Consider the following 270,000-nt stretch of genomic DNA (forward strand, 5'->3'; position numbering starts at 1 on the left):
GTGTGTGGGGTGTGTGTGTGGTGTATGTGTGTGTGGTGTGTGTGTATGGGGTGTGTGTGTGTGGGGTGTGGGTGTGTGGGGTGTGTGTGTGTGGGGTGTGTGTGGGGTGTGTGTGTGGGGTGTGTGTGTGTGGGGTGTGTGTGTGTGGGGTGTGTGTGTGAGGTGTGTGTGGGGTGTGTGTGTGTGGGGTGTGTGTGTGGGGTGTGTGTGTGGGGTGTGTGTGTGGGGTGTGTGTGTGTGGGGTGTGTGTGTGGGGTGTGTATGTGGGGGGTGTGTGTGTGTGGGGTATGTGTGTGGGGTGTGTGTGTGGGGTGTGTGTGTGTGGGGTGTGTGTGTGTGGGGTGTGTGTGTGGGGTGTGTGTGTGGGGGGTGTGTGTGTGGGGTGTGTGTGTGGGGTGTGTGTGTGTGGGGTGTGTGTGTGGGGGGTGTGTGTGGGGTGTGTGTGTGTGGGGTGTGTGTGTGGGGTGTGTGTGTGGGGTGTGTGTGTGTGAGGTGTGTGTGTGGGGTGTGTGTGTGGTGTATGTGTGTGTGTGGGGTGTGTGTGTGGGGTGTGTGTGTGGTGTATGTGTGTGGTGTGTGTGTATGGGGTGTGTGTGTGTGGGGTGTGGGTGTGTGGGGTGTGTGTGTGTGTGGGGTGTGTGTGGGGTGTGTGTGTGTGGGGTGTGTGTGTGAGGTGTGTGTGGGGTGTGTGTGTGTGGGGTGTGTGTGTGTGTGTGGGGTGTGTGTGTGGGGTGTGTGTGTGTGTGGGGTGTGTGTGCGGGGTGTGTGTGTGTGGGGTGTGTGTGTGGGGTGTGTGTGCGGTGTGTGTGTGTGGGGGTATGTGTGTGTGTGGGAGGTGTATGTGGGGTGTGTGTGTATGGGGTGTGTGTGGGGTGTGTGTGTGTGGGGTGTGTGTGTGGGGTGTGTGTGGGGTGTGTGTGTGTGGGGTGTGTGTATGGGGTGTGTGTGTGTGGGGTGTGTGTGTGTATGGGGTGTGTGTGTGGGGTGTGTGTGGGGAGTGCGTGTGTGTGTGAGGTGTGTGTGTGTGGGAGGTGTACGTGGGGTGTGTGTGTATGGGGTGTGTGTGGAGTGTGTGTGTGTGTGTGGGGTGTGTGTGTGTGGTGTGTGTGGGGTGTGTGTGTGTGGTGTGTGTGTGTATGGGGTGTGTGTGGGGAGGGTGTGTGTGTGTGGGGGGTGTGTGTGGGGTGTGTGTGTGGTGTGTGTGTATGGGGGTGTGTATGTGTGCGTGGGCGGTGTATGTGTGTGTGTGGTGTGAGTGTGTGTGTGTGTATGGGGTGTGTGTCTGTGGGGTGTGTGTATTGGGTGTGTGTGTGGGGGGTGTGTGTGTGTGGGGTGTGTGTGTGTATTGGGTGTGTGTGTGGGGTGTGTGTGTGGGGTGTGTGTGTGTGGGGGTGGTGTATGTGTGTGTGGGGTGTGTGTGGGGTGTGTGGGTGCGGGGGTGGTGTATGTGTGTGTGGGGTGTGTGTGTGTATTGGGTGTGTGTGTGCGGGGGTGGTGTATGTGTGTGTGGGGTGTGTGTGTGGGGTGTGTGTGCGGGGGTGGTGTATGTGTGTGTGGGGTGTGTGTGTGTATTGGGTGTGTGTGTGCGGGGGTGGTGTATGTGTGTGTGGGGTGTGTGTGTGTATTGGGTGTGTGTGTGCGGAGGTGGTGTATGTGTGTGTGGGGTGTGTGTGTGTATTGGGTGTGTGTGTGCGGGGGTGGTGTATGTGTGTGTGGGGTGTGTGTGTGGTGTATGTGTGTGTGGTGTGTGTGTATGGGGTGTGTGTGTGTGGGATGTGGGTGTGTGGGGTGTGTGTGTGTGGGGTGTGTGTGGGGTGTGTGTGTGTGGGGTGTGTGTGTGAGGTGTGTGTGGGGTGTGTGTGTGTGGCGTGTGTGTGTGTGTGGGGTGTGTGTGTGGGGTGTGTGTGTGTGTGGGGTGTGTGTGCGGGGTGTGTGTGTGTGGGGTGTGTATGTGGGGTGTGTGTGCGGGGTGTGTGTGTGGGGTGTGTGTGTGTGGGGTGTGAGTGTGTGTGTGGGGTGTGTGTGTGGGGTGTGTGTGGGTGGGGTGTGTGCGTGGGGTGTGTGTGTGTGTGTGTGGGGTGTGTGTGCGGGGTGTGTGTGTGTGGGGTGTGTGTGGGTGGGGTGTGTGTGTGGGGTGTGTGTGTGGGGTGTGTGTGTGGGGTGTGTGTGTGGGTGGGGTGTGTGTGTGGGGTGTGTGTGTGGGGTGTGTATGTGTGGGGTGTGTGTGTGTGGTGTGTGTGGGGTGTGTGTGCGGGTGTGTGTGTGTGGGGTGTGTGTGGGTGGGGTGTGTGTGTGGGGTGTGTGTGGGGTGTGTGTGTCGGGTGTGTGTGTGGGGTGTGTGTGGGTGGGGTGTGTGTGTGGGGTGTGTGTGTGGGGTGTGTGTGTGGGGTGTGTGTGTGGGTGGGGTGTGTGTGTGGGGTGTGTGTGCGGGGTGTGTGTGTGGGGTGTGTGTGTGGGGTGTGTGTGTGGGGTGTGTGTGTGGGGTGTGTGTGTGGGATGTGTGTGTGGGGTGTGTGTGTGGGGTGTGTGTGGGTGGGGTGTGTGTGTGGGGTGTGTGTGTGGGGTGTTTGTGTGGGGTCTGTGTGTGGGGTGTGTGTGTGTGGGGTGTGTGTGTGTGGGGTGTGTGTGTGGGGGGTGTGTGTGGGGTGTGTGTGTGTGGGGTGTATGTGTGGGGTGTGTGTGTGGGGTGTGTGTGTGTGGGGTGTGGGTGTGGGGTATGTGTGTGGAGTGTGTGTGTGTGGGGTGTGTGTGTGGGGTGTGTGTGTGGGGGGTGTGTGTGTGTGGGGTGTGTGTGTGGGGTGTGTGTGTGGGGTGTGTGTGTGGGGGGTGTGTGTGTGGGGTGTGTGTGTGGGGTGTGTGTGTGGGGGGTGTGTGTGGGGTGTGTGTGTGGGGTGTGTGTGTGTGGGGTGTGTGTGTGTGGGATGTGTGTGTAGGGGGTGTGTGTGGGGGGTGTGTGTGTGTGGGGTGTGTGTGTGGGGTGTGTGTGTGGGGTGTGTGTGTGTGGGGTGTGTGTGTGTGGGGTGTGTGTGTGGGGTGTGTGTGTGTGGGGTGTGTGTGTGTGGGGTGTGTGTGTGGGGTGTGTGTGTGGGGTGTGTGTGTGTGGGGTGTGTGTGTGGGGTGTGTGTGTGGGGTGTGTGTGTGGCGTGTGTGTGGGGTGTGTGTGTGTGGGGGGTGTGTGTGTGGGGTTTGTGTGGGGTTTGTGTGTGTGGGGGGTGTGTGTGTGGGGTGTGTGTGTGGGGTGTGTGTGTGGGGTGTGTGTGTGGGGTGTGTGTGTGTGGGGTGTGTGTGTGTGGGGTGTGTGTGTGGGGTGTGTGTGTGGGGTGTGTGTGTGGGGGGGGTGTGTGGGGTGTGTGTGTGGGGTGTGTGTGTGGGGTGTGTGTGTGGGGGGTGTGTGTGTGGGGTGTGTGTGTGGGGTGTGTGTGTGGGGTGTGTGTGTGGGGGGTGTGTGTGTGGGGTGTGTGTGTGGGGTGTGTGTGTGGGGTGTGTGTGTGTGGGGGGTGTGTGTGGGGTGTGTGTGTGGGGTGTGTGTGTGGGGTGTGTGTGTGGGGTGTGTGTGTGGGGTGTGTGTGGGTGGGGTGTGTGTGTGGGGTGTGTGTGTGGGGTGTGTGTGTGTGGGGTGTGTGTGTGGGGTGTGTGTGTGGGGTGTGTGTGTGGGGTGTGTGTGTGGGGTGTGTGTGTGGGGTGTGTGTGTGTGGGGTGTGTGTGTGTGGGGTGTGTGTGTGGGGTGTGTGTGTGGGGTGTGTGTGTGGGGTGTGTGTGTGGGGTGTGTGTGTGATTCAAAGCACAAATGGAACTGCCAAATGGCCACAATTGTTCCTAATTAGTCTGGATGGTCATTGGAGGAAAATATCTGGACATTGCAAACATCTCTCTTTCAACCACATCTTTTTATTTTTAAACTATTCATAATGGCACTGGATTGTGGTGACAATTGAAGCCTTTCACTGTACTTTGCCGTGTTGTTCATTGGAGAGGACAAGCAACAATACATCGTCATTGATTCCCACACAGGACCGAGTGTTGGAAAATGGAACCAGAATAATTGCACAGACTCAAAGGGCCGAAGGGCCATTTTCTATGCTGTGGAGCTGGGTGATTCAAACCATCCATTTACCTTCAAAACACCTATCAATGGAAGTCAAGATTTTCCAACCTTGTGTCCTCGTCATTCAATCCCCCTCCAAAAGGAAGGACAATGGTCTAAAGCTCAGGACATTCTTTCACTCATCCAGTCAGCGGTGCCCTTTCCAAAGAGGGCTCCCTTTAACCTGCTCTGCTCCACATCCCTGTGATATTTCTCCCTCAGGTCCAATCCCCTTTTGAATCTCGGCCAAAGTGACAGAAGCCCACTCAAACAAAAAGGAAGAGTTAGCAGGTTTGCAACAGACGGGAGGAGAAATTACTCCTCTCAAAGGGAAGTGTATCTATGGAATGCGCTGCTCAGAGAGCGGTGAATGCCAGGATATTGGGTACATTCAAGGAGGAGGGAGACAGAGTTTTAATTAGTAATGGGTTGAAGACTGTGGAGCGTGGGATGGAAAATGGAGTAAAGGCCAAGCTAAGGTCAGCCATGATCGTATTAAATGGCAGAGCAGGCTCAAGGGGCTGAAAGACCTACTCCTGCTCCTAGTTCTTGCTAGACCTGAGCCATTATCTCTGCTTTCTCTCCACAAATACTGCCAAACCCACTGAGTTCCTCCGGCACTTTCTGTTTTTTAAAAATTAAATTTCAGATTTCCAGCATCGAATCTTCTGATTTTAATGCACACAAAAATATTGGGGATACCCGAACTTGTAAATGAAAACAGAAAATGTTGGGAATATCAGGACATCTGTCAGCAACTGAGGACGAGAGAACAGGGTACTAATGAAAGGTCTCCAAACTCTCTCTCTCTCTCTCTCTCCTTCTCCACTGCCCAGTCTTCCATTATTTCATCCGAGGGAAATCTTAGTGCATTTGAGGGAGACAGAAAGTCTTGTTGAAAATAAATAGTTCTGCGTTGATGATGAGTTTCATGCAATGAAGCTGGACCTCAGTCTCAATCGTTTTGAAAACCGCTGCTGAAATGCTGGAAGGTCTGAAGATTAAACAAAGAAAATCGCAGGAAATATTCACCAAGCCCTCTTGCACAGACGCTGGGCTACCTTAGACAGCAGAACTGATTTCTTTATATTAAGAAAAAGACTAATAAGCGAAGGTTATCCGTAGTGTGGATAAATGTCGAGCCTGCAGAGGGCAGGTTGGATTGCTTACAATTCCTGGTTGAGCTCTCTCTCCATCCGGAGTGAGTTAGGGGCGGATCATTACTGAGAGAGAAAAAGGGAGGTGTTGGGGGGAGTGCTGAGAGCAGTCGGTGGAGACAGGGAGAGAGTGAGGAGGACTCGGATCTCTAGTGCTGGTGGCTGCGGATCGCTGACTTTGATCAGAGAGAGAGAGAGGGGGAAGGAAGAGAGCGGAGTGAAATCGACGAGGGGCCAGCTCCATCCTGATCAGAGACAGAAATAAAGAGAGACAGAGTCAGAGAGGAGGCTGCGCCTTCAGTAGGACTCTACAGCAGACGATCCGCTCTCCATCCCCTGCCTGTGTGTGTCACACCATGGGCAGACTCCCAGTGCTCTGCCTCTGCCTCTGCCTCCTCAGCTCCAGCCTGTGTCACATTGGAATGGTGAGTGTCAGCTCCCTCGCTGCTGGGGAGGTGTGTACACCGGCGAGGGGTTTATTGTTGCTGCAGGATTGATTCGGAATGGAGCCTGTGTTTTTCTCTGTCTGTCTGTGTCTGTGTTGGGGAGTGGAGGGGGTTTATTCCTCACAAACAGGAGAGCAAACTGTCACAGTGACACAAGTGGCTGATGCCTTTGATTTCCATGGTCTTTTACATTGGGAACCGAGCCCCCCTTCCCGGGGGGGGAAGCGTGCTCTGCACTCCCAGGTGGGTCTCTGGTCTGTTTCATTGTGGATTACTCTCTTCACTCCCGCATGTTTTCCATTCCTTCTGTGTACCCCAGCATCTTCCACTTCTCTCTCACCCTCTTTTTCTTCCCCTGGTCTCCATTGCTCCCTCAATCTTCTCTTTCTCTCTCACCTCTTCCATCTCTCAGTCCTTCTCTCTATCTTCTGTGCCTTCTCCTCTCACCCCTCCCCTTCTACCTTTCATCTGCTCTCTCTGCTATCCATTATTCTCTCTCATCACTGGGTCTCTTGCTCTTGTTCCCTCTCTCACTATTTCAATCTCTCTCCCTCACTCTCACTCTGTTTTCTCCTCTCTCTGTCTCAGTCTCCCTTTCTCTCCCTCTGCCTCAGTCTACCCCAACTCTCTCTCTCCCTGTCTCAATCTCTGTCTCTCAGTCTGTCTCCCTCTCTCCCTGTCTCTCTCCCTCACTATCTCAGACACCCTCTCTGTTTTCATTCTCAATTTCTCTCTATCTCAGTATCTCTATCTCTCCTCTCTCACACTGTATCCCTCCCTCTCTCACACACTATATCTCTGTCACCCTCTCTCTCACTATCTTTTGCTCCCTTTCTCTCACTTACTGCCCTTCTCTCTCACTGTCTCTGTTTCTCTCTCTCACTATCTCAGTCTCTCTCAGTCACTATCTCTGCCTCCCCCTCTCTCACTGTCTCTGTCTCCCTGTCCTCTAGTTCCTGCTTTATTTGATTACATGCTGGTTATTAAAATTGAGATTCAGCAGGGTCACTGAGTTCATTGGGCAGAAACTGCTATTCCTCACCTTTGAGAGATTTCTATGTTTATGAGAGAATGTGAGATCTTCTTTATTTCAGAACAGTTAACCCTTGAGTGGCTGTGAATGGTTTGAAGATGTGTGCAGGATACTTGCAGGATGTTCATATTGGATTAACACTGGAGATGGCTCCTCAGTAGATTGTGATGTGCTGAATGTTGTATTATGAAGACACACATCGTGCTGAGCTAGGAACATGTTGAAATCTCATGTCTGATATTAACAGTGGTCATAAACGTGGGTACTGGTGATAGCTCCGTGAGAAACATTCTGATATTTTGTGTCAAAGCTTCATGGGTTCAATCGCACTCCAGATATTTGAGCTTTTAACCCAATCCAGTGCAGTATTGAGGGGAGTCCAGTTTCAGGGGTGCTACCTTTCAGATAAGACTTTACACTTAGGTCTCATCTGCCATTTCAGGTGGTTGTGGTTGATCCCACAATAATTCGCAGAGGGATCAATGCTCCCTCCTAGTAGTCTGGCCTGTAATTGTCCCTCAATCATCATTAAGGCATGATTCGGAGATGCCGGTGTTGGACTGGGGTGTACAAAGTTAAAAATCACACAACACCAGGTTATAGTCCAACAGGTTTAATTGGAAGCACACTAGCTTTCGGAGTGACGCTCCTTCATCAGGTGATAGTGAGCGTCGCTCCGAAAACTAGTGTGCTTCCAATTAAACCTGTTGGACTATAACCTGGTGTTGTGTGATTTTTAACATCATTAAGGCAGACAGACTGACCAGGACATGATGAGCCAAATGGTCTCCTCCTTTGTCATAAGGATTCTGTGATTATCTCGGAGGTGTGGAATCTTGCTGTGTGAAAACCAGCAGGCACAATTCCCTGAATTACAACAATGTATACACTTCAAAAAGTATCTCCTTATCCATAGAAGCACTTTGGGACATTGAGGTTATATTAAAAAATTTCTTCCTTTACTGAAAGGTGAGGAGATAGTGAACCACAATAACCTTTCCTTTCTCCACCCCCGAAAAAAAATCAAATTTAATAAAAATTTGATGATGTAGTGGCTAAGCCCTGAAGACGATGATTAAAGTAGCTACCTATTGTCACTGGCTGGAATCTCACTTGAATGGAAATATACCTGGGTCTCAATACAGAGTCTGTTGGGTCTAAATAAACCAACTGAGTGCTCCATTGTTCTTTATCCTTCCTTAATTAATATCCAACATAGTCCCGTTTGAGAGACTGACCTCATCCTGCTTGGAGCAGCTTGGTGATGTCTGGCCGAAATTGTGTTAGATCTACAGCTGGATTACGAGATTTCTATATATGAGTACAACGGTGCAGCTAAATGCTGTCCGCTGAGTGTGCTGTTCTGACTGGCTCCCTGTGTGTGTAATATACTGATGTTTAATTCAGGCCCATAATTCAAGCTTCTGTTGGACCATCAGATGATTCATGTCTGAGGAAGTACAGGCCCAATTGTACTGGCATCAGTCCAAAGTTACTGTACTCTAGTTGACCTCAATAACCTATGCTTTATGAGCCTGTGTGGGCTATATTATGTGACCAAGTGTCTATATTTCAGTCCCACCTGTAACCTATAAATGAGATCAAAATCTGTTTATTACATTTGTAGCAACCCACCTGAGGAAAGACCGTGTCACACATCGTAAATCCCTCACCCATTAAAATGTTTCAAAGCCACTGCAAGCAGAATTTTCTTCCCATGGGGCTTCTCAACTCCTCGTGTCAATGTTGACCTCACCCGTCATATCTGAAGCGAAGGCAAATGGACAGTGGGCCCCACCAGACTGACCCGGGGCAGGGGCCCACTTTAAATTTGTGATTCCCAGTTGCCTTCATGTTACACCAAGTTTCTCCCTCTCCTGCTGGTCATTTGTCAATAAACCTGTAGCTTTAATTGTGTCGGCACATTGTGCAATGTTACGTAGAATCAGCATCTTCTGCATGTGGTCACTACTGTTGGAAAACAAATAAAACCAGACCTGAAACAGACAAATCTGATCCTTGAAGATTGTATTCTAATGGCGGGTAGGCGAAAGCGAGGACTGCAGATGCTGCAGATCAGAGTCGAGAGTGTGGTGCTGGAAAAGCACAGCAGGTCAGGCAGCATCCAAGGAGCAGGAGGATCAACGTTTCGGGCATAACATTTTGCCCAAAACGCCAATTCTATCTAATAGCAGGTGTCTATTTCAATGCAGGCACTCCCAACATTTATATGCTGTTTTAATTTCAAAGCTATTATATAGAGAAAGAAATGAGAATATTTTATCCACAATTCAACACCATTTCCTTACTCTCTTTCTGGAAGTTCCTTTCTTGACCATTTCAAATTATTACTTCCCTTGCCTGTTCTCTTTCTCTCTTCCTCTCTCCTGAAGTCACTGATTGACGTTGGAGTGTGTGTTGGAGATGTAAATATATTTGCGGCTTCATCTCTCCCTCATCAGCTTTACAGAGTGTATGTAGAAAGGATACTTCTGTGGAGCGATCTTTCCGATAAGCTCTTTGTTGGATGCATTTGTGTTATTTCTGTATGGAGTGACCAATGGAGTGGCTGTCTGGCTACTTGACCATGGAGGCCATCACAGGGCAGCCTGATGTAGTCTTCGTTGTGCATCCACACAGCAATAATCTTCAGTAAAATGATAATCAGGCAATAGCCAGGAGTGGGAAACCTGATGAGCTTTCAACTTGCACTCAAATAGCTCTCTGGCCATGGCCATGGCTATCCTGGCTGAGGGTGGAAAACTCACCAAAGGCAAAAGATTGACTCTGGGACTCACTGAGCAGTATAGCTCAGTTACATGGATGGCATGGTGGTTCAGCGGTTAGCACTGCTGCCTCAACAGTGCTAGCAATCTAGGTTCGATTCCAGCCTCGGGTGACTATCTGCGTGGTGTTTGCACATTCTCCCTGTGACTGCGAGGGTTTCCTCTGGGTGCTCCAGTTTCCACAGTCCAAAGATGTGCAGGTTAGGTAAATTGCCCATAGTGTTCAGGGGTGTGTAGATTAGGCGCACTTGTCAGGGCTAAATTTAGAGTAATGGGAAATGGGTTTGGGTGGGATACTCTTCAGAGGGTCGGTGTGGACTTGTTGGGCTGACGGGCCTGTTTCCACACTGTAGGGATTCTAAGGATGCTAGGAGTGGGGAGTTTTGGTCAGGGTGGGATGCTATTCTAGAGGGTTGGTATGGGCTGAATGGCCTCTTTCTGCACTGTAGGGATCCTATGGTAGGCGCTGCCATATCCCTGCAAGTCATCACAGTGCTTCTGTATGGAAAGTGTCAGAGCCTTAGTCAGTGTAGAAACATTGTTGTGTTTTCACCCTGACTCCCCAGTCCAGGTCTGCACCCCATTGCAGTGCTGTAGTGACAAGAAGGGCTGTCTTTCTGGTGAGAGACCAAACCAGGGCACTGTCTGCTCTCTCAGGAAACCGCATGCTGGGATTTGGAAGGTGAGCAGGAGAGTTCACCCACGCCAATAATTATCTGTCCCATAGAGCTAAATAAACAAGTTAATCAGAGCAGTATCTCATTTCAGTTTGATATCTCACTATACTCAAAGTGGCTGCAGTCTTTTTTCAATTACATCAAATCAAGCTAAAATTACAATGTCAACATTCATTTCATTGATGAAAAGATGCTTTGGAAAATCCTAATGTTGTGAACGATGCAGGTTCTTCCATTCTTTCTGAGGCATACAACAAGGGGTCAGTGAAATTCAAAATGAGAATGTGTTAATTGAATGAATATTTGGTGGAATTTTGTGGCAAATAGTTGAGTTTAAAGCTTGCATACTCATAAAAATATGTAAAGAAGTATAAGTGTGTAGATTACTGTGAAGCAATGGGCCAACAAGAGACTCACTATAGAGTCTGAACAAAGGGTGTGACAATTGTACAATTAAAAATATAGACAAACAGTATTGCTCTCCTGTGAGAGCTGTTCCTATCCATTAACAACCTGAGCTCTCATTGGATTTATGCTGTCATTTGTGTTTAACTGGAATATCTGTAAATGCCTGGGAGTGGGGGTAGGAAAATCAATTTCGGCCTTTCTGGGATTAAATTAGCAGAAACTGTAACTCTTACTGAGGTTTCAAAGATGCAAACTCACATCAATATTAGGCACGTTATCGTACTCAGTAGGGGATTGAAGACATTCCCCCATTTGCACAGCAGACTTTCATGAGTCAATCATTGTGGGCATTGATTTTTTTCACTTTTGAGGAACAGTGACTTGTATTGAAACTTTTTCATCCAAGATTCTGCTGTTTGAATCTTAACCAAGTCCCATTTATCCCTGTGGAGAAAGTGAGGTCTGCAGATGCTGGAGATCAGAGCTGAAAATGTGTTGCTGGAAAAGCGCAGCAGGTCAGGCAGCATCCAGGGAACAGGAGAATCGACGTTTCGGGCATAAGTCTGATTCCTGAAGAAGGGCTTATGCCCGAAACGTCGATTCTCCTGTTCCCTGGATGCTGCCTGACCTGCTGCGCTTTTCCAGCAACACATTTTCAGCCCATTTATCCCTGTGCCTGTTGACCTATACTGGCTCCCGGTCCAACAATGATTTTATTTCAAAGTTCTCCTCTTTGAGTTCAAATCCCTTTATGGATCCACACCCATCCCTACCACTGCAGCTTTATCCAATCCTTCACTCCTTTCAACTTTCTGCCTTCTTCCAATTCTCGAACTCTTGATAATTCGCCATTTATTTCACTTCACCATTCATGGCCATCTTTTTCAGCTATCCTAGGTTCTCAGCTCTGAAATTTCTCCCCTAACTCACTTCAGCTCCTTTACCTCTACCCCCACTTTTGAAACAATACTTAAAATCTTTCATTATGATCGTAGGGAAATGTTCAGTTTGATGGGGTCCACTGTCCATTTACCTTTGCTTCAGTTTTGAGGGAAAAAGTCAGTGTTGATGTGGGGAGTTGAAAAGTCGTAGGAAGAAAGACTGTCTTTCAGTGGCTTTGAAACAGTTTGCTGGGTGAGGGATTTATTATGTGTGAGGTAGTTTTGGTCAGAGAGGTAAATTTTAATTCATCCTTTAGCAATATCTCTTCGCGTGGCTCAGTGTGAAATTTTCTTTGATAATTTCTCCAACGAAGTGACTTTGTATCTTCTGTCAGTGTCAAATTATTACACAGAAGTTTTTAATGGCAAAAATATGAGTTCAGAGTAGGCTGCTGAGGTAAAGAAAGGAACAAGAACTTGCCTTTAAACAGCACTTTTCATGTCCACAATGAGCTATCCAGCCAATAAAACAGTTCTGAGTGTGGATACAGTTATGATGCTGGGGAAAAATAGTAAGCTGCAGTGATCAGAAACGATGCCAATAACAAGACAATTTGTTTTGGTGATTTTGGTTGAAGACTAATTAGGATATTGGGGAAGGTGGCCTACTCTTTTTTGAAAAGCATGGGATCTTCTATATTCACTAGAAAGGCCTTACTTATGCGCTTGATTTGAAAGACAGCAGCTCAGACTGCAGCACTCTCAGTACTGACAGGAGAGTGGATCTCGTTTCCTCCTTCCTGCTCTCCCATTTTCTCCTTCTCACTGTCACCCATTTCCTCCTCCCTTCTCTATCTCCCCTGTTTCCACCTCACCTTTCTCTCCCCTTTCTGCCTCCCTCTCTCTTCTCCACGTGTACTCTTTTCCTACTTTTACCTCCTCGCTCTCTCTCTTTCTTTCTCTTTCTCTCTCTCGCTTTTTCTCTCTACCTCTCTTCCTCCCCCTTTTCTCTTCCTCTGTCCTTTGAAATCTGTTTTTATGCCATCCCAGAATTAAAGTATTTTGTAGGTTGTCCAGTACAAAGCTCTTGTTCTGAAGAAGGGTCACTGGACCATGAAACATTAACTCTGATTTCTCTCCACAGATGCCGGAACTGCTGAGATTTTCCAGCAATTTCTATTTTTGCTTCTGATTTCCAGCATCTGCAGTTCTTCCACTTTTTACCGAGCTCCTGTAGCCTTAGGAGTTGTATTTTTGTCGAGACTGTATGTAAATTGCTCTCTGACTGAAAATCAATACACCTGAAATCGATACTCAGAACCGTGCAGCTGAGGGAAGCCAGGTTGTGGCTGCCAATTTTTTTTCAGCACACTGTTTGAAATGTTTGGCTGTGTTCACAGGAAGTTGATGTAAATTGTGAGATAATTTGCAGACTGGGTCAGGGAGAAAATGAATCTCATTTCTCACAGTTTGAACAATCCAGCTCTTAACCTATTGACTGCACACAATATCATGTTCAGAGCCTTGTGGCAGCCTGGCCATTGGGTTTCAGAATAGACCGCTAGAGGAGCGAGCATGTGTCTGAGTCACCAGCATGTGAATATTAAGGAACTCAAACCCAGTGAGTGGCTGCATTTTTTGTCCGCTTTGCTGCAGACTAGGTCGATCGTGAGCCTAAAGGTTACCACACGCAGAGGCGGGGGAGAGGCAGAGATGTGTACCTGTAAACAGATGCCGGAGGACCTCTGCAGTTATCTTTAATCCCTCGCTTACACAGAAGTCTATTGTAGGGCAGTCACTGCAGTATATACTGTTAGTAAACCAAATTCTCACTTTACCAACTTGTGTGTAAAAGGTCAGGTGTCAGACGACATGGGGTTACAGTCCAACAGGTTTATTTGAATCCTCAAGCTTTCAGAGGGCTGCTCCTTTGCCAGGTGGAGACAGGCGCAGAGGCACACTTCACCCTGATGAAGGAGCAGCGCTCTGAAAGCTTGTGTTTTCAAATAAACCTGTTGGACTGTAACCCGGTGCCGTGTGATGCTTGACTTTGTCCACCCCAACCCAACACCGGCATCTCCCTAACTTGTATGTAAGGGTCCATTTTTCCCACCATTCTTCTCCCTGTCCCCCAATCCATTTTCCTTCATTTATGTAGCCCACAGCAATGCTAAGTGTTTTAACCAGTCCATGTGGCATACGCTGTGTATAGAAACCTCTCACACAGTCTCCTGTTTGTTGTCCAGGACTCGCTCACAAGTGCAGGCAGTTTGTGTACCTCCTCCTTACTGAGCTGTCATGTTGCTGCTGAGTAAAAACTGTGCTGGGAGGTCGCTCTATGACCTTTTTGACCCTGTGTCCACCAGCAAAACTGGCAAGGATATGTGTGGGGTGGGGGAGGGGCGGGGGGCCAGGTTGTTCTCATGTGGGTCAGCAACCCAGCTGGAAGAGAGCAGGAGGTGGGGGGCACCTGGGATACAGGGGCCTCAAGAAAGTCCGTCCCGAGTTGTACTGAGAGATCACATTAAAGGATTCAGGCTGTATGTGATTTTTGAGAAGATTTGTAGCTCAGGTTGAGGTTGAGGTTGTAAGTTTGCTCGCCGAACTGGAAGATTTGTTCTCACACGTTTCGTCACTATAGTGGGTAACATCATCAGTGAGCCTTCAGTGAAGCGCTGGTGCTCTGTCCCGCTTTCTATTTGTGTCTTGGTCTGTTATGGTGTGTGATATCACTTCCGGTCTTCTGGCTCTGATAACACCCGCCTTAAGAGACCAAGGCACATTAATAGAAAGCTCACTGATGCTGGTGGAAGTGAGGAGATCAGAGTCGAGAGTGTGGTGCTGGAAAAGCACAGCGGGTCAAGCAGCATCTGAGGAGCAGGAGAATCGACGTTTCAGGCAAAAGCCTGTCATCAGGAATTCCTGACCTGCTGTGCTTTCCCAGCACCACACTCTCTTCACCGAAAATGCTACCTAGCATGGTGACAAAATGTCTGAGAACAAATCTACCAGCTCAGCAAGCAAACTTACAACCTGATTCAGGCTGTATGTTGAAAAACACAACTGTGCTTTGGTTGGATCCATTCACGATACCTTGAAACCATTCAGTTTCTGTTTCTGTTTATTTCAAGCCTCCAGCATCTGCAGACCCTTGTTTTATTTCTTGTGCTATTGAGGTTACTTCCAGACTCAGGAGCTGTATGGCTTTATCAGTTTCAAAAGGAGAGAAAGTGGAGAGGAGATTCGATAGACATTGACATCATGTGGATAGATAGAAGCTGTTCACATTGATGACAGAATGGCAAGTACCAGAGGGCACCGACTTAAGGTGGATAACAAAAGAACCAAAGATTACTTGAGGAAACTCTCTTTCACACAGCATGCGGTTTGGTTTTGGAAGGTGCTGTCTGAGACTGTGCGGAGGCAGGTCAATCAAGCCTTTCAAAAGGGAATTGGCAAAAGCTGAAGAAACTGGGAAAGGATGGGAAATGGAGTGGGGATGAGAGGTAATGAGCCAGCATGGATATGACCGGCTAAATGGCCTCATTCTCATGCTGTTTCCATCTCTTGGTCTCTGGGAAAGTCCAGCCCACTCTGTGGAGGTTTATGGCTCCTGACAGGGTGGAGTTCGGTCCAGAGGCATGTTGTGTTGAAGCAGGAACTGCGAATCCACCAGGCTTGCACATGCTGAGCCCAGAAAACCTTGGCTTGTGTATTTTCCTACGATGGTCTGAACCATTTAGTGGAGAGGAATGCAGCTGGTTTTGGTGGTGGTTTGTAGGGATATACTGGTGGCAAGGGCGTCTTGTTTCATTATGCTGGTCAGAAGCTGATTAATCTGCAGCCTATCCATCACGTACAAGTCAGGAGTGTGATGCAATGCTCCCCACTCATTTGGGTGAGTGCAGCTCCAACAACACTCAGAAAGCTTGATACCACCCAGAACAAAGCATCCATTTGATAGACATACTATCCATCACTTTCAATGACTCCCCACTTCACCACCAAAGCTCAGTCGCTGCAGTCCGCACTGTTGACAAGATGCACCTGCAGAAATTCATCAAAGATCCTGAGACAGCAATTTCCAAACCCATGATCACTTGCCTCTAGAATACATGGGAACACCACCTCCTGCAAGTTCCCCTCCAAGCCACTCACCATCCTGACTTAGAAATATATCACCATTCCATCAGTGTCGCTGGATCTGCCTCACAACATGTACCAACCACAGCAGTTCAAGATGACAGCTCACCACCACCCTCTCAAGGGCAATTAGGAATGGCGATAAGTGCTGGTTCAGTCAATAAAGAAAAGGTGCCTGAAATTAGGCTGGTGTTCACTGAAGTGTTACATTCTTTTGGGGTATTTGATAGGCCTGGGGAGGCCATATGTTCACTTTATTCCACGTGGATCATAGTTGCATGTAGGATGGGTTGTGTTTCAGGAATTAGTTTCTTTACCCAAGTGATAAGTAATACAGTTTTACTTCCTTTGCTCCCCTTCCTTGGGTTCTGGGCCACAGTCCTACAGAGGTAGTGCCGATCTTCAAGGGATAGCCAGTAATTTAATTTAATTTCTTAATCTGGGCGGCACGGTGGCACAGTGGTTAGCACTGCTGCTTCACAGCGCCTGAGACCCGGGTTCAATTCCCGCCTCAGGCGACTGACTGTGTGGAGTTTGCACATTCTCCCTGTGTCAGCGTGGGTTTCCTCCGGGTGCTCCGGTTTCCTCCCACAGTCCAAAGATGTGCAGGTCAGGTGAATTGGCCAGGCTAAATTGCCCATAGTGTTAGGTAAGGAGTAAATGTAGGGGTATGGGTGGGTTGCGCTTCGGCAGGTCGGTGTGGACTTGTTGGGCTGAAGGGCCTGTTTCCACACTGTAATGTAATCTAATCTAATCTAATCTAATCTCTGTTCACAAAGTCTGAGAGCAGGATATTCAAACATTCTATTTTGCATTATCTTCAAACTTTTTATTGATTGTCAGAACATCAGAGAGTCGTGCAGAAATTGTTGACGGCTCGCTAAGCATCATCTAATCAGACTAACAAATTGTTTTTTATCACTCATGGGAAGGAGGGATTGGAGTGTAATGAGTTAAAGCAGACTGTGTAATATGTTAATTTGACTCATTATCCAACAGCACAGGAAGTGATAAAGTGGTCTTGTTCTCTCTCTCAGGCTGTTGGCAAGATGAAATCACAGTGAGGTCTTCTTTTAGAAAAGTTAATGTTTTCATCGAGTCATGTGGCAGTACACAATGTGTGTTGCTGACAAAGACATATTTTTGACTTGCACCCATCAGGACAATTTGCAAGAATACCAATGTAAAGAAAAAAGAGCTTTTATAACATATGAGAGGAGCACACTGGTTGGTTCACAAGTGGACTCTGATTAGCAGAGGCTTTGCCATGGAGAGTGTATCATTAATATGATGACTGGCAGTTAACTGCCGAACTTTGCTTGTACTTAAGCTAGGCAGATGAATTTGACTGCTCATGGCATTGACCTTTGGAAATGAACAAAATGTCTTTCTGCTGTATCGTTGAGTGGAAACAGGAGCAGTGTGTGCATATGTTCACTCTGTGTGCAAAGAACACAGTCCTGTTTATTAATATGCATAGCTTCCAGTTCACACAAGTGTACTTCATTGTCAGGCCCAAATTATAATCCTGAATCCTGAATTCATTGTCAGCATAATTCTTTATGGCATTCAGGTTCATTTCTGTTTTCCTTACCTCAGCTATAAATATTCTTTAGCAGCACAATTCGACCAAAAATGTGTTTGGGGATAGTTGTGGTCGGTAACCAATGCTGAGTGTGCGGGGGTGAGATCAGGGTCATTACAGACCACACGTCAAGCCCCAGTGCCCTAGCATTGGCAACTTTGATTCTGCAAGACACCGGCCGCCCACAAGAGAACTGTATCATACCTTTCATGTGTGAATTAACCCAGCTGGGAACCTCAGCCCTGGTGTCTTTGCTCAGGGAGTCTGAACTGCTGCACTCTTTCACCTGCCTGTTATGGTCTGGAGTGATGGGTGGTGGGAGTAGACCCTCCAAGATCCTTTCCACTGCATGCTGACCAGGAATCCCTTCCCACTCATATTGCCTGCAGTTGGGATGTGTTGGAAGGATTTTCAGGTTGTTCGTCCACATTACAAACACCATCTTCACTGCCTTTCAAATCCTGGAGTGGGAATTAAATCCAGAGATTCTGAACCAATGGGAAGCTATAGCTGCTCTGCTACTAAGTATGGACTCAGAACTGAAATCAATAACTGCTGCCTGACGTTATTTCATAATAATTTTACAATACTTTTCTGTAATTGACACTTTGTCCTCCTTGGCTAAAATCACCAATTCCCTTTTAAAGGTCATATTCTGTAATGTAATCGCTCAATTTGGTGATATATGATGCACAGACTGAACTGTGAACAATACCCTTTGCAAGAAGTAACCCAGAACATATTCATCTGTAAGTCACCTATTTCCAGCAACCTCTTTCCCCTCAGGCCTGCCCTACTACCCTGCAACATCCTTTGAGTGCTACACTGAGCTTCAAAGCAATGCCGTTTCTGCTTAGTTCCTACAAGCACTTACACTTGCAAAAATAATGAGACTCTTCAAAAAGATGTTAGCACTTACTATTGAACCTTTTCCATTTGCACATCGTTGTTGGTATGAAATAATAATTCAGGATAGCAATTATTTCGATCCCTGCTCCTTTCTCACCCATGCAGCTGGGGATTATTGCCATTTTCCTGGAAGTGTAACAAATGGTCCTGGAAATCTTGCATTGAATTTAATCTGCATCCTGATTTAAAATACATAGTGTTGACACTGCAGCGATCAGCCTGTCATGAGGTAAAGATGAATTTCCAATTGGAGATTGATGAGACTTACCCCTCAGTTTATTATGTGCCTCGGAGTAGTGTCTCAGTCTAGTCACAGCTGTAATTGAAAATTTAACACCAAGGAGAAACATTATAGCAGTATCTTTTAGAAAAGCTACGTGTTGCTGATATTTTTTATCTTCTGACCAATTGGACAAACACAAGAATGCCAAATTTCCAATTGATCATAACAGGATCAAATGTGGACATTAAGAACCATACATCCCATTATATAACTTATCATAATTGCTTTAAATTTGGCATTCTTGTGTTTGACCTGAGGAGTACACGATGAACATCTTCACCAGGACAGGACACTAGGCAGAGAGCATGAGAGATGGCAAAGATGGATGGTGTTTTCACAAATGCACGCGTACGCACACACACAAACACCTACCCACATACATATATACACACATGCTTGCACATATAAACACACACAACCATCTACCTACACAAACCCACATATATACACAAAAACACACAGACATGCTCACACATATGAATATACACACCACACGCACACAAACTCACACACAAACATATACAACTAACACACACATGCACAAACACAGACAGACATGCACCTACAGACACACACCCATAGACACCCAGTTTTTGAATCCCCAACTCTGTTAAACCCCTTCAGGATTGTGGATGCTTGAATATTTCAATCACCTCTCATTCTTCTAAACTCTGGGAGAATATCGATGCAATTTACTGAGCCCCTCATCAGAGGATAACCCTCACATCTCAGGAACCAAGCCAGTCAATCTTCACTGTACTACCTTCTGTGCAAAGATATTCTTCCTTAAATATTGAAACTAACACTATAGTATTCATGGGATGGTACCCTCAAAGCTCTGTACAGTTGCAACAAGTAAAAGCCAAAGCACCATTTGCTTCTCTAATTTGTTTTTCTATCTGCGAGCTACTATTCAGTCTGAACTGTAATATTCTATGAATTGTTTTCCACTTTATTGTACCGTTCCCCTGTTCTGATCTAAATAATGGGATCGCTGTCTTTTGTTGACCAGAGACCAGGAGATGGGCATTGACTTTGAAATCTATGTTCTGAAGAGGTGGTGGCTGTCAGTTACTGCAAAAAAAACAATGTACTGTAGAAAGAAAAAATTCAGAAAATGTTGGACACGTGTCAGGCAGTCTGTGTGGAGAGAGAGGGGAACAGTGTTCACCTTTCATCAAAACTGGAAGACATTAGAGGTTCAACTGTTTTTAATCAAATGCAGAAACAGGGAGTGTGGGAGAAACTGAAAGAACAAAAGGTTGGTTCAATTGCAGAATTAAAGAAATGATCTTTTGAGGCAAAAGGAGATGATAAAGGGACAACAAGGAAACAAAAGATGTGTCCAAGAGCATGTTTGCCGTGAAATCTAGTTTAATTGATCAACTTCTTTTTTCCTTTTTACTTAGAGCCTTACTCTTTGAAACTGAGTATTTTAAAAAGGCATACAGCATTAGGCAACTTGGGAAAGGAGAGCAGGCTAGAATTCAAATATCGATAATAAGTTAGGACATTGTTTGCTCAGGGTATTTCAGGGCATTAACACTGTTTGCTGCTGATGACCTTCTCTAGAATTCACAGGGGTTATTGGCCATGAGTTAATTCAGGAGCATGAACAAATAATCCCTCTGTCTTTACGAAATTCAGAAATAGCAGCAATCAGACATGTGACTCCTCAAGCTTGCTGCGATATAATCACGGTTAATCTTCCAGATGAAGACCGTTTTTCTCCCCTATCCTGACATCCATTGATTTTCTTCATGCCCAAGTATTTGTCAGTGTCAGTCTCGAATACACTCAACAATGAAACAGTTTGCTGTCCTCTGGGGCAGACGATTCTGGAGACCCTGTGGAGTGAAGGCCTTTCTCTTCATCTTGAGTTCTAAGTGCTTGGCTCTCCATGCACAGGTGATCAGGCCTAGTTACAGATTCTTCAACCCATGGAAGTAGCCTCTGGGCATTTGGCCCATCGAGAGCATTTTATACTTTGCCAGGGGTTCATTTCTCATTTTTCTGAACTCTGGAGAACATGGGCCCCATTCTGCTTAATCCATCCTTGTGGTAAAACACTCTGATCCCAGGAATAAAAGCAAAACACTGTGAATGCTGGAAATCTGAAATAAGAGCAGAAAATCCTGGAGAAACGCAGCAGGCCTGGCAGTGTCTTGGAGAGAGAAACAGAGCGAATGTTTTGAGTCCAGTATATCTATTCTTTGGTTCTCTAAACGTGAACTCTGTTTTTCTCTCTCCACAGATGCTGCCAGACCTGCTGAGTTTCTCTGCTTTAGTTTCGGATCTTCAGCATCCGCAGTTTGTTGGTTTATTAAATGGAAAGGTCCAGCATCCTTTTGTCTTACTTTGACAGAGATTCAAACAACGTTGTACAGAAATCTTTCCAATTCTCCCCACTTAGTTCAAATTTTAAGGTTATAGAATGACTTGATGAGCAATATATTCTTAGCAGAATTTATTTTTAAAAAAAGGAATTGGTGAATCATGGTTCTGTTTGTCTTTTCTCCTATCCTCATTCCTGAGAGTTGGATAATGGACATCCTTTGGATTGGTCCATATTTACAGGCATGTACAGTCATATAGCACAGGAACAGACTCTTCAGTCCAACTAGTCCACATAGAACGTGTTCCCAAACCAAGCTAGTCCTACTTGCCAGCATTTAGCCCATATCCCTCCAAACTTTTCCTATTCATGTACTTATCCAAATTTTTTTTAAATATTGTAACTGTGCCCACATCCACCACTTCCTTTGGCAGTTCATTCCGCACATCAACCACTGGTTGTAACAAAAAAGTTGCCCCTCAAGTCATTTTTAAATCTTTCTCCTCTCATCTTAAAAATATGCCCCCTGGTCTTGAAATCCCTCAGCCTAGGGAAAATACATCTGCTATTCACCTTATCTCTGCCCCTCATGCCTCAGACCTGCTGCAGTGTTCCAGTGAAGCTCAGCACAAACTGGAAGAACAACACCTCATTTTCCACTTGGGAAAGTGAGGGAGGAACACTGTGTGAGGGGCCTTTTGGAAATCTGAGACTAGAATGGGTTCAGGCAAGAGTATGTTCAAATGTTGAAATGGGAACAGTAAACAGCGGGTGCAGATTGCTGAAGTCTATGTGGTGAATGTTTTAATGTGATTTGTAAATGGGTTCCTTTTTAAATGTGTTGACACTGTCACTCCACACTCTGAAGGAATTGTTCTAGTCTCTTGTGATTTATCAATGAACTACAACAGGGTTACTATAGTTAATTAATTCACTGTAACTGCCAAATTACTAGTTCATTGATAATATTGTTAAAACTCCTAAATCTGGAAGTTCTTGCTGGATTTTTCCATTTTAAACTTCCTGTACCCAGCTGTATAATGCAAACATGTCATTATATAACCAAGTCCTTCCAGTAATTTTACTACATTGTCAACTACAGTGTGTCAGCTTTATATAGAGACTCTACTACAAACACCAATCTAAGAATATAGAAGGTAAAGTCACCATAGTGCCATTAGACTACAGGGCTACTATTCCGTTTCGAGAGAGATGACTAGTGATAGTTTAACCTAAGGGTCACCACACCTCAGGTGAGGGGAGAGGTTAAGGAGGAGAATCTTTCATCGTAACCTCAGCCAGTGTGGGAACTAAACACTCATTTCCAGCATTATTCTACATCACAATCCAGCTATCCAGCCAACTGAGCTAACTGCACAGAGTTTAGACAGTTTATAGCTCAACCACCAATGGCAGAGTGGTTAAAATCAGTGACACATAACAGTGCACAACAAATTTATCTTTAGTGTTGTGGGGTTTACAGAGATAGAGAGGGGTGTAGGGGCTGGAGGAGGTTACAAAGATAGAGAGGATTGTAGGAGATGAAGAAGATTATAGAGTTAGGAGGGTTATGTAGCTGGAGAAGATTCCAGAGATAGTGAGGAGAGTAGGGGCTGGAGGAGGTTTCAGAGATACAGAGGGTTGTGTGGTTGGAGGAGGTTACAGAGATAGAGAGGGGTGTAGGGGCTGGGCAAGGTTACAGAGATACAGAGGGTTGTGTAGTTGGAGGAGGTTACAGAGATAGAGAGGGGTGTAGGGGCTGGACGAGGTTACAGAGATACAGGGGGTTGTGTGGTTGGAGGAGGTTACAGAGATAGAGAGGGGTGTAGGGGCTGGACGAGGTTACAGAGATTCAGAGGGTTGTGTAGTTGGAGGAGGTTACAGAGATAGAGAGGGGTGTAGGGGCTGGACGAGGTTACAGAGATACAGGGGATTGTGTGGTTGGAGGAGGTTACAGAGATAGCGAGGGATGTAGGGGCTGGACGAGGTTACAGAGATACAGAGGGTTGTGTGGTTGGAGGAGGTTACAGAGATGGAGAAGATAGAGAAGGCTGTGGGCTGAAGGAGGTCACATGAGATGGGGAGACATGGGAAAAAAACACAAAGCAGACCTAAGGGACCCTCTTGTAGCACAGGTGGTAGTGACCTTACCCCTGGACTGGAAGGGTGGATTCACATTCTACTTACTCCAGAGGTGGGTATTAACATCTCTGAACAAGTCGGTTGGAAAATATAAACAAAAACACAAAGCAGTTCTAGTGGTAGTTAATAGTGATAAAAAACAGTATGGTAGTTCAGTGGAAGAAAAACCGTTCAGTCGAATGTGAAAGCACTTCTGGATATAAAAAGAAACAAAACAGATGCAGGGTTTGTGCTGCTCTGAAGGGGCATCACATATAAATTATTCAGTTGAAAATACCAGTGATTAATTGATGGAAAACAAATACCTTGGAGATTTGGTGATGAGGAAATACACCATTTAGGTGTGTGTGATAACACTTTCTAGCTATTAAAAAAAGCAGGATTGGGCCTGAACTCGGTCCCAGGCTGGGAGAATCTATGTATGCTATGCTATGCGGCAGTATTCAACCATGAATGCTGTTCCTTTCCAATCAGGTTTCCTGAGTTATTAGAGAAGATTTGGAGCAGGTTACAGAGATAGGGATGGGCAGGTTGGGGAGAGATGGAATAACATGGATGAGAATGAGGTGCTGCTTATGTGAGAGCTAATGTAGTTCAATAAGCCCCTGGATGATAGGGTGAGCTTGGTGTGAATCAGCACATGAGCAGCAATGTTTTGGGTGACCCTAACATTTGTGCTGTGCATTAGGATTCCCATGCAGGACTGGTGGAAAACTGACTGACTAACAGAGTATTAAGTTTGCCGTGTGTGTCATACTCTCCTTATGTGGGCATCCCATTCCATGGTGCTACATTTCTCGCACTCAGGGAGTTTCCTGAACTCCAGAGTTTCAGGTGCCCATAGCTATACATATAGCATCAGCCTGCAGGAAAGCTGCCTTAGGGTCAGAAACAGGAATCACCTACTATCCACCAGAACCTATCTGTATATGGGTGTAAATTTCTCTCTGTTACACCCCTGAGCTCAGTCAGCGTATTAATTTACTGACTTTAATTTAAAAACAATGGTGGTGCATGGGCTTTTATTTTTGATAAAATATTCGATATTTTTACTGTTATGTAAAGAGATGGCATTTGTTCCAGTATTTGCACAGGATAAGGGTGGCTATAGCCAGTAATGAGTCTTAAATTGAGCATTTTAATGGGATGTCAAAATCTTGGCAATCCTCTGTAGTATGAAGCAGAAAACACGTTGGAAATGCCAATGTTTGTCCAGCCAACTCCAACCACTGTTCAATAACAAAAACAGAAATTGCTGGAAAAACTCAGCAATGATCCTTCATTGGACCTGAAACATTAACTCTGCTTTCTCTCCACAGATGTAGCCAGACCTGCCGAGTTTTTCCACCAATTTGTGTTTGTGTTTCTGTAATTCATTCGGCTTTTTGTCCACTGTTCAATAAATAGTTTATGTTCTGCTCAAGTTCCTAATGAAGGGTCCAGAATATTCTCGGTTGGAATAGACCACAGCAGACAAGCAAAACAATTAGATTGACACCTATTCCAACACCACCCCACCTGCCATCCAGTCCCACCATGTCCAGTTGGTATATCTCATTTCTTTTCCTCTATCATTGGTGGCCATGTCTTTTGCTACCCAGATTCTTAAGCTGAAAACAGCTCGGACTTTTTGTTTCCAAAAGCCAACTTCCTCAAGTCAACTTTTGGACACCTATCTAAACATCTCCTTTTGTCTCAGTGTCAGACATTGCAAATAATAACCATCATGTGAGGCTCCTTGGGATGTTTGGTGCTGCGAAGGGTACAATATAACGACAGATTGTCCTCACAACTGACTCCTGCTCAGGTACTGTTTCTCAGGTGTCAATCATTGCAGGTGACTTGGTTGATGTTATCAAGATATCCAGGAATGGGAAGGTTTCAGATATAAAAATAAACTGGAAAAGATGGGATTTTTTTCATTGGAGTGTAGGAGGTTGAGGGGTGACCTTATAGAGGTTTATAAAATCATGAGGGGCATGGATAAGGTGAATGACAAGAGGCTTTTTCCCAAGGGTGGAAGAGTTCAAAAGGAAGCGTCATATTTTCAAGGTGAGAGATTTAAAAAGTACATGAGGAGCAATATTTTACACAGAGAGTGGTTAGTGTGTGAAATGAACTGCGAGAGGAAGTGCATGCAGGTACAGTTACAATGTTTAAAAGGCATTTGGATAAGTTCAAGAACAGGAAAGGTTTGGAGGGAAATGGGTCAAGAGCAGGCAGGTGGGGCTTGTTTAGTTTGGGAACATGGTCTGCATGGACTGGTAGGACTGAGGGGTCTGTTTCCATGCGATATGATTCTATATTAATGGGACAGGTAGAGTACATCGAGAACTATTCCTACTGGCTGTGGAATTTAGAACTAGGAGACTTGTCAGTGAAAAGTGAAATTAGGAGCCACTTCACACGAAGAGCAGTGGAAGTTTGGAACTGTATTCTGAAATATGCCATCACAAAACATCCCAAGGTGCTTCATGTGATGGTTATTATTTGCAGTGTCTGACACTGAGGTGAAAGGAGATGTTTAGACAGGTGTCCAGAAGTTGTATTCTGAACTGTATTTTGAAAATGGCGATTGGTGCCAGATCAGCTGTAATGAAACTGAGATTGATAGGTTTTTGTCAACCAGATGTATTGAGGGATATGGGAGGATGGCGGATTGATGGAGTTTGGGGATCTATCAACTGTGATCTCATTGATTGGCAGAACAGGATGTTGCCTGCAATGGAGCAACTGTTTTTTATTCACTCATGGGACATGAGCATCACTGGCTGGACCAGTGTTTATTGCCCATTCCCAGTTGCCCCCTTGGGAAGGTGGTGGTGAGCTGCCACTTTGAACCGCTGCAGTCCATGTGCTATGGGTAGGCCCACAATGCCCTTCAGTGAGGTGAGGGGGTGGGGGGGGGGGGGGGAGGGGGGGTGTTATTCCAGGATTTTGCCCTCATGACAGTGAAGGAATGGTGATATATTTCCAAGTCAGCAATGGTGAGTGGCTTAGAAGGCTAATGGAAGATCTGGTAGAAGTTTATAAGATTATGAGGAGCATGGATGGGGTGATAAAAAGTAGCTTAAACCTTTAGCCAAAGGGTCAATAACAGGGGACAACATTTTCAGGTGGAAAGCTGAAGGTTTGGAGGAGACTGAAGGAAGATTTTCTTCACCCAGAGTGTGGTGGGGTCTGGAATGCACTCCCTGGGACTGTAGTTGCAACAGGCAATCTCATAACCTTTAAACAACACTTGAATAAGTACGTGAAATATCACAACATTCAAGGCCTTGGGCATGGTGCAGGAAAGTGTGAGCAGTTCTTTTTGTCAATGTGGTCTCTCCTGGTCTTTGCTATGATTCAATGATTCCAACAGAATCGATAGACAGATTGGATACTCAGGTTTCAGTCTCTCAGGGGATTAAGAGAAATGGAGAGTGGGTGTGAAAGTGGAGTTGAACTTCCAGATTAGCCATGATAGTTCCGTGAGCTGCAGGGATCAGTCTTGCTCTTATTTCTCATGTTCCTACATTAAGCTCATGGGGCTGAATGACCTTGTCCCATTCCTACGTTCACAGCCTGTTAGTCCTGGCTGTCACAGCCATGAATCAAGGCCGGTATTTTGCATGGTGTTAGGGAAGGATAGCCAGCGCAGGTATTCACCCAGAAGCTGTACCCCAGCATGTGAGAATGACTTCAGGGCAGAATAGGAAATGTTGCTCTGGCTGGTCATGGTGGGAGAGCACTTATAAAGAGAGAAGGCATCGCTGTGTTCCCGGAACTAATACATGATTCAGAGCTGATTTATAGATGACTAACAGATGAATTTTCTGCACATCCATGGGCAAAGTGTACACTTTGATGTTCAAACTGCAATTTATTCTATCTGTACTTTGATGAGAAGGAGAAGCAGAACTGACAGCAGATGTGGAAGAGGATTAACTTTGGTGAAACTCAGTAAAGATTGAAGTGTTGAGGTGTCAGAGGCGCTAGTCTGAGCTCTTGATGAACTGTCTTGATCACAGCCTGCAAGATTTTTATCTCTTTCTGAACTGCCCCCATCTACTGCGATCATCGTGAAGACGTGACCCCTGTTCAGAGACGTCTCCTCAAGTAGCAACTGCCTTTACCCAATGAGTGATAGTATGGCCTCAGAACAGGATGAGCCCATTCAGCCCCTCAAGCCTGTTTGCTCCATTCAGTTACTGATCTCTACTTAACTCCAATTACCTGCTTTAGTTCTGTGACCCTTTGTGTAACCCAAATCCATCAATTTCAGCTTTGAAAATTCCAATTAATACCCAACCTCAACAGCGTTTTGGAAGTGAAACAGCTGACCTTCTGCTATCTGAAATTCTTCCTGACTTCACCGCAGAGTAAATGGTTTCGGTTTATTATATCTAGAAATGCTGTCAGACAGAGCCTCATGGCCTTTCCCACTATCCCACTAGCATATTTGGAAACGGTGACAATTTTCACCACCATCCATAAATCACCCCTGTTTTCCAATGGATTAACTTACATGCAAAGCCTGTTAAGGGCAAACTTAATCCTCTTTCACATCTGGATAGCAAGGGTGAGGGAGAGGGAGAGAAAGAGAGAGAGAGGGAGGAGGCTAAAGCAAAATGGAATTGGAAGGCAAGGAAATGGTTTCTACCGTCCACTCCTTTGATCATCCCTTAATGAAATTTCGACATGGGAGAGACTATGTAGCCTGCCCTGATAATTGAACCCTTTAGTCCTTACAGCTCAGAAAGAGGCCATTCAGCCCATCTAGTCCACATTGACACTCTGAAGAGCATCTCACTCAAACCCACCCTCTACCCTAACCCTGAAACCATGCATTTACAATGGCTCACCCACCCAGCCAACACATCTTTGAACTGTGGGAGAAAGCTGGAGCACCTGGAGGAAGCTCACACAGACATCGGGACAACGTGCAATCTCTACACAGACAGTTGGCTGAGGGTGGAATTGAACTTAGGTCCATGGTGCTGTGAAGCAGTAGGGCTAACCACTGAGTCACCATGCCATTCCTGTTACGGTGTATTCATGAAGCAATCCCCAAGGCCAATGTATTCTTCCTGAGGGGTAGTATCCCAAGCTTCTGGTCCCACCACAGTCTACCCTAACTCTTTTCATTGAGATTGGGAATCCTCCCCAGTTCAACCAATTGAGATGTTTGGGATGCAGCGTTCTCTGGGAGGGGGTGTAGTCTTTCGCATGCTTCTCTCATTTCCCATGGTTTTAACATCACACCCTGAGGGCTGACTTGACTCTCTGTTCATCGGACCTAATTTAAGGTGTCGAAACATAGGTCAGGCTTCTTTCTCACCTTCTTCAAGCAGATGTGAAGTGAAATATATTCCATCATGGTTCAGAAGCAGTTCATTCCAGCATGTCCACCCCTCAAATAAACCCCTAGCATTAGCAGAAATTCCAGTGACATTCCAAACCCCAAATTAAAGGGGGGAGATTTCTGTTTTGAATTGGATTGTCCTTGCATTAAATGAGAATTATTTTCAGCTTGTATAATGGAGAGACTGCATTCCAAATCTTCAAAGATTTCAGCATCTGGAAATACGTTTGAACTGCTTGGCATCAATTATTAACGTTTCCTGAAGAATCTGAAGTCGGATTATAACTGCATAGTAACTTTTCAGATCTGACGTGCTGTCGCTCCAAGTTAACAGGATCACATCACTCTTTCTCTGCAAGCTATCAGAGAGTTCAATAACGGACCTCAATCCCTTTAATGGAGATTCCAGTTTCATTTTAAAGTTTTACCTTTGTACACACGCTGTAATGAAAACATCACGGCATTGACAGCTTCAGGGAAGAAAACTGAATTCCTGAGCAATATTTGGCAGTTATGCAAACATCTCAATCTGCTGCATTTAAGCAAGCGTTCACATCCATCTTGGAATAGCCATGGCTGTATAGTTAGTCATAGAATCACACAGTGAGGAAGAGAATCTTTAGCCCACCGAGTCTGCATCGACAAAAGCTACAATAAATCTACACTAGTCCCACTTTCCAGCACTTAGCCCATAGCCTTCAATGTTATGAATAGAATAATCTTCAACTTCACTTTCCTGGCTTTTCCCTATCACCTTTGATTCCCCTATTGATTACAAATCTTCTATCCCCTCCTTGAATATACTTAATGACCTCAAAAGCCGTCTGTGGGAAAGAATTCCACAGATTCACCATCCTCTGAGAGACAAAATTCCTCCTCATCTCTGTCTCAAAGACAGTAAGTTTAGAGGAGATGAGAGACAAGTTTTTTTATACATGGGGTGGTCAGTGCCTGGACTGCACTGGCAGAGGAAGTGGTGAGGCTGGTACAACAGCAATGTTTAAGAGGCATCTTGTCAGATATATGAATAGGCAGGGATTAGAGGGATGCAGACGGCATAGAGGTAAAAGGTTTTTAGTTTAGAAAGGCATCGTGTGTCAGCACAGTGTTGGTGGGCTGAAGGGCCTGTTCTTGTGTTGTACTGTTCTTTGTTCATTGTTGTAAGGTGACCCCTTATTCTGAGATTACACCTTCAAGTTCGAGACTCTCCCACAAGGGAAGAAACCTTTTTGCTCAGCCCTGTCAAATCCTCTAATCCTCTCTGTTTCTATAAGGTCACCTCTGATAGTCACTGAAGGTAATGGTATAGGGTCTTGAGATTGTTTTCCTGGGGTTTTTCTTTGTGATTTGGTCAACACTGGTGGGGCAGTGATAATTGCTTTGTTTTCTATTTGTTCTCATTTCCTAATATTGGATTGCTCCTGAGAGCAGGATGGTGAGTCTCCTCAGTGAATCATTGCAGTCCTTATGATAATAGTCTCACCCTGATAGTGAGTATCTCATCACATTGGCCTAGTGATGATAGTGCTACACATGCTTTATCTCAAAGAGAATGGAGCATAAAAATGGGGAGGATTTGCTAAATCTGTACAAATCACTTGGGCCCTTTATGTAAGGATAGGCATACTGACATTGGCCCAACCTACTCAACTTCTCCTCAGAAGACAATCCTCCATACCTGGCATCAGCTGAGTGAATCTACTGGCATTGGAGACAGTCCAGAGAAGATTCACTCAGCTGATGCCAGGTATGGAGGATTGTCTTCTGAGGAGAAGTTGAGTAGGTTGGGCCAATGCCAGTATGCCTATCCTTAAATAAAGGGCCCAAGTGATTTGTACAGATTTAGCAAAACCTCCCTATTTTTACACAGGCCTCTCCAGCGTTGACCAAATTGCGAAGAAAAACTCAGGAAAAAAAATTCAAGACCCGACACCGATAGTTTCAGTGACTATTGAATTAACCAGAGCTACAGTGGACAATTTGTCTGATCAACTAATTGTTGTTTTGTGTCGTCATAGTCTTACCAGACCATAGGGGCTGCTCTCCCATTAGAGAGAAGTGACTGGTGGCAACTTAACCTGAGGGCCACCAGACCTCAGATGAGGGAAGAGGTTGGGAAGGAGAGTCCTTCATGGTAACCTCAAACCGGTGATGGGAATTGAACCCACGCTGGTGGCATCACACTGCTATACAAATCCAGCTAACTGAGCTAAAATGATTCCCCAATAAACTCATAACCCTGTCTCAGATTGAAGCATGATATGAGAGCACAGAACCAACAGCTTGTTGAGCCTCAAAGCTTAGTGCCGTTCATACAGTCATAGAGTCATAGAGATGTACAGCATGGAAACAGACCCTTCGGTTCAATCCGTCCACGCTGACCAGATATCCCAACCCACTCTAGTCCCACCTGCCAGCACCCGGCCCATATCCCTCCAAACCCTTCCTATTCATATACCCATCCAAATGCCTCTTAAATGTTGCAATTGTACCAGCCTCCACCACTTCCTCTGGCAGCTCATTCCATACACGTACCACCCTCTGTGTGAAAAAGTTGCCCCTGAAATCTCTTTTATATCTTTCCTCTCTCACCCAAAACCTATGCCCTCTAGTTCTGGACTCCCCGAGCCCAGGGAAAATACTTTGTCTATTTACCTTATGCATGCCCCTCATGATTTTGTAAACCTCTATAAGGTCACCGCTCAGCCTCTGACACTCCAGGGAAAACAGCCCCAGCCTGTTCAGCCTCTCCCTGTAGCTCAAATCCTCTAAGCCTGGCAACATCCTTGTAAATCTTTTCTGAACCCTTTCAAGTTTCACAACATCTTTCCGATAGGAAGGAGACCAGAATTGCATGCAATATTCCAACAGTGGCCTAACCAATGTCCTGTACAGCCTCAACATGACCTCCCAACTCCTGAAGAAGGGCTTATGCCCGAAACATCGATTCTCCTGTTCCCTGGATGCTGCCTGACCTGCTGCACTTTTCCAGCAACACATTTCCAGCTCCCAACTCCTGTACTCAGTAGTCTGACCAATAAAGGAAAGCATAGCAAATGCATTCTTCACTATCCTATCTACATGCGACTCCACTTTCAAGGAGCTATGAACCTGCACTCCAAGGTCTCTTTGTTCAGCAACACTCCCTAGGACCTTACCATTAAGTGTATAAGTCCTGCTAAGATTTGCTTTCCCAAAATGCAGCACCTCGCATTTATCTGAATTAAACTCCATCTGCCACTTCTCAGTCCATTGGCCCATCTGGTCCAGATCCTGTTGTAATCTGAGGTAACCCACTTCACTGTCCACTACACCTCCATTTTTGGTGTCATCTGCAAACTTACTAACTATACCTCTTATGCTCACATCCAAATCATTTATGTAAATGACAAAAAGTAGAGGACCCAGCACTGATCCCTGTGGCACTCCACTGGTCACAGGCCTCCAGTCTGAAAAACAACTCACTCTTCTATCTTTGAGCCAGTTCTGTATCCAAATGGCTAGTTCTCCCTGTATCCTGTGAGATCTAACCTTGCTAATCAGTCTCCCATAGGGAACCTTGTTGAACGCCTTACTGACGTCCATATAGATCACATCACTCTGCCCTCATCAATCCTCTTTGTTACTTCCTCAAAAAACCCAATCAAGTTTGTGAGACATGATTTCCCGTGCACAAAACCATGTTGACTATCCCTAATCAGTCCTTGCTTTTCCAAATACATGTACATTCTGTCCCTCAGGATTCCCTCCAACAACTTGCCCACCACCGAGGTCAGGCTCACTGGTCTCTAGTTTCCTGGCTTGTCTTTACCGCCCTTCTTAAACAGTGGCACCATGTTAGACAACCTCCAGTCTTCCGGCACCTCACCTGTGACTATCGATGATACAAATATCTCAGCAAGAGGCCCAGCAATCACTTCCCTAGCTTCCCACAGAGTTCTTGGGTACACCTGATCAGGTCCTGGGGATTTTTCCACTTTTATGCGTTTCAAGACATCCAGTACTTTCTCCTCTGTAATATGGACATTTTGCAAGATGTCACCATCTATTTCCCTACAGTCTATATCTCATTTTTAAACATTCCTCTGCAAGCATCTAGCCTTCAAGAATTTCTGGGCTCTGCTTCAAAAATGCTGTAAAATAATTTTTGCATTCAACCCACCCTTTAAGTCAAGAAGATTTTTGTAACCCCCTCTACTGATTTATTATTTATTTTCAGTTTGGCCTGATTGTTGGAAGAATCGGTCAATATTTATCACGCGTTTTTCTCTAAGATAACAACGAGCTGTCAGACCAGCCCTCAGCTCGGTTGTTCTCTCGTTTTGCTGAGGACTAATTTGGCAAACACTCTGCAATGCCTGGTTTAAGAATTTAGCTCAGATATTGTTGGCAGAATTCAGTTACAAACACACTAGCAACCATTTAGTCCAAGAGATGAAATCTAATGTTTATGCCTCTTCCAACCTCTCTCCATCTAACCCCAGCAACATAATCATCCATTTCCCATCCTGTGTTTACCTTGTGCACACTTGAATATATTGACCCCATGGAGGTCACACTCTAAATATTTTGCAATTAATTTGTTTTGAAGCAGGTGAGACATGAACCGAGCCCCCTGACTCAGAGGCAGGGACACTACCACTGTGCCACAACAGCTTAACCTGCTTAGGGAAAGCGTTTCTCCTGAACAGCCTATTCTATTTATTAGTGACCACATGACATTAATAAATCTTGGTTCTGATATTAATCCATCAAATGCTTTAATAATCTTGGAGAAACTCAGCAGGTCTGGTAGCATCTGCGAAGAGAAAGCAGAGTTAATTATTCCAATCCAATGATCTTTTTTCAGAATGTTCTGAAGGACATCGTTGGAGCCTAATATTAATTTTGTTCTCTCTTCATGGATGCTGTCAGATTCCTTTAGATTAGATTAGATTACTTACAGTGTGGAAACAGGCCCTCCGGCCCAACAAGTCCACACTGACCCGCCGAAGCGCAACCCACCCATATCCCTACATTTACCCCTGCCCCTAACACTACGGCCAATTCATCTGACCTGCACATCTTTGGACTGTGGGAGGAAACCGGAGCACCCGGAGGAAACCCACGCAGACACGGGGAGAATGTGCAAACTCCACACAGTCAGTCGCCTGAGGCAGGAATTGAACCCGGGTCTCTGGCGCTGTGAGGCAACAGTGCTAACCACTGTACCACCGTGCCGCCCAGATATCTCTCCTTTTATTTGTTTCAGATATAAGCATGCACAATTCTTTGCTTTATCTTTAATAAACTCGAAGCCTTCTAATCAGGTTAACATTTTAAAATAAAAATTAATTTTTATACAAAAATGTATTCCTTTATTCAGGAAATCAGTAAACACAAACAACACAAGAACATTGCAATTTGAATATAACAGGATATATAAAAGAGAATTCAACATGCCACACTTTCCATTTAATTCAAATGTAAAAGGCTCAATATTTACAAAATTAGGTGAATTGGCCATGCTAAATTGCCCATAGTGTTAGGTGCATTAGTCAGAAGGAAATGGGTCTGGGTGAGTTATTTTTCAGAGGGTCGGTGTGGACTGGTTTGGCCTGAAGGGCCTGTTTCCACACTGTAGGGAATCTAATCTAATCTAATTCCACATCAGGTATACAACCCAGAAGCAGAGCACTTCAAGTTTGAAACTAAAGAAAATTCAATAAATGTAATGTTCTCTCCACAACATGTTTGTGGTATCTGAATATATACTCCATTTTCTCGAATTCCTTGTGAGGCACACAATCATGAGAATCAGCCATTCCCAACTTTCAGTGGTGAAGTACTAGAGGTGAAGGGCTTTTAGACAGCAACTTTTCATGACAGCCGTAACTCATCAATTCGTATATCAGTCAATCTTCTCTCTCATGCCTCTCTATCCTTGCTGTAACATAATGGGCAGAACTGTATTTGAAATGTGAGTTCATGAAGACTTTTTTCTCTGGAAAGAGTACTCGGAGCAGTACATTTCCTCCACCCCACAAATTTCTGATCTTTGCAAATTTGGAAGCCCGATTAACAAATGTTGGTCTCTGTGAACTAACAAGTTGAAAAGAAGCAGAAGCAAGCAACTTGGTTTGCAGAACAGGCGAGACACATGGTCTTCATGTCACCAGAACTAGACCGTAATTCAGCAGAATTGAAAGGAATAGGTTACTAAAATGTCCAATTAAACTCAGTAAAGCTAAGAAAACGCCTATCTATTAAAGAATAAAGCGATTCTTTTTAAAGAGCATGATTCAAAAAGCAGCTCGTTTATTTTTCATTAGCCTCTGTGGGCCTCAGAGAAGCTGGTTCTGTGGTTCCAGCCTGAGGGCACTGGTTTATAAAGCAGAATACAACAGGAAGTTTCATCGCAATGAAGTCCATGAAATAAAGTTTAATCAAAACAATCTGGTCTGAGGGGGTTAACTCAAGGCTAATTTAATTTTTATTTGAGAGCACTGAAATTCCTTGTCATGGGAGAAGACTGAGTTATCAGGGATGGCAAGCAGAAAGGAATATTTGTGAGAAATATTCCAACAAAACTGGGGCAGGGGGTCTAGTGGAAAAGTTAACTTAAAACAGTCATGTGCCAATCACATTTACACACTAGCTGGATCTGCACACGCTCAGTGACCAGGGCTGTCACTTGGTAGAGTTGCCCCAATTATATTTCTATTGGTTTCAAAGTACGATTGGGTTGCATGTAAGAAATGCAAATGAAGACAATGGAATATTTTTGTTGTGAGTGGATGACTGTTTGGATGACATTTTGACTGTTGCATCAATTATTTTCTCCAAACCATTTTCTCTGCTGAAGATTTCTTGTGAACATTGGCACATACCCAAGGACCCCTTGGAAGTATTTACTGGTTCCAAACTGTAATCACCTACTCACACTGTTTAAACATTCAGTCCTGTAACCAAATACTCTTCTGCAGACGTGGCTCTGGGTAGTATCTAGTATTTTCAACTCTTCCTCCTTCTTTGCACTCTCCCACTTGTCCACTCAGTGGTGGTGAGGAGAGTGGCAATATTGCTGTGTCCCTTCAGCAACTTCTGTTTATGTTTGTTTCATGGTCATGGTAATTGGATTAACCAGTACCGCAGATCAGAATCACTTTAATCTTGAATCATGCAGCAATCCACTTATGGAGCCATAGAGATGTACAGCATGGAAACAAACCCTTCGGACCAACTCGCCCGTGCTGACCAGATATCCTAAATTAGTCTAGTCCCATTTTCCAGCACTTGGCCCATATCCTTCTAAACCCTTCCTATTCATACACCCATCCAGATGCCTTTTAAATGTTGCAATTGTACCAGCCTCAGCCACTTCCTCTGGCAGCTCATTCCATACATGCACCACCCTCTGCGTGGAAAATTGCCCCTTAGGTCCCTTTTAAATCTTTACCCTCTCATCCTTTAGTTCTGCACTCCCCCCTTCCTTGTCTATTTACCCTATCCATGCCCCTCATGACTTTAGAAACCTCTATATGGTCATCCCTCAGCCTGAAACTCAGAGGAAGGGACCTTTCAGTTAATCTTTCACTAATCATTTTATGTTTCTTAGACACCCAACTACAATCAATCCTTACAGAGTTTTGTTTAATCCTTCTTTTGCTGAGAAAGATTGATCTACCTTCTTGCTGAGTTCCCAAAAGCTTCCAATATTTTCTGTCATATTTGAATACAGGGATTAAATTTAAACGTGATTTTGGTTTTGGTGCCACAGTGCTATCAGGTCATTAAACTGTCGTTTGTGTTTCTGAGTCTGAAGGGAGTGAAACATAGCGTTTAGCTTGTAAAAATCATGTCTTGTTATTTTTTGTGGCTTTAAAAACTGTGGATTTCAAGGGGAATAAGATGTTTTCAAAATCAAGGATTTACCAGGGTGGTTGCATAATTTCACAGCAAGGAATTCAATAACTATTGGGAACTCTTTTTCTGTGGGTTTGTGTTCCTGCAATGTGCAGCCAATCAGGATTCGAGGAGTTGTTTAAAAATGAAGTTGATTGGTTCTCAGCTAATTGAATAGGTTGGAACTGGAAACAATGCTCAGAGACACAGGCAAAGAAAGAGAGGAAGACACAGCAATGTGCGTAGTGGTTCTAAGTTTGTGCGAAGATTTGTAGCTCGGGTGCTCATTGTTGTGGTTCTGTTCGCCGAGCTGGGAATTTGTGTTGCAGACATTTCGTCCCCTGTCTAGGTGACATGCTCAGTGCTTGGGAGCCTCCTGTGAAGCACTTCTGTGATGTTTCCTCCGGTATTTGTAGTGGTTTGTCTCTGCCGCTTCCGGTTGTCAGTTCCAGCTGTCCGCTGCGGTGGTCGGTATATTGGGTCCAGATCGATGTGCTTATTGATTGAATCTGTGGATGAGTGCCATGCCTCTAGGAATTCCCTGGCTGTTCTCTGTTTGGCTTGTCATATAAAATAGTAGTGTTGTCCCAGTCGAATTCATGTTGCTTGTCATCTGAGTGTGTGGCTACTAAGGATAGCTAGTCATGTTGTTTCGTGGCTAGTTGGTGTTCATGGATGTGGATCGTTAGCTGTCTTCCTGTTTGTCCTATGTAGTGTTTTGTGCAGTCTTTGCATGGGATTTTGTACACTACATTGGTTTTGCTCATGCTGGGTATCGGGTCCTTCATCCTGGTGAGTTGTTGTCTGAGAGTGGCTGTTGGTTTGTGTGCTGTTATGAGTCCTAGTGGTCGCAGTAGTCTGGCTAAGAGTTCAGAAATGCTTTTGATGTATGGTAGTGTGGCTAGTCCTTTGGGTTGTGGCATGTCCTCATTCTGTTGTCTTTCCCTTATGTGCGGGTATCCGTTTTTGGCAAATACATTGTATAGGTGTTCTTCTTCCTCCTTTTGCAGTTCTGGTGTACTGCAGTGTGTTGTGGCCCTTTTAAGACCATAAGACCATAAGACATAGGTGTGGAAGTAAGGCCATTCGGCCCATCGAGTCCACTCCGCCAATCAATCATGGCTGATGCGCATTTCAGCTCCACTTACCAGCGTTCTCCCCGTAGCCCTTAATTCCTCTAGACAACAAGAATCTATCAATCTCGGCCTTGAAGACATTTAGCGTCCCGGCTTCCACTGCACTCCGTGGCAATGAATTCCACAGGCCCACCACTCTCTGGCTGAAGAAATGTCTCCGCATTTCTGTTCTGAAATGACCCCCTCTAATTCTAAGGCTGTGTCCACGGGTCCTAGTCTCCTCGTCTAATGGAAACAATTTCCTAGCATCCACCTTTTCCAAGCCATGTATTATTTTGTACGTCTCTATTAAGTCTCCCCTTAATCTTCTAAACTCCAACGAATACAATCCCAGTATCCTCAGCCGTTCCTCATATGTTAGACCTGTCATTCCAGGGATCATCCGTGTGAATCTCCGCTGGACACGTTCCAGTGCCAGTATGTCCTTCCTGAGGTGTGGGGACCAAAACTGGACACAGTACTCCAAATGGGGCCTAACCAGAGCTTTATAAAGTCTTAGTAGTACATCTCTGCTTTTATATTCCAACCCTCTTGAGATAAGAGACAACATTGCATTCGCTTTCTTAATCACGGACTCAACCTGCATGTTTACCTTTAGAGAATCCTCGACTAGCACTCCCAGATCCCTTTGTGCTTTGGCTTTATTAATTTTCTCACCATTTAGAAAGTAGTCTATGCTTTTATTCTTTTTGCCAAAGTGCAAGACCTCGCACTTGCTCACGTTAAATTCCATCAGCCATTTGGACCACTCTCCCAACCTGTCTAGATCCTTCTGTAGCCTCCCCACTTCCTCAGTACTACCTGCCTGTCCACCTAACTTCGTATCATCGGCAAACTTCGCTAGAATGCCCCCGGTTCCCTCATTCAAATCATTAATATATAATGCGAACAGCTGTGGCCCCAGCACCGAACCCTGCGGGACACCGCTCGTCACCGGCTGCCATTCTGAAAAAGAACCTTTTATCCCAAAGAACCTTTTGAACAGTGTCTTGATGCAATTTGTTTTGTGTGTGTTGGGGGTGGTTGCTTTCGTAGTTTAGGACTTGGTCTGTGTGTGTGGCTTTCCTGTATACCTTTGTGGTGAAATCTCCAGGGAAACCAGGGAGTCCTGAACCTGGGGTCACAGTCAAAGGATACATTGTGGGACTGAGATGAGCAGAAATTCTTCACCCAGACCTGGTGAGCCTGTCACAGAAAATTGGTGAGGCCAAAACATTGAATATTTTCAAGAAGAGGTTAGTTACGGTGGGATCAAAGGGTATGGTGGGAAGGTGGGAACAGGAAGACTGAGTTGGATGATCAGCCATGATCATACTGAACATTGGAGCAGCCTCAAAGGGCCAAATAGTCTACTCTTGCTTCTACTTCCTGTGTTTGTGCCCCCTTGCTGTTGTTGTTGTATGCACACAGCAAGGGGAGTGTGTAGAGTAAGAGCTCGGTGTGCTGTAGTATGGACTTTCTGAGCAGGCAATGCCTGGTCTGATTGGCTCCTTTCTGTTCTCAGTTAGCTATGGCAGTGGAGGAGCTAACATTGGCCTTTTCTCACCCGGGAGAAAGTGAGGACTGCAGATGCTGGAGATCAGAGTCGAAAAGTGTGGTGCTGGAAAAGCACAGCAGGTCAGGCAGCATCTGAGGAGCAGGACAATTCTCTTTTTGACAGTTTGCTCCCCCTGGACCAACGTGGACAGTGACAGCATTCCTGATGACCCAGCTACGGGAGGTGATCCTTTAGAGAGGTTGGGACCACGTTAGCCAATCAGAGCCTTTTAGTCAAATAACATCCTGGCCTTTCTGCTCCCAGTACCTGCATAAATAATGGCCAACTGGTTGAGGTATTAGAGGGAACCCTCTGCCTGAGGCAAAAGGAGGAGAAGTGAAAACCCTCAGGCATCATTCCGGGCACTAGGCAATTCCAAGGTTGGAACTTCCCAAAATCATTTGAACCTTCTCAAGTCTATTTGAACACGGGTCATTTCCCAAAGTATTTCTGATAACCCCCAGGCCCAATCTTGACCTAAAGTGTGAAATTTGTACTTTCCTTGTCTGGAGTGAAATCTTCAATTGGTATGTGGCTGTTCATTAAAGTTTCTATCTTCGATTACAATGAGGCCGAATTGTGACAAGGTGGGGACCGCACACACAGTGGAGACGTTGAGAAAGACATGGGGAGGATTGATCCATTCCAGACATGATAGAAGGCACTGTTTCCTCTTGAGGACAGGATACGTATTCCTGTGCGACCACATGCTTTTTAGTTTGTCACATGTGCACACTAGCTATTGCATGACTTAGTTCTCACCTCATAGTGAGGGAAACAAGGAAACGGACAGAGAGAGTGAGTGTGAGAAAGAGGAAGGGAGAGAAGTTTAATGGGACATAGAGAGAAACAGAAGCACACAAGGAATAAGACAGAAAGGAACAATTAAAAACCTGAGCGAATCTCAGATAATTTACCCTAATGTATGTTCACTTCAATCTAAGAGCACCATTTTGATTTATTTTTCTTTATTCATTTGTGGGATGTGGGTGTCGCTGGCTGGGCCAATATTTTATTGCCTGTCCCGAGTTCCCCCTGAGAGGGTGGGGGTGAGCTGTCTTCTGGAACCGCTGCTGAGCTGTAGGTAGACCCACAATAGTGTTAGGGAGGAAATTCTAGGATTTCGATCCAGCGACAGTGAAGGAAAGGTGATATATTTCCACTTCAGGATGGTGAGAGGCTTAGAGGTGAACTTGAAGGTGGTGGTGTTCCCATATATCTGCTGCCCTTGTCCTTCTAGATGGAAACGGTTGTGGGTTTGGAAGGTTGTACTCATTCATGGGATGTGAGCACTGCTGGACAAGAAAATGCACATTCCAGACAGAGATTGTGTGACAGTCTCTTCACCACACAGTGAGTGTGACACACAGAGACCAGACATACTGAAGGATTTGACAGGAAGTGCCCTTCTCACCAGCAGCTACGCCACGCTGTGCTGTTGAATGGTTCTGGCTTTGTCCTCACAGTAACAAGTCTTCAGCCAGTGTGTTTCCTTTCCCTCGATACATTGTGCAGTTTTGCTGGTGTATCAGATTTTGTGTCACTGGTCAGCTTGCCCCCACAGATCTAGATCTTCCAGGGCCTGACAGTCGAGAATCTGTTCCAATGGGTAAAGTGGATAGTTTCAGCTCAAGAGCATTGTTTGCAAAGGAGGTCAGACTTTGGAAGAGACTGTAATTTGGGGAGTAAACTTTTATTAACGTGCATATGCATCATAGCTGGAGCTCTTCATTCAAACACATCAGATACTTTAGAGCCTCAACAGGGTAGATACGGAGAGTGAATTAAACTAACAGACTGCAGATGCTGAAGATCTGAGATAAAAAACAAAAATTATTGGAGAACTTCAGCAGATTTGGCAGTATCTGTGGAGAAAGAAACAGAATTAACGTTTCAAGTCCAGTGACCCTTCTTCAAAATTGAATTCCGAATTCTGCAGAAAGGTCACTGGACTCAAAGTGTTAACTCTATCTCCATGGTTGCCTCCAAAGCTGCTGAGCTTCTCCAACAGTTTCTGTAGATACTGAAAGGTTGATTTCCCCTTATAAGTCGAGGACTGGTCTCCCATAAGCATTTCCCGAATGACTGAGTTAAAAGCCTTGATAAGGTCAGTGAAGGCCATGGAAAGTGGCTTGTGTTGTTTCTGGCATTTCCCTCGGAGTTGCTGAGCAGTAAAAATCATCTTTATTGTCCCACGGTTTGGTCAGGAAGAATTTCCTCAGAGATTGGGAGATGGTACCTAGTGTGGATTTGAACAAGGATCTTCCTGGCGATGGAAATTCCTTGCTAGTGCCCACAGTCCACTTTGTCTCCTTTATTGAAGATCACGATGAAGGCAGTGTCCCTGAGATCAGCAGGGATTTCTTCTTTGTCTGAGATTTTCAGGAGCATTTGATGGGAATGATGTGTAGGCTCCGCTCCTCCATGTTTGAGAATCTCTGCTGGAATCCCCCACTACATTTGATTCTTCGTGCGTCTAACGGGGACTTCAACTCCTGCTATGCCATGTGGGGACACCAAAATCATTTTTGACGGGCAGGGTTTGGGAGGTTTACTCAAAGGCCTCAATGACTATGACTAAAATGAACAGCAAGTGAATCAATAATTGCTGGAAAAAAGTTACCTTATCCAAAACACAGCACTTCGGATAGGGTAGCACTCCCTCAGCACCACCGGCTCTGTCAGTCTGAATTGGTGGCACTGGGCTTGAACACCAGGAGCAGATGACTTGGCCGCAGCTGCTCCAGTGTTAATACTTGAGGAACCTCCTGAAGGAGGTTTTTCATTGCAACCCAATGCTTGATTATTTACTAACCCAGTCCAATGATTCATAATGACTGAGTTAAGAACACTTTTCTCTTTCACTCTCTCCTCTGTTCTGGGAGAGTTTTACAAGCTCAGTGTTTTCTCAGTCTCATATGACCCTATAAGGCTTGAGGGCCTTACTGATCTTTCTCGAGATCCCTTTACATAAATACGTCTGCTTTGTTTCTGGTCCACTCCAGTGTTTGAACAATTCTCTTTTAAGTGCCTGTAGAAAATGTCTGTGGAGAATGGATTATCATCAAGGGAGTTAAAAAAGTAACAAAGGCATAACTGAAAGGCCAGGTGACTGCAGTGAAAGGAATTTGGATGAAAAGCTGGCTTCCGACAATTTTATGGTTCCTTTCGAAAATCTGAGGTGATGGATATTTTGTTGCTGTGCAGCTGAAAGGCATGAAGGGCAAAGTATTAATTCTCCATTCACTCAATCCTTCAGGAGGTTCCTCAAGTGTTAGCGCTGGAGCAGCTGCGGCTGAGTCATCTGCTCCTGGTGTTCAAGCCCAGCGTCAGCAATTCAGACTGACAGAGCCGGTGGTGCTGAGGGTATGCTACCCTATCCGAGGTGCTGTATTTTGGATAAGGTAACTTTATTCAAGAAATGATCCCCATTTGCTTACTCAAGTGAGTGAAAAGGAGCACTATTTTGAAAAGGAGCAAATGGGATCTGCCTGGTCACTTTTCCAATAATTATCCCTCAATCAACGACACAAAAACAAATTATCTGGTCATTAACACATTGCCATTATGGTAGCTTACTGTGCACCAGTTGGCTGTATCCCATATTCTCCATATATTTTCTGATACAGCTGTAAAGCTTCTGAAAACGTCCTGTGGCTGTGAAGGACGTTTTATAAATACAGTCCTTGCTTTCTCAATATTTATTCTTGTCTGTACTTTCCTCTCAATTTTACTTCCTCCCTGTGCCCTTCAACAGCCCATCGGGAAATCTCTCACTTGTAAAGCTATAAAACATTGTAAATATTTGTGTTCATTTTCAAAATTTATCATGCCCAGCATGACATTTTTTAAAAAGTGAAACAATAACATGTAAGTAATGTACTTGTCGGCACTTACTTATGAAACACGCCTTTATCTTACTAAACATTATCAACAAAGTCCATTTTGGAGTTCTGTGGCTTAACACGCAGCACAGTCCTGTAATGGGCTGCTGCCATTCACCATTATATTTGATTTACACTTCGAGCTGAACAGCTCCCATGCAGAATTTAAGTTCGCAATCTCGGTAGGTACTGCTAAAGTAGATCAAAGTAGATGTCACTGGTTATTGTCCTGTTACTGTCTGTGGGAGCCTGCTGTGTAGAAAATGACCACCCTGCCATTTATTTAACAGCACGATTACACTTCAAAAGCAACTGGATAAAACACTTTGCGATTCCTCTGAGGGGAAGGGGTTGGCAGTTTCAGACTGAGATGAGGAGAAACTTCTCCACACAAGTCAAGTGTCTAATTATTTGATGAAAATGAACAGCAAGTGAAGTAATAGCTGCTGGGAGATAGGTTGACATGGCAGAATTTGATGGGTGTTTGGATTTCCGGGATATGGGGATGGTGTGGGAAATTGTAGTTGAGATGGACAATCACCTGGAATGTTCTGGAATGTTGGAGCAGGCTCTGGGGCCAAATGGCCTATTCTTGTTCCTTTTTCTTCTGTTGTCAATAGACAATAGGTGCAGGAGTAGGCCATTCTGCCCTTCGAGCCTGCACCACCATTCATGACTGATCATCCTTAATCAGTATCCTTTTCCTGACTTATCTCCACAACCCTTGATTCCACTATCCTTGAGAGCTCTATCCAACTCTTTCTTAAATGAATCCAGAGACTGGGCCTCCACTGCCTTCTGGGGCAGAGCATTCCACACAGCCACCACTCTCTGGGTGAAGAAGTTTCTCCTCATCTCTGTCCTAAATGGTCTACCCCGTATTTTTAAGCTGTGTCCTCTGGTTCGGCACTCATCCATCAACTGAAACATGTTTCCTGCCTCCAGAGTGTCCAATCTTTTAATAATCTTATATGTCTCGATCAGATCCCCTCTCAGTCTTCTAAACTCAAGGGTATACAAGCTCAGTCGCTCCAGCCTTTCAGTGTAAGGTAATCCTGCCATTCCATGTGACTCCATAAGACCCTTTTGTTTTCATCTGAACTTTACCTGATGAAGAAGCAGCGCTCCGAAAGGTTGTGATTTCAAAGAAACCTGTTGGACTATAACTTGGTGTCATATGATTTCTGACCTTGTCCACCCCAATCTAACACTGGCCCCTCCACTTCATGACTGTGGTCAGGTCATGCAGGGAGGTCCAAGACACAGCCAGCTCCATAAAGCCAGGGACACCACACATGGTGGGTCCAGCTGTGAGCTGGTTTGTTGGTGAAAGAGTAAGGTCTTAGCTGTAAAAGTGACTAAGCCTACATTACCCAATGCAGTAAAGCTAGATTTGCTATAGTCCTATAGTGGGTGGCACAGTGGCTCAATGGCTCAATGGTTAGCACTGCTACCTCACAGCGCCAGGGACTTGGGTTCGATTCCAGTCTCGGGCAACTGTCTCTGTGGAGTTTGCACATTCTCCCTGTGTCTGTGTGGGTTCCCTCTGGGTGCTCTGGCTTCCTCCCACAGTCCAAAGATGTGCAGGTTAGGTGAATTGGCTGTGGTAAATTGCCCATAGTGTTCAGCAGTAGGTTAGGTGCATTAGTCAGGGTAAATATAGAAGAAAGGGTCTTGGTGGATTACTCTTCGGAGGGTTGGTGCCGACTTGTTGGGCCGAAGGGCCTATTTCCACACTGTCGGGATTCTATGCTATGCTATTCAATTCTCTCTTTAAAACAGAGAGAGAGAGACGGCCGGTGGTGGCTTCTACTGAGGGTCACCACGCCTCGAGCAAGGGGCAAGATTGAGAAGGTGGGTCCTTCATGGGGATGGAGCCCATGCTGTTGGCTTCACTCTGGCAACTCCATCCAGTAAGTGACCCCTGAATGTGAGCTAAAGGCTAATGTCCCATCAGAAACAATGGTGTCTCTTTCCTGTGTAGGTCAACATGTCAGACAAGGATGTGGATGCGATGCTGAAGGGGAAGCAAAGAATAACGAGAATGAAAGTCTAATGAGGAGGATTATTATTTTACAGAAAGCTAGGGAGATGCTGGAAGTCAGAGTCTTCAAGTCTCTTGATTGATCTTCCAGTCACTACCTTAAGAAAATTCACAAATAAATAAGAGGTTTTGTTTTACAAAAAGTGCTTCTGAATGTTTTTCTTCATTTCATCTACAAAACATTGGAAATTGTGAATAAAGGTTGTTTTCACATTGTCTAACCAGCTGCAGCCAACTCTATCTGCTATTGCCTTTGAGAGAAATTTCTTTGTTCATATTTGATGTATCTGAAAGATAGGCGTGCTTACAGACTCTTGTCTTTCCACTGTTGCAAACTTGAGACTCTCGCCGATGTTATTGTAGACTGAGGAGGTCCTGTTTATAGTTCTAGGTCAGTGGTGGGTGCCGCTAGTTTAAAGTAGCTATCCTCCTGTTTTGACTCAGGCACCTGTTGTTGAAGGTGCTGTTGAACATGTGGAATTGCTACAGAACTGGGGCCCTCCGAGGGGTCAAAGGAATGTGGATTCCAGCATAGCTCTGAGAGCTGTGGCCTTTTGACTACCTTCATGTACAGGTTCCTGTTTGTAAATTTTGACTCCTGGGTCTTGTGGGCTGAGTGATGACTATGCTGAAGGATCACAACTTGTCACTCCCTCCCACTTCCGCCTGCTCCTTTTCTGTTCTGAGCATCTCGTGTACTTGATCCAACCTGTGGCTCCTGCTGGTGTAACTCATCATTCCCAGCCGCAGGCTGTGATAGTGTTGGTAGCACTGTCGCCTCAGAGTTTAACCCCCCCCCTATTAGAGACTGTGAGCACAAGAACAAGACTGACCCAGGATTAATGGATTGTCCAAGCTGGGGTTTTTGGACAAGACATTAAACTGACGTCCCATCTGTCTTTTCCAAGTGGCTATGAATGATCTCTTGGCATCACATTGAAAAAGAAGAGGGTAGTTCTACCTGGTGTCCTGCCCACTATTTATCTCTCATTCAATAGCAGGAGACAGATGACCAGGCCTTTTACCCGTATTGTTGGTGTGAGAGCTCACTGTGCAAACATTGTCTGCTGATGATCATCCCACATGAGAGTGTGAATTAAGTGTCAAGAGTACTTCTTTACTTTTAAAGAGCTTTGAGATGTTCAGGGCTTGTGAAAAGTGCTACATAAATGCACTTTTTTTTCTCTCTCTTTTGACTAGAGTTGCTGGGCTGTTTCAGAGAGTTTTATTCTGCAAATCTATCACGGATTCAAAGCTGAACAGGAAGCAGCACACGGCTCGGGCTGGATGGGAGGAGTTACGAGGAGTGGGTTGAGAACTGATGAGGGAGAGTGGGATCACATTTGCTTTGCTGTTGTCCATTGATTTTAAAATAACTAATATTAGCCACTCATCCTTCTGCATCATAAAATATAGAACATTACAAAGGACATTACAGACTAATGTGGAAAAAAATAGAATTTTATACTTTAAAACTCAAATCCTTGGAAGCCAAATTTAACTCGTTCAAAATCTATCCACACAAGCAGTATTAAAATTGGGCCATTGATGTCTAATTTCTCTCTTTTGTAATGTGGGGACGGTATACTCAACTACCCACTTCACCTCTGCTACAGCTACCTCACTGATACTGCTCCTTGGAGCGTTCAGTATTCATTCAGGGAATGTGTGTGTTACTGGCTGGGCCAGTGTTTATTACCCTTCCCTAATTGCCCTTGAGAAGGTGGAGGTGAGCTGCCTTCTTGAATAGCAGTGTAGATACCGCCCCCCCCCCCCCACCCCCTCAACTGTGCTGACAGGAAGGGACTTTCAGGACTTGGATCAGTGCTAGGAGTTGGATTTATCCCTGTCACTGTTTTAACATAGAATCATAGATTCATACAGCCTGGACACAGACCCTTCGGTCCAACCAGTCCATGCTGACCATCATCCCAAACTAAGCTAGTCCCACTCTGCCTGCACTTGGCTGATAACCCTCCAAACATTTACTATTCATGTACTTATCCAAAAGTCTTTTAAATGTTGTAACTGTACCCGTATCCTCCACTTCCTCTGGAAGTTCATTCCACACATGAGCTCCTCTCTGTGTAAAAACATTGCCTTGCATGTATTTTTAAAATCTTCCTCCTCTCACCTCAAAAATATGGCCCCTAGTTTTGAAATCCCCCACCCGCGGGAAATGACACCTGCCATTCACCCTATCCATGCCCCTCATGATTTTATAAACTTCTATAAGGTCACCCCTCAACCTCCTACACCCCAGTGAAAAAAGCCCCAACCCTTTCCAGCCTCTCCTTATAACTCAAACCCTCCATTCTTGGCAACATCCTGGTAAATCTTTTCTGAACCCTCTCCAGTTTAATAATATCCTTCCTGTGACAGGGAGACCAGAACAGCACACAGTACTCCAGAAGAACAGTTACTGGCCATGTTGATTTTTATCATGAATTCCTGTATTAATGGAGGAAGGCAGGAGCAAATCTCCTCTTGTGAAATCATTTAACTCCTCAGTGAAAGTGTCCTGGGTGTGGCTCTTAAACATTCAGAAATAAGATATTCTGAACCCACTGAACAAAGCGACTCAGCATCTAGCCTTGACCAAGGTCTCTATCCAAGGGCATTGAATCTTTTTTTGGAATCGAGATTAATTTGATGGAATTTGCTGCCTATGCATCTTATAAGCTTTAAGCAAATGTTTACAAGTTCCTAATTCTTAACAATTGTGGTGCAGAAAGACCCATTTATATTTTGGATCAACTGTGCCTGTTCATTTCAAAGGGAACATCTCTGGGACACACACACACCAAACAGCCCCACCCCCCTTGTGACTGACCATTTCAATTCCAACTCCCACTCCGCCAAGGACATGCAAGTCCTGGGCCTCCTCCACCACCAATTCCTAGCCACCTGACGCCTGGAAGAAGAACGCCTCATCTTTTGCCTTGGGACTCTCCAACCACACAGCATCAATATCAACTTCACTGGCTTCATCATCCCCCCCGCCCCACCCCCCCACACACACACCTCCAACTCAGCACTGTCCTCTTGAACTGTCCTACCTGTCCATCTTCCTGCCCACCTATCTGCTCCACCCTCCCCTCTGACCCATCACCATCACCCCCACCTGCACCTGCATCTACCTATTGCCTTCCCGGCTACCTTCACCCCCACTCCCAGCCTATTTATCTCTCAGTCCCCTTCCCCACCCCCAACATTCCTAATGAAGGGCTTACGCCTGAAACATCGACTCTCCTGCTCCTCACATGCTGCCTGACCGGCTGTGCTTTTCCAGCGCCACACTTTTCGACTCTGACTCTCTAGCATCTGCAGTCCTCACACTATCTCACCTTCAACACACAGGATTCTGAGGGGACAGAGTGGATGTGGAGAGGATGTTTCCTCTTGCGGGAGAACCTAGAACTAGGGGTTTAAAAACTACTGGTTTAAGACATGGATGAGGTGAAAGGTTTTCTCTCAGAAGGTCGTGAGTCTTTGGAATTCTCTCCCTGAAGAGGTGGAGAAAACAGTCTTTGAATATTTTTAAAGTAGAGATGAATAGATTTTTGTTAAGTAAGGGGTAGAAGTTAATCATGGGTTGGTGGGATAGTTATAATCCTGCTTTTGATTGGATTCATACATTCATAACCCCATCTCTACCAGTGTCCAAGTCAAAGATTAATTTTTTCACAGATTTTTAAAATTTTTAAAATTACATTTTTACAATTTAGTATTTTTAAAATGAATAAATGAAAACTTACAGAGGAAATGAAAAAGTTAATGTTTTTAATGCATGCTATGATTTTTCTGATTATCAATATTTCATTCCTGGTGACTCCAGGGTGGTCTGATTGGGAAAACAGATCAAACTCGAGTCTCTCAGACGATGGGTGTTCAGCCGTGGCTGTACCTGGTGTGTGGTATTTGGTAGTGAATTGTGAGTCTGGTGTGTAGCCTCTTGACAACAATAATCTGCATTATTTATCAAGGCCACATTTGACTGAATATAGAGACAAGGAGCCCTAACAAAGTTGGAATAAGTAGAAATCAGGATCAAAATATTTCCACTGGTTGGAATCATACCTGACACCTAGGAAGATGGTTGAAGTGATTGAAGAAACGTCGACTGTCCTCCTCCTTGGATGCTGCCTGACTGGCTGTGCTTTTCCAGAGCCACACCTTTTGACTCTGATCTCCAGCATCTGCAGTCCTCACTTTCTCGTAAACATTGGAGGTCAGTCATCTCAGCTCCAGGACATCTCTACAGAAGTTTCTCAGGGTAGTGTTCCAGGCTGAACCATCATCAGCTGCTTCATCAGTTACCTTCACTCCACCATATAGCTGGAAGCGGGGATGTTCACCAATGATTGCCCAGTGTATATGAGGAGGCAATGGTCTAGTGGTTAATCCAGAGACCTAGCTAATGTTCTGGGAAATGGTTTTGAACACTGACATGGCAGATGATGGAATTTGAATTCAATAATAAAAAATAATTTGGAATTAAGAGTCTTACAATGACTATGAATCCATTGCTGCTTATTGGAAAAACTCATCTGATTCACTGCTGTCCTTGATGGAAGAAATCTGCCAACCTTATCTGATCTGGCCTACATGTGACTCCAGACCCACAGCAATGTGATTAACCCTTAACTGCCCTCTGGGATGGGCAATTAATGTTGGCCCACCCAGTGATGCCCTCATCCCGTGAATGAATTTCAAAAGAAGTTCAACACCAGATACTGAAGCAGACCATGTTCAAATGCAACAAGATTGGGACAGGAGAACTGAAAGAACTGCAGATGCTGTAAATCAGAAACAAAAACAGAAGTTGCTGGAAAAGCTCAACAGGTCTGGCAGCATCTGTGAAGAGAAATCAAAGTTAGTGTTTCGGGTCTGGTGACCCTTCTTCAGGATGCAACAAGATCTGGACAATATCCAGGCTTGGGCTGACAAATGGCAAGTAACATTCAGGCCATGTAAGTGCCAGACAGCGACCATCTCCGGCAAGAAAGAATCTAACCATCACCCCTTGACATTCAATAGCATCACCATTGCTAAATCCTCAACTACCAACATCCTGGGGGTGACAGTTGACCAGAAACTAAACTGGACTGACCATATCAATACTGTGGCTACAAGAACAGGTCAGAGGCTAGGAATACTAGAGCAAGTAGCTCACCACCTGATTCCCTCAAGCCTGTTCATCAGCTACAAGATACAAATCAAGTGTGTGATGGAATTCTCCACACATGCCTGGATGAGTGCAGCTCCAATAGCACTCAAGAAGCTTGGCATCATCCCGGACAAAGCAGACCACATACTCACAAACATCCAGTTCCTCCACCACTGATGCTCAATAACAGCAGTGCGTACCATCTACAAGGTGTAATACAGAAATTCACCAAAGATCCTTAGACAGCACCTTCCACATCCCCACCACTTCCATCTATTGTGACAAGGAAAGCAGATACATAGGAACAACCACCCCTGCAAGTTCCCCTCCTAGCCACTCACCATCCTGACTTGGAAATATAACATCGTTCCTTCAGCGACACAGAGTCAAAATCCTGGAATTCTCTTCCAAAGGGCATTATGGGTCTATCTACAGCACATGGACTGCAGTGAATTCAAGAAGGCAGCTCACCCCCATCTTCTCAAGGGGCAACTAGGGATGGGCAGTACATGCTGGTCCAGCCAGTTATGCCAAAACACCCCATGAATGAATTTTTTTAAAATTGCACCTTTAGCAAACTCAAATATCCCCAAGTCAGTTCAGAGCGGTGTTACAGATCAAAATCAGAAACAACTACATAAGGATACTGTGATAAGTAAGCAAATGCCTAGTCAAAGGGTAGGTCATAAAGCCTGTCTTGAGAAACAACGCAAGGAGAGAAGCTAAGACATTTTGGAAGGTAATTGTAGTGTTTGGGGCATAGACATGAAAAAAAGAGCAGAAACAAACTTCGATAGGTGCCAAATATTAACCCGAGTCCTTACTGAATTCATGAGCAATTGATTCTGGGTTTGAGCTTCAGATTGATGTGTGCTCCTGAGTGTCAGGGCATGAGACCTGAGGGGTCATTCAGAGAATGGTTTGTTTATATAACTGGATGATAGAGGTCAAGGTTCACATCTGTGAGAATGACGGAGATCAATGGTTACAAATTTCTGGAAATGGTCAAGTGAAGGTGGAACCCCACAGTGTTGCCTTGAGAATAGTCAAGCTGATTAATGGGCGTGAGCATACAGGATGGAAACTTCGTGTGTAGAAAGCAACACTGAGATATTCATACATAGGATTTGTCAAGGTTTGGGTGAGGGGGATAATTCCTAAATATTTTCTTCATGAAGATACAAACTGGATTTCGACACCCGTTCTCTTAAATGTTTTAACTACATTAAGCCATTTCTCCGCAGCTGACAGCCCTGCCTTTACAATTGCTAGTATTTCAAAGGTGACTCTCCCCTAGTTAAGACAGAGATGAGGAGTTTCTTCTCACAGAGGAAACTGAATCTGTGAAATTCTTTACCACAGAGGTCATTAAGTGAATTCAAACCTGAGATAGATTTTTAATCACTTAGGGAATCAATGACCTTCAAAGACTGCACGGTGGCTCAGTGGCTAGCACTGTTCTCTCACAGCGCCAGTGACCCGGGCAACTGTGTGCAGTTTGCACATTCTCCCTGTATCTATGTGGGTTTCCTTTGGGTGCCCCGGTTTCCTCCCACAGTCCAAAGATGTGCAGGCCAGGTGAGCTGGCCACGCTAAATTTCCTAGAGTGTTCAGGGATGTGTAGGTTATGTTCATCAGTCAGGGGAAATGTAAAAGTAATAGGGTGTGGGGGAATGGGTCTGATACTCCTCAGAGAATTGGTGTGGACTTGTTGGACCAAATGACTTGTTTTCACACTGTAGGGATTCTATATGAAAAAGATAGGAAAGTGGAGTTGAGGATTATCAAATCAGCCATCATCATCTCATTGAATGGAGGGGCGACTCGATAGGCTGAATGGCCTACTTATGCTCCTACACCTTTTGGTCTTAGTTTAGCAGGAGAGGAATTTTGATTGGCTGTGATTTTGGGATGAGGTTGTGTAGGGTGTGATGTGACATGAGGCCGTGTATTAGAATGTCAGGCTTACCAGCCGGATTTAGTGGACCCTGCTAGAATGGACTGGGTGACCGCTCAGCCCATTACTGTGAGACAGCGAAGGGGGTGTGTGTGGGGTGTTGCTCCTGCACCTCGTTCCCATAGCTGGGCGAACCAAGCACTATTCAGTCAGAATCAGGAGTGGACTGATGCAGTCCATTGGGATCTAGTCCACTGGTTAATTAAGCTCATTATTAAGCCAGTTCTCCTGAGCCATTGTTCCTGAGCCCACCTGGATTTCATGGTGGTTCAGGGAATCTACTCAACCTCTACAGTTGTCCCGTGTCTCCTGAAGGCCAAACCCCGACTGGGGTTTGTCAACATCGCCCCCTGGGGGAGATCCTCTTTCACATGCACTTGATGTCCAACTGGGTGATCCAGAATTGGGAAGGGTGACATCCATTGAGTACCACACCCGTGTCCTTACATTTACTTCCCTCTCCCTCCTCTTCCAGCACTGCAATCCCTTCAGGCCACCAACACTGCTCTGTCTCCAGGGGTTCAGCAATGCTCCTCAGTGAAGGCTCATGTGTATTACCAGGAGCAGCCACCGCTCATGGTGGCGCCACCAGTAAATGTGGAGCTGCCCGAGTCTGATTGGTCAACAGCTCTCACTGGGTGCAGTGAGGAGTGGGATTTCCATTATATCGATTCCATTAATTCTGTGGTGGACAAACCTTTCCATCAAAGTGCCTGATTACACCGAATGAGGAGCAAGTAACATTGGTGTACTGGCAACAGTTTCCCAGGTCTTTCTGAACTCATGCCAGAAAAAGAGATGATTAAGTGACTTGTTGTCAGATTTTATCATCTAACATTCCTGCCCTGGGGTGTCTTAAAGTGCTATAGAAGTGGAAACCGTTATTGTTATAGCGGAATTGATTAATTTCAATGAAGCATGTGCCAAGCCACAATCTGGTGCTTGTGTTTAGAGTGTGTAAATCCGCTGTCCTCAGTATATCTTTTATTCACTTGTGTGACATGGATGTCACTGGTTGGTCAGCCTTTATTGCCCATCCCTAGTTGCCCCTTGAGAAGGTGATGGTGAGCTGCCTTCATGAACCACTGCAGTCCATGTGCTGGAGGTATACCCACAATTTACTTCGGGAGGGAATTCCAGGATTTGATCCAACAACAGTGAAGGAATGGCAATATAGTTCCAAGTCAGGATGGTAAGTGCTTGGAGGGGAACTTGCAGAGGGTGGTGTTCCCATGTATCTGTTGCTTTTGTCCTTCTAGATGGAAGTGGTAGTAGGTTTGGAAGGTGCTGTCTAAGGATCTTTGGTGAATTGTAGACAGTAACACTGTTGCTACAGAGCGTCAGTGGTGGAGGGAGTGGATGTTTGTGGATGTGGTGCCAATCAAGTGGGCTGCTATGTCCTGAATGTTGTCAAGCTTCTTGAGTGTTGTTGGAACTGCACCCATCCAGACAAGTGAGGAGTATTCCATCACACTCCTGGATTGTACCTTGTAGATGGTGATCAGACTTTGGAGAGTCAGAAGATGAGTTACATTCCATAGAATTCCAAGCCTCTGACCTGCTGTTGTAGCCACTGTGTTTATGTGGTGAGTCCGGTTGAGTTTCTGGTCAATGGTGATCCCCAAGATGTTGATAGTGAGGAATTCAGTGATGGCAATATCATTGAATATCAAGGGGCAAGTCTGACACTTCTGTGATGCAGATGTACCTTTCCACTTGTCAGCTCAAGCCTGGATATTGCCCAGGTCTTGTTGCAATTGGATATGGACTGCTTCAGCATCTGAGGAGTTGGAAATGGTGCTGAACATTGTGCAGTCATCGACAAAGATCCCCACTTCTGACCTTATGATGGAACAAAGGTTATTGAAGAACCAGGCCCAGATGGTTGGGCCTGAGGAACAACTGCAGAGATGTCCTGGAGCTGAGATGACTGACCTTCAACAACCCCAACCCTCATCCTATGTGTCAGGTATGACAGAGAATTTTCCCCCGATACCACTGATTCCAATTTTGCTCGGGCTCCTTGATGCTACACTTGGTCAAATGCAGCCTTGATGCCAAGGGCTGTTCCTCTCCCCTCCCCTCTGGAATTCAGCTCTTTTCTTCATGTTTGGACCAAGTTGTAATGAGGTCAGAAGCTGAGTGGCTCTGGCGAAACCCAAGGTGGGCGTCGCTGAGCAGGTTGTTACTAAGCAGTTGCTGCTTGATAGCACTGGTGCTGACACCTTCCATCCCTTCACTGACGATCAAAAGTGCTGATTGGGGCAGTGACTGGCTGGATTGAACTTGTCTTGCTTTTTATGTACAGGACATAGCTGGGCAATTTTCCCCATTGTTGGGTAGTGTTGTAGCTGTGCTGGAACAGCAGGAAAGCTTTGGAGGATCAAACAGGCTTTGACACGCCAAGTAAGGTGTTGATGTTGGTGGGGTTCAGTGCCAGGGCAGTCAATCTGAAAGCCACACTGTTGAGACTCGAAAGTCCCATATATTGAGCGGCCATTTAAGCCAATGCATGTGTTGCCTCATTAGTTCAAAACCCTTCATTGCTTTCACACGGGACAAACAGACCCTGTGTGGAGCAGACTTTAAAAGGGATCTGGTGCTGATTTGAGGAACCGGACATCGTTACCACTTCTCCACAGTTGTGTGCACAAGTCACAAACAAAGACACCTGTTTTCCATTTACAATTTTCTAAATGAGTTTCTTCTCCCTTTCTACCTCCAGGAGAAACTTTCTTTCTCGCCAATTATCCAGAGACATCGAAAGATGTGATGAACTTTTAACTTTTTGAATCGCCTAATTAGCATCCACCAAAATGCAGTTATTAATTTTGATTCATTTGAACCCATTACCGACCAACCAGAGGCTAACAGTAGGTCTTCTCCACCATATCCTTCATGCCTGCAGTCATTTCCCGACATTAGCACTGCTCTCTGTTCTAGTGGCATTAACACTGAGCTCATGAATTATTGTGAGCTGTCCCAGTAAAGGAACCTTCTTATAGAATGACAGCATTGCCACGGCACATTGGGGGTTCATTTGACCCATCGAGTCTGTGCTAGATCTCCTCAAGACCCTTTTAGTTAGCTCCAATCTCTCATCTTTACCATTGCCCAGAAAATCTTTTCTCTTTAGGCATTTAGCCAATTCACTTTCAATGTTAGGATTAACTCTTTACTCTCAGCTTGTATATTCCAGTTTCTCACCACTTACAGAATCATAGAGATGTCCAGCTCAGAAACAGACCCTTTGGTCTAGATATTCCACATTAATCTAGCTCCATTTGCCAGCACTTGGCCCATATCCCTCTAAACCCTTCCTATTCATATACCCATCCTGATGCCTTTTAAATGTTATAATTGTACCAGCCTCCACCAATTCTTCTGGCAGCTCATTCCATACACACACCACCCTCTGCGTGAAATATTGCCCCTTCAGTTCCTTTTGACCTGGAAATATTTTTTCATCACAATTCTCATGCCAATTACATTAAATTGGTGCCCTCTGCCACTTTACCCTTCCACTAATAGGAACATTTTCCTCTCTCTACTCCACTGAGAACTCCTCATTTTGAACATCCCTATCAAATCACCTCTCAACCATCTCAATAGTGTTAAGCTGTTACTCCATGATTTACACCATGAGCTCTTGTTTTGTGTTTTACACTAGGATGTGATATCTTGTCAAATGCCTTCTGGAAATCCAAGTGCACCTCATCAATGGTTTCCCATTTATCCACATTGCTTGCTACTGCCTCAAAGAATTCTCGTAAATTAGTCAAACACAATTTCCCTTTTACAAGTCACATCAACGCGGCTTTTTTTTTGGCTTCCTGCCACATTATGATCCATCAGCCACATGTTTGCCCCACACATTTAACTTATATAAATTATGTTGCAGACTTGTTATATCCTCTTTACAAACTAATCTCCTAACTGCCTTTCTGTCACCAGTGAATTTACCAACCACACATTCTGGCAAGTCTTTGCCGATCACCTTCTGAGACCAAAATTGCAAGCCAAATCTGAAAACCAAGTTAACTAAAGCCTTTCTGGATTTTAATTAAACTTAATTGTAAGGTCCTAGGGAGTGTTGCTGAACAAAGAGACCTTGGAGTGCAGGTTCATAGCTCCTTGAAAGTAGAGTCGCATGTAGATAGGATAGTGAAGAAGGCATATGGTATGCTTTCCTTTATTGGTCAGAGTATTGAGTACAGGAGTTGGGAGGTCATTTTGTGGTTGTACAGGACATTGGTTAGGCCACTGTTGGAATATTGTGTGCAATTCTGGTCTCCTTCCTATCAGAAAGATGTTGTGAAACTTGAAAGGGTTCAGAAAAGATTTACAAGGATGTTGCCAGGGTTGGAGGATTTGAGCTGTAGGGAGAGGCTGAACAGGCTGGGGCTGTTTTCCCTGGAGCGTTGGAGGCTGAGGGGTGACCTTATAGAGGTTTACAAAATTAGGAGGGGCATGGATAGGGTAAATAGACAAGGTTTTTTCCCTGGAGTTGGGGAGTCCAGAATTAGAGGGCATAGGTTTAGGGTGAGAGGGGAAAGATATAAAAGGGATCTAAAGGGCAACTTTTTCACACAGAGGGTGGTACGTGTATGGAATGAGCTGCCAGAGGAAGTGACGGAGGCTGGTACAATTGCAACATTTAAGAGGCATTTGGATGGGTATATGAATAGGAAGGGTTTGGAGGGATATGGGCCGGGTGCTGGCAGGTGGGACTAGATTGGGTTGTGATATCTGGTTGGCATGGACGGGTTGGACCAAAGGGTCTGTTTCCATGCTGTACATCTCTATGACTCTATGACTACGTTTCCAAAATACATTTTGGGGATTATTTGAATCCTTGGGATGACGTCATGAGGACACAATGTCATTTACAATCAGACAGCTTGAGACTCTCACACTTGAGAGAAACATGGGTCTAAGACTAGTGCTTTAAACCTAAATAAAGGCCATTATAAGAGTATAAAGAAAGACCTGGCAGAAATGAACCAGGAAATTAGGTGAAGGGATAGCACAGTAGAGATATGCTCGCAAACATTTAGGGAGATACTTCAGCAAAGATACACCCCCATGAGAAAGAAGGATTCTAGGAGGGGGATTTATCCTCCGTGGCTGACTAAAGAAGTTAAAAGTAGCATCAACTTAAAAACAAACTGCGGGTAGCGGGAGAGAGGGGAGAAAGAGGACAGGGGGCAGGAAGGGAGGGGTGTAATGGGGAGAAGGAACCACGGCCCACTTCCCCCCCAACAACTTCACAGCCTGTCTCCTATTATCATCTGCATCTCACACCTAACCACACCATTCCTCAGGGCCTCACTCCCTCGCATGAGTTAGTTATCATGACTGTTTGATCACTACCATTTTTCACATTGACAATTAGTTCTTGTTTAAATGCACATTTGGCAGTTCCAGTAAACAGCTATGCACAAATTTTGAAACAGTGCATAGTGCACATGTATTGAACATAGCCTAGAATGTAAGAGTTTCTCCATGTATTTAAAAAGGAAAGGAGGTTAGGCAGTAAACATTGACCCTCTGGGGAATGAATCTGCTGAATAAATAATGGGAAATTGATGCAATGAGGCAAATACTGAACAAATGCTTTATGTTTGTCCTCACTGTAGAGAAAGAAATAACATCCCAGAAATAACTGAACCAAGCGATGAAAATAGGAGAGGAACTACCAGCAGCTTTAGCCTAATATCTGTCATCAGGAAATTGCTGGAATTTATTATTACGGACACTTAGAAAACCTAACATAATCAGGCAGAGTTGATATGGTTTCGTGAAAAGGAAATCCTGTTTGATGAATTTACCAGAGCCACTTGAGAAAGTAACAAGCAACTGAACAAAGGGAAGTTTGTTGATGAGGTGTACTCGATTTCCAGAAGGCACTTGACAAGATCTGACATTAAAGGCCAAATAAGAGCTCATGGTGTAAGGAGTAGCATCCTAGCAAGGATAGATAAATGCTTAGCTAACAGGAAACAGAATAGGCATGAATGGGCCAATTTCAAGTTGGCAACATGTAACACTGGGTGCCATTCAAATCAGTACCTGAGCCTCACAATGACATGAAAAAAGGGACTGAATGTGTGCAAACCGGCATAAGCACTGCTCTCTGTTCTAGTGGCATTAACACTGAGCTCATGAATTAGTGCGAGCTGCCCCAGTAAAGGAACCTTCGTATAGCATATTGGGCTGAATTACCTATCCCTCTGAACGCCAGTGCTGGAGTGTTGCTTACATCACACCAGACCTGGAACATTAACTCTGCTTCTCTCTTCACAAATGCTGCAAGACCTGCTGAGTTTCTCCAGCATTCTCTGTGTTTGCTTCAGATTGCCACAGTACATTTTTTTATTCTTGATTAAATCTGTTGCCTATCTCATTGCTTAGACCGCAGATTTAAATTGAGTGTGACAAGAGGTAATTCATTTGGTGAGGCTGGAGAATATTATTTCACACAATGATCTGTGCATAAGGCAAGACTATGTTTTACAGGCCAAGCATGCCCTTAAGTCAATTCAAGTTCATTCTGATAACCTCATTCTCTTTTGAAAGTTCAGTTTTTGTTGAGCAGTTACAGGATCCAAGCTCAATATCTGGAGGATTTACCTTAAAAAAACAGGAGTAGGCCATTCGGCTCCTCGAGCCTGCTCTGCTATTCGATAGGATGATGGCTGATCCGACATTCCTCACGTTCACCTTCTTGCCTTTTCCCCGAAATTCCTGATTCTCCAACTGATGAGGAATCAGGATTCTATCTCAGCCTTAAATATCCACAAGGACTCTGCTCCCACAGCTCTCTGTGACAAGGAATTCCAAAGGTTCACAACCCTCTGAGAGAACAAATTTCTCTTCATCTCAGTCTTAAATTATTTTGTTTTGTTGCACATATTTTTGGGGGTCTCATGCTGCAGCTTGGCTCCAGCTGATGTCTGTCAGTAGCATTCTGACCTCATGCTGTAGAAGCCATGACCTCAGCTGATGCCGTGTTGAAGGTGTGTTGGGTGCAGGAGGTAGCTTTCAGTGAGATACTGAACTGAGACATTGTTGTTCTGCTTTGGTTGCTCCAGTGATCTCAAGAATATCACAGCACTCTTTGGATCAGACCACAGAGGTCATCTGTTGTTGTGGGACATGCAACTACAACAAATTCTGTTGTGTTATATCTCTTGGTGAAGATGTGAGTGTATGTTTAAGAGACACTATGTCAGTATGCCTTTAAGAGATATGCATATACTGTCACTGTATCATAGTATGTGACTTTAGGATACAAAGGTCTTAGACACCCTATTACTGAGGATCATTTGAGCATGCCACACTGATGGATTCATGCTGTTCTTGCTAACTGAACAGCCAAAGTCAATAAAGTGAGGAGCTGGAAAAAGCACAGCAGATCAAGCAACATCAGAGGAGCAGGGGAGTCGACCCAGGGTCCTGATCTGAAATGGTGACTCTCCTCCTCCTCTGATGCTGCTTGACCGGCTGGGCTTTTTCCAGCTCCTCACTTTATCCTCTCTGACTTGCCAGGCATCTGCAGGCCTCACTATCTCCAAGTACCTGAACTGCATTACAATAGCCCAGTCACCTGTGTGTCTAAGAATGAATTAATTGCATATAATCACCAACTGTAGTGAACATCTTTTGATTCTTTGAATACCATGCCACCCAAACCCTGTTTCCTGTGTTATGTGGGATAGCATAAGCATTGCCACATCGCATCATGGAACGCTGCTGGAGACAGAACCTTCATCAAGTGTCACCGAGATAAAGCTCATTGCAGCATCCAAAATCATGGTTTGACAGCTCATCGCTCACATTTTGCCTTTATGTTTCTGTATCTACTCTAGCACTTACATACACTCTCTCCCACCCCCCCCCTCCCCCCCCTCTCTCTCTCTCCTTCAAATCCTTTTCTTTTCTTATTTTTCCTCTCGCTTCCTTCTAAACCTGTCCAGAACTTTACAAGGTCTGGCTTGCTTTGGTGTTGCAAAGTAGAGAGTTCCCCACAAAGAGTGAATTGCAAGGAGATGCAAAACTGTGGGAAGCATTCTTTCCAATTTCCACTGACTTGAACCTGAGAAAATTCAACAATTAGTGCTAAAGTTTCTGTTGGGCCAGAGGGGCTGGGGGTTGGTGGGCATCTCATGCTTTGAAATCGGCAAAGTTTCAGCACTTGTGAAACTGCGGCTGACTGCTGTTTTCCCGGGATCTCCAGACCCTGCTGTTGATCACAGGGAACAGTGGCAGTTTCACAGCTCTCTGCTTTCCTCACAGTAAACATCTGAGGATGTGCATAGTCGTCACGTCTGTGCCTCCAGTTTCTGAGTGACATCTCGTAATTCAATGGCAGGGGATGAAAGTGAATGGTTGAAATGGAGACCAGCAATTTGCGAGTAATTTTGTTTTTCTAACTATTTTGATAACAGAGAAAACACAAGCCATCCGTGGGTACTAACTCTGTCCATCTGTCGGTTGATCCAAAGCAGAGGTGGGGATGGCAAGAGGCTTGACTGCTTAGTGTTTCCAGCTGTTTTATATTACAGAAAAGGACCTTTGAGAGGAAAAGCTACAGTGATGTAGCTTAATAACAGGAAGTGGGCTGTGTAATAAATCTGCCCTTTTCCTTGCCTGTGTTCTCTATTAGAAACGGATGTGCCTTTGAAAGTCAAGAATGTACAAGGCAGCACTTTGTAAATCTCTCTTTTGCCCCTTTGTCTCTCCTGAAGACAATATCCTGAGTTGGATGTTTAATACAGTGTCGCTGTATCAAAGAAAACATGGAAAAAGACAGCACCATGAGAGCATTTGCAGCACACAGAAGGCAGTAGTTCAAGAAGATTACTTCACCATCACTTTTTTGGAGGTATTAAGAATTGGACAAATAAATGCTGGCCCAGCCAGTGTAGTCTGCATCCTAGTGTTTAAGTTTTAGAAATTCTCTTGAAGCCTCATGTTATGGGAAGTTATTCCATGCGCACTGTCAAAACCAATCAAAGTGGATTGTTTTCAGCAGTGGAGGGGTGGGGGCTGACTTGGGGCAGGGGCTGTGACCTATCTCCATAACATTCTTCACCTCATCTCCTCAGGGCCAACTGCAGAATCTTCTATTGGCTCCCTCACCGTTCAGCATCTCACAGGAAGCAGATCTGGAACTTTTCTGCTTTCAATGGAATTGTCAAGATACTCCAACAGGGAATCATATTCATCAGGGTTTTACAAGGGCTTTGCTCCAGTTAAGCGACCTAGTCCAATCAAACCTTCCGACTCCTTCCCTTCTACCCTTCAGTAATCCCTTTACTCAAAATTAAAAATCACGCAATACCAGGAAGGGTTCGGAGGGATATGGGCTGGGTGTTGGCAGGTGGGACTAGATTGAGTTGGGATACCTGGTCAGCATGGACAGGTCTGTTCCTGTGCTGTACATCTCTATGACTCTATGACTGGGTTATAGTTTTTTTATATAGATTTTTAACTTTGTCCACCCCAGTCCAACACCGGCTCCTCCAACTCATGGCTACCCTTTACTCAAGCCATTCTCTTTCCTCTCCCATAAATATCAATGCGTTCTGCTTCAACATTGCAGGAGAGACTTGAGAATCTCAACCTTGCTCAATGGAAACATTCTCTGACCCCACTTTTAGGGTTTTCTGCGAAATGACAGAAAGGCTAGTGAAAGAAAGTTCAAGGAATCTGGGAATTTAATTAAGGATTAGCGGCAGGAAACTAATGATAAAACCCAATTAGCATCCTGGTGTGGTACAGGAGGAGAGAATTGATCTCCACAAGTCTATTATGGACAATTCAGGGCACTGCATCTCAGGGAACTACGTTCACTGCGACAATTCCACTTGTGTAGAGTGTTCTCGGTGGAGAAAGTGAAAGCATCAGAATGGAGCAGTTTGGAATTAATAGGGCATTTGGTGGAACAGGTAGTCAATGTAAGAAATCTTTTCTATTCCCAAGTGGATCAGTAGATCAATGATTTAAATAAAATAATTAGGAATGAAAACAGATGGGAGTAGAGACTTATTTTTTACCCATGGAGGATTCTTAGGCTCTGCACTACATGGAGGGATGGTCAAGTCAGATTGCAGGGAAATCCCATGTGAACATTGAAACGTTCCAGCACAAGTTCTCCAATAAACCATTTGGCGCTTTCTTTAAGTTTTTGACAAAGGACATCCAATTGGGATTGACATTAACTAAAATAAGTTTGTTTTCCTGCTGTATGATTTGTTTCAGGTTTATTTTTAAGGTTATTCAACTTTGAGTTAAACTTTCACACCTTCGGCAGGTATCAAATATGATTCTACAACCAATGATCAAGAGAGTGGAACAGCCAGTGTCTTTGATAGGGTCAGTTGGAGACGTTATAATAGTGCTTGCATTATCAACAGTGCTTTAAAGAGCAGTGTACATCAAGCCTTCAGCATTGTTTGGTCATTGTCAATCATACTGGTGTTATCATTCTAGTCCCAGCACCCTCTCAACCTCTAATACCCCTCCACACCTTTCTCCCTCATGAGGTGTTCATCAATCTGAGATCAGCTTATGGATCCAAAATCCCTTTTGCACCCTTGACAAATGACCAACTGATCTAACTGTGCTAACTGATGAAGACAATGGGAATGTCATGTGATCTGAGTACAAAATGCTAACAAAACCAGAGAACGTAAGATATAGGAGCCCATCATGTCTGGTCCATCAATCTGCACCAACTAAGGTTACCATGAAGGATTTTCCTTCTCAACCTCTCCCCTCACCTGAGGCATGGTGACCCTCAGGTTAAAATCAATTTTGAAGATGGACTGTTCCACATATCTGACGAAGAGGCAGGCATAGCTGGGGCCCATGCTTTTTGAAGATGGACTGTTCCAGCTACTGATGTGTAAGAGTTACGGGTATTGAAATGCATGTCACACCTTCATCAATTCGTGCAAACATTGTCTTGATTTAGACACAGGGGCACAATTCTGGCCTCAACAATGGGACTGAGAATGGAGGCAGATGGCTCTTTAACTCTCCCTCCAAAATGGTGGCTTTAATTGAAGGGTTTTCCAAGTTTCTAAGGCAATGCCTTACAATGAAGATGGCCTCTCTCACTGTCCTCTCTCTTACCTGCTATTGGCTCGCCATGTTCATTAGCCAGTTCTCTGCTCTGAATTGGACAGGGAGAATGACCTCTGGCTGCCATTGACAGATTCAGGGAAAATCAGAGCCTGCTGAGTCTGGATCATTGGGGTTTTAACCCTAAACCTGTAATCCATTTGATGGGGTTAATTGCAACTTTGTCTGACAGTATAATGTGTGTGCATGCAAATCAGCAGCCCTTTTTATCTATCTCAGTTTTTATCAATGGAAATTTCTTTCCCCTAGCTCATGTAAAGATGTCTGATAGCATAAGATTGGAGAAATATGCAAGCCCAAGGTTGTGGCTGTGAACATAGGGAGCAACATTTCAGTGTCTTTGACTGGCAGGTTGTAGTCTTTGAATAATCTTTATTTTACCACCATTTCCCATGTTATTCATTCCCTCCTGTTGCTTGAATGATGTTGGATCAATACAGAGATCAATTTGCATGTCATGCTGGGAGGCCAGCCCTGATAGATCGGTGAACGAATGTCGTAGTCCAGTACTTTTGTGATCTGTACTGAAATTAAGAATAGTGACTGGGGACTTGCATTCCCACAATGCCATGAGCTGCAAACTGTCTTAAAGTATTTAAGGCAGTATGTGACATTTTGGAATGCATGGTGTGATATAGGAGTCATGGCGGCTACCAAACACCAGTGATTTTCAAAAATGTTCAAAGCGTCATTGGCTAGATCAACATATATAACCATTCCCTAATTACCTTGAGATTAGTTAAGAGTCAACCACCAGCGTCACATTAGACCAGACCAAGTAAAGATGGCAGATTTCTTTCCCCAAAGGAAATTGGTGAACTAGCTGAGCTTTACAATAATTATTCCATGGTCCCCATGAAGCTAGCTTCTTACTGCATTCAAATATCGCCGTCTGCCTTGCTGGGATTCAAACCCATGACCCCAGCACCTTGGCCCCGGGTTCTGCATTATTAATTCAGATGTATGGGTGGCACAGTGGCTCAGTGGTTAGCATTGCTGCCTCACTGCGCCAGGGACCCAGGTTCAATTCTACCCTTGAGTGACGGTCTGTGTGGAGTTTGCATGTTCTCCCCACGTCTACGTGGGTTTCCTTCGGGTGCTCTGGTTTCCTCCCACAGTCCAAAGATGTACAGGTCAGGTGGATTGGCCATGAGGTATGCAGTGTTACAAGGATAGGGTAGATGGGTGGGTCTGAGTGGGATGTTCTTCAGAGGGTCAGCGTGTACTCGATTGGCCAAATGGCCTGCTTCCACGCTGCAGGGATTCTATGCTAGAGAAATAGGATTAGTTGTTTTTGACCAGCGTGGATGGCATGGGCTGAGAGCCTTTTTATGTGCTGTAGACCTCTCTGACTATGACATGAGGGCTGCAGGGCCTCAATATAGCTCCCATAAATCTAAACCAATCACTGAGAAAATCAGGTATCATCTCTTGGTAATGTGGCAACTGTGATGAATCCAGGATTTCCTGTTTCATTTTTAAGGTCTGTTCCCTTGGACCGAATCTCTTTAAACACTCCACTTCCTTATATTCCTGTTGTGTGGTGACCCTGCTGAAAATCTACAGGGCAGTGAAGATCACCTCTTTGTACATGAGAACATTATATTGCCTGGTAGTTCAAACAGCAGCATGTATGTGAGCGAGTTCTTTCAGGCTCCCCAACGCTGCAGCTCAGGAGCACCGAGTTGTAAAGCAGTTCAGAATGGCGAGATTACTTGTGGGCTGCATGGCATCTCAGGCTAATCCTTTACGTCCTCTCTTAAACATGGAGCTGCAAAGGCTGGCTTTTCCATTGTGAATAGATTAGCTGAGATCAATGGATGGCCATTCAGCAGTTCTAAGTTAGTTAGTTCACTCTGCCTTGTCTTTTGATGATAAAATACCTGCCTTTGCTAATTTGTCATTGGAGTGGATTGTGGCGTTTTCTTGATGTCTGTACTGTTTATCCCCTCTTGGTGATTCTTCAGGCACATCCCTGCCAGGCACTGAACCTGAAAAATAGCACTGACATTAACTCAGGGGAATGGGCGTGGAGTGGTGCTGGCATTTCATGTGTGCTGAGTTATTGTCCCGGAAGTAACCACTAATGCTCTGTCTGTCTTCCTCATTGCCATCTCAGAGTGTGTGGCACCTAAAGCTGAGGTGACACTTGCTGCTGGAGAAACAAGTTCAGGTTATAAGACTTGATTGGGCTTTCATTTTTAATTGATATATTTTATTACCTGCGTACTCTGTAATAGACTGACTTCTACCAGAAACTTTTTTAACATAAAACCTTAAGCTATCTTGAGAATGTGACTTAAAAGAAGTTCTGGGATTTGCATATTAATGAACCGAAACCTGCAACCCCATTCTAAAAGATGAAAGACTTAACAGCAATCTAGGTTTGTTCAATATATCTTTTCAGTTGCAATGACACTGTGATCTTTTGCTATAAATTCTGTCTCATATGATTCAGCTCCACAGCTACCTGATGAAGGAGCAGCGCTTCGAAAGCCAGTGCTTCCAAATGAACCTGTTAGACTATAGCCTGGTCAGAGAGTCATAGTCATAGAGTCATAGAGATGTACAGCATGGAAACAGACCCTTCGGTCCAACTTGTCCATGCTGACCAAATATCCCAACCCAATCGGGTCCCGCCTGCCAGCACCCGGCCCATATCCCTCCAAACCCTTCCTATTCATATACCCATCCAAATGCCTCTTAAATGTTGCAATTGTACCAGCCTCCACCACATCCTCTGGCAGCTCATTCCATACACGTACCACCCTCTGTCTGAAAAAGTTATCCCATAGGTCTCTTTTATATCTTTCCCCTCTCACCCTAAACTTCTGCCCTCTAGTTCTGGACTACCCAACCGCAGGGAAAAGACTTTGCCTATTTACCCTATCCATGCCCCTCATGATTTTATAAACCTCTATAAGGTCAACCCTCACCCTCTGACACTCCAGGGAAAACAGCGCCAGCCTATTCAACCTCTCCCTATAGCTCAAATCCTCCAACCCTGGCAACATCCTTGTAAATCCTTTCTGAACCCTTTCAAGTTTCACAGCATCTTTCCGATAGGAAGGAGACCAGAATTGCACGCAATATTCCAACAGTGGCCTAACTATGTCCTGTACAGCCGCAACATGACCTCCCAACCCCTGTACTCTGGTGTTGTGTGATTGATTTTGTCCACCCCAGTCCAACACCAGCACCTCGACATCATTCTAACAGAACATTCGGGTCAGGACAAGATTGATTCATAAATATTTCAGAAATTGGATTTGTTCCCATTACTACCTTGGTTGTTAAAAGGGAGCCTTGTGTTCAAAGCTTATCGAATTTCAATCATTCATGTTTAAACACTGTGACAGCCCTGAGCTTTGTTTGAGCAGCATTTTAGAAAGAACTGGTGGGTTGGTTTGATTGCTTCTCCACCATCCAATGTTGTTAATGTTGAAGTGGGTTTCCTGGCCTACATTCTGCAGCCTGGTATCCACATGTATAGAGTATCAGCTAGGGACCTTGAATATCACAAAGAAATTACGTTTGGGATGTGGGCAGAGTGATAAAGGGTTGGTTACACTTTCACATCAATTCCTCAGACGCAAGCAGATGTGAAGAAGCATTTACATCCAGCAAGAGTTGTGGCAGTGATTTAAATACAATGGGCTTGTGTTTGACTTGAGTTAACATTGGACAGGCTTGTCTTTTCAACGCACCCTTTCTCCAGAGGCTACTGTGGGAACTTGCACCTCTACCCTTTCAGAAAGATAGGGGGCAGGATTTGCTCTTTGAATGGGTCAGGGTCAAGATGGATCACAGCCTTGCATTGTGTGGGACACAGGAACCCATCAGCGATACACTCCGTGCTGACTGGAAGTTCTGAAGACTTGAAACATTAACTCTGTTTCTCTCTTCAAATACGCTGTCAGACCTGCTGAGTTTCTCCAGCATTCTCTGTGTGCGATTCAGATTTCCAGCGTCTGCAGTATTCTGCCTTTATTAACATGTGGTGGGGTTGGCTGTGATTCCATCCACAGTCAAATAGCCCACCAGCACTCACTTTCTGATCTGTGGTTACAAGGAGGGAGGAATGGGGGACAGTAGTAGGGGTGGAAGAAAGGAAACATGCCAAACGATTTAAGTTTCATTCAGACCTGGTCTAACTGGAAGTGAAGGTGAGATGGGGATTTTAGGGTAATTAACAAAGTAACATTGTCATCGATGTACGCACAGCCACAGGGAAAGAGCAGGATGGATTAGATAGCTGCTCTTTCAAAAGGTCCTGAGTCTTATCTCATCCTGAGTCGTCTTAGGGGTGTTTTACCACACTCCAGGTGCTACATCAATGCCGGTTTTTGATATCTTTGCGCAAGTGCAATGGGTGGAATGGCCTTCTTCCCATGCTAGAATGAGTTTCGGTGATCATGGATCTGACTCTGGCCGTGGAGAGAAGGGAGGGTTAAAAGAAAACAGTCTCCTTTGTTGCTGATGCTGGTTTTCCCTGGGTCCCTTTTCAGCAATGGTGCCATGTGCTGACTGTGTTACTAACGTGTTCAAATAGCCACAAAAAGCTTCCTTCTGGCAGTCTGGACCCACAGAGTGGCTGCCGTCAGGCGTAACCAAGCAGGCTCGTTGAAAAGACGCTGGATTCTGTAGCCATCTGCTGAAGAGTGACATTAATCTGAGGCTTTGAGCATCTCTAATCCGCTTACCTGGTCGTGTAGTAAATTAGAAAGCGCTGACTCCTTTATGAAATGGCTGCTTCCTGTCGATTTGAGAGGGGGAGGGAGAACTGTTTGAACACTCAAGTCATTTTCTCCCGAGCTCTGGGGTTTCATGAATCAATTAGAGATTTTGAAGGAATTCCTGAAGTGACACATTGCTTTAAAAGGACTGTCGCTGAAGGCAGCTCATCACCTGCTAAATAGATGGTAATTGTAACCAGCTGTTTATGGCCTCTTGTCAGGCGTCCATTTTGTCCAAGGGAGGTGGAGTGAGCCAGCTCAGAGGAAGGGCAGTCAGCCTGTCGATCAATGCTGGCTCTTTGTGAGAGCTATCCCATTAATCTCACTCTCCGCTCTTGCCCTAGTTACCTGGAAATTTTTGCCCTTCCAGTATTCATCTCAGTATCATTGAAACGTTAGAAAACATGGGCCTGAGCTTGAGTTTGATTTATTGTTGTCACATGTACCGAGATGCAGTGAGAAGTGTTGTTTTGTGTGCACTACAGGCAGATCATACCATACTAAGTACATCAGGGTAGCAGAACATAATGTAGAATACAGTGTTACAACTGCAGAGAAAATGAGGAGAGAGTGATAATGACTCGATCTTACATTCTTTCTTTGTGATGTTAGAGGCCTAGTGGTATTATTGCTAGATTACTCAGCTAATGCCTGGGGACTTGGGTTCAAATCCCATCATGCCAGAATGTGGCATTGGAATCCAATAAAAATCTGGAATTAAGCATCTGATGATAACGATGTTAAAAGTCACACAACACCAGGTTATAGTTCAACAGGTTTATTTGGAAGCATTAGCTTTTGGAGCACTGCTCCCTTCACCAGATGGTTGTGTAAATCTTTCTGACTTTGTAAAAACCCATCTGATTCACTCAGGGAAGGAAATCTGCCATCCTCACTTGGTTTGGCCTACATGTGACTCCAGCCCCACAGCAATGTGGCTGACTCTTAACTACCCTCTGGGGCAATGCTGGGTCTAGCCAGTGATGCCTACTTTAAATCTCCTCTGTCACAACAATTAGCTCTTATGGGAGATTAGGACTTGAACAGTCTAAGGAGAAGGTGAGGGCTGCAGATGCTGGAGATCAGAGTCGAGAATGTGGCGCTGGAAGGTCAGGCAGCATCCGAGGAGCAGGAGAATCGATGTTTTTGCCCAAAACGTTGATTCTCCTGCTCCTCGGATGCTGCCTGAGCTACTGTGCTTTTCCAGCGCCACACTCTCGACCTTGAACAGTATAACCTGAACCCCTTTGTGGGTGCCAGGCACTGCATTGTAAAATTAATGGGAAAAGGGAGCTTTGGAAATGCGCTTCCCTTGCTGAACCTAATAAGTGAGCCCCTCACTGGCTTACCTATTGACTTTTCATACCAGTGAATCATCAAACAACAGTTTGCACTTATGTAGTATGTTTAATGTAATAAAACATCCCAAGATCCTTCTCAGGGATGCCATCAAACATAATGTGGCACCAAGCCACATGAGGAGTTATTAAGGCAGATGATTGTTTAGATAGATTCACAGCAGCACAGAGAGAATGGCGGCAAGTTTTATGGTAGCTGAAGGCGTGGCGATCAATGGTGAAGCGAAGAACATTAGTGATGCACCAGAATTTGGACAAGAATTTGACTTCAATGAAGAAAATGTTTGATGATGGCTATGAAACCCTTGCCAACTGTTGGAGGTAACTGGTCTGACCTACATGGGATTCCACTTCCACAATGCGATTGACTCTTAACTGCTCTCTAGGCAATTAAAGAGGGGGAAATAAATGTTGACCTGGCCAACAATGCCCATCTCCTGGCTGGAGGACCCCAAATGAAAGAGGGTGGTGGTTTTCACAGAGAGGTGAAGTATACAGGCCCATCCCTTTTCCACTCCTGGTCAGCTGAGTTCATGGTGTGGACCATGCTGAGTAAAAGAATGACCAAAACAGAGGCTCCCACTCCTAGCAGCCAGCCAAGGGAGAGAGGCCTACCACAAAGCAGCTGGGCAGTCAACACCTCAGCTGTAGCCATGAAGCCACGCATCATACAACCCCTACACTGTGGGAGCAAGCCATTCAGCCCACACCAACCCTCTGAAGAGCGTCCCAACCTTTCCCGCAGCCAATTCGCCTGACCTGCACATCTTTGGACTGTGGGAGGAAACCAGAGCAAACCCTCATAGACACGGGGAGAACGTTCAAACTCCACACAGACAGTCACTTGAGGCTGGAATTGAACCCAGGTCCCTGGTGCTGTGAGGCAGCAGTGCTAACCACTGAGCCACAGTGTTACCCAACAAGGTTAAAATGCTTTTTGGAACAGTACTAAAAAAATGATTAAGTGTATTGGAGCAAACTCTCATCGAAGTAAAAATATAATTTGATAGGTTTTTCCAAGTTAATTATTGTTGGATACAGGGCACTGGGTAGGGACCAATCCATCAAAATACTTCTCATGCATTTTTATAGCACTTCTGATGACCTCAGAAAGTCTTAAAGTACTTTAGAGACGGTGAAGTACTTTTTGAAGTATAACTTACAGATATCATGTTGGAAGTAAGGCAACAAATAGCAACCTCTCACACACATAGCAAAGTTATAAAATGGCCAGACAAATCTTTAATTGCTATCGGAAGAGGGATAACTATTGGCACAAGATACTTCTTTGAAATACTATCCTGGCATCTTTTACATATTTACTTCAGCGTGTGTAGAAATTGGGCTATGAGAAAATTTCCAGGCTGAAGTCAGTGGATTTGTTTTAGATATGAAATATCAAGGGTGCGAATACAGAAAAATGGAATTAAGGCACAGGTCAGTCATGATGTGTTTGAACAATGGAATTAAAGAGTATTGGAGCTAGAGTGGAAAGGAGAATTGAGGCCACAATCAATTCAACCATGACCTTATCAAATGGAGCAAAAGGCTTGAGGCCTACCCCTTAATTCATGTGTACATGTGGATGTAGCAGTCTTGAAAAGCAGACTGGCATTTCCTGTTGCTAGCTATCATTGCTGAAGAGAAGCAAGCTCTTGTACTTATACTCATCGTGCCCCCAGTGTCTAAGGTGCTACATTTTAAGTGGAGTCAATTGTCATCTGGTTCAAATATAATTAGTCAGAAGTTGCTCTGATAGATGGGGGAGCATTCTGAGGAGAGAAATTGAGGATATTTCAATTGAATGCTGGAACATGTGAGCTTGTGTGACTTTATTTCCCATGGTGCATTGAAACTGCTAAATGTACAAGTTCAGCCCCAGTTGATAGGCCATATTCCTGTTATCTTTAAGAGTAGCTTCTGGTAATGTCATTCTTAAGTTACTCAATCAGCAGTCTGTGAATTCCAAACCTTCTGCTATCCAGGTTTGGAAATTAGAATTCAATTTTTTAAAAATTAAAACAAAATCTGCTGCAACTAAAAGTGGTCACCAGGCCATTGGATCACTTTTTATGTTGTTTAAACCAAACAGGTGCCTTTCAGGAAGGGGAACTGCTCTCCTTTCCTAGTTCAGCCTCTACGTGACTCCAATCCCACGTCAAAGTGGCTGGCCCCTGAAGTGGCAGACTGGGAGCCACCCAGTTGTGTCAAACTATTCCTCAGAAGTGGGCCCAGCGCTCCACTTTCCCAGGACAGCCTCAGGATAGACATTTCCGGCTAAATCCACACATCCTCAGAGTAGGTTTTTTAAAAGGAATTGTTGACCTCTGGATATTTAAATGCTCTCTGTATGTCAGTGCTGATCAGTCAATAACCCATACCACTAACCAGCCTTGATGAGTTACCTTAGGCTCTGAATGTGTGGTATAATACCGTCATTATGAAGCTGAAGCAATCACTCAAGGTCAAAACTTTCAAATCCTACCTTAGGAAACTATGGTCACTTTTGTCAGTCATAGATACTTGCCTCTAAGTTGCCAGGTTCTGTATTCCGATTCCACTCCAAGGCTTAAGCATGAAGATCAAGTCTGATACTCTAGTGCACAGTGAACTTTCAGATATGATATTAACCCAAGAGTCTGTCTACCTACTGGGTGGATGTAGAATAGCAAAGGAGTTCTCCTGTATTTATCTCTCAGTCCACTGAAGAAAAAAAGGATAATTTGTTCATTGTTGCATGACTGTTGATGAGTTTGTTGTGTGTAAATTGGCTCCATTTTCTTTCCGACACAACCCTACAAGACAATTCCACTGGTAGCAAACTGCTTCCCTTGAGAAGGTGGAAGTCAGTCCAGCTTGAACTGCTACATCAAATTCTTCCCTCCCTCTCTCCCTCCCTCCCTTCTTCCCTCACACCCTTTCTCTTTCCCTTCATTCCTTCCCTTCTTCCCATTTCTCCAATTTGCATGCTTTTTCTTTCTTTACTAGCAAAGGGAATGACTGGCAAGGTGTCCCACCACCGTTGTCTCAGGGCAGTCTTTGCAATTTTGCCAGTGATGCCCACATCCCGAGAGCCCACATATCTCCCCGCAGTTGCATTTTGTCCTTGAGTTTAGAGTGACACAACCATCTCCAATGGATACATGGTGGTTTCCTGGGTCAAAGATGTTCGAGCTTTGATTTTAGCACATTCAGCACATTCACTGTTTTATACTGTCACTATTTTCAAGTTAGCATTAACCCAGAGTCACTTTGTCCGTGCTGAAAAAGGACAGCCACCTTACTCTACTCCTGGATATTCTGTTGCCCAATGGAATTATTTTTCTTTGTTTTCACTCTCATTTATCTGGCTGAAGGAATCCAATTTGGAAAAGAGGTCACCAAAACAGCTACCCTGAAATCTCAGACGCAAAGCTTCTGTTTAAGAAACAGGCGATTGGGATCACACATTGTAAGGCTGGGACAGATGTGATGGCCTTTAGTCCATACTGTACGGTTCTATGATCGGGAGTTCACTGACTGACAGGACATTCAAAACCATTTCAGTAACAACTGTCAATATGGAATTGGATAAATACATTGACAGGCCAGGCATGGAATAGAATAGCCTTTATTATCATGGACACTCAAGTGAGTGCAGTGAAAAGTTTATAATGTTGCCTCTTGGTGCCATCTTAGATACAGGGTAGAAAATGTGTTGCTGGAAAAGCGCAGCAGGCCCGGCAGCATCCAGGGAACAGGAGAATCGACGTTTCGGGCATAAGCCCTTCTTCAGGGCTTTAGATACAGGTTACCCAGGCACAGAATAAGCATTGTTACAGAATTGAAATAGTTTAAAAAAAGATCTCCATGGAAATATGGAATTTAAAAGTCCAGAATCAGAATGAAAAGTATCTTCAATGCTCTCACATTATAGTCCTTTCTCATTGAGTCTGTAACCTCCGGGCTTCAGGACACAAGGCCTTGGTACCTCCCCGCACTGGGCTCTGTCCAGGACCCACCTCCAGGATTCGGCCCACGCTCACTCTGCTCCCGCTACCAGCTCCAGCCATGGCTTATCTCCTGCCAGGGCTGGTCTCAGACTCCGTTTTCCATTCCCTCACAGTAGGTACTTTAAGAAGTTGAAAGATGGGGTTGGGGGAGAGTCAAGAAATACTGCAGCAAGAGGAAAAACAGGAAAGAAAGAGGAAAAGAAGCTGGTAACTCAAGAGAGGAAAGAGGAGGAGAATGGGGATAAATTGAGGGCTGAAGGGCCTGTACTGTGCTGTACTGTTCTATGTTCTAAGTTCTAACTGGATAACTCCTCCAAATGGATGCCACAGGAATAATTGGCTGAATGGCCACCTCCAACACTGTATGATTCTATATTTTTGCTTTACATGAGCTGCTGTGAATTTACAACTTTGCCACACCTACGCCTGTAGTAATTATGGTCCTGCACTTTCAGACTGTGATGGCGATATCACAACAGCTGAAATAGATACTTGACCTGAATCTGTATTTAAAATAATATTTGCACAAGTTACACCAATTGAATTGGCACTGGGGCGGAGCTTGAGCTTTGTTATGTCCCTGACCCTTGTTGTTCGGTCAAACAACTGAGTTCAGTTCTCAAGCAGTCACGATATCAGACTTTAAACAACAAAGAGGAACACACAAATTGACAGTGTTATAATCTTTCCATATCTGAATGGCGCAATTCAAGTCCCACCAGGAGTGTGGGTGAAAAGCAGGCCGTAAGATATCAATGACTAACATGAAGGAGGTTAATTTATCACTAAACCAATAAATAGTGTTGATTCTACCTTTTCCCATTCAGTAATTGATGCAAAACAACTTTATCATCAGGTTTAGTCCCAGAGGAAAATGAACGACCGTACATTTGATTTAGACTGAGTGGATATTTATGTACTCGCCTGCAGATCTTTGGTGTTGACAAGGCAAGTTGGAGAGGCTGAGTTTGATTGACATATGAATTACAAAGCTGCCAGAGGAAGTGGTGGAGGCTGATACAATTGCAACACTTAAGAGGCATTTGGATGGGTATATGAATAGGAAGGGTTTGGAGGGATATGGGCTGGGCGCTGGCAGGTGGGACTAGATTGGGTTGGGATATCTGGTCAGCATGGACGGGTTGGACCAAAGGGTCTGTTTCCATGTTGTACATCTCTATGACTCTATAATAGAATCTCCACAGTGTGAAAGCAGGCCATTCAGCCCATCAAGTCCATACCACCTCCAAAAGCATACCAGCCAGCCCTATCCCTATAAGCCTGCACTTCCTCAGACACTATGGGCAATTTAGCCTTCCAATCCACTGAACCTGTACTTGATGGACTGTGGGAGGAAACCCACACAGACGCAGATAATGTGCAAGACAGTAGTTACAATGAATGTCAGGTTGCTTTCTCTTAAATCATGCAGCAATCCTCCAGCATGCTTGGGTTTTCAGAACAATTCTTTTCCTATTTTAGCCCACAATTAAACATGCAGAAATAAAAGGAAATGTGAGTTTACACATTGGATATCTGTGAGTGATGTGGTGCTGGAAAACCTATCAAAGATTTCCTTTAAACACCAGAAAGTAGCAGGGGCTGGACCATTGAATACATGCAAGGCCAGGTTGGACACACTTTTGATTGACAAGTGAGTCAACAGTTACAGGGCACAGGCAGGTAATGGTTAGCACTGCTGCCTCACAGGGACCTGGGTTCCATTCCAGCCTCGGGCGACTGTCTGCGTGGAGTTTGCACATTCTCCCTGTGTCTGTGTGGGTTTCCTCTCACAGTCCAAAGATATGAAGGTTAGAACGGATTGGCCATGCTAAATTGCCCAGAATGTCCAGGGATCTGCAGGCTAGGTGGGTTAGCCATAGGAGATGCAGGGTTACAGGGATAGGGTGATGGGCCGCGTCTATATGGGATGCGCTTTGGTGTGAACTCGATTGGCCGAATGGTCTCTTTCCGCAAAGTCGCGATTGTATGCCTGTATGATTTTAGGTGGAGTAAGGCCACAGTCTGATCAACCATTACCTTTATCGAACAACGGAGCAGGCTCAATGTGCCAAGTGGCCTGATTCTGCTCCTGTTCCTTATGAAGCTTAAACGAATGGCTCTTCCTTTGCGCCGTTTGCTATTCTGTCAGTAACTGGTTTAATTCAGCAGGCCATGGTTCATGGTATAACAATGTAGCTGCTTTCTCTGATCGACGATGGGAGTTCAAACAATGAGAACTCTGCAAATCTGTACTCTTGTGATAAGGCAGCTAGTTTACTTCAAGATACAAGGGCTGTACAGATTAGATGCTTACTGGATTTGACTGAAATGTGAAGCAGACTGACCTGGGCTCCTTCTATTCACTTCAATCTGCTTTTGACTTATGGTACATCCCTCGGAGAAAGCAAAGACGAGATTTCAGAATGTAAAACCACTTGTACCATGTATTCCATTAACAAAGGCAGCTGTAATGCTGGTTCAGTTGAGTTCAAGGCTGTCAGGATAGACTAGTAATAGATCAGGCTACAGCCTGAGTGTGAACTCAGTTTCCAAAACTGATTCAGATGGGAATTGGCGAGACCCCAGACATGGTGCATGGAATCCCAACGAGGCTAATGCTTTGTGTTAGAAGATAAAATTATGAAAGGCTTAACACAAGGAGAAAGAGAGCAGCTTACATCAGAGCATAAACTATGAAAGATCAGGAAAGAAATGATCCCTGGAGCCTTGAAAGGGGGGCTTAGCAAGATATCAATGACAACAACAATGCTGTGAGTTTGTATAACTCCTTCACTGTCAGAAAATATCCGAAAGGAAGTAGTTATCAAATGCAGTTTGACTTAAGCCACACCAGCAGATAATAGGACTGATGATCAAATGCTTAGTTAAAGAGGTTGGTTTTAGGGAGCATCTTAAAAGGCAGAGAGAGTCAGGCAGAGGCTTTGAGGGAAAGAATTCCAGAGACCAAGGTCCAGGCAAACAAAGGCACAACTTCCAATGCTGAAGTGATACAAGTTTGGTTAACTACGAGGAGTAGAATCATTGAGTCATACAGCATGGAAACAAACCCTGGGTCCAACTCACCCGTGCTGACCAGACATCCCAATCTGACTTGGTCTCATTTGCCCATATCCCTCTAAACCCTTCCTGTTCATATACTCATCCAGATGCCTTTTAAATGTTGTAATTGTGCCAGCCTCCACCACTTCGTCTGGCAGCTCATTTCATACACGCACCACCCTCTGTGTGAAAAAGTAGCCCCTCAGGTTCCCCTCTCACCTTAATCCTATGTCCTCTAGTTTTGGGGAATGCTTTGGCTATTCACCCTATCCGTGCCTCCCATGATTTTATCGATGAGATTAATCCAAAGAACCAATTCAAGGCAGCCATTGACAGCAGGACAAGAGATGGTAAGTGAACCAGATAGTTTGGGACTGATGTCAGAAAGCACTTCATCACACAGAGTGGGCCATGTCTGGTACTGGTGGGGAATAGTGGATGAATTAACATCTCAGGGAGAACAGAGGGAAAAGTGTTATAGTTCACTAGCAACAGCTTTTCCCTCTCAGTCATCCTGTGACTAAATCATCAATTGACACAAAGTGAGTACAGAACAACCTCGATTATCAAAACACCAATTATCCGAATTTCGGATTATCCGAACAAGATCTCAACATCCTGTAAAAATGTTATCCGTTATCCGAACAAAATACTCCCCACCCGTTTTGTTCGGATAATCAAAGTTGTTCTGTATTAAGATTTATTGAACTGAATGTGACCATGATATTTGTTTACTTGTGAATGAAAGACTTAACACAAGGAGAAAGAGAGCATCAGAGCATAAATTCCAATATTGTATGGCCAAATTTGTAGGAAAGACAGCCTCCTGCAGTTCTCCGATGTAATTATGCTAAACACAGACTGATTCACTTGCAATATTCTACCCACTTTGCTCTCTGGATAGTTCAAGTGTTGATTAGTGTTGTAACATAGCTGCTCATACTGACTGTACTCTGGGCCCTGTGTAACACTAAAGCACTGAGGTGCAGAAGGTGATGTAATGGCAGGTTCAACACCTTAGTCAGAGCATTTGGTTTTAAGGAGACTCATAAAGGAGGAGAGTGGAATGTGTAAATGTGCAGAGATTTACAAAGCGAATTCTAGAAGGTAAGGGCTTAAGTTCTTATGGGTTGTGGAATGAGGAAATAATAGAGCAGTTAAAGAGATCTTTTGCATCAGTCTTTATGATAGAAGATAATTCAAACATTCCAGTAATACGAAAGGAAATGGAAGAGGAATTGAGTACCATCACCATCACCGAAGACGTAGTATTAGAAAAGCTAATGGAGCTAAAGGTAGATAAGTCCCCTGGCCCTGATGGCTTACATCCCAGAATCTTAAAGGAGGTTACTCCCGCGATAATGAATGCATTGGTTGTAATTTTCCAAATATTGTTGGATTGTACCAGAGATTTGGAAAACTGCTAATATGACACTCCGATTCAAAAAGGGAGGGAGGCAAAAAGTGGGTAAACCATAGGCCAGTTATCCTAACATCTTTTGTTAGACAAGTATTGGAATCAATTATTAAGGAAGTAATCGGAGAACATTTGGAAAATCAAAATCTAATTAAGCAGAGTCAGTGTGGCTTCATGAAAGGAAAACCAGGTCTGACTAGTTAGAGTTTTTCAAGAATTCTCAATCCATGTGGAACCAGTAGATGTGTTGTATTTGGACTTCCATAGGGCATTTGACAAGGTACCTCACAAAGGGTTAAGTCATAAGAGCCCACTGTTTTGGAGGTACAGAATTGGTTCATGGCCAGGAATAAGTGGGGAAAGGGGATCTTTGTCAGGTTGGCGAGTGGGGTTGCACAGAGATCAGTGCTGGGACTGCAACTGTTTGTAATGTATGTTAGTGACTTGGAGGAAGGAAGTCAATGTATTGGAGCCAAATTTGCAGACAGCACTGAAATAGGTGGAAAGGCAGGTTGCAAGAAGGATGCAACATTTTTCAGGGGGATATTGATAAATCAAATAAGTTGGCAAAAGGTTGGCAAGTGGAGTATCTGGATACAAATGTACTAAAATTAAAATCTGTATAATGACTATTTGGAAATACAACCGCCAACAGAACATAGAGAGCTGATGTGAGTTCCCTGGGTATCTATGCCTCACAGATTTCACTGTGAGTACAAACACGTTCATGAATAATATTTCAGATTTCCACATGAGTCAGTTTACAAAAATACAAGTGTGCAAACTCAGAGCAGGAGAAGAGTCTTTGACCCAGACACCTGTGCCTCCATTTTCTAAGATTGATCTGATTACGCCCTGTCCTGTGTACACCTTTGAATCTTTCAGCAGTCAAGCATCATTCTAAGTATGCATTAAGATTATTCCATGACCAAGCTTCCATCGTTCTCTGGGGAATAGAATTCCACAAACTAATGAGTCTATCAGAGAATAAAAAGAGTTCTCAACATTTTCATATGAAATGGAGGGGGCACTGTTGTTTTTGGTCTCTTCCACAAGGGGTGCCATCCTCTCAACATCCAGACTATTAATTCCTGTCAGGATCCTTTATGTTTCAATAAGATCATCTCTCATGTTGTAGTGCATCCAGATCCTTCTCACGAGTGGCTCTGCAAATTTGCTCCATTTAAATAACACAACACTTCCTGCTAGCCCAGAAGGGAGGAAAAACCGTAATACTTAGAAATGAACATTCAGGTCACACTGGAACTCCTCTTACAAGGAGTATGCAAGGCGAGTCAAACCAGTACATGTCATTTGCAAATTTCACTACCTTTTCCTTCTGAGAAAATGGATGAGTTCAAATTTTCTAGGAGAAAGTGAGGACTGCAGATGCTGGAGGTCAGAGCTGAAAATGTGTTGCTGGAAAAGCGCAGCAGGTCAGGCAGCATCAAAAGAGCAGGAGAATCGACGTTTCGGGCATGAGCCCCTCTTCAGGAGTTCAAATTTTCCCACATTGTACTCCAATTGCCAATTTTTAGTCACATAACCTATCTGTAACCTCCTTATGTCCTTCTCAGAGTTTACTTTTCTATCTTTGCGTCATCAGAATATTTAGTAACCAACCGTTCATCCAAGTCATTGATATAGATTGCAAATAGTTCAGGCACCAGTAGTGATCCGTTTGGCCTTGTGTTGGTAGAATGAAGTTTTAAAAGAATTTGGTGTTTGTTTACATTTGCAATATTTCTGGGTCACCAGTCCAGGGACAGTGACATACTGGAAATGTTACTTCATACCAAATCCAGAACTCCGGACTAAGCAATTCAAATTCCACCACCACAGCTTGAGGGAATGTAGATTAAATGAAATAAATCTGAAATGCAACACAAATTGTTCTGCTAGAACGTGTATTTCGTTAACGCGAACTTGCTGCAAAGCGATTGACGAACTGGGGACCCTGTTTCTAAAATGCGAACTTTTAAAACATGCTGGCTGCAACGCAGTGACATTGCCAACAGTTTAAGCACTGTTTCTAAAGTGTGATTTTTCTATAACGCAGGGCAGCACAAGAACACAGCCATCCCATTGTAGAAGAACCACCTGTACTAACATAATTAATGACAATTATAAAACTGCCAGTTTGTTGAAACCCGAATGGGTTCATTAACGGTCTTTGGTGACTTGCTTTGATTTACATGTAACTCCAGAATCACCACATTATAGTTGACACTTAACTGCTTCTAAAATGGCTTTAGCAAGGCACTCAAAGGCAGTTAAAGGTGGGTAGTAAATGCTGACCTTCTCAGTGTTGCTCTTATTCCACAAGCAATTATAAAAACAAACCCCAACCCGGAGAGGCCTGCCAATAAGAAGGCTGGTCCAGCTCCTACTCCCATCCTTTCACATCTAGAAATAGTCTCCATAGAAGCTGCAGATGATCATTGAAAAGGTTTGAGATTCTTGTGGCTCTGGAGTTAGGAACTTGAACATTAAAAGTGAGCTCTTGCCTTAATCCCCCAGATGGCCGGAGCCAGGGGTTCTGAAATCCAAGTGACGCCGAGTCCTTGTTTAATTGCTCTGTGTAGAAACCTGACTCTTCTCTATTGGGCCAGACACCTGAGGCCCGGAAGTAGATAGTCCTTAACTTTAAGAATGAAAGAGTAAGTCTGGATCTTCTGTTCCCATTTTCTGTTGAAAGCCCGGTCTCTCCTTTTTCTCTCTACTTCACTAAAAGGATCTTTCAGAAGCATTTTAAATAGCCAGGCCTTGCCTGCATTGTGGGTTAAAGTTTAAATTTGCTTCAGTCAGTGTGGTTCTGCATTCCTCTGGCTGCAAGTAAATTGGTTTCTTTGTGCTTGGCGTGGACCATTGCATTCATTCAGCTGCTGGGACTCAATGCCCTTGTTTGATGTTTCCTCTTTGGTGTGATTTATTCATGGACTAAATCCTTCTTAAGGGTTGACTTGATCTCTTCATCCGCTGGTGACTTGTTTCTAGTAGAGATGTCTGCAGCAATGTTGCTGTAAAGTGTTGCATTCCCTTGAGTAAAACCAGGTGCACAGATCTTTTTGTAGCTTGTTTTAATCACAGTAATTTATAGAATGCAGAGGTTCAAACTGCCCCCTCCTTCCCCTCACACACACACAAATGATCCGGTGCAAGATGTTCAACTTTACTGGATTTAAAACCAAGTTAAAATGTCCACAGGGTACCTCACATGCTCTCAGGATGGATACGACAGATTTCCTGGCAGACTTGGAACAAAATCATCAGAGTTCGCTCCCGTGCACTGGTCGGTATTTAACCACCAGTCCATCAGCTAGGGAGGGTAGTAGAAGCAGATATGACAGCAATGTTTAGACAGACACATGAACAGGCCGGGAATAGCGGGATAGGATCATGTGCAGGAAGACTGGATTAGTTGTGAATGGCATCATGGTCAGCACAGACATGGTGGGCCGAAAGGCCTGTTGCTGTGCTGTACTGTTCTGTATATCACGAAAAACAGATTCTCTTCTTCCAAAATTCCCCATTCCTCTCCCCTCATTCATCACTCCCTCACTCCTCATTCTCCATTCCCCTCATTCCCCTGATTTCCACTCCCTTGGCAACCCCCCTACCCCACCCCCTCCATTCTCTGCAACCCTTGCAATCCTACTTCCTGCTTCCCTTATAATCCCAAATGTTCGCTTCCTGGGATTTTGAATACAAAATTAAGGCAAATTTATTAAACTCCCCAATGCCATAAGTCTTTTTTTCCTCACTCATGAGATGTCGGTGTCACCAGCTTGGGCCAGCAGTTACTGCCCATCCCTAGTTGTCTGAGGGAAGGTGGTGGTGAGCTGCCATCTTGAACAGCTGCAGTCCACATGCTGTGGGCAAACCCATCGTCCCCTGAGTGAGAGATTTTGACCCAGCACCAGTGAAGGAACAGTGATATATTTCCAAGTTAGGATGGTGAGTGGCTTGGAGGGAAACCTGCAGGTGGTGGTGTTCCCATGTATCTGCTGCCCTTGTTACAGTAAATGGAAGTGGCGGGGGATTTGGAGTGAGTCTGATGTGGGAAGAGTTGCAGGCAGCTGTCTGGTAGTGACTTCATAGGTACTGTGATAGTACAGGCTGTGTGTGACAGTACAAGCAGTGTGATAGTATAGGCATTGTGACAGTGCAGGCTGTGTGTGACAGTACAGGCACTGTGATTGTACAGGTACTGTGATAATATAGGAAGTGTGACAGTACAGGCAGTGTGACTGTATAGGCACTGAGATGGTACAGACTGTATGACAGTACAGGCAGTGTGACAGCGCAGACACTGTGACGGTACAGGAAGTGTGACAGTACATGCATTGTGACAGTACAGGCTGTGTGACAGTACAGGCACTGAGATGGTAGAGACTGTATGATAATACAGGCAGTGTGACAGCGCAGACACTGTGACAGTTCAGGCAGTGTGATGGTACAGACTGTGTGGCAGTACAGGCACTGTGATGGTACAGGCTGTGTGACAGTACAGGCACTGTGACAGTACAGGCTGTGTGACAGTACAGGCTGTGTGACAGTATAGGCACTGAGATGGTACAGACTATATGACAGTACAGGCAGTGTGACAGCGCAGGCACTGTGACAGTACAGGCAGTGTGATGGTACAGGCTGTGTGACAGTACAGGCAGTGTGATGGTACAGGCTGTGTGATAGTACATGCACTGTGACAGTACAGACTGTGTGACAGTACAGGTAGTGTGATGGTACAGGCTGTGTGACAGTACATGTACTGTGACAGTACAGACTGTGTGACAGCGCAGACACTGTGACAGTACAGGCTGTGTGATGGTACAGGCTGTGTGACAGTACATGCACTGTGACAGTACAGGCTGTGTGACAGTACGGGCTGTGTGACAGTACAGGCAGTGTGACAGTACAGGCACTGTGACAGTACAGGCTGTGTGACAGTACAGGCAGTGTGATGGTACAGGCTGTGTGACAGTACAGGTACTGTGACAGTACAGGCACTGTGACAGTACATGCACTGTGACAGTACAGGCTGTGTGATGGTACAGGCTGTGTGACAGTACAGGTACTGTGACAGTACAGGCACTGTGACAGTACATGCACTGTGACAGTACAGGCTGTGTGATGGTACAGGCTGTGTGACAGTACAGGTACTGTGACAGTACAGGCAGTGTGACAGTACAGGCACTGTGACAGTACATGCACTGTGACAGTACAGGCTGTGTGATGGTACAGGCTGTGTGACAGTACAGGTACTGTGACAGTACAGGCACTGTGACAGTACATGCACTGTGACAGTACAGGCAGTGTGATGGTACAGGCTGTGTGACAGTACATGCACTGTGACAGTACAGGCTGTGTGACAGTACGGGCTGTGTGACAGTACAGGCAGTGTGACAGTACAGGCACTGTGACAGTACAGGCTGTGTGACAGTACGGGCTGTGTGACAGTACAGGCAGTGTGACAGTACAGGCACTGTGACAGTACAGGCTGTGTGACAGTACAGGCAGTGTGATGGTACAGGCTGTGTGACAGTACAGGTACTGTGACAGTACAGGCAGTGTGACAGTACAGGCACTGTGACAGTACATGCACTGTGACAGTACAGGCTGTGTGATGGTACAGGCTGTGTGACAGTACAGGTACTGTGACAGTACAGGCACTGTGACAGTACATGCACTGTGACAGTACAGGCTGTGTGATGGTACAGGCTGTGTGACAGTACAGGTACTGTGACAGTACAGGCAGTGTGACAGTACAGGCACTGTGACAGTACATGCACTGTGACAGTACAGGCTGTGTGATGGTACAGGCTGTGTGACAGTACAGGTACTGTGACAGTACAGGCACTGTGACAGTACATGCACTGTGACAGTACAGGCAGTGTGATGGTACAGGCTGTGTGACAGTACATGCACTGTGATAGTACAGGCTGTGTGATGGTACAGGCACTGTGACAGTACAGGCTGTGTGACAGTACAGGCTGTGTGACGGTACAGGCACTGTGACAGTACAGGCTGTGTGAGAACCTTGTACAGTTGTGATGGCAGCAACCACAGCCTTTGTGCAGTCAAGAAGTGAATAAAGCCTTCCGGTGTTTCATCAGCCATTATGGAAAGGTCTCTCCAATAAATAAACACTGCTTACACTTTTGTACTGTGCTCAAAGGTTTCACAATCCCCTTTACTTTAATCCAGGAATGATCAGAATTTATAAACACAATTCAGTGAAGGCACAGTCACCGGTGATATAAAGCTCAGTGCTATCTTAGGTATATATTTTTTCAAGTTAAGTTGGCGTGTGCAACCGAAAGCATTGTTCATGGTACAAAGAAAGCAATAGACACTGAATTGGAAAAGAAGGATTGATGTACTTCATATAAAAGGGAGTTGGAATCAATGTCAGGCATGTGCTGGCTGCTGCAGATCAGTTTTAGAAGGAAGCTCTTAACAGAGCATTTCAAAGCTTAAGATGTTTCTCCTTTGAATAATTGTCTGTTGGCTTTTAGTGGAAGATCTGGTCCTGTTCTCTGGAACATATGGTTTAGCAGCCTCCATAATGTGCACGTCAATCTATTAATTACTTGGTTTCCATACAAGAGTCTAGCCCATATAAATTTCACAACCAAATACAGTGATCTGAAACTTTCTTCAACTCTAACATTGAATAGTCATTCTCTTCCCCAGACCCTAAGAACATTTTCAAGTTCCAGTTAATTGTGATGAGAATGATGTCTGTCAATAATTTGCTGGAAGGGCAGTAGTTTTTATCATGAGGGATTTCGAAATGTTTACCATGGTATTAGGATGACTCTGTTTAATGATTATTCTCTGAAATTGGGAAATTGTAGGCCATGTCCCCTGATATGGAAAGCAGATGCTGTTCTTTCTCATTGTGAGGTGACATTGTACAGTCACTGAGTGCGATCTTGTAATAGGCACAGTGTCAGGCAGCTTCTTCCGAATCCAAACAGCTATGGATGAATAAATGTTCTCACTCACTCTGTCTGTGACCCTCCGACCATTTTAGAAAAAGCCATTTTGAACTTGAAACGTTAACTCTGTCCTTCTCCCTGCAGATGTTGTCCTTTCTTTAGGACTGTCTGGTTTCCCTCCCATCACTAGAAACACTTTGTTCACTTCATCAAAGTCCCTTGTAATCTTTATCACCTTGATTCGATTTCTCATTAATATTTTGCGCTCTGAAGAGAGTCAATCCTGCATATCTAGTCTTTTGAGTAAGGATCGAAGCATTGGTGTAACACCTTGTACAAACACAGCCATCCAGTGTTGTTTCACAGCCAATGAGGTACGCCTTAAGTGTAATCAACATGGGTGGCATGGTGGCTCAGTGGTTAGCACTGCTGCCTCAGCACCAGGGACCTGGGTTCAATTCCCGCCTCAGGCAACAGTCTATGTGGAGTTTGCACATTCTCCCCGTGTCTATGTGGGTTTCCTCCGGGTGCTCCGGTTTCCTCCCACAGTCCAAAGATGTGCAGGTCAGGTGAATTGGCCATGCTAAACTGCTCACAGTGTTAGGTGAAGGGGTGAATGTAAGGGAATGGGTCTGGGTGGGCTGCTCTTTGGAGGGTCGGTGTGGACTTGTTGGGCCGAAGGGCCTGTTTCCACACTGTCAGTAATCTAATCTTAAGATGTTGTAATGTAGGAATCAGTTTGTGATAATGACCAAACACTCTGTTTTGTTTTTGGTGATATTAATTGAGGAATAATTGCTGAGTTGCACATCAGGAGTAACATCCCTTCTCTTCTTCAAAGTTAGTACCATAGGATCTTCGGTGCGGTGGATGGGTATCAGATTTTCACATGAAAGCCAGCATGTCTCTGAGAGTGCAGCCCTCCCTCAACACTGTGCAGGACTGTCACCCATTACAATTGAAGACTGTGTGAGACTTCGACTGCAACCTTCTGACTGAGCGACTGCAGTATCCTAATGCTGCTACCATTTGAAGAGGCTAATGAGATCAAGTTCTCCACATCTTCCCTGGTTCCTTCACCCCTGATCTTAAGTCTATATTATCTAATTGGTCTTGTGTTTCCACTGGGCCCAATATTCTGACTGAACCGTGCGAACCTTAGATTCACGTATTCCTGCTTCCCCCAGTGAGGCACAGGATCACCAAAGTTGGCTTCTTGTTAAAATCACTATTTCGATTAGATTCCCTACAGTGTGGAAACAGGTCCTTTGGCCCAACCAATCCACACCGACCCTCCGAAGAGTAACCCACCCAGACCCATTTCCCTCTGACTAATGCACCTAACACTATGGGCAAGTTAGCGTGGCCAATTCACCTGACCTGCACATCTCCGGAGCACCCGGAGGAAACCCACGCAGACACGGGGAGAATGTGCAAACTCCACACAGACAGTCGCCCGAGGCTGGAATCAAACCTGGGACCTTTTGCTGTGAGGCAGCAGTGCTAACCACTGAGCCACTGTGCCGCCCCCAGAAAATAGTTTCTGACTGTTTAAAGTGAGGCTGGTTCCAAGAACCTGAATATCCTGTGGAACTTTGAACTGGGGAATACGAATGAGAACAAAGCATTGATTTTGTCGAAGTTCTGCTCAGAGCTTTATGGGAAAGCAACTTAAATTCTTCAAGCTTTTGTGTTTTGTCATTCCTGAAATGCCCTTTGTATGAATTGTGCTTGTAATACCTGCCTAGCAGCTGCCAACATCTGACTTTATGCAGTGGCTGGATCCCTTGAAACAGATCGCTATTGGCTTTACTGCAACACTGGCTGGTTTCCTGTGGAGCTGGTTTCAATGAGTCACTTGGTTACAACAACAGAGCAGTGTGACAGGGGAACTTTATCAGAGGGACATGTGCTTTCAATACAGAGCAAAATGGCCACAATTAGGTGCCTTGATGCTGTTGTTCAATTATATAGAATTGACAGCACAGAAACAGGTCATTGCGCCCATCTGGAATGCTCATTCTCCACAGGTACATCTTCCCATCCTACTTCTCTGTACCTTGCTGCATATCTTTTCATGAATGCCGGGATCTGGTAATCACCTAATCACCCTCCATACTGGAGGGCACCCACCCACTGTGTGGGAGTCCTGTTTTTAAGTTCTTTGGTTTCATATTTACTGCTCTTTAGTTCATCTGAGTCACTTGATAGCTGCTCGGTCTAGAGAGATATCGACCTGCTCAAACATATTAATACACACCCTTGGAGCAGGTGGGATTTGAACCTGGGCTTACAGAGGTCTCGGGTACAGGAGCAGGAATGTGTTGTTGCAGTTATACAGGGCCTTGGTGAGGCCACACCTGGAATATTGTGTGCAGTTTTGGTCTCCTTTTCTGGTAAAGGATGCTCTTGCCCTTGAGGGAGTGCAGCGAAGGCTTATCGGAGTGATTCCAGGGATGGCAGGACTGATGTATGAGGAGAGATTGACTCAACTAGGATTGTTTTCGCTGGAGTTCAGATGAGTGAGGGGTGGCTCTTATAGAGACTTATAAAATTCTAACAGGGAGATGGTAATGTGGAGCTAAGACCTTGATCAGATCTTCCTGCATGTTAGAACAGGCTCGATGGGCGAAATGGCTCAGTCATTTTCCTAATGCTGTCAGTTGTGGAGGAGAGCATAATTAGAGGCCTTAAATATAAGGTAGTCACCAACAAATCAAACAGGAATTCAGAGGAAAGCTCTTTACCCAGAGACTGTTGATGATGTGAAACTTGTTACCACAGGAATGGTTAGTTATTAGGCTGGATGCATGTAAGGGGAAGCTAGACAAAACCATAAGGGAGAGTGGTTTAGGAGGCCATGCTGATAAAGCTAGTCGTGGAAAGGCATAAGCACATGAATTTGTTGGGCTGAATAGCCTGTTTCTATACTGTACATCCTGTGTAATCCAAAGTAGAAAGAAATAATGAGAATGACATGCGAATGAAATAGTTTATGGTGAAGGAGAGTTGCTGTAATAATAATTAAATTGAACTAAGGAGGAACAGGACCATCTGCAGCTTGAGTTGTATCAGATGCAGAGGAGAGACTGAGTGCCTCCAGTCATTGTGGTTTCAGGAGTATTCAGCTGTGCTTTGGGGCTGATTTCAGCTGGATTAATTGGAAGATGTTTGCAGTTAAACTAGTAACCTCTACGATATCCAATTTACATAAATAACTCCACTCTCTCAACTTTGCCTTGCATTATTAATAATTGCCACTAATCACTGGTCTTGTTGCAGATTGTTTATATTATTTAATTGCAGGCTATAAGTATCTTCAGCAAGGCCAGCATTTATTACCCACCCTGAATTACAATGGAACAGCTTGTTAGTCCACCTCAGAGGGCAGTTAAAATGGATTGGAGTTACAAATGGATCAAAATGAAACAATTCTAAGGCATACAAAATAGTTTTCATGAGGTTGGAGGGAAGAATTGGATTTAGCATGGTATGATTCATTATTGCATGGATTTCAGCATTGCTGGTAAAGCAAGCATTTATTATCCCGCAATAATTACTTCAGAAGATAAGAGCTGGGAGCAAGAGGAGGCCATTTAGCCCCTTGAGCTGCTCCACCATTCAATATGATCATGGCTGATCTCATCTTGGCCTCAACTCCACTTTCCAGCCCCTAACACCCTTTACCCTTCAACCCATTACTCATTAAAAATCTGCCTATCTCCTCCTTACATTTACTCAATGTCCCAGCATCCAGTGCACCCGGCTGGTGAATTCTGCAGATCCACAACCCCCACGAGAGAAGTAATTTCTCTTCGTCTCCGTTTTAAATCTGCCACACCTTATCCCAAAAACGGAACAGCTTGCTGAGCTAGAGCAGAGGGCACTTAAGTGGATCAAGCACATTGCTGTGAGTCTGCAGCTACAAGGAGGATGGCAGATTCCTACCTCTGAAAGAGCGTTAGTGAACCAGATGGGTATTTACAACAGTCAGTAACAGCTACATAATAGAATAGCTTTCAATCCCAAATTTGTTCATTGCATTTTATTTGGCGTTTTAACCCAGGTTCCCCAGAGCATTACAGTCTGGGTTTACTGGTGTAGTGACATTACCATCAGGTCAGTTTGCCTCAACACTCAGTGAGTTGTTCACCTGTCACATTCCCCTTGGGTTTTATACAGGGACTGACCTACTCTGGGGCAGTTTTCAATTCTCTTCCCCAATATTGGTCATGAATAATTAGCCGTAGAGCAGTCTGGACATGTTTGAGACTGTCCTCGATTGTAGTGACCAGCGATCAAAGGGGATAGAATGAGCTCTGCAATAACAGAAACGTCTGTATCACAAAGCCCGACTGTTCAGTGTCTGCCAATAGTGTGCTTGTGCGACACACTGATCGAGTTCACAGTCTCTCTTCAATGAAATCAGCTGAACGCTGGGCCTTGATCCTAGGGTCATGTCTCCAAGAAGCTGCCAGATTCCTCCGTTGTGTAAAGAAAGGAGCCTTTACAAACTGTAACAGGCCTCTAACGTGAACTTCCGGCTGGGATTGGCAGGATACTGGCCTGCTCTCACCAGCCCTGAGAGTACAGTGGCAAGTCTCATTAACCCTTCCCCTGCCGTCACTGCTTTCAATTTAAGAACAAGTTTCTCTTTTTTCTCAAACAGTTCTGGTGGGTTGGCCTTCCGGAAGTCAAAGAAAATCTTTTCTGGATTTCCCAACAGAAAGAAAACAAAAATGCTGTTATTGAGATTGCACAGCCTGTTAGGGGTTTTACTGCTGCTCTGGTAATGGGGGCCCCATTCTCCTCTTTCCCCACTTTACAAATTGGTAACCCCTTTGGGATTTATCAGCTCAATGCTGGGCTTCCATCATTATTATTCATTCATGGGATCTGATCGTCATTGGTTGGATCAACATTTATTTCCCAACTCTGACTACTATGAGCACAGATCACAGATCACTGATCACTGATCACAGATCACAGATCACAGATCACAGACCACTGATCACTGATCACAGATCACAGATCACCGACCACAGATCACAGAGCACTGATCACAGACCACCGATCACAGATCACTGATCACAGATCACTGATCACAGATAAATCACAGATCACTGATCACTGATCACAGATCACAGATCACTGAGCACAAATCAATCACTGATCACAGATCAATCACTGATCACAGATCACAGATCACTGAGCACAAATCAATCACAGATCACTGATCACGGATCACAGATCAATCACAGATCACTGATCACAGATCAAAGATCAAAGATCACAGATCATTGATCACTAATCACTGATCATGGATCACCAATCACCGATCTTAGATCACAGATCACCGATCACAGATCACCGATCACAGATCACTGATCACCGATCACAGATCACCGATCACTGATCACAGATCACAGACCACAGATCAATCACAGATCACTGATCACAGGTCATTGATCACAGATCACTGATCACAGATCACTGATCACTGATCACAGATCAATCACAGATCACTGATCAATCACTGACCATAGATCATTGATCACAGATCAATCACAGATCACAGATGACTGATCACTGATCACAGATCAATCACAGATCACTGATCATCGAACACAGATCACTGATTACCGATCACAAATCACAGAGCACTGATCACAGATCACCGATCACAGATCACTGATCACTGAGCACAGATCACTGATCACACATCAATCACAGATCACTGATCACAGATCACTGATCAATCACCGATCACTGATCATTGATCACAGATCAGTCACAGATCACAGATCACTGATCAATCACTAATCACTGATCATTGATCACAGATCAGTCACAGCTCACAGATCAATGATCACAGATCACTGATCACAGATCACTGATCAATCACTGATCACAGATCAATCACAGATCACAGATGACTGATCACTGATCACAGATCAATTACAGATCACTGATCACAGATGACAGATCAAAGATCTCAGATCACTGATCACATATCACCGATCACAGCTCACCGATCACTGATTACGGATCACAGATCACCGATCACAGATCACCAATCACCGATCACAGATCACCGATCACAGATCACCAATCACCGATCACAGATCACAGATCACAGATCACTGATCACTGATCACCGATCACAGATCACAGAGCACTGATCACTGATCACTGATCACCGATCACTGATCACAGAGCACTGATCACAGATCACAGGTCACTGATCACAGATCACTGATCATAGATCACAGATCACTGATCACCAATCACAGATCACAGAGAACTGATCACAGATCAATGATCACCGATCACAGATCACAGAGCACTGGTCACAGATCACAGATCACTGATCACAGAGCACTGATCACAGATCACAGATCACTGATCACAGGTCACTGATCACTGGTCACAGATCACAGATCACTGATCACCAATCACAGATCACTGATCACTGATCACAGATCACTGATCACTGATCACTGATTACTGATCACCAATCACAGATCACTGATCACAGATCACAGAGCACTGATCACAGATCACTGATCACAGATCAATCACAGATCACAGACCACAGATCAATCACAGATAACAGATCACTGATCACAGATCATTGATCACAGATCACTGATCACAGATCAATCACAGGTCACTGATCACAGATCAATCATAGATCATTGATCACAGATCAAATATCACAGATCACAGATGACAGATCACAGATCACTGATCAATCACAGATCACTGATCACTGATCAATCACAGATCACAAATTAATCACAGATCACTGATCACAGATCATTGATCACAGATCACTGATCACAGATCAATCACAGGTCACTGATCACAAATTAATCACAGATCACTGATCACAGATCAAAGATCACAGATCACAGATGACAGATCACTGATCACTGATCAATCACCGATCACAGATCACTGATCAATCACCGATCACAGATCACTGATCACTGATCACTGATCAATCACCGATCACAGATGACAGATCACTGTTTTTACTGTGGGTCTGGACTCACATGTAATGGTGACAGATTTCATTCTCACTCAGGGCATCATTGAAACAGATAAGTTTTTATGATGAAAGGCAGTTTTTACATGGTCACCGCTGGCCAGCTTTTTAAAAAGAATTGAATTCAAACTTCATCATCTTCCTGTGGCAAAGTTCAAACTCACATCCCCAAAACGTTTTAAAAATGTTTCACAATTAAATTTTATTCATAAAACTATCATTGTATGAATACCTAGTGACAAATGCTATTCAGTTCTGGGCAGTAGCCTATCAAGGAAACAAACAAGCATTGGCGTTTGACCTGACCCAAACAAACCAAAGACATCTCTTACATAGATTAGAGCAGGGCACCAATTAACCCCACCGCCCTGTGGCCCAACATTTCAACTCCCCCTCCCACTCTGCCGAGGACATGGAGGTCCTGGGCCTCCTTCACCGCCGCTCCCTCACCACCAGACGCCTGGAGGAAGAACGCCTCATCTTCCGCCTCGGAACACTTCAACCCCAGGGCATCAATGTGGACTTCACCAGTTTCCTCATTTCCCCTTCCCCCACCTCACCCCAGTTCCAAACTTCCAGCTCTGCACTGTCCCCATGACTTGTCCTACCTGCCTAGCTTCCTTTCCACCTATCCACTCCACCCTCCTCTCAGACCTATCACCTCCAACCCCACCCCCATTCACCTATTTTAGTCTTTGCTAACTTCCCCCACCCTCCTCTCTGACCTATCACCTTCATCCTCACCCCCACTCACCTATTAGACTCTATGCTACTTTCTCCCCACCCCCACCCCCTTCTCATTTATCTCTCCACTCTGCAGGCACCCTGCTTCTATTCCTGATGAAGGGCTTTTGCCTGAAACGTTGATTTTCCTGCTCCTTGGACGCTGCCTGACCTGCTGTGCTTTTCCAGCACCACTCTAATCCAGATTCTGGTTTCCAGCATTTGCAGTCCTTGTTTTTACCTACATATCTTACATAGTAGACAAGCTGCGATGATGCTGCTTCTTTAACAAGGTTAGGTTGTCTTTGGTTTTTTTTTCAGGAGGTCATAAAGACACAGGTTCTGGAATGTCTGGGGTTGATCTACTTGAGGAAGCTTTTAGGTTTTAAAGAAAGAAATGCTTGGACAATGAAAGGGCAGTGGCCAGTTCTCCCAGCTCAGCTTTCCTCTGGTTTGGTTTGGTTTTAGCAAGCAGAGTTGTGAAGCTGCTAGACACAAAGAAGAGGTCCATGCTGATCGTCCCTCTCTCTGACATCTCTCCTGCAAGGCCCTGTGTTACATTTTACCTTTTGTGACAAGGGATGTTTATGGGGATGGTTGCAAGTATTGGGAACAGTATCATTAATTTGGGATAATCTTTTGGGATTTCGGATGGGTTAAGTTATTCTTTATTCGGTTCTCTTTTGTTTGTGCTCTATTCGGTAATGGTGCAAATAAATTCTGATTTGTTTAAAATTAAGTGGTTTGACCAGCTGCATCCCTCCCGGAATATCTGATTCACACCTACTTAAAACAACGAGCAAAGTTAGGGTCCAGGCTACTTTCATGAAATGGGTCTAACCTGGTCCATAATAAAAACTATAGTCACATGCATTTGAGGCGTGTCCACAGAACTTTAGCCTGAGGCTGAATGTTACTGGTGACATTAATACTATGCAACGCCTTCGGAAGACAGTAGTGCCAGGGTTGTCAACCTCCTTGTACCATTATGGATGCCTTGTTAATGTGGACCAAGATGAGCATAGGGTGGTCATTGTATCAGAAGTAGCGTTGAGGGAGAGAGTGACCTGTTACTGTGAAAATGAAAAGAAAACATATGCATTTGTACAGGACTTCTCATGATCTTAGGATACGCAAACCTGCTTTGCAGCCAGTGACATGCTTTTGACCTGTCAGCATGTGGAATGGGAAAAGTCCACCATGAGGTGCCGGCGGGAGGAGAAGGGTGCCGAGGTAACTGGGGCAGATTCACTGGGGCCAGTCCGATTGGTGAGATGGAGTGAGGCCTGAGATTGGGAGATGGGGAGGAGCAGGTGGGGGAGATGTTCCCTGTTGGGAGCTACCACCATTAGACACAGAGTGAGCAGACAACACAGCTGCCTGCCCTCATATTATGTTTCATTGTACCAATCTCTGCAGCGATCACTCACTCCAAAGCCAGGGAGGGACTTCAGCCCGTGGCTGATAAGTGTAGCCAGGTCAGTCGTCACTTGATTGGATGATGCAGCAGGTTCAAGGGACGGAATGGCCTTTTCCTGTGCCTGTGTTTAATAATTGGATAACAGACTGCGCAGAAATGTCCTCACCACTTTCATTTAGAAGCAGGATTTGACATCAAAAGCTATGAATCCCTCTTAAAGTGCAGGGCACAAAGGTACTCAGATATCACCATTCTGTCAGTTTTTCCCAATAGTTTAGTCATGTCCCTATCAATCTTACAGCCTCGATTTATTTCAGTGCCTGAGTGCTAAAGGCTGGATAAACCCATCTTTCATTTCCACTTCCCCTTTACTATTGGGTCTGGGGTGTTGTACGATAGGGCCAGTTAACTTTGTGTAGCTCACTGGGTGACTCTTCCAGGGAGCTGGGAGAAGAACTGCAAATGTATAAGGGCTCGAATGTTGACACAACATTTCAAAGAAAAACACATAATTCTTTTTCTGAGATAAAGATCCAAGCACAAGGCAAAATAATTGAGGAGAGTAAGGCAATTAAATTAAACTGGGAAAGGACAATAATAGGGCTTGCTTCACTTGTCACAGAATCTAAGTAAGCAAATGGTGAAATCTACTCTCTTAATTTCATGCTGATGATTAGGAAATTGCCCAGTCTATTAAGAACTGTTACGAAATTCAATACATTTGCATGTGGATGATTTTTCTTGCTCTGTTCCTTATTATAGAATTGCTACACAGCGGAAAGAGGCCATTCGGCCCATCAAGTCTACACTGACCCTTCAAAGACCATCCCACCCAGGCCCAATCCCTACCTATCTCCATAACCCTACATTTACCGTGACTAACCCACTCTAACCTGCACATCTTTGGACTGTGGGAGGAAACCAGAGCACCCGGAGGAAACCCACACAGACACGGGGAGAATATTCAAACTGGTAGTTCAGTGGTTAGCACTGCTGCCTCACAGTGCCAGGGACCTGGGTTTGATTCCAACCTCAGGCGACTGTAGAATATAGAACATAGAACAATACAGCGCAGAACAGGCCCTTCAGCCCTCGATGTTGCAGCGATCTGTAAACTAACCTAAACCCATCCCCCTATACTATCCCATCGTCATCCATATGCTTATCCAAGGATTGTTTAAATCTCCTTAATGTGGCTGAGTTAACTACATTAGCAGGCAGGACATTCCATGCCCTTACCACTCCCTGAGTAAAGAACCTGCCTCCAACATCTGTCTTAAATCTATCACCCCTCAATTTGCAGCTATGCCCCCTTGTACAAGCAGATGTCATCATCCTAGGAAAGACTTTCACTGTCCACCCTATCTAATCCTCTGATCATGTTGTATGTCTCTATTAAATCCCCTCTTAGCCTTCTTCTCTCCAATGAGAACAGACCCAAGTCTCTCAGCCTTTCCTCATAAGACCTTTGCTCAAGACCAGGCAACATCCTGGTAAATCTCCTCCGCACCTTTTCCAGTGCTTCCATATCCTTCCTTTAATGGGGTGACCAGAACTGCACACAATATTCCAAGTGAGGCCGCACGAGTGTTTTATGCAATTGCAGCATGACATCACGGATCTGGAACTCAATCCCTCTACCAATGAAACCTAACACACCGTATGCCTCCTTAACAGCACTATCAACCTGGGTGGCAACTTTCAGGGATCTATGTGCATGGACTCCAAGATCCCTCTGCACATCCACACTACCAAGAATCTTTCCATTGACCCGGTATACTGCCTTCCTGTTAATCTTCCCAAAGTGAATCACTTCACATTTATCTGCATTGAACTCCATTTGCCACCTTTCAGTCTAATTCTGCAGTTTATCCAAGTTCTCCGCAACCTGTAACATTCTCCCACACTGTCCACTACTCCACCGACTTTAGTGTCGTCTGCAAACTTACTAACCCATTCACCTATGTCTACGTCATTTTATAAAAATGACAAACAGCAGTGGTCCCAAAACAGATCCTTGTGGCACACCACTAGTAACCGGACTCCAGGCTGAATATTTTCCATCAACCACCACTTGCTGCCTTCTTTCAGAAAGCCAGTTTCTAATCCAAACTGCTAAATCACCCTCAATCCCATGCTTCTGCATTTTCTCCAACAGCTTGCCATGTGGAACTTTATCAAAGGCTTTACTGAAGTCCGTGTATACCACATCAACTGCCCTACCCTCATCCACATGCTTGGTCACCTTCTCAAAAAACTCAGTGAGGTTTGTGAGACACGACCTGCCCTTGACGAAGCCATGTTGACTATCTCCAATCAAATTGTTGATTGCTAGATATTATAAATCCTACCTCTTATAATCCTTTCCAAACCTTTTCCTACAACTGACATAAGTCTCACTGGTCTGTAATTACCTGGATCATCTCTACTGCTCTTCTTGAACAAGGACACAACAATTTTAATCCTCCAGTCCTTTGGTACTAAACCTGTAGACAATGACGACTCAAAGATTAAGGCCAAAGACTGCAACATCTCCTCCCTAGCTTCCCAGAGGATCCTCGGATAAATCCCCAGGGGACTTATCTAATTTCACACCTTCTAGAATTGATAATACCTCCTTCTTATTAGCCTCAATTCTGTCAAGTCTAATAGCCTGTACCCTAGTCATCTTTTTATTCCTCACATACCTATAGAAAGCTTTAGGGTTCTCCTTTATTCTACCTGCTAAAGACTGCTCATTTCCCTTCCTTTTTTCTTCTTAACTCTTCTCTTTAAATCCTTCCTAGCTAATCTGTAACTGTCCATTGCCTCATCTGAACCATCTCGTCTCAACGTCACATAAGCCTCTCTCTTCCGCTTAACAAGAGATGCAATTTCTTTAGTAAACCATGGTTCCCTTACCTTATCACTTCCTCCCAGTATTGCGCACATTCTCTCTGTGCCTGTGTGAGTTTCCTCCAGGTGCTCCAGTTTCCCCTCATGGTCCAAAGATGTGTCAATTAGGTGGATTAGCCATGCTAACTTGCCCATAGTTTCCAGGGATGTGTAAGCTAGGTGGGTTAGCCATGGGAAATGCAGAGTTATAGGGTAGGGGGATGGGTCTGGGTGGGATCCTCTTCGGAGGGTCACTAGATGGGCAGAATGGCCTACTTCCACACTATAAGGATCCTACATTCTGCACTCCACCAATTTCCAAGTCAGTATCCCAAAGATCTTCTGTCCTGAAATTCCTCTTCTCTAATCTGCTGCTTAACCCCCAACTACTTAAGGAAAGAAGGAAATTGTATTTGCCTGCTATGCCTGGAGAAGTCCCAAAGCACTTTACAGTTGATTAGGTATTTGCCTGAAGTATAATGGAGGAGATGTAGGAGCCAATTTGCACACAGCAAGCTCCCAGCAACATTAACTTGCTAATGACCACATAATGGGTCTCAGTGATAAACATGGGCCACATCACTTTGACAAACTCCCCTGCTCTTTGACATCAGTGTCCTGAGGTCTTTCACACTCAACTGCAAGACTAGACATGTCTGACCTTGCACCTTATTTTAATGTATCAGCCTGTGAGAGTGCACTCGAGTCTCGAGAATTTTACTCACAACGCACTTACTTCTCATCCAAAAGTAAGATTGCCACCTACTGAGCCACGCCCTGGTAACTTTGCTAATTTGACCTCTTTAATCTTTAGAAAGGTCATCTTTTGCTTGAAAGAAATCAGCATAATGGAGTCCACAACCATTCGACACATGCTCATTAAGTGAAGTGTCCACAAATATTATGGAATGTTATGGTTACACTGGAGGGGGTGCGGAGGAGACTCACAAGGATATGGCCTGGGATGGAATGTTTCAACGATGTAGAGAGACTGGGTAAGCTTGGGTTGTTTTCTTTGGAGCAGAGAAGGCTGACGGGGGAACCTGATGGAGGTGTGTACGATTATGAGGGGCACGGACACAGTGAAGCAACAGCTCCTTTGAAGAGTCAATAACAAGGAGCAGAATTTTAAGGTGCAAGGAGGTGATTAAGAGGGGATTTGAGAGAAAATGTTTTCACCCAGAGGATGGTGGCAGTCTGGATTATACTGTCTGGAAGGGTGGTTGAGATAGGAAACCTCACAACCTTTAAAACTTACTTACATGAGCACTTGAAGTGTCAGAACATTTAAGGCCATGGGTCTAGTGTGGGAAAGTGGGACTAGTGTAGATAATGGTATAATTGTGGCAGTAGATATTGGACTGAAGGATCTCTGTTGTACTGTTTGATCCTATTTGCTGGATTGTTCATAAGAGATGGTGTGGTCACTGTCTCCAAATCCAGAATTGCCAGAGCCATTTTTCAGGATAACGCTGCCATTATCTGGGTTGAATTTTAATGACTGTGCACTTTTACCTTTCCTCTGTCACACAGTTACTTCCCCAATTAATGAATGGTCCTTGATCTTCCTCTTTCGCCCAGTCCTGTTTACCTTCCATGATGAATGCTCCTGATAACTCACTGACCAATGGCACTAAGTCGTGTACGTACTAACATATCAACCAGAAACAAAAGAAGGCCCCTCGGCCCTTCAAGTCTGCTCCCTCATTCAGTAAGATTATGCCTGATCTCATTTTAACCTCAACTCTACATTCCTACATGCAGGTCATTGTTATCACGCGCGCTCCGTCAACACAAATTCACTGTAATGTGATGAATTGGGGGTGCCGTTTCTAATTCAAACTTTTAAAACGTGTGTTGGCTGTAACATGATAACATCGCCAACACCTTAAGTGCTGTTTATAAAATGTGATTTTTTTTATCATGTGAGGTTGCACAAGAACACAACCATCGCGTTATAGAGGAACTGACTGTATCCATAATAAAATTTAATCCTCTTTGTCATTAGAGTCCATCTATTTAAAGATTCTGCAGCTACTGTGTATTGAGGAAGGGAATTTCAAAGACTGATAACCTTCTGAGAGAAAAAAAAGATATTTGTTTATCTCTGTCATAAACGGGTGACTCCTTATTTTTAATCTCTGACCCCCCCCCCACCCCATTCCAGAATCTTTCACAAGAGGAAACATCCTTTCAACATCCAACTAGTCAAGACCCCTCAGAGTCTTACATGTTACAATTAAGCCACCTCAGTCTCTTCTAACCTCCAGAGAATACACTGCAAGCCCGTCTAACCTTTCCTTATCACTCAACCTGTTAATTCCAGGTATTAGTCTGGTAAATCTTTTTTTTTATTTCTGATTTTTTAAAGCTTAGACAGTAACTTAATTTTTATATGTAGGTATCTGGAGGAACTTACAAAGCAGCAAGGCCAATGGGTTCTCCTGACCTGCTGCTTTTACAAGAAGTGATATTTACCTTAGTCTGGATTAGAGTGGTGCTGGAAAGTCACAGCAGGTCAGGCAGCATCCGAGGAGCAGGAAAATCGATGTTTCAGGCAAAAGCCCTTCATCAGGAATAGAGGCCTCTATTCCTGATGAAGGGCTTTTGCCCAAATGTCGATTTTCCTGCTCCTCGGATGCTGCCTGACCTGCTGTGCTTTTCCAGCACCACTCTAATCCAGACTCGGGTTTCCAGCATCTCCAGTCCTCGTTTTTACCATATTTACCTCAGTGTCCACCGCCTGGGATGAAACTCTGTCCTGTTGCAGCCTCTGATTGTTGGCTGACAACTGAGCTTCCCTTGAAGTGAGCACGGGCACAGAGCAACCTGGTGGATCCTGCATGGGTCACTCACAAGTTGCCCTGACTGCGCGAGTGGGTCAATAAAAGTGGCCAAAGACTTCACACATCGAAATTCACAAGCAGGTGCAGAGGAACGTTGCCCATATCGACCTGGCTGGAGATTAGAGATGTGGGGAAGTTTTGGCTCTACTGTGCAGCCACCTACAGTCAAATAGCCATGATGCCTATTGCTGATTATAAAAGCATGGTTACCCAGGCAGTGGAAAGCCTTTGCCCAGCTTCAGCCGTCATTGTTGGCACACGGGAGAGAAGTTAATTTCTGTTTCTTTATTAGCGTTGCCTTTGTATCCCCAGGATTCTTTACAAAAATTGGACGATGTTGCTAAGTTTATTGCTCAGCTCCAGTTTCTGTTAGGAAGCCATTGCTGACCGTGTGTTGGTACTGTGTGGGGTAGGCCTGGGACCCAGGAGGAGGGGTGACACATCGCCCCCTCAGCTCAGGATGTGGTGTGACTGAGAGATGACAGTGCTACCATCCTTTGAAGTGGTGGGCTGCTGAAGAGGTTGATGTTGTAGCCGTAACCATGGTGGGATGGGGCATGATGGTATATATCTGACCCGCACCCCATGGAGTGTGGGTGCTGCCCTGGCATAGAATTGATAATACCTCCTTCTTATTAGCCTCAATTCTGTCAAGTCTAATAGCCTGTACCCTAGTCATCTTTTTATTCCTCACATACCTATAGAAAGCTTTAGGGTTCTCCTTTATTCTACCTGCTAAAGACTGCTCATTTCCCTTCCTTTTTTCTTCTTAACTCTTCTCTTTAAATCCTTCCTAGCTAATCTGTAACTGTCCATTGCCTCATCTGAACCATCTCGTCTCAACGTCACATAAGCCTCTCTCTTCCGCTTAACAAGAGATGCAATTTCTTTAGTAAACCATGGTTCCCTTACCTTATCACTTCCTCCCAGTATTGCGCACATTCTCTCTGTGCCTGTGTGAGTTTCCTCCAGGTGCTCCAGTTTTCTGGGTTTGGTTAGCTCAATTGACTGGATGGCTGGTTTGCAATGTAGAGCGATGCCAACAGTGGGGTTCAATTCCCACACCAGCTGAGGTTTCCATAAAGGACTCCCCTTTTCAACATCTCCCCTCGCCTGAGGTGTGATGGCCCTTACATTAGATTAGACTAGATTAGATTAGATTACATTACAGTGTGGAAACAGGCCCTTCGGCCCAACAAGTCCACACCGACCCACCGAAGCGCAACCCACCCATACCCCTACATTTACCCCTTACCTAACACTACGGGCAATTTAGCATGGCCAATTCACCTGACCTGCACATCTTTGGACTGTGGGAGGAAACCGGAGCACCCGGAGGAAACACACGCAGACACGGGGGGAACGTGCAAACTCCACACAGTCAGTCGCCTGAGGCGGGAATTGAACCCGGGTCTCAGGCGCTGTGAGGCAGTAGTGCTAACCCCACCAGTCATCTCTCTCCCTCTAATGACAGAGCAGCACGATGCTCTGGTAAGACTATGGTGACTTTATTGTTGATTGGCCACTTCTGGGTGGACATATTTTTGGAGAATGTCTCTCTGCCCCCAAACACCAAGCAGCCTGTGTCTTTTTCTGGTCCCATTCCAATAATTTCTAAAACTAATGAGAAAAGAGAAAAAGAAAATGAATAAGCAGTTGACTGCTCCAGTGATTTTCTTTCCCTGACTTGCCATGGTGGAGGTTAATTTACAATTCCTGTATGTTCCAGAACAACCCTGGGTGACTGGTAAGCCCTACAGCTGGAGGATGTTCTGTCTATCAGACCAGAGATGGCTATTATCTGACCAGAATTGTGCTGAGGCAACCTTTTAAAGTTTGTGGCTGCACAACTTGTGAAGTTAATGGAATTCCACTGTGTCAACATTACTCACAATTAGCCTATCCATCGGAACGGTATTATCCGAGTTGTGGGATCTGGGGAATATTCAAGCGAGGGAAGGACAATGCAGTGCTCGCAGCAGATGTCTGATGGGATTGTGGGATGCGATTTTGGGCCTGGGCTGCGGCCTTTCGAAGGGTCTTTTATGTTTCCTTATTGGCTGCCATTGCCATGGCAACATTTAGTATATGGTTCCCGTGACGATTGTTGCATGAGCAGTTGTTGAGGCCTCAATTAGAAATAATTGACTGGCTACATTAAGTGTAGGAAGGTTGGATGAAAACAAAGGCGTAAGGTGCAGACATGGCTCTGAATCGAGACTTACGACAAAGAAAATTGAACAAAATCAAACGAATAGAAGTTGAGATCAGCTGATTGAATGTCCAGTAAAGGGGGTAACTTTCATAGAAACAAGAAATTATCGAAGTATTTACATGTGAAATGGAGGCAGGGCAAGATAAGTGGGAGGCTCTTTATGATTTATTGACGAAAGGGGAATTTTCCAGAAAATGTAATTAATCAAAGAGTAGTTTTCATTACCGGGAACGTGGGTAACGCAGCAATGAAAAATTTGTTGTCCATCCCATTTGGTCAGAATCCTGGAATACCCTTCTTGTCATCACTGTGGGGTATTTACACCTCGCTGTGGGGACTCTGTCATCACTGTGGGGTATTTATACCTCGCTGTGGGGACTCTGTCATCACCGTGGGGTATTTACACCTCGCTGTGGGGACTCTGTCATCACCGTGGGGTATTTACACCTCACTGTGGGGACTCTGTCATCACCGTGGGGTATTTACACCTCACTGCTGGGACTCTGTCATCACCGTGGGGTATTTACACCTCACTGTGGGGACTCTGTCATCACCGTGGGGTATTTACACCTCACTGTGGGGACTCTGTCATCACCGTGGGGTATTTACACCTCACTGTGGGGACTCTGTCATCACCGTGGGGTATTTACACCTCACTGTGGGGACTCTGTCATCACCGTGGGGTATTTACACCTCACTGTGGGGACTCTGTCATCACCGTGGGGTATTTACGCCTCACTGTGGGGACTCTGTCATCACCGTGGGGTATTTACACCTCGCTATGGGAACTCTGTCATCACCGTGGGGTATTTACACCTCACTGTGGGGACTCTGTCATCACCGTGGGGTATTTACACCTCACTGTGGGGACTCTGTCATCACCGTGGGGTATTTACACCTCGCTGCGGGGACTCTGTCATCACCGTGGGGTATTTACACCTCACTGTGGGGACTCTGTCATCACCGTGGGGTATTTACGCCTCACTGTGGGGACTCAAGCAGGCAGCTCATGACCACCTTCCCAAGGACAAATAGGGGCAGCTAATAAATGCAATGCTTACGTCCCATGAATGCATAAAACATAGTCCTGGGACAGTGCAGTGATGGACTTACTCAGATTAATGACACCACTCAGGGCAACTAGGCCTATCCAAAGGGCATTAAGTGTCAATGTGTGATGTAGGACTGAGGGTCACTTGGTGTTTAGTGACGGCAGCTTCCCTTCCAGAGACATTAGTTAACAGCAATTAAGATGCAGCATTGTGGTGGCTCAGTGGTTAGCACTGCTGCCTCACACTGCCAGGGGTCTCGGTTTGATTCCAGTCTCGGGTGACTGTCTGGATGGAGTTTTTGCACGTTCTCCACGCTTCCATGTGAGTTCCCTGCCAGAGCTCTGGTTTCTTCCCACAGTCCAGATATATGCAGGTAGGTGGATTGGCCATGCTAAATGCAGGGTTATGGGGATGGCGTAGATGGCTAGGTCTGGGTGGGATGCTCTTTAGAAGGTCACTGCAGATTCAATGGGCTGAATGGCCTTTTTCACACTGTAGGGATTCTATGATTCTAATCCAGGCAACCATCCTACTTCTTCTGTCTGTCTTTCATTCTCTGGTGGAAGCCCATAAATGAGCAGAAATACCTGCCCTGATTGAACAACACACCAGGGAATCATTCTAACTGAGGACCTCTACATTGCTGCACCAGCATGTATCCTACTGTGCTTGAAACTTACAAGCAACAATTTCACCTGAGCAGCTTCTTGTGAGCTGTAATTGGGTCACTGGGGATTCACTGAGCTGTGATTTTTGAATTTTCTTTCCAATATTTCTTCTAAAGAATGTCCAATTTGAACGTGTTTTTATGCTTGTTGCTGCTGTATGGTGCCTTGCATTGAGAGCTGTTCAAAAGGCAGGTCTTATGTTTTGTAAAGCACCTTTCACGGACTCTAGATGAACCAAAGCACTTTGTAGTCAAGTAGAGTTGATACCTCGTGAGATATCCAGCTGCCAATTTGTGCACAGCAAGCTCCCACGAATACAGTACGGTGTGATAGTGCTCATGGTTTTATTGGTGTGGTGTGATGGATGGATTTGGCCAGGACCTTGGGAAAATCTTTCATCTCTACACAGTGCTGTGATACCTGAGAAATGGGGAGATGATAGGGAAGTGGAAATCTCACTGCGCTTATACCCCAGAGATTTAAGCTAATCCTGTGGACACACAGGTCCATTGTGGTACCTACTGGAACTTCAATTCAATTCATTAAAAAAATCTGACATGCAAGGTTAATATCTGTAATAGTGCGAAGAATAGCTTTGAGTAGGGTAGCTTTCTATTTGTCATTTCTACCATATGCAACTGATACAATGTTCCTCCAGGACCAAGGGTGTTACATGGACAGCACAAACTACACAATTGTACATGGCATACAGTGGGTACAAAGTGCAAAAGATGCAAGTTACAGCATAATAGAAGACTGATAATAATAGACATTTTTCTAGCAGCAATACAGAAGAGTTTCAGATGGGAAAGAGTCCTATTATACTGTGTTAAGGAGCCTGATGGCTTGGGGGAAGAAACTGTTGCACAGTCTGGCTATGAGACACTGAATGTTCCGGTATATTCTGCCAGATGGCAGGAGGGAGCAGGGTTTGAGTGAGGGGTGTGTGGGGTCTTCCACAATGCTCTTAGCCTTTCGGATGCAGCGTGTGGTGTAAATGTCTGTAATGGAGGGAAGAGAGACCCCGATGATCCTCTCAGCTGTCCTCACTATCCGTTGGAGGGTCTTACGATCTGAGATGGTGCAATTCCTGAACGAGACAGTGATGCAGCAGCTCAGGGTACTCTGAATGAACCCTGTGTAGAATGTGATGAGGATGGGGGGTGGGAGGTGAGCTTTCTTCAGTCTGCACAGGAAGTAGACGCTGCTGGGTTTTCTTGGCTATGGAGCTGGTGTTGAGGGTCTAGGTGAGATTCTGTACCAGGTGGATGCCAAGAAATTTGATGCTCTTCACGATCTCCACGGGGGAGCCATCGATGTCCAGCTGAGAGTGGTCGCTCTGTGCCCTCCTGAAGTCAACATCCATCTCTTTCGTCTTGTCCACTTTCAAAGGCAGGTTGTTGGCTCTGCACCAGTCCATTAGCCACTGCACTTCCTCCCTGTCTGCTGACTCATCGTTCCTGCTAATGAGACCCACTACAGTCACGTCATCAGCAAACTTGATGATGTGATGAGCTGTGCATCGCTGCCCAGTCATGTTTCAGCAGGGTGAACAGCAGTGGGCTGAGCACACAGCCCCGGGGCGCCCCCATGCTCAGTGTGATGGTCATGGAGATTCTGTATCCAATCCAGACTGACTGAGATCTCCCAGTCAGGAAGTTCAGGATCCAGTTACACAGGGAGGGATTTAGGCCAAGCTGACTCAGCTTTCCAATCAGGTGCTGAGGAATGATAGTGTTGAGTGCAGAACTGAAATCTCTGAACAGTAATCTGATGTAGGTGTCCTTGTTCTCCAGGTGGGTGAGGGCCAGATGGAGGGTGATGGAAATGGCGTCATCCGTTGGGCAGTTGGGTCGATATGCGAACTGCAGTGTGTCCAGGGAGGGGGGGGCAGCAGGGTTTTAATATGCCTCATCATGAGCCTCCCGAAGCACTTCATGATGCTGGATGTAAGCACAACGCGGCGGTAGTTGTTGAGACAGGATGCTGAAGGTTTCTTTGGCACAGGCACGATAGTGGCAGCCTTGAAGCACATTGGAACTATGGCACAGCTCAGGGAGATATTGAAGATGTCCCTGAGAACATCCACCAGTACATCAGAGTATCCCCTGAGCACTCTGCCAGGGCTGTGATCTGGTCCAGCAGCCTTCCATGGGTTGACTCTGCACAGGGTTTTCCTCACGTCGGCCGCAGCAACCATCATCAATTGTTATAAAAACCCATCTGGTTCACTAATGTCCTTTAGGGAAGGAAACTGCCATCCTTACCTTATCACGTCTGGCCTACATGTGGCTCCACACCCATATCGTGGCAGTTAGGGATTGGCAATAAATGCTGGCCTAGTTAATAAAGCCCACATCCTGTAACTCAGTACTTTTTTAAAAAGGCCTGTGAAATTGCAGTGAAGTTAAGGCTGGGTGATAGCTTAGTCTGGGATGGCCATATCCCATGAACAAATTGAAACAAGTCTTAAAGGGCTTTCTGAACACATACATCTATCGCAGTGTGATGCTGTACAGTGATCTGCTGGGAATTCTTCCCAGGAGATAGGGAAAAATTGCGATCTAACTCCCTCAGCGCAGTCACTGAGGCCGGGATAGTTCCCAGCACAACCTCTGAATGAGATCACCTAACCTGTGGGATTGAGGTGGGGCAGACTAACTATACACCTAACCTGTGGGCACAGATGGGAAATCAAACTATTCCCATACAATAAAGTATATCAGTGAGTGTAGTCTCTGTGTATGCTCGGCAGGAGTACAGACTTGTTATGACACTAACCTCAGGGACTGCTGAGGCTTAGATAACTATAGACCATTCAGAATTTCTGGTGAACATTGGAGCTAACATAGCAGAAGAGGAGGAGGTGAAGAAAGGACTGGCATTAGCATCAATAAGCAAAAAAATATTTAGACTAGTGTCATGAAGAAACGATGATTTGTCACAGCTGCACTGGTTGAGCTAACAATCTGGTTGCATGAGAGGGTGTTTGAAAGCCTAAAAGATATTTTATTCATGGATGAATTTGCTTTAGTGCTTGGTTGTGAGTGAATTCAATTCCATTCAGAGGTGAGATCATGCTAAGTGGATTATAAAAAGCTCTCACTGAGGGGAGGTGCTGGAATGAGGGTGTGTATTCTCAAAAAGAAATTGTCCCCATGTGAATTCCAGAACAGTGATGTCATGGTTTTCAGGTGGAATGTTTCCAGAGAGATGCTGTGGAGCCTGTCTGCTGCTTTTGCTCTGATTGAATAAACTCTGAGACTCCCCTCCCCACAGGCCCCTGTCACCACCGTCAGAAAGAAACAACTGAATAGTGTCCTTTTCTCTTTGAACTTACCCCCTCACTCGAATCGCTGAGCTGAGCCCACTTTGCTTATTGAGCCTCTTACAGCTTTCATTTCGCTGATGGCTGGCTCAGTGTCAGGAAACAGCTTTCTCCTGCTGTTATTCTGGACTTGCACCCGAGATTCTTTTCTGTTGGGGGTTAGTGAGAAAAGATGTGAGGCTGCGGTGAATTCCAACATAGAATGATGTAGAATGTACAGCACAGAATCATTCAGTCCGTTCAGAGATGTCCCCTTGATGACTCAATTCATTGATGAATTGGCATTGATGGGTTTATTACATTTTAGAGCAGAAGGTATTGGCATTTCATCCCTTGAGTAATTCTGAAAAAAGGCACATTTGTGTCAAGAGTTTTTGTCTTCCATTCATCAGAACATTAGCAAGAATCCCAAAATAAATGGGAACAATATTTTCTGCAGTACCTGCACTGTACACAATTTACACTCTATACAGTACTGTGTATATTTGGTACTCTATACTGTGTGTACATCTACAACCCAGGGTGCATTTATATAGCACTGTCTACAGGATGCCCCAAAACACTTCATAGTCATCTTTAAAGGGGTAGCCACTGCTGTAACGAGGGAAAAGTGGCTTCCAGTTTATGCACTGCAAGATCCCACAGAGAGTGATGTGATGCTCACCTGTTGTAGTGCTATTGTTTAAGGGATAAATATTGACCAGGGCATAGTTGGAGAACTACCTGCTCTTCTTTCAGATATGCACTAGGATTTCTTAAGGGCTGATAGGGCTCAACACCTGAGGTAGAAGGCAGCAGCTATGCCAATGTACTGCATGGGACTGTCAGCCTTGACTTTGCCTCACATCTCTGGAGTTGGCCTTGAGCTCAGGACCTTTTGTCTCTCAAGTGAGGGCTTAGCTTGTTCGCCTAAGATGAAAGCTGAAAAATGTGTTGCTGGAAAAGCGCAGCCGGTCAGGCAGCATCAAAAGAGCAGGAGAATCGATGTTTCGGGCATAAGCGTCGATTCTCCTGCTCCTTTGATGCTGCCTGACCTTCTGTGCTTTTCCAGCAACACATTTTTCAGCTTTGATCTCCAGCATCTGCAGTCCTCACTTTATCCCCACCTAAGATGAAAGGCAAGGAGTCATAAAGGGACAGTGTCATCTGCAAGCTGCATGCATGGATGTTTCTCTCTCGTCAAAGCACTATATAAATTCAGGTTATTGTTGCTGTCACCATTGTCTTCTACCCTAAGAGAGAGTCTAGGACCTGAGGACACAGCCTCAGAGTGACAGGATGATCATTCAAACTGAGACAAGGAGGAATTTCTTCAGCCAGAGGGTGGTGACTCTGTGGAACTCATTGCTGTCGAGGGCTGTGGAGGCCAAATCTTTGAGTGCGTTTGAGATGGAGGTAGGTAAGTTCTTTATTAGTTAGGGGTTCAAGGGTTACAGGAAGGAAAATGGGAATCAGCCGTGATCGAATGGTGGAGCAGACTCGATGGGCCAAATGACCTCATTCTGCTTTTATATCTCTGGTCTTATGGTCTAAGGAGGCAAATAACATTGGTATTCATGACCATCATACTTGCAAATGTTTAGGTAAGAGTTTGCCAGAGATTTTGGACAGGGACGTCAAATTGGAATACAGCCTGTCAGTGTCACCTCATACAATGTTCATCCACGTGGACTCAGGCCAAAGTATCTCCTGTCATTTCAGCCTGTTTCCCACTGGATCACTTGGGATTCTGGGAGATCTAACTCTTTGTTTTTACCTATTTTTCTCCAGAAAAGAGAAGTCCGAGGTATCATCTAATTGACGTCCTTCATATTCTGAAGGGCTTTCATAGGATCATTACACCGAAGATGTTTCTGCTTGTAGGTTGAGATAAGGAAAAGGGTTGATACATATGACTGACCAATAGGCTGGCTTCTCTGTGTGTAAAGTCACTCATTGGCAGCTGCTAGATCTGTTTTTACGTAAAACCTGGGGCCTGTCCCTGGCATCTTGTGTTCCAAGGTCCAACTTAAAGAAAGACTTAGGTCTGTTCTTACAAATCACTTCAGCAACAGGCCATTGTGCACATTGCTGCATACTGACCATTGCTCTGTAATAGGGAGGCCCTTTTAAGATTGTGTTCTGCTCTTTCCTTGGGTGACGAGGGAGAGGAAGGGCTGGATTCTAGCCAGGCCAGAGTATTGAGTACAGGAGGTGGGGAGGTCATGTCGCGGCTGTACAGGACATTGGTTAGGCCACTGTTGGAATATTGCGTGCAGTTCTGGTCTCCTTCCTATTGGAAGGATGTTGTGAAACTTGAATGGGTTCAGAAAAGATTTACAAGGATGTTGCCAGGGTTGGAGGATTTGAGCAATAGGGAGAGGCTGAACAGGCTGGGGCTGTTTTCCCTGGAGCGTCGGAGGCTGAGGGGTGACCTTATAGAGGTTTACAAAATCATGAGGGGCATGGATAGGGTAAATAGGCAAAGTCTCTTCCCTGAGGTGGGGGAGTCCAGAACTAGAGGGCATAGGTTTAGGGTGAGAGGGCAAAGATATAAAAGAGATCTATCGGGCAACTTTTTCATGCAGAGGGCTCTCTCCTTGAAGTAGCATGTTTCTATTTCTGTAGGTTGAGCTACCTTGCTCTACCGCAAGTTACCTAAAATTATAGCTTCTTAGTAGGGGTCAGTTAGCTCAGTTGCCTTGACAGCTGCTTTGCAATGCAGAGTAGCACCAACAGTGTGACCTTGATTCCTGCACCAGCTGAGGTTACTATGAAGGTCCCTCCTTCTCAATCTCTCCCCTCGACTCAGCCTCAAGTTAAACCACCACCGTTCCTCTCTCTCTCTATCTCTTTTTCTCTCTCTCTCTCCCTCCCTAATGAGCAAGAACGACTATGGTGACTTAACTTTTACTGTTTATTCTCTGGACTTGGGAATCCTGTTGGACTATAGCTTTATTTAATTATCCACGGGATGTGGGCCTCACTGGGTAGGCCAAAAGTTATTGCCCATCTTAACTTGCCCAGACGGCGGTTACGAGGCTGCCATATTGCTGTGGGTCTGGAGTCACACGTAGACCAGACCAGGTAAGGATGACAGATTTCTTTCTGTAAAGGACAATAGTGAACCCGATGGGTTTTCCTGTTGTGGAACAGGGAGACCTAGGGGCTCAGATACATAGTTCATTGGATGTTGTATCACAAGTAGACAGGGTAGTGAAGAAGGCATTTGGCATGTCTGCCCTCATTGCTCAGTCCATTGAGTAAAGGAGTTGGGATGTCATGTTGATATTGTACTGGACTTTGGTGAGGCCTCTTCTGGAGTACGGCCTACAGTTCTGGTTGCCCTGTTATAGGAAGGATGTTATTAACTTGGAGAGGGTTCAGAAAAGATGGACCAGGATGTTGCCAGGATTGGAGGGTTTGAGTTAGAAGGAGAGGCTGGATAGGCTGGGACCTTTTTCACTGGAACATAGGATATTGAGGGGTGACCTTATCGAGGTTTATAAAATCATGAGGGGCATACATAAGGTGAATAGCGAATGTTTTTTGGGAGTTCAAAAGTTGAAGGCATAATTTTAAGGTGAAAGAGAGAGATTTAAAAGGCAACTAAGGGACAAGCTTTTCACACCGATGCTGGTTCTCTTGTGGAATGAACTGCCAGAGAAGTGATGGATACAGGTACAGTTACAACATTTAAAAGACATTTGACAGGAAAAGTTTAGAGGCATTTGGGCCAAATGCAGGCAAATGGGACAAGTTTAGTTTGGAAACTGTGTCCGGCATGGACAAGTTGGACTGAAGGGTCTGTTTCCATGCTTTATGAGTCTCTGACAACCAACAATGGTCTCATGGATATCATTAGACTCTTATTTCCAGATTATTACTAAATTCGAATTCCACTGTTTGCTGTGGCAGGATTCAAAACCAGGTCCCCAGAATCTTATCTGGCTCGTTGGATTACTGTCAAGATTTGAGTCAAGATTAGAGTGGTGCTGGAAAGGCACAGCAGGTCAGGCAGCATCTGAGGGGCAAAAGCTCTTCTTCATTCCTGATGAAGGGCTTTTGTCTGAAACATGGATTTTCCTGCTCCTCAGATGTTGCCTGACCTGCTGTGCTTTTCCAGCACCACATTAATCTTGATTCTAATCTCCAGATCTCTGTACCCACTTCTGTCTCTTTGGATTATTGGTCTAGTGACAATACCACAGCAAGCCGTCACCTTCCTGATGACTGTTAAAACAAGAGAATTTAAGGTCCCATTGAGATATTCCCACTGGATATCTGACATGTCAGTTATGTCTTATTCGCTTCAAGTGATCTCTGTTTCAAGATTGATCTGAGACACTCTGGTTTATGATGGTGATGTCATACCTTTAAGTTTGCTGTTCCTTTTCTCTTAAAGTTTCCACAGGGTGCTGAGGCCCTGCCGAAGCTCATTCTGTGTAAATGTTTTCTCAGCAGGGTTGTGCTGAGGCCCATTTTATGGCCTTGGGTATTTAATAACATCCATATCTCATGGACTATACAGCAATATGCAGTCTCTATCTTCAAACCAAATTGCCAGGGGTCAAAACTAGATCACAAAGAGTATAAATGAAATAATATGTCACAGGATTCAAAATGATCCTGTAATTATGATCCAACAGAATGGAAAAATGCAAATGTTTCACCATATCTTGTCCACTCCAAAAAGCATAGTTTTGTGTTCTGGCTAAAATCATGAATGTGATTTATTAGAAGTAATATAATTACACTGAAACAAAAAGTCTCAACTAAAAGCTAAGTAGTGTAGCTATTGGATATCTATAATTATGATTTAAAATACTGGAGAAATTCAGCACGTCTGGTAGCATCTATGACCAAGAGACCCTGAGTTAACATTTCGAGTTATGTATGACTTCTTTAGAACCAAAGAGAGTCATAATGGATTTGAAATGTCAATTCCAATTCTCTCTCCACAGATGCTGCCAGACGTGCTGAGTTTCTCCAGCATTCACTGTTTTTATTATTGTAGGAAAAAACCAAGTGGGTTGCTGATAATGCACATGTGAAGCAAACAGTAACACTTGAATCAGTCCAAGACACTGAAACTGTCTCCAGGTTGTGTTTCTTACATGGCCTGTAGTAACACTGATGTATAAAATAGTCTTTGATTGATTTGTTGATACCATCATTCAATATTTATTTTGGTTTACTACAAACCTTTTGCAAGCTGTAAGTTAACCCAATTTATTCGGCATCTGTTTAATTATCCTGCTTGGACATAAATCCTATTTTTCAAGCCTGAAGAGTCAGCCAGTTTTGTATTTATTAAATTAGCAGAGATAGGAGTAGGGAGTGGCCTTTGATGTACCACTCTGTGTGATGTTGTCCTATTTAAATTGACTTGTTGTGCATGTGTTTTCCATGGCTGTACCCTCTTATTGTCCCCATGAAGACTACCTTTAGATATTGCCAGAGAAACTTTGCAAGGTCGCAATTGGTGTCGCATTCCAATGCATCATCAGTTGAAGTGAAATAACAGTCAGTCACAACATTCTACTTTCTATTTCTATTCACGGTGGCTCAGTGGTTAACACTGTTGCCTCACAGCGCAAGGGACCCATGTTTGATTCCATTCTCGGGTGATTGTCTGTGTGGGTTTCCTGTGGGTGCTCCGGTTTCCTCCCACAATCCAAAGATGTGCAGGTTAGGTGAATTGGCTCAGCTAAATGGCCCATAGTGTCCAGGGATGCGCAGACTAGGTGGGTCAGCCATGGGAAATGCAGGGTTACACAGATAGGGTGTAGGTCAGGGTGGATTGCTCTTTGGCGAGTCAGTTTGGACGTGTTGTGCTGAAAGGCCTGCTTCCACACTGTGGGGATTCTATTCTATGAAACAAGGCCAGGATAGCAAATTAATTCATGTAGTGGACGAGTTTCTTTTCAATCTGTGTGCAGTGTGGTGAAACATAAGGCAGTTAACTGAAGCTAGTAGCTGTTTGATATAATGAGCTACAATTGCAACATGGTCTACAGTCCAAGGTTTGTGTACTGGGTTGATTTCTCCACTAGATTGGATAATGTGAATCAAATTTCAATCAAGTTAAATTTACTCTGTGGCTCAGTGTGACTGCGGTGTTTTAATACAAGTAACCATTAGCTGTATGCATTGAGGTGCAATGCATGCAGCACATTTTATTGTGTTCCCAAATGTGAACATAATTTTCTGAAACTGCCTGCTGTACACTAACCTCCCCAGTCTCGGTCAGTGCTGTGTGGTGTTCAGGAGCTCATGTTTGGAAGACTCTATATTTGGGTTTTCAAAACCATGAAAGTTGTGTGATGTAGAAAAGCAAGCATATGTATGTATATGCATGTGTGTACCAATATATGTGTGTCTATGTCTGTGTGACCCTGTGTGTCTGTGTGCATGTGTATGTCTACATATGTTTTTGTCTGTGTGTGTATGACATGTATTTGTTATTGTGTGTGGCGACATGTGTTTGTGTGTGTGTATGGGTGCCTATGTGTGTCGACATGTGCTTGCATGTGTGTGGTTATTTATGTATGTGTGTATCTATGTGGTAGTGTATCTATGTGCCTGTGATTGTGTATTTGCCTGTTGTTTGCGTGTTTTGTGTATGTGTCTATCTGTGTACCTCTATGTTCACATCTGAGTGTGACAGCTTACCATCAGTAGCTAGTAGGGTTTTAATGAGGAGTTACTTTATTTAGGAAAATGTAGTAGACTAAAGATAAATGAGCCTTTTACCTTTTAAAAACCATTTAATTAGTTGCTGTAGCTTGGGCTATCATCCAGGATTTCATTTTTCACCAAGATAGAAAGGTTTCAGATCACTTTCTCCTTTCTGTGTCTCATCAGAGATAAATACCCTGAAGCTGTGGGGTCCCATCAGCTTGCTGCTGCGATGGACTATCTTTTGCTCTGTCTAATGTGGCTCTTGCCTCACTCACAAACCTGGCTGAAAGCCAACTTCAGTTCACCATCTCAGAAAGGATTGCGATTCGTTCCACACGGCTTTGGGGAAGATGATGGTCAAATAAGGTGCTGTGGCCATTATGTGAGAGTAGACACTCCCTCCTCTGTGCCGGGGTTCACACAGCGATGAAGAAACCCTCGAGCTATGAAGCTGGAGAATATTGGCCCTGAGGAATTCATATCTCCTCGGTCTCGCTCACTGCTTGCCTTCTCCAAAACCGATTTTAATTTGTGGACACACAGCCAAGTCAGTGCTCATCATCGATGCTCACTCTAGTGAAATTATTTTTACGTTGCATTTAATTAGGACGTGAATGAGTGCTTTGTAGGACATTGGCATTTCGCCAAGGCTGAGAGCTTTTTGATTCACGGCACTTTCCCACATGTAACTACTGTAGCATACTCAAATTTTAAAGATCAGCCCAGTCCTAATTAAAATCGTGGGTGAGGTACTGAGTTAATTACCATTCTGAGTGTCTTTGTTTATGCTCAGTCTTAGCTCATGCATTTATCTCTGTCATTGAGACCGATTCGATTATTGGCCTCCAGAAACTGTAGCTTTGTGAATGAATTCTGTGGAGGTGCTTCAGACCTAGGCCTAGACCTCGAACCTGGGCTTGTTCTCTGTTAAACATTGGAAAACCAGGCAGAGTGAGGATGGGATCAGCTGTTACGTTGGGCACATTGCTGGGTGAGGCTAACATTTCTTACCCATTCCCAGTTGTCCTGACATGAGCAATGGATTGTTTAAGAGTTGACCATCTTTGCTCGAGTATTGTGCAGCACTACACTATACAATAGATGGGAACACAGAGTGCAGAAGTGGCTCACAATAATGGTTTCAGGAGAGAGGAACACAGTGATGAGGAACGATTGAAGAAATATTGTTTAAACTGTTGAGGAACTGTTGCTGCTCGTAAATGGAGCAAGAATGAGAGGGGCGTAGATTTAAAGTGAGTGATGGGCAAAAGAAGCAAGGCTGTCTTTCCCATAGGGAGCAGGTCGGGTATGGAGTGCACTGCCTGCAGGTTTGGTGGATGCAGTTTCAGTTGGAGGCATTCAAGAGGGAATTGGATGATTAATTGGACAGGATTGGTGTGCAGGGATATGGGCGGAAAAGACAGGAGATTGGCGGTAGGTAATGATGGTCATTTGAAGAGCAGTGCAGGTATGATGGGTTGATGGCCTCTTTCTGTGCTGGAACACTTCAGTGTAACGGCTGACGTCACTTAGAGATCAGGCTGGGAAATACATTAGTGTCTTCGCTTTATGACAGCTCCACGGTCACTTTAATTGAGGCCTGCTTTGTATTTCCAGATTTCAAAAACTAAACTTAAATTCTGAAACTGGCTTTTTAGAAATGTGTTCATGGGATGGGAATATGGCTAGCAACTTCAGTGAGAAGGTGATCCCTATTTGATGTAAATATTGCTTGAGATGTTTTGAAAACAATTGCAAGGGCTCCTGTGGCTCTCCCGTGGTTCTGGTCAGCTGAACATGTAGATGGAGAATGGAACTGAAGAAATCTATCTTAGTTTCTGTGACATCGTATAACTCCATTGACCCTCCAGACCACTAGGGGGGCTGCTGCACCTCTCTCTCTCCAAACTGATAATCTTCAACACCATTTTTTTTATGGCAGATTAAAAGTTAATTATTCTTTGTTGGAAGTCAGTGTAGTAAGGCTCGGCGGAGCTTTGTTATCTCGTCTTTAGGATACACCACGTGTTATTGCTAGTGGAATTTACTCATTGTTTCTTCCTGGAGCCAAGTTGGCCACCGGTCTGACCAGTAACCTATATCAGCTTGACCTTTTAGTTGCTTTTTTTAAATACAGTTGTTCACAGGGATAGATAGAGTTAATACTCATCTATAAATAGAATGAATTTTAAACAATTGAAGTGCATGAAGTTGGAGATAATTGTGAACAAAGGGCAGCTGAGCTATTGTTTCAATTTTGAAGGAGACGAGACATTTCTGTTTTCTTGCAGTTTCTTTAGTGCGAGGTAGTTATTTAAACATTATATCCCTGTCAGATGACATAAATTCCACTCCAATTCCCTCAGGTTTCCCGTCGGGCCTGGCATTCTGAGTATGAAGTATTAGAGTGGCCTTGGGGGCGATTAGCATGATGTAACCGAGCTGACACGGCTGCTTCTGGCTGGAGAGGGAGGATGAGGAGATTTTGACTGCGTCTGATGGGAGACAGGACACTTACTTGGAGCTGACCATCCCTCCCAGCGCTCAGCAGGGGCAGTTTAGCCACTCAAATCTTCCCATCATGCTTGGCAGCTAATTGGCATGTCATCACTCGCTAACCAAGATGTCACAAGATCGCAGTATACAGTGAATGGAAGCATTGCATTGGAACAATAGTGGGTGCTTAATTATGGTAGAAATTCTTCTCTCTGGAGATATGAAGGAAAGCCTTATACCTGTGGCTTACCTGCAGAGATGCTGAGGACATCAGCCAGACACAGCAGCGATGAATGTCCTAACTGCCCACAGTGAGCTCTCAATATGTTGGTCACGGATAATGATGAAAACTCTGTGTGTTCTGCGTGAACTCTCTCAGCAGAAGGTTCAGACGCTGATGGCATCCCCTGTGTTGTCCTGTGTAACTCTTTAACTGCACTGGAGAGAGAGTAAATGGTTGTGTGCATTCAAAAAATACTTCAAAGTGCAATGATGAGCATCAAAAACATTCACACTGTGAAGACAAAACAAGGTCCAGCAGATATAATTATGAAGTTTGTTCTTCCCAGGTTTGGTTCTGTCCCTGGGCAGCATTGTGAACCAGCACTAGGGGGCAGTATTGGCAGCAGGCCCTGATTCAGGGAAATCGATTACCTCAGGAAAGGAGTGTCCAAAGCATTGGGAGGGATGGCTTGCATTTATATAGCAGTTTCCACAGCCACTGAGCTACTTAAAGCTCTTTACAGCCAATGGAGTACTTCCTTTAAAAATGGGCCACCATGGTGATGTGGGAAACATGGTAGCTACTTTACACACACCAAGATCCTACAGGCAGATTTGAGAAAATGACCAGATAATCTGTTTTGTGATGTAGATTGTGCTGTAAATATTGTCTCAGACATAAGGGAGAACGTCTCTGATCTTCTTCAAAATAGTTGCAGCGGAATCTTTTACATCCTCCCCAAAGTTGGAAGATGAAGCATAGAATCGTATAAACAAATACAGAAGAGGCTCTTTGGCCTTTCCAGTCTGTACTGCCAAAAAAAAAACCATGACCTACACTAGTCCCACCTTCCTGCACTATGCCCATAGTTTTGATGCTGTTTAAAGGCTGAGGTTTCCCCCTTCAACTACCCTCCCAGGGCATTCCAACGTCAGGTGAATATATTTTCCTCAAATGCCTTCTAAATCTCCTACATTTCACTCTAAATGTGTGCCCCCTTGATCCTGACCCTTAGTTTAACAGCGGATCTGAAAGACAGCTCCTCTGATGCTGCACTGGAATATTAGCTTCAACCCTGGGGCTCAACCTCCAGAACGAGACATGAACCCAGCACTCAGTGGCTTCCAACAAGGATCCCACTCACTGAGCCACAACCATAGAGCAGGCACTGGGTCTTTCAATGAAGTTGACAAGTGTTCTGACCTTTACAGAGCAAAAGCAATAGTTGCAAGGTATGGCAGTTATTGAAGATACCAGCATCCTAAACAGAAGAAGAGAGAAAAAATCCTTTTCACACAGTGAGTAGTTAGGACATGGACTGTGCTCTCTGGATATACGATGGAGGCAGGTTCAATTGAGACATTCAAGAGGGACATTGGATGAGTATTTGGATAGAAATAGTGTGCTGGGATTTGGGGAAAAGGCAGGACACGCACACACGCACAGACACACACACACACAGACACAGACAGAAATATACACACAGACATACACACAAACACACACAGACACAGACAGACACACACACAGACAGAAACACACACACACAGACACAGACAGAAATACACACACACACAGAAATACACACACAGACAGACACATACACACAGACAGAAATACACACACACAGGCACACACACAGGCACAGACAGAAATACACACACACACAGAGAAATACACACAGACAGACAGACAGACACAGAAATACACACACACACAGAAATACACAGACAGACAGAAATACACACACAGACAGACACACACACACACAGAAATACACACAGACAGACACACACAGACACACACAGACAGAAATAACACACACAGACACATACACAGAAATACGCACACACACAGAACAGACACACAGACAGGCACACAGACAGAAATACCCATACACATACACAGACAGACAGACACACACACAGACAGAAATACACACAAACAGACACACACACACAGAACAGACACACACAGACAGAAATACACACAGACAAACAGACACACGCACAGACACACACACACACAGACGTCCAGGCGATTGAGAGCATTGACCCTAAGCCATTTGTGACAAAAGGCAGCGGTAAGTTTACCCATCACATACCTGCCCTCCTCCACCTCCTGTCGGACACTGCTCTAAGTAAACCCGGGGGAATTAAAGGGTATTAAAATTTAAACAGTTTAAACAACATTTTGAACATTTATTGATTTGTGGAAAAAATATTGGAAACATGATAAACAACTTGGGGTGTCTAGGAGGAGGAGATATTGTGGGAAGATGTTAGTGCAGTGCTGATGTCACAGGGTTTTAATGCCAAGGTCCAGGCCAGTCTCAGACACAGATTCCAATCCTAGAGCTGGAGCTGGTGGGATTTCGATTAAATTAACAGAAAATAAAAGCTAGGCTTTAAAAAATGTCAGGAGAAAGTGAGGTCTGCAAATGCTGGAGATCAGAGCTGAAAATGTGTTGCTGGAAAAGCGCAGCAGGTCAGGCAGCATCCAGGGAACAGGAGAATCGACGTTTCGGGCATAAGCCCTTCTGCATTCCTGAAGAAGGGCTTATGCCTGAAACGTCGATTCTCCTGTTCCCTGGATGCTGCCTGACCTGCTGCGCTTTTCCAGCAACACATTTTCAGCTTTAAAAAATGTCAATGCAGTCTATAAAGCCACCGTAAAGAGCTATCTGATTCACGAATCCTTATCAGTCTGGCTAAATATCACACCAGACCCACAGCAAAGGAATTAACTCTCAAATCTCTGGAATTAGCCAAGCAAGGAACTACGTTTGAGGGCAATGAGGGATGGCTAACAAATGCTGATCCAGCCAGTAAGGTTCACATCTCAAGAAAGAACGTATTTTTGAAAATCTTCAATATCAGACTCTCATAGAATTAGAACCCAAGAGAGGAGGCATCTGTTCCCTTCCTGTTACAAGGCATTGCTTGTACCTGACACAAAGTTCTGTTTATTCACAGCATCATAGAATCCCTACAGGCCGTTCAGCCCATTGAGTCCGTACTGACCCTCTGAACAGCACCCCGACAAGACACACCCCTCTCCCCTGTCCCTGTAAACCTCTATTTCCTATGGACAATCCACTTAACCCGCACATCTTTGGACTGTTGGAGGAAACTGGAGCACCTGGAGGAAACCCATTCAGACGCAGGGGGGAATGTTCATACTTCACACAGACAGTCAGTCACCCAATGGTGGAATTGAATATTTGAGTCTGAACTCTGATTCACTAAATCTATTGCACTGTCCAGTCACATGTGGGACGACAGCCAATATACCCACGACCAGCTAATACCAGATGTCTTGAGATGTAGCTCTCCCTCATAAACTCTCCAGATTGCTGCTTTTTTGTTCCCTTTTTATTCTTTCATCACTAGTGAGACCAGCTTTTGTAGGCCACCAATTGTCCCTTTGATTGAGTCAGTCATGCCATTCCTGAGAGTAGTTAAGAGTCAACTGCATTGCTGTTTGCCTGGAGTCAGATGTGAGCCAGACCAGATGAGGTTAAATTTCCTTCCTTAAAGGAAATGAATAAAGTAGATGAGTTTTTAACCACAATCATTGATGGTTTTAGTGGTCACCGTTATTCAGGTTTACTCTTACTTGTAAATTTTATTAACTCAATTTAAATTCTTATGCGCTGCCTTGTGTGATGTGAAGGTATATGTTAATGCAAAGTGTTAATCCGGGTCTCTGGATTAATATCCAGTGATATTATTAGCACTGCATCCCCATCTCCTCATTGAGGCTTTGAGCAAAGGCAGACCCGCCTGAATCTGTGCCCTCTCTGGGGAACTCTTCATTGTGAGTCTTTGACTTGCCCACTGTTTTGGGGTTTTAATGTAATTGAAAGGCGCTGTAATGTTTGTGTATTGAGGACTCGTTTTTTTAATGGGTTTCCGGTGAGTTCGTAGCTCGCCTCACGTACCCCGCTGGGACTATAATTAACCTTCCAATTTTACTGACATCTTGTGAGGCGTTTAATGGAGGGAACAATTAATTGAAACATCATCACCGTCTTTTGATTGTAAAGCACTCCCTGGGTGAGGTCATTGAAAACCACAGGGAACGACCTATAAGCAATCTGTAGACAGAAGAAAACATCAGTTTCAAAGGAAAATATCTGAATTATTCATTGCACTGGGAAGTAAATTGCAGTAGGCACAAGACTCGATCTCGGGAGAAAGGATTTATAGAAAATGGGAATTTGCTTTTGTTTCATCTGACCTGGAGAGAACCCATTAAACTCAACGCCAGAAGCAGATCCGTAGTGATATCATCTGTTTATGAGTCAGTTTATTTATTTCCTTTACTCTCCCTCTCTGTCACATGGAGGCTGTAATTCATTGCAGGCAAGGGCAGACTTGGTGAATAGTGTCACCATTGGTAATTTGCAAAGAGTAGCCCTCTGTGTTTTCTGAGAGGCGCAGGGTGGGGGTGATAGGGTGATGTTAGTCATTGGAGGCCAGGCAACAAGAGCAACTTGAATATCACCTTTGGAATCCAGAAAGGCTGTGCCAAATTGTAGCATTCCTACAAGTTTACTGCAGCAATAACGTATATTTATACTGCACCTTTAACATAACAAGAACATAGGTCGCTTCTCAGATGTAGTGTAAAACAGAATATGACAGTCAGCAACATAAGGACATGTTAGCTCAGTTGAGTGAAACCTTGATCAAAGAGGTAAATGTCCACCATTATGATGTGTGCTCCAAGGTAGGTCTTTGGTTCCCAGTCTCCTCATGTCTCTCAGTCCTCTGCCAGTCTTTTCATTCGCCAATAACTTCCTTCTGTTTTCAAGCCAACCTGTGTTGATATTCCCTTCCTGCCTCTTCTGATTTTTTTCCCTGAAGTTTTTTAAATTATTATGTATGGCTTCTGTCGCTATGGTTTGTGGTGACTTATAAGACTTGCCACTGTATTTTTAACGCAAAAGTACACATCACAATAAATTTTTATTCTATTTCTATTCTATTCTAAATCTTCCCTCTGCAACATTTCTTATTAATTTGTTTTCTTTCGAGATATCCACTACCCAGAGCCTCTATCTGTTCCTAAATATCTTCTGCAAATCTCCTTATTTGTTCACTCCCCGCAGCACTTCACCATTCGTTACCTTTTCTGTCCAGCTGATCCTTTCCATTCTCCCCCAGTGGCGACTCTCAAAGCTGTTTAGCGAGTGGTTCTCCTCTTTTCATGACGTCCAGGTCTTACATTCACAAAAGGCAATGTTCTAAGTCAAACTGTGTGGAGTTTGCACAGTCCCTCCGTGTCTGCGTGGATTTTCTCCCACAGTCCAAGGGTGTGTGGCACGGTGGTTAGCACTGCTGCCTCACAGTGCCAGGGAGCGAAGTTCGATTACAGCCTCGGGCGACTGCCTGTGTGGGTTTCCTCTGGGTGCTTTGATTTCCTCCCATAGTCCAAAGATGTGAAGGTTAGGTGAATTGGCCATGCTGAACTGCCCATAGTGTTCAGGTTAGGTGCATTCGTCAGGGGTAAATGAAGAGCAATAGGTGCGGGGACTGAGTCTGGTTGGGTTACTCTTACGAGGGTCAGTGTAGACTTAGAGTCATAGAGGTGTACAGCGTGGAAACAGATCCTTCGGTCCAACTCGTCCATGCCGACCAGATATCCCAACCCAATCTAGTCCCACCTGCCAGCACCCGGCCCATATCCCTCCAAACCCTTCCTATTCATATACCCATCCAGATGCCTCTTAAAAATTGCAATGTACCAGCCTCCACCACTTCCTCTGGCAGCTCATTCCAAACACGTACCACCCTCTATGTGAAAAAGTTGTCCCTTAGGTCTCTTTTATATCTTTCCCCTCTCACCCTAAACCTATGCCCTCTAGTTCCGGACTCCCTGACCCCAGGGAAAAGACTTTATCTATTTATCCTATCCATGCCCCTCATAATTTTGTAAACCTCTATAAGGTCACCCCTCAGCCTCTGACACTCCAAGGTTAGGCCGAAGAGCCTGTAGTGCTTCTATGATCTATGTGCAGGTTAGGTGGATTGGCCATGTTAAATTACATGGATTAGACTGGGATTTCTGGGGATAGGGTAGTTTTGACACATTGATGTGTGGTCGCATCAAAGCTTCGAGTTTCATTTCTCATTAACGTGGAAAGATTGAACTGACTAGTGACTCTTTTTTTGTCGATAAGGGGAAAACTGAGGGGCGTCCCCAAAAAAAGGTTTTGTTTTATGAGTTGGCAAGGGTAAATAGAATATAGAACATAGAACATAGAAGAATACAGCGCAGTACAGGCCCTTCGGCCCTCGATGTTGCGCCGATCCAAGCCCACCTAACCTACACTAGCCCACTATCCTCCATATGCCTATCCAATGCCCGCTTAAATGCCCATAAAGAGGGAGAGTCCACCACTGCTACTGGCAGGGCAATCCATGAACTCACGACTCGCTGAGTAAAGAACCTACCCCTAACATCTGTCCTATACCTACCCCCCCTTAATTTAAAGCTATGCCCCCTTGTAATAGCTGACTCCATACGTGGAAAAAGATTCTCACTGTCGACCCTATCTAAACCCCTAATCATCTTGTACACCTCTATCAAGTCACCCCTAAACCTTCTTTTCTCCAATGAAAACAACCCCAAGTGCTTCAGCCTTTCCTCATACGATCTTTCTACCATACCAGGCAACATCCTGGTAAACCTCCTCTGCACCCGTTCCAGTGCCTCCACATCCTTCCTATAGTATGGCGACCAAAACTGCACACAATACTCCAGATGCGGCCGCACCAGAGTCTTATACAACTGCAACATGACCTCAGTACTCTGGAACTCAATTCCTCTACCAATAAAAGCCAGTACACCATATGCCTTCTTCACCGCACTATTTACCTGGGTGGCAACTTTCAAAGATCTGTGTACATGGACACCAAGATCCCTCTGCTCATCCACACTACCAAGTATCCGACCATTAGCCCAGTACCCCATCTTTTTATTACTCTTACCAAAGTGAATCACCTCACACTTAGCTACATTGAACTACATTTGCCACCTTTCTGCCCAGTTCTGCAGCTTATCTATATCCCGCTGTAACCTGCCACATCCTTCCTCACTGTCTACAACTCCTCCGACTTTCGTATCATCCGCAAACTTGCTCACCCAACCGTCTAACCCCTCCTCCAGGTCATTTATAAAAATGACAAACAGCAATGGTCCCAAAACAGATCCTTGCGGAACACCGCTAGTGACGGCACTCCAAGATGAACCTTTGCCATCAACTACTACCCTCTGTCTTCTTCCAGCCAGATAATGCAGAGAAAACATTTCTACTTGCAAGTGAGGAAAGAACTAGGGGCTATGATTGTATCATAATTACAAAAAACTTCAGTAAGGAATATAGGAGAAAAAGACAGTGGTTAGAATGTGGATTTCAATACCACTGGGAGTAATTTGGATGAATTGCACAGGTGTAGCCAAGGAAAAGATAGATAAACCCATGAGGGAGGCAGAAATGAAAGGTTCTGTTGAATGGGTGAGATGAAGAGGAAGGAGGTGGCTCTGGTGGAGCATAAGCACCATAACAGACCCGTTCGACTGTTTTGTTTTACTGTACAGACGTTGAAATGCTTTATAATGGCACTTTGAAATATGAGCTGAAAATGTGTTGCTGGAAAAGCGCAGCAGGTCAGGCAGCATCCAAGGAACAGGAGAATCGACGTTTCGGGCAAAAGCCCTTCTTCAGGAAGGGCTTCCTGAAGAAGGGCTTCCTGAAGAAGGGCTCATGCCTGAAACGTCGATTCTCCTGTTCCTTGGATGCTGCCTGACCTGCTGTGCTTTTCCAGCAACACATTTTCAGCTCTGATCTCCAGCATCTGCAGTCCTCACTTTCACTTCGAAATATGAGTCAAGAGACTTGAAATTTGTAACTCAGTTGAGCTGTAGGTGAGAAATGGATCACAAAAAATAATTGAAAGCAAATGGTTATTTCAGGTGAATTTTATCAAACATCCTTTGACGGTCTTCCTGTCTAGGACATGCAAAGCCTGCACTCTGAGCAATACGCAGATGTCACTTGGCGCCACATCATCAGTGTGCTTCTTCTATGATGCTGTGAGACACTGATGCATGGTTTTAAGAAACTGGGTCAAGTAACTTCTGCTAGTATCAAGCATCATGAGAGTGAATACTTGCCCCTTGCTTTTGTTGTGTCAGCTCCATTTATCCTCAAATAATGTTTCTCTCCACTTAGCACTGACCTCCGTACACTTTTGTTTGTCTCTTATGTAAACAAGTTGGATGAAAATATAGGAGGCCTGGTTAGTGAATTCGCAGATGACACTAAAATGTGTGGTATAGTGGACAGTGAAGAGGGTTTGTAAGATTACAAGGAGATCTTGGGTCAATTGGGTCAATGGGCTGAGGAGTGGCAGATGGAATTTCATTTGGATAAATACCAAAAATGTATTTTGGTAAAACAAACAAAGGTAGGACTTATACAATTAATGGTGGGGCGCTGGGTGGTGTTGTAGAACATAGAGACCGAGGGGGTTCAGGTACATAATTCATTGAAATTTGTCTCACAGGTAGACAGGGCAGTGAAGAAGGCATTTAACACGTTTACCTTCATTGCTCAGACTTTTGAGTATAGGAGTTGGGATGTCGTATTGAGGTTATACAGGACATTGGCTAGGCCTCTCCTGGAGTACTGTGTGCAGTTCTGGTCTCCCTGTTATAGGAAGGATATTATTAAACTGGAGAGGGTTCAGAAAAGTTTTATCAGGATGTTGCTGGGACTGGAGGGTTTGATTGTCAGGAGAATCTGAATAAGCTAGGACTTTTGTCACTGGAGGTTGAGAGGTGATCTTACAGAGGTTTATAAGATCATGAAGGTGAATAGCAAAGGTCTTTTGCCCAGGGTGGGTCCAAAACTAAGGACATATTTGTAAGGTGAGAGGAGGAAGTTCTAAAAAGGATATATGGGACAACTTTTTTACACAGTGAGTGTTTCATGTGTGGAATGAACTGCCAGAGGAAATAGTGAATGCAGGTACAGTTACAATATCGAAAAGACATTTGGATAATTACATAAGTAGGAAAGGTTTGGAGTGATATAGACCAAGTGCAGGCAGGTGGGGCTAGTTTAGTTTGGGAAACTTGGTAGGTGTGGATGAGTTGGACCAAAGGGTCTGTTTCCATGCTGTATAACTCTATGACTCTGTAACAACTTGGTGCCCTGAAGGAAGAAACTGAATGTGACAGTTGACACATACAAGTCTGACTCATCTCCTATGCCTCAAAATGGAACTCCTCTGGTATCACCAGAACAATCATTTCCAATTATTACCAGTTTTTTCACTGTATATTTTACCCGAATGGAATTGACAAAGCGTGCAGTTGGTCTTAAGAATTAAAACTGATCATAGATTTCTTTCAGAGTGATATTCTTGTGTATTTTCTCGATTTGATATGTTGGACAGTGGCTCAATGGTATTTTACCTCTTGGTATTTAAAAAAGCATTGTCTCAAAAGCATGGATTAAGACCGTGCTGTCCATTGTGCTGGTTCTGTGAAAGTGCTAACCAACTCCTACAACCTCCTGTTCTTTCTCCACTTTCAATTTGTTTTTCCTACTTTATCCAGTTCTCTTTTGAATGCTCCTGTTGAATTTGTTTCTAGCAGCCCTTCAGGCATTGTATTCCTGATCATCACAACTTCTGTATAAAAACATTCTTCTCAACTCACTTCTGACTCTTGGCCAATTGCCGTCAATCTGTGACCTTTACTTACTGACTATGCTGCGAGAGGAAACCTTTTCTCTGTATTTACCCTTATCAAACCCCTTCCTGAATCACAACCCTCTCTGCTCAATGGTCTCATTCTGTATTGAATTAACTTCGCCTCCAGAACTTGTAACAAAGTTTGGCCAATAGATTATTTGTAAAGATGGAAATAATGAATTACAGCCATTTCAATAAGGCTCTTCCTCAAATCCATTGAAATTTTTTGCTTTCATCCTTTTTTCTGGTCTGGGTTTAATAAAAAGAAGCACTGTTTAGAAAAAAGCATACACTTTAAGAGCTTCTTTATGAGCTTGGCTGACTGAACTCCTTTTCAAAAGCTGCATTTGCAGAATCACTGGTTGCTACAAAGCACTTCCAACTCATATGGATAGTCAAACCTCATAGTGGAAAGGCTGTTTCCGAGCCTGACTTCAGTATTGTTACAGTTATTATACGTATATGAATAGGAAAGGTTTGGAGGGATATGGGGCATCCGGAGGCAGGTGGGACTAGTTTAGTTTGGGATTATGTTCGGCATGGACTGGTTGGACCCGAAGAGTCTGTTTCTGTGCTGTATGACTCTATGACTACCTTAGTAGTGAGCACAGAGTGATGTTAGAATGACATAGGGCTTCTGAACTGATAAAGTGATGTGTTTATCTTGTAAAAATATGTGATTGCTAGATTGTACCTTTATTTGGGAAGTCCTGTCCTGACAAACCCCAGCCCTGGGAGTGAGGCCCGTTGGACTGCTTTCTCCTCAAAGCAACATTACCGGGGATTTCGTGGCTGCACTGTAACACCGTTTGGGATCTATAACTTCCTTGATTCTCCTCCTTGTTTTTAAATCTCCGTTGCATTGCCTCTACCTATACCTTCCCCGGGTGCAACAGAGTGTTACAAGGGGACATAAATTTAAGGTGAAGGGAGGAAGGTATAGGGGAGATGTCAGGGGTGGGTTCTTTACCCAGAGAGTGATGGGGGCATGGAATGCGCTGCCTGTGGGAGTGGTAGAGTCAAAATCTGATGACCTTTGGTGACCTTTAAGCGGCAATTGGATAGGTACATGGATGGGTGCTTAAGCTAGGACAAATGTTCGGCACAACATCGTGGGCCGAAGGGCCTGTTCTGTGCTGTATTGTTCTATGTCTATCTATGTTAAAATGTCATGCAGCACTCTAATTTTGAGAAATTTTAATTATGCCAGCCTTCATCTGGAACTCCTTCTGTAAACCTCTCTGCCTTTTTACCATTCTCTCCTCCTTTTAAGATGTCCTTCCGTTTTGACCAAGCTTTTGATCTTCCAGCTTGATATTTCCTGATGGGGTTCATCAGCAAGGTAGCATCTGCCTGAGCGTGGCACCAAGGACCCTTAGCAAATATGGAGTCAATGGGAATTAGGAGCAAACTTTTCAATGGTGGGAGTTATACCTAGCACACAGGAAGATGATTGTGGCTGTTGGGGGTCAGTCACCTCAACTTTAGAACATCTTTGCAGGAGTGTCCTAGGCCCAACCATCTTCAACTGCTTCATCAATGACCATTCCACTATCATAAGGTCAGAAGTGGGAATGTTCAGCGATGATTGCACAATGCCCAATACTACCCACAATTCCTCAGGTATTGACACAGTTCATGGTCAAATGCAGCAAGATCTGGACAAATCCAGGCTTAGGCTGACAAATGGCAAGTAACATTTGCATGATATAAATTGAACAAAGACTATCTCTGATAAGAGAGAATCTAACCTTCGCCTTTGAAATTCAGTGGCATAACCATCACAGAAGTCCCCTAGTATCAACATCATGGGAGTTTACCATTGATCATAATTGAATTGGACTCACTATACAAATACTGTGATGACAGGAGGAGGTCAGAAGCTAGCAATTCTGCAGCAAGTAACTCACCTCCTGACTCCCTAAGGCCTGTCCACCACCTACAAGGCACAAGTCAGGAGTGTGATGGAATACTCCCCACTTGCCTGGATGAATGTAGCTCCAATGACACTCAAAAGCTTCACACCATCCAAGGCAAAGCAGCTGCTTGATTGGCATCACACCCACAACCATCCATTCCCTGCACCACTGACAATCAGCAGCAGCACTATGTACTACCTACAAGATGCACTGCAGAAATTCACTAAAGGTCATCAGGCAGCAGCTTCCGAATAAATGACCACTTCCATCTAGAAGGGCAAGGGCAGCAGATACATGGAAACATCATCCCCTGCAAGTTCCTCTCCAAGCCACTCACCATCCTGACTTGGACATACATTAGCATTTCTTTAGTGTCGCTGGGTCAAACTCCTAGAACTTTCTTTGTAAAGGCACTGTGAGTGCCACTACACCAAATGGACAGACGTGGTTGAAGAAGATGGATCACCTTCTCAAGGGCAATTAGAGATGGGCTATAAAAACTAGTCTAACAGCGAAGCCTGTATTCCTGAATTAATTATAAAACAATTGATTGATAATACTCCTCTACAGTTAGAGCTATAGAAGAGTTGCAGAGAGTATTTAGCCCATTGTGTAAACACCAACTGACTAAACCAGGTACCCATTGTAATCCCTGTTTTGAATACCTGGTCTGTAGCTTTGCAATTATGTTGCTGCAGGTGCAAATCTATATTCCTTTTAAATGAAAATGAGGAGAAATTATTTCTCTCAAAGGGTTATGAATCTGTGGAATTCAATACCACAGAGTGCAGTGGATGCTGGGGTAATGAATAAGCTAAAGGAGGTGATAGATAGACCTTTAACTCGTAATGGATTGAAGGATTATAGAGAGTTGGCAGGAAAGTGGTGCTGAGGCCGAGATGAGATCAGTCTTGATGGTGTTAAACGGCGGAACTGGCTCAAGGGACTGAATGGACTCCTCCTGTTCCTAGTATTTATGTAAATGGATTTCTGCCTGAACCACCAAACTGAGCAATTCCTTGGGATTCTTTATTAGATCATGTGATTGCACGTTCTTGTGAGTTAATTGGATGTCAATCATAATAACAGTGTTCAGTAATTGACACCCAGAGCACCATTATTACTCTTGCTGTAATGTAGGTTGAAACATCACCAAGCAATCTCTCTTTCATCCTTTCAAGGTGAAAACGGTGAGGCTTATCCATTAGGATGTGTGGAGGACATCTGTCCCACAGGGTCACATCATATCAGTGCCTGGGCTCTGGTTCCCTGTCAGTCACTTGGCTCCACATTGTGCCCAGTCAATGTGTCTCACAAGTTGTTACTGATATCGCTAGATTTTAAAATTTCTTCCATTCATTCTCTTTTCCTTTCTTTATTCTTTCTTCCGTGCTGAGATCTGTACGTAAAGACAATAACAGACAGCTGTCTCTACTGCCCTCTCCACTCCGGGTCATGTCTGTCAACAAAAATATTAGAAAGAAACCTGGTCATTATGTTGAAAAGAGCTAAAAGAATGGCGAGTGCTGTAAATCTGAAACAAATCAGAAATTGCTGGAAAAGCTTAGCAGGTTTGGCAGCATCTGTGGAGAGAAATCAGAGTTAATGTTTCAGGTTCGGTCACGTTAACTCTGATTTTTCTCCGCAGATGCTGCCAGATCTGCTGAGCTTTTCCAGCAATTTCTAGTTTTGGTCATTATTTTGTCAGACTTGGGACAATGATGAGGGAGGGAGCTCGTCAGCAGATCATCGTAGTTCCAGCATTATCCACAAGATCTTAACTCAACATAGCCTTATGCTTTAGTGTTCTTCTCACCTTCAATTCCTCTTTATTGGTACCATGAGCAAAGGATTGAAAGCTAACATTTGATTTGACATTGTGAAGAGCAGCCCTTGATTGTTTGGAGATCATTATTTTATATGGTGTAGCCTGTGGCATCAGTGTCTTGTGTAAGCATTGGATGATATTGTTGTATTGTGGCACAGATTGGGTACCAGGCAATGTCAGTTACATACCATTAGGATCAACCAATTCACAGGTAGGTGTCAGTGCAAAGGTACAGGACCTGACTTCACTCATGATAATATGGCTGAAAGACTATTCCATAAAAACGTAGAAAATAGGAGCAGGAGTAGGCCATTCGGCCCTTCGAGCCTTCTCCACTATTCAATATGATCATGGCTAATCACCCAACTCAACAGCCTTTACCCACATTTCCATCATAACCTTTGATTCCTCCAGCAAGTGCTGTATCGATTTCTGTTGGACTCTGAAATCATGCAATGTGTCAGCCTCACCTGCTTTCTGTAGTAGCAAATTCCACAAGCTCACCACTCTCTGGGTGAAGAAATTTCTCCTCATCTCAGTCCTAAATGGTAACACCCCACCTTTTGGAACATCCTTTATGCAGCTACCCTCCCTAGTCCTATTAGAACTTTAGAAGTTTCTATGAGAGTCCTCCCTCGGTTTTTTGAACGCCAGTGAATATTACCCTAACCGCTTCCACTTCTCCTCCTTCGTCAGTCCTACCAAGCCAAGGATCAGTCTGGCAAACCTTCGCTGTACTCTGTCTGTCGTCAAAACATCCTTCCTCAGATAAGGAGATAAAAACTGCCTGCAATATTCCAGGTGAGGTCTCACTAAGGCCCTGTAAAATTACAGCAAGATATGCTCAGTGAACGGATCAAACTGGTCATTGCCTCTCTACCCATCAAATCCTACAGAAGAGCACTTTTGGACAAGTCCAAAGAATGTGCCATTGATAGACTCCTGGAGGAAGGACACAAATTCAAAGCAACTGGAACAGGCCAGCAGCACTTGCAAGTGCTTATTATGGAACAGCGATTGCAGCCATCAATGGGTTCAGTGGAACATTCAAATCTTGCACGAGGTGTAGTTTGTCTCATCCATCAAGACAATGTCCAACATTTTCTTACGTATGCAAGCTGTGTTCCACAAGATAGCATTGGGGTGAAATGTGTAAGAAATGCACTTCCCCAGAGAATCTCAAAGTGCACCACAATGCTGCCCAGCAGCATATGAAGATCACGCCAGTGAACAGTGTCAAAGGATGTTCCCAGAGTTCCGTCCATGGCACATAACATACCACATGGACACAATCAAAAGAAACTGAAATCTTGATCTCTATTCGAGTGATATATCCCAAAAGGAGTGGACAACATTCACTGTATACCAAGACTGACATAGGTGCAAGTGCAAACATTAATGTTTTATGTATCTTTCATGAGATAGACTCAGGAAACTGACACAGGTTGGTGCAGTCCACAAACAATAAGGTCACTGCTTCCAATGGGTCTGACATCCTATTGCATTGCTGCAATCCGTGTTAAAACCCAATACTGCTCCTCAACACGGGCACCTGAAACAGATGCACATCTCTCATCGATATTCAAGCATGCACAAATCTGCATGTTATCACGATCCAAGAGGTGACAAACACATGAGTAACCACACCAAAGATTCCAGCTGGCAATGTCGATGTCACAGCCGAGCAGAGCAGCTCCAGTTAGATCGGTAATGACCGGCGACTATAGCTGAAGACGACCATCATTCGCTGGTGACAGGTCCCTGAGCCAGTGCATCGTCCTGCTCATTCAGAGAAGAACTAGGACTCTCCAAGAATGAAATCTTCAAGCAAGTGGTAATTCCGCAAGCTCTGATTGAGACATGCCGAACCATTTACATATCTGTCACATGGTCACAGAAATAAAGCAGGAGATTGCCTTGTGAATCCACGTTCTGGCCCAGTATAAATAAAAGCATTGATAAAGTCATGTGAAACATGTCGTTTCCACCGCTGTCAACAATTAGGAGAAATTGTTTTGAGCCAGGAGATTCCGTCATAGTTGTAGTGCAAGACTGCCTCTGATATTTTCCATGTTCAAGGATAAGATTCCATTCCGGAGACTGACCATTTCATCCATTTCCCATTTCGGTGACAATTTAAAGATACCATTAGTGCCACACTGATGGCCATATTCAATTTGTTTGGTTTGCTGACTGGTACTCCTTTATTATGAAAAATGTTCTATTCCATTGTGTAGATTTGTGTATTTGATAGTCTTCGAATATGGTTTACACTTGTTTGAATCTTAATTGTACAGAGCAATCTTAGTTATCTGTCTGTGTCTGGCTTCCTTAAAGTGTCATACTTGCTGTAATGCCTCCCCTGTTGTTCTTTGTTCTAACCCCCTAAAAAAGAATCTGTACTCACATTCACTTTGAGCCAAGGGAGAGCTACTTCGTAATAAGTCACAAATTCGGTGGCCATCAAATTCCTGTCTTTAAGGGTAACCTGATTAATCCCTGACTCTTCCCCTTACCCCTTTGATTATCTTAGTCTAAGATTAAATGTCATCTGATACTTTACCTGAAAATATCTCCAGCTGAGGAGGCAGAAATAAAATGGGGGTAAAAAGCTTATTTTGTCTGGTCAAACTTTTCCAGAACTGGACTGCTGACCGTTAGCTATCAACCATAAAACTCCCACCTCCTCCTCCAGCCTTTTTGATCTTCAGTCCAACTCTTTAGGAGCCAACATTGCGTTTTTAAAGGGAGCCCAGTTTATTGAAATATATTCAAAATGTCTTTCAGTCTGCGGTAGCTATTTACCAGCCCACCCCCCTCCGCACACACAAGTACATACACACACACACATGCACATACAGAAATACATGCACACAAATATGCACACAAACACAAATACACACATACATGCACACAGATACACACACACGTACAGACACGTACACAAATACAAACTTATAAATATACATACACGCACACAGTCACACACACAAACACATACAAATACACACATATACATGCACAGGCACAGGTATACGTGCGCACACGCACACACACACACATACAAATACATGCACAGGCACAGGTATATGCGCGCGCACACACACAAACACACATGGACACATATGCTCATAGACACATACCTCTCAGTTAATGTACAAAATGGCTCTGGAAAACCACAGTTAATCACTAACTATTCTCCAGAAATGAATATAAAGTGCTTTGAGTTGGTTTGAACCATGTTGGATATATGCAATCCTCAAGGAACAATGATTTTGTTTTCGTCTTCCTTTGAATTTCAAGAAAGCCAGACCCACCATTACCCCTTAACCCCCTCCCCCCCATGGTTTCTAAAGTGAACAAGAAAGCAATGGGTAGTCAGGAGAGGTAAATGGAATCCATTACTACACATTCTGACCTCTGTTGACCTTCCGAGGTGAAAGAATACGAGAGAAGTAGACTCAATAAACCTCTTGACATCAAAGTCTTTATTGGGCCTGGCAAAAAAGAAATAGACATCAATGATTAGGATTAAGGTGGCATTTCCATGGTAACCACTTTTATTTTACAGAATACATTAACACAGTTAAGTACTGTGTTTCCTTCCGAGTCCCTAATTGTTTCTCACTCATCTTGTTTACAGCAAAATAAAAGAAAAGGTGAAAGGGGTAATTAAATGAAGGAGAAAAATCCACTTGTTAGGAGGGTTTGAGAGTTTTTACTGCACGATGACCAGCTGCTCTCTGCCTGGACTCTATCACTTGCACTGTCGATTACTTTTTACGGCGCATTGAGGCTGTGTTAATAAGACTTTACCCTGAAGCTACTCCCAGACATCAAACCGCATTAAGCACCGTGTATTTAATTTCACAGACTGAGTTGCAGAACGGATCAGAAATCATCAGTGTACCATACAGTTCTGAGGTTGTCCATGACTACTCTTCCCACTTCCTTTTACATTGCCCTCCATCGAATAATGATGGCTGACAGAAAAGGGAAGCCATCACCTGGATTGTGATCTTAATCAGGCACGTTTTCGACAGGCGCAGTTGGAGTCTTGTTTTGAGCCAGTGATATTAAAGTGAGCAGCAAAGATCCAAGGTTGTGGTACTACCATAGGTTTTAGCTGGTATTAACACTGTCGATTGGACTCACAGTACTGATAATAACTGGGCTGTCCAGGCAATGTTGATATGACATAGCAGTGCTGCTCATGTATCCATGTGGAACGAGCTTTGTGCCCATTTTGGCACTTTGCTTGTTCTGACAGCATAATGGAGCCCCGCACTCATATTTAAAAAAAAGCCATGTAAAGTTATAGAGCACCATTGTGGTCCTTTGATCTCTATGGGATGGTTGTCCATTTGATTTGGTACTTATACAGAGGCAGTATTGCTCATCAAGTCAGGAGGGTCAGACCATCACTGTCACGATGAAGCAATAATACAAAGTGGTGAGTTAGCTCGCTCCTCTCTGTTGTGTCTGGGGATGGGGGGGTGGGGGGGGGATTGGCACGGAGCAGTTTACACAATGTCAGGACACTTGGGCTGTGACCACCACTGCTCTGCCATTTCTCATGCACCGTGTGATGGTTAACCTTCTTTGTCACCAGTGCTCCATGGTTGGCATGTGTACCGTCTACAGGATGTGCTGCAATGACATGCCAAGGATCTTACAATAGAACTTCCCAAACCCACAATCTCTCCCATTCAGACAGCTGGGAGCACTATCCTCTCCAAGTTCCTCTCCCAATGACACACTGCTGACCACATAACAACCAGTACTGCATGGTTGTTAGGCCAGAATGTGCTACCGAGCAGCATTTACAGGCAATTAACACTACCTCCCCCAGCTCAGAATATAAACAGAACCAAAACCTGTTCTAGCATGGTTCTTTGAACACTCCTGCTTTCTTAACAATGCAGTCAATTTAACAGCCGGGCTGATTATTTTTAAGAGTAAAATTTGCTACAAATGGTTGTATTTCGAAAGCAGTGGGCCCTGCATCAATCGCTGTGCCCGGTTCATTATTGGTGCTTTGAACCAGTCACGATGAAACTGCTCTTCAGACATATCCCAAACACACACTTCATTTTCGAACATGGAAAAGAAAGAGTTTACATTCTTAGTGGTGCCTTTCCTGACGTCAGGACTTCGCAAGGCTCTTGCAGCTGATGAAGTACATTTGAAGTTACAATTACTCCAGCAACGTCAGGAAATGAGACAGCTAATTTGCTCCTGGCGAGATCCCACAAGCTAAGCAGGCATTGAGTCTGTTTTAGTGCTGTTGGTTGGAGGACAAATCTCAGCAAAGGAACACCAGGGACCTCACCTGCTCTTCTTGGTAGGGGATGTTTGTGTCCTCACCTGGCAAGGATCGGAGTCCAGGGAGGGGAGGGGTAGTTGCTGGATCCATCTTAAAAATGGCACCTTCAGCAGTACAGTAACTTTATGTGATTGAATCTGAGGATGTATACAGTGATGTGACTCCGACATTGGCAGTCGCACACTCTTGGGACTCTGAGAAGAGAAGATGGAATAACTACCAGAGATCTGTAATGCTGTGTACCATATTATGGAAATAATTATGGAACTCTAAGAGACAGGATAGAGACAGACTTGGGGTAGGGACAGTCTCCTCTAAGAGAGCAGCCTGTACAGTGCAGGAGCAAACCCTGACAGTCAGACCGCATTGCAGACAGAATTCTTGAAGGCATCAGCATAGGGTTGTATCCACGGAGGTAGGTCAATCTATGGTGCCAGCACAAACCGGGTAAAAGAGGCCCTCAGCACTGCACTGAGCTGACAGCTGGGTTCACATGCCCCAGTCTCTGAAATGGACTTGGGACCCAGAGCTTGCTGAGTTAGTGGTGAGAGCACGATTCACTGAATCACAGCAGACACGGCTTACCGTCTTGATGGGTCCCAAGGAGATCTGCCGCTGACCTTTCTGCCTGTGTGCATTCATCACTCAGAGTGGCCCTCAGAGACTTGTATTTCAGCAGGGGGGAAGGTGGTGGTGATGGCCTTGTGGTATGTTCATCAGACTGTTAATCCAGAGACCCAGATAATGACCTGGGGTCCCAGGTTCAAATCCCACAACAGCAAATGGTGGAACTTGAACTTAATAAAAACCTGGAATCAAGAATCTAATGATAATGTCTGAAAACCCATCTGGCTCACTAATGTCTGATTAGAAACTGCCATCCTTACCTAGTCTGGCCAACAAGTGACTCCAGACCCACAGCAATGTGGTGGATTCTGAACTGTCCTCTGGGCAATTAGGGATGGGCACTAAATGCTGGCCCAGGCAATGACACCCTCATCCTGTGTCTGAATTGAATAAAAGCTTTTGGTTAGCTCTTGCTGGAATGTAGCTGTTTTGCTGGAGAGGAGAGGGGGGAGCATTGAGCATCATTTTAAATAATTCGGACATGAAGACTGAGCCCTGTGTTTCCCAGCAAGGTTGTACTGCTTCTAAAATGTTTCATACCTGAGTGAAGAAACAGGAAGCCATGCTTTCACTGGCTTTGTCTAAATGAGCATACGCAGCCAAGTCAAAATTAACCAGTAGTGAAGAGGGAAATACATAGCGTGCATTTCCTCAACGTGAATTTGCTGTAACACGATTAATGATTGGGGATACTATTTGTAAAGCGCAAACTTTTAAAATGTGTCTTGGCTATAACGCGATTACAGTGCCAAGACTTTAAGCGCTGTTTCTAAAGTGAGATTTTTCTATAATGCGCTTTATAGAAGGACTGACTGTAATAAGGTCTGCTGTTTGGAAATGACAGGCTCAGTAAGTGACTGAAAGATCAACTCGAGTTGAGAACACCAGAGAGACAGCTGTGTGGTAACAAAATAGTCAGGGTACCCTTTAGCCACTCTTAACTTTTGTGGCCTGATTGTGTGGATAATGAAAGGCTGCTATTAATTAATACGGGAACGATGTTTTAAAGGAGCAAGTGATGTTGCACAACCAGACTTACCTTTTTGGCATCAGACAGGAAGTATCTAATGACCATTATACATTGATATATAATGACCATTATACATTGATAGCTTGCTAGATTCTTAGTATCAGAAACCAGCAAGGCCTTAACTCAGTAACTGTAAAACTACCTACAAGGAATTTACATCTTACTGTCATACAAAATATTTAAATTTCAGTGTTTCCCATGTCTCGCGGCATATGATACAGACAAATCACATAAAACCAGAAGTCATACAACACCAGGTTATAGTTCAACAGGTTTGTTTGAAATCTGTGTGACTTCTGACTTTGTCCACCCAATCCAACGCTGGCACTTCCACATCATGGCTACACAAAACAGAAATGTTGTTGAATCTCAGCAGGTCTTGGCAGCACCTGTAGAGAAAAGCTCTTTGAGTCCAGCGACCCTTCAATCAAGAAGAGAGCTGGGCAATGGTGGCAGGGGTGAAGGGGTTGCAGATAGCGAATAGAGCACATCAAACCAGAGTCCAGAGAGATGAAGCAAAAAGGGTCAGGGAACCAAAGAGATTGCTGATGATAAGTTGAGAGGGAGATAAATGCTCAATAGGGTGCTAACAAGAAGCATATGCCTATGTCTGTGTCCATGGCTTGATGTTTTTCCAGAGTGATTACCAAATCTTGTGTCACCCATGTTTTAAAATGGCAGTTTGGCATCATCTTCACTTGTATCTGCCTAAATTCCCTAAGCTCTGGAAGAAACCCAATGGATTGAAAAACTGCAAATGCGCAGCTTCTATTTAGGAAGGGAGTTGAACAGAGCAAGAATACATTGTTTGGGAGGCAGTAACTGAACACCTGGAAAAAATGTCATGGTACAGCAGGCAGGGTCAACGTGGTTCTGTGAAAGGGCCATCATGTTTGATAATTTCATTCGACTTTCTCGGAGAAATTAGCAAGCAAGAACCAGTTGGTGTGTATTGTATTTGGATTTCCAAAATGCATTTCTGAAGGTGCCGCATAAAACGCTACTGAACAAAATAAATGGTCAAATTGTTGGGGGTGATGGAGACTCGTCAGAGATAGGGTTAATGCAATGTTAAAGCTGAAAGCCAGCAGGTGTCATGGAAGGGGGAGCCAGAGAGCAGTAAGAGGAGAGGAGGAGAGTGAGAGAACAGTGGGAGGAAAATCAGAGGCCAACAATGAAAGACTGTGTGTGTGTGTGTGAGTGTGTGTGTGAGTGTGTGTGTGAGTGTGTGTGAGTGTGAGTGTGTGTGTGTGTGAGTGTGAGTGTGTGTGTGTGAGTGTGAATGTGAGTGTGTGTGTGTGTGTGAGTGTGTGTGTGAGTGTGTGTGTGTGAGTGTGAGTGTGTGTGTGTGAGCGTGTGTGTGTGTGTGTTTGTGTATGTGTGTGTGTGTGTGTGTGAGCGTGTGTGTGTGTGTGTGTGTTTGTGTGTGTGAGTGTGTGTGTGGTGGCGGGGGGGGGGCAAGTGTCGAGATGGAGCTCAGCAGGGAGAGATAAAGACTGAAGTGGAGCGAAGGGCAGTGTGAAGAGATAGAGACCAACAGAGAAGAGTGGAAATTGGGGTCTCAGGTAGAGACTTGAGGACAGTGAAGAAGGCATTTAGCATGCTTTTCTTTATTAGTCAGAGTATTGAGTACAGGAGTTGAGAGGTCATGTTGCAGCTGTACAGGACATTGGTTCGGCCATTTTTGGTCTCCTTCCTATTGGAAGGATGTTGTGAAACTTGAAAGAATTCGGAAAAGATTTACAAGGATGTTGCCAGGGCGAGAGGGTTTGAGCTATAGGGAGAGGCTGAACAGGCTGGGGCTATTTCCCCTGGAGTGTCAGAGGCTGAGGGGTGACCTTATAGAGGTTTATACAAATCATGAAGGGCATGTATAGGATAAATAGACAAGGTCTTTTCCCTGGGGTGGGGGAGTCCAGAACTAGAGGACATAGGTTTAGGGTAAGAGGGGAAAGGTTTAAAAGGAACCTAAGGGGCAATTGTTTTCATGCAAAGGGTGGTACATGTATGGAATGAACTGCCAGAGGAAGTGGTGGAGATTGGTACAGTTACAACATTTAAAAGGCATTTGGATGGGTATATGAATAGGAAGGGTTTGGAGGGACATGGGCCAAGTACTGGCAAATGGGGCTAGATTAGGTTAAGATACAGGTTGTATCGAATGGTCTGTTTCCATGCTGTACATTTCTATGAATCTATGAGATGGAAATAAGCAAGGAAGGACCACAGACCAGAACTGGGGAGAGACAGAGGTCCGTAGTTTGGGGGGGGGGGGATGATGGGAGAGCTACTGTGATAAAATCAAACAAGAGAATCCCCATTTCCTAAAAGGTGGAAAAAGTGCCCATTTCTGCCATCTCTCCCCACAATCACATGAAAGTAAATGTCAAAATTAAATCAAGAGAAAAGACGGCACTCCAAAATTAAAATGTAGAATGACCGAGCTTCGAGACAGGCCAATCCCTTACTTTATAAAACTCATAAACAATGTGTAAATGATTGAGAATTTAACCTGATAACATATGATTTATGGACTTTAATACAAAATATTGCACACTGTGTACCTTTCAATTCTAATAAGGACGGCTGTATTTTGCAATGGACTGTAATTATTTGTGTACTGAAATGTTCATAATTGTGCAATTTCTTTTATTAGTTTGTACTTCAGTTTTATTCTGATCATGGTTTATAACGACAGCTTGAATTATGACTCCTTGTTGTATCTGTATTATCATCACTGCCTGCCCCATGATGATTTTTCAATAAACCAATTATCTATTTGTCCATCTGTCTAATTCCTTTACCTCGTCCATCCATCCATCCGTCTGTCCGTCCGTCCGTCCATCCGTCCGTCCATCCATCCATCTTATCCAAGGAACAGAAAACAGAGGTTCATGATACATGGGTCATTTACAGGTTAGCAAACTGTAACTAGTGGAATGCCACAGAGGCATGGGCCTTCAACTGTTAATGATCAATATTAATTACTAGGATGGAGGGACTGTTTCTATTTTCGTTGAACTCTGCCAGTGAAACTAATATAAGGAGGAAAGCAATTTTTGAAAAGCAAGCTGTGAAGAGATGTAGATTGGTTAAGTAAGTGGGCAAATCAAAAAACACAGTGGCTGTGGATAACTGAGAGGTTGTCCAACTTGGCAGGAAGGATAGAAGGACACAATATTGTTTAAAAGGAGAGAGACTGCAGAATGCTGCAGTATAGAAGTATCTGAGTATCCTTGCATGTGAATTGCAAAAGGTTACCATGCAGCTAAAGCAAGTAATTGGGAAGGCAAATGGAATGTTGATCGTTGTTACAAAGGGTTAGGACTATATATTGATCATGGAACTGGATTTATGTATCCCCTTACTGTCCAAGAGCAGTATGTTTTGTAATGTAAAATGCACGTGCTTTCTCATCCTTAGAGTGTGGATTCAAATTAAATATTCCAGCAGCAAGCTTTTGTGAGTTTAAAATAACAAAGGTTATTTATTTTCATATACTTACCTTAAGTAAAATGGAATGCTTCACAGTCAATCTCATGTACACATTTGTGCACATAATGATTAGACATAGTTGAAGGTAATGTATGATCACAAGTTATAATTATCTCAGTCTCTAGTCACCAATCTCCCATGTGACAAGCCTGAAATTTCTTGAATGATTTTGAAGTTTTTACCTTGAAGTGAGGGTCTTGTAAGGTGAGCAGGTTTCTTGTAGTTGAATTTCTGGGAAGTTGGTTCCCAGGTGAACTTGAAGTTAGAACAAGTTGGTGAAGTCCTTCTGTCTGTTGAAATGTTTCAAGGCAATGCTCTTAATTACCTTTGCTGCCTGGTGAAAGTGAGGACTGCAGATGCTGGGGATCAGAGCTGAAAAATGTGTTGCTGAAAAAGCGCAGCACGTCAGGCAGCATCAAAAGGAAAAGGAGAATCGACGTTTTGGGCATAAGCCCTTCTTCAGCCTTTCCTGAAGAAGGGCTTATGCCCTGCAGCTAGTTCATGGTCTGGCTTTCTGACCATTGACTGCTGGTTCAATGACTTATCTAAGAAAAAGCCTCACAAAGCACAGCTTAAGACTTACTGGCACCAACAACAGCAGTACTAACAGCACTTATTCACCAAGGCTCCTTCAATAGCTCCTTCCAAACACATGACTTCTGTCACCCAGAAGGATGAAAGTAGTACCACATGGGAATCACCTACAGGTTTTCCTCCAAGCCACTCACCATCCTGACTTGGAAATATAATTCCTGTTCCTTCAATGTCGCTGGGTGAAGATCCTGGAACTCTCTCCACACCAGCATTGTGGGTGTTCCTACACAACATGAACATTTCAAGAATGCAGCTAGCCACCACCTTCTATTTGATAACAAATACTGTCCAGTCCACACACACACCCACACATGCACACCCATACATATACACACACACACACACCCACACATGCACACCCATACATATACACACACACACACACACACCCACACATGCACACCCATACATATACACACACACCCACACATGCACACCCATACATATACACACACACACACACCCACACATGCACACCCATACATATACACACACACACACACCCACACACCCACACATGCACACCCATACATACACACACACACACACCCACACATGCACACCCATACATATACACACACACACACAAATGCACAAACGTACACACATGGACACACTTACCCATACATATACGCACACACGTGCGCACATCTATACATACACACAGCATAAATACACACACATTCATACACACGCACATATACACACGAACATCTGAGTATGTCAAATGGTGAAGGCTGCTGAAAGCACAAGATGCCAGGATCAATTTCTAGAAAGATAGAATTCAAAGCAAAGCTATTAATTTAAAATTGCATTGAATTTTTGTGAACCTTGGCATGGAGCGTAATGGGTGTAGATCAAGGCAGAAAAACATTCACTGGAATGATACCAGGGCATCTATCTGGACAGACTGAATGACTGGGGCTATTTTGTCCTGTGAAGACTAAGGGATGAATGAGAGAGATTTCTAAGACTCAAGAGCTTGAAAGGATCAATACAGAAAAGATGTTTTCACTTGCAGGCGAGATCAGAATCAGGAGCCATAACTCTAAGGTGGGTATTGCTAAATCCATTGCAGAATTCAGGAGAAATGTTTTATTCAAGGGAGTGTGGAACTTGCAGCCTGGAAGTGTGGTTGAGGAAAATAGCATTGATTCTTTAAGGTGAGGCGAGATGAGTACATGAAGGAGGAAGGAATCGAAGAATGTGTTGATGAGGTTAGAGGGATAAGAGTGGGTAGAGATCTACTTTGGGAATATAAACACCAGTATGGGCTAGTTGGGCCAATTGGCCTGCTTCTCTGCTGTAAAATCTTTGTAAGAATAGCTACTTGTGTGATGTCATGAGAAATAGTTGGAGTGTGAAAACTCCATAACGCTGAGTAGGTGAGTATGAGAAAAGGAAATGGTGAAAATTAGTTCCTTGACCAAATGTCAAACAGAACAATCATTGAATTGAAAACACGCCCAGGTTAGAAATGGAGTGAAGGGATTCTCTGGTTGCAGATAGATATATTTTGTGATGTTTTCACCATCTTAAGTAAGTGTTAAAACTAAAGTCCTCTGATGTGTGGTGTGAAGGGACCAATGAATATAAATGTGTGTGAAGTCAAAACGAGTCATAGTCAGAGTGGCAGTCTGATCTCCCCCTTTCAGAATGAGGACTTGTGAAGTAACAATATAATAATGGCAGTCTCACTGTGTTAGGAATTCAGAGGCAGAGACTAATGCTCCTTGGACATGAGTACAGATCTCACTACCAATGATTCAGTGAATGAATTCCCCCCCCCCCATTCCCCCAAATCTGGTCCGATAGGAATGGCTAATAAGCCAATCAGCTGTTATCATGTTGGCGTAGAAAAATGGAATATTAATAAAAACAGATGGACCGATTATCATCAGCTTAGTCACTGGAAACAATAAAGGCAACACTCTGCAAGTTGAAAGTTCGCCGTATCACCAGGGGCTTTTGACAGAATTGGGAGTACTGCCCCACACGCAAGTCAAGCAACAGCCTGACTCACTCAATCTCAGCACACATTCAATGTCCCAGACCCTCACCAATGGGAGACACCCACCAGAGCTAGCAGTGAATGGCCTGGGGAGGGAGCCGCCCAGGGTATCCGTCACCTTGGGAGTCCTCACAGCTGACTCTTGATCCCATGATGTCTCGTGGCATCTGGTCAAACATGGGCAAGGGGGTTTCTGCTGATTATCACCTACTACTGTTCCTCAGCTGATGAATAATTGCTGTTCTATGTTGAACCCTACTTGGGAGATGCACTGAGGATGGCTAGGCACAATATATACATGCTCAGTGGGCCACCTCCTCGTGCTGATTGATGGCACCACTATTGGCTGAGTCCTGAGAGATGTATCAGCTGACTGGGCCTGTAGCTGCTGCTGAGAGAACTAAAAAGACACGTCAATATAATAATGTTCTCACCATGCTGCCTTCTGCACCTGGGACTGTCTGTAACTTTACTGGGCAGGGGGATCACTGCGTAAAAATTCAATTCCCACCCTGGCTCATCACTGCCTTCTCAAGGGCAGTTAGGCATGGGCAATAAATGCTGCCCTTGCAACGACACTTCCCATGGAAGAATACAAAGTTGTGAATGATTCGGGGTGAGTTACAGGATAATAGAGTGATCAGTGAGTCTGGTGACAGCTCGGAACCTGTTTGAACTTAGAGCCCAACGTTAGATTATTTCGATCCTTCTGTTTGGTTTTCTTTCAGAAGCAGGCGATGGTGAGTCGGTCAGGGTTGGTGCTGGTGACATGCCAGGAGCTACAGCTGTCTCTGCCTCCTCCTGGGTCAGTGACTCACAGACATAGCCAGCCAGTCTTCCACATGGTGGCACAGGCAACTGAGGTTATCAGGCCAGGTCATTGGCAATAGGCTGTTGTAACCTCATTTTCTTTACTGTGAGAAAGCAGATGGCCTGTATCTTTTGAATAAAAAAAACGTGCAGTCATCAAGCTGTTTCATACCTTCCACACACCCCATGATAACGTGTACAGTAGATCAGGCATCACAGAGAAGTGCATTTCTTTCCAAAGTTTTTAATCGCATAGAATCAACACCACACAGGAAGAGGCCATTCTACTCAAAATGTCTGTGCTAGATCTCTGAAAGAGCTGTCCAATTAGTCCCACTCCCCTGCTCTATCCTTACAGCCTTTTCATTTCTTTCCATTGCAAGGGGCTAATCCAATTCCCTTTTGAAAGTTAATGTTTAATTTGCTTCCATCTCTCCTTTGGTTAATCTGGTCCCGATCATTACAACTCACTCTGTTCATTCTCCTCACCTTCCAATGACCACGCTTGACAACTACTTTAAATCTCATTAAATGGATGGAAGTTACTCAAATTCCCTCCTCTTGTTCCTACCCTGCTGGTGGAGTCCAATAACCTAACCTCGTTCCTTTTAAGGCTAGGATCACCCCAAAGGCATGTGTTTACCCACAAACAGTTGTGAGCAGCTTTGTGGCTTCTCTGTTCATGACGTAGGATTTTTAATGAGCAAAATAATGGGTATTTTTATTGCTTTGGGCACCAGACCACTGTTCTCGTTACCAGAGTCTTGCACTCGATCAACACGCAAGTCTGAGTATCTGTTGTAATATACTCAGAATTAGTGCATGTAGACAGATATCCTTATCACAGGGAAATTGTGACTGCAGGGGTGAGCTGATGATTAGTCCCACAAGTCAACTTGCTCCGTTACTATTAATTGCTGCCAGCAAATAAAACCAGATGTGATGTCCATTTTAAAAGGGTCTGTCAGTGGTCTGAAAGGGGAAGCCATGCTATTAACAAACATGTGTGGCTTTTAAATGTGATTGACTTACTGAGAGTCCAGGTGGTTGTTATCTGGTCTCTTTGGGTGCATTACAAACGGAAATTCACTTGCCTGTTAAATGATGTTGAGCAGAAGCCTATTAAACACTGACAGACCTCGAGCAGTTGACACATTTATAGCATCCCTGGGACCATGTTTGAGCAAAGAAGGCCTTTGATTCTGTGCCAAGCCTGCGTGAAGTAAATGCTTCTTTGTGTCATAGAGCATCTCAGTCTCAGGGGCTGGTACTGTGTGGGCAGTGCCAGGAAAAGGTGGGTGCCACTAGGAATCGAAACAGTTGCCAAGGCATTAACAACAAGTTTCATTTATATAGCGCACTCGGCTCAGTAAGACCGTTCCAAGGTACGTCACAGAAAATCTTTTTTGGATGAGTTCTGTCACCAATATGCGTGAGGACATAAAGGTGTTGATTGCGAAGTGAGTACTGACTTGGGAGGTTAGGGAAAATTTTCTTCTATTCAAAATGGTATCTTTAACATCTATCGGAGAAACCCTGATTTAAGGTTTAAATTGAAACACAGCATCTCTGGTGGTCCTACAAGCCTTCAGCACTGGAATGTTCAGCCTGGATTTTTATTTGTTTCTGAAGTGGAGCCCGAACCTAAAACCGGCCGATTCAGAGAGAAAGAGTTCTGCCTCTTTTAAATAAAAATCCGTGGGCTCTGAGTGTCGCTGGCAAGGCAGGTATTTGTTGTCCATTTCTTGGGAAAGGGTTGGTGGGCCATCTTCTTTAACCACTTCACTCCTTAGGGTGCAGGGACACCCACAGTGTTGTTAAAGAGAGAGTTGCAGGATTTGGACCCAGTGAAGGAACTGCATTATAGTCCCAAGTCAGGATGGGTGAGTTGTTTGGAGTGGAACTTGTAGGTGGTGGTGCTCCAATGTATTTACTGCCCTTGTCCTTCTGGGGGCTTCAGGCCAATTAGATTGGAAGGTGCTGTTGAAGGGGACTGGGTTAGTTACTGAGCCAGGCTCATGAATGATGTCAGTAATATCACCTGAGCCACTGGAACATGTTACTGTCACTGTAGGAAAGACACATGTTCAACCATAGGAATAATTTACAAATATGGAACAAAACAGGGAACTATTACCTCAGGAGTCCTTGGTCTAAGGTCCATGATGTAAAAATCAGACAACACAGTGGCTCAATTCCAGCCTTGGGTGTGTGTGGAATTTGCGCATTCTCCCTACGTCTGTGCGGGTTTCCTCAGGATGCTCCGGTTTCCTCCCACAGTCCAAAGGTGTGCAGGTTAGAGTGGAGAGGCCATGTTAAATTTTGCATAGTGTGCAGGCTAGATGGGTTAGCCATGGGATATGCAGGGTTACAGGGATGGTGTGGAATGGTCTGTTTCCACACTGTAGAGATTCAATGAAAAATCTACATAGCAAACTACTGAAGGAATGAAATGCAGGTTTTATGATATTTCTCCCAAGCATAAATTCTGTTTCTATATCATTTTTGACCTGGAGTCCCTGGAGTAGGTTAAATGCAGGACATGCTGTCAACTTATGTTCCTTCTCTGTGTTGGAACACTTTTGAATATCCCAAAATTAATTGGCCCTGATGAGATGGACCTTTATAAGACAGAATTACAAACTGTTAAAGATAGTGAAGTGAAATATTTCAATGAATATTAACGTCTGAGATTTGCAATGGATGAAGAGACCTCATGTGAGGGGACTTAATTTATTCTTTTCTCCTCACTTTAATGAAAGTCCTAAGTGTTCTGAAGAATTATTCAGACCTTTGCATGGAAGATGTGAAAAAAAAGCTAAGTAAAAATGAAGCAAAGAGTGACTTAAATGAGTTTTATGGTATGTCTTTGAACCCTTTCCAATCTGCCCCATGTCTCAGGAACAGACTGTGTTTGATCATTTGGCTCACATTCACTCTGCTCACCTTTTATGGTCTGACCTCTTCAAATTTCCCAGCAACCTTGTGGATAAGCACAACGCCTGTGTAAACAAAAAAGAAGAAACAAAGAATTAGAGATGCTGGAAATCAGAAACAAAAACAGAAATGGTTGGAGAGACTCAGCTAGTATGGCAGCATCTGTGGAGAGAAAGCAGAGTTAACATTTCAGATCCAGTGACCCTTCTTCAAAATGGTCAATGCCTATGGTATCTCACTGTGCCAGCAACAGCAATGGTTTATATCTGTCTGCCATCTGTAAGATGTTTCACAAAACAAACTAAGGCACAAAGCAGATGTCCAACAACTTGATCAAACATGGTGGTTTTAAGGAGTAAGTTCAGAGGGGAAAATGAGGTAGAGAAGGGTAGGCACGGCTTTCCAGAGAACCTGGACATTTGGAAGCACTGATACCAATATAGGGGGAAGTAAATTGGGAATGACAAGAAACCGGCATTGGAGGAGCTGTGGGATCTTGGAAAGTTCTAGAATTGTTGGGAAACCAGACAGCAGGTGTAGTTTGAAACCAAGGATAAGAACTTTAAAATCAAAGCAGTCCTTGACCAAGAGCCCGTGTAAATGTGGTTTACTGTGAGTTCAGAAATGGACACCAGAATTCTAGATGGACCTCAAGTGTACGGAGGGTAGAATGTGGGAGCCCAGTCTGGGAATTTGTTAAAATAGCTGAGTCCAGGGGTAATGAAGGCATAGCTGAGCGTTCCAGCAGCAGATGAGCTGAGGCAGTGGAGCGATGTTACGGAGGCGGAAATGGGTGATCTTAGAGAGGCACAAATATGAGGTCGGCTTGTGGTCAGATGTGAAAACGAGGCTGCAAATGGACTGGCTCAATCTCAGCCTGTTAACAGGGAGAGGGTTGGAGTCAGAAACTAGGGAACAGAAATTGGAGAAGGAATTTAATGCAATGACCTCAAAACTCCCCATATTTAAGTGCATGGAATTTCTGCTCATCCTGTACCAGCTGTAGCTAAACAGCCTGATGGTGGAGGAGATGAGAGAGCTGGTGGTAAGGTAGAGCTGGATGTATATCATTCGTGAACAGACTAACACTTTGCCTTTGGATGATGCCATCAGAGACCAGTTATGTAGGCGAGAAATAGAATAAGACCAAGGATAGCTTCTTAAGGGTACCAGAGGTAATGGTGCAGGACGTACCTTGCAAGTCATATGTTGAATATTATTGGAAGCACTTGAGTATGCTCCCATCCAGCTGGCTGATCATGGAGAGGGGTTAGAGGAGAATGATGTGGTTGGTATCTGTGACATAGTCTGCAGACAGATCAAGAAGGGCAAGGGGCCATAACTTAAACAATATTGAGCAGTGAGTGAATCTGTCTTTGAAAGCAATTCAATCAACCAGGAAAATGCAATCACGGGGGTAAACAATGAAAAGCCAGCACTGTTGGTCAGAGAGACTGAACCTGTGAGAAGTTGGTCCTCCAATCACAGATTCTGTCTCTCCTTTCTGATTTGATATGGAGGAGCTGGTGTTGGACTGGGGTGGACAAAGTTAAAAATCACACAACACCAGGTTATAGTCCAACAGGTTTATTTGGAAGCACTAGCTTTCGGAGCGACGCTCCTTCATCAGGTGGTTGTGGAGAAACCACCTGATGAAGACGCAGCGTTCCGAAAGCTAGTGCTTCCAAATAAACCTGTTAGACTATAACCTGGTGTTGTGTGATTTTTAACACATTCCAGGTGAAGATTCCCTTGCTCAAGAAACAGAATCTGTGATTGGAGGAAGCAGCAAGGGCAGGTGAGAGGAAAGGTGCAGGTGCTACCCTTGTACCTGAAACAGTCTCTACCATAATCTTCTATCTATAGGTAACTAAGTATAAAGCCTAATGAATGAAGGTTTTTGTGCTGTTGGCAAGGGAGAGGAAGAACAAGTGGTGAAGATAACCAGAACAAAAGACAAAAGGGAAGTAATGGTAGTAGAGGATAGTAGGTGTCAACAGGAAGTGTTAATAGCAGTAAATAGGTCAGCTCTGTTGAATGCAAACTCAAGCAAATAAGACACTGGTGGGTATAGGGACATGATAGAATGGGGGGACGGGGTGACGGGGGAGGGTGTTGTAATCCAAATGGGCCCCAGAGTTTGTGGTCTGAAGTTGTTGAACTAAGTGTTGAATCTTGAAGGGTCTAAAATGCCAACGCAGAAAATCAGGTCCTGTTCCTCAAACATTGCGTAGGGCTTTGCTGAGTCACTACACCAGACGTGGAAAGAAATATGATCATCAGAGCATGGTGATGTAACGAAATAGCAAGAAACTAGCAGGTCACCACCATTCTTAATGACAGAGCAGAAGCTCCTCAAAACAGTGACCCAGCCTTGGTCTTGCTAATGTAGAGGAGATTGTAGAACAACTCTCTTCATCCCTCCCCCTAACCACACAAACACCCCATGTCTCATTGCCTCTCAGCAGAGCTCACCTATTCTCGCTGCCTTATTTCGGAGGTGGAGGGAGTCAGTTCCTAAATGCTGCCTAGTGAGCCTAAGGACATAAAAAGGAAATGGGGTGAGCCATGCAGCCTTTTCAAGCCTGTGTCACAGTTGAGTGAGACCATAGCTGCGATCATATTCCAGCGTGAGACCAAATCCCTGTACCCTTTCATTGTGTGGATCGTGGTCTCTGCTTGACTTTAAATATTCTTTGCCATAAAACCACAAATCATTCTTACACCTAGAAGGATAATACCCACAATGTCCACTACTGCAGCATACATTTTAATTCAGTCATCAAACCTGTTTGAATTTACCAACCAAGCACTGGACCATTTAGTGTAATTACTACCATGTTCCCAGTATTTTATCTTCATTACCACATTGCTGTAGTATTGTTAATTAAGTGCTGACACCACTCTGTGGAAAGTGATGCTATAGCACGAATGAAAAGTCAAACCCTATCAGACGGAGACATGTGGTTTTATAGCTTTCACTTTGTGACCACCCTCTGGGAGATGATGAGAGTTACAGGAAGACAGCTGAAGCATTGGACAACTGTTTAAATGCAAATTGACCCGACTAATTCACTTTCAAGTGTTTACTAGGAGGCATTTCAACTTCCCTCCTTACTTCTGCAGCAGTTTGTCTGCGGGAGTGAGACAGAGCATTTCAGGCAGGCACCTCCACTGCGCAGCACGGTGGCTCAATGGTTAGCGCTGCTGCCTCACAGTGCCAGGGTCCTGGGTTCAATTCTAGCCTTGGGGGACTGTCTGTGTGGAGTTTGCACATTCTCCCCCTGTTTGCGTGGGCTTACACTGGGTGCTCTCATTTCTTCCTGCAGACTAAAGATGAGCAGGTCAGGTGGATGGGACATGCTAATTTACTGTGGTGTTCAGGGATATGCAGGCTCGGTGTGTTAGCCATGGGAAATATAGGGTAAGTGGATGGGTCTGGATGAGATGCTCTTTGGAGGGTCAGTGAGGGCCAGTTGGGCCGAATGGCCTGTTCCCACATTGTTGGGATTCGATGTTAAGCCTTCAGAATCCCGAGTTGTTTTCTGAAGCACGGAGATTGACCAAAATGTTGCCTAGGCTGGAGGATTTTGGAAATGTCAAAAGATTGGATGGAGTAACGTTGTTTGCTTTTTAAAAGAACAGGCTGAGGGGAATCCTGACTGAAGTGTGGTAAATTATTAGGGGTCCAGGTAAAGGGGATAAACTCTCGGCTCAGGGATCCATGAGTAAGGGACAAAGATTTAAGGTTTGAGGCAGGAAGCTTAGAAGATTTGAGGGATCTGGAACTCACCTCTTGAAAAGGTAACAGAGACAGAAATATATCCAAGACACTGAAAAGGTGCTTGGGAGGTACACTGAAGTATTATAACCTAGAAGGTCCTGGATTAAGAGTTGGAAAGCAGGATTAGAGACAAAGATCTTTAGCTGCTGGAATCCAAAGTAGGGAAACAGAAGGCTGGAAGAACACAGCCAGCCAGGCAGCATCAGGAGGTTGAGAAGTCAATGTTTTGGGTATTAACCCTTCTTCAGAACTAGTCAGTTCTACATCTCTGGAAAGCAGGATTCATCTGGATGGCTACTTGTTATTAACCAGAGAAATGAAGGGCTGAATGGTCCCTTTCTGTGCTACGAAAAGTAGACTAGGATCAGTTTACATAGAAATGTCTCCAGCTTCCAATTTGCCTCACCAATGACAACCTGCACTAATGAAACTGCTCTGGAGTAATCCATCCAAGATTTTTGCCGAGGTAGTTCAAAACTAGGAGCCTGGGTTTGCCTGCAAAAATTAAAACCATGCCCCCATTATTGTGGTTACATCAACGTTGTGGATGTGAACATATTTAACTGTCTTACTGAATGTGCATCCGAAAATGTGGTACAGTACTGGAAACCTCCTAGCCTGAATGAAATCAATCAGGACAATCTAATGAACAGGAAATATAAACACAAGTCATGTGAAAATGAAAACAGAGCACACTGGAAACATTCAACTGCATTTGTGAAGGGAGAAAGATCAGTAATGAGTTGGGCCCTGAAGGAGAGGAAGGCTTGCATTTTTACAGAGATTTTCTTGACCTCAGTAGGAACATATTAGGAGCAGAAGTCATTCTTCAGCCTGTTCTACCGTTCATCTCCCTCAACTTCTAATTCAACCCCTTCCCCACTCAATCCCTTGATTCCCTTACAAACCGAAAGAACTACGGATGCTATCAATCAGAAACAACAATAGAAATTGCTGAAAAATCTCAGCAGGTCTGGCTGCATCTGTGGAGAGAAATCAGGGTTAAGGTTTCAGGTCGAGTGACTGAGTTCTGAGGAAACACTAACACAGATGCTGCCAGACCTGCTGAGCTTTTTCAGCAATTTCTGCTTTTGCCCTTTGATTCCCTTCGTGTCTGTGATTTAAGGTATTTTATACCTGTGAGTTTAGATTTTGAACAAGGGCCACATGGGTTTTGATCTGTGTGCATGAATGGGTTTAATGATTACCCTTTCAGTACTTTGGGAAGCAGGTGTAAGAGAGAGAGAGATTCTGGAATGTTCATAAGCATTTGTTTTCATTGAGAGAGTTTTCCAAGTTGAAGAATACTAGCTGCTTTCTTAGAAACATCAAAGATAGGAGCAGGAGCAGGCCATTTGGCCCATCATGCCTGCTCTACCATTCAATATGATCATGGTTGGTCATCCAACTCAGTCCTGTGTTTCCGTTTTCTCCCCATACCCTTTGATTCCATTGGCCCTGGTAAGTTAGACACACCAGGTTTCATAGCTCAAAGAGCTTTTGATTTCATTTTGTGAATATCCTGGTTAGGACTGGATGTACAAAATAGTTTCTCCTAGACAGAGCGGTTAGCTCAGCAATGTTAGGAAATAGGTTACCTCGCGTGGAAGGGCTTTCATTACTGAGGACTAACTAGTCTGACTGCCTTAGCTGTAGAACACCTCACTGTCCTTTTAAAGTGGAGAATAATGCGGATTTTGTAACAGTGAAACAGCAAGACTCTGTAAGGCTAAAATAAAACTAAGAACAGTGGCAATCTGAAAACAAAAGCAGACATTTCTAAAGAAACTCAGCAGGTCTGCCTGTTTTAGTGATGACGAGACACTGGACTCGAAACATTACCTCTGTTTATCTCTCCACAGATGATTCAGACCTGCTGAGTTTCTCCAGAGTTTATCTGACAGCCTCGGTAAGGTTCCTGCTAAATTCAGGGCCACAGTGTGTATTCCTGACCAATGAGGAAATGCCAAGGAACATGCGGCTTTGTGTAAAGTGGGCTTTCTCCTTCATGGGTTTTTTATAAGAAGTTGGAAATGTGAAGGTAGTTTTCAGAGAGTTAAGTGTTGTCTCAGGAAGGAAAAGCCTTTCAGTTGAGTGTAGACGGTAAGGATGCTCAAAGCGTTCTTCACACTTTGCTCCAGCCCTGGGTTTCCCATCTCCACCCTTTTCCCTCACTCTTTTTGCAAATCATTGTTTCTTCCAAGTTCATTTATTGCTCCTAATGACCAATTTCCTCTGCTCTCTAATCCCTTCCATCCTACTCCAAGAGAGTTTGCTTCTTTTTTATGATCTTTCTGTTTGATCTATGCTTGCACTTGGGTGTAATTCTTAGAGAAACATCAACACCAAATTAGAACATGCAGATTGATAACATTATGGCTGTTGGCCTTTTTAGATTAGATTAGATTACTTACAATGTGGAAACAGGCCCTTCGGCCCAACAAGTCCACACTGACCCTCCGAAGAGCAACCCACCCAGACCCATTCCCTGACATTTACCCCTTCACCTGACACTACGGGCAATTTAGCATGGTCAATTCACCTAACCTGCACATTTTTGGACTGTGGGGAGGAAACCGGAGCACCCGGAGGAATCCCACACAGACACGGGGAGAATGTGCAAACTCCACACAGACAGTTTCCCAAGGCGGAAATTGAACCCGGGTGTCTGGCACTGTGAGGCAGCAGTGCTAACCACTGTGCCACCGTGCCGCCCACAAATGAACAGCTCTGTTTTAAAAAACAATCTCATTTTATGGTGTGGCATTTTCTGTTTCGAACAAAGAGCCCTGACAGATGGTGATTTGACCTTGGGTAGTTACTCGTGTGTATTGGCCCTGACTCTGAGCCAGAACCTCCAGGATGGAATCTCACTGCAAGACTCATTGCCCAAGAAAGGTGTGGTCATTACACAGTCAAACTTGTTGATGATACGAGCAGTGTGCTTATGGTAAAGGCAGGAGAGATTCCTGGTCAATCACATCACGGAAAGAATTGGGTGGGTGGGGGTGGGGGTGGGTGGGGGTGGGGATGGGGGTGGGGGTGGGAGTGGGGGTGGGGGTGGGTTGGGGTGGGGGTGGGGATGGGAGTGGGGGTGGGGGTGGGTTGGGGTGGGGGTGGGAGTGGGGGTTGGGGTGGGTTGGGGTGGGGGTGGGAGTGGGGGTGGGGGTGGGGCTGGGTTGGAGTGGGGGTGGGAGTGGGGGTGGGTTGGGGTGGGGGTGGGAGTGGGGGTGGGGGTGGGTTGGGGTGGGGGTGGGAGTGGGGGTGGGGGTGGGTTGGGGTGGGGGTGGGAGTGGGGGTGTGGGTGGGTTGGAGTGGGGGTGGGGGTGGGAGTGGGGGTGGGGGTGGGTTGGGGTGGGGGTGGGAGTGGGGGTGTGGGTGGGTTGGGGTGGGGGTGGGGGTGGGGGTGCAGAGCTGGTGTGTGCTCCTCACTGGTTATGGAACTCCCAGGTTGAATGTTTGCGTTGAACTCTACCATGGAGAGTGCAGTATTATCCTTTACATCTCAAGGTTGGGAGATGGGCAGGGTGTTTGGGGAACAAAATTCCCACACCTCACCACTATCAAACTGGAAAAGGCGCTGTCGAAGTTGAAAGAACACAGGATTGTCTTCTGCTGTGATTCCCCTACAGCCAAATAGCCCAACATTCACTACGTAGGCCTGTCACAGCCTCTAGAGTCAAAAACGTGAGAGTTGATCATGCTAAGAAATTTCAGACCAGTGTGAGTCAGTGTTTTCAGGTACTGGGGCTGGGGAAGACAATGAAAGCTGGAGACCAAGCAACCAGGAAAGAAATGAGCTGGACCATTGTGGGGGAGGGGCTGGGCAGTGATACAACTGTCTCCCTTCCCTCCCCCCATCACATCAGGCTCACCTCCTGCTCTCTGAGGGTGTTCAGCACTTGGTAAGACTAATAGTCTTAGTCAGGACAATGTAACCTCGAGATACTCGAGACACTTTCTCAGCAATCTGTTACGTTCTCCGTTTTTTATACAAATGCTGTTGAGACCATTAATTCATGTAATCGCTGACTGCTGGTTCCTCTAAGGTCAAACCATGCTGATATGGGGAAATCTGGTACAAATCCTTGTGCTGTTGAGGAATTAATTTATATCCTGCTTTATTATCTGGTAAATCACTGCAGATTATTGCTTAATTATCACTTAGTAATCATTTGTATTATTCCTTCTATAATCTTTTTTTGCTGTTATTCCCTGTTTAATCCACCTTAAATACTCACTGTTTCTTGAGCTATTTTCTCTCCAGTGCCTGGTATTCCCTGCATAAATTTCTTCAACACATAGTGCTCCCTATGTGGTACCAGTCCAGTTATTTTCCATACAATCCAACCTCAAAGCTTCTTATAATAGATTCCCTGAATAGATTTTGAATAATGTTACGTTTTGGAGATCCCCAGCAAAACATTTGATGGCTTTATCTTCATCATTCTCTCCCTGTAAATATAAACCTAACATTTCTCAGGGTGTCTCCAGCCTTGGAACTGATGGGCTCTCATTCTGTGAATTGCCACTGTGGGGTCTTTCAAGCGTTCACATGTTAAAAATGATTTGGTCAACACGGCTCGTGGTGCTGAATGTTCTGGTGCATGTTTGTCGATAACTGCAGAGAATGAAGTGAGAGCCATGTACTGTGAGCTGAGGGCTTCACTATAACGGAACTGGTTGTAAAGTAAAGGAACGTGTGTGAGAAATTTCTAACCTCCAGAGATAGTTGTTGTCTGTGCCCTTTTGATTTCCTAATGTGCCACCATTAAATGAACATAATCTAGCAGAGCACTGGGGATAAGGAAAATAACAAGAGGATGAGAATACAATGGGCAAGACACTGACCAATAAATGTACATTCAAGTAATCAAGCACACCAACAACTACCTGTATTTATAGAGCGCCTTTCCTGGGATGAACCTTTATGGGAGTATTATAAAGTCACAATGAGATCTGAGGACAGGTGGCTAAAAGCTTGGTTAAAGGTTCATGGCAGGGTTTCCCTCTGTTTTTCTCTCTCTGCAAATGCTGCCATACCTGCTGAGTTTCTCCAGCATTTTCTGTTTCAGCATCCACAGGATTTTGCTTTTCTTTAGCAATTCTGACAGGGGGAGCTTGTGGAGAAGATGTTTCCGTTAGTAGGCGTATCTCGATCTCGGGGACATGGTTCCAGAATAAGCAGACACTGACTAAAACTCTGATGTGAAGGAGTTTCTCCCAGAGAGCAGTGAATGTCTGGAATTCTTTATCACAGAGAATTGTGGAGATGAGGTCACTGACAGAGGATGTTAGCCATGATGTGAAGGTGCCAGTGAAGGATGAAGGGGCGGTTGGGGGGGGGGGGGGGGGGGGGGGGAATCACTCTGAAAGCTTCTGATTTTAAATAAATGTGTTGGACTATACACAGAGATGTGTGACTTCTGACTGAAAGAGGAGGCAGGCAGATTTTTGAAACATCGTCCAGTGAGGAACTGGGACAAAAGAATATTTGAAAACTGGGCAGTTTAGTCATGATGTTATAGAATGGGCGGGGGGAAGGCTTGAGGGACTGAATGGTCTATAGCTGCTTCCATTTAATTGACTGCAAAATGCATTAGCCCTCCCACAAGCATGAAGAATGTTCTGTAAATGGTTGATTGCAAATATAGAGGTTTTTTAATGGAAATGGCTGATCCATCACAATGTCCTGGAAAAGATGCAGCCTGCAGAATAAACGAACACACGGCATGCTAAAACATCCAGCCTATACACACCCTAAAAGTGAAAAAAAAAACAACAAAGCAGGATGTGGCTTTGTGTGTTGGACAATAAAATCAATCCGAGTAGGGGAAGTAACCCAGAAAATACCGACTCCCATCAGACTTCAGCGACTTGCTTTGATTTCCTAAGGAGACTTTTGTTTTTATCACAAAGAAAGGGAAGCAGAAGGAGGTGTGAGGATGTGGATCCAAATGATGATAAATGACACGTGCAGCACTCCGTAGGATTTCTGTTCCAGGCTAAGAATGTTTGTCAAGTGCACGCTCATTGCTCGCTTTCCTTTTCTGTGATTTGTTCCATGTTCTTCGTAACCCTGCAATATCCTTGACAATGATGTTTTAAAAATATTCACTCTTCTCTCCACCCTTTCCTCTTCCTTCTTTACATCATTCCCTGCACATTGAGGATATGGTTCCTGGGGCATCTTGCCCAGAGACCTTAAGCTGGTGGTAAAGAGCAACAATGATATGTAATCTTTCAGGGCATGGTAGATGGGTACTGCTGGCAGAAATATTCGGAATTTTTCCATTGAATATTCTTATGCCTATTTAGGATGGCAGAGGCAGATTGTCTCAGTCTTTTGGTGAGTTTCCTAAGGCCCTAGTAAGGATTCCATGCTCAGGGTTACAGTCAATGGGGTAACCAGTGAATTTTCAGTGAGGAAAGCAGAAGATCTAAACACTCAAGGCACTAGTGCCTCTTGTGGGCGGAGGACCTGTGAGAAGAGAATTTGACTTTTCTTTAAGCACTCATGAGGAGGGTAGTGGGAAACCTCTGCAACCAATCCTTTTGCCTGGCCATCTTGAATTTTCAAAGGAGAGGCTCTAACAAACCACAGACCGTGAGGTGTGGAGAAACGAGCAGAGGACCTGGCCTTACACACACCATGAGCACATTTTGACAAAAAACACTGAAAAATAGTCCATTAAATAGCTGACGGAGAACCAGCTGCTCTTCCATTTGACAAAGGGGCTGTGGGGGATCTTTGCAAAGACATGAGAGAGAGAGAACACATGTGCTCCTTTTGCAGGGTGAAGTGTTTGCATAGAGACCTTGAGTGAGGATGTTCTCCATAAGAGCAACACATTGGAGCCAATCAATCTACTCACTGAGATGCTTTACTGCAAACATTGAGATTGCTTGTTCCCCATCTTTGTGCCTCATATCGAAAGATTCCTGGCCGGAATACTGATCGATCCACCAACAGAATGTGGTGAAGTGTCTTGTACCGTCATGTTTGTGTCGGACTCACACCAGCAGCTGTTTCCCCACCAGGGAAAGCCCTGTCACTGAAACTGTTCAATACTGGCACATTGCCAGTTACCATTTAATGAATGATACTTTTCCCTCTCCCTCCTACAATTTTCTGTTGACATCTTCTGACAGAATTCGCCAGCGTTGTATTGTCAGTGCTATATTAATGTTTTATTAAGTGCTCATAAAGGGAGACTTATATTTAGTTATCACCTTTCGTAACCTCACAAACCCTTTACAGCTTTGAAGCACGTAGCAAGTGCAGTCCCCGTTCAAAATGTAGCAAACACTGCTGCCAATCTGTGCACAGCAAGCTCCCACAAACAGCACTACATTAAAGACTAGGTGACTGGCTTTAATGGTGCTGTTGAGGAATAAGCATAGTCCAGGACACTAGAAGCAGCTTCACTGGTCTTCCCTGAATAAGTCCTGAAGAAGGGCTTATGCCCGAAACGTCGATTCTCCTGTTCCCTGGATGCTGTCTGACCTGCTGCGCTTTTCCAGCAACACATTTTCAGCTCTGATCTCCAGCATCTGCAGACCTCACTTTCTCCTTCCCTGAATAAGTGCCCTGGGCTCATGCACATCCACCTGAGGTGGGTCTCCCTTTTCAAATCTCACCTGGAAGACAGCACCTCCAAGAGCGCCCACTGGGCCGAGGTTTTGTGCTTTGTGGCTGGGGCCAAAGAAACCCATGAATGATCCCAACGGCAGCAATTTCACACTGGGACCATCGTTAGTTGTTTAAAGACCTCCGCACCCCTGGTTGAAGAAACTCCCTCCAATGCAAGTCACTGCCCAATAACTTCACATAGTGGCCACTGCTGGGACTACAGGCAGCCCCACTGTGTCGAAGTGCACAGGAAAGACTGGGCTCAGGGAACTCAGAATCCTGACCCTGGCAATAAGGGTGGGAGGCTGGATTCGAGAGACCATGGACATAGAGGAATAGGTTCATGAGATATACAGCATAGAAACTCACCCTTCGGTCCAACACATCAATGTTGACCAGATATCCTAACCTAATCTCGCCCCCGTTGCCAGCATTTGGCCCATATCCCTCTAAACCCTTTCTATTCATATACCCGTCCAGATGCCTCTTAAATGCTGTCATTGTACCATGAGGGAAGGGGTTGAAAAGTGGGGGTGGGGGTGGGGGGTGGGGAGATGGCCCGACTGGAGAAAGGGGGTGCTGACGTCAGTGACCTTGGGGTACACAGGGAAGAAGTCCCCCAGGACTAGTCTAATACCAGCGCAGTCCACTGAGGAAGCGAGGTCTTCTGTCTGCAATGGGAACCCTATAAAGACCATCAGTGGTGGGACAAGGCCCTTATTAGGCAACCAAAGGCTTTTCATAGAATGGGGGGGTGTCACCCACGAAAACTGGGACCACCTTCTTGGAGCAAGTGAATAGCTCATTGGCAGCGGTAAGTGTATGTGTGTGTGTGTATCTGTGTGTATGAGTCTGTATGTGTGTGTATCTGTGTGTGAGTCTGTGTGTGTGAGTCTGTGTGTGTATGTATCTGTGTGTGTGTGTATCTGTGTGTATGAGTGTGAGAGAGAGAGTGCGTGCGGGATTGTGTGTGTGCATACATGTGTGGCTGTGCATGTGTGTGTGTATCTGTGTGTATGTGTGTGTATGTGTGTGTATGTGTGTGTGTGTATCTGTGTATATCTGTGTGTATGAGTGTGAGAGAGAGAGTGCGTGCGGGATTGTGTGTGCAAACATGTGTGGCTGTGCATCTGTGTGTATGTGTGTGTGTGTATCTGTGTGTATGCGTGTGTGGCTGTGCATGTGTGTGTGTATCTGTGTGTATGTGTGTGTGTATCTGTGTGTATGCGTGTGTGTATCTCTGTGTGTATGTGTGTGTGGCTGTGCATGTGTCTGTATGTGTGTGTGTATCTGTGTGTATGCGTGTGTGTGTGTATCTATGTGTATGTGTGTGGATGTGCATGTATGTGTATCTGTGTGTATGTGTGTGTATCTGTGTGTATGCATGTTTGGCTGTGCATGTGTGTGTATCTGTGTGTATGTGTGTGCACGTCTGTGCATATGTGTATCTGTGTGAATGTGCACACGTATGCCTGTGTATCTGTATGTCTGTGTGTGTACGTGAGGGAGTGTGCGTGTAGGTGTACACATATCTGTGAGTGTGTCTGTGTCCATGCATGTGTCTATGTCTGTTTGTGTGTGTGTGTGTGTGTGTATGTATGTGAGGGACAGTGCGTTCATGTGTGCGTGTGAGTATGCACATGTGTGTGTCTGTGTTTGTGTGTGTCACTGTGTTTGTGTGTGTATGTCTGGTGCGTGTGCATGTGCGTGTGTGTGTGTGTCTGGTGTGTGCGTGTTGTGTGTCTGGTGTGTATATGTGTGTGTCTGGTATGTGCGTGTGTATCTGTGTGTGTGTGTGTGTGTGTCTGGTGTGTGTGTGTGTATCTGTGTGTGTCTGTGTCTGGTGTGTGCGTGTGTGTCTGTGTGTCTGTGTCTGGTGTGTATGTGTCTGTGTGTGTGTCTGTGTCTGGTGTGTATGTGTCTGTGTGTGTGTCTCTGTGTACAAGTGTTTCTGCGTGTGTGTGTATGTGTGTGTGTGTCTGTGTGTGTGTGTCTGTCTGTGTGTGTGTGCATCTGTGTGTGTCTGGTGTGTGCGTGTGTGTCTGTGTGTGTGTCTGGTGTGTATATGTGTGTGTGTCTGGTGTATGCGTGTGTGTGTGTCTGGTGTGTGTCTGTGTGTGTGTCTGGTGTGTATATGTGTGTGTGTCTGGTGTATGCGTGTGTGTGTGTCTGGTGTGTATATGTGTGTGTGTCTGGTGTGTGCGTGTGTATCTGTGTGTGTCTGTGCGTATGTGTGTGCATGTGTGTGTCTGTTGTGTGTGTGTCTGTGTGTGCGTGTCGTGTGTGTGTGTCTGTGTGTGTGTGTCTGTGTGTGTGTCTGTGTGTGTGTGTCTGTGTGTGTGTGCATGTGTGTGTGTCTGTGTGTGTGTCTGGTGTGTGTGTGTCTGTGTGTGTGTCTATGTGTGTGTGTCTGAGTATAGGTCTGTGTGTGTGTCTGTGTGTGTCTGGTGTGTGCGTGTGTGTCTGTGTGTGTGTGTCTGTGTCTGTGTGTGTCTATGTGTGTCTGTGTGTGTGTCTGTGTCTGTGTGTATGCGTGTGTGTGTGTCTGTGTGTGTGTCTGTGTGTGTGTGTGTCTGTGTGTGTGTCTGTGTCTGTGTGTATGTGTGTGTGTGCATATGGAGGCACTCATGGCATGGGACAAGCTCAGAGTTTCTGATCTGATGAGCATTAATGAGCATTTTTTCTAACAATCCAGCAATGTTCCTGGTAATTTATTCAGGCCCTACCTCATAAACTGCAAGGAATTCCATTGCACAATTGGCCACGGGGAGATTTGCAGTCACGCAAGTGCCTTCCTGTACCTGCTGACCCAATAAAGTGCCAGCCACTGACTGAGGGGAATATGTTCACACTGGGATTCAGCTGGTAGCTCACACAAATGATTGTTCTCTCCACTTGAGTCTAGATTGTCTGCATCCCTCGGCTATTTGACCACAGTGGTCATCACAGTGGAATCTGATTCTCCGCCAGGCTGGAGCTCCACAAATGATCAATCCAAGCAAGTTCCAGGTGATTGTTATCCCTCTTCCTTGGACTGATTTAACCCAACAACTTCACTATTGCTTGTGCTGCAGGGTGACTCCTGTACACCCTGAAACACACGCGTACTGACTGAATTAATCCCCTGGTAGTGGCTGCAATAAACTGCGCTGTCACTCTTCCCACTTAGTAACAGGAGCTACGTCAATGAAATTTGCGATTTTTCTTTAAAAGAATAAACTCCATTCCTCTGACTACACCACTCGAACACAAAGCCCCACAGTGCAGGCTCACAGCAGCCTGGGGCAAGCCATTAATCTAATATCTGCTAATAACAGTTGAACTGCTAATTTTAAACAGACACTTGGCTGCCTGCTTCTTCAAACCACATGGACTAGTTTGATGTGAGACTGAGTAATTACCTCAGCTTTTGCATGGGTGGAAAAGGATATAAATAGATGACTCCCTACGTAGGTCTGGGCCAAATTGTCCTGTTTATAGATGCACAGTTCTACATCTCACCCACCTCCTTCTGCTTCAACTCCCAACACTTCCAGCAGCCTGCACCTAGCTCACTGGGTGGGCTATTCCACTAAAGGGGGCACCATGCCAAAGTCAGATCTTTTTGTCATCAAGGCCGACATGACAGGGACTGCCGGGGTTGGCACGATGACCAGAAGCAGATGGATTTACTTTGGTTCTGCTGCTTGAACATCATTTCACTAAACAGTAGCCCAGGATAAATAAAGGTACCTTCACTTAAATAGCATAAGATCAAGATACCAACTTTTTTTTTCATTCATTAAATGTGGTCACCAGCAATTATTGCCCATCCTGCAGTTAAGAGTCAACCACATTGCTGTAAGTTCGGAGTCACATATAGGCCAGCAGGCTTCTTTCTGTAGAAAGAAGCCTGCTGGCCCTTCCCCCAACAATCAGCAATGGGCTCATGGTCATTATCAGAGCCTTAACTCCAGATTCTTATTGGATTCAGATTCCACTATCTGCCATGATAGGATTTGAACCCAGACTCCCAGGACATTAGCTGGGTCTCTGGATTAATAGCCCGGTGATAATACCTCTAGGCCAGCACCACACCCCGAGAGCATTTTAGGGCATTTCACATGGCAATGAAATACTTTGCAGTGCAAAGATTGTTGTCATGTATAAAGCCATTCTGCACAGAGTAAAATCCCAAAGACATCAATGAGCTGAATAATCGGGTTGTTTTCAAAATAGAGATGTTTATCTGCAGCCCAACGTGACATCAGGCTGTGTTTTTATTAACTTAACCATTTGAGGAAAACTCTAAAGATCATTTTAGGAAAAATGTCTTGAATTATCTTGAGAATTAAAATGTTTTTTATTTCCCTGCGTAAACTCGGTGTTAAATTTGGTTTGACCTTCATTCTTGTAGTGTGCTTTGCCAGGTTTAACTGTTTTAAATGTGTGAATAACAATGTACATTGTTGGTGTTATACAAATCAAAACATTTTTAACAATTGACACAGTATGCTATACCGAACCCCATCTCAACGGATCTGGTCAATTTGATCTTTTTCCTCCCATTGTCTGAGAATTCCCAGGCAGCGACTTGTGCCTGATTACCTCCCAGGAAGGGAGGAGCGGGAGGACTCTGCTGAACTAGGGGTCACTGTGTAAAAATCAGGGGTCAACCATTTACGGGAGAGAGGAGGTGAGACCTTTTCTTTCTCTCAGAGGGTTGTGAGTGCTTGAAAGTCTCTTCCTGAAAAGAAAGCAGAGTTTGAAAACAGAGCTAGATGGATTCCCAGTGAACAAGGAGATGAGAGGTTATCAGTGGGATGTGGGATTGTGGATTTGAAGTTATAGTCAGATTAGCCATAATCTTATTAAATTGTAGAGCAGACTTGAGGGGCCGAATGGCTGATTTCTGCTTCTTGTTTATGGAGAAACCCACCACTGGAGAAACAATCTCTGAATCTCCAACTTTACACACACTGTTGTCCATATGGACAATGCCATCTGTTTTTATCCTCATAGAATTGTAGAAATCTTTAGCATAGAGGGAGACCATTCAGCCCATTCTGACATGGAGCCATCTAACCTATTCCTACTTCCAAAGTAAAAACCAAAAGAATTGCAAATGTTAAAAATCAGAACCAAAAACAGAAATTGCTGAGCTTTTCCACCCCTTTCCTGGGTCTTGGTGCAAAATTACGTTGATTACGGCATTTTAGCTGCATATCCAAGGACTTTTAGGACAGAGATGAAGAGTAATATTTTCGCTCAGAGGATTTGTGATACTTTGGAACACTCTGCCTCAGATTGTGGTGAAGGCGAGGGATCAGTGCGTGTTATTAAGGTGGAGGTAGGTCGATTCCTGTTCAGCAGGAGAACTAAAGGTTCTGAGAGATAGAGGGGTTGTGGGCTGCGAAACACAAACAAATCAGCAATGACCTTATTGAACGATGCAGCAGAACTGAGGTGCTTGCTTCTGCCGCTAATTTGTATGTATATTTGCTCGCACTCGTTAGAAGTTACGAAGATTTCTGCCTTGATCATTCTTTAAAGCAGTGAGTTCCAGACCCCACCAGCTTCTGGGCAATCGTACCTTAAAGGTGCTGCCTCCAGTTAGTGACCCTTCAAACAAGGGGATTAGAATCTTCCTTTCCACTCTATCAGGACCTATCAAAATACTATCCATTCAATTCGGACTCCCTTTAGCCGCCCGAGTTGGAAATAAAGCAATTCTTGTATCTCCAAACCTTTCTGTAAAACTAACATTCGCCAGTCCCCAGTAAACCCATCTGTACCAGTTTGAGTGCAGTGACCAGAACCTCACACAGTGCTTTTGTGTGTTTTATACAATTCTAGACTAACCTCCCAGCTCTTATATTTAGTGCTATATCTAATAAACAGTAGTTATGATACCATGTTTCCTTGACAATTTTATGAATATTCTTCCATGGGATGTGGGTGTCACTGGCAAGGTCAGTATTTGTTGTCCATCCCAAACTGAAGGGGGGGGTCAGCCACATGGATGTGCAACTGAAGTCACATTTAGGCCAGACTAGGTAAGGACAGCAGATTTCCTTCCCTAGTGAAACAGTGGGTTTTTAGAACAGTCTCTGATAGCCTCAGGTCACCATTACTGAGACTAGTTTTCAATTCCAAATTGTATTAATTGAATTCCAATTCAAGCGTACGCTGTGGAACTCATGATCTCCATAGAATCCAGCTTGCTCATTTATATCACATTACCAATGCACCTCATCCAAACACGTTCACTGATATCATTCATGGCTTGGTGCCAATAGCTGAGCCCGCACACATTGCACCCTTCACAAAGAATCGCTGGTGGTTTTTGAAAGAACAGTTGAGAAGGCAATCTCTGGAGCTGTTCATCATTTCTCAGTTTAATTATTGGGAACGGCATTCATTAAACTGCAAATGGAGAGGTCATTTACAGTGTTGTTATCGATTATTTCTGCCTGTTATACGAATGGGATAAAAGAACAAGCACCATTGGCACAATGAAGCATTTGTTTTCTAACTAAATAATTACCATTTAATTATTTGGACTGCATGCACAACTGTTGTTGCCAAATGTAAACTGTTCCATTTAGAGTAGAATATAATTTCTATGAGGGTATAATGGGCCATGCGAGTCTATCGGAAAGCTGCTGTTGCCTGTTTATTTTTCTGCCTTCCTCAGTCTGTATTATTCAGATTCTTGCTCCCCAGAAGCAGGGGTTTTGTATCAAAAGACCTTTCCACATCTTGGGGGAGTGGGCCATAGAGCACCGATACTCCGAGAGGGTCCATTGGGGTCCTTGCTCTTGTGCAAGGTGCCCCAAATCTCAGTCAGTTTCCTATTCCTCCAATGGCAATGGGTTGTGTTTGCTGAGGATATGGTAACCTGAACCTGAACTGGGAAACATTGGGGTCAGTGTTGGTCTGAATTAGCAACACAGCTCACACACCTCAGGTGTTCTCTAGTGTTTCTGACTGGGCAGAGATGGTGGCAGTACAGAAGCAATATCCATTATCCGTTCTTGTACATTTCTCCAAAGGTTGGTCTAAATTGTGTCATAGACCCTGTTCTCATCAGTAATAAAGTCAGTGAACAATACAAATTGATTTTGGAACTTGTTTATTATTTATTCATGGAACGTATTTGTAATTGGCCAAGACAGCATTTATTGTCTGGGGGAAGGCAGTGGTGAGCTTATCCATCACCACAGACCTTGCGGATAGGGACACACACAATGCCATTAGGATTTTGACCCAGCGACAGTGAAGCAACGGCAATATATTTCTATGATTCGGAGATGCCGGTTTTGGACTGGGGTGTGCAAAGTTAAAGATCACACAACACCAGGTTATAGTCCAACAGGTTTAATTGGAAGCACTAGCTTTCGGAGCACTGCTCCTTCACCACCTGATGATTGTGTGGTGTTCCGAAAGCTAGTGCTTCCAAATAAACCTGTTGGCCTATAACCTAATATATTTCCAAATCGGGATGGTGAGTAGCTTGGAGGAGAATGTGCAGGTGGGATATTCCCATGTATTTGCTGTTCTTTATCTTTCCGGATGTTATAGCCCATGGGTTTGGAAGCTGCAATCAGAACAACAATGGCAAGTTACTATAGATAGTACACAGTGCTATCACAGTGAAGGTTGAAGGTGGTGGGTTTGGTGCCAGTAAAGCAGCTACTTTGTCCTGGATGGTGTCAAGCCGTTCAAACCAGAGAATCATACAGTATACACTGGGCCCTCAAACCCATTGAGTCTGTATCTTCAAAAATATACTATTACCTACACTCGTCCCCTTTTCATGCACTACACCCATAACTTTGAACATTATTGCACCTCAAGTGCTTTTTAAATGTTGTCAGGTTTCCCACCTTAACTAGCATCCCAGGCAATGCATTGCGGACCACCACCTCCAGGTGAGAGTGTTTTTCCTCAAATCCCCTCTGACATTCTGTCTCTCACTTTACGACTACACCCCCTTGTTATTGACTTTGTCAACGGTTAAACCTTGAATACTTCTGGAACTGTACCCATCCAGGCAACTGAGGAGCATTCCATGGCACTCCTAATCTGTGCCTTAGGGATGGTGGACAGCGTTGGGGAGTCAGGAGGTGAGTTACTTGCTGCAGGATTGCCAACCTCTTCTGGACACAGTATTTATGTGATTAATCCAAACCAATCTCTGGTAAATGGTAAACCCCCTCCCCCTAGGATGCTGATAGTTGGAGATTCAGAGATTGTTTCTCCAGTGGTGGGTTTCTCTAGCACTTTCTGTTTTTATTTTAGATTTGCAGCATCCACGTGTTTTGCTTTTATACTGTTCTCTGTTATTCACTTGTCTATCTCCTCATATATCTACTGTCTGCAGCACATCAAATACTGGAGCTAATTCCTTTTTGTTGTTTGCCTGGACCATTTTAAACTTCAAAACATGCATTTAACCCAGTTCTAAGGCTGACAAAACTGGTTGAGACATAGGGAGAGACGGTGACTGGGTTGTATGCTTACCAATTCTGTTTCATGTGATACTCCTTAATGAGCTTAAAAGCCCACAAATCTACAAGTGTCATTGTGTATTAAAATTTAGCATTGTAAATCATTCCCACTTCATTTACGTTTGCGCTGTATGTTTGACATTGCGTCTGAATCTTTCTGATTTCTCTCTCATGTGCCTAACTTTTTCAGAAATGCCAACGTGATTAAATACTTTGATTGGACAGGTTTGAATTTATTTATTTTCTTGTTCTGTCTGTAATGGCCTCCTCGGGCTGTCTGGAGAGTGGGAATTAGGAGCAGATTCAGATTTTAAAGTTCACACAGGAAATGCTGGCTTGAATTACCAGTCCTTTGATCCAACAAGGGAGCTTGTTCTTCAATGCAGCTTGTCACATGAGAAAGAAAAGCCACAAGTTGTGGACTGAACAGCAGTGAGTTATGTGGGTAGTTTGGAATGGATTTCTGCCATCTTCCAGCCTCTTGCCTTCCAACATATTCGAATAAAGACTGGGCACTGATACATGGCACTGAAGCCAACCCCTGGCACTTGAAGTAACAACTCAAGGTGAGATATAGAAGATTATGGAGGGCACTGATGTAACGGGTATTGTTTCCTATTATGACGCAGATTACAGGCATAACTATAAAATCGTGATTAACAAATCCAGTCAGCACTTCTGAAGACCTCCATTAGCCAGAGAATGGTGAATCCACTGCCAAGCAGACTGGTTGAAGTGTATAGCTGAGATATCTTTAAGAAGGAAGGTGGATAAAGATATGAGGGGGGCTGGAAGAGGAGACTATACTGAAGGAATTTAACAGAATAGTCATACGGAACATAGAGGCCCGAAAAGAGCAATCAATCTGAATGGCAGACCTTGGTGTCATACTCTCTGTGTAATTTTTCCTCTTGTGTAGGATGAGACCACAAGATATAGGAGCAGAAGTAGGCCATTCAGCCCATTGAGTCTGCTTCACCATTCAATGAGATCATGGCTGACCTTACAATCCTCAACTCTGCTATCCCGCCCTCTCTCCATAACCTTTGATGCCCTTGCTGATTACAAACCTGTCTGTCATTGAGTATGAAAAGGTTATTTGAGCAGATCTAACTTTGTTCTCAGCCTGTCCTTGCTGTGGAGATAAATTCACGACAAAGTTGAAAAGACTGCATGGTTTCGAAACAAGTGGTCTATGCTCAGCAGCTGCAGCTGTCAACCACACTCACATTCCTGAAAAGGGGAGATGAGTTAAGGCAGTACCTATATCTAACTGTGGCTGCAAAATTATGATGGTTTTTCTGGATGCATCAGTACATCTTTTAGTCTAAGAGTCAGCCACAGGGTTGAGCCGAGATTGTTAATCCTCATTTCCATTCAACACCCGTGGAAGAGTGACTTCAGCCTTCCAATGTTATTAACACCTCAGCTGAGATCAGTTCGCCAAACATCAGATCGAGATCAAACCTGGGATTCCTTTTTTATGCAAAAGGATCAGGACCCTGGAGCAACCTTGTGGTGATACCACAGCTGCACATTACTGGGTATAAATACCACAGCATGGGTGAAGTTAGAATTTCTGGAGATTAGTAGACACACTGGAATGTGTCACTCCCTGACAACTCATTGACAGCACATGGATATATGCCCTTTAAGATGATAGGTTAGTCAATACCTAAAGTAATTATATTCAAAAACTGGAATTGCTGGAAAAACTCAGCAAGTCTGGCAGGACTTGTGGAGAGAGAAGCATGTTTCAAGTCCTGGTATATGTATATGTTAGCATGAAAAATTAATAAATAGTGTTACTGTGAAGTTTAAGCCTGAAAATTGTCTTTGACTTTGCTTTGACCCAAACCATGTCATTAACACACAATTAAAGGATGTTGTTGACGTGGATAAGCAATTCATAAAAGATCTTCTCACCACCTACCTTCATTAATGAAACCATTGACACTTCTGATGGAATTCCTCAAATAGAATTAGCAACTCTGATGCAATGTATTCTTAGATATTTCTTGACAAGAGATTGCCTTCTCCTTTTCCTCTAGCCTTTCTTATGGTCATTGGATAAATCCTAAGGGTCCAAAACCATACAGTTTGATGTATCTATTCCTGGCTGTGCATTTCCATCTTGCATCTTAATCGGTCTCTTTTTCACAAGTAAGAAAGGGTCTGGGGGAAGTTCTAAATACGTGGCTTGCAGCTCTCTCTCCTCCTTCGCAAACTACAATCTTTGATTTATAAAGGGCATGATGTTCCAATGGTCAGTGTAACTTAAATAAAAAGACGGTAAAGATTTTTTTTGAGAAGGGGCAGGGGGAGTACTAATCTGAATGCAGTTATAGAGTCATAGAGTCATAGAGATGTACAGCACAGAAACTGACCCTTCGGTCCAACTTGTCCATGCCAACCAGATACCCTAACCTAATCTAGTCCTATTTGTCAGCATTTGGCCTATATTCCTCTAGAATCTTCCTATTCATGTACCTATCCAGATGCCTTTTAAATGTTTTAATTGTACCAGCACCACCACTTCCTCTGGCAGCTCATTCCATACACACACCAACCTCTGTCCCTTAGCTCCCTTTAAATTTTTTCCCCTCTCACCCTAAACCTATGCCCTCTAGTTCTGGAATCCCCCACCCCAGGGAAAAGACCTTGTCTATTTACACTATCCATGCCCCTCATGATTTTATAAACCTCTATAAGGTCACCCCTTAGCCTGCGACATTCCAGGGAAAACAACCCAAGCTATTCAGCCTCTCCCTGTAGCTCAAATCCTCCAACCCTGCAACATCCTTGTAAATCTTTTCTGAACCAATTCAAGTTTCACAACATCCTTCTGATAGGAGGAGACCAGAATTGCACGCAATATTCCAACAGTGGCCTAACCAATGTCCTGAACAGCCACAACTCCTATACTGAAACTCTGTCCAATAAAGGAAAGGGTACCAAACAGCTTCTTCACTATCCAGTTGACCCAGTTGTGAGAGAGGGTGATGAAAACAGTTACAAGGACCATTCCAGACCTCTACGTGGATAGATTGGAGAAGCTAGGATAAAGAATGGTGGACACAGATTGAAGGTGACTAGTAACAGAAGGAAAGCAGACTGATTGGGATCTAGAAAGTGCTGTGTGAGAGTGTGGTGGAGACAGGCTTTCAAAGAGAAGTGAATAAGCACCCCAAAAGATAAATAGTGTTGGTTTACTGTGAAAGGTGGGTGAGAGGGAGTATTTGATTTGCTGAGAGTCAGCATGGACACTGTATTGAAATGAATAGAATGAGCTTCATTGTCACATATACTCATATGAGTGTAGTGAAAAGTTTATAAGTCACCACTTACAGTGCCATCTTCAGTACAAAGATACCTAGGGACTAATTTATGTTGAATAGCTTCCTTCTGTGCTCTAATCATTCTATGATTCAGTCAAACCAAATCACAGCCCTTTCTGTTGGCTTCTTTTCCCTGCACTTTTGGTGTTTGAGTCAATCAGCTCATGTCAATGTGGCCATGACAGTAAAGGCTCAAGGAGCAAAGTTGGAATGGCTGGGACCTCCACATCGGAAACAACTGATGAATTATGGGTACTGTCAGTTTACCAAAGGCATTAAGGGATGCTGGGAAAAGGTTAGCCTGTGACTCCTCATTTCCTGGTGTCATGATTTGATATGTTTATTCAGCAAGTGTCCAGCTACCACGTGTTGCTGTGATTGGACACATATGTTGCTGAAGCTGAAGACTGAGTTACTGAACCTTCATAAAATCTGAAACATGCTGTGGCACCCCTGACCCCCTAACAACCTGAGGTCAAACTGCATTATAGTAACTACTTCCAGGTTAAAAATAAACAAATAGAAATAAACAATTCCAGACCAACCAAGTGGCAATGAGAGCTTTGATTGATTAATCGTGGAGATTAACTTATACAACGAAAATAAAACATTAATTCCTCTGGGGCCAGGCATCTGCTGGAGGCCTACCCTCCCACACACCTCCATACATCAAAACTGAGGAACCTACATGGAGGGTCATTTCATACGCTACAAAATCTCACCAAACAAAGGTAATGAGGTAGATATAGCAATGATGAATGGAGGATGCCCTGCTACACTTGGAGCTTAAAATCCTGCTTGTTATGAAACTTAAGGATGAAAGATATGACAGCAAAGACTTCACAGCTTTGAGGAGCTGGAGTTCTGTGTGTGAATATATAACCATATGAAAACTCCCTGAGATGCAACCCTACTGAGGTGACGGGGTCTCCCTGAGAGCTCCGTCTCACCTCTTTTTGGGAAGGTTAGTCACGTGGTGGCTCAGTGGCTAGCACTGCTGCCTCAAAGCACCAGGGCCCCGGGTTCGATTCCAGCCTCAGGCGACTGTCTGTAAGAAGTTTGCACATTCTCCCTGTGTCTGCGTGTGTTTCTCCCAGTGCTCCAGTTTCCTCCCACAATCCAAAGATGTGCAGCTTAGGTAGATTGGCCATGGGATATCAAGGATTATAGGGGTAAGATAGGGGGTTGGGTCTTGTAAGGATGCTCTTCAGAAGGTCAGTGTGGCCTCAATGGGTTGAATGGCCTGCTTCCACACTGTAGGGATTCTATAATTCCACATAGGCATTGGAATGAGATGTTGAAATAAGGTTAACGTCGTTGAGCTTTTAATTTAGATCCAGGTCAATGCTCTGGGGAAGAAAATAAAACAAAGAATTGTGCAGTCTGAAACAAAACAGAAACTGCTACAGAAACTCATCAGGTCTGGCAGCATCTGTGGGAAGAAAGCGGAGTTACTGTATGAAGTCCAGTGACCTTTCATCAGAATGGATACTAGCAAATGTTCTGGAGACCATGGATTCAAATCCCATCATAGCACACGGTGAGATTTGAATTCAACAACCTTTGTTACTAACTGACCAAATATAACCACTGTTCATTGTCGTAAAATCTCACTTGGTACCACTAGTGTCCTTCAGGGAGGGAAATCTGCAGGCCTTACCTGGTCTGGCCTACATGTGACTCCAGATCCACAGTAATATGGTTGACTCTTAACTGCCCTCTGGGTAATTCGGGATGGGCAGTAAGTACTGTCTAGCAATGCCCACATTCATGAATGAAGATATATTTCAAAAGCCAGGCTTGGGGAGACTGGAGCAGGAGTCCTACCAGACTGTCAGACAAACAGAAGCTGGTCTCTCAGTGGCTGCTGGACAGTCACCCAGGGCTGAGGTGAGTGATGGCAGAACAGCAGAAAAGTGGCTGTATGTCGGCACTCCATCTGTGCCCCCACTTTCCCGACACGATGCCAAGGGGGTGCCCAAAGGTAAACGCTGGCGAGCAATACAGAGTTCTGCCTGTCACATCCAACACTGGGTCTGCACTTGTGGCAGCAGCTGAGGCCTGATTGGTGCTAATTGTCCCGTTAGGGGCCTCAGTGAGTGGCAGGACAGGGCGGGGTCAAAGACCATTCCAGCCATAGTCTTACTCAGGGTAGAGTGGGAAATGGCAGGATCCTGATGGATTACCCTCTCTCCATTTCGGTTCTCTCTCACCACTTTAGGGGAAGAAATGTGAATGTGCCAGTATATGAGTTAGGAGCAAAAATAGGCCATTCAGCCTGTTGAGTCTGCCCAGCTACACAGTAAGATCAGGGCGATCTGAATACAGTCTCTCCTGCACTTTCCTGCTACTCTAATACCATCAGTGACTCCATTACTCAATGGAGTCTAATCTACCTCTGTATTAAATTATTGAAAAGCCCTACCTCCACTGGCCTCTGGTGGAGCAAGTTCCATGAGCCTCTAAGAGAAAGAAACATCTCCTCAGTTCTGTCTTAAATGGGGGCCCCCTTACTGTTAAACACTGCCCCATTGTTTTAGTTGGCCCCCTCGATCCCTGAATTGCAAAGGGGTGAGGATGAGGAAGAGTATGATACTTTGCTTCTTTTGTATTCCAAGTTGTGCAGCTACTCAGGAAGAGTGCTGCAGGACTTTGGAGGCAAAGACTTGAGAGAGAGTTCCTTCTGGGAGATTTACCAGCTCCAAATCCTTTCTGGTCACGTGCATTTGCTTCCTTTAGCTCAAAGAGCTTTTTTCCTTGATTGGCAGAGAAAAGATTACCATCTATGTAAGAGTTCTGAATGTGATTGTTAGACAGTTACATTATTAGGAAAGGATATAGCTTTCCAATTATTGTGACTTAGCAGTTTGATTGAATATTACATATTATTGGAGTGTCATACTGCTGCCGGTTCCCATGATTTAAATCCAATTGTAAATTGACAAATTGCACTGTGTTTTGCTCTTTAGATAGGGACAGCTGTGTTCTTGCATTTTCCAAGTGACAGGCAGTTACATACAATTGTGAGGAGAAAGTGAGGGCTGCAGATACTGGAGATCTGAGACGAGAGTGTGGTGCTGGCAAAGCACAGCAGGTCAGGCAGCATCTGAGGAGCAGGAGAATTGACGTTTCGTGCATAAGCCCTTCATCAGAGATAAGGCTTGTGGGCTGGGGGGGCTTAGAGATAAATGGAAGGAGGTTGGGGTTGGCGGGGCGAGGGGAAGGTAGCTGAGAATTCTCCTTCCAATCCTCCCACTTCCTGAAAACAAAAGAGGTAGCCATGGGCAACTGCCTGGGACCCAGCTATGCCTGCCTGTTTGTCAGATACTTGGAACAGTCCATCGTCCACAGTTACAGCGGCACCACCCCCAACTGTTCCTCCACTACATTGATGACTGCATCAGCACTGCCAAGTGCTCCCACGAGGAAGTTAAACAGTTCATCAACTTTACCAACACCTTTCACCCCGACTTCAAATTCACCTGGACCATCTCGGATACCTCCTTCCCCTTCCTGGATCTCTCCATCACCATCTCCAGTGACTGACTAACCACAGACATCTACTACAAGCCCATGGACTCCCACAGCTACCTAGACTACACCTCCTCCCACCCTATCTCCTGTAAATACACCATCCCTTATTCCCAATTCCTCCGCCTCCGCCACATCTGTCCCCAGGCTGACCAATTCCACCCTAGAAAATTCCACCTTAGATGGCCTCCTTCTTCCAAAGTCGCAACTTCCCTTCCCACATGGTCGACGATGCCCTCCAGCACATCTCCTCCACATCCCGCACCTCCACCCTTGAACCCCAGCCCTCCCAACGCAACAAGGACAGAACCCCACCCCCACCCCAGTCGTCACCTTCCATCCCACCAACTTCCGCATACATTGCATCATTGTCTATCACTTCTGCCACCTACAAACGGACCCCACCACCAGATATATTTTTTCCTCCCATCCCTATTAGCATTCCAGAGAGATCATTCCCTCCGCAGCTCCCTTGTCAGGTCCACACCACCCACCAGCCCACACTCCATTCCTGGCACCTACTCCTGCCATCACAGGAAGTGCAAACCCTGCACCCACACCATGCCCCTTACCTCTGTCCAAGATCCCAATGATCCTTCCACATCCAACAGAAATTTACCTGTACCTCCACCAATGTGACTTACTGTATCCTTGGACCCGATGTTGTCTCCTCCATATTGGGGAGACAGGACATCAACTTGTGGATCATTTCAAAGAACATCTCTGGGACACCTGCACCAACAAACCCCACCCCCCCATGCCTGAACACTTCAACTCCCTCTCCCACTCCATCAAGGACTTACAGGCCCTGGGCCTCCTCCATCACCAAACCCTAACCACCCGACGCCTGGAGGAAGAATGCCTCATCTTCCGCCTTGGGACCGTGCAACCACATGGGATCAATGTGGATTTCAACAGTTCTCTCATGTCCCCTCCCCCCACATTACCTCAGTCCAAAGACTTCAACTTGGCACTGCCCTCCTGACCTGTCCATCACCATTCCTATCTATCTGCTCCACCCTCCTCCCAGACCTATCACCTTCTCTCTCACCCTCACCTACCTATCACATTCTCTGCTACCTTCCCCCTAACCCCACCCCCTTCCATTTATCACTCAGCCCCCCGGCCCACAAGCCTCATTCCTGATGAAGGGCTTATGCCCGAAATGTCAATTCTCCTGCTCCTCGGATGCTACCAGACTTGCTGCGTTTTCCAGCACCACACTCTTGATATATAATGGAGAGCAGTATCTGTCTCAGTCTGTTACACTGGGATGTACACATTTCCTTTCAACACCTTGCTGCTCTGTCCTCACCTGACTATGTTCCACCTTTTACCCCAGATCAAATGAGAGCAAAGTTAGCAAATGGCAGTGGAGTATTTGACCATGAGCTCCATTCGATTTGATTCAGATTGTGACCCAGCTCACCCGATCTGTAGCTCCCTGGTTTTTCCTTACAGCCGTTCTTAAATAATGGCACCACAAGCCAAGTCACAGTCTTCTGGCACCTCACCTGTAGACATCGATAATACAAGTGTCACGGTAAGGGGCCCAGCAATCTTTTCCCTGGCTTCCCACAAAGTTCTGGGAAACATCTGACCAGATCCAAGGGATTTATCTACCATTATGCACTCTAAAACCTCCAGCACCTCCTCTTCGAAAAGACATGACTATTTATTTCCCCAAGTTCCATCACAAACATTTTTCCCCATTCGTCCTTCCCCATCCCATTTCCCCACATTACTGACCCTACATGCCTTCTGCCCTGCCTACTCCCCTACCTTGGGACACCTCACCATCTCTCTCCCACTTACACCAGCACTAACATCTGTGCCACTTTCTTTCCTCTCAGTCAATCCCTCCCTGTCTCTCACTTTGGGAGAAAACAATCCCCAAAAAGGCAAGAACCAACAAGTGGCTGGTGGGAAACAGGACATTCAGTTCCTCACCTGCTCCCCCTGAGGAGAGGACCCTGACCATGACCATGACCTTCCCAAACAGCACACTGACCCTGCCTGATCCCCTGGACTCATGGGGGTCTCCCTTGAACTTGACTGAGGATTACTTTCCCCTTGCACTTTGAGACGTGGCCATTTGCTGGAAGTGTGTGCAGTGTGGTAGCTGTATCTGCTGCTGACACATGGTGAAGGTGTGAGAGTGATGGAGCACAGAGCTGTACAGCATCACATTTACCCCTTGGCTGATAATGGCTCACAACCACAATAAGCTTCCTAACTCAGTGTCTGTGCTAAAAAGGGCAAGTCAACAGGAGCAACGTGAGCCTGTTACCTCTGGCTGTGGGGGCAATGCAGTAAAAAGCTCATCACAGCTCAGAGCTGTGGGCTGGCCCAACCCATGAGCTGCAGGTCCAAATCAGTTCTTGATTGTAAAGGGTTACGGGGAGAAAGCAGGAGAATGGGGTTGAGAAACCCATTCACCATGATTGAATGTCAGAGCAGACTCAATGGGCTGAATGGCCTAATCTCTGCTCCTAGGTCTCATGGTCTTCTGGTCTGACCTTGTGCACCAAGTGACCTTGCAACAGCAAGCCAATGAGAGGGGTTGGTGCATGCTGTATAAAACAGGAGAGGGTTCTGCTCTAGTGGTAAATCATCGTCAGAGCTGGCATTGCAGAGATGGGTTGGAGATGTGCCATGGCTGTGCTGAAACATGTTGGATGCCAGCATCTATAATGTGGGCTGTGTATGTGGCCCCTGCCCTGGAGTGTGCCCTGTGAGGCTGCTGCTTGGCACCCAAGGTGAAGGTCTGGAGGAACAAGAGGGGAGCTGGAGTGTGCCAGGTACACGCTCGGGACTGTCACTTCAGGAATTCCAGCCTCGGGTTTCTGCATGGCACTGATAGAATAGGAGCCTATATGTTACTGAGGGAGATTAGGAGTGAAGGAGCAAACATCCTGACTAATAGGCATCTCGCTGCTCACTAGCCACAGTCTCCTCTCAGCGTCTGGAACTCTGTGAGAAACCTACCTTGTCGTTTCCATTGTCAAGAAAGGTGGTGCTCAAATTCTCACAGGAGTCTTCCAAATGTCTCACTGTGGACCACATTGTTCAGGGCTGGGAACATTACACCTCTAGTGTTTCACTGTGCCCATGTGGGACTGGCACTGGCAGCAAGGTATGCTGAGAAGGGAGCTGGGGAGGGAGGTCGGGAGGGAGGTGGGGAAGGAGGTGGGGATGGAGCTGAGGAAGGAGCAGAGGAGGGAGCTGGGGGTGGAGGTGGGGAAGGAGGTGGGGAAGGAGGTGGAGAAGGAGCAGAGGAGGGAGCTGAGGAAGGAGCAGAGGAAGGAGATGGGGAAGGGGAGGAGGGAACTGGGGAGGGAGCTGAGGAAGGAGCAGAGGAGGGAGGTGGGGATGGAGGTGGGGAAGGAGCTGAGGATGGAGCTGAGGAAGGAGGTGGGGAAGGAGGTGGGGAAGGAGGTGGGGAAGGAAGTGGGGAAGTATAGGAGGGAGTTTGGGAGGAAGCTGAGGAGGGATGTGGGGAGGGAGGTGGGGTGGAAGGTGAGGATGGAGGTGCTGGGGAGGAAGGTGAGGAAGAGGGTGATGAGGTGGAAGGCAGTGATTGGGTCAGGGTGGTGGTGCTGCAGTACCATCTCCTAACCTGTTCTGTGACATGTGTGCTGGGAGAAGGGAAGAGAAAACAAATCTGCATTTCTAAGTCCTCAAATAAATCGGAAAATAAGTCTATTTGTCTGAATTAAAGTGAGTGCCAATCTACTGGGAAATCAAGTTGAAATAGATTGAAGGGCTTTGATGTTGTGAGTGAAGATTTCAGCCTCAAACAGTATCTCTGTGGAATGAGCGACATGACAGCAATCCCACTGAGTGTCACATATAGCACTGAGCATCAGATTGGATTACAGTATAACATCCACTTCATGGCAATGGCTGAATGTTAATAAACCATTAAAGGTGTTGGGATTCTTTTTCATTCTCACGCTATGTGTAACACAGTTTGAGGACGGTGTGCCCATTATTGAAGAGAATCTGATAATCTAGTAGATCCTATGAATGCAGTTCCAGCATTACCACATCCTTCCTCAGACAACAGACAAACCCTAAGTCCTGCGTAGGTCACCACAATATCAATGCCACCCCGACCCAGCGAATGATCATGCGATAATTGGAGTTGTGTTTTAGAATTCATGCCGGGAATCCCAGAGTTGAGTTGTTTACTGAGGACTGCAAAAAATAGAAGGAGTTTCTGCTCTGATGTTAAATCATTGTAGCAGCTGGTTGATGAGTTAAGCAGTTACATTCGCCTGGCCGTTCCATTTAATGAGTGGGGACAAGCAAAACTTGTGAGTGAGTTATAAAACTCTAAATTAATTAAGAAGTTCCAATGAATTCTTCAGTCATATGATTGAAGCTCGAATATTCTTGGGAATCCAAAGATTCAATTAAATTTTCACTTTCATTTTGCTGTCTCTCTTGATGAACATCTGCTTTGCTTTTCTTGTTCCTCTCAGCTCCTGAAAGCGCTGACACTCGAGTACAGGCCATACGCGTTCTTGGTGTGTGAGTAAGGCAGGTGTGTGGCACTATTGTGAGGAAAGCTATCGCCTTTCACTTCTCATCAATATCACACACAGGCTCACATAGCAGGAGGAGACACTCAATACTTACTCTCAGACAAAGCCCCCTTGATTCAGCAGAGCTCAGAACATACACTGAAATACATTTTCACTTGAAATTAAACTCACTTGAGCAAGATGGTGCAATTATCATTTACAGCCATCTCTCTGAATGATGCTTTCTTATTTTTACCAGTAAATATGAAATGCTGCTCCTTGCAATTTAACGTGAGTACAATTTTCCACTCTATCTGTTCCTAAGTGGAAGATATCACCAAATAATTGATTGTGAAATACTGACTCACCTTTATTCTCTCTATAAAATGGCAAATTTGTCTTTGTTATTGAGGTAGATTTTCTCAGCAGACTGTAAGGGAAGGGACACTATGTCAGCTTTGTACAAAATTGCATTGGATATTACCCAATTACAGGCTTCAAGTCCCACTCCAACATCCTGATAAAAATATGCAGCAAATGCAGTGGGTTACAGATCTGGACTCACCTTTAAGATGGTTCAGCCATAGGAACAGGAGAAGGCCAGTCAGCCCCTTGAGCCTGTTCCACAATTCAATGAGATTTTGGCCAGTCTGTGGCCTAACTCTATTTGCCCATTGTTGGCCCATATCCCTTAACACCTTTGCTTAACAGAAATCTACCTATCTTACCAATTTTTATAGATGCACCATTGAAAGCATCCTATTCCTGATACAGTATGGTATGGCAACTGCTCTGTCCAAAACGTTACAGAGAGTTGTGAACACAGCCCAGTCCATCATGAAACCCAGTCGTTCTTCCGTTGACTCTGTCTACCCTTGCTGCTCCCTCTGGAAAGCAGCCAGTCTGATTAAAGACCCCCTCCCAGCCCAGTTATACTCAATCCTACCCTCTTCCATTGAGCAGAAGATACAAAAGTTTGAAAACACGTACCAACAGATTTAAGAACAGCTTCTTCTGCGCTGTTATCAGACTTCTCATGTATCAGAATTGATCTTTCTCTGCAGCTTCTCTGTAGCTGTTACACTATATTCTGCATTCTGTTCTATTACCCTGATGTATTTATGTAAGATATGATTTGTGTGGTTAGCACGCAAAACAATATTTATCACTGTATCTCAGTACATGAGACAATAATAAATCAAACCAAATCAAATCTATCTCAGATTTTAAAATAACAATTAATCCTGCATCAGTTGCCATTTGTGGAAGAGAGTTCCAAACCTCTACAACCCTTGCACCTATACACTTAATGATAAGGTACTAGGGAGTGTTGCTGAACAGAGACCTTGGAGTGCAGGTTAATAGCTCCTTGAAAGTGGAGTCGCAGGTAGATAGGATAGTGAAGAAGGCATTTGGTATGCTTTCCTTTATTGGTCAGAGTATTGAGTACAGGAGTTGGGAGGTCATGTTGCGGCTGTACAGGACATTAGTTAGGCCACTGTTGGAATATTGTGTGCAATTCTGGTCTCCTTCCTATCGGAAGGATGTTGTGAAACTTGAAAGGGTTCAGAAAAGATTTACAAGGATGTTGCCATGGTTGGAGGATTTGAGCTACAGGGAGAGGCTGAATAGGCTGGGGCTGTTTTCCCTGGAGGGCTGGAGGCTGAGGGGTGACCTTATAGAGGTTTATAAAATCATGAGGGGCATGGACAGGATAAATAGACAAAGTCTCTTCCCTGGGGTCAGAGAGTCCAGAACTGGAGGGCATAGGTTTAGGGTGAGAGGGGAAAGATATAAAAGAGACCTAAGGAGCAACTTTTTCACACAGAGGGTGGTACGTGTATGGAATGAGCTTCCAGAGGATGTGGTGGAGGTTGGTACAATTGCAACATTTAAGAGGCATTTGGATTGGTATATGAATAGGAAGGGTTTGGAGGGATATGGGCCGGGTGCTGGCAGGTGGGACTAGATTGGGTTGGGATATCTGATCAGCGTGGACGGGTTGGACCGAAGGGTCTGTTTCAGTGCTGTACATCTCTATGACCCTAAGTGGTTGCTAACATCTCTCTTGAATGGTCTGGCCCTAAGTTTTAAACTACTTCCCCTAGTTCAAGATTGTATTCTGAATAATTAATTTAGATTTTGTTGTTTTGAAAAAAAAGGTAAATAACGCAGAGATAGGAATTTAGTGCTGGAATTATTTTGCGTGATTTGAGTTGAGTTGCTTTTGAGGAAGAGGAATACTGTTCGAATTTTGGATTGTTTTCCACTTGTCAGAGGATGCAGTCAATTCTTTCTGATTGTCCTGTTACTTCTCACAATTTAACTTCTCACTGAATGTTTTACTGCATCATTTAGTTTGACAACAGGACTTGTTTGTAGCCATTTGAGTGGATAATATGTTTGATATAGTACAGTGAAGCAGACTGGAGTCACATTGCTGATCCTTGTATCCTGGACGGGAAGTCACCTAGCCTCAAACTCAAAATGGAATGAATTAGTGGGACCACTACCTTAGGGGAACGATCTGCGCAATTCCTGAAACAACACCTTATCATTATATCATACATTTAAGTCAACTACCCTAAAATGTTTCATGGGAGCATCAGCAAGAACAACTTGACACTGAACCATATCAGAACCAGGTGACCAAAGGCTTGGCCAAAGAGATAGATTTTAGGGAATGAGTTAGAGGAGAGAGGAGAAGAGATTTAGGAAGGAAATTTCACGGCTTAGGGCTCTGTCACTGAAGGAATGGCAGCCAGTGAAGGAGAGATGGAAGTCAAGGATCTACAAGCAGCTACTTTGTGCCGTTAATGCAACAATGCATGGCCTTGACCTGCTCACCATTTCACACTCTGTCCCATTCCCTCCTCCAAACCCCCTGGCTGGGAACCGTATAGTTTCCAATCATCGTCTGGCACCGAAAGACCGCCAGGAACCTGGCCTCTTAGCATGGAGTAAGTGTCTGTCAGAGCTTCCTGTCATTGATGCAGTTTGGGTGAAGTTCAAAAGAAAATAATTCTTTTAGTTCCTAAACCTCTCCCCACCTCTCCACAATTTTTGGAATGGTCCTATGTGTTTAGTTTGATGAGGTATTTTATTTTTCAAGCAGGCTCCAGTGTTCAGTGAATTGACTAACAAAACAGAGATTGTGCACACGTGTCAAGATGCATAGCCCATCCAATTTCAAACTCATCCATAAATCAGTAACTGAAGCCTGTGGTTATTCCATCTGGAGGTTCCTCAAGTATATGACACACTGAAACTGCATGTAGTTACCAGGGCAGCTGGTTCTCATTAATGGGCAATTCACAAGGTCAGAAAGATACAGTCCAGTGTCAAATTCAGCATTTGGCCTGTACGAAAAAAGGAATCTTACAGAAACTGGTAATAATTAGTGCTGTGTTGCTGAATTATTTAAAGTGACAACAACATACCGTGAAGTTTGATTGAGTTCCCTGCAATATTAAGAAGCCAAATCACCCAACAGCAGAAACTCAAAAATTGGAGACACACAGAAGGGGACGATTTCCTGGTCACGTCTCCTTTTGGGATCACCTCAAGTATCTTCCTGCAATTAGAAGGACAGTAATTCTTGTTATTAAAGGTAAACACAATAACATTCCAGAAACAGCAGTAAGGTGAATAATCTGTTATGGGTAATATTGGTTAAGAGAGTTCAAGATAAATCAAGATTTCACAGCCCTCTAAGGCTAGGGAATTTCAAACTTCCAGCAGCTCATTAACATCCTTCTCTTCTAGGATTGGAGTTGGGTGTGCAACCTCCACAGCTGAATAGGTTGTTCACACTCACCAGGTATATTGCCTTGTGCAGAGGAGAGTAGCCACCTAGCTTCACGTGCCATTCAATGTGATCATGGTTGGTGTGTAATATAACTTCCTGTGCAAGACCCCAATAAAATTAATGACAACCAACAGCTTTCACTACGGTCCAAAGGCATGTCTTTTTGACTTCCACTGACAGCAGACGTCATTTTCCATGTTCCCAAAACACTGCCAAATAATTTTATCCACAAAATACATTTTGTTGCCGTTATCAATGGCTATCTCAAAGTCCAAGGATGTTGTGTACTCTTGAGTGACAGGTCTCTGCTGTGTGACTGAACAAGTCAGTTCTTAAGCCACAAATATTTGAGCACATGGGACAGGATGTCCCACGGGTTAATGGGATTCAAATGCAGGATTCGCTTCCCTTTCTTTCCCTGTGTACCGCCTCTTTGCCTCATTATGAAGGCATTGTGACTCAAAGCATGATACGGCTTGATGGACAGGTTGTTCCATTTTTGATGATTGACCTGCCAGGCAGTTATTTTAAAACATTTATTCATAGCATATGGGTGTCGCCAGCTGAGCCAGTATTCATTGCCCGTCCCTAGTTGCCCTTGAGAAGGTGGGGGTGAGTTGTCTTCTTGAACTGCTGTGGTCCATGTGCTGTAGGTTGACCCACAATGCCCTTCAAGAGCGAGTTTAATACCAATGTTTCTGTGTTTCATGGGAGAGCTTCAGAGTGTCTTTGAAGCATAACGAAGACAGGACTGAAAGCACTATTTTGAGAATATGAAAATGCACTGTGTATTGCTCTGCGTATATTACAACAGTCACATCAGCGGGTGTCCTGAGGTGTCGGAGGTGCTTGTAAATGCAGCGCCCTCTGAACCAGAACAGTACCGTAAAGTACAACACATTTTCCAGGTTGATCACCAGTTTGCATTATGGAGAAGCTTTAGTGAAATGTCTTCATCAAACAAAATTAGTAGCAGAAAAGATTAAGGAAAGGTGAGTAAAAACTGGGTCAAAGAGGTCCGATTTTAGGTGTAACAGAAGTGAGCCATAGTACACTGGTATTGTTGGCATGACACTGAAATCTATACATTCAACTACCGGGCTGCTCATTAGTTTGGGTGGTAACTGGCCCACTAAAACTTTAATTTGACAAGCAATAAGCAATACCCATTTCTGATCTGATATCCATCGTATTGCAATAAAGAGAGACACATTCTTAAAACAGGCTTTAGATCTTATGGGTTTGGAAGGTGCAGTCAAAGGAGTTTTGGTGAGTTGCTGCAGTGCATCTTGCAGATGGTACACCCTGCTGCCACTGTCTGTCAGTGGTTTAAGGGAGTGGATTAAGGGAAAGTGCTGAACTGGATGTCAATCAAGTGGGACTGCTTCGTCCTGGATGTTGCTGAGCATCTTGGGGGCTGTTGCTACTGGCTTGTCAGCTCTTAACAACAGCCCATCTGCAGCCTCAAAGCCAACATGACAAACAGTGCGCCTTTTTGCAGATGAGATGGTGTAAGCTTTGGTGGATTTCTCTATCGGAAAACAGGAGGTTGATAGCGGCCTGTTGACTTGCAATACAGTTACCGCTGATTCTGAATGAATCACTTGGCCCCAAGATCGGGAGTGAGATTCCTGTTTGACACTGCCACTTTCACACTGCTGTGTTCCAACAGCAGGACCCATCATCTCATCTTCAAAAATACACACTGCTTGACATGTTAGATTTGTTACTGCAGCTGCTATTGAGAATGGCCGGGTCAATTGATTTGTGACAGCCAAAAGAAAAATAACTGCAATGGACCCTGCCCATCCACGGAAATGAGTGTAACAGATTACTGCCCCCCGGGATAGATTCAACTGCATGTTATCCAGCTCCTGGTGAAATCCTGATGTGTTTACCATGTGTGAGCCTTACACTGAAGGAGCAGGCCTACATACAGTCATAGAGTCATAGAGATGTACAGCATGGAAACAGACCCTTCGGTCCAACCCATCCATGCTGACCAGATATCCCAACCCAATCTAGTCCCACCTGCCAGCACCCAGCCCATATCCCTCCAAACCCTTCCTATTCATATACCCATCCAAATGCCTTTTAAATGTTGCAATTGTACCAACCTCCACCACTTCCTCCGGCAGCTCATTCCATACACGTACCACCCTCTGCGTGAAAATGTTGCCCCTTAGGTCTCTTTTATATCTTTCCCCTCTCACCCTAAACCTATGCCCTCTAGTTCTGGATTCCCCGACCCCAGGGAAAAGACTTTGTCTATTTATCCTATCCATGCCCCTCATAATTTTGTAAACCTGTATAAGGTCACCCCTCAGCCTCCGACGCTCCGGGGAAAACAGCACCAGCCTGTTCAGCCTCAAATCCTCCAACCCTGGCAACATCCTTGCAAATATTTTCTCAACCCAGAAAAGATTCACATGGATGTTGCCAGGGTTACATGAAAAGTGCTGGCAGATTAAATGCAAATCCGGGATAGAGATTTCAGCCCAACACAGGCAATGTCATCTACATTTGGAACTCAAGATCAGCATTAGATTTGAAATTAGAAAGGTCCATTCAAAAAGGCTTATGCCTTAAACATCATGATTTGGAGATGCCGGTGTTGGACTGATGTATACAAAGTTAAAAATCACACAACACCAGGTTATAGTCCAACAGGTTTAAAGCTAGTGTGCTTCCAGTTAAACTTGTTGGACTATAACCTGGTGTTGTGTGATTTTTAGCCTTAAACTTTGATTTTCCTGCTCCTCGGATGCTGCCTGACCAGCTGTGCTTTTTCAGCGCCACCCTTTTCGACTGTGATCTCCAGCATCTGCTGCCCTCACTTTCTCCCGGGTCCATTCAGCAGTCTAATAGCAGTGGGGAAGAAGCTGTTCTTGAACCTGTTTAAGCTTTTGTATCTTGTGCCTGACCAAAGGGGTTGTAGGAGATTATAACTGGGGTGGGAGGGGTCTTTGATGATGTAGCTGCCTTTCTGAGGCAGTGGCAAGTGTAGATGGAGCCAATGGATGGAGGTTGGTTTGTGTGATGGACTGGGCTGTGTTCACAACTCTCTGCAGTTTCTTATGATCCTGGGCAGAGCAGTTGCCATGCCAAGCCGAGACGCATCCAGATAGAATGCTTTCTGTGGTGCTTCTGTCAACGTTGGCGAGAGTTGACATGCTGAATTTCCTTAGCCTCCTGTGATCTTGCTCCAGGAATAAAGATTAATCTCCCAAATGCAGCCACCCTGTGAGAAAAGGCACCAGGGCACTGGGGAAGAAAGTTGTGCATTTTCTTTTGCTCTTTTAAGATAACGTGTGAAGATATTGGAAATGGGGAATATTAACTGTTTGGACACATTCTTTTATCTGTTGCTTGGGATCACTGCTATCATCAAGGACAGTATTCATTGCCCATCTCCCAAGTCCCCTTAAGGTGAACCAACCAATAACTGAGTGGTTTGTGAGGCCATTTCAGAGGGCAGCTAAGAGTTAATTACATTGCTGTGGGTCTGGAGTCACATTCAGGCCAGATTGGGTAGAGTCAGCAGTCCCTGAGGAACATGAATGAACTGGATGGGGGCTGGATGACAATCCATTAGCTCCATGATTATAATTAAGGAGCTAGTTCAAGAAACTGATTAGAGTCTCCTGCTCCGAATGTTCATATTTCAGAATTATTTGTGGGGATTTTAACTGTTTGTCCAGGTGTCTGCGTTACTAGCTCAATAATATTCCCCACAGATTGCTGTCTAGCCTGGAGCCAGTTGTGGTTCAGTTGGGAACACTTTTCACTCTCAGCCACAAAGTTATGGTTCAGGTTTCACTTGAGGACTTGAGCCCAACAATCTGAGCTGACACTCCAGTGAAGTACTGAGAGAGTGCTGCACTGTCAATGATTTGTTTGGAGGCAGACTGCCATATCACGAAGTCTCCAACAAGATGCCCAGTTTTTAATGGTGAGCTATAGTTTTCAATTGAACAGTAAGGGCTGGATTTCGTCTATGGAAGCAGAAAGGTTGGGTTGAAAAGTTAGCACCACCTGGAGGTCACTTGCTGAATAGCCAAGGCAGAGCCTGAGGTCGCAACTTGCCTGCCTCAGTGCCTCACCTCAGCACAATATGGAATCTCAGCTCAATGTCAGCTGACAAATGGAATTGAGAAACTAAATTGGGGTCGTTGGTATGACCCTGTTGGTACCTGTTGGGATCAAGGTCCCTGACAGTTGCTTCTAGTGTATCTCATCCAGATGTTGTGAATCTGACAGTCTCACACACACACACGTTCACAGTTACTCACACTCATACTCAAAGGCACACACACGCACACATACATGTACACACACACTCACAGATACACACACAACTCACAGAAACCAGTCATGATTTGGGGATGCTGGTGTTGGACTGGGGTGTACAAAGTTAAAAATCACACAACACCAGGTTATGGTCCAACAGGTTTAATTGGAAACACTAGCTTTCGGAGCGCCGCTCCTTCATCCACCTGATTTTTAACAGAAACCAGCACAGGCACAGACAGGCAAACACACACACACACACACACACACACACAATCATATTCAAAGACACACACATGGATTTACACTCCCTCTCTCTCACATACACATACACACACATACAGATACACACACAACTCACAGAAACCAGCACAGACACAGACAAACACACACACTGACTCAGACACACGCACATAGACTCAGACACACGCATAGACTTAGACACACACACACACAGATTCAGACACATGCACCCAGTCTCAGACAGACACACAGATTCAGTTACATAGTCTCAGACAGAGACATAGACTCAGACACACAGAGGCTCAAACACACACGCAGTCTCAGACAGACACACACAGACTCAGACATACACACAGATTCAGACACATGCACACAGTCACAGACAGACACAGTGACTCAGACACACACAGACTCACCGACTCAGACACATACAGACTCGGACACACACACAATCTCAGACACACACACAGTCTCAGACACACACACAGTCTCAGACACACACACAGACTCACACACACACACACACATAGACTCTCTCTCACACACACACAGACTCGGACACACACACACACAGTCTCAGACACACACGCACAGACTCAGACACTCACAAACACACAGACTCAGACACACACACACAGACTCAGACACAGACTCAGACACAGACTCACACACACAAGACTCTCTCACACACACACAGGCTCACACAGACCCACGCACACGCACAGACTCACACACACACACACACAGGCTCACAGACTCAGACACACTGACTCAGATACACACACAGACTCAGACACACACAGACGCACACATAGACTCACACACACACACACACAGACTCACACACACACAGACTCAGACATACTCACTGACTCAGACACTCGCACACACAGAGACTCAGATACACACACACAGACTCACACACAGACTCATGCACACACACAGACACACACACAGACTCACACGCACACGCAGACACACACACACAGACTCACACACACACAAAGAGACACACACACAGACTCACGCACACACACAGACACAGACACACACACACGCACACGCAGACTCACACACACAGACTCACACACACACAGACTCTCACACACACACACGCAGACAAACGCACGCACACACACACACACACTCAGTCACACACAGAGACTCAGACACACACAGACACCAAATCCAAGTCTCTTCTCACCATGCCTCCAGATATACATCCCAAAATAGGCCGTTGGCTAGCCTGGGAATCTGAACTGGTTCATTTTCCTGCTCTCCCTCAGGGAATGGGCAATGAGTTTAGCATTTGCTCTGCTCACCATGGTCCCCCAGCAGTAAGCTGCCTGAAGTCAGGGAGCTGGGATTGGAGCTGGGAACAATTCCCACATGCTGAATGGCTCATTGCCAGCAGACTTGGCAACCAACAGCCATCTGAGCCAATGGAGAGACCAGGAATAAATATCAATGGAAGGAGGAAAGAGGTGACTCTCACTGGGGAACATTAACCTGAAATAGCTTAAACACGTCTGCACCTCTTGTCATGTTTCCAATGAGCTGCTGTTTATGTTGCATTTGTAAGGAGAAATCTGACTTGGGACTGAGATTATCCAGATAATCATTTAAATTTTGGAGAAAATTATAGATTTAAAATTTGAAAGAAATTGGTTGAGTGGCAGATTTAAATTCTAACAATGTACTGTTTCACAGGAAATCAAAACGAAGGTGGGATTTGAAGGGTAATGGGACAGATGGGTGGCCTGTTCTCGGATTTCTTTTTGATGTTTCCTTCACTGAAGCTGATACTCAGTTTGCAGGGTGAGGGGAATTGAATGAGGGATTAGAAATAACTGGATTGTTGGACAGAGAGCTAGTATGGACCGGAGAGGGGAGTGGCCTTGGGGAATATGATTTGAAGATCCTGATGGGACCAGGGGTCGTCACAAAGGAGATCAGTTGCCCCTTTGACCCCTTTCTTGATATTTACCATGCAGCTAAATCAGCCTGGCCTCCCCAAGAGGCTGTTAATTGACCAATTCAGGGTCACAATAGGCTGAAGGGTCAGGGGCTGTGCAAAACATCCCCACTCCACTAACATGCCCCTGAAACATCCCCACTCCACTAACATGCCCCTGAAACATCCCCACTCCACTAACATTCCCAACACTTCCCCACTCAGCTAACGTTCCCCAACACTTCCCCACTCCGTTAACGTTCACCCAACACTCCCCCACTCTGCTAACACTCCGCCCAACACTCCCCCAATTCCGCTAACACTCCCCCAACACTCCCCCACTCCGTTAACACTCCCCCAACCCTTCCCCACTCCGCTAACACTTCCCCCAACACTTCCCCACTTCGCAAACACTCCCCCCAACACATCGCCACTCCGCAAACACTCCCCCAACACTCCCCCCAACACTTCCCCACTCCGAAAACACTCCCCCCAACACTCCCCCCAACACATCCCCACTCCGCAAACACTCCCCCACCCCCCAACACTCCCCACAACACTTCCCCACTCCACAATCACTCCCCCAATATATCCCCTCTCCACAAACATTCCCCCAACATTCCCCCCAACACTTCCCCACTCCGCAAACATTCTCCCCAACACTCCCCCCAACACTTCCCCACTCCGCAAATATTCCCCAACACTTCCCCACTCTGCAAACACTCCCCCAACACATTCCCACTCCACAAACATTCCCCCCAACACTCCCCCCAACAATTCCCCACTCCGCAAACACTCCCCCACTCCGCAAACATTTCCCCAACTCTCCCCCCAACACTTCCCCACTCTGCAAACACTCCATCCAACACTTCCCCACTCCGCTAACACTCCAACCAACACTTCCCCACTCCGCAAACACTCCCCCCAACTTTCCCCCACTCCGCTAACACTCCCCCAACACTTCCACACTCTGCAAACACTCCCTCCAACACTTCCACATTCCGCTAACACTCCCACCAACACTTCCCCACTCTGCAAACACTCCCCCCAACTCTCCCCCACTCCGCTAACACTCCCCCAACACTTCCACACTCCGCTAACATTCCCCCATCACTTCCCCACTCTGCTAACATCCCCCAACACTTCCCCATTCCACTAACGTTCCCCCCAACACTTTCCCATTCTGCTAATGTTCCCCCATCATTCCCCCCAACACTTTCCCACTCAACTAACATTGCCCCCAATACTTCCCCACTCCACTAACATTCCCCCCAACATTCCCCCCAACAGTTCCCCACTCCACTAACATTCCCCCCAACTCTTCCCCACTCCGCTAACGGTCCCCCCAACACTTCCCCACTCCACTAACACTCCCCCATCACTTCCCCACTCTGCTAACATTCCCCCCAACTCTTCCCCACTCCACTAACGTTCCCCCCAACACTTCCCCACCCTGACACTTCCTCAACCCTCCTGAATTCTTCCCCTACTCCCAACACTCCCCCCTGCCTCAAGACTCCTCCCACCCATGACACTCCCCCACCCTGAGACTCCCCCCTATATACACAGCGATTATAACAAATGTAAAACATTCCACATTTTGCATCTAATGAAGTAGTCCTCAAGTGCTGTCACTGTTGGAAGGTCAGGCCACAGGATCCAGTTTGTACGTAGCAAGCTCCCACAAATAACAACTTGCGAATAATTAGCTAGTCTGTTTTAACTAATGAAAACAGCAGTTGTTGGAGAAACTCAGCATATCTGGTGGCATGTCTGGAGGGAAAGCAGAGATAACATTTCGAGTCCAGTAAGCCTTCTTCAGAACTGCTTTATGTAGTGTTGGTTGAGCGGTAAATATTCGCTGTGGGACCTTGCCTGCCTGCCTGTGAGAGTAAAGGCAGTGTTGGCTTTACATCATATTAAAGGTGACACTTGCAATAGGTCATTGCATTGTACTGTCCTGCAGCATTGAAAAGGTTGATTAATGTGGTGTTCCCCTTTAATCTGGAGAAAGTGAGGATTGTAGATGCGGGAGAGTCAGAGTTGCAAAGTGTGACGCTGGAAAAGCACAGCCGGTCAGGCAGCATCCGAGGAGCAGGAGGGTGGATAAATGGCTTATATCCGAAATGACGATTCTCCTGCTCCTTGCGTGTTGCCTGACCGGCTGTGCTTTTCCAGCGCCACACTTTTTGACTCCTCTTTGATCTGACCTGCAGAAATCTGTAGTTTAGCCATACCCCTCTGAGCTTAAACTCACTGGTTCCACAACAGTTTTGAAGCCTTTGCTGTTTCATTAGTGTTTCCAAAGAAACACTGTAAGCAGCAAAATCATTTTCTATCCCCCTCTCATTTTTAATCCATTGCTGAGATGCGAGCCTTGCAATTGTTGCCCATCTCTCGCTTTACTTGAGAAGGCAGTGATGGTGAACCACCTTCTTGAAGCCTTGCACTCCACATGGTGTCGGGACATTCCCACAGCACCGTTCGGGAGGGACTGCCAGGACTTTGACCCATCGATCCTGCAGGGACGGGGATGTTGTTCCAAAGTTAGACTTCCTTCTTTGCATGCCCTTCACTGGCTCAGTTGAGGGCAGGGATCGGGGCTGGTCACCCTTCTGTGGTGACTCAAAGTGACCAGTCTTCATGTACAATCCTAAACAGTGGGGATGTCCAAACTGCAAGGTGTCAGTCTATATTTTGAAGGGTCCACAAAGACGATTAGTCCTGTTTTACCTTTGAGGCTGTTGGAAGGTGATAGCTGGTTCTGCCATCACTTTCTGATATTCATTAATTACTGAATAGCAATTCGTCTTGAGGTTTGCCTCCTGTCCCACAAGGGGGCAATTGGAAGCCTCCAGTGGTTGCCCTGACTCTGCACAGACCAGAAACTGTACACAGCAGTTTTCTTTATTTACCTAAAAAGGAAAACCAGCCAACGTGTTGGAAGATTTCCTACAAATAGTTGAAACCTTCCCAAGCTCAAATTCCAGCTGCGATGGAAACTGTCTTAACATTGTGAAAACTGCCTGGCTTCTCTTCCCTGTCACTGTGCGGCTGGATTAAGATCCTCTTACACACTAAGTACCGCTCACCCTCATTGAACAGAAAACTCTCGATGTCCACACACTTTCAGTCAATTCACTTGCAACTAATTCTCTTACCACTTTCACTAATTCATCCATGTGTCTCCTTTTCCTCTCACTTTCTCTCTTTTATGGGTGAGCTGCAAATGCCACTTCTATGTTGAGAAGAATTAATTTTGGACACATGTTAATGTAAAAGCAATAATAATAGCTCACAATTCAACTGGGGGAACAAACTACCAAATGCTTTGAAGAGAGAGGAGTGTGAGAGGAATTTTATATTCTCACTATATCATTGGCACCAGATGAGCATGTTATAGTATCCACGCAATGCAGGAAGAGGCCATTCAGCCCAACGAATCTGCACTGACCCTCTGAAGAGCATCTCACCCTGACCCCATTCTCACCCTATCCTCATAACCCTGCGTGGGGTTTTTAACCAACGCTAACCCACTTAATCTGCACATCCCTGGACACTATGGGCACACTTTTAGCATGGCCAATCAACCCTAACCTGCACATTTTTGGATGGTTTTGGACATGTCTTATACAGCCACTCAGTGAAAGGTTCCTGTCACCTCCTGGAGAAGTCAGACTGTTTCATGAACAGCGATACTAGTCACTAAGCTGTCCTGAATGAGCTCATCTCAGGTCAGATGGTCTTTTCAGTACTGTGTTTGACCTCAGTCTCGTGAGTTCCTCATTCACTTGGTTAATTTACTGACACACTGCAGACAGTGCATGCTTCACCCACTGACAGTCCCGTCTACATGAGGTCTTCAATCACTGGGCTGACTTTGTAAACTCTCACTACCCGCTCAAACTCTGAGCTGAATAATCGGGGATATCTAATGCTCCAGGTAAAGAATGATTGGTGTGGAAGTGCCCCTGGGCCTGGGGAGGAGGAGACAGTTGTAACACAGTGACCTTCCCTCTCACCCAGTTTCCTCCAAAACACTGCAGATTGTGAGTTGGATGAGGACTGGAATTCTGTTTGGTTCCCCGGTGATAAAAAAGCATGCTTGCACACTGGGGGATGAAGAGGGAAGCTGTTGGAGCCATTGGGACCACACCCAACCCAAGCATTTTTCTGGACATCGAAGTTATGGAGAGATTTAATAAATTCTGAGTCGGACTGGATTGGAAGAAACTGTTTCCACTGGCAGAGGGCCATTCATCAGAAAAAGCAGATTTAAGATGCTCGCCAAAAAGAAGCAGAGAGGAGATGAAAGGAAATGTTTATAAGCTGCGAGCCATTGTGATTTGGAGTGCACTGTATGAGAGGGTGACAGAAGCAGCAATTTTCAAAAGGAAACTGAATATATTCCTCTTGAAAAGAAAAGAAACTGCAGGAAGCAGAACAGAAAAACAAAGGTCTGGTACCAGCAGGCCTCTTGCTTATGATGAGTCGATGTGTTTTCTTCAGAAGCCTCTACAGTGTGGAAGCAGGCCATTCAGTCCATCAAGTCCACACCAACCCTCTGTTGAGCATCCCACCCATATCACCTATCCCTGTAACCCTGCATTTCCCATAGCTAATTCACCTAGCCTGCACAGTATGGGACAATTGAGCACGGCCAATCCACCTAACCTGCACATCTTTGGACCGTGGGAGAAAAGTAGAGAGCCTGGAGAGGACCCATGCAGACATGGGGAGATTGTGCAAACTGCACACAGGCAGTTGTATGAGGCTGGAGTTGAACTTGGTCCCTGGTACTATGAGACAGCAGTGCTAACTGAGACACTATGCCACCCCAAAGTTTGTAACCCACAAAGTCAGGCAATTCGGAGAGATGGAAAAACAGTGTAGATTATCAATGCTCACTAGCTCTTTAAAGCCAGAAATTTGAGTAAAATTTACTATAGATTACACGCATAACCATCTGGCAGTAAGTAATAAATTTCTGATGACAATGTCCCTTTAAACTATCACAGTGGATTTTAATTGCATGATCCAATATATATCATGTAATGCAAACCCTAATTCTGTCCAAACCTGTGTTAGCACAGTATAAACCAGAAAGAGTTTTGTTAAAGCCTGATGGTGTTTAACAAGAACTTTCTACCCTTGATTGGTTACAATTTCAGAGTTTGCTTTCTGTTTGATATTGAGACAATTCACAGAGGATTATTTTACTTTAGAGCCTGGGAAAGAGAAATCGCTTGATGTTACAAAATAAATATCTTGAGGCCACCAAAACAGTATTGGCCAGGTCGCTCAACCGCATTGCAGTGCTCTCTCCTTGGGCAAGGTGTATTATCATTTCATAGGCAGCGTATTTTGGATAACTTCATTTGTTCAGCTCGGTTTTCGATGACGGTGTCAGTTTACCAAGTCAGCCTGAAGACTGAACACTCATATGGACTGCACTGTCAATTGGTGAGGAACAGACCCACTACACTGAGTTTGTAAATTAGTCAAATGAATGAGACCTCAAACTGGATGCACACCCATCCCAATAATTTAGGGTTTGATTAAATTGAACTGCAACTTAATGAAGCAAAAACAATTATGTTGAAATATTCAATTTTATTCCCTTATACTACAGTCTGTTAGAAGATATAGTCAAATTCCAAATCTTATGATTTAGTTTATTTTAGTGAAAATTCCCTGTATGTCATCATATGTACATTCTTCAATTCACGCTGTCCTCTGGACACCCTCAGATAGTCTTGTTTGAGAGCTCTCCTATTCTCAACTGTGGAGTTGCCAGTATGTTGGACTGCAAATCTAAGGTAGTATTCAGTTGTTCCCAGAATAATGCCCAGAAAATGAGGGATGAATTGAAAGAATCATCTGCCCCATCACCAAGAATTTGCCCTCAACGCAGTTGGTCCAGCTCACATCTAAAAACAAGCACAAAATGCCAGGCTGGTACTGAAGTGCGATTAGTAAAGTGTGCTACACCACCAGAGGTTTGAACCAAATGTTGAACTAATGTCCTTATAGTGACACTATTTCAAAAGCAATTCATTGGCTGCAAAGAGCTTTGCTATCCCCAGTGATTGTAAAAGGTGCTATATAAATGCAAGTCTGACTTTTATTTCATTTTATTTCAATTCTTGTACACTAAGGTAAGAATTACTTTTCTCAAAGAAGGTTGTGACTCTTTGGAACTCTCTTCCTCACAAGGCAATGGATATTTTTGAAGGCAGACGTAGACCGAATCTTGATAAGCAAGAGAGTGAAAGGTAATTGGTGTTCGATAAGAATGTAGTGTTGGGGTATCAATCAGATCAGCCATGTCCTTATTGAGTGACGGAGCAGGCTTAAGGAGCTAAGCGCTCTGCTTCTGTTCCTCATTCATGTGTTTGTTTGTAAATTCCTAATTGAGAAGTTGAAGGGTGCAGCAAGAGAGGTGATGTCCTAGTGGTATTATCACTGGGCTGTTAATCCAGAGACTTGGGTAATGTTCTAGGGACTTGGCTTCGAATCTCACCAGGACAGATGGTGGAATTTGAATTCAATAAAATTCAGAGTTTAATGACTACTATAAATTAATTGCCAATTGTCTGAAAACCTATCTGGTTCACTATAAAACCCTTTAGGGAAGGAACCTACTGTCCTCACTTGGTCTGGTCTACGTGTGACTGCAAACCCACAGCAATGTGGCTGACTCTTAACGGGCCTCTGGACAACAAATGCTGCCTAGCCAGTGACACCCTCATCCGATTACAGAATGAAGGAGTCCGGGGTTTGGAAGGTCTGTTTTTGCTTAAATAAGGAGGGAGTGAAGAAGATAGGATCTTGCGTTATCTTTCTTGTCTCCAATCAGTCAGGAGGATGTGTTCAGAGCTGTAATCAGTATCACTCAGAGACCCCAAAGCCATCATCTGTGGCTGGGTGAAACGTTTGCACAACTGACAACATCCTGCAATGCAATCAGATCCATCGGCCTGCCAAAACAATGGCAGAGAGTATTTTAAGCTCTACACTTGGCTGAAGGGTTGGTGGTTACAGGGCTGTCACTGCTGATACCGTGGTGACATTAAATCACATCGGTTTATGTGTTCTTCTGTCCTTTGCTGCATTGCCAGGAATATGTTAAATGAGCCCAGTGACAGCACAGTAGACGTCTGCTGTGCTTTGAAGAGCTGGCTCATTTCAACAGTTAGTTTGGCGCTGAGCCGAGTCCCTCTCAAACACGTTGAGTGCCGCTGTACAGTTGGCTAAGGGGAGATGATGATTGTGCCGCTGGAAGGTCTGACTGTTTCTTGTTAGCTTCCTCTCTCCTCTGAGCAGGTGAGGCCCAGATGGAGTGACTGTGCCAGCTGACAGCACAGCTCAGCTCCTGTCACACGTTCAGGTTGAGCCTGAATGTTAATTGAGGCTGGGGATATGAATGTGCAGCTCTTCAGAAAGCGAGCTCAATGTCTCCTGCCCAGAGACTGTTTGCCTGGAAACAGCTACAATTGTCAATGAATCGACCATTTTGACAGCACCTGCCAGACTGGCAGATCCAGGAGGTTGCAGAGTAGCAGACTCACGAAAACTTCACTGATTCGTTTTCTCCCTGGATTATACACCACCCCGTTGTGGGTGTACAGTATATTGCTGTTGCTTCAGCATTGCTGGGTCCAAGTTCTGGAATTCCTAATCTGGCACCCTTATGACACACACCTCAGCAGTGGACCCACAATTGACCCCAATTGACTGATAATTGACCAAGGTTAAAAACAAGGGCTGCTCTCCACTCTGCAAGCACCTTGCCTCTGTTCCTGATGAAGGGCTTTTGCCCAAAACGTCGATTTTCCTGTTCCTCGGATGCTGCCTGACTTGCTGTGCTTTTCCAGCACCGCTCTAATCTAGACTCTGATAATTGACCAAGCAGAATTTAGACTCCCATCTACTTGTTAAATCACTTTAAGAATTAATTAGACCATTGCAATAGGTTCAACCACATCCAAGCAGTTATTTGAAGGGAGTATGTTGGTGATAGAGATGTCTCAATTTTTGTTTAAAGTTGAAAATGGTTTCTACTGAATAATCCAGCAATATTTCCACCGCCCTCAGAACTACCAGTCTGCTGCTGATTTCCTGACCATTTTGCTGTCCAGTGATCTGTGTTCACTTCTGAGCTTTGTGATTTAAGAATTTAAAACAATGTCAGTACAAAATAGAAATAGAAAAATATTTTTTATTTTCCCGATTCATTCCCCCTTCATTCCAGCATGGATCTTGCTGCATTATACCCCTGAGCCTCCTCAATGAATGGGGCTGATTGTCAAATCCAGTTCTTTCATGCTAATGTTGTTCATTTGTCTCTTCCACCCCAGACCTACCACACATCCCGACAGACACAAGATCTGGCAACGTTAACAGATCTCGAAGGATCAGGGTCAGATGATGAGGATGAAAATGTCTACTCTGGTTCTGGAGGATCAGGCTGTAAGTCAACAATCTATTGTGTTTCTGTTAAACATTCCTCACTCCCTGTAGCGAGTAGGGTATTTGATTTTATTCTAAATTACCCCAAACGCCAGCAAACAACTAAAGCTGGAGTTTGATACACACGCCCCGCCATCTCAACACCACCCTCCCCTACCATGACTCACTCACCCTTGGGCCAATCAAGTGACCAAATAATAACCGTTTAAAGCCCACCTTTGATCTGATGGCTTGTCCATGACTTCGTGTTGGTCGTGGGGTGTGTTATGGTGAGGGAACCAAACAGCAAGGACTGCAAACTCCCCACCCATTGAGGACCATTGGCATCACCTCCCCCCCTACCCTCTGACACCCCAGTCAGAGCCTACCTGTTGCACCGTGGTGAGCAGCCCACCTTCTCTGCCCCACCCCCAACTCTTATTCAATGCCTTGAGCATAGGTCCTGGTCCTGGGCTCACTGCAATTCCAACATTGACCACTGATGCTGGTGGCACTGTTGGCACTGACGAGCTGCTGGTCTTTTGATTTGGCTGACATCTCTTTGAAGGTGGGATGTCCTGCCTCAATAGGAATGGAAGCCATGATTTGAGTCACATGGAATTCAGTCGCAGATATCGGGGAACATACACCCATTTGTCTAGCTGGTGGGTGGGACCTCCCTCAATTGGCACTCCTTCCTCTACCTTTACCACCTACTGCCTTCACCATTAAGGCACAGTGACAGCAGTGTGTACCATCTGCAAGGTGCACTGCAAAAACTCACCAAGACAGCACCTCCCAAATCCGTGAACTTATTGTGTCTAAGAAGATGGGCAGTAGATTCCCAGAAAAACCATCACCTGCAAATTCTATTCCAAGTCACACTTAGGACACTGTCTTGATTCCTTCACTATCATTGCATCAAAATCCGGGAACTCCCCCCATAACAACACTCTGGTTGTACCTACACCTCAAGGCTGCAGCAGATCCATGTAACAACTCATCACCATCATTACAAAGGCAATTAGGATTGAAAGGTCAGCATTTATTGGCCATTCTTAATTTCATGATCAATTGTTAAGAGTTAACCACATTGCTGTTGGTCTGGAACCACATGTAGTCCAGGCCAGGTAAGGATGGCAGATTTCCTTCCCTAACGTACACTACTGATGTGCCGATGATTGTGAGACTGGGAATTTTTACAACGTTCGACAGATGTTGCACGGTTGCCATTGCTTTTTAATTCCAGATTTTTAACGATTAAATTCAAATTTCCCTGTCTGCTATTGTGAGATTTTGAACCCATGCTCTCAGAATACTAGACTGGGGTTCTGGATATATAGCTCAGTGACAATACCACTGTCCTACCACCCTGATAACTGCTGGGCTAGTTAGCAAATCAAAGAATGCACGTGTGTGAATTGTATCTATCTCATTCTCAACCTTACCTTGATTTTACTTATGAATCTTTCAAAGAATCTTTCAAAGAGCAGAACCATATCTTTGTAATTCTGCGTGGTGACTGCAGAGAACACTTTCTGGGGAGATGTTGAGATGAGGGAAAACCTGTTGGCCCAGGTTTTCTGATCTATACTGGAAGGATCTGATCTCAGTTATCTGAGAGAATAATAGGATGGTTATGGTAGGGGATTTTAGCTTTTCAAACATAGACTGGGTCTGCCACAGTGATAGAGAGGAGTTTGTTAAGTGTGTACAAGAAAATGTTCTGATTCCATATGTGGATGTACCTACTAGAGAAGCTGCAAAACGTGACCTACTCTTGGGAAATAAGGCAGGGTAGGTGACTGAGGTGTCAGTGGGGGAGCACTTTGGGGCCAGTGACCATCATTATATTAGTTTTAAAGTTGTCTTGGAAAAGGACAGGCCGGATCTAAAAGTTGAAGTTCTAAATTGGAGAAAGGCCAATTTTGACGGTATTAGGCAAGAACTTTCAAAAGTTGATTGGAGGCAGACGTTCGCAGGTAAAGGGACGGCTGAAAAATGGGAAGTCTTCAAAAATGAGATAACAGGAGTCCAGAGACAGTATAGGGGTAGAGAATGCTGGATGACTAGAGAAATTGAGGTTTTGGTTAAGAAAAAGAAGGAAGCATATGTCAGGTGTAGACAGGATAGATTGAGTGAATCCTTAGAAGTGTATAAAGGAACTAGAGTATACTTAAGAAGGAAATCAGGAAGGTAAAAAGGGGACATGAAATAACTTTGACAAAGCGGGTTAAGGAGAATCCAAAGGGATTTTATAAATGCATTAAGGACAAAAGGGTAACTTGGGAGAGAATAGGACCCCTCAAAGATCAGCAAGGCAGCCTACGTGTGGAGCCGCAGGAGATGGGGAGATACTAAACGAGTATTTTGCATCAGTGTTTACTGCGGAGAAGGACATGGAAGATATTACAGAGAGGAAGTTCTGGATGTGTTAAAACAAATAAAAGTGGATAAATCCCCAGGACCTGATCAGGTGTACCATAGAACTCTGTGGGAAGCTAGGGAAGTGATTGCTGGGCCTCTTGTTGAGATAATCACAGGTGATGTGTCAGAAGGTTGCTAATATGGTGCCATTGTTTAAGAAAGGTGATAAGGGCAAGCCAGGGAACTATAGACCAGTGACATCGGTGGTGGGCAAGTTGTTGGAGGGAATCCTGAGGGACAGGATGTACATGTATTTGGAAAGGCAAGGAATGTTTAAGAACCATCAACTTTGTGCGTGGGAACTTATGTCTCACAAACTTGATTGAGTTTTTTGAAGAAATAATAAAGAAGATTGATGAGGGCAGAGCGGTGGACATGATCTATATGGACTTCAGTAAGGCGTTCAACAAGGTTCCTCATGGTAGACCCGTTAGCAAGGTTAGATCTCACGGAATACAGGGATAATAAATCATTTGGATACAGAACTGGCTCAAAGGTAGAAGACAGACGGTGGTGGTGGAAGGTTGCTTTTCAGACTGGACACCTGTGACCAGTGATATGCCACAAGGATTGGTGCTGGGTCCACTGTTTTTCATTATTTATATAAATAGTTTGGTTGTGAACATAGGAGCCAAAATTAGTAATTTTGAGAATGCCATCAAAATTGGAGTGGATGGTGAAGAAGGTTACCTCAGAGTACATTGGGATCTTGATCAGATGGGCCAATGGATTGATGAGTGGCAGGCGGAGTTTAACTTCAATCAATGTTAAATGCTGCATTTTGGAAAGGCAAATCAGGGCAGGACTTATACACTTGATGGTGAGGTCCTGGAGAAAGTTGCTGAACAAAGAGACCTTGAAGTACAGGTTCATAGTTCTTGAAATTGGAGTCCCAGGTAGATAGGATAATGATGAAAGCGTTTGGTCTGCTTTCCTTTATTGGACAGAGCATTGAGTATAAGAGTTGGGAGGTCATGTTGCTACAGAACATTGGTTATGCCACTTTTGGAATATTGCATGCAATTTTGGTTTCCCTCCTATTAGAAGGATGTTGTGAAACTTGAAAGGGTTCAGAAAAGATTTACAAGGATGTTGCCAGAGTTGGAGGGTTTGAGCTACAGGGAGTGGCTTAGTAGGAAGGGTTTAGAGGGAAATGGGCCAAGTGGGACTAGATTAGATTGGGATATCTGGTTGGCATGGTCAAGTTGGACCGAAGGGTCTGTTTCCGTGCTGTACATCTTAATGACTCTAGGACTTTAATGATTCACCATTGTTCATTTTTAAATTAGCTATTCCCCCAACTGAATCTTTATGTGAAGTAAATCTTGATATTAGCCTCAATTCTTATTTTTGCCTTTATGTCATTGGAGGAGCGAACATAAGTTGAGACTAATTGCAAAGCCCTTCCAAAGATGGGCAGAAGGAACCAATAGTCTCCTTCTGTGATGTATCACTCTGTAATTCTACATAAAAACCATGGATGAGGAAACAGCTAATGAGTCCATTTAATTCTTTTCAATCCTAATTGTACTTTGGTTCCAATTATACAGCTTGGAAGAGATTTGACACCTTGCAGCCTTTGGTAAGATAAGCTTCTCGTCTCTGTCCTGGTCACTTTATCCTTTGGCATATTGAATTGACAAGCAGCAAGTTCCTTTACTTTGAAAGTAGAGGGTGAGGCTGAACATGCTCAGGCTGGTTTCTCTGGAGTGTTGGAGGCTGAGGGGTGACCTTATAGAGGTTTATAAAATCAGGAGGGGCATAGATAGGATAAATAGACAAAATATTTTCCTTGGGGTGGGGGGAGTCCAGAACTAGACGGCATAGTTTTGGGATGAGAGGAGAAAGATATAAAAGAGACCTAAGGGGCAACGTTTTCACTCAGAGGGTGGTACGTGTATGGAATGAGCTGCCAGACGATGTGGTGGAGGCTGGTACAATTGCAACATTTAAGAGGCATTTGGATGGGTATATGAATAGGAAGGGTTTGGAGGGATATGGGCCGGGTGCTGGTAGGTGGGACTAGGTTGGATTGGGATATCTGGTCGGCATGGACGGGTTGGACCGAAGGGTCTGTTTCCGTGCTGTACATCTCTATGACTCTATGACTGTACAGCAGAAGAAAACCCCAAGAAGATTTGTATGCGAGGGGAACCATACAACATCACATTGAAAAATAAGATTACCTTCCGCCCCTGCTTTTACCGAAAATAAATCTCAGTATGTGCTCATTTACTCTGTAATGGTCAGCAGGATCAGTTGTAATTGCTGGACATGCCATGAGGTAAATGACTGTTTATGGATCCAATTGCCTTTTGGTGAGAAGAGCAGATCATTGAATGGATGGTTAGTAGAGAAGAAGGTTTGGTTTGAAGGATGCCCATATTCAGTTATCCCTCCTCTGGGGATTGGTAGCAAATGTTGTGTTACTGCCCTCAAGGAAATGGCAAGAAGATACCAGCTAATATTTTGCACACACTTGTATATTTTATAAGCTTATTTTTCTTAAACCCCTCTCAAATATGATGTGGAGGTGCTAGTGTTGGACTATAATTTGGTGATGTGTGATTTTGAACTTTGTCCCTCTCAAATACTTATTCTGACTTTGCCCTTTTCGTTTGTTACTTACCCCATGTTTTCCATCGGGGTGGCTAAATCTTCAATCTGCTTCAGTCCTCCTCTTTTAAACTCCTGCAACATTTCCCACTTCCACCTCTGTGCTCTCTCTTAATTATTTATGAAATGCATGCCTCTAAACCATTCAGTTTGCTCGCTTTTCCTAATCTCTCCCTTCTAGCTTTGGCATCCATTTCTTTATGTCCATGCATGCAGGGCTTTGTGGGTGATTGCCAATGTGCAGGATTTGGGATCAATGGAAGTTGTTGCTGAGTCCTCCACAGCCCCCATCCTGATGCGCAGATGCTGCCCTGTGGGATGTACACTTGCCTCATGTGTGAGAATCAAGTCATTGTCTTTTTGTTTTGTTTGCCATTCCCATATTTTCCAGAAATAACAGAATCGCTGAACTGATTCTCCAAAGAACATGCTCCAAATCTTATAGTAAAAGTTAACAAATTAGCCTCTTGTTTCTGAAACTAAATGTCATGTTTTTCTCGTGTTATGACCCCCATAGAGACCAACGACTTAGAGAGATGAAAAGAAAACCATTCGGACAAGATTTCACAAACCAACAAAGTCAACATAATTCAAATATTGATTAACCAGCAAACAATGTTTCAAATTGATACTACAGTTTCACTTTAAGTAGCCAATGGAACAAGGATATACCTCAAATAGTTTCAAGTGCTCACAATATCTCCTCAACAGATGTGCCTTCATTTGCTATCTCACATTGTTTCCAATTCTGCCTCCATTATTAGAACCTCTCATTCCGCACTCAATAATTTCTACAAGTGAGTCATATTCACCAGCTGCCACACTCCATCTGATGTTGTCAGACATGGTTAACACTTGTTACAACACGGGGTAAACTCTCCTGCTTAAAGTAAACCAGCAACACAAAAAAGATTTATCCCGTGCAGTAATCTGTGAAAATTCAAGAGGCTAAGAACTAATTGAAGTACAAATTAACAGCTTTATTTCTTAAAGTATAACAGAGAATAATTAACTAACAACTATTTACAATTCCTTCCTCTAACCTATCTTTTACTTTCCCTTCTATATTACTAGTCTGATAAAAGCCCCCGATTAAGAGTCACCAAAAATTCAAGTTTTCAAAACCAGCCAGATATCAAATCTTCGCTTCATATCTTCATCAGTCTTCTTTTCTTCTTCTTAGGGATTTCTGTTTCGCAGGTTACTGACCGATAAAGGTACCTTAGAGAGAGCTATTTTTCAGACAGTGACTACATGCTGGTGGCTTGGCAGCTCTCCTCCAAACTGTTCCATTTTCCCCGGTCTTATACCCCAAAGCATCAGATTGTGTCATTGGCTTTTAAGATTGTCAATATACTAAATTCAAACTGGATTGGAATTTGTTTTTTTTTTGGAATATAATTTAAACTGGCCCAATTCAAATCTGTATTTGTCTCCAGGCAACCCTAGCTTCAAAAATGTGTTACTAGCTTCAACCCAGTGCTACATTGTTACCTTATTCAGAACACTTGGTGCTGTCAGGTAGTTTGCTAGCTTTTAACTCTTTTAAAGGTACATTACACCCACATCTTCATAACACACTACCTAGGTGGAAATCTAAGAGTTCTCTCAGAGTCAGGTCTCAACAATCCTCAGGCATATAATCCCCACAGATGTCCTTTTGTGCTATCTTTAAATGGTATGGTGGGCTTTGGCAACACTCAAACAGCAACAGTGGATGTGTGCAATCCATAACCTTTAGCTATTCCAGTTTTAGCTCTCTACCTTTTCCAACAGTGTAACGCACAGACACAGTAACACAGTCTTCTTATCGGACTAATTCAACATCAGCATCTATTCTAGTCAGCCAAGCAGAAAATGATCCATTCATGGATATACTTGCCTGCTTCCACTTACACCAATTCTGTGTGTTCTGAAGTATCAGGCGAGAACACCACCCACTGCAGTTAGTTTTCTATTTGTCTTTTTCCTTCTTAGTTGTTCATCCCTCATACCCTCTGTCAGAGTATTCCTCCGTTTCATTTTGATGCTGTCATCACACCAAAAAAAAAGTTTCACAAAACAAAAGGGTCTTCACACAGGGATGGATCATTCCTGGTTCAACATTCCCAGTAATGTGGAAATTGGAAGAACCATAAACTTAAATTAAAGTCATGGCAATGACGGTTTTATTTGTTTTCAGTCCGATCGTTTGCTGACATTTCTTTGGCTAGCCTTCCCTTTCCCCTCATTAGATCACGTTCCCTCAATAAGAATGGAAAAGGTAATTCTCATTATTAACTCCGGCCACTTGAACTGGATTTGAATGAGAAAAGCTGGGGCTGACCTCCCAGTGCCATTCTCTCTGTTTGGACCATAAGACATAAGAGCAGAGGGAGACCATTCAATCCCTCGTGTCTGTTTTATCATTCTGATCTGACAATCCTCAACTCCATTTTCCTGCCTTTGATTCCTTTCCTGGTTAAAAATCTGTCAGTCTATCTCAGAGTCTCTAATATACTTAATGACCCAGCCTTAACAACCCTCTGCAGTAAAGAATTCCACAGATTCACCATCCTCTAAGAGAAGATATTCATCTTCATCTCTGTTTTAAATGCCCAGCTCATATTCTGAGATTATGCCCCTAAAATGCCATATGGTTAACTGGACCTGACCCCATCATCTTGCCAATCAGAAATGGTCATGGTGTTTCCCAATTACTTGTGTCGTGTTTGTTATTTGGTTGCTATGCAATGCCTCAGCTTACTGATAAGCCTTTATGTGTGGGTCTTGACTGGGAGTTATTTAACTATGGGAGTGTTTCAGGCCAACTTGTCCGACTCCTCTCTGGTAAGTGCAGACAGGTTTGATTTGAACACAGAGCAGTGATCAGCATTGTCAATGCTGACTGCTGTGTAAGTTGATCTCCCCGCCACTTTCAAGCTTTCGTCAGCACTCTGACTCTGTCATAGTCAGCTCCACTGAAAGTAAAAACCCTCTGATTTTACAAAACCACAGATTGCATCCTTGTCTCCAACTGGAGTTGATCCCTACTATTTGAGTTGATTAGAGGGAATGCTGATTTTGTGGGTTTCCCAGGTCTGTGCGTGGCAGCAACTTCCAGAATTGAAACTGGAGAGCCAAGGCTGACAGCGTGCACAGAACACCAGAGTGGGAGCTTAATCGCAACTAGGACCCAACCAACATTGGAGCAGGGAACTAATCTGAGCAGAGTCTCATGGGCAGAATGTTTGCCCCAATATGGGGTACAAACAGCGATGGTGAGCACCGTTTGCTACGGTGTTAGGGGAGAAACCAGCAAGTACCAATGGAGGGAAGGTAAAGGCTGCATGGGGACTGGGGAGCTGAGAGGAGGTGATACAGAGCGAGAGAGAGAGAGAGAGACAGAAGGAGGGAGAGAGGAGGAAAGCAGCAGGCGAGAGAGAGGGAACAGTCCTCCAGAGGTAAGACTGTCAGATCACTTCTCCACCCACCCAACCACTGGCCATTCTGTGGATGGATTTCCTCCCCACCATTGCTGACAGCCTCGGCATGTTTATTTCAAACTAAAAAAATTCTGAGAGGTCACCTAGTAGTGGAATCAACCTCCATTTTTCTGTCTCTGTCTGTCTGTCTGTCTCTCTCTCTCTGTCTGTTGTCTATCTCTGTCTCTCACTCTCTTTCTCTGTCACTCTCACCTGCAATAGCAGGCTGTGTTATTTGCAAATCTTCCTACTGCACTGGTAAGGACAAGTTCTGGCAAGTTACTGACTAAACAAGGTAATATCACAGTCAGGTGACTGTTCCCGACACAGTGCGGGGTCAGGATCCCAATTTAAATGAATATTCCTGTCTACTGTGTGTAACCTCCTTCCAGTGGTCAGAGGATGTTGAGTATCAGTGAGACCAATCTTAGCTGGGATCATCCTTCCTTTCGTTTATGGGCTTCTCATCACTCAGCTTACAGACAGTGTCTCTATCGTTGGTCAGTGGTCATTGCTGAGTTAGCTGTATATTATACACCACACGCCCAAGCCCTCTCATTGCCTTCCTTCTACACAATCATACAATGGTACAATCCCAACCAATCACACATGAAGAATAAATTATTAAGGAACTGTTCCCCTGCCAATTAGATTAGATTTAATTTTATTGTCAGGTATACCTGAATAAAAGAGTACAGGAATACAGTGAAAAATGGACAGAGTTGTCACTCTCCTGTGCTACCTTAGGATACAATAGTTAGAATTAAAAACAAGACATTGCTTTCAGAAATGGGTGGAGAAATGTGCTAAACAGGCAGATCAAACATTGTTCAAACTTCATTTTCAATTTACAAATGTTCTTAAAATTAATTTGGACCACTCACCTCCCCTTGATTTGCCAATTCTGCCAATAATCTCCAGGTCATCACCAGCACCAAACTATGTTATTGCCTTAAGTTGTACTGTACCTTAGTGACTGGACTCAAAGCATTAATTCTGCTTTCTCTCTCCACAGATGTTACCAGCTGAGTTTCTCTGGCACTTCCTCTGTTTGTTTGTTTTTCTGACATTGTTCTGGAGAGTTCTTTCCACCAACTGGTGATCTGATCTGATCATCGTCATGATCCCCGCACTGGCAATGGGGGACCTCTCAACACAGGCAAAACAGCAAAGGCTCTTTCTCAGAGATCACTTGGTGAAAAAGAATCTTCTAGAAGGCCTGATTCCACCTCCTCCTCTGGTCTCTTGCCTGCTCACAATCCTGAAGGCATTGGCAACATGTTATTGTCAGATCAGGTTGTATGTTTTAGTAGTACAGGTTAATATGGAGTAGCCATTCTAGCGTGAGATCTGATGTGTGTATGTGTGATGTTTCATATATAAGTATACACTTTTTCTTTAAACATTCATTCATGGATTTATTGTCCATCTCAGACTGCAGTTGAGAGTCAACCATGTTGCTGTGGGTCTGGAGTCACTTGACCTGGTAAGGATGGTGGTTTCTTTACCTGAAGGACATTAGTGAACCAGATGAGTTTTTCTGACAATTGACAATAGTCTCTTAAGTCCAGATTTTTATTAAGTTCAAATTTCACCCTCTGCTGTGGTGGGATTCAATCCCAGCTTCCCAGAATATTACCTGTATTAACAGTCGTGCAATAATACCAGTTGGCCATCAACCCCCTTCCCCCCAATATTTGGAATCACAAGGATTCATAAACCCAACACCCTGATGGTTTGGTTCAGTGCTCCCTTCTACCGGCAGGGGTGGAAGGGTTAATAATGAGAGGGCACTGACTTATGGCATTGACCAACAGAGCCCAAAGAGATTAAGGAATAGGAGCAGCAGGAAGAATTCAGCCCCTCCAGTCTGCTCTGTTCTGAAGCAACAAGAGGAAACCTTTTTCTAATAAAACAGTCAGATGCTGTGACCTGGAATGAAAGGATGTTGGAAACATTTCATTTTAACTTCCAAAAGAGAAATGATAAGCACTTGAAAGGAAAAACATACCTGCCTATGGGCAAAAAGCAAAGAAGGGGAGCTAATCAGCTAGCAACTTCAAAGAGCGAGCACAGGCTCAATGGGTGCGATGGCATCTTTCTACACTATATGACACTCCCATCCATGGTTTGTACAATCTATGGTCATCAGGTTGAACTCAGTGTTTGTGTTTTTCTTTTCAGACTTTGAGTTTGACACTGAGCTGCGGTTTACCACCCGCATGGCCAGGCCGGTTACCTCTCCGCCATCCACCACATCCTTCGGCTCGCTTCAGCCGATTGCCTTCACCTTCCAAAGTACTTCTCTGGCGGGCGACAGCACGGCCAGTTCACCCACACCATCCGCCTCCACTCTTACCATGGCAGCAACCTCGACAATGGCGCCAGTCCCCATCACCATGCCAGCTGCTGCCTCCACCACAACTCTCCTGGCAACGACCACAAGCGCCTCGACAACCGCCAGCGCCACCACCACCAGCACCGTCGCCATGCCGACTGCCCGTACCATCGCCATTGTGCCACTCGCTACTGCAGCAGCATCCACAGTGCAGTCAACCACAAGGAGTGCCACCAGAGTTAGTGAGGTGGCCAGACCAGCGTCGACAGCAGATGCACACACGAGCCAAGCTTCATTGGCAAGCTTCACAGAGAGCACTTGGAAAACCCTCTCACATGTCCCTTACATCACAGAGGTAAGTTGTCATATTTAGATAACTGAGAGTCTATGTGTTACATATTGTATGTTATGTCAAGATAGTATCTCTTTCAGAGTTGACTGATGGCTCATCAGCCAGTTTCTGAACTTGTTTAGAGGCTGTGCAGCAGCCTCTAGCAGCCTGTAGCACAACTACAGAAATAAACCTCCCTGTTGGGGTGCAGAAGACAAATAGTTGTGTGTTCTTTAATTCTGACTGGAGTGTAGTAACCGCCCAGTGCAGAATACTGTGGAACACCAAATGTATAGAATTTCCTTGCCTTCTTAGTTGCAAGTTAAATGTATGACGTTTTGGAAGACAACTCTTGGGAATTAAAATGGCATTAGAATTTTGAATAGATGTAGTTTCCAGGAGATGGGAGCAAAGTAAATTTGGTCAGGCCTAGGGCCTGCTTATGACCACTGCCTATGGAAAGCACTTATTGCAAGGAGTCCTTTCAACTATGGAAGTGCTGGGGGCCCCTGAGGGATGATCCTCGAGAAATGTCTGATGGAGAACATGGTAGGGAAGTAGACAGTCTTTGACACTATCTGAACTGTTACTATGTGCGTTGGTCAAAGGGGACAAAGCCCCAGACTTTGTCCCCATGGGAACAAAGATGAACTTCGTACTGAGGTCAAAGGTGATCAAGATGGCAATGCCATCCGAAATGAGTATGGAAGCAAGTGCCCCGAAACTTTCATGTAACAGTGGCTGCCAAGATAGGAGATGATACAAACCCATTGCTACAGGCCTGCTGTTAATAGATGTTCTATTACAATGGGTTCCAAGTTAAAACATTAAAAATAGAAGTGAGAGTAGAGAGTTCAGCCTCTCATCCGAGTCTCAATCTGTTTTGCCTTTACGCATAAGACAAGCCCTCCACACCAGGAACCACTCATTATGAATCTTCTCTGAACTGTCTCCAATAAAATTATATCATTCCTTAAATAAGGAGAACAAAACTGCTTGCGCACCTTGTACAGTTGCAGTAAGATTTCCCTACTCTTAAACTTCAACCCCTTTGAAATATAAGGGCCAACATTCCCCTTGCCCTTCCTGATTACCTGCTGCCTCTGTCGGCTACCTTTCTGTGTTTCGTGCACAAGTCCCTTTGAGTTGAGGCTTTCTGCAGTTTATTTTCCATTTAAATGAAACTTTGTTCTTTCTTCCAAAATGAACAACTATAAACTTTCCCACATTTTACTCCATTTTCCCACTTACTTAGCCAATCAATATCACTTTGTAAACTGCTTATATCCCTCCCACAATCTCCCTTTACACCTATTTCAGTGTCATTTGCAAATTTGGCTACAGGACATTCATTTCCTTCCTCCAAGTCATTAATATGTATTATGAACAGTTGCAGTCCTGACACTGATCCCTGTGAAACCCCACTGGTCATGGGTCACCAACCTGAAAGGAGCCTATTACAATTGGCTGCCAGTTAGCCTGTTACAGCACATAGGAAGAGTGATGCTTCAGGAAGAGTTCTGGGGATTAGAAAGTTCCCAGGTTAACTTTTCAGTGAAGGTGTTATATCAGAACAATGCCATCACCTCCTCCTGCGAAACACCCATCTGATGAATTTACCAGCATCTCATAAAAATATAGAAACATGTGACAGGGTATGACAGGGTGGATACAAATAGGATGTACCCCATTAGGGGTTAGATATTTAGGATTGAGATGAGGAAGAATTGCTTTATTCAGAGTGTGGTTAATCTTTGGAATTCTGTACCTCAATGAGTTGTGGAATCTCATTTAATTAAGTTCAAGAGTGAAATCGATATGTTTCTGGACACTAATGAGATTAAGGAATATGGAGATAATGTGGGAAAGTGACATTGAGGAGATGATTGGTCATGATCTAAAATGACAGGGCTGAATGGCCTACTCCTGGTCTGATGTTCTAATCTATTTCATGAGACAAAAGCTAGAGCCCATAGAAATAAATAATATAAAATGGTCACCAACAAATCCAAGAAGGAATGATGTATTTTTTTAACCCAAAGTGATGAGAGTGAGGACTCCAGTACCACCAAAAGCAGTAACCGAGGGAAACAGCATTTACAGGAAGCTGGATAAACACAAAGGAGTGTGGTTCATGTGGAGCATTAACAGAAGCAAAGACCAATTAGTGCTGAATTGCCTGTTTTGGTGCTACATGTGATATAATTCTCTGTTTGTCATGTTGAAAGCTCATTCTAATGGCATTATCAATACTTTGGCTTTAATATCAGGTCAGAGTCTGGGAATACCATGGCGAGTAACTCACTTCCTGACTCCCCAAAGCCTGTCCATCATCTATCTACAAGGCACAAGTCAGAAGTGTGATGTGGCTAGATGAGTGCAACTCCAATAACATTCATGAAACTTGATGCAATCCAGGACGAAGCAGCCCCTCACTTGATTGGGACACTATCCACCAACTTAAACAATGACTCCCTTCGTCAACTGGCACAGTGTCAGCAATGTACATCTTCTACCAAATGCATTGCAGCAACTTTGCCACAGTTCTTTCAACATCACCTTCTAAATCCACGATGCCTCCCATCTCAAGGGACAAGGGCAGCAGATACATGGGAACACCACCCCCTGCAAGCTCCTTTCCAAGCCACTCACTATCCTGACTTGGAAATACTTTGCTGTTGCTTCACTGTTGCTGGGTGCGAGTCCTGGGATATCCCCCCTAATGGCATTCTGGATGCGCTTGTTATTTTCTTTTTTTAATTTAGTCTTGGGACGTGGGGTCACTGGGTGACACTGGTCACTGTTGGCTGGGCCAACACTTATGTTCCCTTGAACAAAGTTGAATGCTAAGGCCATTCCAGAGGACAACAAGAGTCAACCACATTGCTGTGGGTCTGCAGTCATATGCAGGACAGACCAGGTAAGGACAGTAATTTCCTACCCTCCACCACCACCCTCTGTCTTCTACCTTTGAGCCAGTTCTGTATCCAAATGGCTAGTTCTCCCTGCATTCCATGAGTTCTAACCTTGCTAATCAGTCTCCCATGGGGAACCTTGTCGAACGCCTTACTGAGATATAGATCACATCTACTGCTCTGCCCTCATCAATCCTCTTTGTTACTTCTTCAAAAAACTCAATCAAGTTTGTGAGACATGATTTCCCACGCACAAAGCCATGTTGACTATCCTGAATGAGGTCAGGCAGCATCCAAGGAGCAGGAAAATCGACGTTTCGGGCATGAGCCCTTCTTCATGCCCAAAATGTCGATTCTCTGCTCCTTAGATGCTGCCTGGCCTGCTGCGCTTTTCCAGCAACACATTTTCAGCTCTGATCTCCAGCATCTATTTTCTCCTATCCTGAATCAGTCCTTGCCTTTCCAAATACATGTACATCCTGTCCCTCAGGATTCCCTCCAACAACTTGCCCACCACCGAGGCCAGGCTCTCACTGGTCTATAGTTCCCTGGCTTGTCCTTACCACCCTTCTTAAACAGTGGCACCATATTTGCCAACCTTCAGTCTTCCGGCATCTCACCTGTGACTATCAATGATACAAATATCTCAGCAAGAGGCCCAGAAATCACTTCTCTAGCTTCCCACAGAGTTCTCGGATACACCTGATCAGGTCCTGGGGATTTATCCACCTTTAATCATTTCAAGACATCCAGCACTTCCTCCTCTGTAATCTGGACATTTTGCAAGATGTCACCATCTATTTCCTATAGTCTATATCTTCCATATCCTTTTCCACAGTAAATGCTGACGCAAAATATTCATTTAGTATCTCCCCCTTCTCCTACGGCTCCACACAAAGGCTGCCTTGCTGATCTTTGAGGGGCCCTATTCTCTCCCTAGTTACCCTTTTGTCCTTAATATATTTGTAAAACCCCTTTGGATTCTCCTAAATTCTATTTGCCAAAGCTATCTCATGTCCCCGTTTTGACCTCCTGATTTCTCTCTTAAGTATACTCCTACTTTCTTTATACTCTTCTAAGGATTCACTCGATCTATCCTGTCCATACCTGACATATGCTTCCTTCTTTTTCTTAACCAAACCCTCAATTTATCTAGTCATCCAGCATTCCCTATACCTACCAGCCTTCCCTTTCACCCTGACAGGAATATACTTTCTCTGGATTCTTGTTATCTCATTTCTGAAGGCTTCCCATTTTCCAGCCATCCCTTTACCTGTGAACATCTGCCTCCAATCAGCTTTCGAAAGTTCTTGCCTAATACCGTCAAAATTGGCCTTTCTCCAATTTAGAACTCCAACTTTTAGATCTGGTCTATCCTTTTCCATCGCTATTTTAAAATGAATAGAATTATGGTTGCTGGCCCCAAAGTGCAGTGAGGTGCATTCCCAATATTGGAATGGATTTGACTGCAAAGCTTTCCCTGATAGTTCTCTGGTCTTTCTTGTCAAAGCTTATGTAAACCTGGGATTAACAGCAGCCGTGCAGTCTTAAAGAAACATGAATAGCCTCTCCCTGTGAATGGAGACATGGCTCAAAGGGAACTCAGGATTGTCTGTGTCTCTACCATTTTATACAATCCTCTTCAGAATAAGGAAAACAAAATTCACATAAGTTTGTCTAGGTAGGCAAGCTTCAAAAAGTTCTTTGCAACAGAATTAGTGAACCATGTTGGAACTGATCTGTGTTTGTTTTCAGCTGAATATTAGATTAGATTCCCTACAGTGTGGAAACAGGCCCTTCGGCCCAACAAGTGCACACCGACCCTCCGAAGAGTAACCCACCCAGACCCATTCCCCTTTGAATAATGCACCTAACACTATGGGCAACTTAGCATGGCCAATTCACCTAACCTGGACGCCTTTGGATTGTGGGAGGAAACCGGAGCACCCGGAGGAAACCCACGCAGACACAGGGAGAATGTGCAAACTCCACACAGACAGTCGCCTGAGGCTGGAATCAAACCTGGGACCCTGGTTCTATGAGGCTGTAGTGCTAACCACTGAGCCACCGTGCCACCCCAATATTATTGTCAAAGCTGTTCCTCCTCCACCCATCTAGACAAACACAAGGTGGAATTTCAAATAATCTCAATTTATATCACTGGAGAAACTATAGTCCCTCATTACTTTCTCATGTCAACATCTTGACCAATCAGTGTCCTTTCTGCCTGTAGTGGGTAGTGTCCCTACCTCTGAAGCAGGAGGCCCGGCTTCAAGTCCCACCTGCTCCAGAGGTGTGTAATAACATTTCTGAACATGTTGAGTAGAAAAATAAACTGCCATAGTATTTATCTGTATTTACAGTTTCCCACCAGTAATCGCGCCATAGCCCCTCAATTTTGTATTTCCCAGTTGTTTCGAATGTACAGAGAACCCCCAAGGCTAAGAATTTTTTTTTTATACAGAGTACAGGATGCACTGTCCAGTAGCTCGTTTGCATTCTGAGTTCTGACGAAGAGTCACTTGACCCGAAATGTTAACTCTTGATTTCTCTCCACAGGTGCAGCCAGACCTGCTGAGCTTTTCCAGCAATTTCTGTTTTTGTTTCTGATTTACAGAAGCCACAGTTCTTTGGGGTTTTTTTTTAAGCTTCTTTGCAATTGCTGATTTTGCTCACATCTGGATCATGGTGACTGGCAGATGTTTGGGAGCGATTTTAACTTCAATCTAAAGGATCAGGCAAGATCCTGTGGGATCAGAGTCATTATTGAATTTGTCTCCCAACCACTGGGCATAAGTGTAACGTATTCCACCTATTGAGGAACTGACAGCAATCTTGACCTTGCAATAGATCCACTTTAACTGTGCATTGACGTCAGTGAGAATATCTGGGATGGTGTAAAATAGTTTGATTAAAACGATCTCCCGTGTCTCAGAGTGAAGCATTGTGCATCCTGAAAGCAGGAAAGCCAACTTGGAGAGCTTGCTTCTTTTTACTTGCTTGTCAGAGCTGTCATTACCAGAGCAAGCTAATCAGAGGGGACTTGGATATGAATCTACTTTTCAATTCCAAATCACTTTTTCTTTCAAAAATTAGCACGCACAGAAAGATGACTCCAGTGAAATAGTCAAAGTGACGACTGTCAACAATGAGGTGGAGGCTCCTGCTGCAGGAAGTCCGAGTGGAGACTTTGAAATCACCGAGGAAGGGGAAGTGATCAATCCAGAGGCAAATAATGAAGTGTTCGCTGTCGTCACACAACCAACCAGGAGGGGCACTGGGAAGAAAGGCCTCCCCAATGACATAGACAATGCAATAGATTCGGGGAGCTCATCTTCAGCTGCACAGTTACCCCAGAAAAACATACTGGAGAGGAAAGAGGTGTTAGTAGGTAAGCTGCTTCCTTTAGTAGTCTTTGCTGCACAGATTATACTTTGGACACAGCGATGTATCATTGTGGTTTTTCCCCAGACACAGAGTAGCCTTGACTTTACGCCGGGTATCAAGAATGCTGAATACCAGATCATTCTGGTAGGTGTTACTGCAAAGGGCACCATTACCCAGGTTATAGAGCTCTGACATAGGCTGAGAAGTGTCCATCAGCTTGTTCAAGGAGGTTCATCAGCAGGTTTTAAATGGAGGAAGTTCAGTTTGAATGGATTATGTGTTCAGATGTGAATATTGCTCAGTGTAATTTGCGAGTTTATTCTATTTAGGCCCTTCCTTCACAAAATCAGACTTTAAAATTAAGTTGAAAAACTCTGAACTAAATGTTAAGATACTGTGAAAGGCATAGTGAGCACAGTAAAGACCAAGCTGAGTTTGGTCTCACTTCATAAGTAAAGGTATTGAGTATGAAAGTGAGGAAGTTATATTGAAGCTTTATAAAGCTTTAGTTATGCCATATCCACGGGGGAGATGGTAGCATTGTGGTAATCCTGTGGCCCAGGCTAATAAATGGGTTCAAACAAATCTGGAATCGAAAACAAGTGAATGTGACCAAGAAGTTATTGTTGATTGTTGGAAGAACCCATCTGGTTCACAAATGTTCTTTAGGGAAGGAAATCTGCCATCCTTACCTGGTTTGGCCTATATGTGACTCCAGACCCACAGCAATGGGGTTGACTCTTAATTGCCCTCTGCAAGCCACTCAGTGCGGTGCCCAAGGGGCAGTGAGGAATGTACTTCAAGTGTTCCCATTGCCAGTGATGCCCACAGATAATGAACAAATTAACAGTGTCTCACCTAGTTCAGACTGCCACATTTCCGGAAGAACATAAGGATCCCTGAGAGGGTGCAGTGGGGATTGACTGGAATGGTTCCAGGAATGAGCTACAAGGTTCAAATGAAGAATGGTAGTTCTCCATGGAGCTGGGGAGATCCAGTTGAGTTAACAAAATTATGAAGGGTTGAGATAAAATTGACAAAGGAGAGTTTCCATTTGCTGATAGTATGAGAACTATGGGATGCTGATCTAAGGTCTTTGATAAAAGGTCAGTTGGAGGAATATGGAATGGGGTGTGAGGAATAACTCTGTTTTGTTGCAAGTGGTTATGCCTGGGGTTTGTGTCCTGTGATAACAGTTGAAATGGAAATGACAATGATTTCAAAAGAAAAATGACCGAACACTTGAGGGAAATAAACTTACAGGATCACAAGGATAGAACAATGGACTGGAAATGTGCTGACATGGGCTTGATGGGCCAAATAACCTCTTGTGTGCCATAATGATTTCATGACTTGGTGTATTGAACATGCCTTTTCATGTGCTTCTTCTGTCTCTGCCATCAGATGTATTTGTCCACAGTGAGCTGATAAATGCTGTAGCAGAACCCTGCTTCTGTTTTAAAGAACTGGATGGTTCAAGTGAAACAGATGTGGGCTCATGTTTCCTTTGTACTGATGTACTGGACAGAGTACATCAGAAACCAGGATAAACACTCCTTCGAGAATTGACGTTATTTAAGGAAAGAAAACACCATCTAATTGCTCTTCCACGTTGTGCTGGAAACACAGGATAAAAACCCAACCATTTACTGATTGATGGGCAGCTTCACAAGTGGAATGTTTTGCCATTCCATCCACAGCCTTTCTCACTTTGATGACAAAATAAAGTAATGCCCGTTCTGAAACTGCAGGAAAAGCAATGTTTCAGACTCAGGACTATTTCCTCAGGTTCTCCTAAATTACTCATACTGAATCTATTCATGAGTCTAAATTTCTCTATCAAGTCTTTTTCTTCATGTAGAGTCGTAGAATATTACTGCATGAAACAGGCCCTTCGGCCCATTATGTCCATGCCAGTCATCAAGCACCCTATGTACTTTAATCCCATTTCCCAGCACTCAGCCTATAACCTCATATACTGTTGCATTTCAATTGTTCGTCCAAACAGTTCTTGAATGTTGTAATGGTTCCCATCTCTTACTAACCGTTCAGCAAGTGAGTTCCAGATGCCAGCCCCCAGCACCTGGGTAAAACAAATTCTACTCACTCTTCTGTAAACCTCCAGCCCTTACCTTGACCCTATGCCTCCCGATTATTGATCCCTTGGCTGAGGGAAGATATTTATTCCTATTGAGCCTATCTGTGCCGCTCAGAAATTTGTACACCCCAATGAGGTCCCTGCTCAGCCTTCTCTGCTCCAAGGAAAACAGCCCCAGCCTGTCAACTCTCTCTCCATTGCTGCTTTGCTCCAGCCCAGGAAACGTCCTGGTGAATCTTCTCTCATGCTGGCCAGTGCAAGCACATCCTTCCTGTAATGTGGCAACCAACCCTACACACAGCACTCCAGTTATGGCCAAACTAACATGATATCCATCATCACCTCCTTGGCCTTGCATTCAATTCTTTGAGTAATAAAGGCAAGTTTCCCATATGCCTTCCTAACCATGTGATTATCAGTGCCACTCAAAATCTTACCATTTACTCTCTTACCTATCAGTCCTCCAAAAATACACACTTCACACTTTCAGAATTAAGTTCCATTTGTCACTGTTCAACCCATCTCACCAGACCATCTATATCATCCTGTTGTCAAAACCATTCCTCCTCGCTTTGTGCCACATCACTAATTTTCATGTTATCTGAGAATTTACTGATCGTACTTCCTACATTTATGTTTAGATCACTAATCCAATTTATGAACAACAAGGGACCAGTGATAAACCCTGTGATATGCCAATGGATACAGGCTCCCAGTCATAAAAAGCACCCTTCAACCATCACCCTCTGCCTCCTACCACTCAGTCAAAGCAACAAGGGCAGAACCCTCCAATCCTCAGCTTTCCACCTCACCAATCTCCTCATACAATGAACGCTTCATCCTCCACCACTTCCATCACCTCCAAACGGACCCCATCATCAGAGATATATTTCCCTCCCCGCCCCTATCAGCATTCTCAAAAGACCATTCCCTCTGCAACTCCCTCGTCAGGTCCACACCTCCCACCAGCCCACACTCCATCCCTGGCACCTTTCCCTGCCACCACAGGAAGAGCAAAACCTGCGCCAACACCACTTCTCTCACTTCCATCCAAGGTCCCAAAGGATCCTTCCACATCCAACAGAAATTTACCTGTACCCTTACCAATGTCATCCACTGCATCCGTTGCACCCGGTGTGGTCTCCTCTACATCTGGGAAACGGGACGCTTTCTTGCAGATTATTTCAGAGAACACTTCTGGGACACCCGTACCCACCAATCTCACCATCCCGTGGCTGAACACTTCAATTCCCCGTCCCACTCCATCAAGGACATGCAATCCTGGGCCTCCTCCACCACCAAATTGTTACCACCCGACACCTGGAGGAAGAATGCCTCATATTCTGCTTTGGGATCAAATGGGATCAATGTGGATTTCAACAACTTCCTCATTCCCCTCCCCTCACGTTATCCCAGTCCCAAGCCTCCAACTCGGCACCGCCCTCCGGACCCGTCCATCACTGCCCCCTCTGACCATCACCTTCTCCCTCACCTTATCCACCTATCGCTTTCCCAGCTACCTCCCTCCCATTTATCTCTCAAACCCCGGCCCACCCCCTCATTCCTGGTGAAGGCCTTATGCTTGAAACATCGACTCTCCTGCTGTGCTTTTCCAGTGCCACACTCTTCAACTCTGATCTCCAGCATCTGCAGTCCTCACTTTCTCCTAGGTTTGAATCCAGTTTGCCAAATTGTCCTGGATCTCATGGGCTCTTATTTTCTTGATCAGTCTCTCATGCAATACCTTGTCAATTATAAACTATTATAATGCAGGCTGCATCAACTGCAGTACTCTCATCTACACATCTAGTCACCTTCTCGAAATACTCAACCAAACCTGTTTGGTGAGATCTCCACTGACAAAACCATGCTATTCTCGATTAACCCTGGTCTTTCCAAACATCTATTCTGTCTCTTGGATTTTTTTTTCCCCAGTAGTTTTGCTACCACCGATGTTAGACTTACGTGCCTGGAGGTCCCTCATTTATCCCCCCTTCCTTTCATGAATGATAGTACACATTAGCTGTACTCAAGTCCTCTGCCTTGTCTCCATATCTGTATTTGAAAATTAATGTCAAATCCATGCAATCTTCTCCCTTGCCTCACACAGAGTACATAGGGTACATTTCATCTCGGCCTGGAGATTTATCCAATTCAAGCCCACCAAAACCATGAATACGTCATCCCTCTTAATTGTAATCTAATTCTTTAATTTGTTAAAGTTGCAATTCCTGATTTCTATACCTACATTCTTCTCCTAAGTAGTGAATACAGAAACAAAGTAATCATTTTAAAACCTCACCCACATCTCCCAGCTACACACGTTAGCCCATTAGGGTCGAAAATAGCATACGCTTTCCCTGGACATTCTCTTGCCGCTAATATATTTATAAAACACCTTTGAATTATCCCATATTTAATTGCCAGTGTTTCACTCTCCTAATATCTTTTTGAGATAATCTACTGCAATTTCTACACTTCCCTGTGCCTTGTGCTATTATCAGGCCTTGATAACTACAATAACATTCCTATTTTTTGTCCTTATTCAATCCTATACATTGCTTCTCTGTGCCAAGAAAAACAATTCCTACCTGCTCTGGTCTTTTCACATAACCGATGCCCCTCATCCTTGATATTATTGAGACCAACGCTGCCCCTTGTTATTTAGCTTAATGTCAGTCAGATGTTGTTAGCACAGATTGGCTGCTATGTATTTCTGTTTAACAAAAGCATGCCAAGAAATCTTGCACTTTGAAACATTTAACAATGCTAATATGTTATATATCACCAAAAATGTGTAATTACATATAACAAAAAAACGATAATCATAATTTTTAAACACAAATCTACATATGTCCCAGATTCTTGTCAGCATTCTGTCTCAAATATGATCTAATTACATTCTAAAGAACTTTTGTTTCATTAATTGTGGGGTGAGGGTGTCACTGACCAGACCAGCATTTATTGCCCATCCCTAATTCAGAGTCAACCAGATTGCTGTGGGTCTGGAGTCACATGTAAAACAGACGAGGTAAGGAGGTCAGTTTCCTTCCTTAAAGGGCATTCAGGAACCAGATGGGTTTTCCCTAGAGAATTGACAATGGATTTATGGTCATCATTAGAGTCTTAATTCCAGATATTTATTAACTTCCACCATCTGCAGGATTTGAACCAGGGTACTCAGAACATTAGCTCTGGATTAGCTTCCCAACGATAATATCACAAGGCCATCCATCCCATCCCTGATTTGCGGCTGTGAATATAAATTAGTCACCCAAACAAATCAATAAGGGAACTTTGGTGAACATGTGCCATTTGCTACCATGAGGAGTGGTTGAGGAAAATAATATAGAAGCTGAATAAATGCAGGAGGGATTAAGGAGAACAAGTTTATGTTGAAAAGGTAAGATGAAGAAGAGAATGGGAGGAGAAGTCTGTTGTATAACTATTGGCCATGGACCAATTAGACCAAATGGCTGTTACAACTTTATAATCTAATTCTGTGAAACTATGAGTTACATCTTCCAGCCGTAACTCATTGGCCTGACCTGAGAAACCCCTCTGCTCGGATCTGTTCGACTTAGGGAACTGCCTGCTAACAATGCTGGGGGTGTACCTAAACACTGCAGGCTGCAGTGGTTCAAGGAGGTCACTGCTGCCTTCTTCAGGGCAACAAACACTGGCCCAGTCAGTGACCCCATATCCCAGGAATAAATAAACAAGCCTTCCCTGTTTCCCAAATTCTTGGACATTGGGCATTTTGGATCATTTTGACAAAATTGTCCAATAATATCTTAAAGGCAGAGGACAGGTTTAAAAAGCACTCCTTAGATAGAAGCAAGTTCAATGGTATCTTTAACAGTAATGGATACATCATGATAAAGTAAAGGTTGCAGGGCTGCAAGAAAGGAATCAAGTGGGTAGATCTTTCAAAGGGAAGTAGTAGGCCGAATGGCCTCGATTCTGTGCTTTCAAATACATGAGGAGTGAATTCAATCCACAAATGATGGTATAAATCTGTTTGATCCTGTGACCCACGTCTACCTGGAGACTACACCAATCTTGACTCCCCTTGTTTAATGGTGCAGGAGGTAAACTGTTATTAACCCTTTTCCGTTTTCTCCTACACAGCGGTTGTTGTCGGGGGGGTAGTTGGAGCACTCTTTGCTGCCTTCCTGGTCATGCTGCTGATCTATCGAATGAAGAAAAAGGACGAGGGAAGCTACACATTGGAAGAGCCGAAGCAGGCGAGCATAGCTTACCAAAAACCTGACAAACAGGAGGAGTTTTATGCATAAACAAATCAAGAGTGCCTCTCATTGCCTGGACTGTCAACAGATCGTCTCTGAAATAAAAACAAAAAGAATAATGATCCCAAATGATGTCGCTCTATTAAAGTTCTGCTAAGTAGCAGAGTCATGTTTTAATGCTGGTATTTTTCACGTGTGTTGTTGAATTTCCTGTCGTTGTTCAACCTAAGCCTTCTAAAGGAGTCTGTAGTAAGGGGCTATAAAATGCAAAGCACAACTGCTTTTAGACAACTGCCACACTGCGTTAGAATTTATGTATAGTGCAGAGCATTGGAAATAGTCCTCGTGGTTGAGAGGTGCTGAAGGCTCATATTATTAAGAGAAAATAGTTTTGTTAAAAGTCAATTTTGCTCATTTAGAATGGTCACGTTTCGCATCTGATTTAAACATTGGTGCAGTGTCAAAGGTTGTTCTGCAAAACAACCTTCGAAATTCTGTGAGCAACATCTTGGTACCACGTTATCTGTTGTTTTCTGTTCTTGAATACATGTAATATATATATATCTACACACACACACACGTGGAAGTGCTTGACTGTCCTCTGAAAATAGACAATCAATATCTGATGTCTATAGAGTTACTGTACTGAAATTGTATGAAAGCTAAATGGAAGAGTATTAAATTCTGATAACATAGCTGAGGTTTGAAGGTCACCAAACATATCCTTAAATTAATGTTGCTGAATTTTTGATACGTTTGTGTCAGATTGAATAAAAAGAAGTCTTGTTTTGGAAAACACTTTCCTACCATTAACACCTTGTTCCCTGTGATTCAGCCAAGGATTGGGAGAATTTGATTTGAGGGATGGAATTATGGTTCGCAATCAACAAGAAAAAAGCAAAAAATCCACCCTGCAAAAATATGCCTGTGTCCGGGGCACAAGCTCTGAGTGCATCACATTCACCAATTATGGTCGCATCCAACACTTGGGAAGGAAACACTGAGAAAAGATGTGAGCGAGTGGCGAGAATCTTCTCTCCATTCCTGTTATTCTACACCCCATCTCTGGTTGCTCTTCTCAAGTGACAGAATTCCTTCTCTTTCTGTTTCTCTTTTCCCTCTCTCATATTCCTTTCTTTTTCCTCTCTTTCTCTTCTCACCTCTTTCATTCTCCACCATAAAAAAGTGAGGGAACAGTATCTTTAAATACAACTCTTCCACTCTACGTACCTTGACAATTTCCAGTGCCAAAATGTTAATAGACTCTTTGTTCCTGCTGTAAACTTTGGGATTGCCTCATCTCACAAATAATGACCTTGTATGTATCCTACTCACAAAGAGGAAGCAGTGTTGAAGAATCCAACACTATTGAATTAATAGGGAGTTGTACACACAGGACTTGGGGAACTGCAGGAACAATTGATGCATCTATGAGAAAATTGGGTTGGATAATGTGACAAACCCTACTGAGAGTTCATGTTAATCTTTTGCCATCTGAATGTATCTTTGTTTCTTGAAGTCTGTCTGATATCAGAGACAGAAACAACTAAAAGGTCAAAGTTCACTTGCCACAATAATGACTTGTGAAATGTGGCATGGTTGGTAAGGTTTATTCAGTGAAATTTGGTGTTGAATTGACAAACTGTCCAGGGAGGTAGGATGCAGATAGAGAAACCTAATGTGGTCAATACACTGATAAAGTGTTACACCTGGAGCATTGAGATTGTCCCCAGGATTCATCTGATTTTTTGGATCAAAGGAGAGGTGGAAAGTAACATTTCAATGTCAGAAATGTGAAATGAAAACAAAAGTCAAATGCGCCGTTTGACCGTCAGCATCTGGAATGAGCAAAGTGAAGACACCATTTTGGTTCAAGATTTCAGCCGGTTTTTGAAAATTCAATCAGCCTTTGGCATGCACAATATTGACTGAGCTGCTTCTGTTTGGTTTTAAGATCCAGTGTTAATGGTTTCTCCTTTTATCCCCGGAGAGTCTCTGAAGATGTATCTTTAATTCTCAGAAGAGCCAAACAATCACTGACGCTGTCGCCTCCCATGTTACAATCTTTCTTGACGACATCGTTGCCGGAATTAACGTTTGGTTGAATCTATGGTGGTCCTGCCTGCCTACACCAAGATCAGGACAATATGAACATAATGCTCAAGGTTCTCCTTTGAGTTTAACGTATAGACCATTCTGACTTTTAATTTGGCTTCAATAGTGTGAACACTGGTATCAACCAAGTGGTAGTTACAAGTGCGAAAGAAAAACACTTTAATACACTTTCTGTCAGCTTTTCCATTATAAATCTTGTGTTCCAAATTTGTAATGTAAACTTATTGGATTGTAATTATGTTTTTCACCAGTAGAAGCACAACAGTGCCATCACTGGTGGGATTGTGTAATCAAAACAGAGTAAAGATTACAGTGACCCTTTCCATAATCAAAGTGTGGACTGGAATTTATAGTGGTACAGTGGGGGATAAAAAAACAGACGGACAGGCAGAATGTATGACACTAAAGTGGGAATTGAGTAATGTTGATTCTCCCTGGTCCATTTATCTGCTGCTATCCAAACCACTTTCATTCGAGGGTTACAAAGCTGAGATTTTCCTTTTCCTTGTCTTAGTGGGAGGGTGAGTGTGTTAGATGATGACTAACACTCCATTCTCATTGTTGAGATAACTCACCCTCATTAAGAACTGACAGATAAGAGTGAGGACAAGTTCTTGTCCTGTTACAGGCCTCACTCGGGTTTCAGAGAGCTGATAGGCAATCAGAGGCCAGCAATATTTGGGTCCTAAAGTCTGTCAGCTGAGGCCTGCTCCTCATTGTGTGTGTATGTTGGGGGGGGGGGGGGGTGTCCAGCAGTGAGATTTCTATCTTCTTGTCATGGAGCAAAGGTGGCCATGGGGGTCCAATTAAAGGGTGGCTTTCAATGGCAACCACCTCCCCACTGTCCATGCATCTGATTGGCCCCAAATTGGTGAAATTGGAGATATCCCTCCCTAACTCAACAGGTAGGGGGCTGTGGTTACCTGGGAAATGAGATAACCACAGCAGCGGTTCTGAAGGTGGAGATTTGAATCTTTTAAGTGCCCAGTAATGACTACTGAAGAGTCTTAATTGTTGCCAAATGGAAATTGCCCAAGTTGGAGTTCTTGTGGCACCATGGCAGTGTCCATACCTCCAAGCCACAAGGCCCAGGTTGAAGATCTAACTGGTCCAGAAGTATGTAATAACATGTCTGAACAGGTTGATTAAGGGAAATAACATCTGAAAGTTGCCCATAGGATCTGCCCAGAAGGTAACCATGGTGGGGGGGAGGGGGTTGACGAAAGGTGGTGGGTTTTCCCTCAGATAAACTTGCTCAGTTATTTTGCTGTTATGCCTCCTCGTTTGCCATCTCCGGGAAGGAGAAAATTCTTCACTCTCTGCACAGTCTGTCATAGGACAGTGGACTAGCTAAGAACCTCCAGTTCAATCCTGAGAATCAATTACAGAATAAAAACTGACAGCTTTTTAATTGGCTTTGGATGAACTTCCCTTGGGTTCTCTCAGAGTTTATAGAGGCTAGGATATGAATTTAAAAATTTCTTTTCTTGATAATGCCTTTTTTTTCAACACAGCCTCCAATTCCGGTTGTGCTGTTACAGAGAACCATGATATGTTTTGAATCTCAAGTCAGGAAACAGACTCTAAACTCAAGAAAGAGCTCCCACTCAGCGGATATAATCAGAGGCTCTCAATGAATTCCTGATTAAAGGTCAAACTATCAAGCATGAACGCCATTCACAAAATGTCAACATCTTACCTCCATCTTTACCTTCTTCAGTCACTGTAACTGCCCTGGTTAGAGCAGATAACAGGAAGTGAAAAGCCAGTGCATGTCATATTTTATACTTCAAAGACAAATCTGACTGCTTCTGGCTTTCCATTCAGGTTAAATTAAGTTTGTTAACTGATCAACCAGAGTTAGAGTCCAGGCAATGGACTTAACGGAATTTGGAATAGAAGGGAAAATGAATTGCATTCTTTATTCCTAAACTAATTACATAACAGTTTCATCACAATGACATTCTTACCCTGTGGTTTGTGCTTGTGTGGATGTTCCAACCCAGTCTTCTCTCACTCAATCTTTCTCACTGTACCTTGACACGGGAAAGATACCGCGGGGTTACATGTTTTTGTCATTGATTTTTAACTGACATATAAACATTGATTTATGTGGACAATAAGCTGCACAGGTGACTTGCACCTTTAGTTGGGTTCGGTGTGGAGCAGTGGGGGGTAATATACAGTGCGTGATTGTAGCCCTGAATTGATCAGTCAGTCAGTTCAAAGGGTCATAGGCAAAAGCTCCGTTTTTACAAACTGAAGCTACAATTTTAATAATTCCATTGCTTCGAATCAAACCCCAAAATTTAACTTGAATGTCTTACCTTGGGAATTGGAGACTGCTCTTTTAGAATATTTTGGCACTGCAATGGAGAGAGAGGTTTCTCAATCCAGAATTGGATGCTGCTCTGCATGAGGCATTTCTCCTCCTGTAATTGTGTAGTTATCATTTGACAGGACTGTGTGTAGGGGGGCCATGCGACGAGATGGATTTGTTTGTATTGACGACCCAAGGTTTCCATTGCTCTTTGTCTGGCAGCAGGGGTTGGAGGCTGGAGCAGCGGTTCAGTCCAGACTGTGGCTTCCTCATCCAATTGTGACCACCCCAAGACTGACAAATTTCTTTGGCGACTTGTAGAAATTTTGTTTTGCTTACCACTCTGCTGACAATGGACTCCCCTCGAAAATCATACTCCAGTTGCTACCAGCTGTAACACTGGACAGCATCAATATTGTTATCACACATTGAAATGTTGAACAGTAAAACCTAATGGGCCTTACAGGTAAAACGAGGTTTCCAATTGTAGTCAGCTATACCTGATTGCTGCCACTCATGTTTTATCACATATGCTCTTTGATTTTAAAGGCTAAGTTAATAACATTGTGGTGGTACACAGCTTGTTTAATATCCCCATTCGTGGGAGATTACATTCTTTGGCCCTCCTACACTCTTAATGAGAAATTAGAAAATTCAATGATCAGGTGGAGCCACCCATATCCATACAGTCTTATAGTCACACTGCACAGAAACGGACCCTTCGGTCCAACTGGTCCATGCTGGCCAAATTGCTCAAATTAAACTAGTCCCACTCGCCTGAACTCAGCCCATATCTCTCTTAACCTTTCCTCTTCATGCGCCTGTCCAAATGTCTTTTAAATGTTGTAACTGTATCTGCATCCAGAACTTCCTCTGGCAGCTCATTCCACATGCGAACCATCCTTTGTGTGAAAAAGTTGCCCCTCAGTCCCCTTTTAAATTTTTTTACTCTCACCGTAAAGATACACCCCCTAGTTTTGAACTCCCTCACCCTAAAGAAAAGACATTTGCTATCATCTTATCTCTGCCCCTCATGAGTTTATAAACCTCCATAAGATCATCCCTCAACCTCCTAAGCTCTAGTGAAAAAAAGTCCCAGCCGATCCAGCCTGTTTTTATAACTTATACCCTTCATTCCCAGCAACATACTAGTAAAACGTTTCCAAAACCTTTCCAATTTAATAATACCCTTCCTATAGCAGGGTGACCAGAACTGCATACAGTGTTCCAGAAGTTGCCTCACCAATGTCCTGTACAATCTCCTATACTCAATAGTCTGAGCAATAAAGGCAAGTGTGCAATACAAGTATTCTTGAGGGGTCAGTTGTCTAGTCTTTACCAATTGTCAGTATGTTTGAATGGATTTGAAAGTGGAACTGGGTAGATATTTGCAAAGCTATAGGTTAACGGGAGGAGATGGGTCACCGCGGGAAGATAAGTCTCAGTGATTTAGAAGCTGAGAGGCATTTTAGAGGTAGGCAAGAGGGGTCTGGAGGTGCCATGTACTGCTGGGCAAGTGGCACAGAAGGAAGGATGACATGACACTTTGGTGCCACCTGGGGCAAACAGGCCTTTCCCCAAGTGAGGTGCCCCCTTCCATCCACTCCCTTCCATTCGAATGGCCATGCTTAGCTGTATGTTGGCATCGGTGGTGTATTATTGGACTCAACCTGACAGAGAATCGCCACAAAAAGGGGAATATTTGAATGACCTCTGACTGCTTTTATACCTAGAGTTTGTCTCTCCAGGCTTCTGATTTTTTTTTGCCTGTTTAATGTCACTGTTTCATACAAGTTAAATTAAACAGGCAAAAGAATGAACAGGAGGTTTAAAAACAAACAGCTTGCTGATCCAATTGTAGCTACATAATCCACATTAGTTTTCTGTCTTAAGTAGCACATGATTCCTAGATTTCATTTCGCTAAGAATTGCAGATATTTGCAAATAAGTGCAAAGTGCTGAAGGGACTCAAGGGTTTGACTCTGACAAAGAGTAATATTGCGCTCAAAATATTAACTCTGTTTTTCTCTATCTTTAGATGCAGCCAGACCTGCTGGGTTTCTCCTGCATTTTCCATTTTTATTTCAGATGTCTAGCGCCTGCAGTATTTTACTTTTATTTGAGCTTCGTTCAGCTTCATTTTCTAAAATCTAAGTATCATCAACACAATTGTCCACAGGAGTCAGTCCCATTTATTGTTGCTGTTGGCCAAATGCAGTTGGTGAGCTCTCAGCGTAGGCTAGTGTGATGAATGGAGATTGGGGCGTGCCTGCATTGGGCACTGCTGTCTTTTCAGGATTATGAGAACTGGACCTTAGCTGCATGTTACAGCCCATTGCCAACACTAACACCCCTTGCTTTGATTAAGTTGAGACATTGGCAACTATTCTGAACTTTTTATTTCTTTATTTTTCGAATTCATTCCTACAATTTTGTACTTTTGAAGGTCTGTAATAGAACATAGAACATAGAAAAGTACAGCACAGAACAGGCCGTTTGGCCCACAATGTTGTGCCGAGGTTTAATCCTAATGTTAAAATATAATAACTTATCCTACACACCCCTCAACTCACTGCTATTCATGTGTATGTCCAGCAGTCGCTTACATGTCCCTAATGACTCTGCTTCCACCACCAATGCTGGCAACGCATTCACAACTCTGCGTAAAGAACCTACCTCTGACGTCTCCTCTATACCTTCCTCCTAATATCTTAAAACGATGACCCCTCGTACCCGTCAATCCTGCCCTGGGGAAATGTCTCTGGCTATTGATCCTATCTATTCCTCTCATTATCTTGTACACCTCGATCAGGTCTCCTCTCTTCCTCCTTCTCTCCAGAGAGAAAAGTCCAAGCTTATTCAACCTTTCTTCATAAAGCAAGCCCTTCAGTCCAGGCAGCATCCTGATAAACCTTCTTTGCACCCTCTCCATAGCCCCTGTATCTTTCCTATAGTAGGGCGATCAGAACTGGACACAATATTCCAAGTGTGATCTCACCAGGGACTTGTAGAGCTGTAGCAAAACCTCGCAGCTCTTAAACTCGATCCCCCGTTAATGAAAGCCAAAACACCATATGCTTTCTTAATGCTGGATTTATATCTTTATTTTATTTCTTTATCTCTAAGAATCTGTACTCAAGAATCTCCACCTCAGATGGTGCCATAAGTGGTGACTTGTCAACTTTTCTCTGTACCCATGTGAGTATATGTGACAGTAATGCTGATTCAAATCAATTCAATAAAAAGATTGGGTTTGGGAAATCTCGCCAGAATCAAAACAGCTGAAGAGGAGTCCATTCTCCGTTCTGAAGAAGAGTCATACTGCTCCCGAAAGTTAGAATGTGATGGAGAGCAAGTAATTCCAAACCTATGGTTCTGACACTGTGAAATTTTCTTTTAAAACTGCGGAAAAACTTGGCCAAGTGACTTGTACTGTTGCACACGTTGCCTGGCAATGAAGTTGAGTTTTCAGCAGCACAGGCCACTCAAATTGGCTTGCTCCTACAAACTTCCTCATTGTGTTTTTCCCGCCCTGGAGTTTTATTGAGGAGCGTTCGAGATCTGAATGAAGGGTCAGAGTCGGTTCAAACCTTCCTGAGGCTGTGATGGGATTGGGACTGAGGCAGGGCTGAAATCCAAATCCAACCCAATATTTATTTTTAATGTTGCGGTGACAAAGTAACATGAACACAGTGGTTGAAGTTTTATGATGAGGATTACTCAATCTTGGTTTAATGTAAATACTTAACAACAGGTGGAAGCTGCACAGTGTGGGCTTCAAATCAAACTCAATGCATTTGCTTTCTATTTCTCCACTTCTATCTAACTCCAAGTAGGAACACTTCTCAGATTTTTCATAAGACGGAATGACAGGCAGCATATGGAAATCTCAATAACTGTCTACATTCTCATTTTGCCAGAGTGGAGGGTACATTTATACCTTTTATTTTTTTCTCCACTTAGGAATCATTTTGCTCAAGAAATCCATCAAAGTCATGGGGAGGCTTGAGAACTGTAGACAATGTCCTGTTGAGTATTAATGGATGTGCTTGCTGTTGTGCTTTATGTTACACTGTTGTCACAGCTACCTCAGTGGCACAAGACAAAGATAATCAATCTCTTGAAATAGAATTGTGTCCCACTAGAATTCTGCCTGGAGGACAGGAGAATGGCCTTCCCGTGATAGTCAAAAATGAAAACGAAATGACAAACACACTTGACAATCGAACTAGAGGCACTCAGTGCTGTTTCTGTGGGATTTATCACTTTGTCCACAAAATGTAACCAGTGAAGGGGTGTAATCCACCTGGTGGATCTATAAAGAAAAATCAGAACACTCCGAAACTCGCCCTCTGACAAATTCTGTAAATAGTTTTTAAAATCTGTACAAATTTTAATGGCATTAATGTGCGTCTTGGTATTTGTTCCCCCGAAAACAATATTTGTGTTACAAGGGTTCCTTGCGCAGCAAAAGAGACCAAATGAAAATTGGAACTTCAGCATCTGATTATTTGTCCAGTTGTATCTTGTGCGTTAATAATTCCACCTTTTGAAGAAGCATGTAAATACTTTTAATAGGAAATATATCATTAATGGATTTCATGGATTTCAGTTGTCTTGTATATACACCTTGTAGAGTTGTAGCAATTTAGACGTCCAATACCTATCTTTCTAATTTGTAAACTGTTTTATTCCAAGTTGCTGGCCATGAGAAATGATTTAAAAAAAAGGTTTTGTCTGTTTTTTAAAATTATATATCTGTGCTGTGTCCATTTATGAAATAAAAACAAGTTGAAACATCTTTAATGTTTTTAAGCACGATTGTGTTTTTTAGGTTTGATACACACTTCTTGAAAAAAGGGGAATTGATTTGAAAAAATAATTGAAAAGAATGAAGATATATATGACGTTAGGTGTTGTAAATGGGAATAAAGGCTAGAAAGGGGGCGAGTAAGCTCAGTTAGTTGGAACTGCATGTGAATCAAAGTTAGATGAAAGGTAGAGGGCTTCATTCCCATTCCAGTTATGGTTTACTCATGACCTGTCTCCGTACCTACCCATATTTCAAAGAAAATACATTGCACTTTGCTGTGTTTCAGGGATTAATTGTCAAGGAATCCCAGAATGACAGAATTGTAATGATGTAGAAGAGGGCCATTTAGCCCATTCTACGGACACCACCTCTCCAAATGAACAATGTCACATGGTGCCATTGTGCAGTATCTCTGTAAGCCTATACATTGTTACTCACCAACCATCTGATGCTCTCTCCAATGCCTGGATTAAACCTGTCTCCCCCTCATGATCAGACGGCACATTCCAGACTTTAACAACATAATGTGTGGAAAAGATTTTTTCTCACATTACATTTTCTTCATTTGCAAATTACTTGAAATCTGTGCCCCCTCAATCTAGATTTGTCTATGAGTGAAAATAGGGTTTCCCCTTATTGACTCTGTCCAGACCTCTTGTAATTTTAAAAACTTCAACCGAATCTCTCTTTAGCCTTTTCCTCTCCAAAGAGAACAATCCCAACTTCTTCAGTTTGGGCAGGAGCCAAGCAGAACAAAGGGTACAAAAGCAGAGAGACAATGAGAAACCTGTATCAATCATTGGTTCAGTAGCTGTTACATAGAACAGTACAGTGCAGGAGCAGGCCCTTCAGCCCACCATGTCTGTGCTGACCTTGATACCATTCTAAACCATTCCCATTTGCCTGCACATGGTTCATTCATGTGTCTGTCCACATGTCTCTTAAACATTGTTATCTGCTTCGGCCACTTCTCCTGACAGTGCATTCCAGGCATCTACCACTCTCTGTGTAAATAATTTCCTTGCACATCTCTTTTAAACTTTCCCCCTCCCAGTTTAAACCTATTCCCTCCAGTATTTGACATTTCCACCCTGGCTGAAAAATGTGTTGCTGGAAAAGCGCAGCAGGTCAGGCAGCATCCAAGGAGCAGGAGAATCGACATTTCGGGCATAAGCCCTTCTTCAGGAATGGTGGCGATTGGAGGGGCGGGGTTCAAGGGTGGAGGAGCGGGAAGTGGAGGAGATGCGGTGGAGGGCATCGTCAACCACATCTGAGGGGAAATTGCGGTCCTTGAAGAAGGAGGCCATCTGGGTTGTTTGGTATCGGAATTGGTCCTCCTGGGAGCAGATGCGGCGGTGACGAAGGAATTGGGAATATGGGATAGCATTTTTACACGGGGCAGAGTGGGAGGAGGAGTAGTCTAGGTAGCTATGGGAGTCAATTGCCACCAGGATAGAACCCCCACTGGTCCTCACCTACCACTCCACCAACCTCCAGATACATCATATCATCCTTCGTCATTTCCACCACCTCCAAACAGACCCACCACCAAGGATACATTTCCCTCCCCTCCCCTATCAGTGTTCTGGAAAGACCACTCCCTCCACGACTCCCTTGTCAGGTCCACACCCCCCACCAACCCAACCTCCACTCCTGGCACCTTCCCCGCAACCGCAAGAAATGCAAAACTAGCGCCCACACCTCCCCCCCTTACTTCCCTCCAAGGCCCCAAGGGATCCTTCCATATCCATCACAAATTCACCTGCACCTCCACACAGATCATTTACTTCATCCGCTGCACCCGATGGGGCCTCCTCTATATTGGGGAGACAGGCCGCCTACTTGCAGAACATTTCAGGGACACCCGCACCAACCAACCCAACCGCCCCGTGGCTGAACACTTTAACTCCCCCTTCCACTCCGCCAAGGACATGCAGGTCCTTGGCCTCCTCCATCGCCAGACCATGGCAACGCGACACCTGGAGGAAGAGCGCCTCATCTTCCGCTTAGGAACCCTCTAACCACAAGGGATGAATGCAGATTTCTCCAGCTTTCTGATTTCCCCTCCCCCACCTTTTCTCAGTCCCAACCCTCGGACTCAGCACCGCCTTCTTGCCCTGCAATCTTCTTCCTGACCTCTCTGCCCCCACCCCCTCTCCGGCCTATCACCCTCACCTTAACCTCCTTCCACCTATTGCATTCCCAACGCCCCTCCCCCAAGTCCCTCCTCCCTACCTTTTATCTTAGCCTTCTTGGCACACCCTCCTCATTCCTGAAGAAGGGCTTATGCCCGAAACGTCGATTCTCCTGTTCCTTGGATGCTGGCTGACCTGCTGTGCTTTTCCAGCAACACATTTTCCAGCTCTGATATCCAGCATCTGCCGTCCTCACTTTCTCCTAGTTGATTTCCACTCTGGGAAAAGGACTTTGATTATCCACCTTATTCATATCCCTCACAACGTTATATCCTTCTGTCAGATTGTCTCTCAGCTTCCATCACACTAGTGAAAACAATCCAAGTTTCTTTCACCTTTCCTTTATAGCTAATATACTCCAATCCAGGCAACATCCTGGTAAACCTCTTCTGCACCCTCTCCAAACCCTGCACATCCTTCCTATAATGCAGCAACCAGAACTACACTTAATGTTCCAAATGTGGCCTCACTCAAGTTTTATACAGCTGCAACATGATGTGCCAACTTTTATACTCAGTGCTCCAACTGATGAAGGCAAGCATGCCATCCACCTTCTTTATCACCCTATTCACTTGTGCTGCCACTTTTAAGGAGCTAAGGACTTGGACCCTAACATCCCTCTGTATATCAATACTCCTAAGGGTCCTGCCATTTACTGTATACTTTCCTCTTGCATTTGACATCCCAAAAGACATCACCTCACGTTTTCGGGATTAAACTCCATCTGCTCTTTCTCCATCCAACTCTCCAACTGATCCATATCTTTTGACAACCTTCCTCAATATCTACAACACCACTTTTGTACCACCTGAAAATTTACAAATCAGACCACCTACATTTTTATCCAGGCCATTTACATTTACTACAAACAACACATTTGCCAGCACAGCTCCTTACGGAACACCACTAGTCACAGATATCCAATCAGAAACCACCCCTCCACAACTACTCTGTCTTCTTTGGCCAAGTCAGTTTTATATCCAACTTGCCAACTCCCCATGATTTCCATGCGATTTGATCTTCTGGACCAGCCTACCAGGAGGGAGCTTGTCAAAGGCCATGCTAAAGACCATGTCACCAACCTCCACTGCCTTACCCTCATAAATCATCTTCATCACTTCCTCAAAAATCTCAATTAAGTTTACGATACAAGACTCCTCCCCCCAGCCAAATTATGCCGTGCTGACTATCCCTAATAAGTTTATTATTTCTTAGTACAATAAATCCTGTCCTTAAGAATCTTCTCCAACAATTTCTGTATGACTGATGTAAGGCTCACTGGCCTGTAATTTCCTGGATTACCCCTGTTGCGCTTTTTGGACAAAGGAACAACATTGGCTATTTTCCAGTCTTTTGGAACCTCGCCTTTGGCTAAAGAGGATACAAAGATCTCTGTCAAGGCCCCAGCAATCTCTCCCCTTGCCTCCCTCAATATCCTGGTGGGAGACTTACCCACCTTAATGTTTTTCAAGATGCCAAATACCTCCTCCTTCTCAATACTGACATGCCTCAGAGTATCAACAAACCCCTCTCTAAATTTATCACCACCCATGTCTTTTTTGGTGAATTGGCAAATACCAATGCAAATACTCATTAAAAGGACATCACCCACTTTCTCTGACTCCACATACAAATTTTCTCCTTTATCATTGAGTGGCCCTGCCCTTTCCCTAATTACCCACTTGCTCCTAATATATGTATAAAATGCCTTGGGAATTCTACTTGCCAAGAACATTTCATGGCCCCTTCCATCCCTCCTAATTCCTTATTTCAGTTTATTTTCCTGCTTCCTTTATATGCCTGAAGGGTCTGGTCTGATTTCAGTTTCCTCAACCTACATTTGCTTCCATTTTCTTTCTAATGAATTTACAACATCTCTTGTCATCCAAGATTCCTGAATCTTGCCATGCTTGTCTTTCAACATGCTGGTCCTAAACTCTGGTCAACTGGCTTATAAAGGACTCCACATGTCAGATGTGAATTTACCTTCAAGCAGTTGCTCTCAATTCAATTTTACCAGTTCCCATCTAATGCTGTTGTAATTAGCCTTCCCCCAATTTAGAACTTTCAGCCATGGACCAGTCTTATCCTTTTCCATAAATATCTTAATTCTTATGGAATTGTGATCACTGTTTCCAAATTACTCCCCACTGAAACTTCGATCATGTGTCTGGGCTCATTCCCCAGTACAGGTCATTCTTCTATAATGCGTACTTGGTTAACATGAATTCGCTGTAACGTCATTGATGAAATAGGCACACTGTTTCTAAAGCACAAACTTTTAAAACATGTGTTGGTGTAACGCAATTACATCACTAATACTTTAAGCACTGTTGATAAAGCGTGATTTTTCAATAACACGTGATTGCAGAAGAACACTACCGTCGCTTTATAGAAGAACTACAAGGTCTAGTACAGCCCTTTCCCTCATTGGACTATCTACATACTGTTCCAAGAAACCTTCCTGAACGCACCTGACAAATTCTACCCCATCTAAGTCCCTGGTACTGAGGGAATCCCAGTTAATATTGGGAAAGTTATCTGTTCCTCAATCTCCTGCTGGCTATTGGGAGGCCTATAGTCTAACTCCATTATAGTGATTGGACATTTCTTATTCCTGAATTCTATCCATATGGCCTCATTGGATGAGCCCTTCGAGGTGTCCTCTCTCCGTACAGCTGTGACATTCTCCTCAACCATTGATGCAACTCCCCCACCCCTTTTACATCCCTGTCTAATAGGCCTAATACATCTAAACCATGGAACATCGAGCTGTTTCCCAAAACATCGAGATTCTCCTGCTCCTCGGATGCTGCCTGACCTGCTGTGTTTTTCCAGCACCTTACTCTCGACCCCTATCTTCAGCATCTGCAGTCCTCACTTTCTCCATCCTGATCTTCTCTCAACCAACTTTCTGTAATTCTGGATCAGTGGTGCTGGAAGAGCACAGCAATTCAGGAAGCATCCGACGAGCAGCAAAATCGACGTTTCGGGCAAAAGCCCTTCATCAGGAATATGTAATGACTACCACATCGTAGTTCCATGTACTAATCCAGGCTCTAAGCTCATCTGTTTATCTGCTTTATCTGTTATACTCTTTTCATTAAAATATTTACACTTAAAGTAGCCAGTCCCACCATATTTATTAATCTGGCTCTGCCTATTCTTTTTATTAGACATACTTGATTTAATCCCCTCTTCTCTTCAAACACTCCATAGTTATGATTGACTGCTGTGGTTCCCAGCCTCTGCCACATGAGTTTAAACTCTTCTGAGTGGCACTAATAAAGCTCACTGCCAGGATAGTGGTGCCCCTCCAGATTCGGTGTAACCATTTCTTCTTGTCCAGGTTCCTCCTGCTCTGGAAAAGATCCCAATGGTCCAAATATCTGCAGCCCTCCATCCTACACTTGCTCTTTAGCCCCACTGTATTATCTTACAATTCCTGGCCTCACTAGCAAACTGAACAGGGAGTGATTGTGTTTCCAGTTTTAGACACAGCCTGATTGATTGAAGAGGGTGCAGAAAAGATTTACCAGGATGTTGCCAGGAATGGAGGGATTGACGCATAAAAATAGGCTGCATAGGCTGGGACTTCTTTCACTGGGGTGTAGGAGGTTGAGGGTGACCTTATAGAGGTTTATACAATCATGAGGGGCATAGATAAGGTAAATAGCCAAGATCTGTTCTCTAAGATGGGTGAGTTCAAAACTAAGGGGCGTATTTTTAAGGTGAAAGGAGAAAGATTTAAAAAGGACGAGGGGCCACTTTTTTACAGAGAGTGGTTCATGTGAGGAATGAGGAAGAGGTGGATGCAGGTACAGTTACAACATTTAAAAGACATTTGGATGAGTACATGAATAGGGAAGGCTTTAAGGGATTTGGAGAAAGTGAGGACTGCAAATGTTAGAGAGTCAGAGTTGAAAAGTGTAGCGCTGGAAAAGCACAACAGGTCAGGCAGCATCCAAGGAGCAGGAGATTCACCAGGAAGGACCTATGCCTGAAACGTCAATTCTCCTGCTCCTTGGATGTTGCCTGACCTGCTGCGCTTTTCCAGCGCCACACTTTTTGACTTTGAGGGATATGTGCCAAAGGAATGCAGGTGGGACTAGTGTAGTTTGGGAACATGGTCAGACTAGTTAGATTGTAGAGCCTGTTTCTGAGACAGTCCATGGCTCTATGATTATATGGCTTGAAGAAAAACTCTTGTCTGCAACCGAGAAATGTCAATGGATTGAAACTTTAAAGAAATGTAATTAAAATCCAAACCACATGGTCATTGGAAATCCATTCCTCCCCCCTCGGATACCTCCATTCCACAAATCATTTCTTCATCACAGTCAGAAATTAATGACTTTACCTCAATTTTACCATTAAAAAATATATTTTGCTGAAAAGCCAAATGAATGGCTAAGGCTCAAAGTACCATTTATCCTATTGGCACACTTGGAAAGTTGGGATAAAGTGGTTGGAATTTAATGTCCAAAATATCAGAGATGGAAGGAGCAATGGAGACAAGGTAAGGTATTCCACTGCTGAAAATTTTCAGCTCTGATCTCCAGCATCTGCAGCCCTCACTTTCTCCTCAAAGGTATTTCACTGTGTCAGCGAAATGGGGAACAATGATGCATTAAGAAAATATCACAAGTCTTGATTTCAACATAGATGTGATTGCTATTTGCAACTTAAGAGAAACAGGAGAAAAGATCAGGAGAGGACTTTCTGCAGAGAGAGAGAGAGAGAGAGGAAAGGAAATGGGTGCAGTGGAGGAAAAGGGTGGGTTGGAGCTGCAAGCTGGATGGTTTGAAGCTGCATTGTGCATTTGGAGACTGCTCTTCAAGTAATGAGAATAATCCACCATTAAAACCTTCAGAACATAATTGGTAAAAGACAGTGAACTGTTCTTGATCTCATAATAATGCTCACTGGATTTCTCATGCAATGTTCCCAGATTTCAGCTCATGTTATTCATTGCTCTGTACCCAGAGAGTATGCCAGCCTTCGGCCCATCATGGCTACTCAGGTCATCAAGCACCTGCCTATTCCACCATAATTTTCCAAACTTGGACCATAGCCTTGGCATTTCTAGTGTTTGCCTGTTTACCTAAATTGGTTGAAAACATTTTTCTTCAACTCTCCTTGAAATCTTTGCTCTTTACCTTAAATTCATGGCCCTGGTTATTGATCCTCTGATAAGAGAAACAAATGTCTTCCTACTGACCCTGTCAAGGCTCCTCATAACTTTGTACACCTCAATCAAGGCCCCCCCCTCCTGCTTTCTCCATCCCAAGGCAAATAGCCCCAGGTTGGTTATCTAGTCCCTCCTTCAGAGTTGAATCACTCCAGCCCAGGCAGTGTCCTGGTGCATCCCATTCTAGACCCTGTCTACAGCAAACATATCCTTCCTATATTGTGGTGACGGGAAGTGCACACAGTAATCCAGTTGTGACCTAATGTTATAACACAAACCCCTAGCTCTTGTATTCAAGGCTCTGACTAATATGGGTAAGTACCATCTGCTCTACTCCATATCCACCTGTCTTGCCTTGAAGGATCTATCAACATGTATACCAAGGTCTGTCTGATCCTCTATACTTCCAAGGGTCCTAACATTCATCACCTAACACCCAAACGAAGAAAGTTCTTCTCATCCCAGTAGATGTGACTCCTTGTTGTGAATCTGTAATCTTTAGTGTTCTGATCTATGCTTGGGTGACGTTCCCTAGTTTATTACAGTTCCAGATGGGATAACATAAATCGTTAAGGTACTGTGTGAATAAAGATGCCTCTTTATCTTTATTCACACAAAACCTCGGTTCATTGCATATTTAAAAATGGATTCCTTCCTTTGGGGATACCATACTCAAATGAACTTATATTTTGAAAGGAGGCAATTTAACCAAGCTTCCTTGAATTAACCAAAAACAATGAGTTTCTTAATTACTAAATACAATAAGAAATACCTACACGACAAAAATACACAAACAAGAAATAGGAAAAATAGGCATAAATTGCATGGATTACTCTGAACTGTTTGTGAAATATTCCACGTGGTCTCCCCATGGCCTTCTATAGTACGTATCATATAGCCACCATCGTTGTCTTGTGTTGAATTTATTTTAGAGTTCATTTGATTCTAAGCTTGAATACACAAAGGAAAAGCTTAGAATCAAATGAACTCTAAAATAAATTCAATTAACGTTAAGATTCAACAAATTGCATAATTGAGACATTGTTGTATCTGCTTCATTGAGTTTCTTTCACATACTCAATATTCAGTTGTCAACTATCCACAGTAGAGAGGCATTGAGATTTCTTTTACATTATTCTGCTTTTTAAGGTTATTGTAAATGAATGTAGTTTAGCTAAAAAGCAGCTTTTGTACTAGGCGTCATTGAAGTAAGTTTAAGATGCGCCAAGTAACAGGAAGGTGCTGTAACGATGAAAGGGCCCCTGACTGTGGTGATGACTTCAGCTCCTCATAGTAGCTATTGTCACACTACAAAGCAGATCCTGCTCACTGCAATCTGATCGTGATTAATTACAGTTATAGTTCAGGGTGTGTGCCCTTGACAGGTACAGAGTTTGAATGGTTCACAAATCATGACAGTGCCTTTCTTTTAACGGTTGGCTTTTATGTATCATTTTCTCTTTTGTTCACAGACATAAAAACATGTCAAGAAAAGTATGAAAATAAAACCTTTGGGGTATTTTTCAAAATATTAAAGAAATACAAGTGGTCCACCTGTGTGACCCTGACACTGCATTAGTTCAGACGATGACTCCCACAACAGGAGCCTTGTGTTTATAAAATGCTTGACTGCTTTCCCTCAGAGAAGATTCCCGATCCTGGTAATTCTCCTTTACACACACTGGCTTATCTGCGCTGCAGAGACAGATTGCCTCTGTACACATAAAGCAGCTCTACAGCTTTCACTCAGCCGAAGAGTTTCAGATGAAAGAAAAAAAGATGCTGGAAATCTCAAATAAAAACAAAGAATGCTGGAGAAACTCAGCGGGTCTGGCAACATCTGTGGAGAGAGAAAAACAGAGAGAAACCCGACTTTCCAGATTCTGCTTTTATTAGCCATCCAGCTTCCATTTAAAACAAAGAATTGTGAGATGCTGGAGATCTGAAACCAAAACAGAAATTGCTGGAGCAACTCACTGGACTTGAAACATTAACTCTGCATTCTGCCCACAGCCAGATCAGACCTGCTGAGTTTCTCCTGCCCTCAGTGTTCTCCTTCCACTTAAAATATATTAATTCTAGTTGATATTGAAGCACACTACCTTGTAAGTTCAGAAAGACTGAGCTGAATTTTACCAACCCCCACCCCCTCCCACAAGGCAGTGAGAGCTACCAAAAACATAGGGAGCCGGTTCCCTGAATGTAGGGCTGCCTCTGGGGAGCTTTCCCAATGCTGGAAGTTGGCTTCTAAGAACAATTGGCTATTCACTTTATAGAGGACAACAGTACATTCACATCACGAATGGGCCAATTTAGAGTAATTTCACAGTAATGTTAGCCTTTTTTGTCCAGTGGACTGCCCACCCTCTCCCCTGATGTAATTGGGGGCTGCCAGCATCATGGAGGTAGTGTCCCTGTGTAAGTCCAGCTGGGTGCTATCCAAGATGGAGGCTCCACAGTCTGAAGAGGAACCCGCAGACAGACAACATATTACTCACAAGCCTCAATAAACTCCCAAAGGCATTGCCCTACCATCTCGCGAAGCCTCTAACACCCATAACCTAATTTTAATACACCCTCCATTTTGAGCTGCCTCTGAACAATCCTTTTGCCTTAGCAACACTCACTTTTCCCAGTCGGATTACTGAGGTTTCTGAACTACCAGCGTTCTTATTGAACGCAAAGTCTGCTGGAAGCTAATGAGCACACTGACTGCAGTAAGATTGCTGTGTCAGAATCACTGCTGGAAAGTGTGGACTCCACACACACACACACACACACGTGTGGCTCAATATCACAATCACTAAGGCCATTGTTAAATTCAGCTGACAATTTGATGTTGCCACATACACAATGAGAAATATGATTGGAAGGAGAAGGTAATATCTTATTAAACAGAAGCATGGATAGTCAAAACTTTATGTCTTGCACTCATCAGGATAAATGCAAGAATGCTGAATTTAAACACACAACAATTTATCATTATTTTAATCAGCATTTTTGAACGTGCTATGAACACCTCTGAAATAGGTGGGATTTAGCCCGAACCAAAGATACGGACATTACCACAAGACCCAATAGTCTATACTACTGGAGGAAAGGACTTGCCAATCAATCAGCACTCTCTCCTCCTATCGTAAAAAATGGGATCATTTGAAATTTGGTATTCTTGCATTTGTCCCAAAGAGTACAAGACAGAAAGCTTTGCCAACATGTCTCCCTTCAACAATATTCACATTCTCTAGCAACAAGCAACTGCAAGTAACATTATTGATTAATGATGCATCAATGAGCATTCCTCCTTCCCCCATTTAATTGAATTAATCACTGGATTGTATGGAGGTAGGGATGTCCAGTGCTGCTGTTTCGTGTCAATGGCGATTTCAATTTGCGATTGAAACCTAGTGGATAAATTCAAACTGGGAGTAACCAGTGGGATTGAGAGCTTCTGAAAATTGCACTACAAAGATATAACATCAGTGATGTATTGTCAATTTGTTGTATTAGCACACGTCAGGAAAAAATCATTGAGACCTTGTGATTTATTGCAGGTCAAGCCTAAATCAATCCTTTCTGATTAATCAATCCATTGGTTCTGATGTCGTGCCTTGTGTAATCAGAAGCTTGGATGATACCTAAAATATTAGTGCCTGTCTGAACTTTGTTGAGTGTTTCCACTATGTCAGCGTATAAAAGCAAGTAAAGTCAAGTTTTTTGAACAATGCAATGAGAATCAATGCTTCATGTCTGGCACTGTGTAGCCCCTGGAGGAATTATATTTACATAACCATCTTACAGGACTGAATTACAGAAGTGTTTTGATGTAGGAAAAGGCCATTTGGTCCATTTTATCTGCACCCATTTTTGAATGAGCATTATGACTTAGTGCCAGGCTCCTGCCCTTTCCCCATTACCCTGGACATTGTTTCAATTTAAATAATCATCTAATGCTTTAACTAAACTGGCTTCTACCACATTTTTACGCAGAGCATTCCAGGTCCTAACTACCTGCGGTGTGAAAAGGAATTTCTCCCTATAACATTTCCTTTATTTGAAAATTGCTTTAAATCTGTGCTGTTTCAATCATGATCCTTTTATGAACAGGAACAGATATCCACTCTGCCCGTATGAATTTGAAAACTTTGACCTGATTTTTTCCAAGCCATCTTTGCTCCAAGGAGACCTGTCATAAATTTCAATTGATCCTCAAAACTGAAATATTGCATCCCTGGAACCATTCTTGGAAATTTCTTCTGCACTCTCTCCAATTCACCTTCACATCGCTCCTAGAGTGAGATACCCAGAACCAAGCCTAATACTCCAGCTGAAGTCTAACACGTGTTCACTATAACATCCCCAGTTTTGTACTTTATGCCCTTCTGAATAAAGCCCAAGGTGAAACCCAAAGCATTTTGCAACCAATGAACTATTTGGGGAATTAAGTCACTTTTCTCTGGCAATTTGTGGACAAAAAGACCCCAGAAACAGAAAGAAATCAAATGTCCAAACGATCCATTTTTGGTAATATTGCCTGTGGGATGAATCATGACTAGCACGAGAAGCACTCCCCAAGTTTCTTTGAAAGGTATAGACCATCAGCTCTGATAAAATATCAGCCTGTATTTTCTCTGTACAGATGAACCTGCTGTGGATTTACAGTACTTGTTAAGCAATACCTGCAGCATTATGCACAGGTTACAGAGCACTTCCCTGACGCTGGCATGTTCCTCAGTATTCCAGGTTTTTGCTACAGTGATGACAGCGGATGAGATAATACCCTTTAACAAACTCTTCAACTAGAGAGTAGTCACCCTTTAGTGTAGAATGGGAAACAGCACAGAAAAAAGACCATATGCTCATTGTGCTCTTCATGGAAGTAATTCACCTTGTCCCACTCCTTGCATTTTCTCTGTTGTTCTGCAGATTGTTTCACTTTCGATAATCGTCTAATTCTCTTTCAAAAACCTCAATTGAAACTTATGCCATCACATTCACATTTAGATCCTAACCACTCACTGCGTAAAAAAAGTTTCTCCTTAACTTGCCTTTGCTTCTTATGCCAATCACTTTAGATCGATGCTCTTGGCTTACAACCCTTCCATCACTGGAAACAGTTTTTCTCCATTGGGCAACAGTGTCTCAGTGGTTAGCACGGCTGCCTCACAGCGCCAGGGAGCCAGGGAGCTTCCTGCCTCAGGTGACTGACTGTGTGGAGTTTGCACATTCTTCCCGTGTCTGTGTGGGTTTGCTTCAGGTGCTCCAGTTTCCTCCCACAAGCCAAAGATGTCAGGTTAGGGTGGATTGACCATGGGAAATGTAGGGTTATAGGGATAGGGTGGAGGGTGGGTCTGAGTGGGATGTTCTTCGGAGTGTTGGTGTGCACTTGGTGGGCAGAATGGCCTGCTTCCACACTGTAGGGATTCTATGATTCTCTGCTCTAACCTGCCATATGGAGACTTCGTTTACAGTTCCATACATAATACCTTTCCATGGATTGGCACCTTGTTATGTTGAAGATGTTTGAAGATTCCATTGACCCTGAGAGTGATGCTATCAGGAATCTTCATCTCCTGGTAGGGCTACTTATGATGGTAACATTGGAGGGAGGAACCATTGAGTCATAGAGTCATAGAGGTGTACAACATGGAAGCAGATCCTTCGGTCCAACTCATCCATGTCGACCAAATGTTCTAAATTAATCTGGTCCCATTTGCCAGCACTTGGTCCATATCCCTCTAAACACTTCCTATTCATGTACCCATCCAGATGCCATTTAAATGCTGTAATTGTACTAGTCTCCACCACTTCCTCTGACAGCTCATGCTATACGTGCATCACCCTCTGTGTGAAAAAGTTGCCCCTTTGGTCCCTTTTAAATTTTTCCCCTCTCACCCTAAACCTATGCCCTCTAGTTCTGGACTCCTCCACCTCAGGGAAAAGACCTTGTTTATTTACCCTATCCATACCCCTCATGATTTTATAAACCCTCATCCTCCAACACTCCACAAAGCACAATCCAAAACGAGTCCTCAATGGTGATCCAGGTGGAAGATACCCATGTGATGTCAATAGCTATGACAGTGGACAAAGGCTGCAGCATTAGAGAGATCTCCAATTGTCGAAATTGCCTTACCACTGGAACAGGATCTAATTTTTGTCAAGGACCATGTGTTTGCTGATGTGCAACAGCATCCCCATGTTAAAAGGTATTCTGCACAAAGCATCTACCTGGAAGAATTTAACCCTCCCTCACACGGACAGAATTTCCCAAGTGGACAATTATGCTTGTTAGTGATTGATTACCAATGAAGACAGCATGGTCAACAGAAATATAATAAGCAATGAAAGCTTGTAAGTGCAACTTAGACTACCGTGGGTTTACTGGTAATTATTTGCAATAATGTGTGTTCAATTATGTTGCGGCAAATGTTTTTAAATAATCTCAGAGTCAACCTTTTTACATTTTGACCTAATGATATAATTCTGCCTTGCTGCTCTTTAATGCTGGTTTTGTTACAGCTTAATAATCCTATTTAAGTATGAATTGTTGAAAGTCTTTGTGGATTGGGAGTGATAATATTCCTCAGCCAAGAATTATAGAGTGGTTGCCACTCAGGAGGAGGCCATTCAGTTGTCATATCCATGATGACCCTCTGAAGGAGGCATTCACTAAGTGCCAGTCTCCCACCTTCTCCCCACGTTCTTGTTTCTCAGTCAATGATCCAATTCCCTCTTAAAATCTAACTCTACTAGTGTGGTAGAAAACACTATCACTTGATTTTTTTGAGCTGGTAGGTAATGCATTATTTTAAAGAAAGCAAAATGCTGCAAAGATAAAATAAAGAACGGCAGATACTGGAAATCTAAAACAAACAAAAGCAGAAATTGACAGAGGAACTCAGCAAGTCTGGCAGCATCTGTGCAGAGAAAGCAGTTAACGTTTCTAGTCAGTAAGCCTGCAAAGACTGAACCTCAGCTTGAAACATGAAGACTTCTGCTGGGTTGTCTCATGGAATAATTAGTGCCCTGAAGAAAATCAGAGTTTGCAATTGTTTTGTGGGAATGAGAAGCTAACATGTTAGCATGACTATATCCCTAATTGTGATGATTGCATTAACACAATCAGTTAATATCAACATGAAAATAGTGGAAAGAGAGTTTAATTTGAATGGTTTAATTATTTATTACTAATAACATGTTGTAGGAATCAAACTTATTCAATCAGGGCTACGTTTTTCTCAAATTGCTCATTTTAATAAAAAAGCTACTTCATAAAATCCTTCCCACATTTTCTTTGCTAAAATTAGCAAATGGTAGAAAATATTTTCATTTTTCAGCAGTAGGCAAAAAAATCCTCTTTTTGGCACTCCCACCATGGGGTGGCATGGTGGCTCAGTGGTTAGCACTGCTACCTCATAGCACCAGGGTCCCAGGTTCAATTCCAGCCTCGAGAAACTGTGTGGAGTTTGCACGTTTTCCCCCTGTCTCTGTGGGTTTTCTCTCACATTCCAAAGATGTGCAGGTCAGGTGAATTGGCTATCCTAAATAGCCCGTAGTGTTAGGTGCATTAGTCAGAGTGAAATGGGTCTGGATGGGTTTCTCTTCGGAGAGTTGGTGTGGATTTGTTAGGCCGAAGGGCCTGTTTCCACACTGTAGGGAATCTAATCTAAATCTATTTACAAGACAGAACACGAACAATACAGCACAAACAATACGGCCCTTCGGTCCTCCAAGCCTGTGCCAACACATTGTGCCCTTGCTAAAACTGCCTTCACTTACAGGATCCGTATTCCTCTATTTCCTTCCTATGCTTTCTATGGTGCATCTGTAAAAGTTGGTGAGGTCCCTTAGGGACATGCCAAATTTCCTGTGCTGCCTGAGGAGGAAGAGGCGTTGTTGTGCCTTCTTGACCATTGCATGGGAATCTTCAGAACTCTGAAGAAGAGTTACGCTGCACTTAAAAGGTTAACTCCATTTCTCTCTCCACAGATGCTGCCAGACCTGTTGAGTTTCTCCAGTATTCTTTGCATTTGTTCCCAATACCCTAATGCCTACTCTCAGGATTTTGATCTCATTCTGCTGTCCTTACCCAGTCTAACATGGCACCAAGTCCCAACCCAATATGGCTGATGTTTAATTGAGAACAGTCTGTTTAATCAGTTTGCTTATATTGAACGCATAGCAAATCCAATATTCCCTGTTTCAGTTAAAACGGTTCCAATTCTTTTCAGCTTCTTTCTTTAAGGGCAAGGAGCTATTCTCACGAATTAGTGCTGCAGTCCTCTCTATTGCCTCCACCTCTTTTCCTATACTGTGAAACACAAAGCTGCATACTATATCCACATCGGTCAATAAAGATCAGAGAGGATTTCATTATTCATTCCTGGGGTATTGGTAGCACTGGCTATGCCAGTTTTTGCTGCCCATCTCTGATTGCCCATGCATAGTTAGACACTTTCATGAATTGCTGCTGTCCCTCTCCTAAATGTACATACACCCCGGCTGTTAGAGAGGGAGTTTCAGGATTTTGACTCAGCAACAATGAAGGATTGGCGATATATTTCCAAGTTAGAATTGTGAGTGGTTTGGAGGGGACCTTGTAGGTGGTGGTCTTCCCTTGTATCTGCTTTGATCCGCTATGCGCTAGAGACAGTGGATTTGGAAGTATATGGCAAAGTAAGTGACAGCTTTCAGGTCTTTTGAGAAAGAAGAAACAGCAAACAGACCTTGGCTTCAAGAGCTATGTCAAGTTTTCAAACTGTTTTGCTGAGTTGGTACTGATAAGTGGTTGGAATCAATCATAAACTCTTTTATTATATTTTCCTTCTTTTCTTTGTTGACTGACTGTTGATTGAACTGCACAATATTCCAATCCTTTGCATTTCTCTTCTGATGGAGAGTGAGAGGACTTAAAGATTTTTTTGGGGACGGTGTTCCCAGGATGGTCTTCAAGGCTGAGGCCGCCTCAGTTCAGCTGTCTATGTGCACTTATCTGGCCAATCAGAAGATGGGCATTCAATGGACTCAGCAGCCCCACCAGAGATAATGGCCGTGTCTGGGACTGCACGTGAATAAAGGGACTACCCATGGAAGAAAGAGTCCTCCCAATCAGCTAAGTGGGGTTTGGGGACACCAGTTACAAAGGGGCAGGCCCCAGTGATAAAGAGATAGGCAACATAAGAATGTTTGACCTGTTTTCCCTACAGTTTAGAAGAATCAGAGGGAATCTGATTAAAATGTATAAGATTTTAACAGGGCTGGACAGACTAGACACAGGGCGAATGTTTTCCTTGATAGGGGAGTTTAGAACCAGGGGACACAGACTCAGGATACAGGGTAGATCACTTAGGACTGAGATGAGGAAACATTTCTTCACTCAAAGGGTAGTGAACTTGTGGAATTGTCCAGCACAGAAAGGTGTGGATGCCAAGTCACTGAACATATTCAATAAAGAGACAAATACATTTTTAGGTTTTAAAGATGTTAAAGGGTATGGGGAGAAAGTGGGAATATGGCTTTGAGATAGAGCATTAGCCATGATCATATGGCAGAACAGGCTTGAAGGGCTGAATGGCCTACTCCTATTTTCAATGAATAGCCATTGGTACTAAAAGGGAGTCTTAGACAGGCTGACCAGTAGGGCATCATTGGGAGTTACCTGGCAGTTTGCTCATGTGATGGAGGGCTCACCCACTGTTGGGCATACCTGTGTGCGCTGAAAGAGGGCCTTCATTGGCAGTTTAAGAGGCTCAGTTGGTCTCTGGGTTGAAGGAACATTCAACTTTCTTGCAAGGTAGCATTGCTGAGGAAGATGGTGGACATTCCACCCACCCACATTTCCTCATCTGAAACAAAACTCCAGCTCCCATAATGTTACTTACAAGAAGGCTGTCAGTGGATCAGTGATAACTGTGAGTGTAAGGCTCCCAATGTTCTGTCATTTCACTTCAGTGGAATTACATGAGGCAAACACAACAAGCAAAATCCCAACCTTCATCCTTCCACATCTTCTCCTGAGTGTAAAAATACTGAGTGTAAAATGCACCAGCTGTATAACTATTGTATAACTATTGTACGAGCAAAAACCCTCGGGGTTCGATGCAGAAATGTTGTTGATAATTATTTCAGACAAATTATTAATTCCAGTCATTATCTGCGATCATTTCATTTCTGTACAGAGCATTGTGCCATCAGGTTCTGCTGTCAAACAGTGCACAGTGTCTCATGCAGATGTGTAATTTGAACATTTCATCTTGAAAGCTTCAAAGTTCCTCCCCATTGTTGTTCGAAAATTTGTAGATGAGATGATTGATTTGCATAGTATATAGAGGCAATTCATTTAGATTATCCATCTTTGAGTATTGTCCAGCCTCAACCTGTATAAATGACAAATGTTGAGATGTTGTTTTTACTTCTTCACAGATGTGGGTATTACTGGTTTGGTCAAAATTGATCACTGTCCCCAACACATCCTTGAGAAAGTAGTGGTGAGCTGGCTTATATATGGCATGCATGTGGACTTCAGTCTGTGTGAAAATGCTAGATTAGTTTAAAATGTGTTTAATCCGAAAAGTAATTCCAACGATGGAAGCATTTAGATAATGAAGTTGGAGATGTTGAGTTGGTTGGGCTTGTACTCATTGTAAGTTTGAAGAATGAGAGGAGACCTTATTGAAACATACAAGATTCTGAAGGGGCTTGACTGGGTAGATGTGGCGGGCTTGTTTCCACTCATGGGAGGGACCAGAGGGTGTAATCTCAGAGAAAAGACTCACCTATTTATGGCAGAGATGAGAAGGAATTTCTTCTCTCAGAAGATAGTGAATCTGTGCAATGAGACTGGCTCATTAAGTATATTGAAGTTAAGATCGACTGATTTCTAATCAATAAGAGAATCAAGGGTTATGGGGGAAGGTCAGGAAAGTAGAATTGATGATTATCAGTTCAGCCACAACCTCATTGAATGATTTGATAGGCTGAATGACCAGCTTCTACTCCAATGTCCTTTGATCCCATGTTCCTGTAGTTAATGTAGCTTATGGTCATGGAGCAGGAGTTAAGTTGCTAGCTTCTTGCAACTGAGGACAAGTTCCAAATTAGTTTAATGAGGAACTTTCCATTGTCTGTAATTGTCATCTGTGGAATAAATTTGGAGGCTACCATTTCTTAAATTCCACTGGTTTAAACATCTGGAAATTATCAAAAAGAACTGCCATGAGTAAAGGTGGCATTAAGGCTGTCATACCAAAAAAAAAGACTTGCATTTTTCTAGCACCTTTCAAAACCTGAGGAAGTCCCAAAGTGCTTTCCAGCCTGTTCAGTACTTTTTGAAGGGGAATCACTGTTGTGAGGTCAGATTACTGGAGGAACTCTCCTTCTTGGTTAGCGTCCCTTAAGGAAGGGGAGCTGCTATCCAAATGCCACCTGCTTGATGATAGGCTCCAATCCCAGTCCATACGTATAACTCTATTGTCTGAAGTGGCCTCACAGTGTCATGACTGCTCAGATAGCACACTGGAAACTGAGCCCCACTATTGCCAGAGGGATCACAAAAGTTAAATATTTTAAACACAAAATTCCCTCACTTAACTGATCTTTAGGCTGACAGAAAGCACAGGCGAGATTCCATAATTAACAAGGAATTTAATTTATTTCAAGAAATTAGACTCCAGGTAGAGGTGAATAGTTATAAACAGTCTACAAATTAATTTTACAAATTAAAACTTGAACTCCCTTATAAACTCCCCCTTTTGGACACACAAAGAAAAATATTTTAGGGGCAGAGGCTGGTTAGTAAGGAGGTTCACAAGTTGCTGAGATGATCCCAATGATCCTTATGCTGGTCAGAATGTTGCTTTTCAGTCATCTTTCTTCAGATGCTTGCACTGGTTTGCAAGAGTCACAGGGTGGCTGGTTCACTAATAAAAGTTGACAGCTTGCACCAACTGCTGAAGGAAAGATGAACTGGCTTTATTCAGATTTAAAGTGGGTCTGACTGCTGAGAGATAGCTCCTGAGCTGGCCAAGATTGAATTACCTCTTTCTGCATCTTGTTCCCAGTCCCAAGCTGTTCACTTACCTGAGACGCAATCACATGGCTGTTGCCAGGCAAAAGGCTTTTGTCATCAATGAGTGGTCACTAGCCCATAGACCAATCTACATTTTGTTGCCATTCAGCTCTCTCAATGAATACCGAACCATTCCAACTACTGCTTCGTCAAATAGCTGTTTGCACAATGTTTGCGACAAGTTACACATCAGTTATTTTTCAAAACATGCAGCAGTTCTTTAAAACACTGGGTTTAAAATAGTTATTTCTCATTTCAGGTTTCTCATTTTACAATTTCCACAATTTTAAACGCCACAGAAATAAAAAAGAAACTGGCTTTTTTAGCCAATTACAGTACAACCTCGGTTATCCGAACATCAATTATCCGAATTTCGGATTATCCAAACAAGGTGGCAAGATCCCCATGCTTGGGCTGCTCCCTGTGGCCATCAGATCAGTTATCCAAAAACTCGATTATCCGAACAAAATACTCACCATCGTTTGGATAATTGGGCTTGTTCTGTTACATCAATCTGCTACATGCCATGGTTAATGATAAAGGGCCAGACCCACCTTTTCAGGATTGGACAATCAAAGTCAGACTATAGAATGATCGCCCCATTATAAGAAAGAGCTTTGATATTTTATAATGATGTAGAGGCCTTTGCCTTCCTGTACAGAATCTGAACATTTACCGTTTACACGCCCACAGCATGAGAACAGCAACTTGTACTTAACAGCACTGTACAGTTCTTAGGAAATGCTCCCAGGTACTTCACAGAAGGGCTCTGAATAAGGCACTGAGTCATGTAAGAAAAGTTGCAGCAGATAATCTTCACTTTGGGAAAAGAGCTAGTTTTTAAGGCATGCCTTAAAGGAGGAAAGCAAGTTAGGAAGGGGGAAAGAGGCGAGAAAGCCATTCTAGAAGTTGGAGCTAAAAATCTGAAGGAATGGTCACCAGCACTAGAGAATTTAAAATTGAGGATGCTTCCATGAACAGAATTAGAAGAGTTTAGAAATCTTTTTTGAACTTTTTTTTATTCTCTTGTGCGATGTAGGCACCACTGACTGGGCCAGTGCTTATTGCCCATCCCTAGTTGCCCTTGAGAAAGTGATGGTGAAGCTGCCTTCTTGAACCGCTGCAGTCCATGTGCTCTAGTAAATCTACAATGCCCTGAGGGAGGGAATTCCAGGATTTTGACCCAGTGACAGTGTAGGAATGACAATATATTTTCAAGTCAGGATGGTGAATGGCATGAATGGTGATGCTCCCATGCATCTGCTGCCCTTGTCCTTCTAAATGGAAGTAGTTATGGATTTGGAAGGTGTTGTCTAAGGACCTTCAATGAATTTCTGCAGTACATCTTGTAGATAGCATGCGTTGCTGCTACCGAGCATCGGTGGGGTGGGGGGGTGAATGTTTGTGGATTAACCAAGTGGATGTATGGTGTAAAGCTTCTTGCTGTTGCTCAAGCTGCAAATGGAGAGTATTCTATTAAACTTTTACCTTGTTGATTGTAATTGACAGATGGGCTTTAGGGAAATCAGGAGGTGAGTTACTTGCTGCTGTATTCCTAGCTTCTGACCTGCTCCTGTAACTACTGTGGTTGTGTAGTAATAGCAGTTGAGTTTCTGGTCAATGGGAACATCCAAGATTTGATGGAAAGTAGGGTGAGAGGGTTGAATTCAGTAATATAACACCATTGAATATCAAGGGGCAGTGGTTACATTGTCTCTTTTTGGAGATGGTCATTGTCTGGCATTGTGTGAGTCATAAATCATTGACTAATAGAGATGTACAGCATGGAAATAGACCCTTCAGTCCAACTCATCCATGCTGAGCAGATAACCTAACTAAATCTAATATCATTTGCCAGCATTAGGCCCATATCCCTCTAAACCCTTCCTATTCATATACCCATTCAGATGCCTTTTAAATGTTACAACTGTACCAGCCTCCAACACTTCCTCTAGCAGCTCAGTCCATACACACAACACCTTCTGCATGAAAAAGTTGCCCTTTTGGTCCCTTTTAAATCTTTCCCCTCTCACCTTACACCTATGCCCACCAGTTTCTTCCCAAGCCTGGGTATTGTTCACACCTTGTTATATTTGAATATTATCCATTCCTTTATCTAAGAGTCATGAATGGTGCTGAACATTGTGCAATCATTGGTGAACATCCCCACTTCTGACCTTATGATGGAGAGAAGGTCATTGATGAAGCAGCTGAAGATGGTTGGGCCTAGGACACTACCTGAGGAACTCCTGCAGAAATGTCCTGGAGCTGAGATGACTGATCTCCATTAACAATATTTCTTGGTGCCAAGTATAGGTCCAACCAGTACAGAGTTTCTCCTGACACCCACTGATTCCAGTTTTGCTAGGGCTCCTTGATGCCACACTTGGTCAAATGTGGCCTTGATGTCAAGGACTGTCACTCTCCCCTCCCCTCGGGATTTCAGCTCTTTTGTCCATGTTTGAACCAAAGCTGTAATGAGGTCAGGAGCTGAGAGGCCCTGGTGGAACCCAAACTGGGCGCCACTGAGCTGCTTGATAGCACTATGGATGACACCACGTGGTGATTACGAGTAGACTGTTGGAGTGGTAATTGACTGGGTTAGATTTGTCCTGTTTTTTGTCTACAGACATACCTGGACAGTTTTCCACATTGTCGGGTAGATGCCAGTGTTGTAACTAGTGGAAGAGCTTAGCTCGGGGAGCAGCATGTTCTGGAGCACATGTCTTCAGTACTATTGCTGGAATGTTATCAGGGCCCAGAGCCTTTGCAGTATCCAGTGCCTGAATCTAATGGAACTATAGCAGACTTTTGGGAAAAGCCAGTCTGGTTCACTAAAGTCATTCAGGGGAGAAAATCTGCCAGCCTCTTGGTGGTTTCTTCAACGCTTCCAGAAGGTTGCTCACCATCACCTTCTCAAGGGCAACTAAGGATGGGCAATAAATACTGGCCCAGCTAGCAACACCCACATCCCAAGAGGGAATTAAAAATAAATGCACCTTTTAATCACGTCAACAAAGGCGTGGTCAAGGGTTTCAGCAGTAGATAATCTATAGAAATGGAAGCAGATGGCTTTATAGGTCTTATATCTTATAGATGGCATTGATGTGTGGTTTGAAAATCATCTGTGGATCAAATGGAACACCAAAGTTGTGAAATATCTAGTTCAGCCTCTGACACTTGGATGAGCTCTTGGCAGTAAGCTAAAAAGGCTGTCCCCAGAATGTCATGGGGTCAGAAGCAGAACCGTTAACTCAAGGTGCAGAAGAAGTCATATCGGATGTGAGATGTTAACTTCGTTTCTCTCTCTTCAGGACTGGGTAGGGTAGATGCTGGAAGGTGCAGGAAGTTCCGAACCAAGTGTCACAGCCTAAGAATATAGCATAAACCATTTAAGATTGGGATGAGGAGAAATTTCTTCACCCAGAGAGTGGTGAGCCTCTGGAATTTTTTCTTACACAAAAGCAGGCAGGGCAAAACATTCTATGATTTCAAGAAGGAGTTGGAGAAGGAAAGGGATCAAAGGTAACGGGGGTAAAGCAGGAGCAAGCTATTGAATTGGATGACCAGCCATGATCATATGGAATGGTAAAGCAGCTCAAAGGGCCGAATGGCCTACTCCTGCTCCTTTTTTATGTTATTAAATTAGATTGGATTGGATTTCCTACAGTGTGGAAACAGGCCCTTCGGCCCAACAATTCCACACCGACCCGCCGAAGAGTAACCCAGCCAGACCTATTTACCTCTGACCAATGCACCTAACACTATGGGCAATTTAGCGTGGCCAATTCACTTGACCTGCACATCTTTGGACTGTGGGAGAAAACCGGAGCACCCGGGGGAATTTCTACAGTGTGGAAACAGGCCCTTTGGCCCAACAAGTCCACATTGACCCTCTGAAGAGTATCCCACCTAAACCTATTCCTCTACATTTACCCCCGACTAATGCACCTAACCTACACATCCCAGAACACTGTGGGCAATTCAGCATGGCCAATTCACCTGACCTGCACATCTTTGGATTGTGGGAGGAATCCAGAGCACCCGGAGGAAACCCACACAGACACGGGGAGAATGTGCAAATTCCACACAGACAGTCACCCAAGGCTGGAATCGAACCTGGGGCCCTGGTGCTGTGAGGCAGCAGTGCTAACCACTGAGCCATCGTGCTGCCCTTTGATGCAGGAGTGCTGCCAATGTGTGATGTTGTTTTGCTTTTATTTTGAGCTGAAAAATGTGTTGCTGGAAAAACGCAGCAGGTCAGGCAACATCAAAGGAGCAGGAGAATCGACGTTTCGGGCATAAGCTCTTCTTCAGGAATGGGCTTACGCCTGAAACGTCGATTCTCCTGCTCCTTGGATGCTGCCTGACCTGCTGCGTTTTTCCAGCAGCACATTTTTCAGCTCTGATCTCCAGCATCTGCAGTCCTCACTTTCTCCTAGATGCTTTTATTTTGCCAGACCTGTGCAATTTCTCCAACACTTACGTTTTTATTTCAGATTTCCAGAATCCACAGGACTTTACTTTCAGCTGTTATGGACCAGCCCACACCCCCTCAAAACATCTTAAGAAAGTAGCCCAGACCTAACTTTGCTTGTTGTTTTAAGCAGGTGTAGCATAGATATAACAGGAGTGATACAGCTGGCCAATCCACTTAGTTTTAAATAAAACGGAATTTATTTGCAAAATTACCGAATGGAACACGAATAAAAGAGAACAGAACACAGAATAAGCCCACACAATAGGGCAGCATGGTGGCTCAATGGTTAGCACTGCTGCCTCCCAGCGCCAGAGACCCTGGTTTGATTCTAGCCTCTGGCAACTGTCTGTGTGGAGTTTGCACATTCTCCCCGTGTCTGTGTGTGTTTCACCTGGGTGCTCTGGTTTCCTCCCATTATCCCAAGATGCACAGGTTAGGTGAATTGGCCATGTTAAATTGCCAATAGTATTCAGGCAAGTGTACATTGGGCGCATTAGTCAGGGGTAAACGTAAATTGATAGGGTTGGGGAGCAGGTCTGGGTGAGTTACTGCTCGGAGGGTTGGTGTGGCCTTGTTGGGCCAAATGGCCTGTTTCCACACTGTAGGGATACTATGAACTTAACCTGTCCGAAACCCCAACAGAGTATCCCAACTTAATGATGCTGTTCCAAATGCTAGCAACAATGCCCATAAACACCACTTAACACAAAAGATAAAATCAAACACAGGCTCTTAGAGGAGAGATGTCAGAGAGAGGGAGGATCAGCGTGGACCTGCTTCTTTGGGTCTAGCAGCTTGCTAAAACTAAACCAAACCAGAGAAAAGTTGAGCTGGGAGAACTGGCCCACCCCCCTTGCATTGTAGAAGTGTATTTTTAAAACTTGAAAGCCTTTTTCCTTGAGACAGTATCTGTTAGCTATAATCAAATTGGCCCTAAAACCCTTTGAACCTAGACCTTCCAGAGTCTCTGTGTCTATGACTTCTCTGAAACAAACCAAGGACAACATAACCTTGTTAAAGGAGCAGCATCATCACACAGTTAATTCAGTTAAAGACATTTCATAAGTATTTTGTTTAGTTGTTCACTCACCTTTCTATTCATCTTTTATAAAAAGGTACCAATGATGTCCTTTGAAATTCACGTTCTCTCCCATTCATGTGTGCACACGTGAGATATTACTGCAATGATGAATATCAAAATGAGAGAAATTAAAGGTTGTATTTTTTCTCAAAAGCATCTTCACCAGACAAAATATCATGATCATTGTATTAAATGTTATGAAGTAAATGGATAAAACTTCAGTCTTAATTTTGCCTATGAAAGCTATGCCTCTTTAAATGGACAATAATGATTAGTTTTTACCTTTTATACCCAAGACTATAGAACTGGAACAGCTGAACTTTGTGAAACATACTTTGGATGCAATGCAATGTCTAAAGGAGACAAAACACAGACAAGCAAGTACAGAATGCACTCTTGCTAAATTTTTCAGGAAAATTCCCACAATTTCCGAACAAAATCCTTGGATGTTATTCAAGAATGAAACATTAATAATAGTTAGAATCACCTGTTTCAAACGTTTCCCAATCTTTAAGAAACTGCTCTTTCTTTTTCAATCAGAAATGCTTGGGTCAAGGTGTCTGATTACAAAATCAGCCGTCTCAACCCATTGATTTCTTGGGAAAGTATAAATCTGACCAGGCTGCCTTCAGAGTGGCTTGATATAGGTCACCTTAACCCTACAGAGGAAAGCTAATTCCTTTTTTAAATCCTTTGTCAAATATCTTTCCTGTCCTCTCAAAATAGTGATGGATAAGGAAGATTATTCAGCCCAACTTACATTTATCCTTCTAGAAACGAATTACATTCTCCCCATTTCAGCATCTGATTTGTAACTGAGCTCAAGGTATCCATCCCCTCTCTCTTCTGTGTACATGCATTTGAAATTTTGATTTGTAGATGTGTTTGTAGATGTGTTTCTTAATATTAGCAGTTAAATATCTAGATGCACCACTGGTTAGTAGGAACCATTGAGCCATTCAGCTATAGACTGCATCGCAGTTCAGCCAAATACTGTTTGCAGCTGATCTCGCTTGGACACGTATAAAAAGCTCACATTTGTTCACACACACTGACTTATATCACAAAGTCTTTTATCTTTTGCTATAGACACTGATGCTTCGACTGGAGAGCGACTGTTAATACTGATATGATGCAGAGGTTGAACCTCTCTGTTAATTAAATTCACGCACCCAGAAAAGCTCGCCTTGCCTCATAATCATTAGAATTGTGAGGGAGTGAAAGAGAACTTCTAATTTCCACTATTTAAAGAAAATAACAACTTATTTTTCTAACAGAACACTAAACAAAACTATTAATAAAATGAACAATTTTCCCCCTAACTGAACACAATCGTATTAACATGTTGTTCCAATAACATACTTATTAAACATTACATTAACTTAATCTCAAGCCCAGATAGTCTCTGTCTTCTCCACTGTCTTCAATCTTCCATCTTCTGATCTCCTTAGGTCATCTTCTTATTTTTTTATTGCTTTTACGGGAAAAGGTACCTTTTCATCGAGAATATCTTCTAATTTCTCTGAGAGCATGATGTTAAATGGACAGTTAGCTCTCTGGCTCCACAGCAGTTGCTTGACTGATCGGTCCAAATTTGACTCTCTGACCAAATTTTCAAAATTCCCTGGTTGTATACTCCCCCTCCCCCCACACCATCATTCCCTGTCATTGGTCCGATGTTGTTAAAACAGTAAATCCAAACTCTATTGGATTTTGGTAACCTGGGCATAGTTTAAACTAATTGGTTAAATTTGAATTGTTGTCAAAACAGCAACCAAAACTCAGGTATCTTTTAAGCAACCAGTTGCTACATGTATCTATTTTGGAACAGCCTGTCCCGCAGCCTTTCCATTTGTGCAGCCGAGCTTACAAAATAGTTTACTCCAATATTCAGAAAATACTCTCTATTCCAAAATGAACATACATGCTTTCGACTTTGTCACAATACCAATGAAATGACACTAAAACCTTAATGTTCTGGAGCTGCAACGCAGGTGATTCAGTGTCAGGAAGAGCAGCGCTTCAGACAACACTCTCCATTTGTCACTTTCAATCCCAATGTGTTTGATTCATAACTATCCTCTGAAAGGGCTTGTTAAATCACTCAGTCAGATTGGCCAAACAGGAATGGTTAATAAATGCCATTCTAGCCAGTGACGGGCAGCTCCACCACACCCTGAGATCGAATTAAAATAATCTCCATGGGTGGAACCTGAGGGATGTGGGCTATAGCAGGATTTGTAGCAGGATTTCACGACAGCCTCTGGTGAGGTCCGTCTCAATTTCAGGATCCTCACACTCCATTCTTTATATTTTTCACATGTCACTTAGTGAATTTCTCTCTAGTTAGCGTTGAGTTATTGCTTGGTAAAAGCTTGGTTGATGAGTTGAGTTGATTCGGTTTCATGGGTCAGAATCTCAGAGTTCAGAGATCACCTGAGTCGACAGTTCAGCCTTTTACTTTACATCAAAGCTACCAGATAATCTCATTCAACAGTTTGAAACTTGCCTCATTCACTTGGATTCATGTCCACAGGGTGATCGGACCAAGAATTTAGAAGACTTTTGTCTATCTGTGATGTCCTTCCATTCAGAGGGCATCAGTCTTCAGTATTGTACCTACACATTCGACCTTGAAAGCAGGTTAGAAACTTTGGCCAGGTGGCTATTGAAGCTTTGGTTTTAGCGTGCTGCTAAAGAATGTTTGCAGACTCTGCCGAGGTAATACAAACATTAACTCTATTTAACAAACGTCTTATCATGACTTCCATCTTGCCTCATGGCTGTAAGAGACAGAAGATCATGTGACATTGATCTCTTTCTGTAGTGAGCTGTACTGCAGCTCATTAACCCTGTACACTACAGCAACCCTGTACACTACAGCAACACATCAGACTGGGATTAAATTACAACTCAAATTGAACTAACTCTCTCTAACGCTTTACTGTGTTTAGGACCCCAATTCTGTCCGTTTCAGGCTAAATTGCCAACTCATATTAAGGATGAATTTTATTCCATTTTAGGTTTAAATTCCTTTGGTTAAAATCACATTGGGTTTTTGAGTTTTCTTTAAAAAAATTAACTTATTACAAAGATAGTATTTTTTTTAAAACCTTGAGTTGATCCAAACCAACATTATTGTGGTGCAGTGGTAGTGTTGCTACCTCTGGGCCAAGAAGCCCAGGTTCAAGTCCCACCTGTTCCACAGATGTGTAATAACTTTTCCAAACAGGTTGATTAGGAAAAAGTAGATTGGAAATGTTTGTGGTCCAGTTGAATTTTTGTCTCAGGTACAAGCCTTGCAATGGCAAACAAAAACAGAAATTGCTGGAAAAGCTCTGCAAGTCTGGCAGTATCTGTGGAGAGAAATCAGAGTTAATATTTTAGGTCCAGTGACCCTTCCTCAGAACTGCAATGACCATGTGTTTGGAGTGCTAGGGCAGAGAGGGGCATGCTGTGATTGTTTCAGTTTTTAGTTTCAATCCATTGACCTGAAAGCCTGATTGGGGTGTTTGATCACTTGTTTGGCGCTATTGGTTACAGACTTTGAGACTTGACAGAGTGAACTGCAGGAGAAAGCGAGGACTGCAGATGCTGGAGACCAGAGTTGAAAAGTGTGGTGCTGGAAAAGCGCAGCAGGCCAGGCAGCATCCGAGGAGCAGGAGAATCGACGTTTCAGGCATAAGCCCTTCTTCAGGAATGAGGCTGGTGTGCCAAGCGGGTTGAGATAAAAGGTAGGGGGGGTGGTATTTGGGGGACGGGCGCTGGGAATACGATAGGTGGAAGGAGGGGAGGGTGAGGGTGATAGGCGGGAGAGGGGTGGGGGTGGAGGGGTCGGGAAGAAGATTGCAGGTCAAGAGGGCGGTGCTGAATCCAGGGGTTGGGACTGAGACAAGGTGGGGGGAGGGGAAATTAGGAAGCTGGAGAAATCTACATTCATCCTGTGTGGTTGGAGGGTTCCTAGGCGGAAGATGAGGCACTCTTCCTCCAGGCGTCGTGTGGCCAGGATCTGGTGATGGAGGAGGCCAAGGACATGTCCTTGGCGGAGTGGGAGGGGGAGTTAAAGTGTTGAGCCACGAGGTGGTTGGGTTGGTTGGTGCGGGTGCCCCAGAGGTGTTCTCTGAAATGTTCCGCAAGTAGGCGGCCTGCCTCCCCAATGTAGAGGAGACCACATCGGGTGCAGCGGATGCAGTAAATGATGTGTGTGAAGGTGCAGGTGAATTTGCAATGGATATGGAAGGATCCATTGGAGCCTTGGAGGGAGGTGAGGGGGGAGGTGTGGGCGCAAGTTTTGCACTTCTTGTGGTTGCAGGGGAAGGTGCCGGAAGTGGACATTGGGTTGGTGGGGGGTGTGGACCTGACGAGGGAGTTGCAGAGGGAGTGGTCTCTCCTGAACGCTGATACGGATGGGGAGGGAAATATATCCCTGGTGGTGGGGTCTGTTTGGAGGTGGCGGAAATGACAGGGGATGATACGATGTATCCAGAGGTTGGTGGGGTGGTAGTGAGGACCAGGGTTCTGTCCTGGTGGTGATTGGAGGGGCAGGGTTCAAGGCCGGAGGTGCGGGAAGTGGAGATGTGGTGGAGAGCATCGTCGACCACGTCGGAGGGGAAGTTGCGGTCTTTGAAGAAGGAGGCCATCTGGGTTGATCGGTATTGGAACTGGTCCTCCTGGGAGCAGATGCGGCGGAGTTGAAGGAATTGGGAGAATGGGATGGCGTTTTTACAGGGGGCAGGGTGGGAGGAAGTGTAGTCCAGGTAGCTGTGGGAGTCGGTCGGTTTGTAGTGAATGTCTCTGTTGAGTCGGTCGCCCGAGATAGAAATGGAGAGGTCTAGGAAGGGGAGGGAGGAGTCTGAGACGGTCCAGGTAAATTTGAGATCGGGGTGGAAAGTGTTGGTAAAGTGGATGAACTGTTCAACCTCCTCTTGGGAGCACGAGGCAGCGCCGATACAGTCATCGATGTAGCGGAGGAAAAAGTGGGGGGTGGTGCCAGTATCGCTGCGGAAGATGGATTGTTCCACATATCCTACGAAGAGGCAGGCATAGCTGGGGCCCATGGCTACTCCTTTGATTTGGAGGAAGTGGGAGGATTGGAAGGAGAAGATGTTAAGAGTGAGGACCAGTTCAGTCAGTCGAAGGAGGGTGTCAGTGGAAGGGTACTGGTTAGGCCGGCGGGAGAGGAAGAAGCGGAGGGCTTGGAGGTCTTCGTGATGAGGGATGGAGATGTACAGGGACTGGATGTCCATGGTGAAGATAAGGCGTTGGGGGCCGGGGAAGCGAAGATCATGGAGGAGGTGGAGGGCATGGGTGATGTCTCGAACGTAGGTGGGGAATTCTTGGACTAAGGGGGACAGGACCGTGTCGAGGTATGCAGAGATGAGTTCGGTGGGGCAGGAGCAGGCTGAGACAATGGGTCGGCCTGGGCAGTCAGGTTTGTGGATTTTGGGCAGGACGTAGAAACGGGCGGTGTGGGGTTGTGGGACTATGAGGTTGGAGGCGGTGGATGGGAGATCCCCTGAGGTGATGAGGTTATGAATGGTCTGGGAGATGATGGTTTGGTGGTGGGAGGTGGGGTCATGGTCAAGGGGGCAGTAGGAGGAGGTGTCCGCGAGTGAACTGCAAACAGACTATCCTTATCCAACCCTTGGTTAAGACACTTCCCTAAAAAACTGTGACAACAGCTTCTCCTTCATAAGCCACACAATGAAAGACCACAATAAGATATCTCCTGCTGTGCATTTGTTGCAGCTTCTCAAAATAAGAGCAGAGTGTTGGTGAATGTAATTCATTCTCATTCATAACATACAGTTGTCGTAATGTTTTATACATGTACGATTAAATAAAAGCAGGAAATGCGTAAATGCTATGATTCACTGGCTCTTCCTGTCTCAGGAGTACTGTCAGACTAACGCTGTATGTACTAAAATATTCATTGTTTCAAATTCCAAAGACTGAGTGTTCAGGGCTGCTGTGGTATGTGAATATTCAAGTCGCACTATGCTGCTGTTTAATTCAGTCATTGACTTGCTTATCTCATTACTATGAATTGGTTGAGCTTGAATCCCCGATAAAAGCTGTCAAGGCCTGTTATACAACAACAACTTGGCATCCTTATCGGCCCTTTAACATCGCTAATCGTACCCCTGGGATTTTACAGGAGCATTATTAGACACAACTTTACACTGAAGCACATAATGAGATGAGGCAAAGAAATAGGTTTAAGGAAGTACTTAAAGGAGAGATGTGGAGGTGCCGGTGTTGGACTGGGATGGACAAAATTAAAAATCACACAACACCAGGTTATAGTCCAACAGGTTTATTTGGAAGTACAAGCTTTCGGAGTGCAGCTCCTTTGTCAAGTAGCTAGTCACTGGCCTGTTGGACTATAAACTGGTGTTGTGTGATTTTTAACTTTAAAGGAGAGAGACAGAGAAAGGGAAGTGGCTGAAGGAGGAAATTCCAGCACTTAAAAGTCTGAAATTGAAACTGATGTAGCTCAGCAAGCCTTGAGTTGATAGTTGAACAGGATTTGGCACAGCTCAGATACTAAAACAACCCTGGAGGCCACTATAAATACAGTAAACTGCGAGAGATTAGTTAAAAAGTCCAGATCTCAATATGCTTTAACAAATTACTTTAACTTGCCATGGGCATACATTTACCATGTCCATAGGGAACACCTATGTGATCTCTGTTGGTCAAAAGATTCTGCCACCAATCCTGTTTCCTCAACTGAGCCTAAGTGTCTGTTTGGTTTACAGTGGAACAATCACCAATGACACTTAACAAGAGGCGGTTGTACCTGATAACGGTTAAGTACAAATTACATTGTGAGTTAGGCATTGTTACAAAACCTATTGGGAGATATAAATGACACATCTGCCCCTTTCAAAGCCCTGAACAGAAGACCCCACCCAAGACTGTATAACATTGTCAGCACCATTACCTTATACATCAGCTGGCCTCTTCAATCTTGGGTGAGATCATTAATTTTAAAGAATGAGTGTTGGCAGGTGATTGTGGAAGACATCTCACTGAAGCCCCTGTCCAACCATCAGTCTGTCAGAGAACTCCTGAAATACCTGCCTGAAACATACCCATAGAATGGAGTCAGTGGGCAGACTGACAGCTGAAAATAGAAGGGATAACACGAACTCAAGCAGTGAGCTTCACCAGGCAGGAAGGAGAGATCATATCCAGAGAGAGATACAGCCTGGGAGAGGCTCTATTTGGAAGCAGCGCGAGAATTTGGTGCAGTGGGGAAGAGGTGCTATTTGCTTACTTTTTCTTGGCTCACAGTTTGTGAGGTTTTTTTGTAAGGTAGAAAGAGGTTCTGTCGAGGGAAAATGAGCAGCTAGGCCTACATTAGAAAGCTGAACCGAAAAGGTGATAATGTCTGGATTAGTACCTGAACCATGAGCAAGTTGGCACAGGGTCAACAAAATTAAAGAGGTAAACGCGTGGCTCAAAGATTGGCGTGGGAAAAACAGGTTCAAATTCATAGGATATTGGCACAAGTACTGGGGAAGAAGTGAGCTGTTCCAGTGGGATGGGCTCCACCTGAACCATACTGGCACCAGAGGCCTAGAGAATTGTCTCGCTCAGGCTGTGGAAAGGGCTTTAAACTAAATGGGGGGGGGGGGGTGGATGTAGAAGGTGGGGTAGGGGTGGGGGTTGGGGGAGTTCAGTTGCATGGGACATTATAAAAACTATTAAAATGGGATGGAGGTTATTAACGTTATTAATAGGACAGAGAGGATGGAAAGAATCAGGAATCTAACTTCAGGCGCAGCAAATAAGGGGGCAACCATGAGAGGGGGGGGCGGCGATTGTAGTACCGAGGACGGTGTAATTAAACGTACACAGTGTACAAAACAACAACATAAGAACCAGGAGCAGGAGTGGGCTGTCTGGTCCTGGAGCCTGCTCTGCCACTCAATAAGATCATGGCTGATCTTTTCATGGACTCAGCTCCACTCACCATCACTCTCACTATAACCCTTAATTTCTTTATTTTTCAAAAAAAAACTACCTTAGCTTTAAAAGTGTTTACTGAAGTAGCGTTAACTACTTCCCTGGGCAAGAAATTCCATAGATTTACAACCCTCTGGGTGAAGAAGTTCCTTCTCAATTCAGTCCTAAGTCTGTTCCCTCTAACCTTGAGGCTGTGCCCTCTTTGTCCTAATTTCACCCGCCATGGGAAACATCCTCTCCACTTCTATGTTATCCATTCCCTTCATAACTTTATATGTTTCTATAAGATCCCCACCCACGCCCCTCCGTCACTCTTCTGAATTTCAGTGAATATAATCCCAGTCTACTCAGTCTCTCCTTGTAAGCCAACCCCCCTCTATTCCAGAATCAACCTATTGAATCTCTCTGCACCCCCTCTAGTGCCAATCCATCCTTTCTCAAATAAAGAGACCAAAACTGCACACAGTACTCCAGGGGTGGCCTCTACAGCACCCTGTACAACTGCAACAAGGTAAATGAGGTGTAGCACGGATTGGAATTGGCAGGTATGATGTTGTGAGTATCACAGAGACATGGCAGCAAGAGGAATCAGTGCTGGGAACGAAATATCCAAGGCCACACATCCTATTGAGAGGACAGGCAGATTGACAGGAGGTGGAGTTGTCTTAATAGTAAGAAATGAAATGAAAGCAAAAGCAAGAAGTGATAGAGAGTCAGAAGGCATGGGATCTGTGTGGGGAGAGTTGAGGAACTGCCTAAGGTAACAGACCCCAATGGCAGTGACACACAAGCATGCCTGCACTGGTCAGGATGTGGAGAAGAAAATAAATCAGGAGATAGAGAAAGCCTGTAAGAAAGACACTATTACAATAATCACAGGTGTATTGGGAAAATCCGGTTGTAGCTGATCTCAAGAAAAGGAATTTGTGGCATGTCTACAAGATAGGGCTTTGGAGCAGCTTGTGGTATAGCCCACTAGGGAACAGGCAATTCTGGGTTTGGTGATACGTTATGAGACAGACTTGATTAGGGAGTTTACAGTGAAGAAACCTCTTGGAGTGAGTGACCATTTTATGATCATATTCACCCTATAGTTCGAGAAGGAGAAGCCAGAATCAGATGCAACGGTATTACAATTAAGTAAAGGTAGCTACAAGGGCACGAGGGAGGAGCTAGCCAGAGCTGATTGTAAGGGGAGCCCACTGAGTTTAGAGTCATAGAGGTATACAGAACGGAAACAGGAACTTCAGTCCAACTTGTCCATGCTGACCAGATATCCTTCATTAATCTAGCCTTATTTGCTAGCATTTGGCCCATATCCCTCTAAACCCTTCCTATTCATATACACATCCAGATGCCTTTTAAATGTTGTAATTGTACCAGCTTCCACCAATTCCTCTGGCAGCTCATTCCATACACGTACCACCCTCTGTGTGAAACAGTTGCCGCTTAGGTCCCATTTAAATCTTTCCCCTCTCACCTTAAACTCCTAAGCCAGGAAAATAATTTGGCTATTCACCCCATCCATGCTGTTAACCTCTATAAGGTCACCCTTCAGCTCCAGAGAAAAAAGCCCCAGCCTAGTCAGCTCCTTCTTACAGATCAAATCCTTCAACCTGGCAACATCCTTATAAATCTTTTCCAAACCCTTTCAAGTTTCACAACACCTTCGTATAGGAGGGGGATCAGAGTTGCACACAATATTCCAACAGTGGCCTAACCAATGGCCTGTACAGCCGCAACATGACCTTCCAACTCCTATTCTCAATGCTCTCACCAATAAAATAAAGCATACCAAACGCCTTCTTCACTATCCTATCTACCTGTGACTCCACTTTCAAGGAGCTATGAATCTGCACCCCAAGGTCTCTTTGTTCAGCAACACTCTCCAGGACCTTATCATTAAATGTAGAAATCCTGCCCTGATTTGCATTTTCAAAATTCAGCACCTCACAGTTATCTCAATTAAGTTCATCTGCCACTCCTCAGCCCATTGGCCCATCTGATCAAGATCCCGTTGAATTCTGAGGTAACCTTCTTTGCTGTCCACTACACTACTAGCTTTGATGCCATCTGCAAACTGACTAACCATACCTCCTATGTTCTCATCAAAATCATTTATATGATAGAGAGGCCTCAGGCCATTCCAGAAAACACAGTCAGTTTGATTGGCACCACATCCACCACTTTAAGAGTCACTCAATTATCCACCAATGCTCAGTGGCAGCAGTGTAGCAACTCACCAATGTCCTTCCGCAGAACTTTCCAAAGTCCAACTTCTACCATCTGGAAGGACTCGGACAACAAATTCATGGGACCACCATCCCCTGCAAGTTCCCTTCCAGGTCACCATCCTGACTTGGAAATATAATGATGTTCTTTCATTGTTGTTGGGTCAAAACCCTGGAATTCGCTCCCTAACAGCATTGTGGGTCTGCCTGCACCTGAAGGACTGCAATGTTTCAAGAAGGCAGTTCAGTACTACCTTCTCCATATGGAGAGCCAACAACATTCTCAATGAATTTAAAAAGGGTAAGAGCATACATACAAATTAGCAACAGAATTGAGTCATTCGGCCCTTCCTGCCTATCCTTCTAGTTTCCAGCTGAGCTGTTTTAGTGCTGAATTCCACATTTCCATCTGTCCCCAATAACCTTCCATTTCCTCACCTAACGAGAGTCTAGCTACCATTGCCTTAAGAATATTCAAAACTATTCAAAAATATACAAGATAAGTTAGAGCATGTTAGACATATATTCTGCATCTGAAGGAAAAAGCACTGGTTAATCATTTGACTGGTGTGCCTCCAACAAAAATATTTGTGTTGATTTTTGATGCCACTGCATCAATCACAGCTGTCTGCTCTGAAACCCAAATAATTAATTTGTTCACTGGATTAGACAGAGTATAAAAACATTGACATGGAAATCCCTGCAGTCAGATTGGCTCCTGAATGTTTTAAATTCAGTTCCCGGGCTGCTACTAATTCTCACCATCTGTTACAAATGACCAGATACAGATCCACATGAATAAAATATTAGCTTTTGTCATTTGAGTTAATGCTGTGTGGATTTATTGGAGTGCGTCGTATCAATATTAATTAAATGCAACAACAGTACAAATGTATTGAGATGACAAGCTTAGCCATTGTAAGTTTGTATATATTAACAAATTTCTTTTGATATTGACTTGTACTACCCCAACGTTGCTTCACAGACAAACAAAGGCAGTTTAGTGATCGCCTCAGCATGAGATTTGCTTGTGACAAATCATCAGACGCACACTTACTTGCATATTCCACTTTCAGTATTCGAGACTTTGAAGGCTATCATGTTTGCCGTGAATTAGCTAAACAGTAGCCTGTACAAACAAACAGAAAAGTACAAAATAAAATTATTTTAGGCTTCTTTCTACATATACATCATACACCAAACTGGAACAAAGAACAAAGAAAATTTACAGTCCAGGAATGTGCCCTTTGGCTATCCAAGCCTGAGCCAATCCAAATCCACTCTCTAAACCTGTCACCAATTCCTAAGCATCTGTATCCCTCTGCTCCCCACCTACTCATGCATCTGTCCAGACTCACCTTAAATGAATCTACTGTGCCTGCCTCTACTACCTCTGCTGGCAACGCGTTCCAGACACCTACCACTCTCTGTGTAAAGTACTTGTTGCGCATATCCCCTTAAACTTTTCACCTCTCAACTTGAATGCATGACCTCTCGTTATTGAATCCCTCCCCTTGGAAAAAGTTGATCTCTATCCACCCCGTCTCTACCCTTCATGATTCTGTAGACCTCAATCAGATCCCCCCTCAATCTCCTTTCTCCTAACGAAAAAAATCCTAACCTACTCAACCTCTCTTCAGAGCTAGCACCTTCCATACTAGGCAGCATCCTCATAACTGAAAATGTGTTGCTGGAAAAGCACAGCAGGTCAGGCAGCATCCAAGGAGCAGGAGAATTGATGTTTCAGGCATGAGCCCTTCTTCAGGGTTCCTGAAGGAGGGCTCATGCCCGAAACGTCGATTCTCCTGCTCCTTGGATGCTGCCTGACCTGCTGCGCTTTTCCAGCAACACATTTTCAGCTCTGATCTCCAGCGTCTGCAGTCCTCTCTTTCTCCTAGCATCCTCATAAACCTTCTCTGCCCCCTCTCCAAAGTGTCCACATCCTTTTGGTAATGTGGCGACCAGAACTATACACAATGTTCTAAATGCGTCTGAACCAAAGTCTTGTACAATTTTAACATGACCTGCCAGCTCTTATACTCAATACTCGTCCGTTGAAAGCAAGCATACCATAAACCTTCTTGACCACTCTATCCACCTGTGCAGCCACCTTCAGGGTACAGTGGATCTGAACTCTCAGATCTCTCTGCTCATCAACTTTTCCCAAGGCTCTTCCGTTTACAGTATATAGAATATGGACCCTATACTCAAGAAAAAAAAATTATTGTTAATTCATATATAAACCCCTGTGAGATTTAGTCCAGTAACTTTATCATATGGAACTATACCTTCTAAGAATCTGAAAGGGTGGTGCTGGAAAAGCACAGCAGGTCAGGCAGCTTCTGAGGAGGAACAGAGTTGATGTTTCGAGCATAAGCCCTTGACTCCTGATGATGAGCTTATGCCTGAAACATTGACCGTCCTGCTCCTCGGATGCTGTCTGACCTGCTGCGCTTTTCCAGCACCACACCTTTTGATTCTGACTTTTCCAGCATCTGCAATCCCAACTTTCTTCTATGAATCCTGGTCGATCAAGCCACAAGGCTAATAGACCATTTCATATTAAGGTATGAGCAGGAAATAATTTGTCTCTTTACCATGTATTCTTGGCTTCCCATATGGGTTGCTGTGATATGCTTCGGCAAATGCTTTACCTCAAACTAAATAACACACCAAGTCAAGGTTGTTTAAAAAAGGCTGCAACTTTGTGTTGTAATGTCAACAAAGCTGTCAACGACTACCATCATTGTCCTGTCAAACATCTTCAGGAATCTCCACATACACAATTAAATGCAGAATTTGTTTTGATTTTTTTCTTTCATAAGATGTGGGCAATGCCCTTTCTAATTGCCCTTGAGAAGAGGCTGATGAACTTCCACAAAGTAGAGGTCATGGATTTTGAAGGTAAATGGAGCTTGGCAAGTTGTTGTTTATCTTGGAGATGGTACACACTGTTGCCACTGTGCAAAAGATGGGACAAATTGAAATTTTAAGTCGTTGACAGGTTTTCAAGTGAATTGACCTAAACTTCCCAAAACTTTTTTTGTTTTTATCCTGGAAAAACCTTTGTATAGGTTATGCTTTTTAAATGAGATGTCGCTGGATTTTTAATGAATGTACAATGTCATAATTACTGATTAACCTTCGGCCCTGAAAAATCTAATTGCATAGAGTCATAGAGATGTACAGCACGGAAACAGACCCTTCGGTCCAACCCGTCCATGCCGACCAGATATCCCAACCCAATCTAGTCCCACCTGCCAGCACCCGGCCCATATCCCTCCAAACCCTTCCTATTCATATACCCATCCAAATGCCTCTTAAATGCTGTAATTGTACCAGCCTCTGCCACTTGCTGCGGCAGCTCATTCCACACATGTACCACCCTCTGTGTGAAAATGTTGCCCTTAGGTTTCTTTTATATCTTTTCCCTCTCACCCTAAACCTATGCCCTCTAGTTCTGGACTTCCCAACCCCAGGGAAAAGACCTTGTCTATTTACCCTATCCATGCCCCTCATAATTTTGTAAACCTCTATAATGTCACCCCTCAGCCTCTGACGCTCCAGGGAAAACAGCCCCAGGCTGTTCAGCCTCCCCCTGTAGCTCAAACTCTCCAAACTTGGCAACATCCTTGTAAACCTTTTCTGAACCCTTTCAAGTTTCACAACATCCTTCCAATAAGAAGGAGACCAGAATTGCACACAATCATCCAAAAGTGCTCTAACCACTGTCCACCTCCCAACTCCTGTATTCAAAACTCTGACCAATAAAGGAAAGCATACCAAACGCCTTCTTCACTATCCTAATCTACCTGTGACTCTACTTTCACTATGAACCTGCACTCCAAGGTCTCTTTATTCAGCAACACTCCCTAGGATCTTAGTGCATAAGTCCTGCTCTGATTTGCTTTCCCAAAATGCAGCACCTCCATCTTCCACTTCTTAGCCCATTGGTCCATTTGATCAAGATCCTGTTGTAATCTGAGGTCTTCACTGTCCAGTACACCTCCAATTTTGGTGCCATATGCAAACTTGCTAACTATACCTCTTATGCTCACATCCAAATCATTTATATAAATGACAAAAAGCAGTGGACACCCTCTGTCTTCTATCTTTGAGCCAGTTCTGCATCCAAATGGCTAGTTCTCCCTGTATTCCAAGAGATCTAACCTTGCTAACCAGTCTCCCATTGGGAACCTTGTCAAATGCCTTACTGAAATCCATATAGATCACGTCTACTGCTCTGCCCTCATCGATCCTCTTTGTTACTTCTTCAAAAAACTCAATCAAGTTTGTGAGACATGATTTCCCACACACAAAGCCATGCTGACTATCACTAATCAGTCCTTGCCTTTCCAAATACATGCACATCCTGTCCCTCAGGATTCCCTCCAACAACCTGCCCATCTCCGACATCAGGCTCACTGGTCTATAGTTCCCTGGCTTGTCCTTACCGCCCTTCTTAAACAGTGGCACCATGTTAGCCAACCTCCAGTCTTCCGGCACCTCACTTGTAACTATCTCAGCAAGAGGCCCAGCAATCTGTTCCCTAGCTTCTCACAGAGTTCTTGGGTATACCTGATCAGGTCCTGGGGATTTATCCACTTTTATGCGTTTCAAGACATCCAGCACTTCTTCCTCTGTAATATGGCATTTTTCAACATGTCACCATCTACCTCCCTTAAGTCTATATCCTCCATATCTTTTTCAACAGTGAGGACCAATGCAAAATACTCATTTAGTATCTTCCCCATCTCCTGCAGCTCCACATAAAGGCCACCTCGTTGATCTTTGAGGGGCCCTATTCTATCCCTAGTTACCCTTTTGTCCTTAATGTGTTTGTAAAAACCCTTTCGATTCACCTATTTGTAGGATATCAAATATAGAGTCATAGAGTCATAGAGATGTACAGCATGGAAACAGACCCTTCGATCCAACCCGTCCATGCCGACCAGATATCCCAACCCAATCTAGTCCCATCTGCCAGCACCCGGCCCATATCCCTCCAAACCCTTCCTATTCATATACCCACCCAAATGCCTCTTAAATGTTGCAATTGTACCAGCCTCCACCACTTCCTCTGGCAGCTCATTCCATACACGTACCAACCTCTGTGCGAAAAAGTTGCCCCTTAGGTCTCTTTTTTATCTTTCCCCTCTCACCCTAAACCTATGCCCTCTAGTTATTGACTCCCTCACCCCAGGGAAAAGACTTTGCCTATTTATCCTATCCATGCCCCTCATAATTTTATAAACCTCT

The 270,000-nt window shown here is 44.2% G+C and overlaps 1 protein-coding gene and 1 long non-coding RNA gene across 2 annotated transcripts; one reads left to right on the forward strand and one right to left on the reverse strand.

The window, feature by feature from the left end:
- Positions 1 to 5,346: 5,346 nt before the first annotated feature.
- LOC122563500 (uncharacterized) lies at positions 5,347 to 229,510 on the forward strand. Its single transcript, XM_043717296.2, has 5 exons — positions 5,347 to 5,666; positions 196,358 to 196,469; positions 207,140 to 207,648; positions 213,636 to 213,930; positions 220,156 to 229,510. Exons 1-5 carry the CDS (start codon positions 5,598 to 5,600, stop codon positions 220,320 to 220,322), a joined length of 1,152 nt encoding a protein of 383 aa, XP_043573231.1. The 5' UTR covers positions 5,347 to 5,597; the 3' UTR covers positions 220,323 to 229,510.
- Positions 165,001 to 181,750, reverse strand: LOC122563502 (uncharacterized). The gene is made up of 4 exons (XR_006315621.2): positions 181,520 to 181,750; positions 181,143 to 181,276; positions 178,071 to 178,132; positions 165,001 to 165,391 (listed from the first exon to the last, which is right to left on the reverse strand). It is a non-coding gene; the product is annotated as an uncharacterized LOC122563502 (long non-coding RNA).
- Positions 229,511 to 270,000: the final 40,490 nt, after the last annotated feature.

This window comes from Chiloscyllium plagiosum, unplaced genomic scaffold (genome assembly GCF_037043375.1).
Source record: "Chiloscyllium plagiosum isolate Xiang-an unplaced genomic scaffold, Cpla_swu_hap1 HiC_scaffold_30, whole genome shotgun sequence".
NCBI lineage: Eukaryota > Metazoa > Chordata > Chondrichthyes > Orectolobiformes > Hemiscylliidae > Chiloscyllium > Chiloscyllium plagiosum.

What these genes read in the sequence shown, in the direction of transcription:
- LOC122563500 (XM_043717296.2), top strand. Translation starts at nt 5,598, where the DNA reads ATGGGCAGACTCCCAGTGCTCTGCCTCTGCCTCTGCCTCCTCAGCTCC. An exon ending in ATGTCCCTTACATCACAGAG is followed by an intron (nt 207,649 to 213,635) that starts GTAAGTTGTCAT and finishes TTCAAAAATTAG; the next exon opens with CACGCACAGAAAGATGACTC. An exon ending in GAGGAAAGAGGTGTTAGTAG is followed by an intron (nt 213,931 to 220,155) that starts GTAAGCTGCTTC and finishes TCTCCTACACAG; the next exon opens with CGGTTGTTGTCGGGGGGGTA.